Consider the following 275139-nt stretch of genomic DNA (forward strand, 5'->3'; position numbering starts at 1 on the left):
GATGGATGGATGGATGGATGGATGGATGGATGGATGGATGGAGAGATGGAGAGATGGATAAGTGGCTACATGGATGGATGGATGGACAGATGGATGGATGGATGGACAAACAGCTTCTCTCACTTAGGGAAATAAACTCTGGACTTGACTGCCCCACCTCCAGGAAGAATCTCTTGACCTGGAAAAAAATTCAATTTTAAAAACTGAGACTCCTGATAGCCCAGAATAACTGAAGACAACAAATTATAGACCAGCAAATCTTGACTCATTCAGCCTCACTGAGGTGAAAGCTGATGCAGTTCATTATCATGCAGTCTGGGGTCCTAGGAAAACCCTAGTTGGTAGTAATCAGGTCATAGAGAGTCTTGTGGAAAGATTTAAGAGGATTGACCTTTATCATGAGGCTGATGGGGAGCTGGTGGAGGTTCCTCTGGCATCAAAAGGAGCCATCAACATCCCTTGAGTCCTCTGAGTGAAGATGAGATTGAAGAGGCAGAGGCACTGACCTTAGGTAGTCCTCCCTGCCTATTCTGCAAAGGCTGATCAGAAAAACAGAAAGTTCCCTAGACCTCAGCTCCCCATTCTAGGGCAGAGATGCACACTGTCAGATGACTGGGACCAGTATCCAGGCCACTCAAAACCTTACCCCAATCCTCATCTTATATTCTCCCCCAGCTCCCTGTAGTCCTCTAGCCCCTCTAAGTCCACTTGGACACAGAGGGACATGCTGTGGAAAGGGCTGGGAAACATATGGTCTTAGAGATTGATCCTTCTCCCACCTGCTCCAGCCTCCAGCAGGTAGACACAGATATCCACTAGCAGTACCTCATACCAGAGGGCCAATCATATAAGCCCTTTCTAAGTATTTATTGAATACCTATGGATCAATCAGGATTTGATCAGAGAAGCAGAACAGCCAGATGATAGACAGGAGGAGGGATTTATTATTGGAATTTGATCTTAGGCAGTTGGGGGAATGGTTAGATATTCTGCATGCTTCCATGTCTGGTCTTGAACCTGAAGTCCACAGGGCAGGCAGTGAGGAAGGGTAGATAATGTGAAATAGAAGGAAGGACAAACTGGAACCACAAGGATTCTCCCCACTCTAAGCCCCTAACTTCAAGGACGAGATGTTCTCCAGGAGAAGCTGGTACCCTTTGTTACACAGCTGTCTACACAGGGGGCCCAGGACTCAGGGAAGCTGAAGGAGGAGATAGGGAAAGAGCTGGAGGAGCCTGGGGCGCTGGCTGCTGCCCTACGCCAACAAGGTGAGCCAGCAGAGAGGCGACAAAGAGCAGGACCCCAGTCCCATCGCTGACCTTCCCAGCACAAAAGGAATATGCCTGCTGCTTCACTGCCACGTCCCAGATCTCAAGCAAAAGGCTTCTGCCCGCAGCCCTCGCTAACCTAGAACCATGCAGGGAAGGGAATTCCGGAAACAGGGTTCTAGCTTAGCTGAGCTGACATGATCCAAACCACTGAACCTGCTGGGTGTCTGATGGGGAACTAGTCAGTGGAGACCCAGCAGAGAAAAATCAGGGTCCCCACCATCACAGAGTTTAATCTTGGGACAAAGACAAATGATTTTTAAAACGCATTAGCGATAGCAAGTCGACAGCCACCAGCTTGGACTTGTGGTCACAAAGCACTTTCACATCTGCCATTGCATAAAGTCCCCCTTTTGTAGAAAGGAGGAAACTGAAGTCACTTGCCCAGGATGGCACAGGAAGTATTCTAGAAAGCGGAGCCAGAGGTATGGGAATGCCTGGTCTGTGTGAGAAATGGCGCACAGCTTAAGTGGCCGTGCACTGGCAGGGGCAAGAGGATGCGTACGGAGGCCATTCAAGAGATCAATTTCTTCCGGTCGGCAGCCAGCCTCGGGGTGGATAATGCCCAAAGGGAACCCTGCAGTGGGGGGGGGCTGCACATTAGTGGGGGGCTTCAGAAAAAACAATCAGAATGTTTGAGCCCCACTTCTTAGACAGTACCTTGGCAGACTGGCTTGGGCTCTCCCAATCACAGGCCTCAATGTGCCCATCTGTGGCCAGATGGCCCCTCATGACTGTGACAAGTTGGGTGAGAGATGCCCTTGCTCAGGTCTCTGTCCGCCTCTGCAGAGAACTTTCTCCACCTTGGTCCCATCACAGGGCACACAGAGGCAGTCCACCCCACACCCTGCACACACTGGACCTTGTTCTAAACTAGGCCTGCCATCTAGCCTAGTGCCTGTGATTTGCCAGGAGGTGCCAGGAGACAGGAGGAGGGAGCCAGACAGACCTGGCGGTCTGATCCTGGCCCTGAAGTTCTCACCTGCAGAAAGGTTTAACAGCAAGGACCTCTCCAGGTGGCTGTGACAAGTAAAGGAGACCATCTCCAAAAAGGGCCAAACATAGTGCTGGGCACAGAATGGGGGTTCCTTCCTCTCCCTCTTGCTCTGCCCAGGAGAAAAGTCTCGAATGGTCATTCTTCAACAGTAGAGAGTGTCATGCTTGAGGTCAGTCCCCTCGGTGGACACACGATGGTCGAAGCCAGAGAAAAGGGCCTTTTCCAAGATCACTGAACATCATACAGACCCAGCCGGGCCTAGCACCCAGGTCCTCTGACACCCACTCAGGGACCTCTGCCCTGACACTGCAGGGGTTGTTGGGGGCTGGGCACTTGAAGCTACAAAGTGGGGGCAGGGTTTCAGTCTGTCCCTGATGAAAGCCACCCAGCCACATCCCCATCACATCTGTCCCTCCTGTTGCTTTGAGGAGCAACTGTGTTATTTGTGATTTCTGACATTCGCCCCCTTCCCAAGTCCCCACCCCTTTCCTGTTTGGCCTGTGAATTGGAAAGGGCTATAAACAGGCAAGCAGGCTCCTCGCCCCCGGGGCGGGCCTGTCAGCCAGCCAAGGGAAAGGTGGGGCCCCGGGGACCCCCGCCCCCACCCTCCCCACACAGCCCAGCTGAGGAGCTTGTAAAGATAGGATTTGTTTGTTTTTTTGGATCTGGCTCAGGATCTGGCTGAGGCCAGGCCCTTTGGGGAAAAGCAACTTTTAAATAAATGCTTCAAGATTGTGCAAACATTTCAGTAGTATTGGAGGCCTGGCGTTCTGGGTCAGGGAGGGAAAAAAATACCCGTCAATCATTCTAGAGATGAAAACCTGATAGCAGAGTGGTTGGTGAGGACTGGGGCTTGGGTTGCACATCTCAGCTGTGGCTGGCTGGGACCCAACTACACTTAAGACCTCTCTCCAAAAATTCATTTGCATGTTAATCAATAGAGCAGCCTGTCGGACAGGCACAGAGAACACAAGCAGCTCACAATGTGATGTGTGTGATGCGTGCAGAAAGGACAGAACTCAAGAGGCACACATACCTGGGTGTGAGCCCTGGCTCGGCTCCTGATTAGCTCTGTAGTCTTCGTAAGTTATTTAGCTTGACTGAGCCTCAGCTTACTCATTGGTAAAATAAGGTAATAACATCAATCTTACCAAGATGCTGTGAGAATTAAATAAAATACAGATTAACAACAGAAAACCTGGCCCAAAGCAAGAGCTCAGGGATATAAATCATGACAATATCATGAGCTTCCATTTATCAAGCGTTTTCTACAAATAGAGACGTGTGTACATTTCCAGCCATCCTCGAAGCATGCCCTGCTTGGCCATCATTCACAAGCATATCCTCTGCGCCATCCGCAACTAGCTCCCTCTTGTGCAAGAGTGGGGATCAACCCCTGAACTCAGGAGCTCGTGGTCTTGAAACAAAGATGCTCTGAACTCACAGACCATAAGCTGGGCCAGAGAAATGTGTACACAGCCTGGAACAGGGAGAGAGAGAGAGATGGTTCTGTGCGAGGATTCCAGCCAGCTTCTGTGGAGAGGGGAGATTTGATCCAGGTTTTGAAGATGAGTAAAATATCCACAGGCAGGCAAGCAGGCACTGGAGAAAAGCATTCCAGATGGAGAGACTGGCTTAAGCAAAGGCTCTGAAGCAAGCCCTGTATGCAGCAATTTAGGACATAGGGAAGAGGGGCATTTGGAAAATAAAACTGGCAAAGTCAGGTTGAAGTCAAAGCGCAAAGAATCCTGCCCTGAGAGGGTCCAACTTGGTTCCCTGGGCCAGGCGAGTGTCCCTTCCTGCTCACTGGATTCTCCTCCCAGCAGCTGCGTAACTAAGGCAGTTGCTCAATCTGTCTGTATATCCCCGTCATCCCTTCCCAACCTGCCTCAAACAGCTCCCTCCTTTAAGAAGGTCAAGGTGCTCCACCAACACTGGGTACCATTATTTTACATGTACACACACACAGAAACATGCATCCACGTATTCGCATGTGCATGCACACACACACACACACACACACACACACACACACACGCGGACATGGGCTCAGGAACCAGAGAAACTTGACTTCAAACCCAGCTTTTCCATTTGCTGCTGCAGGACCCTGAGCCAGGCATGCATTTGTTGCATATAAAGGGCCAGTACAGTGCCTGGCACACAGTAGGCACACACGATACAGTTATCATCCAACACATCAACAAACTCAAACTATCTGTTTCTACTTCAAGGAGAAACTACCACCTAATAGGGTCAATTCTGAGACTGTGTGGTCCAGGAATCAGTCCCCTACCCCGTCATCATACATATGGGGAGACAGGCTCAGAGGAAGAAAGCATAACCAGCTTGGAAGCAGGGAACAGAGGAGCGCGTTCACAGAAGCTTTCCTGGAATGCCCAACCATTGTGCTAAGCCTTGGAGAGTGAGTAGGATTCCCCAGGTGGGTCCAGGTGGGAAGAGCACGTCAAGCAGAGGGAATGGCTTGAGCATGTGCCCAGATATTAGGGATGAAATTGGAGAAAGACAAGTCATCTCTTCTGTCAGGGCCTGTGCTGGAGGGTGGAGAGATGGAGCTGGGAAGCAGCCAGGCAGAGAAGGCCCGGTGGGGTGCTCTGGGAAGCCGGACATCTTGAGAGCAAATGGGAGCCCTGAAGGGCAACATTTTACGAAGAGTCTCCAGGGCTAGAGCAAGACTGCTGGCTTGACCCATGAAACCAGAGGTGGGTGGATTTGAGAGACACTGAGGAGGTGCAGCAAAACTCCTCAAAGAGTATTTACTTTCTAGAGGAGAAAAGAGAGATAGAGACCAAGTAGACGCGGAAGAAGGAAACACTTGTGATGATTTTTTAGTCTGGCTGGCTAAAGCACAAGGAGCCACCTTTAACTCAAAGGACTGTAGCTGTGGGATTTTCAAGAGGAGAGTACTCAGGACAGAGGGGCTTCCTGAGGCCCCAGCCTTCAAGCCCAGCAGCTGTCCTACCTACAAAGCCTTCCACCACATCCCAGCCTGCCCACCCTTCTCCATCCCAGTATGGAAGGCAAAGGCCATACACAGACCCAGTCAAGGAAGCCCACAGGACAGGATGGAGGAGAAAGCCGGCTCCCTTAGCGGGGAGGGGGTGGACAAATCACATGGCAGTGGTCCAACTTTCCTCCAACTTTATCTCCTTCCCCCTTTCGTCCTGCCTCCTCTGGATCCATGCCCAGGGCTGCCCTCAGCCTCTTACTAAGTGCCTTGGAGCCAGTCCCTCACCTCTCTAACCCTCAGTCTCCTCTTCTACAAAGGGAAGTTAATAGTACTTAGCAAGCAATGCTGCTGAAATTGTTGGCAGGTGCCATACCCAGAAGGGCTGCTCAAAAGGCATCAGATCCTTTCTCAATAAATGATTCCATTTTTTCCATGTGTGTGATGCTGCCCTTTACAATTTACAAATCCCTTTCATTTTTTTTCAGCACACCACCACTGTGAGGTGACTATTATGGGGCAAAAGGCTCTCTCATACTGTCAGCTAGGGGCCAATCAGGACATGAAGCTGGGCCCCTAGGACTCTCCAGCCTACCTCTCCCTGAATCTGTCTCATTCTGGGGCATCCCCAAGCTACCTCCGCCTTCCCTGGCTTCCCCCGCCACTGCCCCTGCCCCCGCCTCCATCCTTCCCCTCCCGTCTCCTCCCTCCCCTCCTCCCCCACCGTCTTCCCCTCCCCTTCCTCCTCGGCGCCGCCCCCTCCTCCTCGTCGTCTTCGGGGCCCAAATACGTGACACCTGGAGCAATAGCAGCCGCCCCTGGCCTGGGCCTCATTACGGGGCCGCCCTTATCGCGGCGTGCATCACATTATTTCATTTCAAAGAATCCGCAGAGAAACCCGTCCCCGGCCGGCAACAGAAAGTAAAAACACAGCTGACTCCCATTAGGGCCCTCTCACAGGCTCCGCGTGAGGTAATGAAATATGGAAGCGGTGAGATATGTAATGCTTTATTAAGCGGTCTCAGCTACAACGGCGTGCATGCCAATTACGCCTGCAGGCTACCGCCCGCCCCCGGCCGCCGGACCACCCAGCGCGCGCCCGGCCCGCGCCCCGGCGGCCGATCGCAGGGAAGGAGGGAGGGAGGAGCGAGGGGAGGAAGGAGGAAGAGGCACGGAAGAAGGGGAGGACGACCGGGGGAAGGAGAGGGAAGGATGGCGAGGAAGAAGAGGAAGGGGAGGGACAGTAGCCGGTACTCAGCGCCATCTCTGGGTCACGGAAAGTAAGCATCCTTTGGGTGCTTGAGAGAGCCAGGCCATCCTCTCCACCAGACCCATGGGGCCCTGGGAATCTCAGAGTGACCGGAGCAAAAGTAAGAGGACTCAGATTCCTAGAAGCCAGGAAACGGAATGGCCGAAACTAAGGCTCAGGGAGGAAAGACACTTAAGAGGATCACACAGATGAGTCCTGAGCAAGATTAGAGAGAAGCCTGACCTCCTGTTACCTAAACTAGATAATTTCCATTCTGCCAAACTGCCTTTTCTTTTCCCTATAATGATGTCTAAATGTCAAAGTTTTGGCATCATTGTGTGGATGGGAAACGTTCTCTTTTTTTTATATCTGACTCTCTAACATCCCTGAAATCCTCTTCCCTTTCTAACTGGCCCTATGTTTTCCAAACTTTGCACAGTTTTCCGACCCTGCCACTGCCATGGCTAGGCAAGCTAGCCTTTCTGAGAATCAGTTTCCTCATCTGTATAATGGGTATAACAATCCCCATCTCCTTGGGTTCTGGTACAGATGAAATGAGACAATGCATATTGTGTAGCCCAGTCTGCAGTGACGCCTGCCGCATTCAGTACTACAGTGAGCCTGTCCTGTCAGTCCATGCCACAGATAGTTCCCGGGTCCCCACCTGGTGCCAGGGAACATACTTGCTGATGTCCTTGCATGGAAAAGGCAAGCTTCCCCGTTCAGGAAGCTCTGGTAAAGTTTCAGCTGCAGAGAGGGAAGTGAAAATTACTGGCGAATATGGAATTTGGGATTATCTGGGGATTTGCATTCTCCATTCCAGGAGTTCTCAGCCATTTTTCTACCTCAATACAAACAAAGCGATGGTTCACTGCCTCAGGAGGGCCCAGAGGGAGGGGCTGCAGCAGGTAACCCAGGCTGCAAGGCTCGGTGTGGTGCACACTCGGGGCTCCCCGACGCCTACTCCTGACGCCCAAGCAAGCATTGCAAAAGGCAGGGAGTTGTTTGAAGAGCATTATTTTAGAGAGGTGGCCTGGAATTCCCCTGGATTTCTTCAAAGAAAAAGACAATCATTTGCAAACTTGAGTTCTTTCACCGGTGTTTAGCAGCAGATTCCTTGTGAATCCAGTAGGCAGAATCCCAAGTTAAGATCTGATGGAGGGAGTTATATGATATATATAATATTGATAATAGATATTATAGATAATAATGAAATATTAGAAACATAAATAAAATAATAAAATAAAATAATGCTTATTTAATCTTTACAGAAATCCTTTAAGGTCAATACTTAAGGTCATTTTGCAGATGAGAACAGTAGACCCAGAGAAGTGAACTGTCTTTTTAAAATTCAACAGCTATTAAGTGGCGGATAACCTAGACAGTTTGGTTCAAAATGCCACACTCTTGATCACCATACAATCTGGAAATCACAGGGAGAAGGCAGAGACAGGCGGCAACTTAAGGGACACGGTGAGTAGCGCTAATATCTCTATAAAAGTCTATGAGCTGCTATTATACACTTAATTCTTGCAACACTATTGTGAGATGGGTTTCATTGCCTCATTTTACAGCTGAGGAAATCGAACCCCAGAGAACCCAGAGAAAAAGGCCCTTCTCCCAAGTTTATTCAGCAGGTCAGTGCAGAGCTGTGATGAGAGCGTAGGTCTGGTGACCAGGTTGGCATTCTCTTCTCCAAACCACCTCTTAGACTCCCCACCAGCAGGCTCCTCACACCAGAAAACAGCATGTGAGGAAGACTAAAAGAAGGAGCAACAATGCCTAAATGGCCAAGTTCAGTCATCATTTTATGGGTGAGAAATGGTTTTTTGGGGTTTTTTTCCACATCTCACTTTCTAACAAACATCCCTAAAATCTACACACACCCCCACCAACTAACTCTCCATATTTACCCAAGAACACCTCATTTATTCAATGACAGTGAATGGAGCTCCTGCTCAGGCTGGATGCTGAGGAAACAAACTCATGTTCCCTGCCCTGGAGGAGCTCACAACCCAGCAGGGGAAAAGGGCACCTGAACCAATAATGAGTCTAAAGCCGTGATGGAGATGCTTGTTACGCACAGAGAATCAGGCCCATCTGCCCAGAAGGTGAAGGTCGTTCTCAACAGACGTGATGTTTGTGCTGTCTTGTGAGGTGAAGAAAAGGAGTCACCTTGGAGGAGAAAGAACAGAGAGACTTAGGAAAAGTGCGGAGCACTGATCATCCAGAACTCCTTCCAGGAACTGCTAGTCATTTTTAGGGCCCCCTGAGCAGGACAGGTGTTAACTAGAGCTGAGTGCTGGGTGAGCACCACAGGTTTGGTTAAGTTAAATTATTTAAATCATTCGGAAGGGAGGGTGCTCCTTCCTCCCTTGATAATTGTTTTTCTTTGAAATCTTGCTCCCAATTACCATCTCTCCACTTCATTCATCCTCTCTTAGGACAGAGAGGCCCAGACCTTTGTTTTCAACATACAGGTGACACTACCCCCCATTTTATAGCTGAGACTCTGAGAAGTCATTTACATCAAGTGGAAAAAGTATGACTTTCATTTGTTAAGCACTTAGTATGTGCCAGGTACTGTACTAAGCACTTTATATACATTCATCTCACTTGATCCTCAAAAATAATGAGATAGGTTTCTAAAAATTTCTAACTTCTTTCACATTTCATATTTTTGGACATGCTTGTCTTCTGCCCTACAAGTATTCCTCTGTTTGCACCTGGTGCACTATTTAGTCTTCAAACTAAATAATAGGCTTTAGATAAGAGAGCCAACGATACAGTGGTTCAAACAGGATAGAGGTTTATGTCTCAGCTGGGCAGTGGTTTGGAGATAGGCATTTGGTCCAAAGTGAGTGGGACAGCCGTGCTCTCTGAGGCCACCCAGGGACCCAGGTTCCTTCTATTTTGTTGCTCTGCCATCCCTTCATGGCCAAAACTAGTCTCCCCACACCCTGTCCTCAGTCCAGCCATGAGAAGCGATGGCAGGCAACTTCACGGGGAGGGGTATTCCTATTATTAAAAGGGAGAGGAGAAAGCAGAACTGGGAAATTAAGCAACATACTCAGCCATCCCTATGTGCCATCTAGAGGCCTCCTCACAAAGCCTTCCTGGATCGCTTCCCAAGAAGAATTAATTGTCTCTTCCTTTGTTCTTCTACAGCCCCTTGTACTTCGCTGCTTTATACTTCTCCGTTTACAGGCCTGACCCCCTCACCTGCAAATAATAAGCACCATAAATACTGAGCGCTTGCTATGTCCTAGGCGCTGTGCTAGCAAGTTTTATGCATTAAGTTATTTAATCTTGGCACAACCCGGGGCATTTCCTCCTCTGAAATGGGCATAGCAACGATACTGACCTCATAGGGTTGCTACGAGGATTAAAAGAACTGGTTTTGACAAATGGACAATATGCACATGAAAAAATGCTCAATATCGCTAATTATCAAAGAAATGCAAATCAAACTACAATGAGGTATCACCTCACACCAGTCAGAATGGCCATGATTAAAAAGCCCACAAAGGATAAATGCTGGAGAGACTGTGGAGAAAAGGGAACCCTCCTACACTGTTGGTGGGAATGTAGTTTGGTGCAGCCATTATGGAAAACAGTATGGAGAATTCTTTAAAAACTAAAAATAGATTTACCCTATGATCCTGCCATCCCTGGGCATACATCCAGAGGGAACTCCAATTTGAAAAGATACATGCACCCCAGTGTTCATAGCAGCACTCTTTACAATAGCCAAGACATGGAAGCAATCTAAATGCCCATCAATAGATGACTAGAAAAAGAAGTGCAGTACACACACACACACACACACACACACACACACACACACACACAATGGAATACTATTCTGTCATAAAAAAGGAAAATTATGCCATTTACACCAACATGGATGGACCTGGATATCATCATACTGAGTTAAGTAAGTCAGAGAAAGAAAAATACCATGTGGTATCACTTATATGTGGAACCTAAAAAATGACACAAATGAACTTATTTATGAAACAGAAACAGACTCACAGACATAGAAAACAAACTATGGTTACCAGAGGGAAAGGGTGGGGTGGAGGGATAAATTGGGAGTTCGGGATTTGCAGATACTAACTACTATATACAAAATAGATAAACAACAAGGTCCTACTGTATATCACAGGGAACTGTATTCAATACCTTGTGAATAGCCTATAATGAAAAAGAATATGAAAAGATATAGATATAGATATATATAACTGAATCACTATGCTATACACCAGAAGTTAACACATTGTAAACTGACTATACTTCAATAAAATTTTTTTAATTAAAAAAAGGCCTGGTATTGAGATGGGTACTGAGTACATGCTCAATAGTAGCTGCTACTACTGTGTAAGCACGGATTGACACATGTACCAGTGCAAGGGGCTGGATCAGTTATAGATTATGCTCCCTGCCCGGCACAGCTCACAGCTGAACTGTGAACATTAACCTCATGCCAGGGTGTGTAGGCACCTAGGAGTAGATGGTCTAAAGTTCCTTGGTGAGGTGAGAATTGTCCTACAAATATAAAATACCTAAGTCCTGGAAGGCACTACTTTTTCCCCTTCCCTTCAGATGAGAAAGCTGACTTACACAATGCCACACAGCTAGTAAGTGCCAGAACCGTGACTCAAATCAGACTTATTTTGGTGGAAGAGGAGGGCAGTAATTGGCTAGATACAGTGCATGAATTTCTGATGGTTGATAGCATGCATAAAGTTCACTTAGGCCATTCAAGACATTACCACCACCTGGTGGCAGCAATGAGTATTGCAGGAATAGCATCTCATCTATTCAAATGAGGCAGAAGTATCACAAGCATCAGTTTTGAATTGTTTTAATGTATTAGATATAATCAGGATCTTGGTTTCCTCTCCTATCAATAAGCTATATCAGGTCCTTTCCATTGTTATTAGCCACTAGCATTTCCTAGATTTGTTCTTCTTTAACACTTTAGAATTACTGAAATGAGACTGTATTAAAATAATGAGTCTGCCTCCAAGAGAAGGAACAAGTTATCAGGTAAGTTGTCATGTTTATGCAGTGTTACTTCAGATGTGTGATTTAAAATGAAAATAACACAGAGAGTTGGCTATTAACTTAAATTTGGATCCCTAGTTACTGCTTTAAGTGTCTTCAAAAAGATTTCATGGTAATGCAAAAAAAAAAAAGTTACTGTTTATGCAAGAAATGGCCTGCCACCCACCAGTCAATGCAGTTACTGGCAGTAAAAATTGCCCAGTCTTCCCAAGTAAATCAGAGAATTTTCTGAGTAGTGTGAGGTGGGTCTGACAAATTGATCCATCAAGTCCTATAACATAGACACTAAACACCTACCTGTCAAAAGCTTCCAACTAACTTTCAAGAAAAGCTGTTTAACTTCCTGCAATATGCAATGCAGTTTATGGATAAGTGAGGGGAACCGTGTGTTTATCCAAAACAGAAATCCGCACGGAACACCCAGAGTCTTTGATATGTCTTGAGATCATATTGTTAATCTTTAAAAAATTAAATTCACATACCTGAGATGCAAAAAAGCAGTACCGTCACCAAGATGTTCTGCATAATTGTTGACGACCTAAAGGGGTTCTACGGCGTATCATATAGACGTCACAGTGTGCACTCAAACACTGACTGTGGTCCTGAAAAACAAAGTGAGCTGTTGTAGGAACGATTGTGTGCTACCAGTTACTTTTCTTAATTATGTACCGATACTGTGGCAACACTCCCCCCACCCAAAATGGACTTAAATCACTCGGGCAACTTACATGGAGCAGTGTCTTAGTATCAAGAAACTCCAGTTTCCCCTTGATACGAAGCTGCTCACTACAGAAGTGTGAAATGTGTCCCCTGTTCTGGCACTCTTTTCTAGCATTAAGCTCTCCCCCCATGACATAAAAAGGGTAATACTCTCAGTAATAGCAACGTCAGTTTGTATAGTGATTTAGAGTTGCCAAAGTCCTCATGTGTATTTACTCAGATCATTCTTCCAACTACTCCATAAGACAGTCCTTTTTTTTTTTTTTTTGGATGGGGAAATGGGGCTCAGAGAGCTGCCCTGACCTAGCCGAGGTCACACAGCATGGCTAACCCTCCTCCCCTCTCCTCCCTCTCTCCTCCCCCATCTCCTCCTCTGCTGACTTCCTTTCTCTCTGCCTTCAGCCCTTCTCAGTCTGTTTCCCTTATCTCTCTGGGCATCTCTGTCTCCCTGTCTCTGCCTGCCTCTATCTGTCTCCATCCCTGTCTTAGAAGTTTATTGTTCTATCTCTCACTCTCCCTTTTCTCTTTATCCCTGTCTCTCTCTGTCTTGTGCCTCAATAGATCTTTAATTTTGTTTTTGGATTATTTTCCCTTGATTTTTACCTTCTTATGCCTCTCTCTTCTCCCTCCTCCTCCATCCTCCTCTCTCTCTTCTTTCCCTCCCTCCCTTCTCTCCCTTCTCCCCTCTCTCCCCTGGTTTCTTAGTGCCTGGAAGTGACAGTTTTCTCTCCCGAAGGCCAGCATCTCTCCTCTGAGGAAGAAGGGAATGAGCACAGGGTAGCAATGAGAAGGCGCCTTGGCCTCTGTCGCCCCCTAGAGTCTGTTCATTTTGCCCAAACTTCCTGCCCCAGACTGAGCCTCTTCAGCCCCAAGCAGCTGTCCCAGAACAGGGATTCCTGGGGAGAACCCAGTGGGGGCCAGTCTTCACATATTCTGCCTCTGTCTGTCTGAAAAGACCAAGTTCAATGGAAAGTTCTGGGCATCTTGACAGGGAAAGTAAAACTAATGCCAAACTTGGAATTCCTAGACCTGGATTGAAACCTGGCTCTGCCAGTTACCAGCTTTATGACTTCAGGCCACCTCGTCTCTCTGAACCTCCGTTCCTCACCCACAAGATGGGTGACCTTGCAAGGGCTGTTGTTAGGGATTAATTCAGGCCATGATGGTGAAACACCTGCCACATCATGGGTGCCCAGTGAGTGCTGATTCAGACTCAGAGTCTAGCAAAAGGGAGGCTGCTCAAGAGTGAGGAAGCATTACCTCCCCCACCCCAAAAAAAAAAGCTTTGAAAAAAAAAAAAGAAAAGAAAATGTAAAAAAAAAAGAATAAAATAATAATTTAAAAAAAAAACAGTGAGGAAGCGGACAAGGAAGGGCTATTTAGTACAGGAACCTCACATTTTGTAATTGCTAAAAGGGGCCCAGATTCTCCCCTAGCCTTCAGGAGATATATGGAGTCTGTTTCCTCACCGCTTGCATCTGAGTTGGCTGAGCGATTCACTTTGGTCGATCGTTGTTAGCAAAAGTGGTGCAAGGCAGAGGCTTAAAAAGTACTTACACATTGGGGTTTGGCCTCTCTCGCTGCGGGAGCCTGGGACTGCCCCCATGTGAAGAATCCCAGGCCATCAGCCAGCCAGCCACCCACCAGGCATGTGAGTAGGGCTATCTCTGCCGTGTGATCACACATGCCTGAGTGCTTTCCTTATTTATTGCTACATAACAAGTTACCCCCAAAGAAGCTTTAAACCACACTTATTATCTCACTCAGTTTCTGAGGGTCAGCAGTCTGGGTGCAGTGTAGCTCGAATGGGAATCTGGAGGCTGGCAAGAGCAGGGGAAACTGAGTCAATACTGGCCACACCCTGCAGAGCTCAACACACAGGCACTCCTGCTTCCCGGAGACTTCAGTCCCCAAGGACTGAGCTTCAGCGCCTGTAGGGTCCTCGGCCCTGAGCCTCCCCTGTCCCTCCTTAAGCCAATGCAGAAGCTTGCCCAGAGTCACAGCACAAACCTGCAGCAGCGGGATGAAAGCCAGCCCTCCTGCTGCCTGCCCTGGGCTTGTTTCCTCACAATATATAAAGAGCACATCGCAACCCTGGTGACACTTCTGTTCAGAACTGAATGTATTTTTAAAAGCTGTCCATCTGGGACTCAGAGACCAGCCCAGGGCAACAGGGAAAAATTAGCAAGAACAGGAAGGAGAGAGAACTTATTAACTGATTACTTCTCCCAAGTGCCCCGCCCTCCTGCCCCTTCTCCCCACCCCCTTGCAACCCAGGATGCCTGCTTCTCCATGTGACCAGACCTCACGGAGGCACCTGCTTCCCAAGAGGTACACGTCAGTCAGAGAAAATCCAAATCAGAACCTAGATCTAGTTCTAGAATCAGCGTCTCAGGACAGGAAGGAAACTTCTCCTGGACTATGCTCTCACCATGAAGATGGCCATTCAGCCTCTGCTTACTTACATGCTTCTGGAGACTAGGAACTCACTACCTCCTGAACTGGTTGGAAACAACTGGTTGAAAAGCGCTTGGGAGACAGATCTTCATGTCTCTGTGACAGACAGCTCTGCAACCTTTGATAAGTCATTTGACCTTTCTCCTCCTCAAAATTCTCCTCTACAAAACAGGAATAAAGCCTCCTGAGCAGGGTTGTTGTGGTAATTAAATGAGTTGATAAATGTGTGCAAAATTCCCAGAAAGTCATCAGAATATGATAATTTTTATGTCATAGGCAGAAGGTGAGAACAGGATGAAACTCAGGATCCTGCCTCTTACAGGGACTGCTTCCCTCCTGAGCACCGCCCCCTCCTGTCACCCCAAACAGTCAGGGGTGCAAGAGATTAGGATCTCCTGAGGTTTCTCCCCAGACCTAGTAGGTGGGAATTCACCCATCATCTCAGGGATGCAGCAAGGCACTGGGCAGCAGGTTCCAGAGGGTGAGGGGAGCTCTCAGATGGATGTCCTGGGCCTAGAATATTCAAGGATGGATGAAGAAAACAGAAGAGAATGAGAGAAGGAGAGAGATATCAAATGTGTATTTAGCAAGAAGTCAGTCACGGTGGTGTAGCCAAGACACCATAGCCCAGGTATAGGTGAGCTGAGTCAGGAAATACCTCCTCAACTTTGCTTGATCTGTCTCCAACATCCACGTTCCTCTGCACCTCTGGGAGGGTGGAGAACAGGGCAGACAGAAGTTAGCAAGGCCGCTGTCCTGAAATCAGGGAGGCCAAGGCCGATTGGAATGAAGAATCCGACACTGGGGGGCAGGGGAGCACCTCTCATCATGCAGATCATCTGCCACAAAGCCAAACAAACGTGCCAGCAAATGGCTGAGTAAGAGGCATTGCTGAATGGAAACTCATCACATCTTCCCATTGTCCTCCTCCTGCAAACTGGCACAGGAGCCTTTTGATTTTGTAGCTGCCTCTGTGCTTGGTTTTAGTGTCTTTAAACAGCTCAGAGGCTTGCCCCAGGCTCTCTTTTGAGCTCACTGCCTCCCGCTGCTCCTCCACACCCTCCCTCCTGGTCCTGAGCCCCTGTGGGCTCCCAGACTTCACCTCTCAGAGACGTAATGGCCCCAGGCCACTGCCCACACCTGGTCGCTTTTCCTAAATCTTACCCACACCTTTGTAAACAGTCCCTTTAAAAACTCACCTCCTTACCTAGAACAGGCAAACGCAGAGAGACAAAAAGTGGAATGGGGGTTGCCAGGGGCTGGGGGTGGCATTTATGTTTAACAGGTACAGAGAGTCAGTTGGAGAAGATGAAGACGTTCTGGAAATTGATGGTGGTGATGGTTGCACAACAAGGTGAATGTACTTAATGTCACTGAAACTGTACACTTAAAAATGGTTAAAATGGTAAACTGCATGTTATATGTGTTTTAGCACAATTGGGGAAAAACACCTCTCACCTCCATTAACCAGCCTGAGGGTGCATCTGTTTCCTCCAGGATCCCTGCCTGATAGATACTCGCCCCGGCCTAGCGCTGTGTTCCCCAGTGGGTCCGAAGTTCCTGAACCTGGAACTCTCCCCGACAGGGGTTCCTGGAAGCTGACCCTCGAGGTTGTACTGGGAGCTGGGCTCCCCCTGTGATGCTCTCACTGATGGCCGCTGGAGACCATATAGACAACGTCACTATAGTTTTGAGTTGTATGTGTGTGTGGGTGCTGATAACTTTGTATTTTCTTTGGGCGTGGAAAAGGAAAACAATTCAAGCTGAAAAATACTATTCTTAAATATTCATTTCTATAAATTTTATTAAAGAATTTTGTTAAACCATTAAAAAAAAATTCTAACTGAGCTGAAGAAAAGTGAGGCTCCAGGGAGGGTGCCTGCTTTTGAGGACCCCACACCCATGGCCAGAATGCTCACACGGGACATCTGCACGCTGGCTTCTGGACAGTGTTTCTTTTTCTCTGATGTTTCCCACACTGGCTCCAGCTCCTCACACAACCAAGGGCCAAGAGACAGGTCCTTACTGTTCAGATGTCTGTGTAACCTTAGGCAAGTCTGTGCCTTAGGCAAGACCTTAGGCAAGAGAGGGCTCTGGGCCTCAGTTTCCCCTTTTGTACAATAAGGGAGATAACCAGTGGTATTCTAATTTTTATTTTTTAATTTTTTGTGGGGGGGTTATTAGATTTTATTTATTTATTGTTAATGGAGGTCCTAGGGATTGAACCCAGGACCTTGTGCTTGCTATGCACACCCTCTACCACTGAGCTACACCCTCCCCCATCCCCGATTTTTATTTTAACCCCCAGCATCCTTTCTTCAAATACAACCTTACGATGGAGACAAAAGTTAAAGTAAAATAAAATCAGGGCTGCTTGGGCTGAGGATGCCGTGGGAGGCTAGCACACCTATGGGGTTCCTTGAGGCATAGTTTGACAACCGCTGTTCTAGCTGGTCCTCTGGCTGTGTATGTGGTGGGGGTTGCTAAATAAAGGAGAGGTTAACCTCAAAGGAGATCCCCTTCCCTCTCCCCCTCTGCCTCAGCTCTCTCCCCCCACACCGAGTCAGGGGAGCCCGGACCCAGGTCCACAGTTCACTGAAACCAGGCTCCTAACTGTGTATGACTCGCTCCCTCCCTGCCCCGCCAGGAACACTCCGGTGGGCAAGAAACTGCTGAGCTTGTGTGCCCGCCACTCCCATGGTGGGAAGCTTGTAGCTCCCTGGCCAGGCCAGCCCGTTGCCTCTGAACACAGGCAGAGGGTCTAAGCTGGGGCCAAGAATAATATTGTGTCAGAGAGTCTATTATGAAAATAATGGGATAAAAGCAGCCCCCCTCAATCAGGGATGTACACGCCCCCCCAGCCTGCCACGGCCTGACCAGGGCTGAGGTGGCCCTTCCAGGGCGGGCAAGTAGCCAAGGGCTTTAAATAATCGTTAACAACCTGTTCATGATTTATCACTGGGGATCAGCTGGGCAGGGGGCTGCTCGCAGCCTGGCCTATTCACTCCTCAGCTCGGGCATGTGGGGAGATATGCACAGCCTCCTTCCCTCCTCCCGTGTAACCCCTGAGCTAGGGACCTCCCCCAGGAGAGGAAGAGCCCAATTGTAAAGTGCTTGTCTCCCTATCGTCTTATCTAATGCTTCCTGGGTGTTCAAATGCATTACCCCATTTGACCCTCTTGACAACACAGTGAGCTTGGTACCATCATGGTTGTACCCATTTTAAGACTGAGGAAACTGAGGTGCAGAGATGTGACTTGCTCACAGCAAGGGGTGGAGGGGTGGGCATTCATGTGCTTGGCTCCCGAGTGCCTGAACCCCGTGTCGCCTCCTCAAGGAGAGGGGCAGGTCCTCCCCCCCATCTTTGCCCCAGGAGTCCCAGTCACCACTCTCCTTAATGCCCTATGGCCTCTGTGCTCAGGGAACCCTTTTAAGCCTCCCTTAGCCTCCAGTCCCATTTATCATTCACATCCTGGGTGTGGGAGACACTGAAGTCCCCGCAGCCCAGCTCACAGTGCACAAAACCTCAACTTCAGACCCCTTCCTGGGGCTCTGTTGAGGCAAAGGGCAGAAAAAACCCTCAACATGAAAGATGGCCTCCAAAGAGCGGAGGAGTAACGTACAGATCACTGAATCCAGTGTACCCGATGCCTTGTGGCTCTCCAGGGAACTGGAGGTGACCACATGTGTCTACGAGGCCATGAAAACCCCTTCCATGGTTGCCGAGCAGAGAGGCCTGGCTGGGAGTCAGGGTCCTGGTCCGAGGGAGCCTCGGTCCCAGCTCTGCCCTGGGCTTGCTCTTGCTCGTGACCTTGGCAAGTCATACTCCTTCTCTGGGCCTCAGTTTCATCTTCTGACAAATGACTGTAAAAATCCTATTTTGCCTCCTAAGGCTTGTAGGGATGCTGAAGTGGGGAATTAATTAAGCTGTGTCACTGGTGGACAACTCCATTTGCTCCTATAGCTACTTGCTTAGCTGGACAGACAGGCATGTCTCCTCCAGACACTGACCTGCCCCCTCAGAGGACGGAGGGGAAATGTGAGGCTTGAGCAGGTGATGCCTGGTCTGCTATGGTCAGCAGCCTCAGCCCCATCCAGGACATCCTGCTTTTGTGCCTAGAAGCTGTACGCATTATCCAGTGCCAAGGGCTTTGCTTGCATTATCTCATGCAATCCTTAATGCCAGCTGCATAGTCTGTAGGGCTAAAATCCTATTCTATAGCTGGAGAAACTAAGGTTAGAAAGGATTAACTAACCTGGGCAGTTATTCCTCCTCCTTCCAGTCCACCATCCATTCACACATCCATCCTCCTACCCTTCCAGCCACCCATCTCCATCATTCATTCATACTGTCAGGTATTCACTCAGTCAGTCATCAAACATTCCCAGGTGCATGATCCTGTGCTTGGCCCCCAGATTTGGATCAGCAAGGCTCTGTCCCTCAGGGAGCTCACAGTCCAGTGAAACACACAGTTAACTTTGGAGATCACAACTCTGAGCAGCACCATGCTGTTGTCAAAGACCTGGGTACCCCTCTGGGTACTACCATCCCTTTTTTATCATTTCTTATGTACAAGCCAGTTTCTGCCACCAGATCCAGAGACTCTGAAGGACACAGTGACAAGTCTTATTCTCCTCCATCATCATCATCATCATCATCATCATCATCATATCCTGCAGCCATTAAGCTGAGACCCCCATGGGAAGATTCCCTAATCACTGTCCAAGCTCAGCTAACCACTTAACACGGGGCTATGGACTGAATTGTGCCCCCTGCCGAATTTATATGTTGAAGCCCTAACCCGTAATGTGATGGTGTTTGGAGATAGGACTTTTAAGGAGGTAATTAAGGTTAATTGAGGTCATAAGGGCAGAGCTCTAATCTGATAGGACCAAAGCACAACGAAAAGGCCATGTGAGGACACAGCAAGAACAGAGCCATCTCTAAGCCAAGGCAAGAAACCTCACCAGAAACCAACCCTGCTGGCACCTCTCAGATCTCCAGCTTCTGGAACTGAGAAAATACATTTCTGTTGTTAAAGCCACCCAGTAGGTGGTATTTTGTTATTGCTTCCCAAGCAGCCTAACACATGGATTATCCCCATTCATCTTCACAGCAATCCCTTTTTAAGAAAGTGGAATGTAAAGTTCAGAGAGGGTAGATCAGTTGCCAGGGTTACAGTTAGAAAGTGGCAGAATCAAGACTCACACTTTGATCAGGAAAACACCAAAACTGCTGCTCTTAAGCCTTTGCTGTGCCATCTCCCTCAGTATTCCAATACCAGCCAAGGGCCTGGCCGGAGTATAAGCTTTGTGAATGAATAGATGGATGAATGAATGGATGCATGAATGGATGGATGGATGGATGGATGGATGGATGGATGGATGGATGGATGGATGGATGGATAGATGGATGGATAGATGGATGGATGAATGGATGGATGGTTGGATAGATGGATGTTTGCCACCATCCTGAAACTTGAAGTTGTCTCTTCCATCCCAGGCCCTTTAAAGACATTCCCCAATACCCACCCTGTAGTCTTGGGGAAGAGCCACAGCACCCAGCCCATCTGGGTCTCAATAGGTAGCATCTAAACCAAAAGGATAAGTTAGAGAAAGCTGGATGGAGAGTGAGGGGGAGGGTGCTCCAAGCAGAGTGTGAGTGTGAGCAAAGGCTGGGAGGCAGGAGAACAAGTAGAGTCACACCAAGGGAACAGAGATGGGAGGAGGAGAGAGGGGTGGGGGTTGACAGAGAGTCTGGAGAGGAAAGCAAGGGCTTGTGGAACTTGAAATCAGAGAATCAAACACTTTGACAGTTGGCCAAGGCTCCTGGTCCCAAATCCAGAAGCCACTGACCAGAAGGCAGCTAACAGCCCGTCAACAGCTCCAGAAGGATCTAGAGGCATGTGAACTATAGATGGAAGTGTTAAAGGACCTACGACCCTTAGATGGATAGACAGATGTATGAGGATGGGATGAGGATGTGGTACCATTGTAGGGATGGCCATCATCTTCCAAGCACTCCTGTAAGCCAATTGTTTCACATCCCTTAGAAATAGGGTCTTAGTGCCTACTTTACACATGAGGAAATTGGAAACTGAGGTTTGGAGGAATTAAGCCGTTTGTGTAAAAGCACCTGGTTGGTAGGTGGTGAGGCTGGAATTTGGCCCCAGCCTGCCTGATCCCAAAGCTTAGGCCCTTATGTGTGCATTGTGCACGTTTGAATGAGCTTGGAAACTAAGCCAGTGACCCACTATTGGTCAGAAGACAGGGCAATTGGACACCTGTGCCCAGCACTATGCTCATTGCACATGGTGCCCGGTCAGCCAGCACTGAGGGACTGAATGGCCTCCCAATGGCTTCCTTGACCTTCCTGCAACCCATGTCTATTCCTCCATCATCTCTGGGTGCCTCCCCGAGGAATTCTTCCAGGAAACACCACAGGATCATCCTCAGTGAGGTGGTGAGCTCCTTGTCACTGAAAGCAGAGGCAAGTGCCTTGGGAGAGGCTTGGAGACAGTGTGTAGTGACGTTCCTTCCTGGGGGTCCCTAGGAATCTCCATCATTCTGCCACTCAAGAACCTACCCCAGATCCCCACCGCCTCTCTCACCAAGACTCGGTGCTTTTCCAGCTGTGGCTCATGGTTCCAAATTTCCAGCATCACCGGGCTCCATCCACTCCGGCTGAACAGCCTCTCTGTGGCTCCTAGAGGTTCCCTCTTCCCTCTCCAGTGCTGCCCCTGACTTCTCTTCTTATCTGTTTTTCAAGGGAGGGCTCAGCTCCCGAGTTCCAGGAAGCTGCCCTGATGGTTCAGGGACAACAGCAACCAGAAACACCTTAGGCGTTCACCATCTGGGCCCTTCACTGGGGTCTTTAAATTATTCTATCTTAATGGCCTCACAGTCCAAAAACCAATCTAACTTTCACTGGGCACTTTCTTTAGGGAACAGTTCAGTGAGGAGGACAGGAGTCTTACCCTTGAACAGCTTACAGACAGAGGGGGCAGAGGTACAGATGAAAAATAGAAAGGCAGCATGAACAAGAACCTTGTCCTTGAAGATGAGACCTTCAGGAAGAGGGGACTCTGGTGGCTAGGGTGTGGGTGGTGATGCCCAAAAGACCCAGATGTGAATCTCTTCTCTGGAATTTTCTGGGCGTGTGACCTCAGGCAGGAAACTATACCTCTCAGGGTTTCAATCTCCTTATCTATCAAAGAGGAATATTGTGAGACTTAAATAAGAGATTGCTAGTGAACAGCACAGTGACTATAGTTAATAGTACTGTATCGTTATTTGAAAGTGGCAAGAGAGCAAATCTTAAAAGTTTTCATCACACAAAAAAGAAAATGTGTAACTGTGTGGTGACTGATGTTAACTAGACTTCTTATGATAATTATTTCACAATATATACATATATCAAATCATTATGTGGTACACATGGAATTAATATGTTACATGTCCATTGTATCTCAATAAAAAAGGGGGAAAAGAAAATTAGCAGTGAAAGGGGTTATAACTAAATATGCTGCAAACATGAAAAGATAAGAGGCTATTGTAACACACTTTTGCACATAAATATAAAAATGTGGTGAAATGAGCAAATTACTATTTGCCAAAACTGACTCAGAAAAAATTAAAAAAAACTAGGTAGCTCAAGAGTCATGAAATATTTTAAACCTATAGCTTAAAACCTTCCCTAAAAGAGAATCGAGGCCCAGAATTTTTACTGAAGGAACAAGTAATTTCAGTCTTACACAGCTGTTTCAAAATATAGAAAAAGAAAGAATATTCCCAACGTATCATATGAAGTTATCATAAACATGATATCAAAACCTGAGAAGAGCAGTATGAGAAAGGATAATTTTAGGCCAATTCAAATAACATAAAGGCAAAAATTCTAAACAATATTAAAAAGCTGAATGCAGAAATTTATAAAAAGGATAATCCATTATGAGCAAGTTGAATTTATCTTAGTCACGCAAAGACGATTTGACAGACAAAAATGTTTAATGTAATTCACCATATAAACAGATTAAAGGGGATAAAGGTATGCTCATCTCATTAGATGCAGAAAAGGTATTTGATGAAATTCAACATTTATTCATGATTGAAAAGTGAAAAGCTTTTTAGCAAATTAGGAATAAGAGAGAACTTCCTTAACCTGAAAAAGATGGCTTGTCATTCTATTAAGACTGCGAACAGTTCTGTTCACAAGTGCTAATTGGTTTACTTTTTCTCCGTTAACTGATATATTTAACCAGAACCTCCTGGAAGCAGTGACTTAATCCAGAAGGGTGAGCTATGACAGGAATTTCCAGGACCACTGCTGTCAGGCGGAGGGAATGTTTTTGGCAAGCCTTGCAGTGCTCTTCAGGGCTTCTTACTATGCACAGACTATTGCTCATACATTTTCACTCATCCAATAAATACTTTCTAAATATCAAAAAAATAAAACAAGATGTCAATCGTATTGTACATTGATACCTGATCTATGAGCCTCAAAATGATGATTTAAAAAGTCTATCCTTGTTTTAGGGAAAAAAAAACCTAAGGATGAATTCCCAGGATCTCTATGTGGCAGGATTACAGGTAAATTTTCTTTTATTATTAGAGCTGCTCCTTCATTTAGTAAGTAAATATTTATTGAACATATCTATTAGATGCGAGACACTGTGCTAGGTCCTGGAATGAAAAGGAAGTAGAGAAAATGGTTAGGAGTGTGGACTATGGTGCCAGACTATGTCTGTAGCTAGGCTTTGCTACCCATTAGCTGTGTTACCTTGGGCAAGTTGCTTAACTTCTCTGTTTCTCAGTTTGCTCATCTGTAAAATGAGGATTTTTTTAAAAAGAAATAAAAAATGCATGTAAAGTGTCTGGCCTATAGTATCTGAACAAAAATGGCCACTCTTATTACCTAGAAGGAAAAAGTGACACGTAGCAAAAGAGATGAGCAGATGAAATGCTCTCAGTGCTCAGGGAAGGGGGTGAGAGGACACCAGAGACAGGGGAAGGATGAAGGAAGGCTTCCTGGAGGAGGAGATTCAGAGCTGTGCCTTGAAAGCTAAGTATCTCAACAGGCAGAGAAGAGGTGGAAGGCATCCCACATTGAGTGCACAGCATGAGCAGAGGCCCAGAGATGAGAAAGTGTTTGGGTTACAAGCAATAACTAGCCCTGGGAGCTGAAGCACAGGGGTCCATCCAGAGGCTTTACTGTGCTCTGTGCTAAATGTTGCATGGCAGCCACTCTCTTCCCCTCAGTTTTACCATCCATAGGATGAGACCGCTGGAGCCGGTCACCCCTGGGCCTCCAGCCCCTCCAGGACATTTCATACTACAGCGTCCAGTCTCCCAGACTCCTAACTGCTTCCACATGTCAACCCTGACCTGTCTCCTTATCTCTGCCTGCAGAACACAGCCAGCCAGCCCTGCTTCCGGGCCCTGGACGGCCTCCCCACGGTCCCAGAGCGGACAGCTATTCTAGGACCACCGGTCACACGGCCCCTTCTCCAACAGAAACACAACATGCAGGGTGCTGGGCCCTAGGCAAACATAAGCCTCCCTTCCCTCCTCGGGCCTCGGCAGTGCCTGAGGAAGATGTGGGTTTACTTGGGGTCTGCGGGATGCAGAGAATGTTATCATTCTCAGGGAACTCTGTGTCCCGTTCTCACTGCTTATTCTGGCCCCTCTCTGTGGATGCTGCAGGCGTTATCCGGCAAGGAGGTCTCCCTCCTGCTCTCTTACCACCAGAGGCTCCCAGTTCCAAGAGAGGTTTCAGGTTTCAGAGAAATGAAGTAAGTGCCTAAAGGGGCAGCGGTGTCTTTAACTGCCGGAGTAGAAGGCTGGGCAGGGCTGAAGGTTCGAGCTGTGTCATTCTTCTTCTGGGCCCTGGCCCCGACTCCTGCAGATGCCAGGCATTTGCTTTTTTCAACCTGGAATCTGAGAATTCAAGAATCTTGGAACTTGAGAATTCTAAGGTCTTCAAACTAATGGAATCTTGGGCTACCAGGACCTTAAGAGTTGTTGCATCTTAGATGTCCTACAACCATGCAATTCTAGAATCTCAAAGTCAGAATCGCTGTGTCCAGGGAAGAGACAGGTTCCACCACTTTCTAGCTTGGTGACTTTGGGCAAGTTACTTAAACATCTCTATACCGCCACTTCCTCATCTATAAGGTGGGGTAATAATAGTACCTACTTCCCAGAGTTACTGTGTTGAATTAATATGTTAATATGTTATATGCTAATATGTGTAAAGCACTTACAACAGTGCTGGGCACACAAAAAACACCACAGGAGTGATGGCTATAGTTCTAAGATCTCACTGCAGGGCAACAGTTGGTGCTATAGTCTAGATCCCTGGCCCGCCTGTCTAGAATTTTCCCCATTCAGCCATTCCACCTCTCAAGATACTTAGGAGCAGACCAGACTTGGGACCAGACACACCCTTCAGTGCTGCCCCAGCTAACAAGACTCTGCTGTGGAGAATTTCCACACAACAGACAGGTTTCCCATGACCCCAAAACATAATGGGCAAAACTATGTTTCCTCCCAGAACAAGGAGTACTGGGCAGGTGGAATCATTTACTACTCTCAGCGGGCTGACTGGGCTCAGCTGCGTGGTTCTTCTGCCCCACATGATGCCAGCTGGGGCTGCCAGCTTCAAGGGGCTCAGCTGGGCTGGAATATCCACAAGAGACCACTTGTACGTCTGGCATTTTGGCAGGGATGGCTAGAAGGCTGGACTCAGCAGGGACACTAGGGCATCTGGGCCTATGTCATCCCATGTAGCTCCAGGTTCTCTCCCAACTAGGTGGCTTCTGCCCATGGTTTCTCTGTGAGGGTAACAAGACTCCTTAGATCACAAGCTCAGAGCTCTCAAAGGGACATGAGTGGAAGTTGCCAAGCCTTCTTAAAGCTTGGACCAGTGAGACAGGGAGAATTCTAACATGGCCCCAAAGATTCCCACCCATCTGTGTACACACTCTGTAGAATCCTTTTCCCTTGAGTGTGAGCAGGCCCTAAAAATATGATGGGAAAGTCACTTCCTTGATTAGGTTACATTATATGGCAAAGGAAGTGGCATAGATTACATTACACCATGTAAGATGCCATCATAGGAAACTGGAGAGGGAGTCTTCTGCTGGCTTTGAAGAACTAAGCTGCCACATTGAGAGAGGGCCATGATGCTAAGATCTGAGGGCAGCCTCTAGGAGTTTAGACAGACCCCTGGCCGAGAGCCAGCAAGAAAATAAGGACCTCAGACCTACAGCCACATAGACCAGAATACTGCCAAGAGAATTCAGGAAGAGGACCCACTCCAAGCCTCAGATGAGATCACAGCTCCAGCCAACACCTTGAGTTCAGCTTGGTTAGACCCTGAGCAGAGAATCCAGCTACACCATGCCTGGACCTACAGAACTGTGACCTAATACACAGGTGTTCTCTTAAGTCTCCAAGTTCATGGTCATTTGTCACATAGCAATAGAAGACCTTCCAGCCAGAACTAGCAGGGCATCACTTCCACTACACTTTATTGGTCAAAGGAGTCACTCAGTCAGCCCAGGTCGTTGTGAGTGAAGACCACACAGGATGTGAATACCAGGAAGCAAGGTTCATCTGGGGCCATCTTTGGATATAAATGATGCCAAGTACAGTAAATTCCCTGAAGCCGAGTCCCACCTGGGCCCAGAACATAACCTTGTGTCTGGCTACCAGGTTTCTAGAAGGCAATGTATACTCCCATGGTAGGTAAACTGTTTTAGTTAAATCTGATAGCTTACCTGCCTCCCTCCTGCTGAAATTTCAGCCTATTTCGTATCAGTGCAAATCAAGCATGTTCTAATTAGAAGGATTCAGAAGAGTTGTCTGGTTTAAACTCCTCAATTTACAATGAGGGTCTCAGGAGGGGAAGGGCTTTTCCTAGGTCCCACAGCAAACGAGAGGCTTGGGTGAGAGACCAGGCGTGAGACTAGGGTTAGAGACCAGGTGTCTGGCCTCCCAAGCCTCCTACTGCCTCTGTTCATCTCTTGTTTTTGATGTTGAGTACATCTTTCTCTCCTTTCTCCCCAAGGAAAGGCATTCATTTCACCTTGACCCTCTGCCTCTCCTGGGCACCACCCTGTCCTGGCCCCTGAGATAAATTTTTTACTCCCCTGGATCTGATAGTATAAGAACAGAAAACAGGAGTCTCCAGGAACTGAACCCCATCATGTCTTCACCTCCAGAAGAGGACCAACAGGTTAGGGGCCTCCCTCCCTCAGCCCACCCAAGGCCCAGAGCTTTGGAGGGCAGGGTGGGCACCAGGAGCTGGCTTCCACACCATATCCTGGTGTGGGTCCTCCCTTGACCCACCCTGGGATCTAAGGCAAATCACACTCCATCCCTGCTGTTTCCTCACTGTAAATGAGGGCAGAGCCCTGCCAGGTGAGGGGAACTAAGTGAATGTCCTTTGAGAACCACAGAGGGTTGACTTCCTGGGCAGAGCTTTTCCAAAGGAAATTTCAGCTCTGCTTCCTGAGGAACCATCCTTCTCTCTCCAGCTAAGGGTCTAAGCCTCCCATGAGTCCAGACCCTGGCCCATCCCCTTCCCTTTCTCCAGGGGAAACAGGAAGCCAAGGTCCAGGGCCTCCATCCCTAGGAATTCCCAAGAATCCTTCTCCTGGCCCAAATGTCACCTCCTCAGAGAAGTCTTCACAATCTTATCTAAAATAGCATCTTCCAAAAAAAAAAAAAAAAAAAAAAAAAAAAGGCCACATCTCAAGAAGGAAAAACAAGTAATTAAAATGCAAAATAAATAAATAAATAACATAATATAATAGCATCTTCCCTCCTACTCTGTCCTCTTATCCTGCTCTTTTTTTTTTAATGGCACTTATCACTATCTGAAATTATATTAGCATTTATTTTTTTCCTTGTTTATCATCTGTTTCCTACACTAACCATATCTGAAGCACTAGACAGATAATAACGTTCAAAAAGTATTTCTTGAACTAATAAATGAATGAATGGATCAAGATGAAGAAAATGTACAAAAGTTCAGTGTTGGTCCAGTGGGGGGATCATGCCTGGGAAACCAGTTTGTAAAGTGAAGAAAATAATATGCAGGAAGCCCAACCTGAGCAGCACCCCCACACTGGGCCCTCTCTCCTCTGGCCCCTAATTGCACTTAGAGCCTGAACCCTTCACCCAATACTGATGTACAAATTGCTGAGATGGTGCCTACATTGTTGGTGTTTTGGAATAAGTAAATTCTGTAGACATGAGTCTAGTCTCTCTCTCAAGCTTATTGAGAGCATATTCATCTTTGTGTCCCTCCCAGAGTGCCTAACAAGGACCATTTGAGTGACTGTCCCTCAGTGAATTAATGAATGAGGTAATAAGTTAATGAGTCGAGTAAAAGGGCAGATGAATAGATGAATGATGGATGACTGGACTATTAGAGTGGTGGTGGACAAATGGAGAGATGAAATAGAAAAAAAGAGGGAAGAGTGGACGTATTGAATGATGGACGCTGAGTAGACAGTAGGTGAATGAATAGATGGACGATGAAGGATAGATGATGGAATGAATAGATGGATGGGTATATGATAATGGATGATGCAGAATGGATGGATGGATAAGTAAGTAGACAGACTAGACTTACTGTGTCTCAAAATCTCCAAAGTCATGGAGCAGAGGAAGCAGATTTGCTTGTGGCTCTACAGGACAGAGTTAGGATCCCTAAGTCAAAGCTACAGGAGAGCTGGTTTCAGCTCATTAGGAGGTAGAAGATGTCCTAGGGATTTGCAAATAGAAAATAGGCACCCCACCCCCATCAGGGGCTAGGGCAGGCAAGAATCTACCCCATTTGGGAGGCTGGGCTAACGACTCTTTCCTTCAGATGCTGAAACTGTATGATTCTAGAGAAATCAGAAGTGAGCTCCTCCATCATCTGGATTTGGTGGAGGCTGGGCCCTCATTCTCTATTCCCAATCGTAGGGATTCTCTACCTTGATATTTCTCCTAGGGCTGAGGACAGAGTCAATGACAACTGAGCTAACACCATGGGCACTTACAAACATACGCCTTACAGCCCATGAGGTTGGAATAACTTCCCATCCCACATGTCTGCTTTTTCCACTTGCCTTGGCTGCCTTATAGGGAAGAATACTAAAATCCCAGAATCTCAAAAAACAGAGACCAACTCTGCAGCCTTGAAGAAGTTATTACCCTCTCTGATCTTCAATGGTATCATGTGTAAAACAGAGATAACAATGCCTTCCTGTAGGGTTGTTGAGAAAATTGAAGAATTAAGTAACGTGCCTAGTGCAGTTTTGGATATGTAGAAAGCCCTCAATAAATGATAATTTTGGAAGTGGTATTGGTTTTAGCTTTAATGTCAGTATTCAAATCCGTATCTATATTTGTATTCATATTTATGAGAAGTATTATCATAGCACACCACAGTATTACATGTATTACTTATTACTGCCATAGGCTCATAAATCTAGGACCACAGATTCACAGATTGAAATAACAGATTATCAGAAACCGGCCATCTCAGAAGACGAGAACTTTAAAATTACCAAACCTTGGAGCCATGGATGATTCATTTCAGCCACTCTCAGAAAAGGCAGGACCTCTGAGGTCACGAGTCCAGCCACCCCAACCGGCCTCTATACAAGGCAAATGCCTCTGTCCAGTGTCCTCCACCCCACATCTCCAAGCCAAAACACCTTCTAAGCCCACCTTAGGGTGCCTAGCTGGACCCCGGGGCCCTGTACTCCTATTCTCAGACAACTAGAATCCCAGGAATTTGTGGCCACCATGAGTGGGGGCCTGGGATTGGGCCCGGGGGATGATGAAATATGGAAGCTCCCAGAGTTGGGCTTGGTGGGGAAGGCCACATTTTCTGTGTCATGTTCTATTGCACGCCAATCAATTACAGTGCGCCCTATATAAACACATCATGAGGGCTTTGACAGGGGGCCGGGGTGAAGTTGGGTGTCAGGGTAAAACAGGGGATAATAAAATCACTGGAGATTTATTTCTCTAAATTGGAAACTTCATGCTTACACCTGACTAAATCATCAGGCTGAAATTGGAGCCGACTCCCACGGAAAACACATGTAACCTTATCCCATCTTTGTTTAACGGCGACCCATCAAGCCGCCTGATGGATTCTGCAGATGCGGCCAGCGTCCTCCTCTGGTTCCTTGAGTTCTAGGGGTCTCATTCAGACTGTCTTCACTGTGCCCACCCTGCTGTCTGGTTGCTCTTCCAAGCCTGGCCAAAGCAGCGTCCCTGACAGGCGGGTGTCCATGTGGGTCTTCTTTGCTCCCATGCCTGTAAGTACCCTATTTGTGTACCTAAGATCCCTCTTCCTAAGATCCTCCTTCTCCATGAAGCCATTCTCCCTGAGAAGAGAAGCAGTGTTGAATAACAGGAGAGGCAACTGTGACATCCAGGAAAGCACTCTAGGCTAGAAGTTGTCCACCCTGGGTTCAAATTATGGTTCTATGATCAAGTCCCTTTATCTGTCTGGGTCAAATGATTTTGCTGCTTCCTTTTATCCTGTCTCTTCTCTCATAGAACTTTTATAAGGATTTGATGAGCTAACAGGTTAGAAGTACTTTCTGATTTATAAATTGATGGTCTATATTAGTATATAATATTTCATGTGAATCATGAAGCACTGCACATAGTCCCAGGAGGCAGTATGAGTCACCCACCTGTTGTGTTAAAGAGTTTCCTCTTTACAGAAGTGACTGGCCAGGGTTGGGAGGAAGAATTGAAGAGGGAATCTAATCAGTAAGTCCTCTCTGTGTGCTGGACACTGGGTTAGTGCTGCTCATACAATATTTCATGCAATCCCCACATCCTAGATCAGAGTTATACTCGCTCCAAAGATGATGAATCAGGGATCAGAGAGGTCACCTAACTTTCCCAAATCACACAGCTGAGATGGTAACCAGGATGTCAGTCTAGGTTCATCCAACTCCAGAGTTCATCAAAATGTATGACAAATGTTCCCTGAGGCCTGAGGGAGAAAAAGTGGGCAGTATGTTTCAGGGCTCAGGATGGGCCCTCCCCCTCTCCCATCCCCTCCCTCTAAGTCCATAATTCTTACACACACAAACACACTCACCCGAGTGCACACCACAGGTGGTCAGGGACTGGGAGGCTGAGAGCTGAGGCTCCCTGATCAGAACAGGACCCTAGGCTCACACCTCCACTGTCGCCCTTTTGGTGGAGTGACGGGGGAGAGCAGGAGGAGCCCCTGTGTGTCATTTTCGGCAGCAGTCAGCAGAGCCTTGCAAAGTGCAAGATGGCTTTTTTAGCCCGGCATAAGGATCTAGTTAAAAACCAATAAATCAGCAGTGAAATGTGCATAGCAGCCTTCTCCGTAAAATCAACATGGCTTGCTCCTCTGCAGGGAGCCCTCTGACCGCCAGGGCTGAAGTCTGCGGCTCAGGCAGAGCCCTCCTCTGTCCCACAGGGATCTCTGGGGAGAGGGGTCACCACTGTCCCCTGAGAGGATGAGAGCCAGGCAACCTGGGTCCTGTCTGGGAGGCGCCTACCCTTGAGACCTCTCCCTTCTAGATGCAGAGATCAAGAAAGTGTGAGCTGGTCCCAGACAGCCTTCCGCCTCCTCCACATCGCTCTGGCCCTGACACAGAAAATCGAATTATGAGATGAATGGGCTGGGGAGTGGATGAGAGGGAGAGCCCCAGGGCGTCTCCCCAGCACAAAATACGAAAAGCCATCTGCAGAAAGGGGCTGGTGACCCCCTCACGAAGCCGTGCCTGGGAAGACACCCCAGTGACCTCTGCAGGGATGGGCCCCCCGGGCCTCCCTGTGCCCAGGCCAGCCCCGGGCGGGCGTGGGGATTGAGGGAGGCCCCAGATCACCCTCACGACGGTATTTAATATCTGTAAAACTGCCACTCGGGCAGCCAAGGTAAACAGCGTCCCTGGCAGTTCAAAGGTGAGCGAGTTTAAATGTTTCCCCTTTGCCTGAAAGGAATCCGTGCCGGGCCTGTGGCAGCGGCGCCCCCGGGAGGCCCGGCCCCCCGCGCCGCCAGCCCGCGGCATCTGTGCACACAGAGGCTGCGTCTCCCACGCAAATACTCAAAATTTCTCATTAAAACTTACGACTGTGTCAACAGCGCGGGCTGGGCCCCTAATCTGGAAAAGACATTTCGCCACCCGGCGGGCCGGCCCGCCGCCCGCCCCACGCCGGGAGCCGGAGCCGGAGCCGGAGCACAGCCGCCGCCCGCTCCGCTCCGCTCCGTCTCCCCGCGCCCCCGGCTGCCAAGCGCGCTGTCACCGGGACACCGCGCCGCCGCTCCCAGCCCAAGGGACCGCGCTGGCCCGGGCGCTCCTGCCGCAGGGGCTTGGGCTCCGAAAGAGCTTCCTCCTCGCCAGATTTTCGCTTCAGAGTCGGTTAAATAACCCCACCCCCAGCTGCACCCCACCAGCCCACCCTGCAAACCTGTTCCCAGGGGGTCTCTTCTGCTCCTGCCGGGAAGGTATAGCCCAGCCCAGGGCCGATGCTACAGCAGAGCTGGCACACCTGAAATGTGAACACACCGATTTCAAGGCCCTCGGCCAGAGAGGTGGGAAGCACCTGGGCAGGGGTGAAGGCTAAGGAAGGATGAATTCCATTCTCAGTGGGTCTATAAGTGCAGACTCCAGGGGAAGAGGGAAATCAGAGAAACACGTGGGAGGAGAAAGAGTCTACCCTGGATTCAAATCCCAGCTCTGACATTCAGTGTACCTCTCGTTCCTCTGCTATAAAATGGGGTCCATAATAGAAAGTTAACCACCTATCCAGTTCCCGGCACAGCTAAGCACCATACACAGCAGGTATTCATTCAGGCAACCTGTATTTGTTAAGGGACTCCTATGTAGAGTCATGAACAAAACAGTTGACAGCCTCAGGGGAAATAGGCAAGCAATCAGAATAAGGGAGACTGAGTGTTATGAAAAGGGGACACAGAGGATGCCAAATGGGTGCCCGAGGTTGGGGTCCCAGAGGAAGGGATGGATAATACAATGTGACTGAAAGATGGGGAGTGGCAAAGGCAGCAGGTAGAAGACATTTTAGGAGAAGAAACAGCCTGTGGAAAGCCCAGGAGGTGAAAGAGAGCATGTGATCACTGGTAAAGGCATGGAGACAGAAGTGAGGCTGATGGAGAGGGGCTGGGGGAGTGTAATACACAGTGTACAACTTTCAATGAGCACTTCTAGATTTGATTCTTTGTTGTATGTGTGCATGTGTATGCACATGCCTACTTATACATGTGTGCATGTGCATTTGAATATGCCCCCAAATATGCACCACACCTATGCTTGTTTAAAATGTGTATGTCCTCTTGGATGTGTGTATGTGTGTAAATAGGTAAGCATTCAGATATGAATATGAGTGTGTTGGTGGGTGTACTTATACATGAGACTGTACATCCATGCTTGTGAGTCTAAATAAAGACCTTGAATGTCTTGTGTTTGCACAAGCATCTGTACCTCTTGATGTGTGTCTTTGTGTATACACGTGTGCTTACACACTTTAACAAATACCAATTTCTCGCTTCCTGCACCTTCTCTGGTGTCCGTGTGGAGGGTCTGGGTAGGCTGGGTCCTGAACACGTACTCCCTCACCTTCCACTGAAGGCAAACATTCCCCCATAGAGGCCATGCCTACAACTGACACTCACCAACCTGATGGACCTACCTCCTTTTGGAGACCACACTGATATTCTGTTAGCTCCACTGCAGGAAAACAAGAAAAGAGAAGCACGTTAAGATTTCCCTCCAGAAAACTGAGCTCCAGGCACCCACCTCCCACCCTAAAGCCCTGGTCTGTGGCAACATTGCCGTGTGGAGAGCAGGTATAACTCAGCACTGGGAGTGGTAAAACTCTGTCCCAAGCCATCTCAGCTGTGCTGTTGATGTGCTGTGTGACCTGGGACAAGTTATTTTGCCTCTCTGGGCTGGTGAAAATGAAGACCATGCTTCCCAACTCCTCCATCTTAGGCTGAAATAGAAGACAAACAGGGATGTGGCAAGATAATGACCATCCCTCCAAATTTTTTACTGGACTAGGCTAGCTGTCAAGAAAGAAAGATAGGAAGGGAGGGAGGGAGGGAGGGAGGAGGGAAGGAAGGAAAGAAAAAGAAAGAAAGAAAGAAAGCAATCCTCAGAAAAGCCTCATGAAGTCCAAAGGGTCCAGTTTTGCTTCTAAGGGGGCAAGAATTTTGCCTTGCCACCACTGTACTCCCCTCCTAGAACAGTATCTGGCACTTAGTGGGTGTTCACCACATATTTGTTGAACTGATAAATATGTTCATTGAACTATTTGCTCATAAATTCACTCAGCAAAAATTCCTAGCCCTTGTTCCATGGCAAGAGTTAGCTGTCCCCAAACACAGAAGGAGCTCTCTTGCATAGGCTTCACTAAAATCCCGGGAAAATCAGTACCACTTTAAATCCATGGCTTCCCATCTCCAGCCATCAAGCATCAAAGCTGTGGCCCTACGTTTTCTGCCCTCACAGTGGCTGTTCAAAGCTTTACCCCTCCCCTCAGAACCTCCAACCTTTCTCTTTCTCCCCCTGCTCTTTCAGCGTGTGACCTTTGCAAAGAAAACAAATCATCAATTTTCAGCCACAAAAACTGCACATTTACCTGTGCCTCCTCCAACTCTCTTCTCCTTCCCTCCTATTGGATGACAGATGGGATCCCTCCCCAGGAGAAGTCCCACCCTCCCCTCTGGATCCCACATGTCATCACCAGAGAGATCACCAACCACCCCCCACCATACCTTCCACCTCTGAGGTTTCTCAAACCACACAAGGATCACAAATTCCATTTGGGGTGCTATTACCAGCAGTTTTTAAAAGAAAAATAAGAGAGGAAATAGCGTGGCACCCCCAGTAAAGATGAGTGCTCGTGGAAACTTTGTTTCTGGTGTATATCTGGGTACAGGCATCCCAGGTCTGGAGGAGATGTAGATCCAACTGGGTTGCAGTAAAGGAAAGAGTGAGAAGCATCCTTCTGCCTCTTTTTCTACTGCTTCCTCCCATTGGTGGTTAAACATCCTTAAGAGTCTCACAAACAAATTATCTCTCCTTTAAGCCTACATTTTCCTCCAGTGACGGCACCCCTTCTGCCCGACCACCCCCCAAATCTCTTCACAAGCAGTCTTCTCTAGACAGTTGTCTATATGCAGTATCTACGCACTCTGGCCTCCCATTCCTCAGCAAATCAGCACCCCTGCCTCTCCACCCCCTACCCCCACCCACCCATCCATCCCCTCACCCTGGAACCAACATGAGCTTGGTGCTCAGCTTGGAGCTCAAGGCTCTGCCGGCGGGGATCTCAGAGCACTATTTCCCACCACCTCCCCTTCCCTGGCTTTCCCCCTACCTGTGTGGCCTGCCATCTCCTCTGCAGCTCCCTGCTCCTATCCAGCTCTTCCTGTCAGTGTTCCTGGGGACTCACTCCTAGACTCTCTTCTCTTTTCGCTCTCCCCTTAGTGATAGTTTCAAGGTTTATAGGCTGATGATGCCCAACTTGATCTCTGCATCCCAGCTCTCTTCCCAGACTCCAGGCTCACAGCTACCTTCCGGCATCTCTGCTGGCTGTTCCACGGGCCCCTCCTACTTAGCATTCCCAAGGGAACCCAGCATCCTCCTGCACCCTCTCTAATGTTCCTTGTCTTATCTTTGCACCAGCACCTCCACCCACCATATCACTCAAACCAGAAAGTGGGCATCATTCTGGACTCCTCCATGGCCCAGCTGTCCCATCACTGCCTCCAGACCTTTCGATGGTATATTTTCACTCCTCTCCACCCTGTGCCCCTCTCTGAGTCAGAGCTGTCATCATGCTGTCTGAATTAGTTCCAGAGCCTTCTAACAAGGGGTCTCCAACTCTTCTAATAGGACCATGTTGCTTTCTGCTTTAAACCCTCCAGTATCCCTTCTCAGCTGCTGGATTAAAGCCCAGGCTCCTCGTACTTGGAAAGATGTGTCCACGCTGACTGTCCATCTTCAGCCCCCTCATTTTATGTTCTCACTCTTCCTGGTGCTCCTTGGGCTGGGGGGCCTGTGACTGGCTGGTCCCTCATCTTGCTCGACCCCCTAGATGCCCTTACTCTCAGGTTCCTCTGGCCAAGGCTGGGTTGACCCAGGGCACCCCAAGCTCACGTTCAAAGACTCAGGCCGGGCCCAGCTGCTCGGCCCCATAAATGGGGATTAGGCGCCCCCCTTTGAGGCGGGCGGGTGGGCTGTGAGAAGAGTCGGTTTGGTATAGATTTTATGGCAGGATCACATTTCGTCATCAGACCCCCCTCTGAAGCTGGCCAAGGGCAGGTCAGGGGCAGGGGAGTGGGAACCTGAGCCGCGCCATCAGCCCAGAGCACAGAGCTGCCAGCACAGAAGGGAGCCATGGCTGGAGTCAGGAACCCAAGTTCCAGCCTCCCCTTGCCGCCCCCCACCCCCGCTGTGTGAGCTTAGGCACATCCTTCCATTCTCTGGGCAGCGGTCTGTAATGTGGGGGCCCTGGACTACATGGGGTCTCAGGCCAATTCCATTTCCGGGCCCCCAGGCCCTCTCCCAGTCGAAGCCATAACAAAAGCACCACCTTTCCCAGCTTTTAAACCTATCACATGCTGGCAGATGCAGGGATTAGGGCTGCCAGGTAAAACAGGATCTCCACTTAAACTTGAATTTCAGATAAACAACACATACTTTTCTGTAGAAGTATATCCCAAACATTGCATGGACATACTTATATTAAAAACTATTCCTTGCTTATCTGAAGCTTAATTTAACTGGGGATCTTGTATTCTTACTTGCTAAATCTGGCACCTCTAACCTTAGATACACTTGAGTTTAAGGGCCACAGCCTCATGGTCCATCTAACCAAAACAGGTTAGGTTTTCACAGGTTAAGTGGTTTTGGGAAAGTCATCAAGTCCGGAAGAGATCTGTGGTCGAGAGCCAGTAGGGATTTTGTGGAAAGGTACTCCAGGCAAAGGGAACAGAACAGCGTAGGCAGAGGCTTGGAAGTAGGATGGTATGGGGCATGTTCCAGGAAAGGCTGATAAGAGACTGAGGTGTGGGATGTAGGCTGTAAATGGCAGAGGTGCATGGAAAGATGAGCTGGAGTCAGATCACACCACAGCCAATCTGTGCTGCTGCTGCTGCTGCTGCTGCTGCTGTTAGGGGAGGGGCCCAGAGGAGATCTGAGTTGAAGCAGGATCACAGCCAGACACTGGGTACAAGGACAGGATCCAGCCGCCCAGAGATTAGGGGAAGGAAAACTGGCAAGGCCTGGTAGGAGGGACCTCCAAGATCCAGCCAGGGAATTTGGGCTCAGATCTGTTCTATGTACAGAATAAATAATAAATAGCACTCAGTAAATGGTGGCTGCTGAGTTGTCATTATGATCAGGTGCTCAGTAAATGCTGTGATTTGGTACCAGCTGACCTCAGCCCCAGACTGTCCCCGTGGAACAAGGGCCATTTCTTACCCACTGAGGGTACAGAGGATGGAACAATGGCAGCTGGAAGATTCCCACACTCTTCCCAGCTGTGCCACCCATCCCTCTCTTCTTTGTCCGGAATCAGTGAGAGGTAAGCCATCAGGGAGACTATTACAGATGCAGGGACCCAGTGAAAATCATCTAAGGAAAGGGGCTGATTTACTAGAGACCCTACAAGACCCACTTACATGAATCTCTCATGCTATTCTCACAGCGACACTAGGAGGTGAGTATTTGAGCTCCATTTTAGAGATGTGAAAACCAAGGTCCAGAGAGGGAGAGTCCTTTGCCCAAGGTCCTTAACTAACAGTAGGGAGAGGTCACGTTCAAAACGCAAAAGCTCTTTTCCTTACATAGGACAGAGTCTGTGGATCAAAGCAACAAAACCTGAGGCTACTGCCCATGTACGCCTGTGCAGACACCCTCACCCCGGATGGGCCCATCCAGCTCAGCAGACACCAAACCTCCCACCACCTGGTCCAAGAGGCCTTGGAATCCATCTTGCCTCCAGGTCACATACAGGATTCTTTCCACAGTGCCGTAAAATGACTTGAGAATTCAGAAACCTTGAATCCAGTCTCAGATCCCCCAGTTTCTGACTACATGGTTTCAACTTTCTGAGTTGATACTTTCTCATCTAGAAAAAGGGGATAACAATGCCTTCCTCCCAAATGTTGTGAAGATCCAATGTGATAATGTATAGGAAAGTGCTTTCAAAACTGGAAAGCATGGTGCAGACTTGTTTCATTGTCCAAATCACAGAGAAGCAACTCATCCTAAAAACTTTAAAGCTTTTTCTAGTTCAAATCTCTCAGATTCATGAGGAGGCCTTTGCTCTAACAGACAAGTTTAGCTGAGAGCTGATTTGCAAGGCAAGTGTGATTGATGAAACTTCATTTATTCATTTGTCAAACATTTGCTAATTTCTCCTGTTTCAGGCCCGGTACTGGGCACTGGTGAATAGAGACATAGTCCTGGCCCTTGGGCAGGTGGTCAGTAGAAGAGACAGAGACAGACAATAATGCTACAGTTATAACTAGTGACAAAGTATAAGCAAGTATAAAAACATTATAAACAAGTGAGATGAACTTGCCTGAGAACTGGAAAAGGCTGTCAAGTAATACTTCTGTGGTGGGGATATTTGCACAGGGTCTTAAATAATGTATTTATTCCTTCATTCAACAAATATATCTGAATCTCTTCTAAACTGTTGGAATACATCAGTGAACAAAATAAATAGTCCCTGCCTTCAAGGATCTTAGTAGAGAAGACAGGTAATAAAAAGATGAACAAATAAATTATAACATAAAATCATATCATATATATTATATGTATGTGTAACATAATACGTAAATATATTGTAGTATATCGGGTATTATGAAAAAAATAATTCAGAATAAGGGATAAAGACTGGTAAGGGTGAAGGGCTATTTCATATGGATTGATCATGAAAAAACTCTGAGAAACCGACAGTTGAACACAGACCTGAAATGGAGAGAGAGCATAAATGCTGAATGATAATGAAAATACAACATAAAATTTGCAAAATGCACTTAAAGCAATGCTTAGAGAAAATTTTATAACTTTAAATGTTACTTTAAAAGAAGAATGATTTACAATCAATGATCTGAGTTTCCATCTTGAAAAAGAAAAGTAAAAGGAAGGAAATATTAAAGATAAGAGTGGAATGCATTGAAATAAAAAACAAACAATAAAGAAAAACCAGTGAAATAAAATTTGGCTCTTTGAAGAGATTAATAACATTCATGAGAGCCTAGCTAGACTGATCAAGAAGAAAAGAAGACATAAATTGTCAATATCAGAAATAAGAGAAGACATCACTACAGATCCTGCAGACATTAAAATGATATAAGGGAATATTATGAATGACTTAATGCTAATTAATCCAACAACTTAGATGAAATGAACAATCCTTAAAAGACACAAATTGCTAATACTGGCATGAGAAGAAATCAAAAATCTTAATAGCCTTATATCTTTAAGGAAACTGAATTCATAATTTTTAAAAATTCACACAAATAAAGCATCAGATGTTTTCAATGGTGAATTCTTCAAAATGTTTAATGAATAAATAATAAAAAAAAGTATAAACTCTTCCAGAAAATGTAGGAGGGAACTCCTCCAACTCATTATATGAGATTAGTATAATCCTGGTACCAAAACCAGACAAGGACATTATAAGAGAAGAAACTTATAGGCCAATATCCCTCACAAAATTCCTTAACAAATTATTGTCATATCAAATTCATATTTACTCACACACACACACATACATATTTGGCAAGATGGCTTATGTAATTCTCTACATTAACTCAATAAAGGAGAAAATCATCTCAATAGATGCTGAAAAACCATTTGATGAAATTCAATACCCATTCATAATAAAATTTCTCAGAAATCTAGGGTTAGAAGAAAACTTCCCCAATCTGATAAAAAGACATCTGTGAAAAACCTACAACTAACATCATACTTAAGAGTGAAATACTAAATCCTTTTCCCTCTGAGATCAAGAACAAGGCAAGGATGCCACTCTTAGCATTCTATTCAACATTGCACTGGTGATCTTAGTCAGTGCAATAAGGCAAGAAAAAGAAACAAAAGGCATAAATATTGCAAAGGCAGAGTACAATTATCTTTATTCACAGATGACATAATTCTGAACATCAGAAATCCTAAATAATCTATTTAAAAATGTATTAGAACTAATAAATGACTTAAGCAAGAATGCAAGACACAAGGCAAATACTAAAAATCAATTATATATAATATATGCAATGAACAATTAGAAAATGAACATCTAAAATTTTTCTTTAAATAGCATCAAAAACAAAAACTTAGAGATAAACTTGGCAAAATATGTGCAAGACCTCTATACAGAAAACTAGAAAACATTACTGAAAGAAATTAAAGAAGTCCTAAAGAAATAGAGAGGTATATACCATTTTCATGGATTGGTAGGCTTAATATTGTTAAGCTATGCCCTAAATAATTTGACATATTCAATACAATCCTAATAAAAATCACCACATCTTTTTTGGAAGAATTTATATGGAAAAACAAATGACCTAGAATAGCCAAAATAACCTTGTAAAAGAAGAGCAGAGTTAGAGGACTTAAGACTACTTGATTTCAAAGGTTACCATAAAGCTACAATGATCAAGGAAAGTTGGAACTGCCATAGGGATAGACAAATAGATTGATGGAACAGCACAGAATCCAGAATCCACAGATACACCTGATTTTTGATCAGGTCAGTTCAATAGGGAAAGGAAAGTCTCTTCAACAAATAGCATTTGGACAACTGGATATCCATATGGGAAAAGCTGAACCGGAACCACTACTCACCTCATACCAAAAAAAAAAAAAAAATTGATTATAGACATAAATTTAAAATCTAAAACTGTAAAACTTCTAGAAGAAAACATAGAATATATTTGTGACTTTAGACGAGGCAAAAATTTCTTAGGACACAAAAAGCAATAACTATAAAATAAAAAATTAACAAGTTGGAAATTTAAAAATTCATCAAATTTTAAAACTTTTGCCCATCAAAGATATTAGTAAGAAAAGCAATATAGCTTGCCTATTACTTGTATTCAGAATATATAAGGAATTTTTAATAATAAAATGACAAAGCAATAAAAACTGAGCAAATACTGAATAGCCATTTCACAAAGGAAGATATGCAAACAGCCAAGTGCATTTTAAAAAAGTACTCAATGTCATTAATCATGTGTATATGCAAGTTAAAACTGCAAAGCGGTACACTACACATCCCACTGAATGGCTAAAATGAAAAAAGACTGACAATACCAAATGTTGACAAGGATATGGAGCAACCAAAATGCTCACACATTCTGAAGAGACTGTAAAATGGTACAAGCGTGTTGGAAAACTCTTTGGCAGTTTCATATAAAGTTTAAAATGTATGTACTCTATGACCTAGCCATTTCACTCTTAGGTACCCAAGAAAAATGAATACATATGCTCATTTCTCTTATACAAGAGATGTTCTTAGCAGTTTTATTCATAATGGCTTAAAACCACAGCATACCCAAAGAAAAAAAGAAAAAGTGGTATCTCCCTACAATGGAATACAACTCAGCAATTACAAAGAAAAAACCACTAATCCACCAAGAACACAGATGAAGCTCAAAAACACGTTGAGCAAGAGAAATCAGGCATAAAAATACACACCGTTTGACCACCTTTATATGAAATCCAGGTGAAAACCATCAATAGTGCTCGAATTCAGAATACAGGTTGCTTCTGATGGGTGGAATTGATTGGTAAGAGTCATGAGGGGGCTTTCTGGGGTGATGGAAATGTTCTAGGTCTTGATTTGTGTGGTGGTTACATAGGTATATGCATACTCATCCAATCACACTTAAAATCCATACATTTCACACAAAAATAAGCTTTAATGTATGTAAAAAAAAAAGTTTTAATTTTAAAAGTTTTAAAACTTGTGATGAGATCATGCAAAAGGGTCAAGGGAAAGGTGAGATCAGGGAAGGCTGCAAGGAGGAGGTGGCATTTGCACTGAGTCTTGAAGAATCTGGATAGGAGTGTTGCGAGAATCAGTGGGGATGAGAGATGTGAAGGAACTTAGGGAATTGCTAAATGTCAAGGATGGCTCAGTTCAACCACTGATGCCTCCTCGAAGCAAAAGAAGAAAGACCAGAATAAGCATTTGGGGTGGGGTGGGGGGTGACCACATGGAGCTCCAAGTTGCTGAAGAGAGACTGGTCAGGGCCAGGTCCTGGAAACTGTGGTATGTGTACTCCTAGGGTCATGCAGCAATGTGCCGGGGTAGACTCGGCACCTAGTCCATTGCTGGGCATGTGGAAAGTACTCGATAAATGCTTTTCAAATGAATGAAATATAAATAAAGGCACTGCTGACAGATCTGAGCTCAAGCAATGGCTGGGAGCCCCAGAGAGGACCCACGGCTGGCTCTGGTTCCCCCTGCAGACAAGCCAAGCACAGTCCTGGTGTGCTGAACTTGGACACATTCTATCACGCAGCTCAAACCGCCCTGGGGGCGCCATATAACTTTATTGTAAGCTCGTGCAATAACACAGGCAAATGGAATAACAATGTAAAGTTGGCTTTAATTAAAACGAAGGGTGTTTGCCTCTCCCTCCTTTTCGTACTAAGCCAGGGCAGCCCGCTGAGCTGTGCAAAGCAATCAGAGGAATGTTTCCAAAGCAGGAGGCAGCCCCTCACTACCCCCCTTACGAGGTTTGCCAATGTTCGAGTGGCCCTTCCCCCTTCCCAAACTCCACCACACTCCCTTTTTATTTGATCCGCATGGTAGAAGGGCACAACGAAGGAAAACAGGAGTGGTGACGCCTTCCTAAGCGCATCAGGAAGGGAGATAGAATGTTGTCAGCAGCGTGAGGAAGGGAATCTCACCCACATAGCCATTCTACAAATGCCTCCTGCACTACCATGTGGTAGACCTTGTGCTGGGCCCTGGGGCATCCTCAAAGGACTTACTGTCTGGCAGGAACTAATCAGTGCAGAAGCGGTATCCACCCAAGGAAACATGAAAAAGACATGAATCCAGGGATTGATTCGGTTCATCTATGTGTCCTGACATCTGGAAAATCAAGTTGATGCTAAGAATCTGCTGACTGAGGAGGAGGACCTCATGCAAAATGACCAAGAAAAATGGCACAGTGCTAGGCACTCTGTATACCTCATACCCTGTGTCCTAGCCTGCAGGGTGCTGGTAAAATGATAACTATATGAAGTTGCTGTTTCTAGGGAAATAGAACCCTGATTTGTAGCCTTTGCCAATTTCTATAGTGTAAATCCTCCCACAGTGGAGAATTTTGAGCTACCAATGTTTTATTAACCAGCTAGTAATATTCCTCAAAAATTAACAATCAGCTAGGACAGGTAGTTCCAGCACACCAGTGGTCCTAGCTGTCTGCAAAAGGCTCTGGAATTCTGAACACTGGCATCTCAGCCCAGGGTTTGCATTCAACAAACATTTAAAGAGAACCTTCTCCATGTTAGGCTTTGTGTCAAGAGGACTCAAATCCATTGATAATAATGTAATAACAATTCTAGCTAGCACCTATCAGGAGTTTTCTATATGCCAGGTTCTCTTCTAAGAGCTTTCCCACAAATCACTGCATTTAATCCTCACAACCATCCTGTGAAATTGTTACTATTATCCTCATTTCGCTGATGAAAAAAACTGAGGCTCAGAGAGATCAAGCCACTTGCCTGAGATCACATAGCTAGTAAGAAGCAGTAGCAAATAGCTGTCACTGCTGAGTGCCCTCCCTACATTTGGGTTATCACCTGCATTATGAGTCCAACATTCTCCAGATAGAAGCCAGAAAAGGCTCATCCTCAGACCCATCTGTGGGTCAGGTTCAGATATGGGACCCAGGTGCACATGCATGTGAAATCTGGATTCAAAAGAAGGCAGCCAGGTGGGAGACTCGATCCTGTGGCCAGGGCAGTGGCAGAGACATTCAGTTCTTTGGGGACAGCAGTGATGGAGCCTCTGGCATCCAGCCCAGAATGTTGTAGGGACTGAGTGATGCGGTAGTGATGTTTTCACTAAAAATGCCCCCATGGTTTAGTTGGGCCTCATTCCTGGGGCCCTCCAGAGATACTTCAAGCTGGCTGACATCCCGTAATAAATTCCTTCTCTGCTGAAACTAGCTATAATGAACTCTATTGTTTGCAATCCGGTACCCCAATAAGATAATGGATCTAGGGATCTAGGGTTCAAACTTGGCTGCAGAACTCAAACTTTTACCCACAATGCCACACTTCATTTTCTCCTCTCTCACACTCTGCAAAGAAGGCTCTACCCCCATTTCCCAGACGAAGAAACTAAGTCTAAACGAGATTAGACTGGATGCCTGAGTATACATATTAAATTAAGCAATATGAAACTGTTGCTATTCAATACTTTGGGGCCAAAAAATGGCAATACCATGTGCTCCAACCTGGCAGAAATAGGATTTTAGTCGAATTGGTCTGACTCCAAAACCCTTGCTATTTCCACTGCCTGTGCTTTCTCACAATCAAACCTGCTCACAGGGCCTAGTGAGTAAGAAGCTACACTCAGGTGGTACAAGCAGAGGTGGTGAGGAGTGGGGGCTGGGGGATACCTCCCAGGAGAACTTGGAAGACAAGGAGAGATGGAGACAGCAGACTGGGGCTTCAGCTGACTCAACACACCTTCATGTGCCTCTCTTGTGCCCAGCCCTGAGCTGATCACTCCTGGAGAGAGCACTGCAAACGAGGACTTGATCCCAGCCTGCATGGAGCTGAGGTCCAGGATGCTTGCATGGGCAGTCATGGAGCAGAAAGAGCACAGGATAGCAAGAGAACAAGGGCCACACAACCTGTTAGTTCACAGAAGGAAGGCCGCCTGGAGGAGTGGAGGCCAGAGGGGAGCCTGGAGGGACTGGTAGGTTGTGGATGTGTACGGAGAAGCATCAGGACATCAGGACGGAGGACCAGCAAGAGCAGAGGCTCAGAGGCTGCAGCGAGTGTGGTTCCGTGAAGGAGAAGAAGGGGAGTGACTTAGATGAAGTATGATGCGTGCAAAGGGGAAAAATAAGGGACAAATTTGAAAGAAAGGTTAAGAATGTCATTGGCTCATTTGTCAGCACTCACTGGGCCCCCACGATGTGTCAGTGCTGTGCTAGAGATGCAGCTGGGAACCACGCAGGCCTAGGCTCTGCCCTGTGGCCCTTCTGACCTCGCAGGGAAGCCACGTGCTCAAGGAAAGACCCAGACAAGTAGCTAACTGCAGTTGACATAGATGCTGTCAACATGAAGTTCAAGGAGCAGGGAGCATCGTACAGGGTGATGAAACCTGAAAAAGAAGTCAGAGAAGGCTTCCTGAGGACGTGACATTTAGACCAAAACTTGAAGCATGATGGCAAACTTGCCAATGTGGGCGGGGAGGTGGGTGCCGAGGAGAGGAAGCGGCATGTGGCAGGGCCCTTAGTAGAAAGGGCTTTGTCATATTTAAGGAACCGAGAAAAAGCCGTGGGGTTGGTGCGAGCTGCGTGAGGGCTGGAGGACAAGTCCGGAGGGGCAGCCAGGAGCCATGCTGTACACAGCCCGGGAGGCCACGGTAAGGAGTTTGCATTTCATCCAGCAACCATGAAAAGTGACGTCCTCAGCTCTGTATTTTCTTAGCAATCACTCAGACTGCTCTGGGGATAAGGGACTGGAGAGGAGAGTGGAGACCAGTTAGGAAACCATTGGAGTAACTGGAATGAGCAGGGATGTGGCCGTGGCAGGGGAGGTAGAGGGGTGTGGAGGCTCCAGGTAGATTCTAGACATGGAATTGACTCAGGAAAGCAGTTTAGCCCAAGTGTCATGTGACATAACCTCCCCCTTCCTCAGTTCTCTCATCTGTAAAGTGGGGCTGTAACAGGACCTTAGTCAGAAGGCTGTTGGAAGTCCATGAGTTGATACACTATAAAGTGCGTGAATGATGAAAGGGAGCTCTGATTGATAGGCAGCTGGGGAGGGGGGCCCATGCCAGATGCATTCAGTTAGAGAGGTTTACGAGACATCCCAGTGGGGACGTCAGATAGACTGCCGGGCGTCAGGAGAGCAGGCTGGAGGAAGTCAGGGAATTCCTGGAGTGCAGACAGTATCCAGAGTCACCGAGAAGGAGGGACTGTCCTGGGGAAGGTAGTGGAGAGAGCCGCACCGGCGCCCAGCCGAGCCGTGGGGCCTCGCTCAGCTTTGCAAGCCAGGCCACGGCATCAGGCTGCTCCTGGATGCCAGGAAGAATATTGGGAGCGACAGTGGCTTTGTCAGTGCCCCTGGAGACACCAAGTGAGTCCTTCTGACTCTGACCTGGGCGGTCTCAGCTGGTGGCCTTTCCTTGATTCCCGGGGGAGCCAGGCCTGAGTCAGCTTCTCCAGGCCCTGAACCTGTCTGAGCCTTCAGACCCAAGGCTTAGGCCGCTAAGCCCCTGCTCATGCTGACAAATCCCTTCTAATGGGGAGATCAACCTTTCAATACTACTGCTGCTGCTCACGCAACACATCCCAGGGCAGCGGGAGAGTGGGCATCCCAGCACCATGGACTCTCACTGCCTCTCTGGCTGGTCACACCCCCCCCAGCAGCTGCAGGGGCTCCCGGTGCCGCCACTTACCAAAGCCAGAGCCCCACGGGGAGATGGAGAGAGCAGATGAACAAGGAATCTTGTGCCCACAGGGCTGAGAAGACCAGACTCACATCAAAAGGCGTTCTGGAGGCCTGGGAAAGCAGGGGGTTCAGGACACTCCCACCTCCGGGCCCTCTGCCTGGAATGTTCTTCTGCAGATATCTGCAAGACTTGCTCCATCAACCCCTTCGAGTCTTCATTCAAAAGTCATCTTCTCAGGGAAGCAGTCCCTAACTACTCCACTTACTGTTGCAAACACAACCCCTCGGTGCTCCCTGTCCCGCTTCCTAGTTTTATTTTTGTCCATAAGATCATCATCAGCTATACTATAGTCTATCTTATATTTGTCATTATCTGTCTCCCTCCACTAAAGAGCAAGCTCCATGAGGGCAGAGGTTCTGTCTCTGCTGCTCACTGATGAACCCTCAAAGCCTAGACCAGAGCCTGGCACACAGTGGACAGTCAGTAAGTATTTGTTGATGGACTGATAGATTGATTGATTAAAAGATTGTCTACTTAGGCAAGTCACTGGACCCAGAGTGAGAGTCCAGAGTTTGAGTTCTAATTCTCCCGTATGTCCTTCGTCAACACTCTCTCTCAAAGCTTTAGTCTTAGTCTCCACATCCATAAAGTGGGGGTTATGACACCTCCTCTGGTTCCCACATAAAAAGAGGCTTTGAAAACCTCTTTAATTTATTAAATTATTATTTTATATGTTACATTGTTATTTAAATAATACTGTTAAAAATGTGAAGGTGGAACAGAGAGAGAGAGAAGGTGGCAGGAGCTGGGGCCAGAGGCTGTGGGATCAGAGTTGGAGTGGGGAGGGGGGAACACTCAGGGGCCAGCATTGTCAGGCAGGAAAGTCAACTGGCCTGAGACTAAATTGGAGAGGGCTTGATGGGAGTTTCTGAAGGGCCATCTGATTCATTCATGAGGCCCCGGAGTCCAACACTGGGGAGGTCCCTTCCTGGGTCTCAGCCTACTCTGAACACAGTGTGCTCAAGCTGGCCTGAGTCATCCTCCCTTGGTCTTGTGAAGAGAAGACTTCCTTGGGAGTTGGGAAAACCCAGATACCATATCCAAATGTCCCAGACACCTTAGAGAAAGGGAGTTTCAGATGAGTGGCCTAGCATTTTGACCCCAGGACAGACTCACCAGCTCCCTGCACTAAGGCAGCTGTGGGGTTAAGCAAGAGCCCTGGCTCCAGACCCGCCCACTCCCCCTCACCATCTGCCTGACAAACACCCACTGATCTTTAAGACTCAGTTCCACCATCATCACCTCTGGGAAGCCTTCCTTGATAGCTCCTCCCCATCTCACTACACCTCAGATAGAACTGACCACTCCCTTATTTGTGCCCTGAATCTTGTTCAGTTATTCATCCCCAGGGGAAAAAAAAAATTATGGAGTAACCACTATGCACCAGGATGTCCACTGCCCAAGGACTGGGGATACAACAGTGAAGGGGACAGAGGCATGCAACAGCCTATCCTGCAGGAGTTTACAAATGCTACCACAATGCTCTCCCAGCCTCATGGAGGCATGTCTGCTCTCCCATTGCACTGGGAGCTCATCAAGGCCAAAATTTCTGCCTGATACTTCTCTGTAAAATTGCCCAGGGCTCTTAGATAACTGGTACTGAATACTGAGAGGCTTCTGTACTGAGCCCCCAACCCCCTGCAAATGCCCCTGAACTCCGTTGGCTACCCACACTCTCCCCTGAGACTCTCTGGATCTGCCTCCATCCATCTCTGAAGCCGTAATGCCCACTGCTGTAGCTGGTGATCTGGTGATCTGATTGGTCAGCGCTTGTGCCCACTGTTAAGTATTTTTAATGTCATTCATTCCTGCACCTAGAACCACACCTAACACAAAGCAAGCACTTGGCTAGTATTTGTTGAAGGAAGAAAGAAAGGAATAAATCCTGGCTCTCACGCCATTTACCTATGTATACTTTGAGTTACTCATTCTCATTACTCAAAGGTGGTCCATGGATCCACAGCGTGGGAGTCACCTGGGGTCTTGTTAGAAATGCAGAATCTCAGGCTACCCCAGACCTGCTGAATCAGGATCTGCAGTTTAACAAATCCCCAGGTGATTCGTATGCACATAAACGTTTGAGAAACACAGTTCTAAGCTACAAGGAAGATAATGTCAGCCCTGTTGACCTCCCATTAGAGTTAAGAGTGTCAAATGGGATGACTGATGTGAAAATGTCTTGAATATTGAAGCATGCCAGGCAAATGAAATAGACTGCTATGATTATTCTTATGATTAATAATAGTCCCTGAAGAAAATCCACTTTATAGTTCTGTCTTAAAACCTCATTAAATTCTGTTCAAATGTGCTATTAAAAGTTATGTTCTAGTCCACTTAGTTTTGTAAACCCCAAGCCTTTTAAACAGAATGGAGTCTGGGCTCCAGGACAGGAACATGGGCCCTGCTTAAGATGGTTGCCATGGGCATGATTGAATGCAAATTTCTTTCCCACAACACCCTGCCAACTGATTGATCCTGGGGAAGGAGGAGATGGTGGGAACCCAGTTCCTCAGAGAAAGGAAAAACTAAGTAGAGGCAGAGGGTGGAAAAAGACAACCGTGGGTTTCACGCTGGTTTGTGGGGTTGTACTGCATGCCTATAATCTTCTGCCTTTCAGCCTCTGCCAAACCACGTGGAAGGAAAAGAAGGGCACTGAGGAGAAGGGAGCAGACTCTGGTGGGGAATTACCTCAGCCACAGGCCGGGGCGGGGCGGGCTCCGCGGAGAGAATCCTACAGCTGAAGCAGCTGCAAGTCACTGCAGGGGCGCTGGATGCAAGGCTGGCCAACGCCCAGGGCCCTGCCAGCAGCCCCAGGACAGAGGCTGAGCGTGAGTTAGGAAGATGCCTCTCGGACTCACGTCTGGGCAGGGACACAAGAGAACCAGGATTTCGTTAGGTGGGGATTGACAACCGATCAAGACTGGTGAGGAAAGCAGTAACTACCAGGGGTGAGAGGCTCTCTGCTCTCTCCCTCCTCCTGGTCACGGCTCCAGGCTCAGCCTGGGCTGGCCGCCCCAGGGCCAGCCCCTTCAACGAGAGACAGCAAACAAAAGCTCTGAAGTGGGGGCAGCTTTCCGGCTGGGTCTCGAGCCTATGACTCAGCCTATAAACTCTGATCTAGCTTTACAGTCTCCTTCTCAGCTTTCTCCCTTGGCTTTCCAGTTTTACATCTCCCAGGCCTCTCTCTGCCTGGCGCACACTGCCCCCTGCCAGCATGACCTCTCAGCCCTTCCAAACCACCACCCCAATCCTCTCCATCAGTCAGTCATCAAATATTCCCCGGCACTTTCATTGGACCAGGCCCCCTGCGTTGAGCGCCAGAGACAAGGAGATGAATTAGACCCAGAGGTGACCCTCAAGGACCCCACAGTCTAGTGGGGAAGACAGTTACCACACGCCAGGATAAATCCCACTGTAGTTGAGAGATCAGGGGGTTAAAAGAGACTAGGGAAGGTAGGAAACACGGAGATGGGGCACAATCAGGGAAGGCTTCCTGGAGGAGTGACTGCACTGAGACCCGAAGGGCCAGCCAGACTTGGCCCAGATGAAGAGGGAGGGGAAAGCCAAAGGGCAACAGGTATGGGAGTGATGCCCAACCTCACCCTAATCAGAGGCACACAAGCCAAAACTGTGCGGTACCATTGTACACCCAACAGATTGTAAATGGGAAAGCTGAATAATACCAAATGCTGGCAAAGACTTAGGGAAACCTGAGCCCTTGGGCACTGCAAGACTCAGGGAAATTAAATCCAAGTCTGAGCCCTCTGAGCAATGCTCCTCCTGGGTATTCACCACGAAGAAACTCCTCCCTGTCCCCGAGGGGAAAGGAATGAGAATGTTCATCAGAGCCCTGTCTGTGGTGCTGAGGAGCACGGTGTTATGGGGCAGCGGGTAAGAACACAGTGTGTGCACACTGTGCATGGGCAGTGAGATGCAGTGAACTAGGCTTGAGGGGGACACACAATGTTATGGCTAGATCTTAGAAACTTTGTTAAGTGGAAAAAAAATCAGAAACAGAAGGTGCTCTAAAGCAAAATACCATTTATATAAATTAAAAACACACACAAAGAAAACAACACCATTTTTTTTTCCAAAGAAAAGTACATTTCCAAGCTCATCCACCAAACACATTAGAGTGGGGACCTATCAGGAAGAGGGAGGTGGGAGGAGGAATTGGGAATGAAGGGGTCAGAAAATCCAAGGGCTTGCAGGAGCCACAAGAATGATGTCTTGCCATGCTTTGCCATTAACTAAACTTGCGGCACCTACCTGAGATTTTAAAATAGGAAAAGAAAAAGCAGGAAGGGATTGGAGTTAGGCAGAGAGAACCACAGATGTGGAGACTCAGAGACAGCAGAGAGGCCCAGGGAAGGACACCCTGGAGAGCAGGGTTTAGGCAGAGGGCGTGGAGGTCAGGGAGTCTGTGGAGAGCAACAGGGTCGCAGTAGGTGGTGGTTCACGGTGAGGACTTTGAACTTTCTCTCACATCCACTGGGCATCCCTGGGAGGGTTTTAAGCTGCAGAGGGACTTGCTCAGATTTGGACCTCAGATACTCTCATAGAACAGCAGATTTGTGGAATGTCACAGAGGGAAGGGACCGGAGAGATCATCCAATCTGCCCTCCCCACCCCCCGACTCACACACCTCCAAGGTCAGGGAGGTCACCCGAGCACTTTATTGTCTACAAAGCACTTTCACACTCACAGTCTCACTAATTCCCCCACTCCCCACAGAAGAGGCGAAGCAGATGTTACCGCTGCCCTTTAACAGATGAGTTCATTAAGGCTGAGCAAAGTGAAGAGAATCTTGTGCTCTTCAAATCCTAGAATTGCAGCCCGCTTTCTCAGAGGATGCAAGGTCCAAAAGAGTCTTGTCAAAGTTGAACTGAACTAAAGTGCGTTAAGTTAAATATGCTAATTAGGGTTAAATCGATTTGCATTATGCACAGTTGAATCCATTCATTCAAAAAGTTGTTTTTCAGTGCCTACTGTGTGTCAACATGTGCCAGAAGCAGGGAATACAACCACATATAAGACAGTCCCAACCCAAGAAAAAGACAAATATCATATGATATTATTTACAGGTGGAATCTAAAAAAAGATACAAATTTTATTTACAAACCAGAAATAGAGTCATAAACACAGAAAACAAACTGTGGTTACCAAATGGGAAAGGGCAGGGGAGGGAAAAATTAGGAGTTTGGGACTAACAGGTACACACTACTATACAGAAAATAGATAAAACAACAAGGACCTACTGTATAGCACAGGGACCTATATTCAATAGCTTGTAATAACCTATAGTGGAAAAAAATCTGAAAAAGAATATATATATGTGTGTGTGTGTGTGTGTGTGTGTGTGTGGATATGTATAACTGAATCACTTTGCTGTATACCTGAAACTAACATTTTAATCAACTACACTTCAATAAAAGATAAAATTTTTTTAAAAAAAGACCATCCTAACCCTCTCAAAGCTAACAGACTAGCAAGAGAAAAGTCTTCAAGCTCACACTGTTCTAGCCACACTGGCCTTCCTGTCCTTTAAACAAACTTAGTTCATTTCTGCCTCAGGGCCTTTGCACTTGCTGTATCCAGTCCCTGGAAAATACTAGCCCCAGATAGCCAAAGGGCCTGCTCTTTTGTTTGGGTCTCTGCTCAAATATCTCCTCAGAGAGGCTGTCTGTGACGACCATATTTCTTAATAGCACAAAGACCACAACTCCATGCCATCATTCTCTGCCCCTTTACTCTGCTATATTTGTCTTCACTGCACTTACCACCACCTAACATTATAACCTACACAGACATATATGTTTATGTTTATATTTTGTTGTTTTATTCTTGTCATCCTCCCTAATGTAACCTCAAGGAAAGACTTTATCAGCCTTTTTACTACAAGACTCACAGCACCTGGAACACTTCATCACAGTTAAATAAATCTGTGAAATCTTAACAAGTTGGATGTTTGATATAAGAGGCTGTAGGATCCAATTCAAACTAAGACTGAAAAGTGGAGTTAAATGGAGTTGGTTTAAGCTGGGCCAGGAGCGGTTCATTCAATAGATCATGTTACAAAGATTTATTGAGCATCTACTACGTATAAGGCACTGTTTTATGCCTTTGGGATACATGGGTGATGAAAACATCCAAAATCTCTGCCTCATAGAGTCTATATTCTCAGGAGTTACTAAACAGTTAAGATAAATTAAATTAAAACCCAGAAAACTTTGGTTGAACCTAACTGAGTCAGGTTGGGTTGATTCAATTTGGACTGAGTTGTTTTGGACTGGGGTGGGATAATGGGTCAGTGAAGGGCTAGTCTTGGCCCAGCTGACTTGGACTGGGCTGGAGAAAACTGAGCCAAGCTGAGTTCAGGTAAACTGAGTTTTGTGGGGCTGAATTAGTTTAGGTTGTATTAATTTAAGTCAGGCTGAGCTGACGGGTTAAGGGGTGAGTTCAGCCAAGTTGAGAGTGTAATTTGTGCTGAATAAAGTTTTTGGGCTGAACTGAGTCAAGCTCCTAGTTGGATAGATGTGGGATAAGTTGAGCTAAGCTAAGTGTGGTGTTTGGGATGGACTGTCCTAGAGTAAGGGTGGATTAAACAGGTTTTCACTGAGTTGGGCAGAAGGAAGAGAGTTTGTGCTGAGTTTCAGAGCTGTGTCAAGTTGTGTCATATTGAGTCGTTTTCTACAGCAGAGCTGGGTGGAGTTCAGATTAGAGGAAGTTTGTGTCGCTGGGCTCAGCTGAGCTAATCTCCTGAGTTGAACAGACCCGTGCTGAGTTAGGCTTCCCAGGCCTGCAAGGACCTGAAATCACTCAGCCACCAACAGAGCACAGACGCAGACAGCCCGGAGAGGGGTTACTCATCCTCTCCAGACAGTGTGCTCCGGAACCGGCCACAGCCCTCGGAGGATCGCCTGCCTTTCCCCGAGGCGGGTGGAGGCCAAGTGCTTCAGCCCCTCAACCTCAAACCACCCTGACAACTTTTTCAGACAAATCTCTTGGAGGTCCCAAAATGCAGATCCATGGACCGGTCCCAACCTCCATCCTCCTTCCGCAGACTGTGGCAGACAGTAACAGGCCATGTGTGCACAGACTCCTCCCTGCCCTCCCTGTGCACAGACTGCCCCTGAGCACCCAAACGTTGTCTGTTTGCAGCCCTGAGCCAACTAATGGGAGACTCAGCTGCTGCAGGGTGTGTTTGGCCCACTTAGCCATCCACATACAGCACACAGTGTGGCTTCAGGCAGCAGCCCCCAGGCCCTCAGGGGCCCATAGAGCAGTCTGCTCGCAGTGTCCGACACTAGGACACTAGCAGCAGCATCTTGTAACCAGCCAGCCCAAGACGAGACCCTGCTCCCATCCCAGCCGAGCCCTGAGCACAATCACATATTTGGCCAAGGGGGACTCCAAGTTTGGGAAGGTCTCTTCTCACCTCTCTTCTCCTGCCACCCACATGCTAGCCCCAAAGCCAGAGCAGGGCTGCAGGCTGGGTTCTCCAACCCCCGCCTCCTGACTGTGACCACCACCACCCACTCTTCTCACTGCCTTCCAACCACCCCAGCCTTTGGCATGGTGCCCCCTTCAACTCTCAGAACTGGATAGGATTTCCCTGGGACCTTGTGGAGGCCACGACTTTGTGGAAGACACACACACACACACACACACACACACATACTCCATTTGGGTCACCTACACTGAGAATGAGTCAGTTTGACACAGATAACAACAAAAATTAAGATTCTGGTTTTTTTCCTCCCCATAGACATTGAGAGGAAGAAAGAGCCAGAAGGAGAGGAGAATAAATAAAAAACAAGAAAATCCCAACTATCATCTGTCATGAGTGAGGAAATGGGAGAGAGAGCCAAAGATACAAGTAATATCTTGATGAGGCTCAAAGGGGGATGGAACTTCCCTTCTCCAGCTTCCTCCCTGCCCCTCCCACTCTTCCGGGCCACAGAGAACGGAGGAAAGGAAGGCCAGGTCTGGACATCCCATCTCCTTTGAGAGGCACTTCCGTGGATCAAATGAGAAAGGGGATGTTGTGTCAAGGACCCCAGGGAAGAGCTGAAACAGTCCTTGTAGATCACTTGTGCTCTCTTTGCCCCAGGACTTTTGTACATACTGTTCCCTCTGCCTGGAGCTCTCTCCTGCCCTTACACGCACACCTCTTTCTTCCCTTTGCATAACCAGCTCCCACATATACTTCAGGCCTCGCTTAGATGTCACCTTCTCGGGAATGCCTTCCCTGACCTTCCCCCCAACATCCCTGGTCAATCTTAGAGCCCCCTGCCCTTCTCCTTGGCATTTATCACAGTTCTAGTTACTTATATGTGTCTCACCCATTAGAATGTAACTTCTAGTTGGAATACTACCCAGCCATAAAAAGAATAAAACAATGCCATTTGCAGCAACACAGATGGACCTGGAGATTGTCATACTAAGTTAAGTTAGCCAGAAAGAGAAAGAAAAATACCATATGATATCACTCATATGTGGAATCTAAAAAGACATAAATGAACTTATTTACAAAACAGAAGCAGACTCACAGACATAGAAAATAAACTTATGGTTATGGGGACTGAGGGGTGGGAAGGGATAAATTGAGAGTTTGAGATTTGCAGTTACTAACTACTATATATAAAAGATTAAAACAAACATTTCTTCTGTATAGCACAGAGAACTGTATTCAATATCTTATAGTAACCTATAATGAAAAAGAATGTGAAAAGGAATATACGTATGTATATGTATAAATGAAACATTATGCTGTACACCAGAAATTGACACAACATTGTAAACTAACTGCATTTCAATTTTTAAAAAGTGTAACTTCTGCAAGGCCTGAGACCTTGTCTTTATGGCTTATCACTATATCCCAGCACCTAGTACATAGTAAGTGCTCAACTACTATTGACGAATTAATGAATGAACCCAACACACACACACATGCATGCATGCACACATGCACATTCGAGAGCAATTTACAGATGAGGAAAAGTGGGCTGGGAGCCAGGGAGGGACACCCGGGTCCGCACACAGAGTAGGCAGTTGAGCCAGGACTGGAACTCAGACCCCCCAGCTGCTGAGCCATGGGATCCATCCCTCTCCCACATCTGGACAAGCTGGAGTGCTCTCCAAGCATGGGGTGGGGCAAGAGCCAAGCAGAGGCTGATGTGAATTAGGGCTCCCCACCCCCCTGCTCCTGCCCTCCGCTCTGAGAGTCTCCTCCCCACAGTCACTGCCAAGGGCTGGGTCTGGAAACTCCTCCCGACCCTAATCCACTGCCTCCACCATCAAAGCCCCACTTGATTACCCACCACAGAATGACAGGCTTGGAGCAGAAAGTCATGAGCTTTCCGTGTATCAGAAACAACTGTTCTGACAATTAGCTCCTGAGCCTCAACCTGCTGTGTCGGGGGTCAGCATCCTAGCCTGTGGACCTCCTCTCCACTCTCCTCACTCCTCTGGGAGGCATCCATCTCTTATGTGCCAGGCCTGCCAGGCCATTACTGCATTTCATCTTCACAGGGTCATATGCAGGTAGATACTATTATCCCATTTTACAGACTAAGAAACCAAGGCTTTAAGAGGTTAATAGAGTGTCCAAATTAAACTTACCCAGGACCACATGGCCAGAAGGAAACAGTGCAAGGATTGGAAGCCAGATCTACATGACTTCAAAGCCAATGGGCTAAACCACCTTCAGTCCCTCCTCCCAGGCCTAGTTCCCTGCTCCACGCACAGTACATCTCATGGATGTTTGTGGGGTTCAGCTTCTTTGGATCTGGAGGACCCCCCCCCCAAGACTCCATGGAAATTTCCAGAGGGCACTCTGGAGCAGGAGCCTGAGAGGCCTGGCCACGTGCCATGGGGGGAGATGGACCAAGATGAATCTGAGTGCTCGAGGACGGGCCATCCTGGTGACAAGCGGGAAGGCCGGTAAGTGAGCAGGTGGTGAAGGCTCCCGGACATGGACAGCAGCTCACTCGTGCTGGCCCCTGTGGCACAGGCACGCACTCGGGGTTGCTCGCAGCGTGGCAAGGCGGCCAGGACCCACCCCTACAACCGCTGGGTGCCTCCGCTCCTTCATGCGTGGAAGAGGGGCGGTAGCCATGCCCACTCTCCCGATTGGCTGTTGCGAGCATCTGGTGAGCTGGTGCACGTGCGGTGCCCAGAAAGCACATAAGAAACATTGGCTATTACACTAACAACCCGCTAACATTCATCTACGAAGTGGGAATTCACACATTGACTCCACAAAGACCGTCGGGCCCTTTGCTGGGCAATAACTCTGTTCAAGGTGCAGATGATGCAGCTGCGAGTAAAACAGTCAGAAATCCCTGCCCTCGGGACAATAAACAAAATCAACGATTAAAATACACAGTGTGTAAGATGCAGGAAGCACTACAGGGAAGGATAAAGCAGGAGGGGGACCGGCTTGCTAAGGGGAGGGCACGGGGGTGCTGTCCTGGAAAACGTCTCACTGGAAAGGTGCCACCCGAACAAAAACAACAAAGAGGTGAGGGAGGGGGAGACCAGTCCAGACAGAAGGAATAGTGAGGGCAAAGTTTCTCAGGCTGAGGTGCAACCAGGAGGCCAGGATGGAATGAGGAGGGAGGTCGGGGAAAGAAGGCGGGGATGGATCATGGAGGACTCTTCAGCCACTGTAAGAATTTTACTTCTCTGAGTGACTGGGAGGCCACTGTGGTGCTAGGGGCACAGGAGTGGGAGGACCTGACGACCATCTAACAGACCACTGTGGCTCCAATGTTGAGAACAGCCTGAAGGGAACAAGGGCAGGAGCGCAGAGACCAGTTAGGAGGTTAATTTAATAACCGGGAGCAAAACGATGGTTCTTGGACACAGATGGCAGCAGAGGAGGCTGAGAAGTGGAGGGATTACGGGTAGGGCTTTGAAGGAAGAGTCGGCAGGGTTTTCTGACAGAGCATCATACAACCACCCGCTGGTTGTGTGACGCCGGAGGAAGGTGTCTGGAGAAGCTCCATGTTGATGCCATGCTGCAGGGACCAGATGGAAGGCACCTGACGATCCCATTAAAAGCCTCTCCACTGCAGCCAAGCAAGAAAGGGGTGTCCCGGGGGCCTGCGAGCCCCTCCCCACCACTCCCTGCCCGGACAGGACCGCAGAGGCCACAGGTTACGGAGAGGGAGCTCACACCCCGGGAAAGATTGATGCCTTTTAAACAGACCCAGAGTGAGAAGGACAGAGAAAGTCAATATTTGTCCGAGCAAGCCAAACAGGCAGGCTCGCCCAGGAATGTGAGGGAGGGAGGGAGGCCCAGCATCCAGAGAACATTATTTCAACAGACAGATATTTGGAAACCGTCGCTGTCCTGATGTGGGGGGAGGGGGCGGCTCGTCCAGCCCTCATTCCTGCCTGGGGATGATAGGCCCAGGCCAGGCAGTGAAGGGGCAGGCTGGCTGGCACAGTCAAGGCAGAAGGGCTGGCCCACCACTTCCCTGGGCTGGAAATCAAGACTCAGAGAGGGAAGGGGAACTGACCCAAGATGTACAGGTAACCCCAACCCCATCATGGTCTTTCACATCTTTCAGGTTGAATTGCAGGCATCTCAGCCTCCTCTATGTGGCTCTCCACCATCCAGACCCTACAGACCTGTCCCCTCTCCCCCACCTCCCACGCCAGCCATTCAGAGCAATTTAAGGCCCCAAACACACCTGGTGCTAAGCTTATTGTCACCACTGTGCTTTTGCCACACCATTCCTCTGCCTGCCACACCTTTTTTTAACTCCAATTCATTCTTCAAAACCTGGTTCAAGGTTCACCTCCACCACAGCCTTCTTGTTTTAAGGCTAAGAGCCTGAGGCCTAAGCCCAGGGAGTACTGGAACAGCCAGTTACTGGCTAAACGACTCCGGAAACTCCTTAACCTTCACAAGGCTAGTTTTCTCATCTGTAAATGATGCAGTAGGCTGAATAACACCCCCGCCCAAAGACGTCCACGTCCTAATCCCTGGAACCTGTGAATATGTTACCTAATGTAGTAAAAGAGACTTTGCAGACAGGATTAAGTTAAGGGTTTTAAAATGGGGAGATTATCTGGGATTATCTGGGCGGGCCCAATGTAATCACAGAGGTCCCTATAAGAGGGAGGCAGAGGGTCAGAGTGAGAGAAGGAGACATTATGGCAGAAGCAGAGACTGGAGTGATGCAAGGGCCCTAAGCTGAGAAACCCAGGCAGCCTCTAGAAGCTAAAAAGTCAAGTTTTGCCCTCATTGCCTCTAGACAGCACCAGCCCTGCCAACACCTTGACTTTAGTCTAGTGAACCAGTTTCTGGACTTCTAACTCCAAAACTGTAAGAAAACAGCTTTGTGTTGTTTTAAACCACTAAGTTTTGTGGGAATTTGTTACAGCAGCAACAGAAAACAAATTCAGAAGAGTGCAATGCTCACGCCTAACTGCTGGGCTCTTTTAAAGACCAAACAGCATTCCACATAGAGAGCCCTTAGCATGGCATCTGGGACAAAGAAGGGGCTCAGGAGTGTTGGGTGTCCAATATGGGGCTCCCACAGCCCCCTGAGCCCTTAGCAGTCCCTGACAACTAGGTCTTCAGTTGCCTGCTTCCATCTCTGCCCCCGCAGGCTGTGAGCAGTCTGAGTGCAGACTCACGGTGCCACATCAGTCCTGGTATCACCATCTCTAGCCGCAGAGCAAGTGCTCAGTAGGCGTGCAGTGAGGATAAACATGTGCTAGCATCTGCCCCCACACAACGTGGCTTTAGTCATATAGTAGAATGCAGCAGAATCCCAGACAGAGTAAGACAATTTCAAATTCTAGAATCCATGGGACCAAACCTCAGAAGCCAGAACGAGATCTCTGGAAATGGTTGGGTCCTGTAAGGCAGCCAGGTGGATGTCTGATCACCCAGCTGGTCCTGTTTCCACTTAGATCTCCAGGTGGCTCCTCCTTGCTGCCAGTGTAAGAGGCAGTTCCCAGAGACAGGTTACTACCTCTGGAAGTAGTTCACACATCTGGCTGCTGCCTCCAAGTCAGAGGCAGTGGCTGTAAAAGCAGCATGTGTGTGGTGGGCAGCCTGAGGCATAGATCATGGTGATGAAGTCGACAGTCACCATTTAATGGGCTTTACCATGGGCCAGACATGGTATAAAGCACTTTGCATCATTATTTCATTCATGCTCAAGTGTCTATTATTATTCCCATGTTCTAGGAAAGAAATGGAAGTTCAGACTGATTACACAATTTGCCCAGAGTCACATAGCTCACAAGTAGCTGGGCCAAGATTCAAACCCCAGTCGGTTTATCTCCAGCCTCCACTGTCTATCAAACTGTTGAGTTCTCGGATTGTGTTGTCTCCTCTCCAGAAGCTGGATGGGACTTTAGGACAGTTAGCTTGGTGTATTTGTCTGTGCCCTCCTCTAGATTAGTTCAACAAACATTTGTCAAAACTCCTCTGGGTCAGACAAACAGCTCATACAACTCAATTTAAAAAAAAAAAAATCAAAAAATGAGCAGAGCACCCAAACAGACATTTCTCCAATGAGGACATACAGATGGCCAACAGGAACATGAAAGATGCTCATTATCACTAATCATCAGAGAAATGCAAATCAGAACTACAATAAGGTATCAGCTCACACCAGTCAGAATGGCCATCATTAAAAAGTCTACAAACAATAAATGCTGGAGAGGGTGTGCAGAAAAGGGAACCTTGTGCACTGTTGGTGGGAATGTAATTTGGTGCAGCCATTTTGGAAAATGATATGGAGGGTCCTTTAAAAAACTAAAAATATAGAGTTACCCTATGGCCCAGCAGTCCCACTCCTGGGCATATATCTAGAGGAAACTCTAATTTGAAGAGATACATGCACCCTAATGTTCACAAGCAGCACTGTTTACAATAGCCAAGACATGGAAACAACCTAAACATTCATCGACAGATGAATGGATAAAGAAGTTGTGGTACATTTATACAATGGAATATTACTCAGCCATAAAAAAGAAGGAAATAATGTCATTTGCAGCAACATGGATGGACCTGGATATCATCATACTGAGTGAAGTAAGACAGAGAAAGAAAAATATCATGTGGTATCACTTATATGTGGAATGTAAAAAAAACAACACAAATAAATTTATTTACAAAACAGAAATAGACTCACAGACATAGAAAACATACTTATGGTTACCAAAGTGGAAAGAGTGGGGATAAATTAGGAATTTGGGATTAACAGATACACAGGACTACACAGAAAATAAATAAACAACAAGGACCTACTATATAGCACAGGGAGCGATATTCAATAGCTTGTAATAACCTGTAATGAAAAAGAATATATGTATGTATAAATGAATCACTATGCTGTACACCAGAAACTAACACAACACTGTAAATCAACTATACTTCAATCAAAAAAAAAAAAAACCAAAACAAAACTCCCCTGGGTCAGGACTTGCTCTATACACTGGAGGCAGAGAGGCAACCCAGCCCAGTGGGAGACACATCCTGAGAAATCACAACGTGGTGATAAGTGCTGGGATAGTGGAACACGAGAGGCCATGAGGATGCAGGCGTGGGCATCAAGATCTGAGGAGCATCAGAAATAAACTTCCTTGGCAACAGCAAACACATGGGGTGTGGAGGAAGGCACGTCCTTTGAAGGGGAACCTCCAAGCCAAGTAAATTGCATATGAAAGGCCCAGAGGCAAGAGTAGGGAACATTCAGGAAAACACAGGTCATTTGGGGTGGCAGAAGCAGGGTAGATTAGGGAGTGACAAAGCTGGAGCTTGAGCAGGGGCCACGTGCAGACCACAGCACTGAAAAGGCCGAGGGCAATGGGACACTATGGAAAGAGTTTAAACAAGGGAAAGATTTGGCCAAATTTTATGATCTTTCTAAAATAATAGTAATAACATCTTTCACTTTTCCAGTACTTGTTATGTCTCAGCCACTCTTCTAATCACTCTGTGTGGATTAATTCACTGAATCCTCATTACAACATCGCCACTAACATATAACATCCCAGTTTACAGAGAAGGAAACTGTAGCACAGAGAGGCTAAGTAAGTTACCCAAGGTCACACAGCTAGTAAATAAGAGGCAGAAATTAGATTTGAACCCAGGTGATCTGGCTCTAGAGCTCAGGTGCTCATTCCACTGAACTCTTCTCCTAGGAGGCAGGGTTTAGATGTATCTAGATGACACCAGGACCCAACGCAGAGCAAAGCAAAGAGGAAGTATCCAGGAATTTGAGGCTAGGCTGCCAGGCAAGAGGACCTGGTTCAGGCGAGGCACCCTGCTCTCCAAGCTGCTCTGGGTCCAAGGCCATCGGTTAACTACACACGTCCCAGCCTCACTTGGACTCACTGCCCAGCCCCCACCCACAGTGCAGTGAGTTCTCAGGGCAGTGCCTTATCTTCCCAGATTTCTCTGGGGTTTCTCCCAGCTCCGCTTTCCTGGAAGGCCTTTCCGCTTTGCTGCAGATCCTATCTCCCTGTGTGTTCCCCATTAGCAAAGTGATTAGCACTCGTCCATTTGCATAAGCACAGAGCCCCCCCCCCCCAACCAAGTAAGCCATGGCCTCTGCTTGGCTGGAAAGGGGATCCCTCTGCAAAACCTGCCCGGTGCCTTGTTGGAAGCCACCTGTCCTCTCAAGGTGCCTCAGTTTCCTTATCTTTAAAGTGGGCTTATGCTTTACATGGGGCTGTTGTGAGGATTACACGTGATGATATATATGAACAATGGGTAATCAATAAAGTACCATACATGATGGGTATTACTACTATTGATGTCAGTATCACTGCCATTCAAATAATCATTGCAATTAAGGAAAAACACAAAGAGTGGAAAGTTCAACTCTGCGGCCGTCATTCTGAACAGCAAAAAGGAATACACCGTATTAATCACTGACAGGCTACTACTTAGCTGGTGGTAAGCTGGGAGATTTCATATGCTTTCCCACATAATTCTCACAATTTCTGTATGAAGTAAGAATTGTCCCCTTTTTATAGATGAGAAAACTGAGCTGCAGAGATGTCAGTTCACCTAACCAAGGTCACTTACCCTATAAGTGGCTTTGAAGCCAGGTCTACCTGGCTGCATAAGCCTGGACTTGCTCTTCGGGACCATACTGGCCCCAGACCTAGTCAACCCTAGACCCAGGTCTCCTCTGAAACGCAGAGAAAGCTATGAGCATTTGTGGCACTGCCACTGACCACAGTCCTCAGATTCATAAAGCAGATCGACAGGAAGTGTTGTTGTGCAAAATAATACAAATGACTTAACAGACACCAGCGTTCATAAAGTCAGTCCTCACAACAACCCTATAAGGCAAGTAATCCGCATTTTCTTGATGAGGAAACTGAGGCACAGAGAGGTGGAGTGACTTGCCCAAGCTCATACAACTGCATGAAAGAGCCAGGATTTGACCCTGGGTACGCTGGCTCCAGACCTTGTGCCTTACCCTTAACCTCTACACACAGCACTGGAGATGCTGAGAGATGAGATATGTCCCCCTAGACACACACCCACACACACACACACACACACACACACACATAAGCACGGCATTCCTGATGAGCCAGGCCACTGTACCTCTTATGACGCAGCCCCACCTTCCACCATGTTGTATCCAGATGTCCCCAGGTGAGAATATATGGGGGAGGTACATGCCCGGGTTCCGAGGCACCAGGTTCCCAAAGCCCACTGCGGAAGGAGCCATCCCGATGCATGGGAGATCAGGCAGCTTCGGGGCCCCACTTCCCTGTCAGCCTTGCTGCTGGTCAAATACCATGGGCCTCAGATTGTGCTCACAATATGAAGACTTGCTGCTGCTCTCCAGAGCCCTCACTGTAGTCCATCTATTACCCTCTAGAAGGGACTCAGTGGTCCTGGCTAGGAGAAACAGATATATGGGGCCACGACTCTCCCTGCACACAGCAGGCATGCGTTCCCAGCTTTTTCTCTTTTGAGGAGAGAAAAGCACTCCAGGCCTCTCAGCCTCCACCTTGCCCCATGGATCCTGGGTGTTTGGGCCCTGCTTCTCTTTCCAGGGGCAATCTGGGAACCCAACAGGCATGGGAAATGCCCCACACTCCATCCATCCAGGATGCAGACCTCAGAGCCATCCATTCCGTCCTCAGCATCCCAGGACCAAGGCTCCTCCCAGACTCAGGGGATCACCTGGGAGCCCCAACACAGCAGCTCCAGCATGAGGAGTCTTTGTGGATGACAAAGACTTTCTAGGACTTTGCTTCCAGGAACTTGACTGACTGGCAGAATTTAACAAGAGAGCGTCTCTGTCTACAGAAGCAGCCCAGTTGGGAAGAAAAGAAAGAGGAAAAAATCTATTTTGCAGGTGTGAACACACTGCTAAGAAAATAGGCTACTAAGTGCTTAGCCCTGAAGCCCAGGCCTCCCTCATCTCATTTATCCATTTGTTCCTCAGATCAATGCCCACTGGACAAAGAAGCCAATGAACTACAGTCAGCACAAGCTCAGGATTCTAGCACCTGAGTTCTGTCAGTGCCTTTCTATGTGACCTTAAGAAGGGCTTTCCATCCCTGGGCCCCTGTAAGATGAGGGTATTGGCCTCTCGCCCTTCCAGAACTGAATGATACATATGTCAAGGGCTCTGGCCCAGCACGACTCTGCTCTTCCCAGCTCCAGATTCTCGAAGCAGCACTCACTAGTGTCCAGACATGGTCACAGAAGGTGGTCCCTCCCCCATCTCTCATTCCAACTTGCCCACATCTTTTCTCTTCGGTAAGAAAGAGGAAAACCTGACTCCAAGACAGGCTGAGAGAAGATTCACAGGACAGAGGGGCCTGCCAGGGGGTGGACCTATTGGCTGGAAGCCCCCTGTTTTGAGCCAAGCAATTGTCCCCTTAATTAAAGACATGCCCTGGATCATGGAGCAGCCAGTGGGGACTGACTCATTCACACTCAGACCAAGAGCCAGGCTTGGACAAGGAGCCTGCTGCTCTCTGGCTCAGGGGAGGAGGTGGACCTGTTTATGGAAATGACTTGAGCTTTTCTCCCCCTAGGAACAATTTTTTGGTGGAGTAAACAAAACAGGATTCTGTCATACTGTAAACCAAGAAGTTCAAGTCTCCTTCCAGCCTCTTTCCCTGGTGTTCCCTCCTCTATGGGAGCATGAGGTGAGGGGACAACGGGACACAGAGGGACAGAATTCCTCAGGTAAAATGACAGCCCTGAAGAAGACTCTCTCCCCATATGCACCCTTTCAGTATTCAACCAGGGTTGAGATAAGCCGACGTGAGCATTCCTGATCCCACTTTCTCTCAGGGAGCCTCCCGTGTGACTGGGGAGACACAAGGCAGCCCACCCCTAAAGAGAGGATGACAGGAAACCCTAGTCCCACACACTCATTACAGAAGCATCAGCTAAAGCTGTCATCACAGAGATGATGGGCCCTGTGGGAGGAGAGAAGGGTGATGAATGGGTGGGGGAGGGTCCCTGCTCATCCTGTTCCCAATGACCCAGTCAAGAGGCTTGCCAAGGTCCCCCTCCCACTGAAAGAAGCAATCAGGGGAACCACATGTGTATTTGCATAATATTTGCATTCAATTTGCTTCCAATTTACATAAGTCCCTACCCTGGGCCCATCCTCTTGGGCAATTCTCTTGGTGAACATGCCCCTCCTGTCCTGGAAAGAGCCAGCCTTGTCTCAGCACCCCTGAAAGCTCCTCTCTTAACCTGCATAGGTCACCTAGGACATGGGGTAGGGGGTAGGGACAAGCTGGATTCCCAAGGATCAAGCATGCCAGGCTGGCCGGGGGCATACAGAAGGACACACAGCTAAGACAAAGCCCAAGGAGGGGCAGGAGGGGAGGAGAGGTGCTGTCGTTCTCCACGGTCTCCACGTGCTACCTCTCCCCACTCCCTGATCCCTCTCCCCTTCAACAAAGCACTGGGACCATTAGAAAAAGGGGTGCAAATTCTGACCAGGGCAGTGAAATCAAGGAAGATCTTAAGAAGAGTGGGATGTGAATAGGTAGAGACACAGTGGTGAAGGACAGAGGCCATTCACCCATTGCATGAGTTAGCTATTCATTTCACAGATTAGACAGATAGACAGGTAGATATTAGATAGATAGACAGATAGGTAGATAGATAAATAGATATAGATAGATAGATAGATAGATAGATAGACAGACAGACAGACAGACAGACAATAGATAATAGATGGGTGATTAATGATTGATAGAAAATAGATAAATGATTGACAGATGATAAATAATTGATAGATAATAGATACACAGGTGATAAATGATGGATAGATGATGATGATCATGACAGATAGATAGACAGACAGATGCTACTACTAGCCCAGCTCTGTGCCAGGTAACAGAAGTGCAGTGACGGGTTAAGCATGCTCCCTCCAGCCAGTGAGACAGACAAGCAAGCAATTAACTAAAATTCAGAGTGGTGAGTGCTATGCTGGAGAGATGTACAAATTGTTGTGGGAGCACAGAGGAGGGAACTGTTAATTCAACTGGACAAGGTGATGTGGAAAGATGTGAAAGAGACAGTGTCACAAAAGTGTGACATTTGAACTGAGTGTCCTGGAGCATAAAGAGAAAAATCACCAACAGGAAAGGGTATAGGGAAGAACATTCCAGGCAGGGGAAGTGATCTGAGACAAGGCACGAAGGTATGGACAAAATACAAAAAGGCCAGACAGAGAGAGAGAGAGAATTCAGGAAAGAGACAGTAAGACTGAAATTCTGGAAAGCAAACCAGGCCAAAGAGGTCTCTGGTGGAAGACCAGGACAACTGCAGAGTCTAGAAAAACCCCTCTGAGCTAGAAAATGTGGTTATAGATGCTTTGTAGAAACTACCTACAGTTTCAAAGGGATATTTCAAAATTGGAAAGCTGAGAGGTTGGGGAGGCCACTCAGAGAACTGGGGGAACTGAGGTGAAGAAATAAGAGATACGTAAAGAAAATGGTGAAGGACAGATGGATGGATAGATGGACGGATGGATGGAAAAGTTGAATCCATTATCTAGCACTCCATCTTTATAATAGTGGATGAATTAAGAGATCTTGGCGATGATTTTGTTCATCTGACACCAAAAGCAAAAGCAACAAAAGAAAAAATAAACACGTGGGACTACATCTAAATAAAATGTTTCTGAACAGCAAAGGAAACCATCAACAAAATGAAAACGCAACCTACCCTACCAAATGGGAGACAATATTTGCAAATCATATATCTGATAAGGGGATAATATCTAAAATATATAAAGAACTCATACAACTCAATAGCAAAAAAAAAAATCTGATTAAAAACTGGGCAGGAGACATTTTTCCAAAGACAGATGGCCAATAGATACATAAAAAGATGTTCTACATCATTGGGGAAATGCAAGTCAGGACCACAATGAGATATCATCTCATACCTGTTAGAATGGCTATAATTAAAAAGACAAGAAATAACAAGTATTGACAAGGATGTGGAGAAAAAACAACCCTCATGCACTGCTGATGGGAATGTAAACTGGTGTAGAAAACAGTACAGAGGTTCCTCAAAAAATTAAAAATAAAACTACCACATGATCCTGCAATTTTGCTTCTGGGTATTTCCTTGAAGGAAACGAAAACACTAACTCAAAAAGAAATCTGCATCCCCACGTTCACGGCAGCATTATTTACAACAGCCAAGATATGGAAACAACCTATGTGCCCATCAATGGATGAACAGGTAAAGAAACTGTGGTATATATACTTACATACATATACATACAATGTAAGATTACTCAGCCATAAATGAAGTCTTGCCATCTGCAACAACACGGTCAGCCCTTGAGGGCATTATGCTAAGTGAAACAAGTCAGACTGAAAAAGACAAATACCCTATGATCTCTCATTATGTGTAATATAAATAAATAAGAAAGTAAATAAACAAGTAAATGACCAAGCTCAGAGATACAGAGAACAGATTGGTGGTTGCAAAAGTCCGCAATGGGGTGGGAGAAATGGATGAACTGTTTTTAGGGGGGGTTTTTTGTTTACATAAATTGAAAAAAGTAGTGAATAGGTGGTTGCTGGTGGATGGATCAGCATATATGATAAGGAAAGGGGGAGAGGGAGGAAGGAAGGAAGGAAGGAAGGAAAGAAGGAAGGAAGGAAGGAAGGAAGGAAGGAAGGAAGGAAGGAAGGAAGGAAGGAAGGAAGGAAGGAAAAGAGGAAGGAAGAGGCTGATTGAAAGACTGAATGTTGATGAATGGATGACCCCAGTGTGGGAGAGGAACTTTCATGTCTATAAGGAGACCTAGGAAAAAGGAAGATTGATAGAGAAGGTAATTTCTCACCTTGAGGGAAATACAGAGACCCTATTAATAATAGTAACGGTCATCATGAAAGTTTTACCTTCGAAGACAACACTTAAATTTGCAAAGAATGCCCACGTATTTGTTTTGTTTCATTGAAAGTTTTCCAAGCTATTTTCCTGAGCTACACTCAAGTTTGACCTCTACCACGACTACCTCAGCTGAGGCTGCACAGACATAGTGACAAGATTTTCTGAAATGAAATTCAGCACACGTGGCCAACTCCAGCCTCTAGGAACAGTGACAACAGAATGGAATACGACACAGGTATCATCCTGGGGAATCTGAGAGTGTGGTGGCAGTCAGTGGGCTCAGTCCACAACTGGTCAGTGACAGCTAGCAAAGGTCTGACCCACGGGCACCCTTTGGGTTTGGCAGCGGGTGGGAGGAGGAAGGGGGTAGTGAGCAATGAGGGTAATGAAAGGACAAGTGGGGACACACACCCCCAGAGCAAGGCCACTCAGAGATGCCAGTCTGGGTAAGTCTGACACAACTAGAGTTTGGCAGAGAGAACTGGGGTGGCTTCCTGGGGGAGGTAGCACGTAAGCTGAGGTGAAGTTTGGTGCCTTTTGCTGAGACAGGGTCACCAGAGGAGGAGCAGTCTGGTGGATGGGAGAGGGGGCATGAAGTTGGGAAATGATCAATGCTCTGAGGGGCCAGCTCATCCTGAAGTCTCTCTGTCCGTGCTTTTGCCTGTGCAGATCTCAACACCTGAGACATGCCCCTGTCTCTTTCTTTCCATCTTCTCCATCGACCTAAAAATCTTCCCATCCTTGGAGCTTTCCAAGGGTGAGGATGAAAGTGATAGGGGTGGCCAAGGGATCCTGCCCTGGAAAAGCAAACCCACAGCTGGAGAGAGCAGGCTCCGCCCACATCGTGGCTCCTGGCCGAGCTCCATGTCTTTCTGCATGTCTGGGACCAGCTCAGCCACCTTCCCTGCTTCCTCCTCCTCAGGCTTCTTGGTCAGCATGCCCAGCTGCCCACATTCCCCAGGATTCCCGTCTCCTCCATCCAGAAGAGACAATGTTAGCTGTGTGACTTTAATCAACTCAGGAACCTCTCTGGACCTCAATTTCTTTGCCTACAAAACAACTTTAATCATCCCAGCCCCTCCTGCCCCACAGGACTCTTACAATGAAATGAAATGCAAATGGCCACCTACTGAACATCTGTTAAAGGTAAACACGTTTTCCATGTTTCAGTAGAAACCAAACATGACAAAATTACATTAAGCTGATTTTTTAATTTTCTTCTCTTTGCTCATGGTAGTCTTTAATGTTGTTACAGTGAACAAGAATTACTTATTTAATCACGTGAGAAAACTAAAGATTGAAAAAATAAATTATACATAGGAACTGAGAAAAGTTTAGCATCTTGAAACTATACAGAGGCATTTCCTGTTTTGCTATTTCTTGTGGATCCTCTTTTATAAGAATTGTTATCGTTACCATCACCATCACCATCACCATCACTGACGATGAATTCTTATCCTCATCTTACAAATGAGGAAGCCCAGTCCCAAGAAGGCTAGCTTACTTGCCCAGACACACAACCAGTTACTGGCTGAGTCAGTTCCCAAATCTCTGGCCTCTAAGTCTAGTGGTCTTTACATCACAGAACAAAACACTTTTATACGACATCTTCCAGAGGTAGACAGTGTTTACATTCAGTTTTTAATTATGCGTGTCCAACTGCCACGTATCTACATACACATAAAGTGACACTTCAGCTATCTAGAACCTTTGATTAATGCATTATTCCAGATACTTGAGCTTTTGGACAGCTACAGATTTAAGCACCAACTTCCTTTTTTAATTTTAATCATTCTTAGAAATTATTCTTTAAAAATATGTACTCCTTCCCTGACTTCTTAATCAAAGTATACAGATAGTAATGTGCTCACAGGCATAGAAAACAAACTTACGGTTATTGGGGGGAAGGGGGTGGGAAGGGATAAATTGGGAGTTCAAGATTTACAGATACTAACCAATATATATATAAACTAAACAAGTTTTTACTGTATAGCACAATGAACTATATTCAATATCTTGTAGTAACTTATGGCAAAAAAAGAATATGAAAATGAATATATGTATGTTCATGTATGACTGAAGCATTATGCTGTACACAAGAAACTGACACAACATTGTAAACTGATTATACATCAATAAATATATATATATATATACAAAAAAGAAAAAGAATATGAAATTATGAATACAAAAAAGAAAGAAAGAAAGAAGGTAATGCAGCCTTTCTTAAAGCCTAAAGGCAGCCACTCTAATCCCAGCTGGACCTGAATGTATACAAAACCACATCATGTCCCTCTTTCCTCTGACCTCTGCTTTCTTAATAATAATAATAATAATAATTATGATAACTACTAACATTAATTGAGCACTTACCACATGCATTGTTCTAAGTAAATATTAACTCATGTAATTGTCCTAACCCTGAAAGTTGGATGTCATTACTCCTGTTTTATAGACAAAGCAGAGGAGACCCTGAGAGGTTAAGTAACTCGTTCGAGGTCACAGAGCTGGCAGACCATGAAGTCAGGACGTGAACCCAGGCAGTGTGGCTCTGGCAATGAGACCAGATGCTTCCAGCCCTGGCCTGTAGGGCCTTATCCTTCACATTCAGAGAGGTGTTTGATGGGTGCATGGATGCCAACCCCCAGCGTAGCCCAGGCTCTGAGAGAGCGCACACCCTCCCCCAGAAACTCCACACCGTCTTCCCCAGGCCACCACAGAGGCTTCATGGAAATTCTTCTTTCTTTTTTCTCCCCCCAGCTCCCAACTATTGCTGCAGCTTATGAAACTCAAAGATCCTCAGCCCTTCTCCTGTTGGCTCTCCAGCCCTGCCAGCTCTGAACTTTATACCTTCAGCCTTTTTCTGGCTCTTGACAAATGGAAAAAAAAATCATTCTTAGGATTGATGTGTGTGTGTCTGTGTGTCTGCCCACAGAGAAAAAATGACATTTTTGGCCCTTCCTTCAACTCCCAGTTGCATAACACCGGAAGGGACTTGGGAGGGACTCAAGGAGGTGGCCACAGCCTCCTGCCCACCCACCCCCATCCCGCCACGGGCCACACAGCAAACCCCTCTGCTGCCCAATCCTTTCCCCTACCCTTCTGCAGGGAATTACTGCTGTGGCCTCAGCCCCAACCTGGAAAATGCAGCATTCCTGCCCACCTTCCAACCTCATCGCCCACAACTCCCCGGCACAAACTTTTTTTTTCCAGACAAACCAGGCTCCTCATTGATCTCAACACATGTTTCATGCTTTCCTACCTCTGTGCCTTTGCCCACACCACTTCCCCTCCAGGAATGCCCTCCCTTCTCCTCGCCCTATATCCAAACCTATCATCCTTGTAGGCCCCACCGATGGAGGCAAGCACCTGACTGGTACCTACTGTGTGCTGCAGCATGGGGGATACAGCGATGATTCAGGGAGGTAGGGGCCCTGCTCTCAAGACAGTTATGCAGCAGTGATTGTGCAATTGCAGATGGTGACAAGCCTTCACTGTACACCTGTGCTTACATCCCCTCTGCCCCGGGTGCCGCCACCATCACCTGGCAGCGCTCAGTAATAATGTCATTCCCTCCTTCCACCAGCAAAGATTCTCTCCATCTTTAAGGCCTTCGCCCAAAGCCCACTTCCTCCAGGGAAGCTTCCAGAACCTGACTGTTCAAATGTGATCATTCCTCCTCTGAACTTCTCCCCTGCTGGTTTCACTGGCCCCTCTCTGTGGGCAGCCCTGGCTGAATCTCATGGTTACATTGACAAGGTGAGTGTCATCCCTGATCCCCACAGCCCTGGGGCCTCTGACCACAATTCCCTTCCACTTACCTCCAGGTACCCAACAAAGACCATGACGTTCTATGGGTGCCTTGTCGTGGCAAGGTCTGGAAACACACCAGTGAAGCCAGGATGTTTTTAGGGCCCATTTGATGTTGCAACGTGCTGCTCACCAAAACTGAAATATCTCAATGTGGACTGCCCAGATCTAGAAGTCTTTGCTGAGCAGTATCATTCTTATTGTTAAAGTCAATTTTTTTTCTCAAGATTATTATCTTGGGTAGTTTTTTTAAAATCTTTAAATAGTTTGTAAATGGGTTGCTTGACAGACAAAACAACGTGGCGAAGAGATGCAGCTTCAACCAGCAAAAATCACCTTGCCACTGACTGGCCCCCAAATGCTCAGGAATTGGAACAATGAAAGTTGTTCATTAATGATTGTGGTTCAGGGATAATTTGGTAAGAGAAGGTAAACTCAGTGAGGAAAGGGCCAAAGCAGGGTAAGGCAGTGTTCACTGTAGAGTCAATTTAAAAGGAGATGAAAGCTAAATCAAATTCTGTAATTATGACAAGCACGGAGGAGGGGATAGTGTCTCATAAGAGTAACAAAAATCCAGTCTAAGATGCGATTGTGTCTCAAAATTCTTGAAGAAACTGTCCAACTTTCTTGGGGTGTTGGTTCCTCAGGGGAGGTTACTGCCCGGTCCGGATTGGAACAGGATGGATGGGTTTGTGAGCTTGTGGGAAGCGTGGAGGCTTTGCTGCCCAGTGAAGTGGTGGTGGAGAGCTGCCGCCAGCCCACCATACTCTCCTATGACAATCCCACGAGATGACCACCCAGGCAGTTCTGGGCTGGGGTGAACAGGACATGGGCAGCCATCTTCCACGCTGAGGAGGATCTGTTCTACTTAGCCAATTGCTTTAGAAGCCACTGTCCTTATCCCACATCAGAAGGGCAGATCTCATGGTCCGAGGACTCATCTCCCTCAGGAACTTGTACTTAGAACACTCCGCTCCCATATCTACATACAGAAAGCACTCATGACTCATCCAACAGACCTATGACCAAAGGTGTAGATGTCATGAGGAGCAGAACACACCTGGAAGGCTTCCTTTAAGACGGAAGAACTCCCTCCTGCTGCTTCTGGCCAAGCCCCTGTCCAAGACAGGACTTTTCATGGGTGAGTTCAACAAACAAAAACCAATAACTGGAAGAGAAGTAGGACCACTCTCAAGAACATGAAGAAAGAGGTCCTTCTGGAGAATGGAAAGCTGTAGAAAGTCATGGTTATTATTATTAACTATTATCATGATTATTAACTTGGGGAGGAGGAGCAGAGATGTTCACTGCATCCTTACAAAAGCAGTCTGGTGATCATCAACAGACCTGAGCCATGGGGAATGGGCTTTTGGTGAATCTGGTCCCTTCCACTGCACTAGGAAGCTCCTTCCTGGAGTGGTCTGATCAGGAATCAGTTAACGTGATGCAGGAGCAGGCTAACAATAAAAACAATGCAATCAAAAGACCTAGGAGGCTCTTGTGATAACTTTCCACAGAAATGAAGGAAAGGACACCTGCCCACAATATATGACAATATACCAAGTTGTTCTGGATAAAAACAAACACCTCCAATGGCACACATAGCTCAGTGCATGCTCAGTACACCAGTGCAGCTGACGCAGTAATTCCTCTCTCCAAAAATTAAATGGCATCTCAAAAAAAGTAGAAGCTAGATGAAGCAAAATCATGATCACTGTTAAATCTAACTGGTGGGTAGATAGGAGGTTCATTGTACTGGTCTCTGTACTGCATGTGTCTGAAAATGTTCATGAAAAGCTTTGAACAGATGTTCTTAAAAATTCAGAGGCCTGGGACAGCTACTGCTCCTACTTTTAAACACTGTCGAAGTCTTTGCGGTTTGGGGGACTGCTGATTACCCCAGGCTTAGAAATACCCTCTTTGTAGTACATGCAAAATAAAGATTCTTGTGTCTTGTGTGATCACAGAAAAAAAGAGAAGAGGGACGGAGGGAAAGAGGGGGAAGATGGGAGGAAGGGAGGGCATGGCAGGAAGAGCACGAGCTTCCACAGGGGTTGGACGGAGTTCCCATTCCAGTCGCCTTTAGCTGTGTGACCATGGGTAGGTGTGCCGCACTCTCTGCGCATCTGTTTCTTCTTCCAGACAATTAGGATATTGTCCTCCACAGACTTGTTATGAGGCTATCATTAAATAATTGATGTTGAGTACTTGGCACACAGTAGGCACTCAAGAAATCCTGACTATTCCCACTTTGTAACTATCTGTGCTTTACAAAAACAGTCACATTCAGGAGATGCTATGCTTTTTAAAAGAATTCACCCCAGGGTCCCTTTAAGCTCTCAGCCCTGCTAGTGCATTTTAAACAGGATTGAGTTTACAGAAACCCATTTACACAGGACTTTTCAAGAACGCAGCAGCCAAGGCACTAACGAAGGCAGGCATATCTTCAGAGAGAGCTCCCCGGGCAGACTCTCTCAGATCCTGTCCAGCAGGATTCTCTGAAAGACTGGAAACTAAAAAACATCTTCTCTGAAAACCCGCAAAGACCCACTGGTTGCCCTCTGGGAAGCCTTTTTTCCATTCATATTTGGAAGGGCTCTGGTATATCCAGCTATGGGTCCAGGCTTATAAAGACAATAGCACTTGGCTAACAGCGTTGGTTAACATTTATTGAGAGCTTCCTATGGGAGAGGCCCTGTGTTAATTCCCATGCATTATCCTACACAAGGCAATAAAAGCTGGTGTCTGTATAACCACAACGAGTGCTTGCAGATGAAAGAAGTTCTTATAATTCCTCACAAAGATTCCTGTTGGTTGTTTTTTTTTTTTTCCAGGTAGAGAAACCAAGGCACAGAATAGGCAAGTCATTTGCCTAAGGTTACCCAGCAGTAAGTGATGGATTATCAGAACTACTCTAGCTCTGAAGCCCATCCTGTTACAGACCCACTGCTCCAAGCCCTCTCCCCTCTCCCCACCAGCACTCAGTCCAGCAGAGACTGGAACATAGGGCAGAGGGTCCCTGCAGGAGGTACTTCCCCCACCTCTGCCCCCTCCCCATCTCACTTAGCCCTCCACAAGCTGTTGTCAATTGCACTGAAGTATTTACAGCAACCAGCGACCACTGACACCTCTGTCCACGTGGGCTATAATTTGATGCTCAAGCTGTTAAACAGCCGCTTTCGAGCACTGAGCTCTTCATACATGAGTGTCTCTCCCAAGAGCCAGGCTGGCTGCCTCTCAGCTGCTTCTGATGCTTGCACACCTCTCCTGCTGGCCCCAGGCATGCACACACGTGCACACATGCCAAATTCGCAAACACACAGACACCTCCTCACATACACAATTACTATCATGAAATGATCCGAGTTCCCTGTTCAGGAACCACCAACATGCACGACATGTATTACAGATTCCCAGCCTACCCAGTTCACACCTCTCTTGTCAGCAACGCACAAGGCGCTACAAGGATAATGGCTAGGATATTCTATGTAAAGAGGAAGGCACACATGAGTGACTGCTAGCAATGCCCATCTCATGTCTATTTCCATGAAATATGCCCTCCCTACATAATTATTTATGGGAAACTTATCCACGCACTCAACTCTGCATTAGTGTAACCAGAAAAGTACCAAATAGATTTTTTCACTAACTTGTGCTAAATGCAGCTATCACTTGGATATACCTGTATCTGATCACTGTTTTATCTAAGTGGTTGGTGCAGAGGGAGTTCATTGTACTGTTCTGTCCAATTCTGTGCGTGTTTGGAACTGTTCATCCTGCTGAGTATACCTAAACCCCTGACTCTACATCAGTGTGTCAGTGCCTGTGTGAGTTGTGCGCTAGGGTGATGGGTGTACGTGTGCTCACACCCTAGCATGTCTGCCTCCGCAAGTGTGTTTGTACAGAGCAGACCCAGCGCTGTGGCTCTGTTGCCGGCCCTCTCCCCAGGGAGTCTTTGCAGAGTAGGGCTTCCCTCTACATAACTATCCAAGAACAAACACATCAGAAGCCAGATCCCATGTTATCACTCTCCATTAATGCAGCAGTTGGTGGGGGGAGGCATTCTGAAAGAAGCAAAGGAGCAGGGAAAAGGGAGGGCAGAGGAAGAAACTGGGGCACATCAGCCTAGAGAAGAATAGATTCAGGAACACAAACTCCCTGGCAGTCACCAAGGAGGTGACCCAAGGCCACAGACACTGACTGGTTGAGGGTCTGAGGAGCACACAGGTATCCAGCCTCTCAGGGACCCTCTGGGGTCCACAGATTTAGGAGGACAGGGATCAGCCTCAGCCCCGCTCCTGGTGGTGCAGAGGTAGGGTACCCAGGAGGCTCCGTGGGATGGAGGCGACAAAGTAAGCCCGAGATGAGAAGTCCCAGAGCTGCCTGCTGACAAAGGAGAATCAGACTGGGCACAGAGATCCGGGAAAGATAAATGCAGAGAGAAGGAAAGGGAGGAAGGAGGGAGGAAGGAGGAGGGAGGGGAAAAGAAATGTTGTCTGAGTAAGATGATGGATGAGAAGACTGAGGCCCAAAGGGCACCCAGGGCTGTGTTGAAAGAGAAGGGAACTCTCACAGCAGGAGCAGATGGAAGGACTCAGGACCAGGGTCTCTCTGGCAGCCTTAGCAAGCCAATGACGAAGGGCAGCTCCTGCCCTACTCACTAAGCTGCTGGGAGTCCCTGGGGCTACACCGTGCAGAGGAGGGGGAGGGGTGAGCATACCTCCCTCCGCAGACCTGGACCAGAGGACCTGACTGGAGGCCCAGGGAGGAAAAGGAAGCCAGTGGGAGGGAAGAAAAAGACAATCTTCTTCGAGTCGGGGTGAGGGAGCAAAGGGACCCGCGAAGTCAGAAGATCAGAGTTCAAGTCCTGATGCTGCTATTTCCAGCGCAACCTTACAGCAGCCACGGAACTTTTCTAAGTCTCATCTGGAAAATAGGGGCCACAGATGCCCATCTCAAGGTCCTGTGTGGACTAAAGAAGACAATATGGGGATGGAAATGTTTTCTAAAGAGGTCTGTTCTCTTCCTCATTGATGGAGATTGCCCGCAGGGGAGAAGCCCTGAGACACTGCGTAGAGATGACAGTGAGCAATTACCAACAGGGAGATTTTATTAACACTGCTCGTGCTGATCCTTCCTGCCTCATCCTGCAAAGGATTTGAGTTGGCCGAGAGGGAAAAATCCCTGACTGACTGAAGGGCAGATGGGTGAACAGAGGAACAAAGACAGAGGCAACAAGAGGGCAAGAGACCTCCAGGGGAAAAGGCCATTCCTTCAGACATTCAAATCAACATTTGCTTCCTAAGCATCTTCTGCATTGGTTGCAGGTGACTTTCCCCCAGGAGAGAAGACTGGCAAGGTGAGTCTACTCCTCCCCCTATTCCTTCTCCTGCATACACAACCAGACGCTATTTCCCAGCCTCCCTGCAGCCAGGTGGAGCCATATGACTGGGTTCTAGCCAAGGAAAGTGGTCAAAGTGATATTTGCCACCTGCAGACCTGGCCCTTTAAAAAATTCTCCCCAGAATCCTCTATTCTCTCTCCTCCTCTGCTAAGTTTAGAAGATCCAGTGAAGGATGTCAAGGGCCTGTAACTGGGGTCCACAACCCTCGAGGGTTCAATGGTAGAGTTTGTTATGTGGGAGATCCATAAATTTGGATGAGAAAATTTTCATCTTTATTTTTACAAACCCTCAAACCGAGGTTTAGTATTTATTCAATTATAAAGAGAGGCAACAAACCCCAGTGGTACTCCCCACACCTGGAATTGTGATACCCACAGGAATCACAGGTATTTTTCTATATCATGTTAAGTGGCTGCAGAAATATCAGAAGATCGTTTATGCTGAAAATATGTTGAAATAGTACTGTTAATCCTGTTGTTATTTTTTATTTAAGTTGTTATATTATTATTATAGTGAAAATCTATTCTATTGTTTTATCACACATACTATTATATCATAAAACTTTTTGAATGTTTTGATACTTGAACTTCAATATAGTTGGTTTCTTTTGTAGTCTTTAGAATTGGATTTTATGCATTAAAAATATTCTTCAGGCTCCAGTAGCTTCACCAGTCTGCCCACGGGAGTCCGTGACACAAAAAAGAGAAGTCCTCCCCTAGAGAATGATGGAGCCCCTAGAGGGAAGGCCCTGGGTCTCTGAGTGACTCCACCTGCCCACTGCCACCACCACTGATCCAACACTTGGATTATGAGATGAATGAGAAATAATCTTTATGTATTAAACTACTGAGACTTTGAAGACCTATTATAATACAAAGAAGAGTCCTTGTGACTCCAGGAGGAATATAGGGTGGACCTCTCAGCTTAAGTTAACTTTTGACTCACTCTTAGCTCTCCTAAATGCCCTTGTTCATAAAGGATGGAATGCTCTGGCTGCCCTCCCCTCACACCCAAATGTCTACTGTCCAAATGCTCCCAAATCTTCAAGGTCTAGCTTAACTGCCACCTCCTGCAGGAAGTCTCCCAGGCCTCCTCCCCGTCCCAGAACTTATTGCCCCTGAACTGAACATCACAAGCTAGCAACATCAGACTGTGAGCTTCCCCAGAGGTAAGAAGTCGAATAAATACCCCTTCTGTCCCCCAACCTACATCCACCCCGACAGTGGGTCTAGTTCAGGGATGCCCAGCCACAGCAGGGCCAGTAAATGTTTGCTGCATGGGAGGCAGGTGAGTGGTCAGGGAACTACTGTTTGATTCAGCTCTACTCCCCCATCACCTGGCCCAGGTCCACACAGTGTGTGCATGCTTAAGGAAAATGTACTCTGGGGTGGGGGGGTCAGTGGCCACTAGTGCTTTCCCATACTGGGGCCTCAAGTTCCTTTCTCTTGAGATTATTTCTGCTCAGTCTGGACTTCCAACCAATATATTTTGTCCTCTAGGTCTCTGTAGTTTGAGTAGCCAGATGAGGCCAGAAGTCATGAAGGAGTTAAAGACAAGATGAATCTGATGAAAGATACCTCCTATGGGTCCCAGCTGAGTCAGCCTCTTCCATCCCACATCCTTGAAAGCCACTCCCTCTCCCACCCCACCTTCAACAGGCACTTGAAGCCTCTGCCCTTGGGCAGGGAGCACTCATCGTCTCTGTGCAGTTCTGGAAGCTCAGCCCCACTCCCTAAACAGCCTCTGCACCATGGGAGGGTGGGGATGGCAGGGAAGTGGCTCTCTGGTCCCCTCCTTCAGAAGGTGCCTGCTAGCCCCAGCTCCTTCTAGAATGGAGATGAACTGAGCTTGAATCCAAGCTGCCTCTCTCCCTTCAGGTGATCTTGCCACACTGGGACTCAGGGGCCCCCTGGCCCTGCCTGCTCCATCTCCCCCACCACACAGGGCACCAGAGACCATTATTGCTCTCTTAAGGCTCAAACTTGAGAATAACATTAACTCCACTTGTCTTTGAGCCATGTGACACATTTGGGGAGCACATCCACACACACGTGGTTGATTTATTCACTCAGGCCTTGTGCCTTGTGCCAGGAAAAGAGTGATGCATTGGATTCGACTCCTGCCCTCAAGGAGCTTCCAGTCTGGTGAGGGAGGTGGAATAAGGAGAAAATACTCTCCAATGAGTTCTTTAAAAGCACCAGGGGCTGTAGAAGCCCAGGGGGTAGGATCTAACACCAGGCTTGGAGATGGGGTCAGAGAGGATGGAAGGCTTCCTGGAGGAAGTGACACCTGAACTGGGAGTGAACCAGGTAGAAAGGGGAGAAGGGACAATCAGATGCATGAAACATAGAATCATTGGCTCTTGGGCTCATCATGGGGTAGATTCATAGACTCCTGGAATCATTCTTTTAATGAACTATTAATTGTGCCAGGTGCCATGTTGGGTAAAGAGATCTCAGAATCAAAGGGATCTTATATCCCAAAGCCAGCCTGGCTTCCATACCCTGCTCCTGAGGGGCAGACTGACTCTTCCAACTCCAGGAAACTGAGGAGAGGGAAAGGGGTCTGAAGATGCCCTGGGTGTCAGAATGAAGAGTGAATCCCTCCTGGTGGTGTTAAAGGAACTCTCTGGGATGGAAAAGAGCACACTGGGAGGGGACCCTGGCTCCCTGCAGATGCAGTGACTGATAGCCCAATGGTCAAAGCTCTGTTGACTAGAGTCAGAGTCAAACAGGATGGAGTTTTGGGTGACTGCCACTCTCCCCACCAGGTTCCAGCCTAGTAGAGGGGGGACGTGATCACCTGCTAAATTACATCCTCCATCTATTCTCTCAAAGCCACAGGTATCCTCCCTTCAGATCCCATATTACAGTTTTAATTAGATATGCACATGTTATGTTTCTTCCGCAACACTAGATCATCACCACCCTAAGGCCCGGAACAACATCTGCTTCACTGCTGTACACTCTGGCACAACATGGGTAATAAAAGATTTGTTGAAATGAGTTGAGACTGATGGATGGATATGAAAGGACATTCCGCAGATGAAGGGCAGCCTCGTTTCATTTCACAGACAGGGACGTTGGGCCCAAGAGAGGATAGAGTTGCCCCATGATAGAGCTGCCAGTCGATACCGGGCTGGTGGGGTAGTAGGGAGCCTGTTGCTGGGGTGGGAGCACAGACACAGGAAGGCAAGCATATCCCTGGCCCACAAGATGCCCCAGCCTCCACAGAATCAGTTCCCTTGAGAAACTCTGCCTCCCCACCCTCAGCCACTTTCAGGGCACGCCCAGCCTTCTCTTCAAACGGAGGTCCCAGAACTGGCCTATAGAGCCAGAGGGCAGAGCAGCGACCTCGTTGGGGGTGGGGGAAGGAGCCCCGTTTCGGTGGGTGCGGGAGCTAGCGGACCTACCGCAAAGACTGGACAGCCTCGGGACGTAGTCTCTGCGGATAAGCCTTGCGAGCAGCGAGAGCCCGGAGCCAGCCTGATGGTTAGCCGAAGCACATCCCGTTAGCACGTTAGCACGGGATCGGCCTGGGTCAGTTGAGGGTCACGCCTGTTAGCGCGGGGTCAGGCCCGCTCAGAGCCGGGTCGTGCCGGTTAGCGCAGGGTCATCCCTTTTAGCGCTAGGTCGGCCCGCTTTAAAGCCAGAGCGTCCCGGTTTGCAGTCAACCTCTAACGGAGGGTCAGACCCGGCGTAGCGGGGTCACCTCGGTTAGCGGCGGGAAAGCTCGGGAACTTTGGGGCCAGCGGCGCCCCCAGGTGGCTGGGCCCCGCCGGCGCTCCGGATCCGAGTCGGGGAGGGTTTCAGGAGCCTCATTCCTCTCACACGCGGGCGGGGAACCTCGCGGACCCAGGTCCCGGGCCTCGCCCTGCAGGAAGTGCTTCCGCTTCCCATTTTCTTTGTACGCATCTTTGGGGCTCTTTCCGCTCACAGCAGGCAAATGCGTGCGGGAGCCCATCTAAGAACGATAATCCTAGATGCAGGTGGAGAGAAGACAAGTCACCTGGAAACTTCAGCCCCGGCTCCAGCGGAAGCACGACAGAGCCCGCCCCTTCCCCTCATCCCTTCCCACTGCCCTGGGTCTCTGTCTGCTGACACACACTCTGCGGACACTCACCCCGTGGCTTTGGATACTTCCTGCTACAACCACACATAATCAAGTTCTCAAGTTTGGCCTCGGGCGGGACACTGGGGGAAGAGGCAGAGCACAGCCCCGTCCCCATCCAGCTTTGGAACTGTTCTTCCCACACCGTGGGACACATACAAAGGTTCCAGTCTGTCCAGCACCTCTCCCACCTCCCCCTAAACACACAAACACTCCCCCAGGGCTTTCGACAAAGAAGTGCCTGCTGGTGAACAGAGACTAGAGTAAAGGGTGCTGAGGGAGAGCCTTCCAGTCATATTTTAGGCCAGCATCTTATCCCATGCCACCCTATTCCACTGCCAAGGCAGAGATACAATGGGCATGGCTGGTTGCTCAGCAGGCTGCCAGGTGGGCTACCAGGTGGTAACTCACCTTCACATTCACCTGCATTCCCTGTTGTCCACAAAGGAGACAGGTTTATGCAGAATCAAGAGACCAAGCCATCTATGATGGAAGAAGACTTGGCCACCTCCTATGGCCCTGCCAGGGTAGGAGAAATCACAGGATCTAGGCTGAAAGTCTTTTGGGTCCAGAAAGGAGGGTGCCCAGCCCCCCACTCCCCGACCCCTGTATGTAGTGGAATCCCTGAGGCAGACACCTGGGCTGTGTCTCCAGAGTCCCAGCACAACCTGGCAGGCCAGCTCTGTCCCATCTTGCACCCTTGCTGCAGAGGGAGAGCTGAGGGAGGAGCAAGAACTCCCCAACAGACAGGAGGGAGGAGCTGGGTGAAGTCACTGACCCTAGACCCAGAAGGTGAGTCCAGGCTAATATAGTCCAGCTCATTTCTCGGACAGAGAAACTGAGGCTGAGGGAGGACAGGAAGCACTGGCCCAAGGGCACAGAGAGTCAGTACCCTGGCTGGAATCAGGAATCCTCTCCCCTTCTCCCCTTCTCCCCTTCTCCCCTTCTCCCCTTCTCTTGCCCCAGTATTAGATAATCATCTTTGGGGTAGGTGCTGAAATGAAGGAGGGAAAGGAGGCATCAAAAGTCTGGTACCTTTCAGGGGTCAGTGTAACTCAGAACTCCTTTGTGCACACGTGTGCTTGTGCACACAGGCACACACACACACTGTTCTACAGCTCATCGACACCCCCTCAGAGCCCTGAAGTTGGGCCAGCACATCCATCCTCATCCAGGAAGGAATGACTCCAGCCAGGGCAGCCTCTGGCCTAGATGGCCTGGATTTTCTTCATTTATTCCCCACCATCTGAAAGGTCTAGAGTCAAAAGGGACATGGGAAGCAAGGCTTGGAGTAGCCAGGTGGGCCAACTAGCTGTCAACTCCAACACTCACAGAAACAGGGAAGGAGGGATGCTACTGTCTAGGAAAACCGAAGGGAAAGAGGTAATTTACTGGCAAACTCTGCCCATTCCCCCGCCTCCACCCCTTGCTCACAGCCAAGCTGGTGCCCAAAGTTCTGCTCCATCTGGGGCTGGGGGAAGGATCTGGCTGCCTGCCCCAACCCAGGGAACCCACAGTAGGGTGGAGCACAAGATGTTCTCACTCACCCACAGCCCTCCCGATGGCTGCCAGCATCTCATTCATCTAAAGGCAACCTACCTCATGTCCTGATTTATCCAGATAATTGCCTGCTCTCCTACACCTTGATCTTAACTGTCCTCCCATCCTGACTCTGGGAAGGAAGGTTCAGAGGCATCCATAGCCCAGATAACACTTGAAATTTCCCTATAGTACCAGGGGAGATGCTGGGGGTTTAGTTCCTTCAAAATATCTAGCTGAATGTTTTAATTATTGATGCTGGTGCATAGAGGCTGCAGGCTTCAACTTTACATCTGGCATCCTGCTGACCAACTTCGGGCAAACCCCACCCTCACCCCTTCTCCAGACCTGTTTCTCCATTCATTCAATGTTAGCCTTGGAAACCTTGCAAGCTCTGTTGTTAACAAACTGCACCCATCCCCTTGCTACAAGAGGATAGTTTCCTGGCAATGGAAGGGAAGACTCCAAAGCCCCTGGGGACTGCTGGCCAAGTCCCTCTGTTCAGGCTGGAGGAGCAGGAGTTTCACAGCACCTGGCAGGAGGGCAGGTCAGAGGCCAGAAAATGGAGCCTCTTGGCCACTCTGGAACAACCTGGATCCACCAGGCAGGCTGAAGGGACTGGACACCAGCAGGATAGGGAGGAAGTGGGAGCTTCTGAGCAGAGGCCAGCCTGTTCCACTGCTGATCCAGTCCTTGTGCCCTGTTCACCTTGACTGGGTGCTCGGCATTTCCAGCTTTGTCTGTAATGGGGAAGGATGCAGGGAGAGGGTGGACAGGCCCCAGTCTTTGCTAGAAGAATAAGGGAAGAGGCTCAGAACTCAGGACTCAGCCTCTCCATCCCTGCAGAGACCTATTCTTAACCCTTCTACCCCAGTTCCTCCACAACCACATCCCCCCAGCCTCTGCCTCAGCCCGAAGAGGGGGGAACCATACTCTCAGACTCACACTGATAAAGTCACAAATATACATGCTAGCACACACAAGTATTTACCCCCAAGCAGTCACCCACACACCCTGACACATATCCCCTCACACACACCAAAATATACAGTCACAAACCCCAAATACCCCCAAATCACACACATCTTTATGAATTGTGATACCTGGAACCATCATCATAAAGTGGAAATCTACCATTCTTAACCCTTAAAATACCAAACATTTTTTACCTCAAGTATGATGATAATCACTTCTTTTGACTTTCCTTCAGTTCTCAACTACCAGAATTAGATCTAATGACGCTAAGCAGATGTTTACTGTTTGTACCTCCAGTACAATGCCCAGCACACAGTAGGTGATCAATAAGTATTTGTGGAAGGAAGGAGCCAGAGAGGAAAGAGATGTCCAGGGCTGAAGGCAAATTAACTCGCCTGTGTTTGATGCTTACCAGGTGCCTCTTCAGACAGGAAAACTGTTCTTCACACAAACTGAGCCCTGACACTGGCCTTACACTCTTCAGATGGTCAGCTGAGGGAAAAGGGAGGGCATGAGCCGATCAGAGGCTACAGCTGCTGCCTGGAGTACATCAGAACGCGAAACCACCTCGAAGTTCCATCTGCCCACTCGTTGCTATATCGAAGATTCATGGGTTGCAAATAAACACTCAGAATGGTCCTCTGATCCTCCAGCCTGCCTGGGGCTCCACAAAGCGTGGCTGGCTGGGGCTGCCAGGACGTCGGGAACTGGGCGCAAAGCCGGGCTACCAGCGTCTCCAGCCTTGGGGTCTGACTCCTCGTACTGCGAGTTCTGGTTCTTGAATCCACTCCCAGGTTCCACAATTGTTCCGCAGTGTGATTTCCGTCTGGTCCCTTCCGCTCCAAAGCATAAAGTGGAGCCACACGGTCCTCAGGACCCTCTAGGCTCCTGCCATCTAGGTCCGAGGCTAATTTAAGTGATAACCTCACCAGCTGTCCTTACTGGAGTGACACGTGGGGAAGCGAGAACTAGCCCCCAAAAGATTAGTTATTTGCAGGAAACTCGCAGTTGAGATGCGAACCTACCGGGCCTTGAAGAGGAGGCTCGGAGGGAAGGCGCGCGGGGAGGTGGGGGGCGGGGGTGGCGAGGTGGTCTACCCACACCCGGCCGGGACCTGGCACATCTGCATCTGAATAGGATGGGGCAGCTACTCAAGGAGTCCTAACAGCACCGACACCTGCTAAGGAAGGGGGCACAAAGCGAGGGACCTCTGTAAGTGGCCAAGAATTAACTTGGACAATGAGCCCCACACCCGCATCCTCAGCGCCCCCCACCCCGCCACACACACTGTTTGGCAGTGTCCACACATTATTTGAAATACGCTTTTCAGAGCCGCGGTGATTTTTAGGAATCGAAGGGACAGATTTAAATGTCTTGTTCCCCCAGTGATTCGCCCTTTCCAGTCCTAAGATCCGTGCAACCGCAATTCCAAAGATACCTCTGCCTGCGTCGACAAAAATGCCCCGGAGGTGAGACCAGCCTAAGGCGTTTTTCCAGCATCGGGAGAAAAGGTGAACAGATGTCCCAGGCCCCGGCTTTCGAGGGCAAAGCGCTCAAAGGACCCCCGCGGCAGCTGCGCGCATCTCCCCAGGCGCCGCGCGAACCAGGTCTGATGCGCAACCCTCGGGAGCCGAGCAACTCCAAATAGCTGGACGGGAAGGGGGCGGGTACCGGCTGAAGACCGGGACGCTGTTGACTCCTTTCAGGAGGACGAAACTGCATTCAGGAGACTGGCGTGGCCCGGAGGAGGGTGCCCGGCTCAGACCCGTGCCGCGTGGAGAAAAGCAAAGGCGCGGACAGCGAGCGACTTCCGCTCTGAGTCCGCGTGGAACGAAAAGAGAGAGCTCCTTAGACATTCGGGACTCGGAGCAGGGATCCGAGCGAGTGTCGGAAACAACCCCGAGGGTGTCAGCGCCCAGTCCAACCTGGGAGCGCAGGCACCAGAGGAGAATGCCTTCCTTCCGCAGCAGTCCGAAGCCTCCAGGCCTCCGGAGCTGCCGCCGCCTCGGGCCGCACTGCTTCTCGGCTACGGAAGGAGGCGGTACCCGCTCCGCCCCGCGCCGCGCCCACTAGTTCGCGGAAAAATTCGTTCCCAAAACTAGAGGTAGGAACCTCTGACCTCCCTACAGGTTTCTATGCTGGTACGTGTCTATGCCGACCTTGAAGAAATTCCTCTCCAAAACTTCAATTAGCGTTTGTTTTGCTCTTAGAAACCCTAGCGACGAAAAGTTTAGGAGGCTGAATTATCCTGTATGATCTCCGCCCACCTTTAATTCTCTTTCACCTTTTCTCCAGAAATCTCAGAGCACCAGCCCCAAGGTTAAATGTGAGCTGGGTCTCAGCACCCTAGTTGGTCCTCCTGGATGCATCTCCAGGCCCCGACCCAGACAACATTTGAACCACGTATCGGAATAATTTAGGCGCAAATCCAAACTCTCCTGACTTCTCTCTGGCCGGACGCTCAGGGTTTGGGTTAAACTCCGAATCCGGTCCATAAAGACCCTATGCAAGCTGCCTCCTCGAACTGCCCCCTAAGCTCGAAATCCTACGAGGCACGCTCCACACTCAAAATCTTTTCTCCCTTTTTCTTGCAGGGTCCCTCGTTTAAACAGCTTCGGCGCCTTTATTCGCCTGACCCTAGGCGGGGGAGAACCCGCCTGATCCGTCATTGTCTGGTCGGCGACCGCCCCCACCCCCGCCCCAATCAGTGTCACAAAACGCCCCTTTCAACAGATTCCAAACCCTCTTCACCCGGGCTCACTGAGCCTTCAACTTCATTAAGTGCGCGCTTCGGCGGCGCTGGAGGAGGCGAAGTTTAAATAAACCGGAGCGGAGAAGGAGGAGGGGTGGACCTGAGGAGGGTTGCTAGTTGAACGGGAGAGAGAGAAGTGTTTTTGAAAAAGGGAAAAAAGTCATCAGGGGAAAACGCTTTGTAACCACGAAGACGCGCCCGCTGTGGCGAGAACAAATTGGATATGGAGGGGAAGTGTCCTCCCCCACCTCAACTCCCGCTCCTGGGTGGTCCGGGGAGCCCCAGGAGAAAGAAAGATGGGGAGGAATCGGCGGTGAAAAGAATTAACCACTTTAATTGGGCTGCAAGAGAGAAGTGGGGAGAGGCTCACCGGTGTTCCTAGATCACCCAAACCAAATACCCTTTAGTAAAATAAAATAAAATGTCTGCCCTTAGCCGTGGCTGGAAGACGTATGTCAAAGTTTGAGAATCAAGCTGTTCACAGCCACAGAAAGTAAATCTGTAAGAAGGGGAAATTCTGCCCGGAAAGACCCCCTCCCCCTCCTCGTGGCCTCGGGCCTCCCGGCGCCGGATGAAAAGGAATGAAATTGAACGAAATTGAACGAAATGAAGTGAAATTGACCAGTGAAATTCGCCAATTTTCTTCCCCTTTAAACTGCCCGCTCTCAGCCGCACTCTCTGAACCCCAAGCCGATTCCTTAGCATTTTTTCTCACCTCGAGAGATGAAGGTGTGCCCTGGATATTTTCTTATTATTGTCACCAATTGTTGGAGCCTATGGGGACAGAGACTCAGCTGTCTCCACCCGGACAGCCAGGGAACTCACGGGAGTCGCTCCAGATGGGATGGCCTATTTCTCCTCCCAGGAGGCTGGTCTCCCAAGCCGACTTACACTGAACACCCACCCTTGTGCACCCACAGGGTGGGAGGGAGCCACTTACAAAGCTCCTCTAGTCTGGGAAGAAAACAAGAAAAAGCCCGAGGACTCTGTCACACAAACGTGCAATTCCCTCAGCCTTCTCCTTGCCCTTCCTTCCAGTCCAGGTCCCAGGTGGGTCCTTGCCAGCTCTTAATTAACAGGTTCCTGGCCCACACAACCTAAAGGAGTCCTGAATTCCCAGCACCCCCTCTTCTGCTCTGCCTTGAATGATGCAGTTATCTCAGCAATTCTTTGTCCAGTATTTTTCAAGGCCAATGGGGCATCCATGGTTTCTTTCTGGCCCCCAGTCCTCAGCCATAATTATATCTGGCCCAGATCTAGCCTTCTTAACACACAAGGAAACTGGTGTCTGAGTCCTAGGTCCACAGCCCCAAGCTCCCTAGAAGCCCCTAGAAGGGTCCATCTCACTCTTCCCCAATTCTCTATTTCTGCCTTTTCCCGATACAGACCCTCTAACACATACATAGACACTAAACAACATAGATAAATACATATACACATATATGCGTACACACACACACACACACACTTTCACAAAAACATGTTGAGGAATTCCAAAGGAACCACTGCTTCTGGAAGTAGCATTTGTGGAAATATCTATCTATACCATCAGATATGAATTCTGGCTGACTTAATTTTCTCTCTTCTAGAGGAAAAATCAATTGATAGATCTTTTACTTGAAGCTCTAACCTAATATCTGGGAGTGACATATTCATGATAAATGAGATCATGTAAGCTACAAAGTGCTTCACTGAGCACTTTGCACTGAGCACTGGCAAACACACATGGTCATATTCAACCTTCAATTGAAAAGAAATGAAATCAAATACAGCAACAGAAGTCAACAAAGCAGCCAGCAGGAGATCACTATTCCAGTATCAGCAGACATTTCCCTCTTTTTACAGCTGAATGTAACTTTACTTCTCAGAGACTATTTGATAAAAATATAGGAAGGTGGCTTCCTGCATTCAATCTCTCTTCACTCTCGAAGTTATGCAACAAGATTGAGGAGAGGGTACCTCACCTCTGGCAGAGGGGAAAGGGTTGAAAGATTTAGGAGTCCCAACCACTCTTCTTAGCCCTGGTGCATTCTTCTTACCCTGATCCTGACTCTGCTCCTCTTTGATCAGGGTACCTCATCCTCTGCCTCTTCCTTCTTTCCTACTATTGTTAATGCCTGGAAATCTGGCTAAAGCAGCCTTATATAGCTTCTCCCCACCTGCCCCTCTCAAGTTCTCTACATCTGGTTCTCTGACTCTGTCTTTTTCCTTCTCTATCACTTGTCTCCCAACGCTCACCCTCAGCATGTGTCTATTTTCTGTGAAGGCTGAATTACACCTCTGCATCTCCGTATTTCTCCCTTCTTCTATGACCTACGTTGAATGTACAGAGAAAAGAGCTAAGTAACCATTTTTGTTCCACCTAAAGCATTACCTTTCACCCAACATGCTTTCAAGTCTAGCCACTGGGAGTTTCAGGCACAGGGATTATGGAAGACTCCAGCTAGCCCAATGGCTTTGCACTCAGGCAGTAGGTTCTGACTCTGAGCATGGCTTATGGGTTAGGGAGGTTTACCCTAACAGAGCAGTGCCACACTGACTCTCTCCTTTAGCTCATGGTGCACCTCTAAGCTTCTCAGGCTGGAAAAGAGAGGGGTTTCACAGTCCCCAATTTAGGTCTCTCTGACTAGTCCATGTGCCAGAAGTTGCGAAGGGAGGAAACGCAAAGAAGGTCCAACAGTGGCCAGAGAGAAAACTCTTCTTAGAGACACAGAGATACGACAGAACCAAAAACACAGAGACACGTTCACAGACACACATAGAAATAAAAACACAGATACCCTGAAATACAACTGATGCCCCCCCAAAAAGGACAAAAAGCAAGGATATATGACAACCCCCAAATACAACACAAGCCCCGTAAGAGCCCCCACATACAAAATACGCATCAGTAAACAGCTTCAAATTGTACTTAATAAGTATAGTGTCCATGAGCACCCAGACCTGCCCAGGCCATGATAAATTCTAAACTAGAAGGAGATGAGAAACCCCAGGTGCATTTGAAACAAACCATCTCTGCGGAACCCCAGGCAGAAACCTTCCTAGGATCAGAGCGAAAATGAAAGTGCCAGAGGGGCCATAGGCTTCCCAGAATCCTGGCCCTATTAACAGCTGATGGCCAAGGCCACAGTGTCCCCTGTATTTGATAAGCCCAAGCCCTCCTTTGCCGGCCTGGGCTGCCCAGGGCCCTTCCTCACTCCCCTCTGCCTAGGAGCTGGGGGTCTTCTGGGAGAGCCCGAGCTGGAGAAGTGGAGTACAGGCAAGCAGAGAGAGCTGGTGACTGCTGGAGTTAATGTACATTTATTCAATTGACACCGATGGGGGTAGGGGGAGACAGGTTTTTCTTTTCTTCCACACGAACCATCAGACGATTTCACAGAGTCTCCCCAAGCGGAGAAGTCTAAATCAATGCACACCCAGGACAGAGAACGCAGATAGCAGCCCGCTGTACAGATATTTACACATAATTACAGGACCCCCTGCCACAGGATGTGCCCTGGCCCACCCCACCCCCACCTTTCCAGTCCCTGACCCAGACCCTCCTCTCCCACCCCGACCTCATTGCCTTTAGCTACAATAAATATCCCAGGGCCTGGGACAGAGCAGACCCCTGAGAGGGCTGCAGGCCCTGGATGGCTGGACCCAGCCGGCCACGGGGAAGGGGGAAAGTTCCTTCAAAAGTACCCAACACAAAAGAGGAAGGATTTTCCTCAAAGGACTGGGATCCCGGGTTTGCGAAGGGATTGTGGAGACCCCTTGCTTCACCTCTCCGTTCAGCTTCGTTTGTGTAGACACTGCTTTAGGCTTCCAAGAGAACGAACTTCCTTGGAGAAAAGCGGGGGCGGGGGTGAATTTTTCTTTTAAGCAAAAGCAGATAATAGGTGTCTTTAAATTAAAATATTGTAAATCAGGGCCTCAAAGTTGGAGAAGGAGTGAGGGAGAGGCAGAAAGGGAGACCTCTGCGCATTTGGTGTTTCTGGCGGGATCTGCAGGGCCTGGGCAGGCATCTCTCCGAGAAAGCATTCTTCCGGGGAGGCTGCCGACAGGCGCAGAGACTGGGAAAAAGCGAAGACTTCCCCCTCCCCCTTTTACTGCTCAAACTGGAATTGGATCATGGCTTGCGACCTCGTCCCACAGAGCAGGGCCTCTCCCTGAGCGATGGAGCCCGCTTCGTCCCAACTATCGGAGAGATTCTAAGCTTGGAGTCTGAAGTGCCAAGTCACGCGCGCCGGCCCAAAATCTGGAGACTCTTCATAAATAGACTCCCGGAGCTCCGCCGGGACCGCAGGAGCTCCCAGGAGAGACTGAGGAGTGCGGGCTTAAGTGGCCCAGAACCCGACAAGGTCAGAAGTGGCAACCACTGAGGCCAGCAACTTTGCCGGCAAACGGGGGCCCTGAGGACAGGAGCGCGTCCCCGTGGTGCGAGAGGCGGATGTGGCCGGCCACTGGAGCCAGGGCCGGAGCAGTCAGCATGGCCAAGACCTGGGTTTGACCCCCAGGACCCGCGGCCGCTGAGAAAGGCGATCCTGGGGAGCCCTCGCCTCCGCCCGGGGGTGCTGCCCCGCCGCCACCGTGGCCCATTATGTGGTCTATAGAGAAGGAAGGCCTCTGCCCGGCCGCGGCGCCCCCGCTGCCTGCACCGCCGCCCGCGTCCGTCTTGAGGCCCTGGCGCAGGAGTGCTGTGCCTGCTGCGGGAGGGCTCAGGGAAGCGGGGTAGAAGGCTTTGGCGCAGCCTAGCTCCGCGCCCAGAAAGGCGGGCAGGCCTGCGGGGCCAGGGCCTGACCCTGTGCCCGGAGCAGGCGCAGGGGCCGGAGCCGAGGCTGCGCCCGCGAAAACCGAGGCCGTCGGAGGTCCGGGTGGAGGCGCTGCGCCACGACCTGGGGGTACCGATAGCTGGCAAGGTGCGGCGGCCGCGGCAAAAGCGAAGGCGTGCGGGTGTGGATGCGCGTGTGGGGCCGGGCCCGGCGGGGGTGCGCTGTAGGCCGGGAGCGCTAACCCGTAGCCGTAGCCGTAGGCGCCGTAAGCCGCGAAGCCCGGCAGAAAGGCGCCCGGGTCCCCCGCCGCCGCAGCCCCGCCGCGCAATAGCAGCTCGGGGTGAGGGTGCGTGTGTGGATGCGGCGGCGGCAGCGGCTGCCGCTTGAAGCGCTTGCGGCGCCGCAGGAAGCTGCCGTTGTCGAACATGTCGGCCGACTCCGGGTCGAGCGTCCAGTAGTTGCCCTTGCCCGGGTTGCCTGGCTCTCGGGGAATCTTGACGAAGCAGTCGTTGAGCGATAGGTTGTGGCGGATGCTGTTCTGCCAGGCGGGGAATTTCTCCCGGTAGTAAGGGAAGCGGCCACTGATGAACTCGCAGATCTCGCTCAGCGTCAGGCGCTTCTTGGGGCTCTGCAGGATGGCCATGGTGATGAGCGCGATGTACGAGTAGGGCGGCTTCACCAGCGGGCTCCGCGTCGCCGCGCCCCCCGACGGCGGCCCCGGCCCGGGCCCCGCCGCGCCGCGAGCCGCCGCAGCGCCTGGCCCAGGGCTTCCCGCTGCGGCCGCCGCCCCACGGGGCGCTAGAGCTCGGGGCTCGCCGTCTGAGCACCCGCCGGACTCCTCGTCCTCAGCGGCGTCTGCCTCGGCTTCCTCCGGTGGAGGCTCGGGGCCGAGAGGGAGCACGTCCCGGGGGGCGCGGGGCCCGGAGCGGGCAGGGAGCTCCCCCCCACCGATGCCGCCGCCCACCACGTCTATATCTGCGTCGGCCTCGGACAGGGCGGCCGGGGAGCTCTCGGAGGACATGATCTCGCAGCAGCAGCTGCCCAGGGTCATGGTGCCGCCGCCGCCGCCGCCGCTCTCCGGCTCCGCTCCGTTCGCGGCTCCGGCTCCGCCGCGCTGCCTCTGGGGCGAGTGTGTTTTGCGCGCGGGCGGGGAGGGGGCGGGGGACTGAGGCGGGCAGGGAGGGGTGTACCCCAGCTCCGCAGCGCCCCCTCGTGGCCCACTCGGCCGCTCTCACCTCTCAGTGAGCACCCGACTGGCAGCTCTCATCGCTTCCCCGGGAGCCCGAGTCCGGGCCCGCTCCTAGGGCGCGGGCGGAAGGAGCTGAGGCCTCCCTTTACCCTGCGGGTCTTGGCCCCCAGTTCCCCCACGGGGTGGGGGTGGGGGGTCGAGGGATTAGCCCCTCCCGCCTGGCGGCAGCCAAAGGCGGAAGAGCGCGAGCCCGGGGCGGAGCTCCTTGAGCGGGGCGGGGCGGGCGGAGTGCCTCGGCGGCGGGGCCCGGCGGGAACAAACAGCCGCCGCCGCGGGAGCGCGGCTCGGGTGGCCGGAGGCGGGTCCTTCTCTTCCCCGCAGACTCCTCAAACTTTCAGTTCCCAGGAGCCGCTGCCCTCAGTGCGCTCAGCCCTGGATGTTAAGGTTCACGGGGACGCCAGCAGGAGCCCGGAGCAGTAGCGAGAGTCCCCACCCATTATCTCCCCAAGGCAGTGCCCGGGCCACCAAGGCCGAAGCGCAGTTGGCGCGCCAGCGGAGCCTGAGACGCCGGGACCGACGCCGCCGGAGTGGGGCCTGCCGGAGCCGGAGTGGCTTCCGGACCAAGAGGAGACGCACTTGAGTGATCGCGAGGAGCAAACTTGGCGTTCTCAGCCTCGGTCTTCGGAGAGGTGAGAGATTCCGGCTGCGCCCCTCTCCTCCCCTCCAAGGCCAGGACCCAGCCACCCATCCCTTTGCCTCGCCGCAGGACTCCAGATGTGGGAATGTGTGCGGGGAGACCCAAGGAGCGCGCCGCCTGCCCGTAGCCCGCTTCCCCAAGCTTCTTTGGGGCGCTTTGATCGCATTTCGGGAGCGCGGACCCGTCCATCTCTCTTCAGTTTGCCTGTATCCGACCTTTTTCTGTCTCGGTATCCGTTTGTCTAACTCAGGCTCTGTGATTCTGTGTTTCTCTCACCCTCGGTGAATCTCTGCTTCTATTTCCTACGGAAACCCTTTATTTGTTTGGATGTTTGTTCGTGAATCTGAGAATTCCTCACTCAGTTTCTCCGTTTCTCCCACCACCAGTCGCACGGCAGGGCCCCCACCCTTTTCTGGCTGGACTTGTAGGCTCTACAGACAGCAGGACCCCCACGGAGACCTCCCTCAATGAAACCTGACCTCAGACGCAAGCCAGTGTTGCCTTCATCTTTCAGGATCCTGTGCACACAGTGTTGGTCCTGTGCCCTTTTTTCTTACCAGCTGGGTTCCTGCCCATGCCGTTAGGCCTCCTTCTCCCCTGGCCTCCCTCCAGGAACCCAGCAACTAGTAGCTCCAGCTCAGACTGGGTCCATCGCAACCTCTGGGGGTGACAGAGGAAATGGGCACTGGAATTGGGCAAGTACTGAGCGGATGGATGGGCTGATGCCCCAACAGCGCCCCGCAGTGGTCAAAGGTCTGGTATGCGAGGCCCGAGACCCAGCTGCGCTCAGCTGTCACAGGCTGTAGGACAGTCAGCAAGTTACTTCCCTTGTCAGCCTCAGTTTCCTGCTCTGAATAGTAGTTGAGCAAAGACCCTGAAGCCGGGCTGCTGGGATCCCAGTCCTGGCTTCACCACTTACCTACTTTGTAATATCTTTCTATAACTCTTTGCGCCTCTGTTTCTTCCTCTGTAAAAGTGAGGTTAAAAGCATCCATGTCATAAGTAATGTGTAAAAGTAGCCATATTACTATAGACTACTTACAAAGAGGATATTGAGGGCACTTTGCTGACTCCTGGGGAGAGAGAAAGGGGTTGGGGGTAGTGTAGTCTTTCACCAGGATCTCAAACCCTGGTCTAGCCTTCGGCTGGGTTACTGCTGCTGTCTAATCCTCTCCAGTCACTGTGCTGAGTAGGTCCCCTGTAGCTAAATGCTGGGAGCGGGCCGGAGGGGATTTGTAGCCCCTGTAGGCTACATCTCAGCAGGGCATGTGAGGGTGGATGAAATCTCCCTTTTGTCCAACAGCACCCTCCAACCTAGTGTATTCCACAGGTTGGGCAACAGACACCCAGAGTGGAGGAGCAGGGAATCACCTAGTCTTCTGCAACATGACAGAGCAGGGCCAGGTGCAACTCTTGTCACGGAATTCTCATGAAAGGTTCTGCATCCTCCCCAGCCATCTAGCTAAGAGCAGAAAGAGTGGAAGGCAGGTCTGGATATTCATATCCTATGAGAGCAAGTCTGCTGCCCCCCACCTCTTCTGGGACCTCAGACCAAGGGGATCCCCCAAGTGTGCTGAGTCTGCATAAGTAGACTGTCCTTGGGAGAAAAAGAGGTCCAGTCCTCAAACCATGGCCAGGAAATTAGACAGGGACCAGTGGCCCTGGAATCAGAATTTCCAGATGATAGGACCCTCCAGGAAAAAAGGAAAAAAGGCCTTGGAGAGAAATATTTTGCATGAGTCCAAATAGACTCACACTTCCAGGGTTGCTGAATTTAGCATATTTATTTTATCTGGCAAACCTGTGCCTACACCAAGCTTGCTAATTACTACATGGAGCTCTCTCTGACACTCGCAGACACCCCACATCATCCACCACACACACCCCAGCTCCAACCCAGCTCGGCTCTGCTAATGTGTAAGTAAATGGAGAGAAAACAGCATTGGCATCATTTCAGCTCCATCTCACTTTCTGAATGTCTTCATTTTTAAAATGGCAAATGTGAACCAGTAGCTTCTTTCCTTTCCAGCACTCTCCTGGTTCCCCAGGCTAAAGCCCCCTGCCCAAGCTCAGGGTAAGACTGACTGAGGCATTTACTGACCAAATATCCTGGTTCTAATGCTCCAGAAAAGACTCTATGGAGCAACTGCAGCCACCCCCCCCACCTCTGCTTGGCCCTGCTGCACACTCTGTGCTCCTGAGACCCAGGTCAAGGGAAGGGGATTACGCCCCCTCCAGCCCTGCTTACATGGAATTCTTAAAGAATCAACCAGATTCTTCAGAACACACACAGTTGTTCTAGGAGTGGAAACTGAGGCCCAGGAGATCATGTGACTTGCTAGGCTTCTGAAGGGCCCTGGGTTGGGCTGGACCCATGTGTACAGACTCCCAGCCTAGGACTCCTGTTTACCAAATAACTCTGCTTAACCCCTGATGGAGCTCCACTCTTGCCTGTGGGAGAAGTGTTTCTGGGAGCCTCTCACCCATCCCAAGACTCTGGGCAAATTTGATTTTTAACAATGCCAGGAGTAGAAGCACTAAGGCTAGGAGAAGGGCATCCCACATTCGGGATTCGTTTAGTTTCCTGCCATTCTCCCATGGCTCCAGTCTTTCCTGACTGTAGGCTCAGCCTCTTTGACGTCTTCGGGTCTTGTCTGCCACTCCCCTCCATGAAAAAGTGGATGCTCCCCCGGAAGCCTGGGCTCTAGCACCCATGCCTGCAGCCTCCAAGATGCAGAAGGTGACAGACTGCGGGTCTTGGTTATAGTGTCACTGGTAGTTCCCGGCCTCCCTCTTCCTCTGTCTCACTATTTAGCCACCTCCCTCGATCAACCCAGAAACGATTGGGATGAAGCACTGGGGGGGGGGGGCGGGGGGGGACGTGTTTAGGGGTTTCCCCCTCCAAAATGTTCGGAGCACCGGGGAGAAGTCGGTTCGTGTTTATTGTGATGTGTTGCTACCGATGGCGCCCCTTCCCTTATGGCTCCTCCCTTCCCTTCTGGTCCCTGTCGACGTGCTGTTCTCCCTGGCTTGCGGGAAAGGAGGGCTCTCGGATAATTGTAAGAATATAATTAAGTCAATCGAGAACCGGCCAAGAGTGGCGCTGAGCTAGCTAGAGGCAGGGTTGCGGCACGAAGGTCTTCCGCGGCCTTTCCACGGTTCCAGCCCGGTGAGCGCAGAGGTCCGCCCCCGGTGCAGCCCGGCTGCAAAGTGCCGCCTGAGGACCCCGCGCCTGCACACGTCTCTAGTTTATTCACAAACCCAGCCAGCCTCGGGAAAGAGGCGGCACCCGCGCAGCCACCCCCTTTTCCAGCCCCTCCACGGGGCCGCAGCTCTGGAGCGAAATGGTTGTTTGGCCGCAGTGGGTCCATCTCCCGACCCCTTTTTCCTCCAGATCTTCGCCTGCTCAAGAGCGATCGGCTCCGTTGGCCCCGGGTGGGAGGAGGGAGACTCCAGATCTTGTGACCTGCAGGAGCGATGCGGCGGGGCTCCCCACACGCGGGAGCAGGACTCGGGGTTAAGAGTTCAGGGAGACGCTGGCCTCTCTGCAAGCACAGAAATGGCAGGGCCTCCGGTGCGTCCACTTTCAACTTGAGCCCACCTGCCCAGCCCAGGCACCGGCTCAGGGGTCTACACCTCGGGTAACTTACACCTCTCGGAGGAAATGTCTTTCTCCCCTTCCCGTGTGCATGGCCACTGCCCCAGGGCTACGTGGTGGGGACTCGCAGGAGCACCCTCGAGCGCCTTCACTGCGCAGTGGCCGGACCAGGGCGCTGCGAAGCCTGTGCACTCTTGTTCGTTCGCGGGAAGAGGGTTGCAGGTTCAGGAGAAGGTGGAAATAGTTCCGCTCCCACAAGCACCCGACCTGGGACGCCGGCTTTCTCAGCAACTGCGGTAAGGCAGGCCCCATGCGCTTATGAGATGTGCCGCTGGGGCAGGGGAGTTGGGGGCGCTTCCAGGTGTGTCGGGACGTGGGCCTCAGGTCTAAATGCTCTCCTAAGTACGTCCTGGTTCCTGGCCCACGCGAGTGTTTCTGCGCCTCCGGGCCACGGTGGCTGTGTGCCCGAGTACGTCCCTGAGCGACCGGCGCCCTTGCGGGGTCCTCCCCTCCCGACCGCACATCTGTGCAGGGGACAGCCCTGGAAGGCTCGCCAGCCAGGACCACAGCTTCACCTCACGGCCTGATAGGGCGCGACCTGTTCGGGGATTCCAGACCCGCTCCGGGCCGCGGCGTGACCCCGGCGGGGAAGGAGGATGTGAGTGTGTGAGCCTGGGCAGAGGACTGCGCCGTGGCGTGAGAGGGAGGAGGGGTTACAGGAGCCTCTTGTGGAGAAGCTGGAAAGACTAACGGCGCTGCCTCCTTCCTACCAATTCCGCGCAGCTTGCTGGGGCAGCAGTGCCTCAGGAACGGGACGGCCTTCCACTGCCCTAAATTGGAGCCAGAGGTGCAGAACCGTGTGAACCTGGTCCCCTACGCTACACATACGCGCGCGCGCGCGCGCATTTAGCCTTTCGGAGCCCCAGGCAGGGTAACTGGTGAGGCCATAAGTCCCCGCTCAGGCGAGGAAACACTGCCATCGCCTGAGCCCTCTGCAGCTGCTGCGGAGCCGCGTAAGCCCCACCAAAGTGGAGCGAGGGGACCACGGGAGTCCCGTCCCTGCCGCGAAGACGCTGGTGACGGATTCTTGGGAAACAGCGACCCCTGGAGGAGCCGCGAAACCACACGAAGAGGCAGGAACGGGATGACTAGGTCGGGGACCAAAGTGTCCCTTCCCCAACCCACTCCTTTGAAAATAATCCAGAGACTCATTACCTCAGGATTCCCCTTTGTGCATACTTGCTTCCTTTCCCAGTCCGTACCCAGGCCTCAAATCCTGGCTTAGAATCCCGACTCCTCCAGAAAGGAGCCTTCTTGAAAGCCCAATTCATCTTCCCGTCTTCCTACTTTGAGCTCCTCAGAGCCTAAAGCCTGAACTCGACTCTAGAGCTAACAGCACTAGCAACCTGCTTTCTGCCTCCCTTTCTCCAAAGAGACCATTGGTCCATCCACTCCACCCATCCTTTGCATTCCATGCTGGATGTGTTCTCCAACCACCTGCATCCCTGCCACTACCAGTAAAGAATGAAGTCATTTATTCCAAAATTGGACTGTAGGTTTTCAAAGTTAGTTTCAAAGATGGGTAAATTAAGACCCAGACCGAGGACTGACTTCCCCAAGGTCACACAGCAAATTGATTGCAGAGGTGGAACTAGATCCCAGACTCCCATTTCCCAGCCCAGAGCATTCTCCCTTTTGCCTGCATGGCGAGGGGAAATGCAAGAAGGAACGTGTGTGTCTGTGTGTCTGTGTGTGTGTGTGTTGGGGCAGGGATGAGGAGTCTGCTCCAGGATGGGGCAGTAAGGAAGGACGGCAGGGCAAAGTTGCCCCGGGAGGTCAGACTCTTCCTTCCCCCCAGCACTCACCCAAATCAAGCTACTCTGAAAGGCTCCAAATTTCATGGGGTTGGCTGAGTGTTTTATACTGGGGCTGGGAACAGCTTCAATTCAGGCAAATACCACCCTCTCCTCTGCCCTGGAAAGGGAGAGGGAGACTGTTAATACATACGCACAGGGTGCAGCTGAGACCTCAGATCAGCAGGAGCAAGCCACTGGTGCCTGCAGTTAGAAAGTTAGAGGAGAAGCTGGGAGGGTGATTTGCATATAATTTGTATGCGGCTCCAGTGATACATGTCCAGCAGCCTGAGACCTTCTCAGAGGGGCTTTCCTTCTGCAAGACGTGTGCTTCTTTGCACAGACTACCAGGCAGACTGGCCCCTGCCTCCTTGTCCAGCCTTGTCTCCAACCCTTGTGCTGTATTCACACCTGATTTACTTTTTCTTACCTCTTCACCTTTGCATGCAGTTCACTCCTGCCTGGCTCACTCCTAATCCTGTGTCCATTTCAAATGTCAAGCTCTATGAGCTGCCTCCCCCAACAGCATCCCACACTGGTCAGGCTGTGGAGGGGCCCTGCCTCTGGGCAACAAAAGCACTAATTCCCTCTCTTGTCATGATTTGTTTCCTAGTCTGCCACCCTCTGGAGACTGTGAGCTCCTTGAGAACAGGCATTATGTTGTCTTCATCATCACTGTGCCTCTTCTACAAAGTGAGGATAATAGTTGTACCTACCTCACTGAGTGGTTGTGAGATCAAATGAGAATGCATATCAGGCACTTAGCCCAGTGCCTGAAACTTTGAAAGAAGCTCAGTAAGTGCTCCCCACCATGATAACCATCATTATTAAACACTCTACCTCCTGCCAGGCATGAAATCCAACACATAGTAGGTACTCAATTAATGTTAGATATGTGGATACGTGAATGAATGAATGAATGAATGATATGACTTATTTCTGACTCTTTCTGGGACTTCCCAGAAAGTTATCTTACAACATTCAATTAGAAATATGTGTTCTCTAAGGACAGACATTATTTCTCCCCCATCAGTCCCATCCCTGAAGGGAGGAGCACATGTTCCCACTGGAAAGAGTTTTCCATGATCCCTGATGCCAGCAGTCATTGGCTTTCTCTTTCATGCTCTCTGCCTCAGTTTCTTTCTTTTAAAATGGTTCTGACCAATCAAACCAGCCAAACCCTTCCAAAATCTTCAGGGAACTCTCCATCACTTGTAAGACAAAACTCAATCTCCTTAGCATGATGAGCTGAACATGCTCAGTCTTGGGATGTCTCACCTCTTTGTTGGGGAAAACCTCCCCTCCTGTATTCCATGTGGTCCTGATGAGACTGTTTAATCTCTGCGCCCCTCACACTTACCTCCAGGAGCCGCCAGGCAACCTGGCTAGATCAAACATAGCATTGTGAGTCCAAAGCCAAGTGATAGGTCTAAGCAGGAGTAAGTGACCTAAGCTGAGCCAATCACTCCTATAAGATTTGATATAAGGACTCCGGGGCTCTGGGAGGGTGCTTCTCCTTTTGGGTCAGAAGATCAGCGCATAGGTTTCACTGCCAGCAGCCAGCCTTCCTGCCATGTGGAGAGAGCTGTTGGACATCAGTGCCCACCCACAGGAAAAAAAAAAAAAACACCCTAAGGAGACAAAGCCTTAGTAACAGTGTCAAGTCCTCTGGCTCTGCCTGAAACTGGAACCCTTAGACTTCCCAGACATTCTAAAGATATTCCCCTTTTTGTTTAAGGTAGGTTGAATTGAATTTCTGCTAGTTTGAGTTTAGCTTCACAAACAGCAGAGCCACAGGGGAGAAGGATCCTGGATTCCTGAGATCACAGAGGAGCCGTACCATCCTGAACTGCCTGCACAGACTTTCATGTGAAAAGGAAATAAACTTCAGTCTTGGTTAAGCCACTCTCGTGGAATTTTCTTTGGTGGCGGGGGAGTCTGTTACTCACAACTAAACTTAACCTTAATTAATACAGGGAATACAGGGAGGGATGGGGCAGGGTCCCATAGACACAAAGGACTGGTCTGGGATTGTCAGCCTGGAGAATTAAGGGCTCAGGGTTCACACAGCCTCCATCTTCAAATCTCTACAGGGCTGACCTGGAGCAGAGAGAGACCAAGGCAAAAGGGAGCCTGAGATTTGTAAAGAGACTGGACTTCTGTGAGTCTAGGGAAGGAAAAGGGTCCAACAGGGCTGTCCCTCAGAGATGCAATAGTCTACTTTAATGGTAGTGAGCTCCCCATCACTGGAAATGCATGAGTAGAGGGTAGATAATCACTGGGCAGGAGTCGTAGTGGCATTTAGGTGCAGCAGAAAGAGTACAGGTCTTAGAGCTAGGTTTAAACTATGTTCTCACCACTTATTAGTCTGAGACTGATAATCTCTCTAAGCCTCTGTTTTCTCATTTGTAAAGTATCCTGATAGCTGTGCTGGAGACAGAGACCAAGAAAATGTCCTGGCGCCACTTCACAGGGGCTTCTGAGGCCCATGCTCTATTTGGAGCCAAATATGAGTCAGGATGCTTGGTGAGATTCTTCGCTCTCCTCTCCAACCTTGACATTTTTGAGGATGCCTGATCCAACCTGCCAGGAGACTTCACCTCTCCTGCCCCACTCCCACCTGTTTGTTTATGAAATTGGAGAGGTACGTGTGAGCAGTGCATCCTCTGTTCTGGACGGCCTGGATCCAGGGTCAGGGCTCTTAACTACTGTGCTCTGTTTATAATTCCAAATGTGGGCAATTGCCTTTCACAGCAATAATAATCATCATGTTTCTGCACAGCCCTGCCCTGCCCAGGCTCCTGCTCATCTCAGCCTAGGTTAGCCCCAAATGGTGCCACCTGCCACGTGAGCTGACATCACAGATCTGGGCTGACCCTGGGGTTCCCAGGCTACAGAGGGACTTGCTTTCAGCCAGGAGTTTGGCTCCGCCATCATCTCATGCCTCTCACAAGGGGCTCTGCTTGATCTTCCCTCCTCCACTTCCTCCCACAAAGCTGGGCTACTTAGATTTGGGGGATTCGAGGCAATAAAGTAGGAAATCTGAGGCCAGAGGGGAGCAGATCTTAGAACATGATTCTATGATCAGAAGAAAGGAGTCCTGACTGGGGCCCAGGATGAAAAGGGCAGGGGAGTGGAGATGGCAGCATCTGGCAGGAGGCCTGGAGGCTGGAACAGTGGAGGTCCAAAAAGCCAGTTCCCTCCAGCTGCCACCAATGCCCAGGATTTGGGGGCAGAAGGGAGAAGGAGTCATCACCCTGGGTGGATTGACAGCCAGAGCACAGACCCCACCCAGGGTGGAGGTGGCAAGTGCCCAGAAGCCAAAAGCCTCTGTGGGAAAGCCACTGGGGAGAAGGGCAGTGAGGTTTGAAAAGGTGAAATTCTGACCACAGTCACCAAGTGACAGAAATAAAAAAGGACAGCTGCCAAGAGAGCCAGTGTGACCACACAGGGAGGTTGGTGTCTTGATAAGGGCTGTATGGAAATGCACTTCTAGGGACTGTTCCTGCAGATATACCTGCACACATGACATGGGCACAGGTCTCATTGCAGCTGGTTTGGGAACGTCCAAAGGTGGACAACAATGGAACTGTCCATCAGTAGGGAGCTGATTAAGCAAATAAAGGCACATCTACATAAGGGAATAGTACGCTATGTAAAATAGAATAAAAAAGTTCTTCATGTATTGATTTGGAAAGAGTTCCAAGATACATTGTGGAGTGAAAAAAGTCAAGATACGAAACAGTGTGAACATTATGCTTCCAACTGTGTTTTTTTAAAGGAGGAAATAATGTATATATGTTTTGTTTTGTATATGCAAGAAAAAGACCTAGAAGGATGAATAAAAACTAGTAACTGATTCCCTGTTGGGTCAAATGGGGAACAAAAGAGGAAAAGACTTTCCACTGAATACTTTTTTATACTTTCAAAGCCAAGTAAATGTATTTCCTATTTAACAAATAAATAGTTTAAAAGAAACAATGGAATCATCCCAATAAATAAGACTGAGTCTGCAGAACCTAAGAGTAATAAAAACCATTACTATGTGCTGAGCACTTTCTCAGGGCTCCAGCCTGAAAATACGGGTGGTGGCTGTAATGTTGAAGGCAGGGACGTGACAGCCTGACCTGGTGGGTGGCTGTGAGTGTTGGCCTGCCACCCTCAGGCAGGGCAGTAGGCAGTCTGGAAGCTTGGACCCCAGACTTCCTTTCTACCTTGCCCTCCTTCTTCTCTTCTGTTCCCATCCCCCTGTCTTTGCCTCCTCTCTTGGTCCCACCTAAATTGCTTTGGAAGTTGTCCAACTTTTTCAGTCTGTCAGTCTGGACAGGAGTTGGGATATAGGAAAAGGGATTCCAGAGGAACTAGAGCAGCAGGCCCTCCCCTCCCTTCCTTCAAAACCCAAATCAGAGCTCACCTCCTCCAGGAAGCCTTTCTTGTGAAATCCATCAAGCCCCAGCCCCCTCACAACTCAGGGAGACCATCTGATGCCCAAGGTGGGCCCTGTGTCTCCCTGAAGCAGGGTCCAGGCCTCTTGTTTCTAATTCTCCTCCACCCTCTAAACCCTAAGTCCAGCCGCCGGATCAGGGGTGACTCAGGCCAAAGCCAGGCATGCCCATCCCTGGCCAGGCTGCCCAGTGCAGGATACAGTGGACAGAGAAGACACAGGCCCTGTCCTGGGAAGCCCCCAGCCAGGTGGGGCAGAATATCCTTGCCCACTGTCACAGTGTTATGATCAGTCACAAAGGCCATCCCAGGCAGAGCAGGCAGAGCACATTCTCCCTGTTTCAGAGGAGCCTGAGGCCGAGCTCAGGGTTTAGACCCAAACTGGTGAGTGACCAAGGTGACCTAATACCTCCCTCGTCTTGTCAGCATTGTGCACGCTGTATTGTCACCTGCTGATATTTGACTCTTCTGAGCAGAGCAGTATCTGATTCACCTCTGAGTCCTCAGCTGGGGTGGGGCACACAATCAGGGAGTTTGCAGAGACTTGAGAATTGCTTTGAAGGACAGAGAAAGGAAAGGCCTTTCCTAAGTGTGTGACCGGGGTCTAGATCCCAGGTTTCCTGACCCCGGCATTGCACGCTTTCTTCTGTTTCCCTCTTACAGAGTAGATCAGTTCTCTGCACCAAAGATTGTCCACCCTACCCCCATTCCAAGCCCCTCTGTAGTAGGTTAGCTACCAAGGGCTGCCAAGAAGAATGGGGGAGGATGGAAGATCTGGGAGGGCTTCCCAGGGGAGGCAGGAACTGCAGCCAGTTTTCCTCTTCTGAAATAAATAATTGGGCTCCCCATGAGCAAGTGCCTGTCAGCTGTAAGAAGCCACCCCCCAGCCCAAAATAGCATCCAAATATATCCTGGCTTGTTTCCACGGATTTCCTGCTCAAATCACGTGCATACAAGGTGGCCAATAGGTGGCGCTTTTGTCTCCGCAAAATTAATAAGAAGGGGGAGGGGACAGGAGTTTAGGGAGAGGGGAGAGAAGTGGGGAGCATCCAAGGGGGAGGAAGTGGAAAACTGAAAGAAAAAGGAAACTGGAACCTGTCACTTGGCTTGGAAAAGTAGCTTTCAAGATCAGGACTATGGGTGTGAGTTGGGGGGACACAGATGTTAGGGTGAGCTGAGGAATTTTATTGGTGTCTGAGGCTTTCCATCCACGCTTCCACCTCCACTGGCCTCTTTCTCAGAGGAAGAGAATGACTCTGGAGTCAGGCAAACCTGGAGTCTGGTTCTGAGTCAGTCACTTTGCAGCTTGACCTGGTTAAGTCACTTAACCTTTATGAGCCCCAATTCCATCATCTATAAAGTGGAGCTAATAATTCTAATAATGTGATCCTGCATTCCAGGAATAAACTGTACTTGCCTGATGGTGCATTTTTGTAATACACTACTGGCTTCAGTTTGCCGATACTTCGTGAGGAACTCTGCATCTTCTTTCGTATGTGAGAATGGCTATATTTCACATGTTCATCCCTTCTTTATCAGTTTTTGATAACATAATTAAGTAGATAAGATTGGGATGACTTCCTTTTTTTGTGTGTTCTGGAACAATTTTTATGACTAGAAAAATAGCTTCCTTGATGGTTTGACAGAATTCACAGGTAATACGGGCTAGCCTAGGTGCTCCCTAGTGGGAGCAATGGAGGAATGGTCTCTGACAGTGTTTTCTGTTTCTTTTGTACTAAGAGGTCTATTGAGATTAGTTACTCCTTAAATTAGGCAAGCCAGATCAGGATGTCTGCCAGCCAAATGCCCAGCCCTAAACTTTCAAGGTGTGCATGAGCCTGTGATTAAGTGGGAAAGTATGCAACCTCCATGTGAATAGGAGGGTTTTAGCCAATGGCTGATTGTTTCTTTATCTTTGCATATCTACTTTTCTCCACCACTGCTTCCACCAAGCCACCATCCTTTCCTATCTGGATACTGGTCACCACCCCACCCCAGAGCCCCTCTAACAGCATATTTGGGGCTATGACATTTCCTCTGAGCACAAGTTTGACTGCATTCTATGGATGTTAATATGTACTGGTCTCACCTTTATTAATTTTAAATAGTCTATAATTTTAATTTCCCTCTAACCTAAGGGTTAAGTTTTTAAATTTTCAAGTAGGTAATTAAAATGTGGGCCAAGAACATGTTCTTATACATGTGTGACTTTTGAACACTTATGAATGTGTGTTTTCATTCCAATAATAATCTTAATAATCTTAAATTTCATATACACATATTCCAGATCACTTAGATAACCTCCTATCACAAGTATCAGAGACCTGATATATAGAGTCTTCATTTCCATTTATTATCAAGTAGTGTTTCTTTAATCTTGAGATAAGGCAAAAAATGAGGTAGCCTTTATAAATAAATGCTGTGTTTGGGCCTGTTGGTGGCATGGCCTGCTACATGAAGGAATGCCTGCACTTCATTCAAAAGAAAAAAAAATGGTGGATGAATTTAGACATCACGTGGTGCAAGGCACACCAAACCCAAAGACCTGCAGTGGAGGAGTCAGGGCCACGTTCATGGTGCACGGGATTTAGTTTCAGCAAAACAATATCTTCCTTTACATTTGATTAATGTAATGAATTTGAAATTTTATTCTGAAGCTCTGAATTTATTAAAGAATTTTGTTTTATAGTGATAAAACATAAGTTTTACATAAGTGATACAAATCTAAGGAACTTATACCTGCACATACTAAATGACATTATAATAAAAATTTAAAGTCAATACTGGGGGTCCACACAATTTTCTTCCTTTAAGAGGAGACCACTTTAGCCTCTTGTATCTCACAAAATCCTCCCTCTACCTCGTACTTCTAGGAATTCCCAGGGAGGTACTTCACGCGGGCTTAGAAGCCAACCCTTTCTCCCTGTTCTTTCTCCCTGCGGCCCATTTTTTCTCCTGCCTTCTCAGATGAAGCACAGCCCTGAAAATTTCCTGAAGGAGCCTCTCTGTTGATATACTAGTCTGTGTCCCTGCTGAGGATGTCACTTTCCTAGGTACTTAATTTTCCATGTACCAGGGTGATGTTGGCCAGTTTCTTGAGCTGGAGCCAACGAGCCCTCTAACTGGCTCAGCGCTATCCTGGGCCCAAAGCCATCCTTCCAGTATTCCAAGTCCCTCTAGATCAGGAAGAAGCCTGGCCTCAGCTCACCTATAAGGATTCTTTATTCCTATAAGGAAATCAGAACCATTCCCCTGCCTTAATCCTCCAGCCAAAACTAGGTAGTACCTATGTAACTCAGGAAACAATCTCCCATTCCCTTCTTCCTCAGCCCCTCCAAAATAAAAGTCCACAAAACACAGCTTTGACTCAACCATTTCATCATCAAAGTGAACACTTAGCTTCTCATGCTAAAATAATCATCTTAATTTCAGATGTGCAAAATTTCCTCCCAAATTGACCTTGACTACAATAAAGAAATAAACCAAAAGGGAAGATTGGAATCCCGGAAGCACAGGATCCAACACAGGATAGAGATGGAGGGAATTCCAAGTAATTCTCAGGAAAACGGTGAAGGGAAATTTCAGGTCCACATCTGGGCAGCAGACATGAAGCGCAATCAGCCCAGGCTGGAGCTGGAGGACACAGGGCTCTGGGAGAGATGCCCCCAGGAAAGGAAAAACACAACAACCCAGAGTGATGACAGATTTCCTGATAAGTTTGGCCTCATGAAAAATTGTGCTATTAGAAGATACGGGAAGAAGATTTAGCCAGAGGAACAAAGAAAGCTAAGCAAATGAAAAAAATTAGGCATTGACTCCAGGAAAAATCAAAAGTTGCACCAAAGGGGAAAAAAAAAAAGAAGTGTAGTCATGGTACATTGGCAGCTTATCAGAGGACAATATTTATACAGTAATAATAATAATGCAAATGCTAAAAACTAATTTAACCAAAACTTGGTAATTTGGATGGGGATGGGAAGAGATAGAGACCTAGAGGTAAATGATCATCTACATAATAGGAAGTGAGTCATTACTGTTTTAAGAGAGAGGAGTGTAAGCATGGAAACATGGAAGTACGTTCCAAAAGAGACTTATGAACTGAAAGTAGATGCTTCTAGGGAACAAAGCAGGGGTCCTGGCAGTGGGGCAAGACACCACTAAAGACCTTTGATTGCTATTTGACTTATTAGATTATGTGATTGTTTCAATTTCAAAAAAACAAAAATTAAGTGTTAAAAATACATCTTCAGAGTAAAGATGACTTCAAGCTTTCTATAAAAATGAAGGGGGAAGTATTTACACATTTCTGAAGACTATTCAGATTATTTTCTCCAAAAGGGGGGAAGGGGAAATAATACTGAAATCTCACTTCTAGATTTTAAAAAGTGCTTGGTGTTTTTTAAAGATGGAATTGAATTAGGGCTTTTGTTTTGTTTTTTCAACAGCTCCTAAAGTGTCGAAATCACGAGGGCACTCTATGACATACAGCTTTCCAGACAATGAACTCTATAAGGGCATAAACACTCTCATATTGTGTCTGTATTGGCCTCAGAGCCCAGCACAGGGTCTGGCACACAGGAACCCTCCATGCTGTTGAGTAAAGGAAATTAAAGAGGCATTTTAAAAATAAAATCTTTCTGATTTTCCAGTTCAGTAGTGACCCTTCTAGTATTTCCGTGCAGACATTTCCCATCTCGTCCTCACTATTTCAAGATCCCAGGGACAGAGACCTGCAAGGCAGGGGCAAGAATGGAATTCAGAATTCAAGAAGTACTTCCTGGCTTCAGGAGAGTAAGAAGGGTCCTCCCCTTCACTTCTGGGGAAATTTCTTGGTTTTGGAAGGAATGTATCAAGAAATCCTGTGAAGCAGGGAGTGTTTCTGTAACACCATTTGGAGCAGAAGAAAGTTTGCATTTGGATCTCTGTGGAGCTCTACTCCTTAGAGAACTGAGGGAGGGACCTTGGCTACCTGCTGGGCCCAAGGGAGGGACAAAGGGGACCCAGTCTCCACCTCCATCTCTTTCACCTCTTTCAGCTCTTTTGCAGATCACTCAGAGGACTGCAAGTGAGAATGGATAAGAAGGTGCCAACATACTGTCAACCCAATAATTATTCAGTATGTCAGGCACAATTTTAGACACTAGGGATTCATTCAGTCAGTCAACAAATATTAGGTGAAGGGCTGCTATGCATCCAGCAAATTAGACCTGTCTCTTGCTCAAAGGGGTTAATAGCTGGGGGGGGGGGGCAGTCTATCCAGGACCTTTCATACCAGGCTGTGCATACCTACTGCCCTACCTCCAAAGAGGGCCTTCCCTGCCTTCTCAGATTCCCTGGATCTTTTTCCTCTGTGAGCTGCCTACTCTCCACTCTCACCCTCCATCACTGCCCCAGAGCTTTAAACTCTTGTATGTAAAAGAGGTGCCTCAGGCATGTCCAACATGCAAATCACGCTCAGCCTGGGCTCAGGCATACTGATCCCCTCCCATCCCAGCCTTGCCCACACCTAATCCAGGCCCTACCAGACTGAAAACCCTGGGGCAAAGGAGCTTGGAAAAGCCCGATGCTTAGCCTTTGGGTCAGCACCAGAGAGCATGATAGGGTCAAAGACCAACTCCCTCCCTCTTGACACAACCTCCAAGTCTCTGCTCAGTGCTGCCCTGTCCTTGGTGCTGGGGACAGTCATGAATCAGGTGGAACATCTGCTGCCCCAGCTCCTAATCCAGTAGGGGAGGTAAAACAGGGCCATAGCTGATGGGGCAGAGTCCAGCTCCAGTTCAGCAGGGCATGTATAGTTCTGCAGCCTGGTCTCACTCTTTAAGGTAGGGAGTTTTAGCCTTTTAAACGAGCCCCAGCCTTAGCCCAGTGCCTTTCCTCCAGAATACTGTGCAAACTAATCACGTGGGAATTTTGTTTAAACACGTAATTGGATGATTCAACCTGAGGCAGAGCCTGAGAATCTGCATTTCCAGCAAGCGCCCAGGTCCCTGTACCACACTTTGAGTGGAAGGCACTAGAGCTTTTGTCTCATTTCTCTGAAGGCTGATTGGTAATGTCTCTTCCCCACTGATCCATAAATTCCTTAAGGCAGGAATCTTGCCCATTTGTTTAGTGATGTATTCCTGTGCTTGGAACATTCAGTCAGGGCTTGCTGGAGAAGTGGATGCTCCCTGATCCACGGGAGCAGGGAATAATCCCTCAGAACACACAAACCCACTAGCCAAATACACTCACGTGCACGCCCCGTCTCATCTCTGCCAGCCTCTGGGATGCAGCAGGTGATGGCATTTTACCAGGCCTACTATGTGCACAGCTATGGCTTAATCACATCCTAATCCTACTTCCTGAACCTTTGCCTGATAACTCACAAGGGGGATCACCCCATATGGCTGCCCAAGATCCTGAACAAAGCTCCCCCACTATCTCCCCAGATCATTCCCCCAAGTCACCAGCCAGCACACAGAGCCCAGAGAAGGGTTTCTTCTTTTTTTTTTTTAATTAAACTAGTTTTAATTAAAAAAATAATACCCTAGTAAGTCCTAATTTTTTCCAGATGGTGGGGCAGCCCACTAACTCCCCTTTCAGTCAGGAACCCCTGGTGCTGATTGTCTCAGAAATGAAGAACTGTCCTCAGGGTGGGGAACAGCGCAGAAAGGTGTGTCTGTGCGGAAGAGGGGCGCTCTCCCTGTAAGAACCTGAGAACAGGCTGGTAAGTGGGGTGGGGGACACACTTGTTGGGGGAATGAAGGGAGGACAGCAAGGGAGTCATGGACCCAGGAGTCTGACCTCTAATGTGTTATAAAAACACCAAGGCAGGCTGAAGAAATAAGGAGCCAGTCGGGAGGAGGCTTGAGATGGAAGGTCTGGCTTCCAAAGGCTTGGAATTTGCCAGAAACCTGGGGTGGGGTCTCACAGGTGGTGATCCAGCTGCGGGAACATGGGACCCAAAACAGTGCTGGGGGCGGGGTAGAGGGGGAAGGGTGTACAGATGAGGGCTCACAGTGGAGGGAGAAGAAACCAGGACCTCATAAGTCGGATTGCGGGGTGGGTGGTGCGGAGAGGGTGCGTTCAGTCCGGTGGAGAGATGGTGGGAGGCGCCCCAGGGTTGGGGGACAGAGACAGACGGAACAAGTGTGCGCAGTCCATGAGGCAGAGCTGGGGAGCTCCGAGGTGCACTCCGAGCCAAGGTGGGCAGAGATGGGGGCTCCCAGTGCCCCGTCCTGGAGGAGGGGGGCCGGGCCGCTCCTGCGAGGCGGGCGGGGCGGGGCTCACAGGTAGCGCTCCAGCCCCGACGCGTAGCCGGGCGGCCGCAGGTAGGCCTCCCCGGGACCAAGCGGGCCAAGCGCGGCCGCGGGCCCCGCCAAAGCCAGCAGCGGCTCGGCGGGCAGCGGGCCGGGGCCGGGGCCAGGGCGCGTCGGCGGCAGCCCCAGGCGGTCGGGCGGCGGCGAGTAGAGCGGCGGGGAGGCGGCGGCCGCGCAGGGCGGGAAAGCAGCGTCGGGCGCGGCGCAGCAGGGCGGCTCGGGGGCACCCAGCCCCGCCAGCTCGGGCGGCAGGCTGACCAGGCTGTCGACGCTGAAGAGGCGCGCGGGCGGCGCGGGGCCCGGGGCGGCGGGGGGCGGCGGGAGCAGCGCGGGACCCGGGCCGGGCGCGTAGGGCGCGTAGGGGAAGGGCGGCGGGCCGGCGGCGGGCGCGGGCGGCGCGGTGGGGAGCGCGGGCAGCTCGGCGCGCTTGAAGCGCTTGCGGCGCCGCAGGAAGCTGCCGTTGTCGAACATGTCGGCGGCCGCCGGGTCGAGCGTCCAGTAGTTGCCCTTGCCCGGGTTGCCCGGCTCGCGGGGCACCTTGACGAAGCAGTCGTTGAGCGTGAGGTTGTGGCGGATGCTGTTCTGCCATTTGCGCGGGCTGTCGCGGTAAAAGGCGAAGCGCTCGGTGATGAAGCGGTAGATGGCGGCCAGCGTGAGACGGCGGCCCGGGGCGTGCGCCAGGGCCATGGCGATGAGCGCGATGTACGAGTAGGGCGGCTTCCCGCGCTGCAGGGGCCGCCGCCGCCGCCGGCCCGGGCCCGGAGCGGGCGCGGGCTCCGGCTCCCCGCGGCCCGCGGCCGCCTCCTCAGGCTCAGGCCCCGGCTCGGCACCGGCAAGCGGCGAAGGCGGCGGCCCCGACGGCGCGACCGAGGGCGGGGCCGGGAAGCCCGAGAAAGCGGCGGGCGGCTCCATGTCGCTGCGCCCAGTCATGGGGATGCGGCGGGATGCCCGCGCTCTCGGAGGGAGCCTGGGCAGCTAATCTTCCTTATATGGACACAGTCCCCCTCCCCCTGCCCCTCAACCAGGGGCGAGGGCTCTGAACCTTCTCCTCTGGCCAGCGCCTCCCCTCTAATTTGCCTTCCCAATCCTCCTGCAGTGCTGACAGTTCTCCCCCATCCCTATCCCCATCCCCACCTCCCACAGTTCACCCCTCCCTGGGTCACATCCCTTTGGGTCAGTCTTTCCCAGATCCAGCCTCATCTCTTCCCAAACTCCATTGGGTCAGTCCCTGGCCCTGGCCCCATCCCACTGGATTCCATTAGCCCCCCTCCCTTTCCTCTCCTCCCTCAACCTCCCCAACTTTGGGTCAATGCCAATCACAAATCCACCCATTCAGCTCACTCTCTGGGCCCCCTCCCCATTATTCTTCTCCCAGCTAAGTCCTGTCTCCAACATCTTTCTCTCCTAGACCCCTCCTCGTCCTTCCAGCCCCAGCCAGGACAGAGATGAGAGCAGCCAGGGGCCACCTTGCCAGCCCTCAGCATCCTGATGCTTTGCTGGTTGGGGAGGTGTCAGGCCCACCCTGGGACGTTAGGCAATGGAGAAGGAGGGGGCGGAAGGGGAGAGCAGGAGGTGGGCTTTGTCTCAGGGGAGGATGTTTCCTGGCTCCAGGATCAGCATCTCCTCTCTCTGCTACCCACCACCCCACAACCTTGTCCTATCTAGGCCAGCATCCTTTGAAAAAACAAAATCGTGAAGCCCAGCTAGGAGGTTTAGGAACTAGAGGAGGGACTACTTTAAATCAAGAGCCCCTAGAAAATCTGTAACTTACAGTTGCCTTTCTGGCTGCTTCTTCTCCATGCACCTTCTGTTCTGAGAAAAAGAACTCTCTTTCTCTCACATGCACATCACGCACACCGGGAAGATGCACGAAATAAAGCCTACACAGCCTCAAGTTCCAAGGAGCAGTCACTGGGTCAGAAAGAGACTCCTAAGTGCTTCCACAGACTGGAGGTCTGCTTACTGGCCCAGAAGCACCAGACTCACATCTCACTGAGGAAAGTGGGGTGTCTTAGTTTCTATTAAAACCTCGCTCTAGGAACCACCACCCACCACACCACACAGAAGAGATACAATCGCCTATTTCATGAAAACGTCACAAAGTGACAGGAAAGCTAGTCCTGGCTTGGACGGAACCAAAGAATGAAAGATCTTTGCCCCAAAGAGTTTTGTCTTGGGATAGGCAAGGTCAAAGGAGCAGGACTGGGAGTAGGTGAGGCAACTGAAGTAGCCTAAAATTAAGTGGATGCGCACTCTCAGGTTGGTGCAAGTGCAGAGTCAGCACTTGAGAGTCAACACCTCCTTAAATTTAGTGCCCCAGTTCTGGCCCTGATGTGGCATGCCCCTGGGTACAGGTGATCAGAGCTAGCTACAGCAGGCAGAGGGCCTGGGGCTTCCAATCCCAAACTTGAAGCTCATGGTTCCCGCTCTCCCAGCTTTAGTCTCAGCTGATAGCGCATAACAGCCACCATTACTGAGCATCGTGTGTGTGGTAAACGCTTATACACATTATCTCACTAAGTGTGAACACCTTGTGAGGTAGTACTGCTATTATCCCTGTTTTGCAGATGAGGAAACTAAGGCTTTGAGAGGTTAAGAGACTTACCTAACTTCACACAGCTAGAAAGTGGCAGAGTGGGATTAAACCCAGAGTTCAGTGCACCAGCACCAAGACTCTTCTAAGAACCGTTGTATTTTAAAGCTGACACTGTGAAAATAATATACTCTAGAGTCCTTCCCGCTCCCACAACTTCAGCTGTGAAGCTGGTGCCTAGCCTCTCTCCTGACCTCCAGTCACCACATCCAAGTGTCCACTGGACATGATCCTCAACCTAATGCACCCCTAACTCCAGCCTCCTCCCCTTCCTGCATTCCAGACCTCAGCCGATGGACCCCTTGCCCCTCACCAGCCATGTCAGAGCTATGGACATCATCTCAGACTCCCCCCTCTCATGCCCCACATCCAAGCAGTCTGCAAGTCCTGTCAATTCCACATGGATTCCAAATGCATCCCTCCTTCAGTTCCCCCAGCCTCAGTTTAGCCCACATCATTTATCGAACACTTCTTTGCCAGGCCCTTTGCCAGTGCTCTGGGGAGACACAGGTGAAGAGATTCACAGTCTAGTGGAGAGATGGACACATTGATGATTATGACCATGAGAGGGGCAGGCAGAGAAGGAGAGAGGAAGGAGAAGATGACAGTCAGAGATCTAGAGACACCACTCACCCCAAACATTGAGAATCATCCTGGTTTATACACAAACAGACCCCACCTCAGTACCCTCTCCACCTTGCATCCTACCGCCTGGCACAGGCCTTGGGAACACAGTGCAGTTACAATGAACAGCTCACCAAAGAGGAAGGCAAGACAAGCAGTTGCAGCAGCAGGGAACTTAGCTCCAAGAGCCAGGTCACCTGGACCAGTTGCTCATTTAAGCCTCAATTTCCTCACCTGCCAAAGGGGGACAATAATGAACCCTCTCAGCATTGTTATGAGATTCCTATGAGGTCATGTATGAAAGTGCTTGGCCCATGCTGGCACCAGGTAACAGATTTCTTTTTTTACTATGTAACTGGCATTTCCTGTGTTAAACCAGGAAGGGAAGGAGAGAAGCAGAGCCAGAGAAATGATTTCAGAGCTTGCATATTTACAATCAGGTGTAGCAGAAGCCGGCAGTTAGACTCAGGCACAGAACCAGAGCCACCATTTTTTTTCACCTTCCCTTAGGGCTGAAGCTCCCTCTGGAGGCCCCTACTACAGCTTCCTGGAGTGGGGGTGGGGGTATGGAGAATAGTTCTTATTACCTCCCCTGGCAAACTGCAATTTTCTTATACTTTAAAATTTCCAGTCTTTGTATGGAGTCTGGGGCATAGTATATGTTCAATAAATAGTACTGAACGTGTGGTTGGCTGTGCTCATCCTGGGGAGAGTGGGGGCGGGGAGCTGGGCCAAAGGGGTGAGAACCCAGACTTTTCCAGTTCTCTGTGCCTGCCTGGCCCCCTCCATTGGGCCTGCTTCCCGGAGCCAAGCAGGCCGGTGTCAGGGGGTGGCCCAAGGGCTAATCCGTGTTTTCAGCGTGGCTGGGCCCTCTTTTCACAGGCCCTGGGCCGGACGGGATGTGGCTGAGCATCCGGGCATAAGATGGCCAGTGAAGGCAGCCCCTTTCTCATGGGCCTGGATTCCAGGCGGCCCAGCGTCTGAGTGGAGCCCCTGGGGCGGGAGGAACACAGTGGCTGGGCTGGGCAGTCCTTTGTCTGACCACGCTGGGTGGATATTCAGGCTGGCAGGAGGGATTAATGGCCAGGGATTGGCCCTGGGGCCGGCCTTCCCACTGCCCTTTGGAGGCCAAAGGCCCAGGTCAGGGCACACAGTGTTGATGGCTCCCTAGATAGGAGTGGAAATTCCCACCCTGTCCAAAGCCGTTAGCATCAGCCGCCAAGGCTCCCTACCCCCAGCCCCACCTCTGCAGAGGCACTGTGAGCCAAGATGGGCTTCGAGGCAAGGAGCAGAGGGTGGGGGCCAAAGCTTCCCAACCATTCTGCCTGGGAGAGAGGGCTGAGGCTGAAAGTCGCCTCAGGTCCTTGCCCCAAGATTCACAGCCACTCTAGGAGGGCTCCTCCGTGACTGCCCCTCCAGAGCTCTGGAAAGAAAGAACTGTGTCAACCCAGTGAGAGTCCAAGGGACCAGCCCAAGCTCTCACCAGACCCCATAAGGCTTCCTAGAGTTTTCTTCAAATACCCCTGGTTTGAGACCACTCTAGAGTCATTCCTCAAGCCTTTCATCACAGCATCCACAGAACCTGTAGCCCAGAGGCTCCAGAAGGGGCTCAGGAACTCGAGGAACTATGAGACACCCCCATCCCACCCCCTGCACCCAGGGATCCCAATGGCTGCTGCAGGACCTCTTCCCTCTTACTCCCGGGACTAGGGCTGCCCACAATACTACACCTTCCTCCGAAGCCTGGGGCAGACAGTTGCAGCCTGGCAAGGGGGCATGTCGGGCCCCCATTCTGGTGTGGCCTTTTCCAATTAGGCTGCTCCTGAACTGGGATGAAAGCAGCAGCCCCAGCCTTACCTGCAGAGCCTGACCCCTGTGGGGTGCACTCTGAGCTGAGGGGCCTGAGCCAGGTTCAGGAAAAGGAGCAAGGGGAGGCCTGATTCTGGAGAGAGCATCAGGGAAGAACCCAGGAGGATGATGCCCCTCTTTGTGACTCTTCGTTATTGCTCAAGCACTTCTGTTCAGCAAATCCTAAGGATCTGTGCCAGGCTGCCCTGGGCGCCGGGTCAGTGATGAGTCAGACTGTTCTTTGCCTTCAGTGTACCCAGGAGGGGACAGCCATGCAGACAATGCCTGTCCAGGGTGGTCAGTGTGATGCTGGCAGAAGCACAGAAGAGCTTTTGCCATGCAGCCTGGCAAAGCCAGAAGGCTTCGTGGACTGAGTTAAACTCCAGTGGCAGGTGGGGCAGGCCCAGGCTGGATGAGGGCTCCTTCCCTCTGCCCCCATCTCACCTCATCATTGCACTTACCTTACTGACTCTCCGTGTGTCTGTCTCCCGCATTAGACTCTGTAGGAACTGAGGGCAGGGACCATGTCTCACTCATATTTGGATCTCTGGCACTCAGTGTAGTGCCTGGCACAAGTTGATAGTCAATAAATACGAATCAGGTGGCCAGAAGGATGGCTGGATGCCAGGACAAGAAAACTGCAGGTGTAATGGTCTGAAGGCCAGAGATATGGTCCATTCTGGGAAGTGCAAGACTTCCAATGTCTTTCTAGTAAGAATTACGTCAGTGAGTATATGTAAATTTCTTAGGATTCTGCCTGGCACACATCAGCGCTGTGTGTTAGCTACTGTTGCTGTTGTTCTGGTTGTTACTATTGTTGTTCACTGTGGCTAGCGTAGCGTGGCGTGTCAGGGCACTGAGACAAAGAAGGTAGTTGGAGTCATATTGTAGGTGACTTTATTTGCCAGGTTAAGCAGATTAGATCTTTCTAGAGACAACAGGAAGCCTTTTGAAAATTTTTTAGTAGGGGAGTGACAAGGTCAGATCCCTTGTTTAGATCAGTGTGACAGCAGATAAACTAGACATGGAAGAGGCTGGAGGCTAAGTGACAAGATGGGGGGCTGATCATACCATGCTGCATGAACACAGGTTCTGGTTCTGGGCGAGCATCAGACCCTCCACACCCATTCACTCCAGATCAGTGCAGAGAGAGGACCTCCAGCGTCCATCTCAAAGAGGGCCTTAAACCTCAACTTTGTCAAACATCCAGGAACTGGCCATCGTCCTCTACTCCTTTTTCTCCCTCTCTGACCACCTCCACTCACTAAGACCTGTTAGTTCTCAGAAATTTCTCAAATCCATTCTAACCTCTTGTCCCTCTGTCTTGGGAAGCCAAGCCAGTGTCAGTTCTCACACCGCAGTAGCTTCCTGACTGGTCCCCCTACCTCCCACTCCAATTCCTTCTCTCAGCGCTAGAGCGATGCCTCAGCTGTTAAACACCTTCCGTGGCTCCCCATCGCGTTGGGCATCAGCTCGAATCCTTCCCAGAGCTGGCAGGCGCCGCACAGCCTGCCCCGCCCTGACAGCCACTTTCAGCCGAAGTGCCAGGACCTCTCCTGTGCCGACGCCTTTGCTAATCGAAGTGAGCAAACCCACTTCTCCAGCTTTGGATACAAAGGCAATCTCATTTATTTTTCCAACCAGTCCCTCGATCTCCTAAAACCTTAATTAACAAGAAGTCCCATCTTTCCTTCGGAAAGCTCCACCTAACCTGCCTAATGGCGCCTCCTTGTCCCTGGGGAACCATTCATGGAAGATAACCATTTGATCCTCTGGAAAACATTTCCCAATTTATCCTTCCGCAGGCAAAAGGCCAGCCTGTGCCTCTGGCCTGACTGAACCTTTAGCACGTGCTCCATGTCTGCCTTCCTCTGCCCAGTTCATCCTTGGACCCTGTGCCAGACTGCAGAGCTGCACGGCTCAGTGAGCATTGTTGAGGGACTGACTGACCACTTTGCTGAATGAATGAATGAATGAATGAACAAATGACCACCAGTGTCTGGAAAAGCAAAAGACCTCTGTGCCTGATTTCCAGCTAGGAATCCGCCTCCTGCCCTTGCTGCCTCTCGGCTCAGCTCCGTGGCCCTGGGCGGAGACCCCCCACGTGGCCCTTGTCTCAGCAGGGTCCAGACTCAGACAATGTTGGCTCAGCCCTGAGGGTGTAATTCCAGCCGCTCCTAAACCACACAGCCGGCATCTGAAGTATGTTCCGTGTCATTTCGGACTGTCAGCCTTCTGCCATCCACCTCACCCCCGCACCCTAGGCAGTCTCAGGGTTCTTGGGCTCCCTGCTCCTCACTTCCAGGAGAGTGGGGCTGTCAGCCAGGCCCGCTGAGCTAAGGGCCCCAAGCTGGAGAAGCGTGAGTTAGAGTCCACCACTCATTTGCTGTGGGATCCTGAGTGAGTTCACAACTCCTGCGGCCCACGTTAGACGCATAAACCCCCAGAGCCTGGAGAACTCTGAGGTGATCTGGGCTGATGACTCTCAATCTATGGACCCTTTAGCTAAAGCAAGGCACCCAGAAGCCACCTGGCACCCCTCACTGTCTGTAAAGAAGAGGCACAGTGTGCCTGACACACAGTATGAATGCTTTGCAAATGGATGTCATAGCTGCTGTGACCAAGATGCCCACGGTGAAAAGCTCTGTAGTCGTTTTTATTTTCAGTCCATCAGTGGGCACTACAAGCACCGCTGCTATCACATGGAGTAGCTGAGAGGAATTTTTTAATCCCTGTTCTTAAACTACTGCTTTAGTCCAACATGCCTTCTTGACAGTTTTGGATACTGAGGTCCAGAAATGGGAGAGACTTGCCTAAAGCCCCAGAGCAGGTCAGTGCAGAGCCAAAAATGGAGCCTGGGACTCTGACCTCCCTGCCTCCCCGACTCCTTCTCTGCATTTATTCAACAGGATTTATCAAGTACTTGCGTGTGGCAAACTCTGTGCTAGACACCAGGGAGCCAGTGATGAAGCCCCAGGGTCCTGCCCCAGGGGCTGACATTCGTCTGTCAGGGAGAGAAGACACAGCACAAAGACTTTATCCGAACTCCTAAAACAAGCCATGGAGGACTGGAAGCAGGAAGTGACATGAGAAAGCTCCTGTTGTCCAATAATCACTGCATTTTCAACGTGGGTGAGGGACGGGAAGGGTTTTATCAGTTAGGGTGTTTTGGGCCTCAATACAGAAAACCTCAACTCACAGTGATTTAGTCTGTAGGGGAGTATGTTTTCTACCGAACAAGAAGTTCAGTGGCAGGATGCAGTCAGGGCTCTGGCTCCCCTTTTCTGTGATTCTCTTGGCTCTGCTGACCCTCATGGGTTGGCTTCATCTTCAGGCTAGTGACAAGATAACCCAGAACTACAACACGGAGTCCCACATATCCAGAAGGAGAGGTTGTCTCCTTCCCTGCCTATGTCTTAGGAGAGGAAAGCTTCCCTCCCCCGACCCAAGGTCTCCTCAGCTCTCATTGGCCAGAATTGGATCAGTTCCCCACTCCTAAGCCAATCACTGGCAAGGAGGAATGGATTACAGTTTTGACTAGGACTAATTAGAACTTCCTACTCCCAGAACTGGGAATGGGTCACTTTCCCATGAAGTGGGTAGCTGTGTGGAAGACAGCGATACTGGGGGGGGAGAAAAAAAAAAAAAAAAAACCGGGTTCCCTAAGGCAAAAAGAAAGGACAAACTCGGCTGTAAAGAGTGACGAGAGGAGGCTGGAAGCCCAGATTGGAGTCCCCTGCACAGGGCAGGTTGTAGGCAGCACCCACCTCGCTGCCTTGGACCAGCTACTCACAGGTGTCTGTCCCCTCCGCCCCCCACCCCAGGCTCTCAGCTCCTTGAGGGCAAGGCCTGGGACTCAGCCTCCTGTGGGCCCTGGCATAGGAGTCACCAAGGTGGAAGAGGAGTGGTTATAAGAGACAGTGCATTCCCACAGTAGGAGTCACGGGCTCCCCTCTGAGAAGCGTCCCAGGCAGGAACGGGGGAAGCGCACCTAGTGAAAGACCATCCGGCCGGGCGGCCTGGTGCAATCATCTTCACCTCCTGGAGCCTCAGTTTCTCATTTAGGGACCTGGGAGAGGAACTTCGTGCTCCTTGGCAACATCCCCCTCCCACAGAATGTTCCATCTTTATCACCTGGGATCATTCTCAGGGCTGGGGATGAAGGGGGAGGGGTTAAGAAGAAGGAGACTTGGGCGGGTAGAAAGACAAGAGCTGTGCTGGACACTAGGTGCATCTTCTTCCAACACTGCCCTCAGTGACATGTTGGTAGTGTGAAATCGGCCGCAACAGGAGGTTTCACACCAGAAATTGGCAAATGCTACAAATCAGAACCTACTCCCCTCAACTCCACTCTCTGCCTCGCAGAGACCCAGCTGTTAAACATTCACCAGAACATTCACCAGCCCACCACTGGCCAAGACTCCAGAGATTAAAATCATAAAGCTCAGGCAAGACAGAGACTCTTTCGTGGCTGCCAGGAGGCTCTAGGGAGGGAGGCCCAGAGGGCCAGTCCTCCAGTGAGGGGAGCAGGCCTTGACCTATTCTCTCTCTGGGACCCCTTCGCTCACACTCACAGAACCCTATGTTTGCGTCCAGCACTAGGCCAGGGCTTCCCAGAACATCCCTAACACTGCAGCTCTGTGAGCCAGGCCTGGCCCTCCCTGTTTTATCCTGAGCCCTCGCACTCAGTTCATGCTATCTGATTCAGTAATTCCCCTGCCAGAAATCCATCTTGAGGGACTTGCTCAATACTGCATGTTCATTCAAAGTTGGTCATCACTGTGTTATTTATAACAGGGGGGAAATTGAACCTAATGTCCTGCAGTAGACCAGGTCTGTTCCTCGAAACATTAGGCAAACATTGAAAGAAGAAAATTTTTGAGGACTTTTTAATGACATGAGAAAGTGTTCATGATAAAATGTTAAATCCAAAAACCAGTGTGCAAAAGTTGCTGGTAGAGTTGTGATGCTGATGTGTGTATACGTACAGAGAAAAAAGAACGGGAAGAAAACACACCACAGTATCAACAGTTTTATCTCCAGGTGATAAACTGGGGGTGATTTTTCTTTTCTTTTTTTCCTTTTATTTTTTTAGGAGTTAAAACTATAAATATTATTCACCAAGTTGTGCTCTTGAGCCGTATGCACTTTACTGTGTTTATATCTGCTAATACTTTGCACACATTTAATACACCAGAACCCATTAACAACAGCTGCCTCAGTGGAAGAGAACGGTGTGGTCATAGAACAGGAGTGAGAGGGAGGATTTACCCCTGCCCCATTTGCATCTTTTGAACCTGGAATCATGTGAGTGTATCATCTATTCAAAGATGGGTTAATCACTATTTTTAAAGTGCATGAGTTCTTTAAGCAGAGAAAACAACGTCGATTTCTGAAACCATCTTCAGCTCACAGGTGAGGGACTGGAGTTTCCCAGAGGTGAGGGAGCTGCCTGGAGCCACTCAGCCAGGAGGCACTTCCCAGCTGTAGTGCGCATCCGGGGGCAGCAGTCGCTGGGTGTGTTTGGGACTTTGAATCTGCAAGTCACTGCTTCCCTGTGGGCTCATTACTCATTATAGATGCAGAAACTGAAAATACTCAAGTTCAGAGCCCACCTCCCTTACCCCTAAGTCACCCAGAGAGCTGGTTCGCGGCTCCCCGCATGGCACCCTTCTCCCCTGGCCCCACCAGGCAGGTAGGTCTCCACTGCAGTAGGAGAAGGCGCAGACCACCTAGCCCGGCCCTGTGAGGCCCAGAGAGGGCCATCACTTACCCCAAGCCCCCCACCCCACCGGATGTCTCCCTAAGGGCTAGAATCCAAGGAAGAGTCTGGAACCTCAGGCAGGAAGAAGGAAGCACCCTCCCAGAGGCAAGAAGCAGCATCTGGAACAGTTTCTGCTTTGGAGCAGGCGTGCTGTCATTAGCGGGGCTTCGGCATGTTTGGGGGCAATAACTGCATATTTTCTCCAGGGCGCATCGTGAACCGTCTTTGCTCAGAATGTAATGAGCATGTTTCCTACAAGCAAGGGGATGTTTACACTCCTCCCAGGCCTGCCTGGGCTGCTGTTCTGCCATCTGCTTGGCCTTAGGCTCCCAGCCTTTCTATTTTTAGATGGGTCCAACAGCCTTAGGACCAGCCACTGGATGCAACTTTCCTGAGGGGACCAAAGACCAGTCAGACAGCCCACTGGGGGAAGGACCATTCACTCCAGTGCTTTACTGTGGTCGAAAGTCACTTCTTTTCATCCCTGTTCAAAGACTCCACCCTGGGGATTTTCCAAGCTATTTAAAAAAAAGGAGGTTTTTTTTTCTTTTTTTCTCAGAAGTTACATGGGTGGAAAATACAAAGAAGGTCATCTCCTGTGTCTCCTTCCCTCTGGCCCCAAGCTGCCGCTTTCTCTCATTCTCCTTTGGGCCCTTATAAGGCAGGTTCTTCTGCCTGGAATGCTCTTCCTCCTCTCTCTGTGCCCACTCTCATCTGAAAAACTCAGCTTGTGCCACCACCTCCATGAAGCCTTCCAAATGGGGATACGTCTCCTCCTCTGACTTCCCCACAGCTCCTGTGCTTCCCTCTATCACAGCCATTAACACACCCAGTACTGAATGCTTGCTTAACTCCCTCCCCTGCCTAACTCTGTGAGTCTTGAGAACTGGGGATGGGAGTAATTCCTTTAGCAAGAGTCCCAGTGTCCAACATAGGGCCAGGGACAGAATAGATGCACAGGGGATGCTGACTGACTGACTAACTGATGGGAAGAATAAATTAATGACTATAGTAATAAAGCATCAGAGATGAAGGGGGCAGGACACAGCCCCAGTATTTTACAGATAAGGACAGTAAGGCTTAGAAAGGGAAGGGAGAAGGTATGATCAGGAGCCGTTGGTTGCACATGACAAAATACCAACTCAAACTAACCTAAGGAAATGAGTAGGGGGTATGGACTTACAAGTCACAGCAAGGATGAAACTGGATTTCGGGATGTCTGGAACCAAGCACTGAAACATTCTCTTCATGTCAGCATCACTTTCCCAGACCACTTTCTCCATGAGGGTGGGGACCTGGCTGTTGGCAGTCTTTATGGCCCCATCATTACCTTCCTGCAAACAGAGACAAAAGAGTTGCAGCTGGAAAAAAGTCCCCGAGAAGCACTCTGAGTGATCCAATTTGGGACCCACGCTCACCCCTTGAAAAATCACTGTCAGAGGATGGCAGCTCCCAACTAAAAGAGGAGCAATTCTCCCAAACACACAGGGGCATCACCGCCATGACCCTTGGGGGAAATCACTGCGAGCTGGACAGCCACCCCCCCCCCATTTAAATCTACTAGAGTCACTAGCATTTCTTGAGCCTTTCTGTATCCAACCCATGTTAGATATTTACATGCCCACTGTCTTACAATAACTCTGTGAGATGGATACATTGCTCCCATTTTACAGATGAGAAAACTGAGATTCAAAGAGGGTAATGGGCCCAAAGTCCCAGAGAGTTAAGGAGCCCAACAGAACACTTAGTCCCACCCTCCTTTGTGTACAAATGAAGAAACTGCAGCCCAAGAGGGTGGGGATTTGCCTGAAGTTACAGAGCAGGTCTGTAGGATAGTCCGGAAGTGGACTTTGTGAGCACTTAGTCATGTTACGTTACAGATTTGTAATGGGCATATTTGGGATGTCTGCGCTGCTCATGACAACTCTGTTCTCTCAGAACAGCCCACCCACCAACCCCCAGGACTATGGGGAATGACTCCCACAGGGGTAGCCTGGCAGCCAGGTTAGCACTATGTGACCCCATTCCCCTCCCAGAACTGATGCAGCCAGAGTGGGACACCCACTCCAGCTGGGCCAGTCACCTTCTAGGGAACGTGGAGATTCTTCTTACACAGCTGTCAGCTGCGGTGAGCAGCAACGTTTCCCCCAACCCTCGTCTGATCAGAGAGGTAGAAAAGGCCAGTCTGGGAAGAGAAAAGAGCAAAGAGGCAGAGATAAGGCAGGAAGATACCCCATCCCTGGGGTCCTGAGCAGGGTTGAGTCCTTTCCCACGTCAGGTCGCTTGAGACTCCAAGTTCCTTGTAATCAATCCCCCTTTCTTTGTTTAAATGGTCTTGTAGATTTCCTGTGAAAATAGGTTCCTTCTCTAGCAGGTAGCACAGCACCTTTACTGAAAAGGGGTCATTGAGTGAAGCCACGTGGTTACTTCAGGCCTTTCGGTGTTCTGACGAGGAGGCCAGTGTGAGCTGGAGTGGTCAGGAGGGCTTCCCAGGAGCAAGCAGGACCACCCTGTCCCTGAAGGACAAGATGTATGGAAGCAAGGAGAGAAGAGGTGGGTGCGCTTCTCAGGGGACCCTGAGATGATGCAGGAGACGCTAATTTGCAGGAGTTGAATATAGGGCCAAGCAGGGCAGTGAAGTAGCAAACAAGAAAGACAGTGGTCATCTGGTCCCCTAGGAGCCATCCCAAGCCATCCAAGGCATCCGGTGTGTGCAAGGAGGGACTGGGAGGCACTAAGCCCTGGGAGGGCTTCTCAGGGCTGGTTACAGACCAGATCACTGCAGTGAAAGCAACCACATCCCACATCTGCTCTATGCTGACATCAGGTGTCTGCCCTTTCCTGCCGGCCCCTCACTCCCATCTCTGGGCCTACATCTCCTCCTCTGACTTCCCCACAGCTCCTGTGCTTCCCTCTATCACAGCCATTAACACACCCAGTTCTACTAGCCTAGGAGCCCTTCCATCAAATCTCAGCCCAGCTCAAGGGCCACCTTATCCTGGTGGAGGGTCAGGGGAGGGATAGCTCAGTGGTAGAATGTATGCTTAGCATGCATGAGGTCCAGGGTTCAATCCCCCGTGCCACCTCCATTCAAATAAATAAATAAATAACCTAATTACCCCCCACAAATACTATAAAGAAAATTTTTTAAAGGCCACCTTATCCCAAAAGCTTTTCTGTCACCCCCTTCCCCAACCTCCAAAGTGAAATCCAGGCTTGCTTTCTGCAGGTTCCCACTTGGACCCTCTACCATGTAATTTATAGAGTAATTATCTGTGCAAGCATTTGTTGCCCCCGACTAGAATGTGAGCCCTGAGCCTGACTCAGTTCTGATTCATCGCTTCTCAATTGCCCAACTCTGGGGCTGGCCCCCAGTACGGGAAAATTTGCTAAATACCTGGGTGTATCCACTGTCCACAGTAACTATGGGAAGGCAGTATGTTTGCTGCCTCCTTATACACCTCCCTCCCCTTACTGGTAAATCAGGAGAGAGAGCAGGAGTTGGGGGAACAGGGAGTTCGTCCTCCCACGGGGGGGCTGTGGAGTTGGGACTGTGTTTGGATGTGGGTGTGTGCTCACGTGTATGTGTGTGCACTAGCGTAAGTGCACGCACAGGTATGTGCTGGGAGCTCTCTCTAGGTTGTAAGTCAAGGAGGGCTCCCCCCAGAGCCAGGAAGTTGGCAGCACTAGCTATGTCACTAGCTGTGTCAACCACCTCCTGGCCCCAAGCTTCATTCTGGTCACACGGTCCTATGATGAGCTAGCAGGCATCTGGCCTGGAGGCTGGTGGGAGATGTAGTCAAGAGCTCCAAAGCCAAATCTGTTTGGCCTGGAGCCCAGGAGGGGCTGGGGCTCAGCAGAGACCAGCCTAATCCTGTGTCACATGTCGCCCCCTAAAATCTTGTTCATCTCTGTTAACATGCAGTTAACACTCTGTTTGATTAGATGCTTCCTTCCTCATACCGCTCCCCAAGGCTCCCCAAGGGGTGGGAGAAAGAGTGGAGCAGACGCCTGAAAAAAGACTGGATGTTAGAAGGTTGGACAAAGGAGACAGGAGCCACCTCAGAAAAAGACACAAATGAACTTACAAAACAGAAACAGACTCACAGAAACAGAGAACAAAACTTATGATTACCAGCGGGGAAAGGGGGTGGGAAGGGATAAACTGGGAGTTTGAAATTTGAAGATACTAACTACTTTATATAAGATAGATAAATAACAAGTTTGTAATATATAGCACAGGGAACTATATTCAATATCTTGCAGTAACCTATAATGAAAAAGAATATGAAAACAAATATATGTATTTATGTGTATGACTGAAACATTATGCTGCACACCAGAAATTGACAGAGCATTGTAAACTACTGTACTTCAATTAAAAGAGAATGCCAAAAAAAAAAAAAAAATGGAGAAAAGAGCCAGAAAGGAGCCAGCACTCCCTGAGCACCTACAGGCTCCAGCCCTGACGAACACTTCATCCCTTCCTCCCTGACAGTCCTAGTTTTCCCTCTCCATCTTTCAGCTGAGGGAACTAGGACTCTGGCCTCGGGGTGGCTTGCTCCAGGGTGAGTGGCTGGAAGAGGCAGAACGGGGTCTTGAACCCAGTTTGCAGAGGCCGCCCTCTCGTCATGCAGTCCCATTGCCTTTAGAGGGTCTGGAGGTGGCAATTTGAGCTCCTCCAGCACATTTCCTCCCAAAGCTTCATGGCCCTAAACCCTCATCACCTTCCATGTCCTCTGTCAAACAGAATTTTTGTGCCAGAGTTCCACCACCTGGCCTGCCTGGCCCACGGTCACCTCTCCCTCATCCCACTGGCATTGACCACAGGTGAGTCCCTTAGTCCTGTGGGGGACCATCTGTCTAATGTCTGCTTCCACCACCAGACTCTACGTTCCACGAGGGGAGGGGCTTTAATCTTTCTCACTGCTCTCTCCCCATTTGCTCGTTCACTCCACAAATACTCACTGAGCGCCCACCGTGGAATAGCCGCTGTACTGGGTGTTTGGACACAATCGTGATCAAAGATGACAAAAATCCGCTCCCTTTGGCGCTTACCTTCTAGTGTAGAGAGACAGACAACCAGTAGATCTTAGAGTGGATTATGTCTCAGAAGGTAATGAGCACGATGGACAGAAAGTTGGGGAGGATGCTAGAGAGAGTGGGGGTGCAGTTTTATGTGGGGAGGTCAGGAAGGGCCTGGAAGGAAGTTAGGGAAGGAGGCATTTGGATATATGAGGGGAGGGCCTTCTAGGCAGTGGGAACAGCGAGTGCAGAAGTGCTGAGGCGGGAGGGTCTCTGGCCTTTTTCAGAAACAGCAAGGAGGTCAGTGTGGCTGGAACAGAGTGGGCGAAGGGCGGGGCATGAGAGCCGTGCAGGATGCTGTAAGGGCTTCGCCCTCCCTTTGATTTGGAGAGTGACCTGATTCAGGTTTTAAAAGGACCACTCTGGCTACTGTGGTATGATGCACATTAGGAATTTAATAAATATTTTTGAATGAATAAGTAGAAGAGAATGAGAGGGAAAAAGAAAGGAATTGCCATGGAGGGAGCAGCTGGAGAGGCCAACCCCGAGGACAGTTCCAACCTTGACACCCAGCAGTTCTGGGTCCAGTTATGAGGCCGTGAGAGGGAAGAGTTTTCTGCTGAGCCAAGTGCGAAGCTTCTCGCGGTCAGGGTGTCTTAGTACATGTCCTGGGAAGTCTTAACACCTTGTCATGAAAGCTGTGTAAGTCAAGATGGATGGCCTCGGAGAACCTGTGAGCTGTGGCTTTCCATGGGCTGGGGGCAGCCTGTGTGTCCCCTGAAACTCGCCTCCTATCCTTTAGCTCGGTGTTGCAAGGAGGCGCAGCAGGATTCCTCTCTCCTCCTTCAGGACCTCTGCCTGACACTCAGGGACGTCGGGCGTGGTCGCACATGGTCCGCCTTCCTTAGGGCGTACCAAAGACGAGGAGGCCCAGGGGACAGGCCTGCCAGGAAACACTGCCGTGGAGCATTCGGAGTCATATTTAGTTGGGGCCAGGAGGTTGTCCAGGGTGGCAGGCTCTCTGTGGGCAGAGTCCTGGATTCCAGGGAGCCAAGGCCAAAGCAGGCCAGGAATCCTTGCCTTAATTTTTGCCTCTAATTCCTCCCAGAAATGAGGCGTGTCAGTTTTCAGATTCTTGGGTTTTTATGAGGCGATTATGGTGATTACTATAAATCTCCCGTGTGTTGTTTTCAAAGCGGCAATTAAGTGGAGGAACCAGGCACCATTTTCATTTCTCATTAAGTGATTAGGGTTTGTTTGGCAAATGCCAACATCTGTGGCTAGAGGCAGGCTCCACTGAGCTTGGGCAGTGCGTGGCCTCCACACACGGGCAGCACCCAGCACTCCCCTTCTGCCCTGGCTTCTCCTGGCCTGGAGTTGGAAGGAATCCTTTCATTGCACAGATGAGGAAACTAAGGCACCGAATGGAGAACTAATCCGCCAATACTGCACCACTAGCAAGCTACAGAGCCCGGTTCTGCCTCCACGAGTAGGGCTCCAGCAGGACACCGTGTTTCCTCCCTAAGGAAGGAGCTTGCAATCAGCTTGTTCCCACTGAGACAGCTTCATTTCTGGAAGGAGCAGTGGAGGCTCCTTCTTTAGCATGGGGTCATTTTCCCACCTGATTCTTCTTTCTCCGAGAACAACTGCCACATCAAGTATAACAAACACTGTCGGTTGCCCACCCAGTGGTCATTCCCAGCCTCCTGCTTCCTCACCTACTTCCCACTAAAGAGGCTGCACCCAGCCTGTCTAGTGGGTAGGAGAGACTGTGTGACCTCGTTCTGGCCAACAAGAACGTGGAGGGTTCTGCTGAGGGACTTCTGGGTAAGATACCCCCCCCCCACCTTAAAGTCACTCAAGGAGAAAGCCTTTGCTCCATATTCACTCTCTCACTTCTGCTTTTAGATGTGGCTGTTTGTAATGATGCTTGGAGCTGAGGCAGCCATCTTATAACTTGAGGCAACAGGCTAAAGGAAAAAAGCTAACTGTTTTAATCATCTTTTGCTATGTAACAAACTACCTGAAAAATTCATTGTCTTAAAACAACAATTTATTACTGTCTTTTACCATTCTGTAGGTTGACTGGGCTCAACTGGGTGGCTCTAACTTGAGGTCTCTTATGTGGCTGCAGTCTGCTGGAGGCTGGGGCAGGAGTCATCTAAAGGCTCAGCCAGGCTGGATGTCTGGGATCCTCACTCACATAACTGGTGGTTGACTCTGGATGTCCCATGAGAGCTCAGCCAGGGCTCCGGGCCAGGACACCTGCACATGGCCTCATCATGTGGCTTGGCTGCTGGTTTCTGAGGGCAAGTGTTTCAAACACTCAGCGTTTTAAGAGGGATGCTGCAAAGCTTGTGACCTAACCTTGAAAGTTCAAGATGTCATTTCCACTAGCATTCTATTGGTTAAGCTAGTCACTAAGGCCAGTCCAGATTCAAGGGGAAGACAATTAGATTCCTCCTCTTCATGAAGGAATGGCAAGGTCACATTGCAGAAGAGCAAGCAGCATGGGAGATGTTGTTGCATCCAACTTTATAAAATGTAATCTACCATACCCACCCCCTGGGGATGATGGTGTGGTAAGATGAAAGGGGTCATGGTCCTCGCCACCTGTGAGCCGCTACACAGTCCTGGGACTACCCTCTCTGGACCTGAGGAAACGAATAACGTTCTAAAGGTTTAAGCCATGATGAGTTGGCTTCTTTGTCAAAGTCTGGAGCAGGAGAAAAACATGATCAGGAAGGACTTCCTGGAGGAGGTGGGACTTAAATAGGACATTTCAAGACCATTTCAAATTCTTAGGCTTTGGCAGCAGATACTGTTAGGTTTGAGTTCTAGTTCTGTAGTTGCTACTAGCTGTATGTCTCTGAGTAAGTTAGCCTCTGCGAGCTTCAGTGTCTGTGGAGGGACACTTTGTAACCTAGGGATTATTATATCTGCCTCTTAGGTTGTTCTGAGAATTAAATGAGATGCTACCTAATAAGAGCATAGCATGAGACCTGACACATAGTAAGTGGTAAATGTTATTCATCCTCATTATTTTATCACGTTATTAACTGAAATGAGGAAGTGGAACCCAACTGGTTCTGTGTGGTTCCCAGCATCCTTGCTGAGACTGTTGAGGGGAAGCACTTTGTAAGGGACACAGCTGCCTCTGGACGTGCCCAGCTTCCATCTCTAGGGGCACAAGCAGAGCCAAGGAGCCCTGAGAGGGAGGCGGCAGAGGGGCTTCTGACCTGGGAGAATATGGCCTGTCCTTCACAGCTCAGTTATGGGGAAGAGGAGCTGGTGAGAGGGGCTAGTTGGAAAGAAAGACCTTTATGTTCTGGCCTCACAGTGGGAGTTGGGGAAGGAAGTCCTCTTATAGATTGACTGCCCAGTCAACCTGAGGCCTGCATACTAGCTAATCAGCAAGCCTTTAGTTCTTCATTCTTAAATATGAATAGACAGCCAACAATTACCACACATCTGAGGAAAGCCACTAAACTGAAAGGAAGTAAGACAAACAAATAAAATGACTCCAAAGGAAATGGAAGTGATGCAAGGAGCAGAAATGAACTTTTTAAAAAAAAAGTTGCACACTTTATTAATATCCTCATGGAGATTTATAAGGAGGAAGTGTATCCATAAAATAAGAACTGGATGGGATGAAGGAAAAAGAAACCACCAGAGAACAAGAGAGAGCTCTTGCAAATTTAAATATATATTTCAAAATTTAATGTATAACAATGTTTTCAAGTTAGGAAATGTCCCAGAGAAAGAAATAGTAAGATAAGGAGGTAGAAAATATAAGAGACACAAAGGATCAATACAAGAAGCTAAAAATCCAAATAATGGAAATTGTAGCAAAAACAGATTAAAATGAAGAAGATAAATTATTTAAAAGTTACCTAAGAAAATGCCCCATGAACAAAGTTCATGTAGTCTCCATATTAAAAGAACTCAATGTGTGCCCCAAGATCAATGAAAAAATGACCCACACTCAGGTACTGTATCATGGCATTTTAAACACCTGGATAAAGAGAAGCTCTAAAAGCTTTCAGATGGGAGAATGAAAATAAAGAAAAAAGGTCACAAAGGAATAATAATCAGAATGACTTCAGAATTCTCAGCAGCAACACAGGATGCTACAAGTTAGTGGAGAAATGCTTCAAAGTGCTGAGAGAACATAGTTGTGTGAACTGTCAACTATGCAGAGATAATAAAGACACAGGGAGACATGCAAGAGTCAGAATATTTACGTCCTATGCACCTGTCCTTAGGTGGTTTCTTGGAGGGTGTGCTCTAAGCAAATGTGAGAATAAACCATGAAAGAGGGCAATATGTTTCAGAAAAGAGTGGACCCCAAACAGAAAGCTGTGAAAGGTAGGCAAAGGTGTCCAGCCGGCTGGTACACCTGTCTAAGGACCAGACTGAAGTAGGAGAACAGGGGTCGTGGAAGGAAGTCTCCAGGGAGAGAGGGAGACTGGATGAATGTGAGGGAATGAGAAAGACAATTAGGAACCTGAGGAAAAGAAAAAGTGGTGTAAAAAAGCAAATACAATCTAGGAACCACCACCAGCTCTGCAATGAATGAGACTAACACAGTTACGTGAAAAACAGATTGTTCGTTTCTAAGTTTTCAGATGCATCTATAAACAACATAAATGACTTGTTTGTCCAGCTGGTGTCAGAAGAGGAAGTCTGAGATTCAAAGCATGAGGAAGATTCTGTTTGCCTCTGTCGACTGGAAAATGTAGGGGGCGCGTGGAGAGGACCCGAGCACAGCCTCTAGTGCCAAGAGAGCTCCGCGGCCAACAGTTACCAAGGAAACAGGAACCTCAGTCCTGCAGTCACAGGGAGCTGAATTCTGCCAACTGCACGGAGGAGCTTGGAAGCGGATTCTTCCTGAGCTTCCAGAGGAAAGCTGGGCCCAGATGACACCTTGACTTCAGCTTTGTGAGCGGACGACCTGGACTTCTGACCTACACAGCTGCTGGGTAAAAGGGGGGAGTTGTTTAAAGTCACCGCATCTGCAATGACTTGTCAGGCAGCAATAGAAAATGAAGACCCCTGGCATGCCCTTCCCCTCCCTGTGGCCCCCAAACTCTTATGCTATTTATATGCCATGAGAGGTGTTAGGGCCTCGTGGCTAAGCCCCCACACTGCAGACAGGCAGGCTGGGCTAGACTTCTTCCTGTGTGAGGGTCAGCACTCTCACACACAGTAAGCATTCAGTCAACAGCTGTAATGATTATTCTTATGCATTCTATGAGTCTCATCTCAGCTCTCACTCCTCTGTGAATGTTTCCTTGACTCCCCACCTCTCTCCTCTAGGAAGTTCATCACAGCCTCCCCTGCACTTTGTCCTTGCTGTATTATTGCTTGCATGCCTCATGTTGTCCTGGTTAAATGCCCTCACCAGACTGCTAATGCGTTGAAGGGCAGAAATCTTACCTGTTCAGAAGAAGGAGCTCTGAGAATGTTTATGGTGGAGGAACACGGAGGAACTTTCTGGAAGTCTGAGCTAGCCAATGAGAAGGGCTGCTCAGGGAGGGGTTGAGTTCTCCATTACTAGAGTAGCTACCTGTCAGAGATGCTGAAAGGGGCTGACTTCATGACATTTGGGTTCTTCCTGCCTTTGCTCTGTTTTGAAGCTAGGCTTCATTTCATAAAAGTACACAAAAAGCTGGGAGGCTGGAGCTAGAGGGTGTGAGACCTCTCCAGCTGGGGTTAATGGGAAAGGCAGAGTCAGGTGTTGGGCTGGGCATTAACTCATTCATTCAGTTATTTTAATATATATCGTTAACTTTGGCAGTTTGAAGTAGGCTCTGAAAACTAGGTGGGATGTTGACAGCTGCTCCTGGGAGAGAAGCTTTTGGTAGAGGCCACATTATGATCAAAACCTGACATCCACTTCTCTAGAGAGCAGTCTCGGGACTGTGTGGGGGCCCTGAAGTATGTGTTCAGCAAGGAGGGAGAAGGGACGGAGACTTGTGCTTGTTTCACTGGTTTGAGACAGGGAAAAGGTGAGAATGAATACAGTGGGTTCTAGAAGGTTAGAGTTGGGAGCAAGGAGCCTCCTAGTTCTGTTCAGGGATCCAGAACAACAAGGTTCAGGCTTGTGGGTACAGAAACAATGGACTAGCTGACAGAACCTTCAGAAGTGGATGGAGAATGGATCCTGGGCGCCCCCTAGTGGTCACACTGAGTAACTACACCTAGTAGCACCCAAACACAGTGTCCCTCAGAGTACTTCACTTACCTCTGGACTGGGAGGACCCACTTACCCACCTAGGAGGTGTGTCAGTGGGCTCATGTCCCCAGCTGTGTAGGTGTATACCTGTATATGAGTGCATGCATGTGCATTTATCTCTGTCTGAGATTGTGTGTTATCGGGCCCGTGACTAGGCATGTGTTTGAGCTGTGCGTGCACGTGTGTACTAGGTGCTAGTATGCAAGTAAGCATTTGGGTGCACTGGTGCCCGAATGGGTGTCTGTGTATTTGTATGTATGTGTGTCCATTGTGATTGCTTGTGTCTGAGTGCATGTGTGTTAATGTAACTTTCGGGGCCTTGGCTTTCTTTTCTGTTACACATTGAAATAGTTAAGCTCCATAATCTTATTGTTTGTTTAAAGTTTGCTCTTGGATGCAGGCCTGTTCCAGAATAACTAGCAGATGCAAAAAGCATCCATTATGTATTTTTGCAATTAGCCGAAAACCCAGAAACTTTTCTTAAATAACAGACACAGTTCTGTGGGTTGCTTATTGCTGGGAGCCACCTTCTCTCCCCAGCTCGCCTGAGCAGGCCGGCCCTGGGCCCAACCCCAACTCAGGCCAAGCCAGGAAGGGTTTGCAAACTGTCCCTAGTGAGGTGGAAAAACCATTAAGCATTCAGAATAGAACTCAAGGGACAGCTTACGGTGAGGAGAAAGAGAAGAATAAAGAGGAGGCATGAGGGGAGGAAAAGTGCAGCCTTCAAAATCTGAGAAGCCTTTGTCAAACCAGCTCATCAGCCTCACAGTTACCCAGTGTTCTGGTCTGGACCCAGCTGAATAGACACAGGATAAATCCACATTCTTTTACTTGTCTTTAAGGTTTGTCCACTGTGTTTCCCCACCTTATCTTTGCACACTCCTGTCTCCCGCTGTCTGGTGCGTGCATGGTCTCCCCTACCCCTCACTCATTCTCACTTCCTTCCTTTGGCTAGCGCCGTTTCCCTCTCCTGGAATACACTGCTCCCCTCCTCCAATGCAAACCAGGCCCCTCCTGACCACCAGCAGCATCTCCCCCAGCAAACTTCATTGAGTACCTTTCCCAGACACCGGGGAGGGGACCTAAGAGGCAGAAACAGAAGCTTAGGGAAACTTCTCAGTATTTGAGTTCTCAGGTGAAGGCACAGGCTCTCATCATGTTCCTCAGTCTTTCCTCCTGGCTTCTATGGACAGAGAACTGTTCTGTGTCCTGGCTTTCAGGAGGGACCAGGGAATGTGGCTGGGGTTCCAGGTGGACTTCAGACTGAGATAACCACAACTTGGACAGATGGCCCATAAATGAATATATGCACCTAACTATTATTTCAACAATTGCCCAGAATCTGCGTATCATCACATAAAACAATTTAGTTGATGATTACAAATTAAACAGCTACTTTAAGTCAAAAACAAAAGCTAAACTCAGAAATGTCCACAAAATTACTCAAACCACAAGTTAAGGATAAATAAAGATAGGTGATGTTAAGGGAGTCACATTCCTGCAATGCATTTTCATTAACAAAATACTCATGGAGGAGTGGGAATGTGGTTTATGATTATGAAGACTTTCGGACAGATGGGAAGTGGGAGTGATTACGGGGAGAATAAGTAAGTTCCTACAAGAGCCATAGTGTATCTGGACTGAACCAACTTGGCTTTGCTATACAAACGGTTTTAGTCTCACTACCCTCATCCCACCCCATCCTCTAAACTTCTGAATCTCCCACAAGCGCACAGTAGCAGCAGCAGCCTCAGGTCTAGCAATTACCTTTTTCCCCTAAACAGCACTCATCCAGACCTAAGTAAGTGCTCTAAATAGAGGAAGGAATACAGATACAGCCTCTGCTCAATCATGTCTGATACTGGATTTGACACATTCTGACACAGCACTTGCCGTCAGGGAGACTTTGAATGCCGTTGTTTTAACTTGGTCACTTTGGTGTGGGAATACTGACTCAATCTAAAGTTAGCCATGAAACTTTAGCATTTCCCCTCTTAAATAACGTGTCCATCTTGACCACCATCCCAGCTGAGGATAGGATGACTTCACAGCCTACTGTGCCCATTACACAGTGATTAAAAAGAGGTTTACATTTGAAAAAGCCATTGTGATGCAGCCTCACAATGATCATAGATATTCTGGCCAAGTTCTGGCAGCTGCTTTGCAGCCACTTAGGAAAATGCTTCTTTATAAAACTACTAATCTAGGGTGAGCCGTGCACAACAGCTTTGTGCTTTTCAGTACTAACTGCTGCCCCCATTCCACTTCTTTTCCTTCTGGCTCAGGAAGCCCTTGGAGCCAGGTGGCTGTGAGAAGGCCAGTTCTACCCAGAGTCCTCAAAAGGCTGCGAGGATTTACCAACTAGCAAGGAAACTTATCCGATTCAGGTTTTCTTGGAAGTCCATCCTGAGTCCACTGTAGCAATTCTTTCCCCTTAATTTTGTAAAGCTGCTACTGAGAGTACATTTCTTCTAGGAAGCCTTCTAAAGGGAACTATATGAGCATTCCCAAAGCTCACATACATGGCTGTTTTTGAATCTTACTTTCTCCTTTTAAATGTGGTTTCTCAACCAAAAGAGAATACATCCGGCATTTATGCAGTATGCTGTTTAACTGCTTGATTTCACTGTGAAGACGGCTCTTGAAGTTTGTTAGGATTACCTGTCATTAGGGTTGGGATGTAGTACCCTACTTCTGCAGATGGTTTTCCTCTGGTTGGTTAGGAGATCAAAGGCCAGTGTTAGGAAGTTGCATAAAGTTACTTCAAAATGTATCACAAAATAAAAAACATTTTTCTGTGGCTACAAGAACCTCACCACGTAGAGAAATGGTAATTTATTACCCTTGTCTCCCTAAATAGTACAGAATAATGAAGCCCTCTTCCCTTATGCCTGGGTCTTAGGAGGCCAGTTATGAAAGAAAAATCTCTTTGAGGAATGAATGCAACAGCAGGGATTCCAGAAAAGTGTGAGCCATGGTGACAGCCTGGAGCTGGTGTGGCTGACACGGAATTGGGTGGTAGCCAGAAGTTCCATTTAGTCTTTCAGCTTTCCAGGACAGGAAAGATAGTGACCTGCAGAATTCAGCTGAAGTCCAGGATTATCATCACAAACAAAATAACCACACCCTTTCAAAGGAAAGCGAGAGAGTACTTACACTAAAGTAATGGATGAAGAAATAAAGGGATTAAGTGATTAGGACCATTTTTATCTTTTCCTTTGGTATACAATAAACGAGCTTCCTTTCTTTCATTAAAAAAATGCTTAGAATTAAAGAGTACTTAACTCAGCTCAAGTATGCAGGTAGGCTACAGAGAATTGCAACAGACTATAAGAATGATTAAAGATAGCAAACAGAAGACATCTGAAGGTCTACCTACATCAGCGTATTAGGTTTTTGGGTTTTTTATTTCTTTGTTTTCTAGAAAGGCAGACTGCCACACGCCACATCTCATTGGCTGTGTCTGGAGTCTTGGGAGCTTGACTACCCTACGGTGTCCAACAAATGGACCTTGAGAGCTTGTCTGGAGGTCCTAGGGAGGGAGCGCAGTTACTCGTATACCCTTGAATGAAAGATGGTCCTCTGCTATTGGGGAAGGTCATCGGAGCGTGCAGCTTCAGAAGGGACACACATGGAGCAATGAGGGAAGAAGGGGGCACCCGCCTACCAGCCTGATCAGCTGAATCCACCCTGGCCATCAGTGGGGTGACAGATGTCACAGCCAGATCACCCTCACACCCGAAAGTGTTAGTTTTAGATAGAAAACTCTTGGAAGGCAGAAAATGTGTTTGTAGCACTACGGTTTGTACAGTTAGTATGTTTGAAGATGAAGGACCAAACCTCCAGGGAAAAGATGCTGACCTTGTCTGGCCAACATTGCCAACCACTATTATCTCCAGGGACCATTGGAATGTCAGACAACCACTTAAATTACATGGATAAAGCCACAAGCCGACAAAAAACCCGCATCCTGAGACACATTGCCTGCTGCCAATTTTCCCCTCAAACAAGCAATTGATGCTGCAGTCCAATAACGAGTTAGGCTACTTGTGCCTCGATCCAGATTACTTCTGGAAGGAGTATGATGAAGCCATGCTTTCTGGTGAATTCAAGACACATAAACATAATACACAGAGCAGAAAATTCTTCTGGATCCTAAACTCTGCTTTTGCCCTGTGAAGACCCACATGTTTACATGTTAAATATGATACTTCTTGATCTTTCATATGTTTGAGAGAATAGAAATCTGAACCAGCAAACAGCAAAGGCCATAGCACAAAATTTATTGAGATTATTTACTAAATAATTCATACACAACCAACATCACCGAATGAAAATAATGTTGTTACTTTTTTAAAAAATAGCAAGGCTTCCATTGGGGTCTTTAAAGTCAAAAACTTCTTGATGACTGTATCTTTAATAAATGGAATGACCAAACTAGTAAAGTCAGTTGTATCTCAATCACCTCTTAAACTCAATATTGCCAACATGTTTTTCTACTTTAAAAGCAAACAAAAAGCAAAGCCTCAAAATTCAGTAATTCTAATTACTATGCTTCTTGAGTTTTGTTCTCAAAATGCCACTGAAAGATATTTGATGGGAGAAAGCAAAGGACCTAGACTCAGCAGTCTTCTTAAAAACCTTAAAGTTGCTTTCACAATATCAATATAAATATTTAGATCCCCATCTGATGGATTTCTTCACTTGTGTGAGTAGGAATGTTCTCAAGATCTTGAGTCTTTATTCTTGCTTCATACTTCAGCTGTTTGATTAAAACTACCAGTAAAATCCCTCTGTATTGGCTAGACCAAATCACAAGGTCAGAATTCATTACAAACTCTTCCAAGAAACCAAGATAATCTCAACACAAATTTTAGTGGCTAATATGTTACAATACTTACGAATATTTTGTGTTCTGTCACGTATGTTGAAAATTTATCATTAGTAAGTGAATTTCATAATACACATAGAAATAAATAAATCTATTACAATAAAAGAACATCCATAAGTTGTCCCACTACTCTCAATGACTTTAAATATAAAATCTAATTATACAAAGTCAAAATTCCTTGCCCAATTTAACCCTGTATACCAAACAGTATAAGTGCTGAAAATGAGAAATATTATAATAAATCTCATATTAAGAACCTTGGATACCACTTTGCACTAGTGACAGCAGAAAAAGATAAGAAAGGAGAAAAGAAATTTCTCAGAGATTTTTAAAGGAAGAATGGATTTAACAGAAAATTCCCTTAGACTCTATAGCTTTTTTATTTAAATTCTGTACCTTTCGATGCTTCAACATAATGCCATAAAAGAATTTATTGAATAAAAGTAGCCAAGAAGGGAATCAAACATTTATAAGATAAATTTATTATTTTTCTGACCAAAGTGCAATGATTTTTAAGTATTCAAGAAAATAAAATTCAAATGGGAAATTTAACCATTAGATTTTTTTCTGCTTTATACTAACCCTATACTTAGTCTAGAAAACAAACAAAAAAACTTTGAAGTATTACTAAATTGCTGACTGACTCATTTTACCATAAATCTAAATACATGCATTTCAAGGTTCCACGGCTGGGAATTTTGTTAAGATCAGTTTCATTAACAACACTATATAATAGAGCATAAGGACCATGTCATTAGATGTGATCCTTGCCCCTTACGTCCTCAGATTTATGTCAGAATAAAGCTGACAATTCTGCCAGGCTCTGAATCCCCAGCACCCCCATCCTAATCTCTGGAAGCAAAGACTGTCCTGTCACACAACTTTGTACAAGTTGTAGTGAAATAAAGCCTAAGCTGTCTTCCCTTTGTATAGGAAATGGTCAGTTATTTGATAAATACTAAAACATTTCTAGCAATTCACTTTATGAGTTTGTTTACCAAACACATTGTGCAAGAACTAACTACACAAAAAGTTCTTTTGGAATTTGGTCCACAAATTCCCTTAACAGGCTGGAAATTTAAAACCTGCAAGAGAAAGAAGACATGGGGAATCCCTAATCCAAACATGTTGTAATTACCGAAGGGTATACTAAAAAGTTTTGCTCACAGAAGGCACAAACTATAAAAGGGATATTCTTTTTGAATAAAAACAAAGAACCAGCTAATATTCTTCTTTGTTTTGTGAGCACCATAGCTAAGATGAAGTTAGAACCGAATTAACAATCTACTCCAGCGACAGAAAGAAAAAAAAATTAAAACTGAAGATAAAAAATTTAATTTGTCTTACTATGTACTTTCCAGCCACTAACTGAGATGTAATTATGAAAGATTAAAATTGTCTTAAAAAGGGGTTGTGATAGCAGCTATCAAAGCAAGATTCAAGCATGATTTCAAGGATGCTTTCAGGTTTAGAATCAGCCTTCTTTGTCAAAAATCTTCACAACTTCGTCAAAAACCTGTAAAGGAAAAAAGATAACAATAATTTAAAAAGCAGATATTGTTAACATACCACATCGCTAAATTCCTCTTAAAACAGTCAATTTTATATTAATTTTCAAAATGGATCACTAAAAAACACATTATAATTTCTTAGTTTCATCTCTTTTACTTCAGACAGTAGTATAATATAAATAATACATATGAAGTTATTAACATGCTGCTTCAATTTTATTAATATTTTTAGGACCAAACAAGCTTCTTGATAGGCTACCAATAATAAATGATAAAATATAAACTGAAGTGGTTTATCTTCCTAGTTCTGATACTAAAACACTAAGTTTTCTGATGCATTACTTTACTTCCATAGGAAGTGACCATAGGTAAAAAAACCAAAAGTGACTATATGATAAAAAAGAAAGGTCCAGAAGAAGATGATACAGGGAATCACGGAAAGGTTAGGTGAATTTAAGACACTAGAAATGGTGGCTGGGCACTGAGGGCTTGGAAACCACAGCACAGAGACCACTGATTCATGAAGGAAGAGGCAAGCGCAGAGTTGTGCTAACTCTGCACCTCCTGAGCTACACTCTCTGTGATGGAAGAGATGATTTTAGCCTGGGGCTCTTCAGTTAGACGATCTGCCATTCATGTTACAGATTTTTAAAAAATGACCATAGTCCAAATCACAGTCCTCAAAATGCCAATTTTTCAGGGCTTGACAAAAGAGGTTTGAGAATTAATAAACCACTTACTTCTTACAAAGAACCAAGTCTAAAGATGTAAAATCCATTTTAGACTCTATTCAAAAAGGAGAAAAAGCCTAGTTTTTCATTTAGTTTCCAGTATCTTAAAAAGCAACCTAAGTCTGTCATAGTATTTCTTTTTCTCCTGCACCCCGCCCAGGCCCCAGGCACATTTTACTTAACTTTTTAGGTAGGCTGGGGGATACTCACTTCGTCAACAGATTTAGAAGCATCTATCTTCTTGACTTTCCCCATTTCTTCATATAAGTCAATAATTGGTTTTGTTGACTGAAGATAGGTTTGAATTCTGCAAAAGAGCAAATATTGCAAGGTTCTGAGTATACTTCTTTCCCCCGTTAGAGGACAGATCAGGGGACAACACAGAATATGACCCAACTGACTCCCTCCCTTATCTCTTTTTAGACAAGACTTTTTACATATCTAAGCATGACATTTTCTTTTTCTGGACCAAAATGGGGCAAGTGTTTAATCCGCTACTCAAGCTCCAAAACGAGACTGGGGTGGTTATGTGTAAAACTTGCAGAGTACCTCTTTTCCAAGCTCTCTCTGTTGTCATCACTCCTACCACTACTCTTTCCCCTCTCAAGGCATCGTTCAATACAGATCTAAAAAGAGAAATATACACAAGGTTATTTTTAAAAAGACATGAATTTGCCAGTCTTTTAAGCATGAAAAGAGAATAAAGTTTGAAGACATTACCAACAAAACCCTGCGTTAAACCCAACGTGTCTAATTCATTAATCAACATGCAAAGTTGAAACATGTGGTTCAATTTATATAAACTACGTTAAATAAGTACAGAGCATAATAAGAATACATTCATGACTCAGTTTTTCCTGTGTATTTTTTTTCAAACCGCAATAAAAAGATGATCTCTATGTGTATGGTCCCATCTAGGATATATTATTAACTTATTAAGTATGAATTACATGTCTCAAACTTTGTACATTTTTGCTTACTTTTCTTTCGATAATTCCACAAATATCCAAATATTTAAAAGTCAACATATTTGTATGTGAATAAAAATATCCCTTGTTAATCATGAATAAACATTCCTTAGTTATAAAAGCTGTGGTAACATTCTAAAATTAACTTTGAAGAATAAGTGAAAACATATTTTTGGGGGTTGGAAGAAGAGAGTTACATTCTAAAACAACTTAAAGGCTGCAGCAAGTCTCTCTACCACAGGCACATTTGCAATTCAACCCAAGAATAGTCAACTTCCTTCAAGGCAGTACTTCAGATTCTTATTCTTTCAGGCTGTTGGTATTAATTTAATAAAGTTTATATTACAGTTGTCAAACAGAGTCAGGCCTTTTAATTAAATGATTCCGAGAAATTCATTTAGTTATTCAAAGGTATGTCTGGGTATGTTATTAGAAGTGCCAGAAAGAAAAAGAAGGCTTTCCTGCTCTTTTCAAGATCATTTCACTTGTAGAAGACAAAAATGGCTTATATGTTTCTCTAAAATAGGTTTTCCCAACTTCCCAGAAATGTGTTTCTTTTCTAGTAAACAACATCCTAAGGCAAGATCTGATAATAGTGCCTACTGGGAAGTAACGGTGCAACTTCATTACCTAACGTTACTGTGTAAGTCAATTCTTCATTCAAAACAAAACAAATTCTTGTTATTTTGAAAACAAAGCAAATTTTAGGCCCACAAGTTTACTGATGTCAAATAGCTTTTAATAATCCAACAGTAAGACAGTGCTGTTCTGTCCATCCAACTCACCAATTCAAAAAATACTATTGCCAATATAAAATAAATACCAGTAAAAAAAGAGAAATGACTTGGTTTTTCTCTAACAGTTGACCACTATCTGTTTAAAGCCCATGTAGGCAGATGAAGATTTTCATTACCTCATTATTACAATCAAAAAACAAAACAAAAGATACATCAGCCTTCCCATCCATGGTCTTGTTCCAACCTTGAAGGTTGTCTTGATTTCTTGGAAATCCATCAATCAAGAATTTATTCTTCTGAGCATTGGCTGCCATTGTCTGATCCATTTCCTAAAGGAAAAGGAAGATTTAGGTTCAACACTACATTAACAAAATGAAATTTCTTAACAGAGTGGTAGCTATATGAGTGCTTGTTTTATTATTATGCTTTAAATCATAAAAAGTGGAGGGTGCACATAAAAAAAAGACTTAAAGGAAATAATCTCATGTATTAAATGTACTAACATGGTCGCCTCAAGCTGGTAGAGTTACGGGTATGTACCCCTCCTCCATTTTATATGCATATAATTTTTTTCTGTAGTTTCTAAATTTTCTATAGTAAGCATACATTACTTTCACAAAGTTATAAACAGCAAAAGGAGGAAGGTAAGAATTAACCAGTATCTTTACTCCAGCCACTAGAGACCCTACCTTGCCTTCCCTTTCCTCTTCCTAAGTCATTCTGCTATTGTAGGAAGTATGCTGCTTCTACAGGTACTCAGAGTTTCTGTAGTAATTCAAGTTCAACTACAAAAAGCTTTGCATATATAAAGATTGCTTGCATTCATTATTAGTGTAAGATTTGATACTCTTTTTTTTTTTTAACTAAAGCTAATTTAAACCTAAATGCCACTGGCCACCCCAAAACACAGGTAGCAAAAGGAACAACACATTCAGTACGAGTAGCACGTTTCACTATTCTCTTCCAAAGTCTGAATTTAGGTAGAATGCGGAGATATGTGAACGGGAGATGCACTACCTGTTGTCTCCAAACCCTTACCACTGTCGACCACCATGGGAGAAGCACAGACGCATGACTTTGACAAAATCCAGACGAGCCTCTATTCCAGAGCAAACATCCAGTCCCTCAGTGCTCCAACTGTTCCCTAGTTCCTCAGAACAATGGTTCTCAGGACCCCTAATTCCTTTATCTGAGGGTTATCCTAGCGCCTGGCTTACCTAACATTCACAAAAGCTGCACAGAATACTTTTGGGCCCCTGCTGCAGCACTTCTATCCCAATTACAGTAGTAGAAAATATCTGGAGGTACCTCAATATTCTACTCAATCAGCATACGTTTATTCAAGGCCTATTATCAGGAAACAAGAAGAGCAAGGTCATGTCCCCTGGGGGGCTCCCAGTCCACGGGGTAACAGACATGCGTTAGTAAATGTGCTAAGTTCTACACTGAGGTATGAAAGGATGCTATGATAAAACAAAGAAGTAAGCACAAACTATCTGGGAAACTGCCAGAGAGAGCTTTATCAAAGAGGTGGCAGTGGAGCTGAATCTTAAATAATGAAATGGTAGGCAGACAGGGATCAAGGTACTTGAGACGGTATAAACTGGAAGTATAAGGCTCAGAAGTGAGGTAGCATAACAGCTTTGATGACTCTGAAATAAGTTGGTAGAGGTGAATCTTAGGATGTGTATAGAGAGTGGTAGGAGATATGACCAGAAGCAGGTACAGCCAAAATTAATGAGGAACTTGTCACACCACACTAAAGATTTGGTTTTTACTCTGCAAGCAATACAGGGTCACTTAGAAATTTTAAGCAGTAGAAGAACATGCTTGCATCACTGTTAGAAAAAATCACCTTGACTGCACCATGAAGGATGAATTAGAAGAGGACAAGGATGGATTAATGGCAAAAGACTAATAATGATAAGGTTCTAGCAATAGTCTGAGTAAGGAAAAAAGAGGATCTGAACTAAGATTGTAGTGGTAATAGAGAAAAAAAAACTTAATAGAAGAGGATAAAGGGAAAGCTCACTGAAAGGATCTGCTCACTGAATGGATTTGGGAAAGTGAGGAAGAGGTGGGAAATGTAGGATGGCTCCCAGATTTCTGGCCTGTGCAGCTTGGCAGACGGTAGAACCATTGACCAGGACAGGAAACAAAGGGTGATCACATTTTAGATGATACAGTCAGCCTCTGACATGTTGATTTTGAGACATTTGAGAGACATTCAGAAGGATGCCTAATAGAAATACAAGTCTGGAGCTCAGAAAAAAGAATTGTGCTAGAGCTATAGATCTGGCACCCTTAGCATAGTGAAAGCCTTGGGCATGGCTAAAACCATCCAGCAAGAAATGTATAAAATAAGAGGAGAACCGAGGATGAAACGCTGAGAAGCATCATGGTTTAAGACACTTGCAGAAGAAGAGTTATCAGGGGAGACTTAAGGAACAGCAGTCACTGAAGTAAGAAGAGAATCAAGAGAAATGGTATCACAGAGAACAAAGGAAGAATAAATTTTAAACAGACAATGAGTTAAATGCTACAAGAAAAAAGACTGAAAATATCCCCTAGATTTGATAGAGAAGATTACTGGTAATATCAGCAAGAATAGCTTCAATGAAGATGGAAACACAACCTTATTGCAAAGGGTTGAGAGTAGAAAATGAAAAAGTAAAAAGCACAGACTACTCTTTCACAATGAAGCAAAAAAGTGGAGATGGGGCATTAAATCCAGAGAATAAGAAGAGAAGATTTATTTACTCTCAATGGAAGCAGGTTACTCCAATCTCTGAGACAAAAGGGAAGAATGTGTGTGAATAAGCCACTGTTTGTCTTCCAGTTTCTCTAGTTCCATCCAGAAGCTCATATATTTCTTTTCCATCAGGCTTCAACTATTTCTTGCTGTTCCAACTCTTGCATTTCTCCTTCATGTTTCTTATACGTGAAAATACCTATTTATGACTGTAGTCTTGGGAATCTATAGTGGAGAGTTATGTAAATGCAAGGTATCTGGTTTTAGAACATATTTTAGTTTGATAGCTAGTAGTCTCAGCATTTCACACTGAAGATGGTGATGCATGCACCAGAAAAGGAAACATCAAGACTGAGAGATTGGCAACAATGGGAAGGTCATGGGAGGGAAGGTGGTAGGGTGGTAGGGAGGCAGGGAAGGAGAGAGGGAGGGAGGGAGGGAGGGAGGGAGGAAGGAAGGAAGGAAGGAAGTTTGGAAGGAAACAGAAAAGGGAAAGGAGGGGAAGAAGAGGAGGAGGAAAGGGAAGAGAAAAGGAAGAAGAAATAGAAAAGACTGATGGCCCACACGTTGGGAAGGGTCAAGTGCACATATACAGATATTGAGTTGTAGCTGATCCTAGACTAGGGTAGAGAATGTTTGCTACTGTCCCAATTTCTTCCCATGTGAAAGTGGAATTTCCAGTTCTGCCATTCTCAAACACCATGCTACCCTCCACAAGCAAGAAATTAAATACTCTGATTTTTTTTTCATTATTCAAAGGAAAGGCAGATTTAATTTAATAAAGTGGTTGGCATTAACACTCCTTACCCTCCTTAACAAACTGATGGTTATCTCAACTGGCACAATCTTTCCATCTTTAATGTACTTTTCAATGAGTTCGCCATACTGTGAATCTGGGTTCTTCCTTTCATCACGAAGAAGTTCTCCTGCAGAAAGGTGTGTGTAGCCATATTTCTGAAACACACAGGGAAAAAAAATCAAAATACATTCAACCCAGTGATAGGACTATTGGTTTTTTCCCTTCATGTTAATTTCTATATTCTAATTTTTCTACAGTAAATAAGCTTTGTTTGTATATTAAATAAGTAACAAAGAAAAATTTAAGAGAGACCTCATACAATTCAGTTTGCTTAAAAAAATATCCTTAACCTACATAGGGCATGGTGGCCATAATGTTCATAAATAATGCAATCATTCCCAAATTTATTTAACTATTCAAGGTAATAACAGCTCATCATATTCCTTCACAAACATCAGCAAAGTTTAAATGTTATTAACAATTTTCAAAGAAACATTGAACAAAAACCTATATAATTGAAGGCAAAAAACCAAAAATCTTACCACAGCCAGTTGTACCCATCTTCTGTAAAATCTTTCCTTCCCTTCCTTAAACTCGATCTAAATGGAACTCATCAGCATTTACACAAACCCCATTCTTCGATTTTGTTCCCTTTTTTCAATAAACAGTCCAAGTCCTACCTGTACCACAAAATTAGCTTTCCTGACCACTCTAGAGAGTGAACACATAATCAAACAGTGTCTTAGAATACCACTGTCCCTCCATCAGGACCAGTATCTTCCACTCTCAGAAGTCCATTTCCTACCTCTCTAGTCGCAACCATGAAGGTCTCATCTGTAAAATGGGAATATAGATACTTATTTTATAATTTAGTGGTGATGATTAAGTGAGATAATGTATATAAACTGCCTGCTTAAGAGCCTGACACCTAGTAGGGGATAAAAGCCATCACTTACCTCCTTGCCATCATAAAGATATTTATTTAAATAATCTGGAAGTATTTTCATATTTTATATACATACACCATTTTTACATTATTATATGTGTGTGTGTATATACATATGTATCCACTTTAAAGGCTTTGATAGAAAGACCAACCAAGGGGCTTAAGTGAGATAACAGATATGAATACACTGTGAAAGGTCAGAAGTATAGTATTATTATGATTATGATGATCATTATTATTAAGGATTTACAAATGATGCATTAGGTCAGTATATAGGGTAATAGTTGCGCTGGGTCACATAAGATGTTTGTAGTGTTCTGTCTTTCCCCACGGTTGGAATGAGAAAACAATACAGATCTAGGAGATAATTCTAAATACTGAAAAGCTTCTTCCTCTATGTGAACTTGCATATTCCCTTTTATTAAATCAAAAGAACTACAGAATCTATTTTCAAAATTTTTACTCTCAAATACCAGGATACTGAGAACCATATTCAATGTTCAGTTACAACAATCATCTCATCCCAAATTCTCATCCCTAAATGGGTTTTTATCTTATCCATAGTAAGTGTACAGTAAATATTTGATAACTTAAATTTTATCTTTAAAATTTCAATGCTAAAATTTGAAGCAGCCCACAGTCCCACCTACCTCCTTCTAAAATAGAATGTTTCAATTATACATTTTACAAAAATTAATTCTCAATTAATTACTCAGGCTATAGTGAGTTTTTTCTGTCTCTTTTTTTTTTCGGATCACAGAAGCCAGAAGCCAGACATTCTTTACCCTTTTCTATCTCCAAAAATTGTTGGCTAAACTTGTTCTAGTTTACTAAAGTAAGCTAACAGTAAGGTGGGCAGCAAAGGAAAACAAACTCTAAATAGGCTGACTAAAATTGGCTATAAAGTTTGATGAGAATGAACAAAAACCACAGTATCATTCATGTCTCTCTTAGTCACACAGCCCCTTCCTTTAGAAGTGATCAAAAGTGTATTTAGTTGTTGTAACAGGCTTTTAAAAATACTCCCATTGTTTACAGAAAATGGAAATAAACACAAACTACTTAATTATTTAAACTGTTATTTAAAAATTATTTTCACACCACACCATTTTTAAATGCCTACTTTGAACACCAAGTATAAGCAAACTTTTGAAAGATGGATACAGAAAAGACTATAAAAAATGAGGCGTGACCTACTTTCCCATTTACTATGTACAATTTTCAAAGCGCATTTTGCAACTAGTGTCCACAAAATTTTATAGCAGCTTCATTTCCCACTGCTTACTTTGGCTCCAGCTTGGACGTCTATGCTTGCCGGATGCTCTCATCTGGTTTAGAGATTATAGCGTATGGTAATATTGAGTAAACACAGAGACAAACAGTACTAAACAATGGCAAACGCTCGGTGAAACACCAACAATACCGACTGCTCTGTACAGACTGCCCTGGCTGTACAAACAACAGATACATTTACAAGCTCAGCTAGTAATTTAGAAATTAGTACACAAAATGTTTGTTTCCTGACATTGGAGAGCTCAAATTTGCAAACTTTTACTACATGAAAATGAGTTTTGGCATATCACTTTTTTAAAAGAGACTAGTTGTAAACTATAGAGGTGTACAAATGATATATGTATTTTTTAATTACATATTTTGTCAAAAAGAGAGAAAACAACCTTATCTGAAAAGTCCAAGGAGACAAAGAATTTAAATAAATATAACCATGTCAAACCTACACATGTGTCTTTCTACTTCTTATGCACATTTCATTTTTTAAAATCCTCTATTTACCAGTTACTTTTTTATACTATATTTTTCTTAAGGATTTTGTAGAAGCTTTCCTCTTACCACAGAGTTCCTACAACAAAAAAAGCAACTATCCCTAGTTATTATGGTGTTCTAGTAACAGCTAGATTTTAAAGAGCATGTTTTCAATGCATTCTGCTGTCATTAAGTAGTCACTGATGCAATTTTGAGGTAAGCAAGAATGGGTATTTCCCAGGCTTAAACAAAAGTTTTTCACATTTTCTGAATTTTCCTAGCAATTAAAATCGAGTGGGTCACTAACTACAGTCTTAAGAGCAACATTCAAACCACAGCAGGTTGTAAATACCATAAACTATAATAACTGCAATTACAAGCTACTATTCAACTACAAATAGTTGTTTTCTAGTGACAAATGTATAAAGTCAATTTATTTAGAGTAACCATCTACATTTTTTACTTTCATTTTCTCCCTTAAGAAGTTGAAAAACAACTCAATAATTCTATGAATCACACACTAAGATCTGGAGGGAGAAAAAAAGTGCAGCATTTTCTCAACAAGCACAGAATAGCACTCTGTTATTACAACTAGGCAAATGTTGACAATTTTATGGTATCAAATCTCAAATCATCTTGATCACCTTCTCTCCCTTCTTAGCAATTATCTTTCCTTCTTTCTAAATTTAGGTTATGTGGTTCTATGTGAACAATCAAAACCAAAACAACTGCAAAAAAAAAAAAAAAAAAAAGAGCTTGAGGTACAAATGATGTATAAATGGCAAGTCCTTGGAGGCAGGAAGAGATTCAGTTGCCAGGGACCTCCTCCTGTGAGTGTGGCAGTCTTGGATTACATAGAACACAACACAGATAGAAGATACAAATATATTTTTAAAGCAACTGAGTGAGTTAAAAGTATTGGGTGTCCTTTAAATAGTTGACACACCTATGAAGCATTTAAGACTTAAGTTTACTTTGCATTCCTTATAGGATTAGTGAATCTTAAAAATCTAAATTTTGGTCATGGGCTGACCGTTGACAATGCACCTTCAGCATAGCACCTAGAAACGCTATCCAGAGCCATCCAGACTCAACCAGTTTAGCACTTGTTGCAAACAATAGCTATAGAGCCTGCAGCATCCCAGCAACAGTTCATGTAAGGCCATCATTTATTTCAAAGGCATTTCCAAAAGAACCTTTTCCAATTACTCTGAGATGTCTGATAAGCACTTTCCAGTAACACCATCTGCCAGTCTTGGACCACTTACTTTTCTTTGACTGTAAGAACACTACATAGTGCCCAGATGCTTAAAACTGGGCAACTGTTTAGGGTTCCTTCCAGTTTCACCCACAGAGGGTTAGAAAAAGTTTTTCTTATAATTACCATCACAGAGGGAGAAAGGGAAGGGAAGGGGAGGAGAGGGCAGGGCAGGTGAGGGGGGAAGGGAAGAGAGAGAGAGAAAGGAAGGAAGGAAGGAAGAACGGAAAGAAGAAAGGAATAAAGGAAGGAAGAAAGGGAGGGATGAAGGAAGGAGGGAATGAAGACAGACTAACTCTATCCTGTGGGAGGAAGGCTGAAATTTGACTTAAATTGCTAGTGGATTTTTAATCTCATTTTTAGTCTGCCCTCATTGTATTTCCAAATGTGTACATCGCATATGACCACGTCTATTTAATAGCAAATCTACATAACTATAAACTATGAAAGCTGGTTTATAAACCAAGCTAAATCTTTTAAGCAAAATGCTTTAGCAGACAGACTCCAAATTAACATGAGCATACTTCTTTCTCTAATTAAAGAGTGATATTTTAAAAGCTTACATTCTGCAAAGGAGAAAAGAGGAGGGTATAATCCATTCAACTGCAGACAATTACAGCACTATTTCATTTTCCTCAATGTTTTGCTCTTCAGGTAAGAAAACCTTAATTAAGGCAATACATGTAATTTATTTTCAATCCATTAATATTTATTGAGTGTCTACAAAGTGCCAGGCAATGTGCTAATACATGGGAGATAAATAGGTTATATTCACAAAGGATGCAATAGTGACTTGCATATTTAAAGTGACTAAGCCCTAGTACTAATTAATAAAGTCAATTCTTCATATTTGCATTAACTTTTCTTAAGAAATTCAGTCTTTACGAGCAGTGTCTGCTTGGGGAAGAAGTTGATTCTTCAGAGGCAGTGGCAGGAAGGCAGAACAATAAATAAAACTTATAAAAAGGGTGAGTTAGAAGCCATGAAACAGACTGTTTCCTCATTTGTGTAGGCCTCAATATCCCTCTAACATTTTGCAGATGGCCTCTCAGAAAATTTGAGGACTCTGGCATCTGATTTACAAACCAAATGGCCCCTATAGCAACTGTGAATTGGAATTTTCACACTCCAATTTCATTCCGGTTGGTCATTTCCAGTATTTTTATTTCTTCTAATTCAACTCTGCCATTCTGAATCAATCTGCATTCTCTATATTAGAAAGGGATGGAAAAAAGTCAAAGATGGAGACGAGGCCCAGAAACCTGCAGGGATTCCAGGAGCTCACAGGCAGTAATTTGAAAATTCCCAATATTAATGGACAGGCACAGAGGTCTTGTTCATCTTAAGAAACACTTATCTGATCTTGTTAATTAAATGATCAATTCTTCTAGTCACTGCAGAGCCTACAAGCAACACACTCATACCAGTACAACACAAAGACTGTTGCAGGTGGTCTAAGAGTCTAGAATTCAGTTAATTCAGTTCCTGTGAGAACACTCAGAGGTTATACATCAAACCACTCAGATGAGGCCCTAGCCCTCTGTCACCTTAAGGGAAGAGAGGTTTCTTAAACACTAAAAAGGCCCAACTGTACTTGTTTCTTATTTTTTTAAAAAGGTAAATAACATTAAAGTGTGAATATCATTTACCCAGGGAATACCAAAAGTAAGAAAGTCACCCTAAGATCTGTAACTACCTGAGAATGCAATTTGTAAAGAGCCTCACCACCAAATAATAGCTTAGGTTCTCTTTAAGAACTAGAATTTATTATTATTATTTTTTTAATTTGGGGGGGAGGTGATTAGGTTTATTTATTTATTTTTGGAGATACTGGGGATTGAACCCAGGACCTTGTGCGTGCCAGGCATGCATTCTACCACTGAGCTACACCCTCCCCCTTAGAATTTATTTGGATTTACCAATCAACACTAGAGAAAAATGCACAAAGGATACCAAACTCTGAATTCAATCATATGTGCAACATAACATTTGAGGATCTGCAACATTATCAAACAAACGAAGAATTGCACTTAGACAAACACACAGAATTCAGCAAGGATCACAAGAACGTAAGAACTTGCATGAAGCCACATACTCAGAACACTGAACTAGAAGTTGAGACAAGGTTTCATAACTAAACTCTGTCACAACCCAGTATGACTCTAGGAAATATATTTAACCTTTCTTAGACCTCAGTTTCGTCATCTGTAAAAATAGAAATAATACCTATACTACACTACAGTATCAGCTACAGCCAAGAATCATTAACTGTTAAAATTAGAAGCATCTCCTAAAAAACAAACTCCTAAAAAACGTGGTCTATGCTACTAGATTCAAGCATGAGAGCACTGAGACTAACTCATATAGGTTATTCCTGGAGTAAAGTCCAAAATAATCAGTGGCTAAACTGCAAATTACATACCAATAAAGGAGGAAAGTCAACGAATAAATATAGAACAAAGAAAGTATGATACATGAAAATGCAATTCACTATGCAGATAGCCTCACACATACAGGCTCCAAAAATTGGCATCAGAGATGCATGTGAGTACATTAAAAAATTTATGAGAACCAACAAGAATTTATTTATTCTTGCTTACTAGCTTCTCATAAACAAACAGATCAATGGCTTTCCAACCAACTAGCAACAACTAATTAGAAAACATACATTTTAAAAGATCTTATTCAAGTCAATTATACCTCAATTTAAAAAATCCTATTCAAAACAGCAAATAAATTAAATTTACAGATAAACCTAAAACTAATACGTATGAATTATATGAACAAACTAGAAACACCTAAAATCAACTTCATAAAAAGGCAAAATTCTGTGTTCCTGGATTGAAATTTTCAATACTGTAAATATTTAAATTTTCCACAAATTAATCTATAAATTGACTGCAACCTCAATCAAAATTCGACTGGGATTATTTATTTTTTAATGAAACTTGATGAGTTGATTCTCAAGTTTATCAGAAAAAGTAAATGTGAGAGAATGGCCAAAATTGAAAATGATGTTAACAACTACAAATAGGAACCTGTCCTACCAAGTGGCATAAAATAGAATAAAGCTAGAGTAATGAACACAGTGTGATACTGGTATAGAAATAGACAAATGATACAACGAAACTCAAAAGAGTCCAGAAACAGGCCCAAATATAAATGGGAATTCAATAAGCGATGGAGTCATCATCAAAAATCAGTGGGAAAAAGATGAATGATTTAATAAATGATACTATGCAACTGGCTATCCATCTGGGAAAAAAATTAAATTAGACTCTTGCATCATACCATATGCAAAACTAAATTCCAGGTAAACTAAAGTTCTAAAACAACACAATACAAGAAAAAAATACTAGGATAGTACCAGAGGAAAATAATCTTGAGACAGAGAAAGATATTCCAAAACAAGGACTAAAACAGCTAAGATTTATGTTTTAAATAATAAAAACTTCTGAACAAAGAAAGAGATCATAAATATTATCAAATGCAAGCAAAAGCCTGGGAGAAAATATTTTCACCATACAAAGGTGATGGAGTAATATACACTGTATACAAAGAGACCTACTAACAATAAAGGAAAAAACTCAATACAAAAACGGACAAAGGATAAGAACAAACAATTCAGAAAAAAGAAAAAAAGAACAGATGCTTAACCTCACTGATAATCATGAAAATGCAAATTAAAACAATGTATCTCATTTTTCACACACCAGTCTCCTTAAAATAAAAAGACATATCTGTCTATGGCAGAGGAAGATGAGGGGTTGGGGGAAACCAGCATCCTCATCATTTGTGGGAGTGTAAACTGGTTCAGCCTTTTTAGAGGGCAATTTGGCAGAGTCTATCAAAATTTTAAGTTTGCATAGCCTCTGGCTAAGTAATCCCACTTTGGAAGTTGTGCTTCTGAAATAATTGCGCATGTGCACAAAGACACGTGTATGTGAATGTTTATGTCAGCATCATTTGTAAACAGAAAATCTAAATGTCCACCAACATATGAATGGCTAAATAGATTACTGTATATATTATGAATGGAGTAGAGCTACCTGCTATCCAAGATACACTGTTAAGCAAAAAATGCAAGGCACAAATAATAGGCAAGGTTTCTGGGCATGCATTATTTTTGTGTATAAATACATCAAAAAAAGACCAGAAAAACCTCACACAAAAAAGTTGGTAAGTGATTACATAAGAAGAGTAAGTAGGCTAAGGTTGATTAAGGAGAACTTTCACCTTTTATTTTATGTACTTTCAAATTGTTTGAACTTCAATGTACATGTACACACATAAACACTTTAAAGTTTTAATTTAAAAAAAGCATATGCCCTATTCACACAACTCTAAGTGGCAAATACCACAAAGTAAGAGTAATGATATAAACGTTTTATTAATATCAAATCCTAAGAGAACAGCAAAATGAACAGCCTCACATTAGGGATAAAAATCCCTTTATAAAAACATCATCTGATTTCAAGAAAAAAGAGAAACAGTACCTGCATAATCACCAACTTACTTAAAATTTAAAACTAAATCACTGTAGAGAATAGCAGCAAAAATCAATTCAAATGTTTGGATAAAAATTTCTCTGGAAAGTGATCCATCCTTTAAACAAAGGAGAAACAAAAGTATAATATAGCAACACAGAAACACACTTGCATTGGCATGAAGTCAAGAGTTATAGAAGGAGACAGAAAACAGTCCAGTTTTATAGCCTAGAAACAGATGGAAATTTAGAGACACATTCAGTTGAGAGGATCCAAAAGGCACAGCAGCAAAAGTTTAAAAGGAAACATATTTCAGTGAAGCCCTACTCTAGACCCTAGAGTTCAAAACTATAAGCAAGATGTTCTGGAAATGACACATCCGTGCCGTGGCAGATAATGTACCCACACTACTTCTAGCCTCCAGAATGACCCTTTGGAGCACTTTCAGAACTTAACTGTGCCAACCTCTCTCAACAGACTTTTTTAAAAAAGAGAAAATTAATCTCGCTTAGTCAACAAAGGATCATCTTCATTTTTAGTCCATCAACCTGTGCTAACAGCAGAAAGTGTGAGCTAAATTAATATTTGGCTTTAAAAAGTAGTACATGATTTTAAATTTGGGGGTATAAAATTTATCTTCATGATTACAAGACTTTGCTCAATCTAAAATTAAAGTCAGTCTAAGAATATACATTTTCGATGGGATAGCCATCAAATCCTAGCCCAGAGTAGGATTTAATGTTGACCACAGAGAGCTGTACCCACTTATGCAATGTAGAGTAGAATATAAGGACTCCTGGTTCTTGACTGGAGCCTAACTTCTTCATACAAAGGAAATGTCCTAAAAAGTGGAAAGCTTATGGGAAATTTTTATGAAAACTTTCTTTCCTGCCATGACTACACAAAAGGAAGAATGCTGGAAACCATTTTGTACCAAAAATAGATTAAAAAATCTTAAAACTCAGTAATAAGAAGACAAATAACCCAATTTTAAAAATTGCAAGAGACAATTTTTAAAATGCAATATTCTGGGGCCAAAAAAAAGGACAAAGGATCCAAACAGACATTTCTCCAAAGAAGATAAACAAATGGCCACTAAGTAGGGGAAAGTTGCTCAACATCATGAGTCATCAGGGAAATGCAAACCAAAATCATAATGAGATACCACTTCACACCCATTAGAATGGCTCTTAAAAAAATGGATAAGAAGTTTTTCCAGTATGTAGAGAAATTAGAACCCTCATACCCTGCAGGTGGGAATAGAAAATGGTGCAGCCACTTTAGAAAAGGCAGTTGTTTTAAAGGTTAAACATAAAATATTTACATATCATATATCTGATAAGGGCTTAATATCTAGAATATATAAAGAACTCCTAGAATGCAACAACAAAAAGACAACTCAATTTAAAAATGGGCCTGTATACATGATGACTATAGCTAACACTGCTGAATGTACAAGATGGTTGTTAAGAGAGTAAGTCCTATGACTTCTCATCACAAGGAGAAATTTTTTTTATTTTCTTTTTTACTTTGTTTTCTTTTTATTGCATCTATACGAGAAGATGGATGTTAGGTGAATCTACTGGGTAATCATTTCACAGTATACACAAACCATCATGCTATACGCCTTAATCTTGTACAGTGATGTATGTCAATTATTTCTCAATAAAACTGGGGGGGAATTGATTCAGAATGCATGAATGAACAAATAAATAAATAAACATGGGTCAAAAATTTGTTTGCATAGACATTTCTCCAAAGAAGACATACACATAGCCAAGGAGTACATGAAAGATGCTCACAGCATTAGTCATTAGAGAAACGCAAATCAAAACCACAGTAAGATACCACTCCATACCCTTAGGTCGGTTATAATTAAACAAACAGAAAATGGTAAGTGTTGATGAGGATAAAGAAACCCTCACACATCACTGGTACGAATGTAAAATGGTACAACTGCTGTGGAAAAAGATTTGGTGGTTCCTCTACAAGTTAAACAGAATTATCTTATGACTGAGCAATTCCACTCCTAGCTATATACCCAAAAGGCTCACTCAAACTGATGCCTGTTATGCCAATGTTCACTGCAGCATTATTCACAATAGTCAAAAGGTGGAAGCAGCCCACACTCAACATGTGATGGGGTAAGCAAAGTGTAATATATACATACAATGAAACATTATTCAGCCATAAAAAGGAATGAAGTTCTGATACATGCAAACATGGATGAAACTTGAAAACATTATGCTAATTGAAATAAGCCATATATAAAAGGACAAATAACATGTGATTCCACTTATATTAAGTATCTAAAACAGGCAAATTCATAGAGGCACAAAGTAGATCAGAGGTTACCAGGGGCTGGGGGAAAGGAAGAATGGGAAATTATTGCTTAATAGTACAGAATTTCCATTGGCAGTGATGAAAAAGTTTAGAAATAGTGGTAATGGTTGCACAACATTATGAATGCAATTAATGCCACTGAACTGTACACTTAAAATGGTTAAAATGGCAAATTCATGATATACTTTACCACAATTAAAAGAAAACCTAATAATGTAATAAACCAAAACCACTAAACTGTACACCTTAAATGGATGAGTTGTATGGTATGGGAATTATACCACAAACTTATTTTTTTAAAAACACAGAATACAATTTCTGAAAAATCAGAAACAATAAAATTTTCAAAACAGGAAATCAATTAATTAATGTATTTATCTATAGATTATATGGTAAAAGTGTATTTATTAACATGATAATATGTTTGCGATATTGTAAGTGAAAAGCAGGTCTCCAGAGTATAAGCCTACTAAAAAAAATGTCTGGAAGGCTATGTCCTAAAATATTGATTAGTGGTGGTTTTCTCTGGATGGTAAGATTACCAGTAATTTTTATACTCTTCTTTTTACTTACTTTTATTTTCTAATTTTTCTATAACATACACATACTACTTGTATGTATGCACATTTTAAATAACAGGATGGTTAAAGAATAAATACAGTATTAGCTTATGATACTTATCTATCATTAGGTCATTAGCTCCATTTGGCGTCTAGTAACCTATTGTCAATACAAAGAGCATTCACACTGTAAACTTAACCTTAACTCCACTTGCCTTTTCCAGGATTTTAAAATCTAAGTTAACTCCAAACATTTTCTCCAAGTAGAAAGATCTTTCATATTCAACAGACACTAAAATACCATCCTAGGTTTTTAAAAATCTGTAAACTGATTAGTGTGGATAATCATTTCCTTATGCTGTAATGAACAATGGAATATAATGCTCCCCAAAACTTTTATCCAAACTACTCTTTGAACTCTTTACTGTAGATCTTTTCTAAAATAATGTTACCCTTTACACACTTACTGAGTGCCATGTACTGTGCTGAACACTTTAGAAGCATTATGCTATTTCATCTTTGTAACAACCCAGTGAAGTTGGCATTATTATCATTCTTTACAAATGAAGATACAAAATCAGAAAAGTTAAGCAATAGAGCCATAGGTGGTAGACTGAGATTCAAACCTACAACTGACTTCACGAAGTCTACAGTCTTTCTAATACTATGCTATATTGTAACTTGGCCTTTTCTTAAATATTTTAATTGAAACAATTCATACATAACAATTGTTCTATTTTGAAAAGCTATTCCTTTTTCTTTCTTTACACATTCTTTGTCACCACTCTGAAGTTCTCTGTAAACATGAAATGCAGTGGGAATTTATTAAATAACTTTCTTGGTGCTCCCATTCATACAGCATAGAATGGCAAAGAAGGTACACATACTCATAGCGACTGGATAATTTCCCTCTTGAATTTGACTATGTAGGTTACATACTATCTAACAGTGAAGTCTCGGGATACAGATCTGTTTTACGGTTGGCAAGACCACCTAATCCATACACCTCATTTTACAAAAGGGAAAATTGAGATAAACTGACTTGCCAGTTAGCAGAGAGGAAACTGGCACTTGAATCCAGGTCTCCTGATTTTCGGTGACTATTATTCCATGGTCGGCCTCTGAGATAATTCCTAGGGGACAGACGTGGAGATGCAGAGTCTTGCTGTCAAGCTATTATGGCTTTTGCATAACAAAATCTGGTAGTAGAAGTTAAAAAAGGAGACTCAAAGTTGATGGACTTTATCATTTTGTTGTATCCTAGCATGGAGGTGAGATCAGAAACTTCAACCACACAGAGCCAGGCATATCTCACCCAACATTCAGCAAGATTCAGACCATCTTTGCCTTTCTCCACTTCTGACACCATTACCACTTCCACTCTCCACTTGCCTCACCCAATAATCACTAAATATGTAGCAAATTAAAATCTCCAATTTAAAAACCTAAATTAACCATCAAGTCAATTCCCAATTATGTAATAAAACATCTTCTGGATTGTCTCTCTACTTCTCTGAGACACCAGAATAGAAATTCATGTTATTATCTACCTAAATCATATTTAATTATACAGGTAAGTCTAATAGGTTAAATTAAACACATAACACTTTCCAATGGCAAACATCAATGACTGATACATAATGGAAGTTTCAAACAGAGAGTGAACAAGGAAGCAGTTTTTTGTGGAGCCCCAGATTAGAAATATTTAATTGCTTATTGGTATAGGATATAATCTAATGTGAAAAACCCAATTTATGGGTCTTCTGGAGATGACTGATGGAAACCAAGCATGGAACACATGTTTTTTGGGACCCAGTCTCTCAAAGTGAAAGCTTCTGAGAATGGTAGGTCATAACCGGGGCTTCTTCCTTTACCACAGTGCTGTTTTGTTAGCTTTGTTCACCAGGCAGCATAAAACTGTCGGCAAACAATACGTCCAGGCACACCTGTTCTCTATTAAGTTCTAAATACTCTTATCATATGTTTAGTCTGTAAAAATGTTCTTAATTTGTCATGTTAAAGCAACTGAAATGTTAGAGTAAATACATTTTCATATGGCGACTGGGCTAAAAGTATTAGTTTTAAGGGTAACAAGAGTCAGTGTGATCAGGCTCACATGACACAAAGAGTAAGACAGTTATCCCCTGGCTCCACCCTTTCTCTCTTACCTGGTCTAAAAGTCCACTACTAGAGCAGTTTCTCTGAAATGCTCTGAATTTCAATTCAGACAGACAACTTTAAGCTAAAATATGGTACTCCTCTATGACTTTCAGAGGTCTTCAGTGATTGCAATCCTCTCTTATTAGCATCTTAACTAGAACGCGTTTAGATTAATTGATTACCGTCATTGAAATTTCAGCCCAAAGGGTGTAAATCAAGCAAATTTCAATGGGAGTAAGGATAAGGGGAAGAACCGATACTGAAGAGGGGTTTTGAGCTGGGCAGACTTAGGTAGAGGCATCTAATTTTGATGGGGGTGGAATATATATGTACATTCAGAGAAACCCCTCCTAACACAGCACACCCATGTAGTTGAGTTTATATATAATTTTATTATTGCACTTTTTATGCTTGACTGAGCTGGCCAAAAAATTTGAAAAGTAACTAAGATTTAGATAAATCGAGAAAGCACAAATCCAAAGGAGTGAGAGCGCTGGAGTTGTGGCTGCCCTGGGGACTTTCCCCACTCCCAAATCACAGGGGCTACAGCCTGGGATTTCATGGGCCACAGATTGGGGAAAGGAGACAAAGACTGAGGCCTAAATAGGATTGGAGGTCAGATCAATGAGCTCTGCATAAAGTCAGGACCCCTGAAGGAAGACACCATCAGTGCTTGAACTAGGGAAAAAAAGAACCTATCATGCAGAGAAAACAGCACAAACGCCTAACCACAAGCCCATAGTGATGAAAGAAACTTCTAAAGGATATACTTAAAGAAGGAAAATGATCTCAGGAGATCTAAGGTGCAAAAATAAATGATTAGTAAAGAAACTGGTATGTATGTAAGTCACTCTACACAAACATTACATCTTTGTTGTAAAACATTAACATATCATTTGTTGGGATTTTAAAAAGTCAATAGAGAATTAAAATCCTAAAAAACAGAAGAGGATAGAAAAAAGAGTTAAGTGTCCTAAGGTATTTGTATTCTTTGGGGCGGGGGGAGAGTAAAAACATTAATATTAGACTTAAGTTAATAATAAGTGTGCTTAAAATTTCTAGGGTAACCATGAAAAACAGATTGAATAGCTTCCAAAGTAGGAAGGAATAAGTCAGAAGAGGAAAAAAATCTCAAGCAAGTCAAAAGAAGGTGGAGGTGGGGTTGGGGAGAGGGTAGGTAAAATTAACACAGAAAAAGTAAGATGATTATGACGATGATAATATAAATTAATGGTTAACATTTATATAGGATTTCTTGTGCCAGGCACTATGCTAAGTATTTTACATCCATTAGCTCATTTAATCCTCACAGCATCCCTCTGAAGTTGAGACTACATATTATTATTCCCTCTTTACAGATGAGGAAACTGAGCCATAGAGAGATTAAATCTTAGCTAAGGTCTCAAACATACAGTTGGTGTTAGGGTGAGATTTAAACTCGGTCTGACTCTGGAGTCTAAACTCTACATATTGCCTAATAGACAATACACAGGTATGACACTTTGACATTTGTTCGTGTCCTTTCAAACCAACTTTTCTCCTGTCTAATGACTAGGAATGCCAACCAAAGTGTAGCTACTTACGCTGCTCAAGACATTTCCTTCATTGATTATTTATGGATAAGCACAGAATAGGCAAGGTACTAATACATACAAAGTACCTGGTATAAATTTGGCACCATGCCAGACATTTTATTACATGGGTTCTTTCGGTTAATCCTCATAATCACCTTGTAAAATAGATTAATAGCCCAAATCTTCAGTGGAGGAAACTAAAGAGTCAAAATTTAAATAACCCACTACAGGGCAGAAACCTAGGTCTGACTGGCTTCAAAATCTACTTAACAAATGTTTATTTAGCATCAATTTATGCCAGACGTGCCAAACACTAAAGACATGAAAGTAAATTTAGAAATCTATAGTTCTCAACCTTTTGGAGCTTATGGTCTAGTTGGGCAGACAATCCAATAATCATAATAATAAAAGTGAACTACAAACTGATAATTATTATAAAGGTCAACAGAATTACAAACTGATAGACGCTATGAAGTGCTCTGAGAGCATATAATAGAGAAATCTGACATTGTCAAAAAATGTGAGGGCCAGTTTCACTAAAGGAATAACATTTTAAGCTCACAGTTCCCAAACTGTATGCCAAAGTGCCCAGGAGCCCTGGAGCCAATTCATAAGAATGTCCTGGGTTTACATTTTTAAGGTTGATACTTGATATCTATTGGATATCATGTGAACTATCAGCTCAGGGTGGTTCACAATTTCAACTTTCAATCATGGCACATTCTTTTCAAAGACATAGCTCTGTGATGCTCACTTTTTTATGGGTAGTTGCTGTGATAAAAATAAGTACCACATGAAAATTAATGTGGAAAATGAAATGAGGATGGAAGTTTCTAATCTGATTCCAAGGTATGAGAAACTGTGCAGTGCCCAACAGGCATTTACATCCCATAAGTAAATAACCGTAGTCACTCTAGAATGAAATAAAGTTGCTACATTTTCCTTTTAACTTATTTGTATTATTTCTTCAAACAACTACTAAATTGTTTGAAAATATTTATTAAGTATTGTTTGGATCTAATTACTTAATACACGTAACTATTAGATACTTATTTTGGACTAAGGTGTTTGTGAAAAAAATTACTGAGACACTAAGGGTACCATGAACTGAGAATGTTTGGGAAACTCTATATTAAGCTAAGCTAAGATCTGAAGGATGAGTAGGTATTTCAAATACCGTGCAGTAGAATGAGCAGGAACAAAAGACAAGGTCCCCACCCTTGGAGACATTACAATCTAGTCATTACAAAAGATAAACAGTTTTAAAACAATTCAATGTTAAACTTTAAAATTTGGAAAAATCTTTCATATCTTTTCTCATGAAATTCTAATAAGAATATGTTTATCTCCACTCTAAATTGAGAACCCCCAGAAGCCAGTATCCTCCCACACAGATACAGCACAGTTTGCATTTAGGAAGTGTTTTCTGGGTCAGTCTCACTTATGTCGGTTTACTCTCCTTAGGCTTTTCTCAGAACTGAAACCTCCAATTACCCTTTGCAAGGGTAACTCTGCCTTAAGTGTTCTCTACTCCTCCACATCTCCTGGCAGCTTATTTCTACTGTCCTTCAAAACTGAACTCATATATGTCACTACCCTCCAGAAAGCCTTCTCCTTCCCTGATCCACTGGACTGTAATTTAAATGTCCCTTATCTAAATTGTCTATTTGGTATATTTCTATCATAGGACTTATCCCTCTGTCCTGTAGTAGTCACTGATTAACTTCTATGCCTCCCGACTCTGTAAACTTTCGACATCAGGGTCTGCACCTTATCCACTCAGTAACTATCACAGTGACTCCAAGCTCTCAAAAAATGTTCTCTGAATAAATGACAAGTACAGGGAAATTTTTTTAAGTCTAATTATGCAATTTTACTTTAATGGACTTCCTGGGGAATATGAGGAATTTACTCAGAAAAACTTTGAAAAGGAGATTTACAAATTTGCAAAAATTAAAATGACTGACAATCATCCAGTGCTAGTAAAAAAAATCATTCAACTGCTGATAGAAATGTAATTAAGTTTACTGTTTTTGAAAAGTAATTTGCAATTGATTATCAATTAAAATTTAAAATCCACATATCCTCTAACTCAGGAATTCCACTTTTACAAAACTTTCTTACAAAAATAAAAGCATCCATATGCAATGTTATATTTAGAGGTAGTTAATTGAAGCACTGTTTGTAATAGCAAAATAATTCCTGGAAACTATCTGAATGTCTGTCAACAGAAGGAAATGGTACAACCATTCTATGGTAATATCCACATTACGGAATATTCTGCAGCTACTAATAAAAATGAGTTAAGTATGTGTAGAGACCTGAGAGGATAGCCATGATATACTCAGTAAAAAATAGACTAATCCCATCTCGAGATAAAAAAGATAAATACATGCATTTTCACTTGTAAGAATATTGAGAAAGTGTTAGTACCAGATAGTTAATACTGGTGACCTCAGGATCAGAGGAGATTTAACTTTTCCCAACAAGTATTAATTACTTTTGTAACTTAAAATGAAAAGGAAAAAAAAAATGAAGCCATTTTCAAAAGTAAGTAGAGTATAAATCTCAACATACTCTCCTCTCTTCCAGATTCTTAACAATGACAACAAAATCCATTGCAACTATCTTTAATGAAAGGATGATGCTTCAGGACAGTCAAGGATTCTGTGGACTCTCTTTTACAGATAATTTAAGCTTTATTTAAAACAAACAAACAAAAACCCTATCTCTTATTATATCTTATCCTGCCAAAAGGAGAAAGGCCTATTCTTAAACAAGCTTAATGTCCAATGGCTCTTCCTACGTAGTTTCTTCTATGAGTGGTAGTCTTTTTAAGGCATTTGTGATCAGGAGCTTGAAATTTTTAGAATGCTCAGAAGATTTTTAAACGTATAACATTTATGCACTGAGGGTAACCTGAAGTGTTACATGAGAAATCTTAGTAAGACAGAACTAGGTCTTATTCAAACACTTCTGGTCCTCAAATTGGGAGCAGTAACCACTACTTGGGTGCCCCCTGGGGTCCAACTTTTGAATTTTTTACATCTTCAGGACAAACTGGTGTCCTGTTTAAATATTTATTCCAAGAATACTTATTAAGCACCCCTTATGTGCCAGACACAATGTTCAACACTGGAGACGACACAAATATAAATAAAATGAAGTTCTGATTTCTACATGCTTAGAGTCAGTATCACCCAAAAGCTTCTAATCATAGCAGGTAGGATACAAAGTATGTTACCCACACAGGCCCTGGAGGAAGTTATGACACGGAAGATGATAAAAACACTTTCTGGGCGCTACAGAAAACAATTTGGCATAGATATAAGCTTTAGCATAATTTGCTTATGTAAGCAAAATGCTTACTATCTTTAAAAGAGAGTAGGTTTAAATATTTCAAGTAACACATGCAAAACTGTGGTTGTTATTTTCAGACAAGTTTAGATTATAGCACCATAATTTTCTCTAGGCCAAAACAATACAAATAAAGCTTAATTTTAAAAATTCAAAAATGACCCGGTATCCCCATCATGATTTTTTTAGTAACAAGTTATTTTACAATAATAACTCCACTCTGAGCACTTAACTCTAATAAACTATTGCACTGATTTAGAAAATCGCTAGTTTTCAAAAAAAAAAAAATTGAGTACGAGCACACATATTTAAAGACAATTAGTTAGAAAATAAAACAAAACCAAAAAAGATAGGTTCAAATAAATAGGCAAAAGTCAACCTCAAAGCTTCCCTCAATCCTTTCCTTACAGTTCAGAATACTTTTCAGAAGTTACTGTATCAGATTTACCTTTCCTTTCTCAAGATCTAGGAAAGCAAACAGCAGAGGCAGAATTTGCCAACATAAAAAGAAACAAACAAACAAAGAAGGACCAGCTTCCTCTGGTCACACCCTCAATCCATAACTGCAATGTCCCAGGACATTATAGGGCCAGATACTCTTTAAGGCTCTTTAGCAGGGGCCCAAAGATGTACTTCTAGCAGTTGAGCTGGGAAATCAATGTAATTTCCCAAAGAAACAATTCTATTTCAGCCACATTTCAGGTACCCTGTGAGCTAAATTAACAAGCGGCATGGCAGTCAGGGAATTTAACCTTGATTTATATGACTTTTCCCCTATAGAAAAATTTAGTTCCAAAATTACAATCTTTTGGGATTCAGCTTACATTTGCCAGTATAACAAAACTTGAGTCAAAATGCAAGAGACTCACAAAGGCAAAAACAAAAAAACCTCTGACTTAACTGACCATAGACATTCCATTGTTTAGTTTATTTAGTCTGCTAGGGAATAGCAATTGCTAAATTACAAACTATTTGGAATTTATAGTTATCAATTTAACAATGTTTATGGCAATTGGAATCAAAAGCAAGTATTTTCATGAAAGGTAACAGTTTAAACCAGCTTAAGCTCATATAATTGTTGAAATCTTAAAGAATAATATAATACATTATAGAACATATCTCATCATGGAAATCTCATAATTGATAATTAACAGGTTTAAAATATTATCAGCCATTACTGAACAAAGTAAAGAATAAATACTAGTTACAGAACATGTAGATTATTTTTAACCCAGTAGAGTAATATGGGTATTATTAGTTTGGGTGTGGACATTTAAAATCACATTATGATTCAGAAACAAAATAGTTAAATACATTCAAATACATCAATCATAAACCAAATTTTAAAAAGTAATACTACAGTGTACTTCAAAGTAAAAATAACCAATCTCATAAATTATGAACAGGAAGAACAGAAGAAAAAATTATTTGCATCTATGTATACCAGATATTTTACATTTACCATTCACAAATACCATAATAGATAGGTATTATTTCTCCCTTTATACAGAGGAGCTCAAGGGAAAAGTAACAACTTCTCCAGGACTAAATAAAGAGAGAGAAAATGGAACAGGTAGGGTTTGAACCCATATCTGTCTGACTCTGAAGTCTTTTCTCCTTTCCTTGTCATGCTATTTACATGTAAGAGTTATTTCATACATACAACAAAGACGTGAAATCCTCCAATTGTTACTTGTCTTTTAAAAAGTAAAAAACAAAAACAAAAACAAAAAAAAAACCAACAAAAATAAGGAGAAAAATATTTATGTATTTTTAGTTTAATTAGTTCCACTTACAGTCCTAAAAATGATCAGCAATTATAAATACAACTGTAGAACACATAATGAAATAGATGTTACCATCTGACTTTTTTTGGATGCTCTTTAGAGAATATAGGACAGGAGTGGATTGTGTGAACCTGGGAGAGGAGTCAAAGCCCAAAGCTAATAAAAGCTGTATCCTGGAACAGAGGAGGGAACTATTTTAGAAATTATAGGTCAAAACTTTGTTTGGTCACCGAGTTTCACAAAAATTCTTTGGTGTTTTACAGCACCATTGGTCACTTTCAATGTTTCTAGGTATCTTCTGTTATCCTTCTCTCCTAAACATTCCCTAGGCTCTCCAATTAGCCTTGCACCCACTGTGGCTAACCACGTTATCTGTTCGAAAATTGCTAACAGAATAGAATTCGTAACTATCGCGCTTTGAGAAAAAAAAATTATTTTAGAGTTGGGAAGCTTTTCCCATTGAGTTTAAATCTGTGTGCACAGCCCCTTCTTACATTCTAGAGCGGGCAACTGAGACTCGGAGAGAGGAAGTGACTTGGCCATGGACTAAGTGTGAGCTGGCAGCCGGGCCAGAGGTTAAAGTTTTATCTCATACTCCACGGCTTTTCCACACAGACCCAGGCTGCACCTCAGGGTTGGTCTTGGCACTGATTGGCACAGAAAGTGCTACAAGCAGATCGCAGAATACCTAAAGTAACGCCCTGTCGGCCGGGAGTCCTTTCTAGGGTAAAGACTGGTTGGTTAACCAACGGTTCTGAGTTTAGAAGGCGTGGGGGAAGGGGCGGAGCGGGAAAACCGGTCTCCCTTTCAGGCAGCGGGAGATGCACACGGCCTCTAACCCAAATCGACGTTCCTGCTGCTCCCACCCACCGACAGCCAGCAACACACTGACCTTTGCGAGCTCGGGGTCCCTGGAGGCCGACCCTCCCGCGATCCCTCTCCCAGCCCTCTCTGGAGACGAACTTGGTCCCCAGAACGTAAGGAAAGAGGGCGCGGGAACAAAGCGACCCCAAGCGGTCCCCTCCATTCTGGGCGCCCCCAAGGCGGGCGGACGTGGACTACCAGTCCCGACATGCCGCGCGCCGGCGGACCCTCGACCACCGCCACGCCGGCGGTGCGATGGTCGCCGGGACTTGTAGTCCGCGGCCCCGGGGGGAGGGGGCGCGGACGGCTGGGCGCGGCGGAACGAGCCGGCCCGGCATTCGGTTAAGCCCAGGGAGCCCGCCGGCAGCCCGGGCCTCACCTCAACGATGCGGGCGCACTGGGTCCCCTTGCCGGCGCCGGGACCACCGAGGACGAACACGACCTGCGGCCTCATGAGGCAGTGCGGGCAGAGGAAAAGCGGCCGGCGCGTCAGCAGCGGGAAGCTAAGGCCTAGGACGTGCAGCAGCCGGCGGCCGCAACGGCTCAGCATGCACCGCGGCTCGGTCCAACGCTGAGGGAGCTGACAGCAGCCGGGCCGGCGTTGGCGCGGGGCGGGGCGCGGAGAAGGGGGCGGGCCGAGCCGGCGACCGCCGCGGCCCCGCGGCCGTAGCTGCCGAGGCGTCCGCGCGGCGGCCGGAAGGGGCGGGGCTTCCGCTGCTTGCTCTTCGGCAGCGTCTCGGCTTCCAGGATGCGAGTCTGCGCCCGCGTGCTCCCCGCCCCTCTGCTGGCTCATTCATTCTTTCATTCCGCGGGTACTTTATCCTGCGCCTTCTTGTGTCGGGCCTGTGCCGGAGTCTGGGACGTGACACACGGGAGAGCAAAACCCATTGTCTCTCTTCCCAAGTTTAAATTCCAGGGGGAAAGCAGCCGAGTCAATACACGAATAAATAAATAATACAAATAGCGATATGGGCTTTGAAGTAACAAAACGGAGGAGTAACAAGACATGAATGCAATTTGGAAGACAGGGACCTCTGAAGAGGTAATATATAAGCCTAGATATAAAGATAAGAAAGAGCAAAGCCAGGCAAAGACTAAGATAGAGTGTCCCTTAAGAAGAGAGAATTTCAGGCGTGTGCAAAAATCCTAATCAGTTGTTAGAGCAATTAAAAGGCCGGTGAGATCAGAACTGTGTGAAGCGAGGAGGGAGAAAGTGAAAGCTAGGAGAGTTAGGCTGATGGCAGGTCATTTAGGCCGTTTGGTAAAGGAAAGGAGTTTGGATTATATTGTAATGGCAACAGAAAGCCCTTATAACTATAACTCCATTTCCCTGTCCCCTGCATTAGGGAAAAATCTCGAGAAGAAAAAGAGGCCAAGGAATGAGTCTTGGTGAACAGAACTTTAAAAGTTGGAGAGAGGAGGAGGAACCTGAGAAGGCAGAGCCAGAAAGGTAAGAGGAAAACCAGGAGAATGTGGTGTTCCGGCAAAGAGAAGAGAATATTTGGAATGGGATTGTGGTGGTGTAGTACTGAACATTGTGCTGGGAGACTGGACTTATGAACTCTACAGTTCTGCCCAAAGCAGATCATACACTATATTTAATTTGAAGCCAAATGGAAAGAGGAGTGGATAGGAGATGAGTAAATGAGAACAATAGAGAGAATAAGTGTCAAAGCGAAGTTTATTTAGGTGGGAGGTAGGAGCCATGCTGTCTAATATGGTAGCTCTTAGCCACATGTGGCTATTTAAATTAACTACATAAAAACAATTACAAATTCAGCTCCTTAGTTACAATAACAAGTGCTCAGTAGTTGCGTGTGCTAGTGGAAACTGTTGGATAGCACAATACAGAACATTCTGTCATCACAAACAATGGTCAGCGCTATGCTTGAGCTTGTATTTAAGCTGCTAGGAATGATCTGAGGTGGAGGGCCTCAGGTGTCTTAAAAGGTCTTAGAGAGGAAGATGTTCATTTTTAACAGGAATTTCAAGAACGGTAGAGTTGCAGGAAGGTTTGAAGGTAGGAAGGCTTCCTGTCTGATTTTTTTTTTTTTTCTCTCTCTCTTTTTTCTCAGAAAACAAAGGGCCATATCACCTGAGGGTAAGAAGAAGGGAGTGGGATGTTTAGGAGAGAGAATGTATAAAGTCAACATCTTTGCAACTGGAAAATTTGGTTTTCTAAAGAAAACTAATCAGTGGGACTTCTGGGCACTATTAAGAGCTCATTTGGTTTTTGACATCATGGATGTAAAATAATTGAAGATATTTGACCGTTCAGGTGCAGAGAGGACAGGTTGTTGAATTCATCTGAGACTGGGGTTTTGCCAGGCAAGTACAACAGAGGGAAAAAGGACTAAGGGAATGTTTGCAAGAGAATGTTTATGATGATGAATGCAGAATCAAAGTCATGCAGAAAAGCAAATGGTGTTATGCGAGGGCTGATAGCGGAGAGGTGGAGAGGAGCTGGGAAAGGGGCCAAGGTATTAGAAGCATTGGTGTCCAAGAATGGTTGCAGTGAAATATTTGAGCATGTGAGTGGGCAGTACAAATGCTAGTGGTCTGAGTCGGGTATTTGGAACCGAAGTGTCAGAGGTTGAGAGTTTCTGCTGATGCTAAAGTCCAGGGTGAGCCTAAGGGAATGGAAGACTGAAGCAGATGCACACCCCGTTAGAACTGAGAGGCTAGGGTGTTCAATTTATTATCCAAGTAGAAGTTTAAGTGAGCTAGTATTGGCATGAAGAGAGAGACTACAAGAGAGGAACTAAGTTGTTGAGGACAGAATGCAGGAATGTTGGCAAATGATACAAACAGGAGGGGTGGATGGTGGTCTAGCCTTCCTTTTGGCAACTGCCACTCTCCTTTTCCCTGTCTGACCCCTTTCCTCTTCTCTCATGCAGTATGTTCAGCCTCTTCTCCATCATTTCCCCTATCTCCTCTTTTTTTATTTTACTTACGCCCAATCCTCCACCTCGCCTTTTCCCATTTCTAACTTCCTCCCCTTCTCCCATCTATTTCTCCTTTCCTGTTCTTCTCCCATCCTCTTTCTTTGCACCTCTAATCCCTTCTCCCTTAAATTCCTACTTCCTACCTTTCCCTCCCCACCATAGAAGAAGGAATGGAATAGCTCAATTATCACAGCTAGAGAAATCTTATCATTGATAACTTATTATTCATATTGCTTCAAAATGTTCCCTTTTTGCTTTTTTATTGAGCCCTGTCATAGTTACTGTCTTATTGATTTAGTGTCATTGATATACTAATATATTCATCTTACAGATGAAACCAAAGCCAAAAGTTCTCCAAGGACAGCCAGCCAGTAAGCAGCGGGAGCTGAAATTCAGGGCTTCTGAATCCTAGCCTCGTGTTGTTGTTGTTGGCATTATCTCATTTAAAAGCAGAGCATACCAAGGTTGAAGGAATTGTAGAGTTCCTAAGTCCAAAGTCTTCATGTTATCAAAGGGCAACAGGTAAGAAAGTAAGTTCCTTGTCCAAGATCTTTTCTCACTTTAGTACAACAGATGTTTGGATTCAGGGAGGATTAATAGACAGGGGCATGTGACCAAGATTAGGGAGACCTATGTTTAAGTCCCTATGCTACCAATTAATCACTATAACCTTGGGAAACTCCTATGAATCTCTGAACTTCAGTTTTTCATCTTTCAACTAGGACGTGGAGAGAAGCGTAAAATGAAAGCGTTGGTCTAGATGACCTCAAACCATCCTACGATGTTTAGTTTTTTTGATGAGAAAAGAGGCAGTTATCCAATTGCTGCTGCCTCACCTCTTGAGGGCATGTCCCTGGTGCCTAGCACTGGGATTTGCAAACTTTTTCTGTAAAGAGCCAGATAATAAATCCTTTAGGTTTTGTGGGCCATACCATCTCTGTTGCAGCTTCACAACTTTGTTATTATAGTACGAAAGCAGCCTCAGACAATATGTAAACAAATGAACGTGATTATGTTCCAAAAAACCATTTCTATGGACACTGAAATTTGAATTTCACTTATTTTGCACATATCCCAAAATGTTACTCTTTCTTTTATTTTTTTTCATCCATTTAAAAATGCAAAAACCATTGTTGGCTTCTAGTTTGTACTAAAACAGGTGCCCACAGGCTACAGCTGCCCCTGCCTGGCAGAGTGCCTGATGTTAGAAGTCCAGTCTGAGCTCGGAGGAAGTCCTCAACCCTCCACCTGCCAGGGAGGAGGAGCTAGGACGTATGTCAGCTGAAAATAAGTACAACTGGTCATATTACTAAGAGGTAATAGGAGTACAAAAGAAGCCATATTAAAGCAAATATGCCTCTTTTCCTTTGTGTATGTTCTCTTAAGTGACTTTTATGTATCTCTTCTGGCATAATGGCTAGAGCTGAAAGGTGCTAAAGGTATGGGGTCTGTGAAAAAGGGTCTAGGAAGCAATTCTTTGACTTTTAATGAGGCCTTGTGCCCTATTCACATGGCTTAGGACAGAGACAAAAAGTCTTTTTGGTTACCATGATAGAGGCCACCAGAACTAAGGATTCCACACAGGAGTCTGGGTTCAGAACTTGTACACTTATAGCTACATGTGGTGACGGTCCTCTCTGTGATGCCCTGGACAACTTGACTACAGTGGGTTTAGTACTTATTACCCTGCACCTTGCCCATGTCCTGCCAACCATGCTAGGCAACTAAGGAAAATACTACGGAAGAAAGATTTTTAAAAAGTGCAACCTAGATACCCATCTCTGCCAAGGGTTTTCTGGGGGAATTATTTCCAGGAAGAACAAGGGTAGGCAAAAAGAATGTTATTTGTTGGCTTTTCGTGCATATTCTGGTTATCTATTGCTATGTAACAAACCAACCCCAAAACTTAATTGCTCACAATAACAAAAAATGTTTGATGTGAGATCCCCACCCCACCATCCCAAATGTCACACACATTTGGTGGCCAGAAGTGATCAGTGTGAGCAGTGATACGAGGAAAGAGAGGAGACACGTGTAAGAGTTTTTCCAAAGCACCTATTTTCCACACTAGGCAGTCACATGGAGCCAAGCCAAGGAGGCTAGGATTCATAAAAGACATCATGCACCTCTGATCTTCAAATATTTAACCCTGTGCTTGGCCACAGTGAAAGGTCTAACTCTTAGCACCTTGGTCCTGATTTGTCCCCAGAGAATTCATTTTGCATTAGCCTATATCAGTGCTTCTACTCCTTGGAGGTGGTAGAGAAGCAATGAGTTCCACTTAAGATGCAAACAATCAGACCCTCAATTATAATAAGTCCTAATAAGTATATATTGAATAAATGGCTGTCACCTAGTAAAAGACCATTCCCTATCTGAACCCACAGATTGACTCCATATATTAAATACATTTGATTAATACCTCTTGAATATCCACTGTGTGCCAAACACTTCACTTACATTACTTATTTTTTGAGTGATTTTCAAACTTTTAAATCATTGGTACAATCAGAATATTTGTAGAGATTTCTGTGCCAGGATTTGCTCTGCCAGAAGTAAGTCCTCTAATTGCTGGATCATGAGGTCCTGGGTCCTGGGTCCAGGGGAGGGGAAGGGAGGAGGGTGCTCCAAGTTCTCAGGGGAGTAGCTATATCCAACTTATATGAAAATAATTCAGTTTTAACCACCAACACAGTCTTACCAGTTGTGTGTTAGCTAAACATCAGCCTTGCCTTATAAAATCCTCATAGTGCTGTGAAGTGAGTATGGTCATTTTGCAGATGGAAAAACAGAGCCAGGAAGTGGAAGTACTTTGTTCAAGGCCACATAGGCAGTAGATAGCAAAGTCAAATTCAAACTCAGCCTGCGTAGCTTCAAAATATGCATTATTTCTATACAATACTGACCTTTTATGAGATAAAAATTTCCATACTGACAAAATCCCTTCAAAGTAAGTTCTGTTACAGATGAGAAGACTGATCTCAGAAAGATGCATAACAAGAGCTATCCTCAAAATCCACGCCTACCCATATGTGTTTATTTCTCAAGTACATTAGATCTTTGGGGCATGTATTCAGTGTATGCATACTATTCCCAGAGTATAGCTATGTTCCTAGCGAACTCTCTAGGCACTTAAGAAATAGGGCCTTGTCACCATGTGTCCTATTTATCGTAATTGCCCTTTAGAGTTCCCATACTTCCATTTTCCCATTCTTGACCACACCTCTTTGCTGGGATGTGCTTTTCATTTTTCAGAATTCAGCTCAGATTTTCCCTCCTCCAGGAAGCTCTTAATTCCCAAGACTGGGTTAGGTACCCCTCTTTTGTGCTTCTACACTCGCAACCTCCCACCACACTTGCTCTATCCCTTCTTTACTTCTGTTGTACTGTGCTGCATTGTGTATCTCCACACCAGATTTAGAGATCCTTGAAGGAAGGGACTATGTCTGATTACTCTTTGTGCAGCATAACAATGTGTTATTGTTACAATATGATTCACACTCTTAAGGGGACACTAAGGTCCTTGAAAGATTTAGAGTACGTAACTTGGTTGCTGCTACGCAAGTTCCACCTACAGTGGTCTACCCAGAAATACCTTTCTTGAGTATACCTAGGATATACTCAAGAAACCTACTGATCCTAGGTTTCTAGGATCAGTCTGGGTGATGGAGCCAAGACAGGGCATGTGAGTGGCATAGGTGGGTGTGTAGCAAGCCATATTCAGTTTTAACCACCAACACAATCTTACCAGTTGTGTGTTTCGCTAAAAACCAGCCTTGCCTTTACATTCATGCCTTCATAGCCATCCATTATGCTGTGATCTATTTCCTGGAGGGATGCTTAGCCAATTACATTACCTTATGCTTAATGGAGTTTCTAAAATGAAGATTCCTGTTAATCACATTTACATGGTTTTTCCTGTAATGCTTTATCAAAGGACCTTTTATCAAAGATTCTGAGAGCATTGGTTAAAGGAAGCTGATGTGCCATATCTGACAACAGACAATATATCTACCGTCCTGGGAGTGACTTTGTCAGCTGAGTTCAGTCCATACTGCAGAATGGAAGGCTGACCAGTGAAGGGAGATTGTCTTTGGCAGATTTTACAGTAACTTTGCCTGTTAACTTTGCAAGCCTAGGTAGTTTGGTTATAACTACAGTTTCCTTGTCTGCAAAATCAGGATCACAGTAAAAAAAAAAAAAAAAAAAAAAAAATCAGCTAGCCCATATGTTCAGAGAATTTACTGACATGTGTTATTTGGTCATTCTAGTCTTTATTCCAAACAACCCAAGCTTTAAAAAATAAGTAAAACTAGTCAATGTTACTTGAGAAATAAATTGTTACTGTTACCTCCTCTCCCAAGAGGTTTGAGTCTCAAAGGAATTTTGCATAAATTGACAGATTAACAATCTCTCTTAAATATATGATGTTCCTTAAAAGCAAAGCTGCAGTTGTTTTTAAAAAGTAGTAGCCCATGCTGTACACCAGAAATTGACACAACATTGTAAACTGACTATACTTAAATTTTTAAAAATCTGAAGAAGAAAAAAAGCAGTAGTCCAGCTTATCTCAGAAGTGTAAATAGAGAAAGGGAAAGTTGGGTGTTTGGAGAAATTTAGTAAATAAGGGCTGAACTGGTAACTGATTCCAACTTCCCTGTTCCTGGTGATAACAATAGCTCTTTAATTCCCATGACTAGCCAGTTAGCAGGCACATCAGGGTTTATAACCCTGAACATTTACCAAGTCTAATCATAATGACCATGCCACATGGTTAGGGACTGAAAAGGAATAAGAAAAAATGAAAACAACTGATAAATTAGGATGTAGAATTTTGGTTTAATTTTTCCTTTTACATTTTTTTCTTTGTAGCATTGTTTGTGCAACAAATTCATAAATTTTGTTTAAAAGTATGACATACTGGAGATGGTTCTCTGTGAAGCAAATTAAAGTGCTTAGAAATTTGAAAAATAAGATTAGTAGCTTTTCTGTGTGAAGTCCAATAGCCATAGCAATTCCACGATGTCCTGAAATGACATAAATATATATATAAATGACATAAATATATATAAACATAAAATATATATAAACAAAGAATAGCACAGTATATATTCAGTCTATTTAAACTGGCCTGCAGTCTAACAATAATTCAGATTTGCTTTGGATAATTACCTCTTATTACCCCACCTATAAAACTGTGCCTTCCTTGTTCTGTGCTTGTCATGTCCTTCCATTTCCCCATGCCATCTAGTACAAAACTTAATGTGTAGTAGCTCTTCAGTATCGCATTTATAGATTTTATTGCACTAAGTTTATTCTCTTTCTAATTTAATAAATCCATTCCCTTAATCTCTATGTGTGTACAGCAATGCGTTGCTCACTTATTAACACTGTCAGTTGTCAGTACACCTGGACCAATACTATATGGGCAACCTTTTAATTAACTTTCACACTCATTATGCTTTAACTTTTTTTTTATGATAATGTACCATATGCAAATGAGGAAAATCAGTCTAAGAGATTTTAAATGGCAAAACCGGGGCCAGATCTTCAAAGCCAATGCTTGTTACACTATACCATAATCCAAAAAAAATTTTAATGTCTAAGGAATAAGCCATTTATAAAGCTGAGTCATTCCAGTCCAAAAATGAAGTCAGTAATTACTTTCCATTCAATTCAGAAATTATCTACTCTATGAAGAGCATTTAATATATATCCTACTTAGAAGTCCAGTGGTAGTAAAATGTTTAGTTTAAGTCTTTGGTTTTTGAGTTATTATTAAGCAAAAAAGAAGGCATTTATCTTATTGTTGTTACTCAAAAAATTAGCATCTGCTTCAACTCTCCTCTTGCCCTTTCCTTTCTTCCTTTTAACAGACTTTATTTTTAAGAAGATTTTTAGATTAACAGGAAAGTTGGGAGCATCATACAGAGTCCCCTTATACCCCACACAGAGTTTCTCCTATTAGTAACATCTTATAGTTAGTATGGTGTATTTGTTACAATTAACTATCTAATACTGGTACATCATTATTAGTTAAAGTCCATGGTTTATTCAGATTTTCTTAGTTTTTAACCTAGAATCATTTTCTGTTCCGTGATCCCAACCGTGATACCACATTAGATTTCATTGTCATATCACTTTAGGCTCTTAGCCACTTTCTCAGGCTCTGCTTGCTTTGATAACCTTGACAGTTTGGAGAAGTACAGGTCAGGTATCTAATAGGATTCTCCACTATTAGAATGTGTCTGATGTTTCTCTCAGGATAAGTCTGGGTTTATAGGTTATTGGAAGGAAGACCACAGAGGGAAAGTGCCATTTTCATCACAGCATATCTGTCAAGTATACATACTCTCAGCATGACTATTGATGTTGGCCTTGATCACCTGGCTAAAGCACTGTTGGTCAGATTCCTCCATGATGAGGTTACTCTTTCCCCTACTCCTTTATGTCCTGTGCACTTTGAAAGGATGTTACTATGCCCAGCCCACATCTAAGGAGTAGAGAATTATGTGTTATGCTTGCCCCTTTTTTCTGTCTAATTCATATCATCTTATACTTCTCTTTCACATATTTTAAAGCAGTTCTAAAAAAAATCATGAGGGGCTCACACAAAATCTTTTTCTTTTACATCCTAAATTCAATCTGTAATCAAATCCTATTGAGTCTACCTTCAAATACATATACAGAATCCAACAACCTCTCACCACCTCCATTGCTACCATTCTGGTTCAAGCCATCCACCTCTCCCTTAGGTTATTGCAGCAGCCTTCTAACTGGTCTCCTTCCTTCTGCCTTTGCCCCCTACAGTTTATTCTCTATGTGGCAACCATGGTGATCCTTTTAAAACCTAAAATCAGATCTTGTCAGTCCCCTATTTAAAAACTTCCAATTAACATCCTATCTAACTCAAGCGTGTAGCTAAGTCCTTGTAAGGCCCTATGTGATCTACCAACACTTCCTACCCCTTCAACTGTTTATATTCTCCTCACTCACTGTGTTCAGCACATACTGGCCTCCTGCTCTTCCTTGAAGATGCCAGTGAGCTCCCACCCCAGGGCCTTTGCACATAATGTAACCCATGGCAGCCATCAAAGGGTGCCACTTGACTCTCTTTCCATTAAGAACTTGCCAGTTATCTGCAAAGAGTACACTTGGCTGACAGCTTCTTGTGGCTTTCAGGATCTGCCTTAGCTTTGGTGCTTGCTCTTTATGGGAAGCCCCAGGCAATGACTGAGCACAGCAAGGGTTCTAGTCATTTCTGCCTAATGTGGAACTCCTCTAATGGGCAACCTTTGCTCCAGAGTTCTCTACTGGGTCAGTTACATTATGTCAGACATGCATAGCTTTCTGAAGATCTTCCTAGTCTCACATCGGAGCTGAGGAACTCAGTCATTCCCCTTAAAATGTGTGCCCCAGATTCTAGGAATTTTTTCCAGGAAAGCAGAGAATGACAATCTGTGCAGCATATATTTCTTGGCTAGTTTGACACATTTTTCAGGATAGGGTTTTCACTCTCTCAAAAGGGTGGACACCTTTTCAGAAGACAGCCTATAATTGCAGCTCAGACTTCAAAGTACTCCCGTAATGCTCAGCAGACTAACAACAGTCTAGAGGAAAGGAAGTGACGTTTCGAATCCAGACTCTATACTAACTAGCTGTGTGATCTTTTACATTTCCTCACTTGCTAAATAGGGATAGTAATAACTACTTTGGCTGTTAGGACAATTGCATAAGATAATGGCAGAGAAGGCATAATTACCAATAACAGTTGTGGAAATAATTATAAATCATCACACTAATATTAATATCATATTCTGTATATGTTATATATATTATCTATATGTATAATACCAATACCATAATAATACCAGTATTTGTGGAGATAAATGTGAATGGCTTATAAATTTAAGTCACGTTCTTTTCTGCTCAACAGGAAGGAATTTTTTTAATTTTATGTTATTGAGAGGAGAGGACGCTTCTTATGAGAGAAACTGGAAGAAATGTAACTTCCCTTCTCCTTTTGACAGCTCCTTTTGACAGTTCAATCAGTGTTTGGTTCGCTTCTAGTCGCCTAGCGACAATCACGTCAGGGAGCACTTCCGGCTGCTTCTGCCATCCTCTCACCAGCTAGGCTGGGCTTCTCATTGCGCGTGCGCAAGGCCCGCCCCACCCCGGAACTCAACCGTTGACGATATTGAAGCGTTTAAATCCTCCGGAACCTGATCCTAGAGCGCCGGTGGCGCTTTTATTTCTCCACGGAGGCTTGGGATTGGTCGGGCGCGGAACATACGGGGCACTGATTGGCTGGCGCACCAGGGCGTCTCGGCTACTGTGCATGACACCTCCTTCCCCCGCCCCTACTCCCTGACGGGTTGGATTTCTGACCAGTTAGCAGGCGTGGCGCGGGCTTCGGTTTCACGAGCTTGTGTTTGCCGCCTTGGTTCCCGCGACCCCAACGTCTCAGAGGCGGGGCGGAGTTGGCCGAGGCGCTGCTTGGAGCTGACCTCTGTTCCTGCCCAACAAACCAACCTTGGCTCCTCGGAGATTGCGGTGAGTGGGTCTTTGTGCTTCGGTTCCCCTGAGGGGCTACAGCCAGGCCTGGGGAAGGGGGTTGAGCAACACTCGGGGCCCTGTGGTGGGTTCTGCCCTCCAGGACCCTGGACTGATGACTTGAAGGGAAACTAGTAGGAGAAATTAATTAAGCGGACCACGAATTCCTTGGGAATCATTTGAAATAGGTATGGGAACGAGGTTTGCAGTCAATAACGCGCCATTTAAAGTTTTTACTGTGAAAATTTCTTGACTGAAGCCTTCCTTGTATGCTCGGACAGCTACGTAGTACCGGATTAGTTAACTTTTGAAGTTTGTTGTCTGTGGGAAGTAAAGTAAAAACAACAAAGTGTGAAAATGCTGTGTGTGTGAACACAGGCAGTAGTGGCAGTAGTAACATCACCATGGTGTCTAAGAGATGGAGAGGAAGTGACATTAGGGTTGGTTTGTGAAGGATGATGGGGGGTTACCAGGGCATTCCAAGTAAAGGGGACAGCCTGTGTGCAAAGATTCTCAAACTCGGAAACTGCAAGTAGTTCACTTTGATCGTGATGTAGGATGAGTGAATAAGGGATAAAGTTGGAATAATAGGATGGGGCCAGATTATTCCGTATAGAAAAGAAGTAGAGCCATTAACTCTAAGGAGGAAAATAACTTGATCAGATTTACTTAGAAATGCCTTTCTAGCAGCAGTGTGGAGACATTTCAGTAAATCTGGTGAGAGCTGATGAAGTGAGTAACTAAGGTAATGGAGATGGGAAGACAGAATTTATATGAGGAAGGAGGGAGAAAGGAGAGGTAAGGATGATTTGGTGGTTTCCATTTGATACACAATGATGCCATTATCCACGGAGAATATGTTTTGCTAGGTATAAGTCTTACGTGGTTTTTGGTTTCACTAGTTTTAATTGCTTGTGTGTTACTGCCAAAATAAACTGTCTCATGTGTATTTTCTTAAATGAGAAATAGATCAATTATCTTTTTACCCTAATGCATAAAGGAAGAAGAGACGAACAGAGTTTTAAGACTCGTTTAATGAAGAAAAAAAGGCACTTTACTACTTCCTAGAGTTACAGCTATCAATCTGAATATTGTCATCCATGACAACCAAATAGTGTAGAAGGGCTTTAGAGTTTAAAACATACATTCCATAGAAGCTGCATGAAGTCCGGATACTTCCAAGAGGGGCTTTTTAGTCAGCTTACAAGGCACTTTCAATAGGGTTTTGTTCTTGTAAATATTTCCAACTTCTGACTTTAAGTAAAAAATTCTTCTAAATGACTTCTGCACCAACATGAATAATTCTTTCCTTCCTTATCCTACTTCAATTCTTTTTTTTTTTTTTTTTTGCTAGCAATGAAACTGAATGTACAAGCCCTAAAGCTTAACTCTAAGACTTAATAAAAGCATAGGAAACAATGAACTGTAAAGAAAGGACCTTGAGGCCTGTATTTTGCTTAGATAATATTTAGATGGAGATATACAGTGGGCAATTAGAACTATGGGCTTGAAACTCAGAATAGAGGCGGAAACTGGAAGTTTGCTGTATACAGATATGTATGGAAGCAATGAGAGTCGATGAGCTTACTCAGAGAGGGCATGTGGAGCCAAAAAAAAGACTATTGACTTTGCACTGATACAAGTCAGTTTATGGGGATGCAGTATTTGTCTTCCACTTCCACAAGATTGAAAATTTGTTGACTTTATTATAGATTTGATAAATATCTAGCCCAAGTTCTTCCTATTTGTTGCTTTGTGGTTTTCTGAATATTATGAGGCTTTTGGTCCTAGTTTCATATATTAAATCTTACCTGTGCTATCCAGCTTACTAAGTTAATACAATGATCTGGGGGCAGAATATGTGCTTTCATTAATGAATTGATATATTGGTGGGTTTTGCTGCCTAGCATAAATACTAACATTAATTTATAGGTCAAATGACTATAAAGTATGAAAATGATCAGAATCTACAAGCATTTTTATCTTGTTAATCTATGGATGAAGATGCTTCATTAGTAATATTCTCTTTACTTCTTTAGGATACTGAGCATGTGAAACTGAATAAAGCATTTACCAACTGTCATGCAGCCTACGTATCCTCTTACAGGGCCCCAGATGAATACCAGGTATAAAAACATTTTTACAAAATATTTTTTCACAGCTGCTCACATAACTTGGAAAGGCAGGTTGGAATAGAGGGAAAAAATAATTCCTAGAATCAGAAAATCTGGGTTCATATCCCAGCTCTACCACTTATTAGATGGGTGACCTTGATCAAATTAATTAACTTCTCTAAGCCTCAATTTCCTCACCTGTAAATCGGGCATAGTAATCTCTAACAGAAGATTATTGTGAAGGGTTAAATAATAAAATTCCTGAACCAAAGTGACTGAGACATAGTAGGCACTCTGTAAAAGTTTCATTTCCTCCTTCCCTTATTTTAGTTTCACAGAGGGTCTTCTTACTGATAAAAGATAGTACCTGAACTTTTGAGACTAAAAATCACATGCATATTTATTTACATTTTAGACAAATGGGAAACCCTAAACACTAATTCCTTGATGGAAAAAAATTTGCATTGTATACACCAAGTTTCCTAAATGTCCCTAATCCTCTTCCCACTCATGTGGAGTAGGAAGGAGGAGCTAGCCACCTGTCTCCTAATTTTCTCAGTCTGTCAGTACTTTTGAGGACCAGGAGAATTAGTTTGTGTTATTTGGCTCTTTGGATGATTTATTGTTCTTTTTCCCCCCAGAGAAGAACAATTAATGCTGAGATGTGAATTTTTTCCTTCTAAACTAGAATTGTGTGCATGAGTTACCTTTATTTGCTCTATTATTTTCCTTTGTGCCAGATGTTCTTGATGAAGACAATGGGAAACATGACCCAGAGAGGCTATCATATTCCTTTTGCTTAATTTTAGCCCTTCTGTTCCTACTGCCACCTCTTATTCTTTGGAAATTTGTCAACCTCTATTCTCTTTTTAATTTTTTTATTGGGTCAAATCCATTCCTTACATTCTAGGTAAAATAACATACTCATGTGATCTAAACTGATTATTCCTGGTATATTCAACATTAGTTTTTAAAATTCATTTATTGAACTCTGGTTTTCACTAATCTATGGGCTTTAGGGCAGCAGTTTTGAATATTTCTGGCTAGAGCCCCCTTTGACTATCTGATAGGCATGAATCTCATTCCCTAAGGAAAATTACTTGTATACCTACATGCAAAATTTTGCACCCAATTTTGAGGTGTTGGGTCTCTCTTGCCTCCAAAGTCTACCTATATACCTTAGATTAAGAAAAAGACTGATAACAGCATTTATTGAAGTCTTGCTCTACCAGGTTCTATGCTAAGCACTTTGCATGCATTACTCTTCTTTAAACCTCATAACAAACCCATGAGGTGTAGGTACTATTATCATCCCCTTCATTTTTTTTTTAATGAGGAAACTAGCATAGAGGATTAACATTAACCAACCCAAAGTTATACAGTTGGTAAATGGTATAGCCAGGATTTAAACCCAAAATGATTTCTACTCTGTACTGCAAGGAAGTAAACATGAAGTAGTGTAGGTTGGGTTTTAAAAGTGCTATAGACTACTGAGAGCAAAAAGAAATAGCTAACATTGAGCTCTTACAATCAGCCAGGAAATTTTATAAGCATTTTATGTATATTGACTCATTTAGTATTCAGTATAACTACCAGGAGATACTGATATTATCCTTTTTAACAGATGAGGAAACTGAGGCACAGAGGGCATTAAGTAACTTGATCAAGGTCACATAGCTATCAAGTTTTGAAGCCATGTTTTAGACCTAAGCAGTTGATTTCCAGGCTTTGCTCTTAACCCCTATATTATACTGCTTCTCACCAATTGGTAAATAATAAATATATTAGATATAGAGACATAGATAAATGGACAGTTGTCACTTGCTAGCTTTTTGACCTTGAACAGATTTCTTGATCCCAGACTGTGTTCTCATTTCAAAAAAGGGAGTTTAAAAAATCCTTCTTATAGATATTATCAGCTCAGATCAGACAAGGATATGAAAGCATATAGCTAAGAACATGGTGGAGCCAGATGTTGAACCCAGACTCTAAAGCACTACGTCATTCAGTTTCTAGAACTATAAGTGTTGAAATCAGCCACATTTAGATTCAAATTCCAGCTCTGCTACTTATTGCTATATCAAGTTATAAAAGTTAATAAAGTGTTTCTGAAACAATTTTAGAAATATTGTATATGTAAAGTGCCCAGCAGGGTGCCTGGTACATAGTAGGTGATCAGTAAACTAGGGCTTATATTTTAGTTGAGAAGCTTTACCAGATGATACATGAAAGTAAGATCTGTGGTATGATGAATAATCTTTCAGTTTAATAGTCTACCACCATGCAAATGCACTTCTGCAGTAAGCTCACTGTTGGAGGATTCTTGCTTTAATTACATGGGACTTGAGCTGATATTTTCTCCCAGTCCTTTCTTTCCGTTGTCTCTTTCTTATTGTAGTTTTCTCATGTGACTCATTTATGTAAAATAAAACTTTGTGATGGTACCCTATATGATTTAGCTTTGAAACCTTGCTTTACGTTGCATGTATCATTTTTTTTTGAGGAATTATTAAGGATGTACTTTTGATGCTTCAAAAATTAAACTTATGCGATAGAGCCCAAGGTACCAAATTTGGAAACACTGAAAAGTTTTTATGCTTTTCATAATTTTTAAAGGTATTTTCTAGCAGTTATCTATAAATCAGTTCAGAAGGACAGATTTTAATTTTAAATTTAAATGTAAATTCATGGCTTATACTCGTTTTTCTATAAAATCTTGAAGAATTTATAGATTGACACTCCCAGTTCTTTTTCTAAAAGCTTATGTGTATATAAATTTATATATGCATAGGAAAAAAGGACAGGAAAAAGCCATACCTGAATTTTGAGCGCTTATTATCTTGATAGAGTTACAAGCTATTTTTATTTTCTTGGTACTTTCTACAAGTATTTTTCAAGTCTTCTAAAATTACGAAAGTCATCTGAAAAGCCATGTCATTTAGAGTTAAACTGTTTCTTATAAAATTTCTACTGTTTTCTTTTCATTGTGTTTTGATTTAAAAAAAAATTTTTTTTAAAGATTTTCTTCAAGCAGGATGGTGCCTTTCTGTTTTCCTCCATCAAAATGTGCACTTTGGAATCCAATGCCAATTGGAGATTTCATCTACTTACATCTCAATTACTACAGGTATGGGATGTTTTTCTTTTCAAGTCAAACCAGTATAAACAGGAGTCAAAAGAATGTGTAAGGCAAAGTTGATTACTAAGAACAATGACTAATTCTTTTTTTTTTTTTAACTTCTCCATTTAGAAGCTCCCCTCAGACAAAATATTCTTTCTGCTGCTTCTTAAATCTGTTCCTTGTGCTTTTGAGAAGTAATCTTAATTTCACAATTAAAACATTCTACAAATCTGAATTTCTAAGTATCATAGGAATTCAAAAGAAATAAAATACAATAAAAGCTGAAAGGTTTTCATCATGTTTCAGCATGGTGTCTTTGTAGAGCATTGAGAAGATTGAACTGATTTTGAGTGGACAGATCATATTAGAAGGAATATAAATTAAAGTTATGGCCAGGATCATGAAAGAAAGATATAGAAGCTTAGGGTTAAAGTAATAGAAAATAGAGATCCATTGAGATTTTATGTATAAGAGAGTTTCTTATTAAAAGCAAAGTTCTAAGAAGGATGGATCATAGTGGGGAGAGCCTAGAGTCAGCCCAGATGGGACATGGTTTTCTGTCATTAGATTTATACTGAAGTGATTTAAGACAGTATAACTGGAGTCAGTCTGCCTGGAGGGTCAAATCCTGATTTTTGACTTCAGTAAAATAGCCAAGGATCAGTTTCTTATTTGTAAAATTGGGATAGTGATACTTGTTTCATATTACCCTTGTGAGGATTAAATGAGACAAAGTCTGTCAAGCAGCAGTTGACACAGTGCCAGGACACAGGCATTCAATACATGTTAGCTCTTGTAAGGGCTTAGAGCAGAGTAGCAGTATTGAGACCAAGAGGAAAGAATGAAACAAGGTGTTTTGAAGAAACAGTTTATAGCATTTGATGATCAACTGTACAGAGAAACTGAAAAGATAAAAGTCAAAAAGTATTTAAGTTCTAAACCAGTTGGGAGAGAAGGATGGCATCACTGACAAAAACAGAGTGTCTTGTGGAAATTCAATTAAATATTTGTTAGACTTGTTCATTCTTTTCTCCTCTTTTCTATAGTTTCTTTTATATTTTCTCTTGTTATCTTTCTGTGCTACATTTTGAGTTATTTCTTTTGTTCTTCAACTCTTTCTCTTTAGCTGTGCTTAGTTGCCATCTAAACTGTTCATTTAGGTTTTTTAAATGTGGAGGTATACCATATCTGTGAAAGATTGTTTATAATATGTATGCACAGTTTATAGGATGATAAACATTTGTGTGCCTGTTCCCAGTTGATTATAATAATCCATTAAGATTTTAATTGTATTTTTATTTCTACAAGTTCTTTGTAGTTATTTTTCAAATTTGTCTGTTCTTTTTTGATAGTATCTTGTTCCTTGCTCATATTTTAGAGTCCATTTTATATTTCTTTAAACATTTTAGTTGTATTTATTTATATTCTGTATTCAGTAATGCTAGTGTCTGAAGTCCATAGACAATATGTAAACAAATAGATGTGATATTTCAGTCAGACTTTTATTTACAAAAACAGGAGGGCTCATAGTTTCTTGATCGTTGCTCTGGTTCATAAAATTAAGCAAATGCCTGGAGAACAACTATAACTTCAGAGTCTGCTTATTGCAGTTCTACTTTCCAGGCAGCCCTCCTTACCCCCTGCTTTTGACCCTAGGATTTCCCAACAGTGATCTTTCTGTGCATTTTAAAAGATGTGTATTATATTTTAGGTGGCATTTTATGGCAGTAGGGTTTTTTTAGGATATCAGATCCACCATGTTTGTAAAAGACTTTTGTTATTTTTCAGAAATCCAAAACTTGTGATAACTGAAAAGACTATCCGACTTGCTTGTCGTCATGCTAAGCAGAACAAAAAAAACTTGCCATGCTTTTTACTTGGTTCTCTCACAGTAGATGAAGGTAATACACTTTAAAAAATTATTTTTATGACTATAATAGAACTTGTGTTTGTTTCAGCCAATTATTGTAATATACTTTGTGCTGATTTTTATATACTAAGGTTATGAAGATGAGTAAAAGTTGATACTACTCATCACAGACTTTACTACAATCTGATTAGATGGATAAAGACATATGCAAGTCATTTTTTAAAATAAGAATTTAGTATGAACAAGATGTTTTCCTGTAATCTAGGCTTGCATGGTTGATTTCACATTTCGTAATTGGCATGCTATATAATAATTGCTATTTTTGTTCTTCAGATGAAGAAAGTGTGACATTGACAGTAGATCGTTTTGATCCTGGTCGAGAAGTACCTGAATGCTTAGAAAGAACCCCTACTGCTACTCTTCCAGGGGACTTTGTGATTCCATGCAAAATTCATACTCAAGGACCTTGTTCAAGAGAAATAATAGCTCACAATGCAGATGACTTTGATTCAGCTTTTAAGGTGAGATTTGTTGATAACGTGATTATTCTTAATTCAATACAAGAATCAAACTGTGTACTATGTTGTATTTTAATAAACCCATATTTAATAGGTATTCATAGTAGTTTCTGACTGAATGATTTTGACCTAAAATGCAATTAAATATAGTTTCGGAGAGCAGAAATCCTAGTAGGTAACATGAGTAGCATTCCAGAACAGGAAGCAATGTGACCAAGATAGCAAAATGTAAGATGTGTTCAGGGTGACATTAAGGGTGGAGATTTTTGCTGGATTTGTGGGCAATCAGACTTGAATAATAGTTTGTCTAGATTTATAGAGATCCTTGTCTGCCAGACAAAGGAATTTGAACTTTGTCAAATGGGCCATGTTTTTCATTGAAGACTTCTGGAAAGAGGAGATACTATGAAATCAGGGATAGTTAATGTGATAGGGCAGACTGACTGAAGTCAGAATAGTTAGGCCATTGTAGTAGAAAGTGTGTATTAGAGTGGGCTGTATTAGCCTATAGAGCGGTGGCAGTGCAACTGGAAAGGACACAGTGAGCATGAGCAACTACAGAGGAAGAACTAACTTGACAATTTGGGATAATAAGACTTTAGATTCTCTGAGACTAAGTCAAGTACATTTATGAGTTCATTTATGTCCATTTTCACCCATGTAATAAATATTTATTGAAAGGGACATTCTCCAGTAAGAATTTATGATGCTGCTGGAACATACAGGTTGGAGAAATGTGATGGAGCTTGGTACAGTAAATTTCGTTTGCTGTAATATAATTATTCATGTAACCTTTTGGTCACATGGAAGAAATAAGAGAATTGAAATGTTGCGAATCAGAAATCATTTAATTTTGTTAGTGCAAGATATATATGTGTATATGCACTAGTATGAAACAAAACCTTTAGGGATATGGACAAATTTCAAAGTTTAAAAATAACTGTATAATATTGATTTTTCAGGCTTTGCAGCACCATGTATGTAACAAAGAATCTTTGGATTGTGGTAAACTGCTTTCCCTAAGAGCTCATATCACTTCCAGGGAGAGTTTGGACAGTGTGGATTTTGACTTGGATTGGGCAGCCGTAACTCTAGCAAATACCTTTAAATGCACACCTGTGAAGCCCATCCCCATTATTCCAACAGCTCTGGCAAGGAACTTGAGCAGTAATCTGAGTATTTCTCAAGTTCAAGGTACCTATAAATATGGGTAAGTAAGAGATCTGTTCATCCACAGTTTTGAATATTGGTCACATTAGTATATTTTCATGATATTCACATAATATGAAGTAATTGTTCCGTCAGTTTACGTGCCCAAGAGCTATGGTGGCTAGATAACCAAGGAAGGTGAAAAATAAAATTGTTAATTTTTGCTGAATATAGTTTTCTTTCAAAGAAGTGTGCCTACCACCCTAAGAAAAATGAGTGGTAAAAATCATATTAAAATTGGTTGTATTTTGAGATTTGAAAATTTAAGGAGGGATTATTCTCTATATCATTTTGCCCTTTATATTTTGCCTAGGTTTTAGGTCATCATCTTTTTGCTTGTCCTTTTTTTTTTTTTTTTTAACTGTAACCTGGCTGATAATGAGCCTAACAGAGACTGGAGAATTATTTATAATATGCAGTTTAATTGTGAATAATGAGCACTGCAGATAAAGGAGATAACTGAGTTAAAATTTATAGTACTCTTGTTTACCAAATTGTCAACCCCTTGAGGGTGGAGTTTCCTCACATTGCTGAAGCAGCACACTCTTCAGCTTCCTATCACCGTTCTTAGTTTCTTAGGAAATGTAAGCCAAATTGCTTGCTTTCTGATCCTTAGCAGGGCTGTGTGCCTGAATCCTTATCTGTTGTCTACTGAGCTAGGTCAGACAATGTAAGCACTCGCTGCTTTAAAGTCTAAGCAATTCGCTTCTGGCTTCCTTTCCCACTGACTCCACCCAGTTCCTGTTAGGTCTCTAGGGCTGAACATGTTTGCCAAGGTACACTCAACTCCAAGTCTTGTCTTCCAAACATGCCTCTTCAAAAGAGGATAAGAAAAAGGATTTTCTTTTCAGAGGGTCCCTGAAAGAAAGTTCCCACATGCTGATCAGAGCATCTTTCTGGTTGGATTGGCACAAAGGAAAAAGTGTTGTTATATTCCAAAATTACAGAATGGTCCAAGGTGATAGTGATCAAAAAATGTTTGAATTAAGTTGAACATTTAATTCTCTTGGACTAATAAAGTGCTTCTCAATTGGGAAATAGGAATTTGTGTTAAAATTAACCAAAAAATTAATCTATTTTCCTTAGTACCCATGTCTATCTAGTGGTGAAGCATGAATTTACCATTCTTTGAATTATTCCATTGTGACCCCTTAATATGCTAGTAATAACCCAGAATGTTTAATACTCTATCTAATTTCGTATTCCCTTTGCCCTTTTCTATGTAGAATTATTTAATTTGTGACGTTTGCCTTTTTCTTTGACTACATTCATTTGTTTACCCTAATATTTATTAGGACCCATCTGGAATAAGTATTGTGTTGGACACTGGCATTAAATAGATTAAAAAAAAACCATACTTACTGTTCATTAAGTATATTAACATGTAAACATGATGTGGATAAACATAGTGGGGGTTTATATACAGTGCAGGGAAAGCAGGAGGGTGTGTCCAAATTGCCTTGGAAACTCATGGAAAGCCTGAGCTGGTTCTTAAAGAATAAGAATTTATCAGGTGCTCAAGGCAGAAAAGCTCTCAAAGCAGGTGTAAGTGTCATTGTTGATACATAAATCTCCTGCCAACTCACGCTTAATCATCTTGTCACATGGCTTGATAAATTCATGATTTTTGTGTTCTAGGGTTATTATATCAATAAAATAAATCCTTAGTGGTACTGTCAAGACTTTATATCATGAGTGGCATTTTTACTTTTGTGTTTTAAAGCCACAACAATAAAATTAACTCTCCATAATTGTAGTTATTCATATCCTTAAAACTTATTGTTAGTAAGAAATATAATAAAGTATAAATGCAGTATAATATCCTTTTCGGGAAAAGTGAGCTTTGGGGTTCTATCATGATGGTTCCAAAATTCTTTGTGAGTGGTTGGAGGAGTATAGTACGTGGAAGGCTGAATATGCCTTACCTCATTCAGCCTCCTTCAGTGAGAAGTCACATCTGTTACAGTCTTGTCAGTCAGTGGGTACTTGAACACTTCCAGCAACAGGAAATTCACTTCTCCCAGGAAAACTTATTTGCTTCTGAAATTGTCAGCCTTGATATTAATACTTTTGATTTTAAAAGTTGACACTTTTAGAGCAAACTTTTTAAAGAAGTGTGTAATCTTAGTGATCATTTTAATAGATAGCAATGTTAGGACAGTAAATCTCTTCAGTCTTGTCCTCATAATTACTGGGATCTTTTTCTCCACCTTGAACTGTTTTCTTTGTGTGCATGTGTTGAAAGGAATTAATCATCTGAATTATCTCCCTTGCCTAAAATATGTTTCTTCAACACTCAGATTATCTCTTTTAGGTAAAAGTATATATTTCCAATTGTTTTTACATGAATGTCTTCTATTTAGATATCTTACCATGGATGAAACACGCAAATTGTTACTTTTGCTGGAATCTGATCCCAAGGTTTATTCTCTACCATTAGTGGGAATGTAAGTGTTGCATTATTTATGAAACCTTTCAGCCACATATGTATTCTAATGTATATGATAAGCATGTGACTCATTTGTACTATGAATATGTAATTACTACTTGGATATAACTGATAAAGCCATAAAGGCCAGTGATGCTAAAGCTTCTTATTTTAATAACAGAATCAGTTAAAACAAGATTGTATCCAATCTTAGGAAGAACTCCATTACAGAAAACGAAGCTGAATTCTTCTGGTTGAAGTTGAAGCCGTGGAGCCCTGTTTCTTTACCCTCCTTCACTACCCTCTGTCCTTAAGGCTACTTGAAGAACCCAGGACTCAGAATAACACTGTGTAAAATTCACTGCCAGGCAATTTTGTAGAAATTCTTTTTATCGTTAATGGCTTGCTTTTTGGAGTTAGTGGTTAATGACATTTAGACACATTATTCAGTCAGAAATTTATATTTATTCAGCATTTAATGAGTGCTTACCCTATGCATAGTATTATGTTTCATACTGTGTTGGGATTTAAAGCTCCTCAAGGAATTTATAATTAAGGTTAAAATATTCAAATATTCACACTTAGAAAGATAAATAATAAGGAAATACATGATTTACTATGAAATAAACAATTTAGACAGTGGGCACTATTACTATTTGTAAGAGAGATGATAGGGCACTTTTTCTTAGAGAAGGCAAACTTGAGCTGGACCTTTAAGTGTGTAGATGATAGAAGGGGGGATTGATGGGGAAGGGAACCCACATGTGGTAATGAATGGTGTGTGCAGAGTTAAAAAATGAGACTGCACAAATGAACTGTGGACCATGAAGTCTACTTACAGTCTATTTGCCATGGTCCTGGTAGTGACAATGTGTTACTGCTGCTAAGTGAGTATCTACTAAGAGCTCTCTGTGTTTCACGCTACTTGTATATGTTATAGAATGTAATCTCAATAACTATAGTTTTAGGCTACTAACTTCGTTCTCCCCTTATTCAACCTATTCTTTCAAGTATGGGCTAATTGATTCCAGTTGATTTCTCTTTTCACCTCTGTTAACTATTTTCTCTCCCACCGTTTTACCATCATTTCAGGTGGAAGAGGACAGAAAGTAGCTCTCAATCTGTGTCTGTCTACAGTTGTAGCTATATTTCTATTCTCCCTCTTATCAGCAGGGTTTAATGTTCATAGATTTCTTACTAATGAGCCCTTCAGTTTATTCCTAGTGAATGCCAAGAATCCCTACCATGTTACCATTTTAAGTACTGATTTATAAACGACTATAGTTTTTAATTTCTGTTTTTTGTTTTAGTTGGCTGTCTGGTATTATACATATCTACAGTCCTCAGGTATGGGCTTGCTGCTTGCGATACATGTTCAGTTCTTCTATTCAAGAAAGGCAAGTGATTTTTTTCACTAGGGTTTTATTTTTATCTTTTCCTCCATTCATATTTTGTTGGTCTCATTTAAAATTCGTGCAATGCCTTAATATCTACAAACTAGAAGAACAGGCACACTAAGGAAAACAAACTATATTGAATGGGAATAAAACTAGAGAAAAAAGGTGACATGCTGTACTTGGCGATATGAAGGAGCTCACTTGCCTTACAGCAGTACTGTAACACAAAAGATACACTTTTTAGGAGTGGGAAAAAAAACCTAGAGATAATCTACTCTAGCATCCTATTCTATAAAAAAAGAGATTAATTTTCAGTGAAGTGACTGAAAGTGAGTTTGAATTTGTTATCTTACAAGTGTTTTAAGTTATACAGTGCTATATTGATAATACCCTAAGAAACACTAGCGATGAGATGTTTAATATTCTTCTTGGAACTAAAGCACAAGCATTGGAACTAATAGGGAAATTTTATTTCTACCTTAACTCCTCATTTAATTTTGTTATTTTGTACATGATACTACTCTTTGCCTCTTTCCTTCTTTATTTATTAAATGAAAATTCCAGAGTCTGTTTCTGTTTGCCTTGGTGACTCTAATACACTTTTTACAAAAAAAAAAAAAAAAAAATATTGAAAAGGCAGTCTAAGTACATGGCAATAAATCAGACATACATAAAGACACATAATATGTATATCCATGTATAACATTGTGCTGTACACCAGAAATTGATACAACATTGTAAACTGACTATATACCTCAATTAAAAAAAATAAAGATACATAATAAACGTAAGTCTCTTTCCACCCCATTTCCCCAGACCTTTTTCCTAGAGACAGTCACTGTTGAAGGGAGTATCTTGTGCTTCCTTCCTGAAATACCAATGCATAGACAAATGGCACCCTCCTCTACCCTGTAAAAATGAAATCACAAGTGGGAACATACTGTTCTCCCTTTTCTCTGTTGCTTTTTTCTTTATATCATTATACCTTGGAGATCATTACTAAATCTTGGCACCTACAGGTTTAATACACATATTTTATAACTGAAGAGTAAAATATACGATATTTTAAAAACTTCTTTTGTTTGCAGACAACTTTGTGTATACATCTTTGTGTGCATTTGCTAGTATGTTTGTAGAATAAATTTCTAAAAGTGGTTTTTCTGGGTCAAAAAGTATGTAATTTTAAATTTGGTAGATGTTGCTAATTTACCCTTCAAAGATTACCAGTTTATACATTGTGTGTTTAGCATGCCTGAGGTCCTAGGTTCGATCTCCAGTACCTCTATTAAAAATGAATAAATAAATAAATAATAAAACCTAATTACCTCCCCCAAAAAAGACAAAACAAACAAACAAATACAAAATTAGAGAATTCAGTAAGGTAGCTGCAAAGTTATTATGTAAAAATTCATTGCTTTTAGATTCCACATATAAGTGATATCATTTGATATTTTTCTTTCTCTTTCTGGGTTACTTCACTATATAACTGAAGTATTGTGCTGTGTACCAGAAGTTGGCACAACATTGTAAACTGATTATACTTCAATAAAAAAAAAAATATATTGTTGCTTTATACATGCAACTACCAGTTAGAAGATACAGTTCAAGAAAAGGCCTCATTAAAAACAAAACAAATTTTAAAAGACTACCAGGTTTTAATCTTTCCAGCAGTTTTGAGAGTACCTGTTTTCTCCATCCCCTCACTAACACTGTGGAACAAGTGTTAGTGATGTAGGAAGTACACATGCAATGTACCAAGCACTATTCATGACACTGGGAGTAAGCAGTAAACAAAATAAGGACTCCACAGAGATAGGCAGTAAACAAAAAATAAGTAAAAAAGTAAAATAAATAGTATTTTACAAGGTGATAAGTGCTGTGAAGAAAAATAAACAGGAGGTGGATATTGTGTGTTGATGGTAGTGGCAGGTAGGGTTGCAGTTTTAAATAGGGCAGTCAGGCAGGCAAAGACTTGAGGTGAGGGATTAAGCTACATTGCTGTCTAGGGCAGTGTCCCAGGCAGAGGATAATAAGTGCAAATGCTGTGGGTGAAAGATCATCTTTCATCTTCAAGGAACAACAAGGAGGCCAGTGTGGCTGGAAGGGAGTGAGGGAAGGGGAGAACAGCAAGACCTCAGAGAGGTAACAGGAAGGCCATTATTAGACTTTCAATCTTTGCAAATCCGGTAGATGAAAACTGACCTTTTTCAATGTTTTATAACTTCATCTTTTGGGAACTTCCTAATGAGAGACTTCCATGTCTTATTATTCTACTGAATCATGTGTCTTTTTTACGTTGCTTTGTAATAGCTCTCTTTCTCTTTCTCATTCTCTGTATATTTACACAGATATTTATAATATATAAAGTATATAGAAAAATACATATTTATAAAAATACATGTGTTATATGCAGCAAAGATTTTATATATATACATATATATTATAAAAATGTGCTTGTGTGTATATATGTATATGTATAGATATATGGCAAAAATTTGTTTCCCTCAGATTGTCATTTCATTTAACTTCGGTTAATATTTTTCCCCAAGCAGACTCTTTTAAAGTCCAATTTATCAATCTGTTTTTTTCTGTCTTGCTTAGAAAGGATTTTTATGAAATGAAAATCTCTTACGTTTTCTTCAGACATTTTTACAGTTGTCCTTTTTACCTTTTATTTTAATTATGAAGTACAATTTTATTTGCAATAAAAGAAATCAAATATTCATTTTAGCATACAGTTAGCTTTTATTATCAATGACTGGTCTTACTTTAATTTCTTATTGATAGTAAATGCTTGATACTAACTTATTGATAGTAAAAGTTAGTTTTGAAGCTCTCTGTGTTACTCTGAAGCATTAGGCAATTTCTTTGGTACCTGAACTCTTTAATTACTGCTAACCCTTTGAACCAGAGAGACATCAGCACCACTTGGCATTACCAGCTTAGGTTTATACTTTACAGTGTTCTGAGCAGTGATCTTGTCTGACTCTAGAGAGGAATTGAGCAGAATAGACATTCTGCCTTCTAAACCTCCACTGCTTTGTTCTATTAGTAGTGTAATATATCCCCCAATTATTTTTGATTCAACATTTTACAAAGTAGAGACAACTATTAAAAGTATTTTTAAATAGTTGAATTTGGTGTATATTTTAAGGACTCTTGATGACTTTATAAATATTTGTTGAGTCATGTAGTGAATAATAAAATGAATGTTCATTTCATCATTGTTTATAATAGTAAAATATTGTAAATTGTTGAAATACCCATTTTTATAAGTCTAAGTGAATCAATATTAGCACATCTATAAATTATACTGGATAGTCACTGAAAAAGAGTAAGGAGTTCTGAAGTATAATATAGAATAGTGACATGGAAAGAAATCCAAGATAGCCAAATAAGAAATACCAAACAGAAATAATATATATAGTATGGCCCTATTTTTGTTAAAGTGTATAAAATGTTTGCATATGCCTAGGGGAAAATTCTGGAAGTATATACACTAAACTGGAGAGTGGGGTGGGGTAGTCTTCATTTTCTATTTTATACATTCCTGTTTTTGTTTGAAGTATTATATATACAAGGAATATGTATTGCATAATAAAATGTATTTTAAAAATTTAAAAAATCAGTAACATTAAAAATAAGCATAAGCTTGCTCCCCAGTTTTCTTCTAAAAATTGGGTTGTTTAGTTAGTCTGTTAACTAGACCAAGAGACTCACATAGAATTCTTTTGAGTGTGTTGTTGTTATTGTCAGTAAATTTTCATTAAATGGCATTTTTTTTATCCAGGGTTTTTTCAGAATCTGGAAATTTCATTATAGTTCTCTACTCTGTGACACATAAGGATCCTGAGTTTTATGAATGCCTCCCTTGTGATGGCCGGTTACCTGACCTTCGATTCCAGCTACTAACCAGTAAGGAAACATTACATCTTTTCAAAGTAAGTGATTTGATTACCTAGCACATTAATGACCATTTGGTTACCTGTTGGCCTTTTAAACCCAATGATCTTTACCCTTAAAGACAGTAACTCAAACTATGAGGCTTTGTTTATTTATAATCAATCTTATTGAATATTAACTTTATTTATGGTTAATTTTGTTTTGTAAAATTTAGGCCATATGTCCAGAACCAAAGTCTAATACAGGATCAAAGGTTGTCCACAGAGTAACTTTCCCATGTTTTTCTAAAACTTTTGAAGAATATATCAAGAACTTATATGTTAAATTGTTAGCATATTAGCAATTAAAATGTTGTATCATTTTATGATATTGAGAGTCAATCTGTGACTTAGTGTTTTCTTTGCTCTATGTTATTTTTTAAGTGTGTAGATATAACAGATGGTTCCTCATACTTTAAAGTCAGTGACTATAATATATAACCTTAGGAATCAGAATAGTTTGTTGCTATATCTAATAAAATACATAAAAATACATCTAGGTAGATAGTCACAGAAAAAGTAGATCTTTGAAACCATGTCATTATGTAAAAACATTCTTAAGGCCACTTTTCAGTAAGACCAATAATAATTTTTAAAATTCTGTATTTTATCACAAAAATATTGAATACCTCTGAATAACTGTGTGTTTCCACTCAGGTCTTATTTTGTGCCTTTAATTTCATTTATAGGTTGTATCATTTCATGAATCAAGTTTTGTATTTTTATTATAAACATAACCATCTTAAATGATGTCTAATAATTTATTTCCATTTTAGAGACATATGTCATTCACTCATTTTATTCTTCAGATCATATCCTGAGTTTAAAGTTATTATTTTAACTACATCCCTGGTTATTGAGTAAGTTACATAGTAAAGATAATTTAGGTTTTCATTTTCATTTATGTAGTAGGGAGATGGATAGTTTTTTTTTTTTTTTAAGGTTACATAAAATTAGAATTACCATATGATTCAGCAGTTCCACTTTTGGGTATTTATCTAGAGGAAACAAACACATAAACTCCAAAAGATAGCTGCACCTCCATGTTAATTGCAGCACTTTTTATAATAGCCAAGACATTGAAGCAACCTAAGGGTCCATGGGTAGATGAATGGATAAAGAAAATGTGATATATATGTATAAAATGGAGTCATATTCAGCTATAAAAAGAAGAAAATCTTGCCATTTGTGACAATGTAGATGGACCTTGAGGGCATTATGCTAAGCAAAATAAGTCAGAGAAACATAAATACCATGTGATCTCACTTATATGTGGAATCTAAAAAAAAAAAAATTTAAACATTGTTGAATTCATAAACATGAAGAACAAATTGGAAGATTGGTGGTTTGCAAGAGGCACAGGGGCTTAAGGGTGGCCGAAATGGACCAAGGTGATCAAAAGGCACAAACTTCCAGTTATAAATTAATTCAATCATGAGGATGTAATGTACAGCATGGTGACTATAGTTAATAATACTATATTATATATTTGAAATTTCTTAAATTGATGGGTGTACACTGGATTTATTGTGTATATTTCACAGTATATACAAGTATCAAATCATTATGTTGTACACCTGAAAGTAATATGTCATATGTCAATTATATCTCAATTTAAAAAGTGATTTTATAAAAAAGGGGTGACAGTTGTAGAAATCAGAAGTCCCCTTCCACACAGTGTTTCATAGCTACTTTTCATCTAAATAGAATTCTCTGTTGTTTAAGTCACATCTCACAGTATGACCTACTTTATTTCAGAATGTTGAACCTTCTGACAAAAACCCAGTCTATTTTGAACTGAGTACTGAAGCCCAAAATGCAGAAAGAGAGTTTTTCAACAAAGTTTCCAAGAATCTTCCAATTAAGAGGTAAAAGATATTTTTATTATCATGTATACTTTTTTTTATTATATTCATTAATTTCTGATGAGTAAATGAAGTAACTCCTCAGTTATTTCTGAGGAAAGTATCTGTAAATCTCAGGTACAAGATGTCCTTGCTTTAAATTCATTCCTTCATACTCAGAAGTTGGAGAATAACTTAATGAAGTGACAACTCTAATGTGGTTCTCACTTGAGTTGATTTATCACATAAGGGAACAAAAATATTTGTCAGGAAATTATCTTGCTTAAGAAGCAGCATCCTGTTTTTGTTCAGTTTGCCTTATGTTCTTCTCTTCCTGTAGTTTTAAACCTAGGCCTATCAGATAAACTACTACAAAAAAATAACTCCTCTATCTAAAAAAGAAAACTTTTAAAGCAAATACACTTGGAGAATATTAAATAAAGGCTTATCAATTTGGGGGTTTGTATAAACCTTTTGTGGTAAAGGAGATATTCCCTTGTATTAGGGTTCTTCAGAGAAACAGGACCAACAGGATGTATATACAGAGAGAGTGAGAGAGAGAGATTTGTTTTAAGGAATTGACTTATGCAGTTTTGGGGGCTTGGCAAGTCCAAAATCCACAGGGTAGGCTGGCAGGCTAAGAAAAGTTAGAGTCCAAAGGTGATCTGCTGACAGAATTCCTTCTTTGTTCTATTTCTGTTCTATTTCTTTGTTCTATTTCTGTTAAGTCTTTGTTCTATTTCTGTTAAGACCTTCAGCTGATTGGATGAGACCCATCCACATCATGGAGGATAATATGCTTTACTAGTATCTATTGATTTAAATGTTAATCTCATCTTAAAAATATCTTCACAGAAACATCTAGAATAATGTTTGACCAAATATCTGGCTACTCTGATCTAGCCAAGTTGACACATAAAATTAACCCTTCATATCCCTATTTCAGCTTTCTCATCTATTCTACTATGTGCCATGTAGTGTGCTAAGATATAGCATCTCCAGCATGTGGGCTGGAGATACAGTGGCATTAAATACAGGTTTAGACATGATCCCTTCCCTCGTGAAATTTATAGTGCAGTAATGGAGTATTGAATATTCTCCATGTTATTCGAGAGGCCCATTAATTTAATATTTGTGAAGCATTTAATAACCTCATTTAAAGTTACTTTGAAATGCTAGTTTATTCTTTGATTCTGTGCTTCAGAAACTATTGTTATTTTTAACTTACATTAACAACTGATTTGTCCTTTTCTTAACTTTTTGACTATAACCATAACCTGTCTTTGGGCCTCTTTAATACTACCTATTTTGTATCTTGCATGAGAAAGAAACAGGTATAAGGTTTGTTAGAGATTATGGCAATTATTGAGAAAATAGCTTGGCCTTTTTTTAATAGCATTCATTCATCTGTCCTTAACTTGATTCTATAGGTAGAAGTTAACTATGATACAATTTTAAAATAAATGCCAGCTACGCCATCTATTTAAAGAAGCCACATAACATACTTGTGAATTCATGTTATGGTATAAGACATATTTGTGTTCAAGTCCTGGTTGTAAACATCAGTATCCCATCTGTAAAATGGGAATTATGACTCTATCTGTATTAGTTTCCCATTACTGTTCTAACAAATTACCCCAATCTTGGTGACTTCAAACAATACAAATTTATTATCTCCTAGTTCTGGAGGTCAGAATTTTGAAATGGGTTTGGGGGGCTAAAATCAAAGTCATAGTAAGGCTGGCTGCATTCCTTCTGGAAGCTTTACTGGTGAATCCATTTTATTCCCTTTCCCACCTTCTAGAGGCCACTTGCATTCCTTGTCTGGTGGCCCCTTGATCCGTCCTCAAAGCTAGAAGCATAGCATCTTCAGATCTCTCTTTGACCTCTGCTTTTATCCTCACATCTTCTTGGACTCTGGCCCTCTTGCCTCCATCTTATAAGGACCCCTGTGATTATATTGAGCCTACCTGGATAATCTAAAATAATTTCTGTCTCAAGATCCTTATCTTAATCACATCTGCAAACTCCCTTTTCCCTTGTATACTAACATATTCACAGGTTCTGGGAATTAGAAAGATGTCTGAGGTATACTCTCTCCATCTTTGGGAATTTTAAGTTATCCTCGAAACAGATTAATTAGGTCACCAGGAAACTATATTCTTATAGATTTGCAGAACATCTTCATTGTCTTAACTTTTAAGGCTTTATTCAAGATTTTATTGAATGCTAATGGAAGAGAAATCCAGATTAAGGGGACACTTGGAATTTCCTTAATATTGTTGAAAAACCTTGTCTATTTTCAACTCTGACCAAAGCTTTCATAAGAATCAGTCATTTTTAGATTTTAGTAAAATGTTTGTTTCTTCTAGAGAACTAGTGTTAAGTTTTTTCTTTTTTCTTTGAGTGCTAAGATAGCTCTGAAATGGATTTTATTGCTCAGTGTCAGAAATTTTTTGTGTGTGTGTTTATCATAAGTAAGTATATAGCAAATATTCCTTGCCACAAACTCAGTTGTACAAAAAAATGTAACTTTTTTCTTTTTAAAAGTACTTGTGGTGTGGGGAAGGGTGTAGCTCAGTGGTAGAGTGCGTGCATGGCCCAGCTTTCCTGGTCAACTGATGCTTGAAAACTAATATAAAAATGAAATTATTTGTGGTTGTCAGATACTAAATAAAATGATCCAGATACTACCATGGCTTATTCAGTTTCATAAAGAAGGAACAAATGAATACTAGATTGCTGAAGACTTGCTTTTTTTCCTATTCTTTAGGGCTTCCCAGAAGTTATCGCCAGGGAAAATGCCAATAAATGATCATGACTCTGGTGTTGAAGATGAAGATGTTTCTCCAAGACCAATTCCTAGTCCTCATCCAGTGAGTCAGAAGGTATCACTGATCCTGTAAAGAACTCATCTCACCTTTATAGTTAGAAACCTAACAAGTCTCTTCATGTTAAAGCACTCAATAGTATTACCTAGAACTTAAGTTTCATTCTAAGGTGTATCTAGCTAGCTATAGCTATACAGTTATGTCTATATATATATAGGTATATATATTTCTCACAGGTACATATAACTATTATATGTATTAATATATATGCATATATACCTATATTATAATAAGTACATGTAATTATTATTCCCAGAGAAAACTGAGGCACAGATTGTTTAAGTTACCTGCCCAGGATTACACAACGAGTAAGTAGTAGTAGTAAAGCTGTAGTTCAGGAGGTTGAGAATTTAGTAGAGCTAGTAATTCAAGAGGGTTGGTTTCTGATGCTTTTAACCCATGTGGACTCTACATTCTATACCATCACCAGAGCTTGACATCAGTCCTTATTACCATATTCTGAGAAGTCATTCTACTTGCTTCTGGAAAGTACTAATAGCCCGTCATAATTGTTTTTATTGCAGCCAACCAGTGGGTTATTTTAGATTTGTTATGCCTTATTTGGACTACTTACTTACTAGAAGAAAAAGGAATGGGCAAGATTTCTTAAAATTAGTGTTACAACTAGATTTACCACAGTATTTTGTTTACTCTTTTCTGCTCTCTTCCAACTCTTAATTTGTATCGGTGAAAAGAGTAACAGTGAATAATTTCACTTAGTAGACAAATGTTCTGAAATGCTTATTTGAAGACCCTTTCTTATTTAAGGTGCAGAAGCATTTGTTACTAGATCTGTTACTCATCCTGTGATAGTTTTTCTGCAGGGAGAGGGTAAAGAAAACTCTGTTACAAAATAGTTTCCCATACTGTGTTCTACGATCTAAGTAACACTAATCAGCGTTTTAATGAAAGGAGTGTCATCATTAAATAAGTTTGTGAGGACAAGGACTTTGTTTATTTTGCTCATGATTGCATTCCTAGTGCTAGCACATAGAATTTGCCCAGAAAATATTTGTCCCCTGTCTAAATAAAGATTAAGCACTTTTTAATAAGTAACTGGAAATAATTTGGGAAATACTAGTCTAAGGAAAATGAAGCATATATCATTCTCCTAAAAGGTACTTTCTCCTCTTTCATTTCTTTCCCATTTGTAGGTTTCTAAGATCCAGCCATCAGTTCCTGAACTTTCACTTGTGTTGGATGGCAACTTCATAGAATCAAACCCTGTGCCTAACCAATTGGAAATGGTGAATAATGAAAATCCTCCTTTGTTGATTAACCATTCTGAACACTTTGAGACATTGCAGCCCCAGCTTTATGATGAGAAACACAGCCCAGAAGCTGAAGCTGTGGAGTCTTCCTTGAGAGGGCTGCCAAGTCAGTTAAACCGGGACACTGCTCCCCTGAGACACTGCAAAGTAAGACAGCCATCTACCTGTAAGAAAGGGAACCCACATATCAAGAACACTGTTATACCATCTTCTCTTAATGGGCCATCTCCTGATACATCTGAAAAGCTTCAAACAGTTTCTGCTGGAAATGTACACAAAGAAGAGTATCCTATAAGGTCCTCCACATTTAATTCCAGGCAATCTTCTCTTGCTTCACAGTCCCACCCACACAATTTTGTTTCTTCACCTCATTCAGGAAGAGCAATGGAACTTCAGATTCCTACTCCCCCGCCGCCGTCTTACTATTCCACAAATGTTTGCAGTTGTTGTCAGCATCACGGCCATGTTCAATATAGTCCAATAAATTCTTGGCAAGGAATGAATACAGTAGGATCTATTCAAGACCTCCAGTCTGAAGCCCTTCAGAAACATTCATTATTTCATCTGAATGGGTGTCCAGCTCAGTACCGTAATGCATTCTATTCTTCAAGTAGTCCTATAGCCTTGAGACCTCAGGGAAACATGGGGGGTTGTTCTCCCCACAGCAGTGTAGAACCATCACCTGTGGCAAGACTGCCTTCACATGTGGACTCATGTAACCCATGGCCTTGTGCAGTATGCATGCACACACCAAAGACTGGGTCAGATGATGGAATGATGGGACTGTCTCCGGATGCGTATAGATTCATCACAGAGCAGGACAGACAGCTGAGACAACTTCAGGCACAGGTTTGCGTGCTTTCTTAGTTCTGTTAAATTCTTGGTATTAATATGGCTTATTAAAAATAACTAGCAACTCTTCAGTAGTTACAGCTAATGGTATAGAATTGTAGACTGTCAGAACTAGAAGGGACCTTGGTATATTGTTTTATAGAGAAGAAAAATGAGGAGTAGAGAGAGAAAATGATTTACCCAATGACACATTGCTAGTTAGGAGTAGAAACAGGACTAGAAAGCAAGCCTTCTCTTCTCTGTCTTGTGGACATCTTTTTTTTATTTTTCAATATTTTTATTAGTGAAGTAAAAAAAATAGTGGAAAATAGTACACTCCTGAGAATTGGGAGCAGGCCAGTCCAGAGAGGAAAAATGGCCTCTGTCTTGTGGACATCTTAACCTACAACATGATTGTATTTTTCTTTCATTTTTTGCCTCTAATGAAATGTCTGTTATTTACTGCAACTTTATATACAACTAAATATGGAGCCTACACAGTAGATTCTGAGACACCTCTAGTTTGTCAACCCTATAGTATGTAAACTAATTTTTAGCCAGTGCACCTTTAGAGAATACTTGTAGAACCTCTTTTGTGTACTAAACGCCACTCATTTTATTCTGAAATGCTTCCTTTCTTTAGGCCTTTATGACAAAGTTCTTAGTCTCTTCATTATATCTTTGCAGTTTAGTTTTTAAGTATTATATTGTGTCTTTTTCTTTCCTTCCTGACATCCTTCTTCACATACTTACCCCAAACCCCCGACACCTTCCTTTTCCCCTAGTACCAATGGAAACAACTGAAATAGATTTTTTCATATTTTTTCCATGATCTTGTAACGTATACAAATACATGTATAATGAACATATATATACATGTGTGATTTTTTAAAATATCTTTTACAAAATCGGAGTCATAGTGTTTGCATTTTGCAAAAACAAAAAAAGACAATGACATTTTTCAAACTCTGCTTAACAATGCTTTATATAGGACATCTGAGAAAAATTGAGCTTTGCTGTTTTTTAAACCTAGATAAATGTTTTGAAATTATAAAATAAAAGTTAGATTTTAACACATCATTATAAACATTTGGCAAAAATTTTAATGTTGCAAAATATTTCACAATGAGAAGAAAGCTTTCTCATTTTTTGTCTTGTTTATAAAAAGATATAGAGGCTAAAAAGATCTTTTAGGTTATTTAGAAATCTTAGTTACTTGAGATTTATATATTTAAAATGTAAATTATAGACTACTGGCTCTGGTGTGGATTATCTGAATCATTATACTTGGAGAATACAAAGTGTGATAGAGAAAATGCTTCTATGGTAAATACATAGTATTTTGCTCATGTGAATTTTAAAAAAAAATTTTTTTGTCGGGGGGAAATTAGGTTTGTTCATTTATTTATTTATTTTTAAAGGCAGTCCTGGGGATTGAACCCAGGACCCTGTGTACATTAAGCATGCGCTCTACCACTTGAGCTATACCCTCCCCACGCGTGAATTTTTAAATACTTTTTTTCTAAGTATCTTCTTACTTAAATTTTTTAGAAAGTATAACACATTTTCTATGTATGTATATATACAACTATCTTATTCTGCATAGGATTCCATTATAACGTGGAACAAAAGTTCTAATTGGTGTCCTAGCATTATTTCAACAGTTTGAAGTTTCGACTGTTGAAAACAGTGCAGCAGTGAACACCCTTACACTTGCATCTTCCTGCATATGTGCATGTATCTCTGCAGCATAGATCCCTAGAAGTAAAATTGTGAAGCCAAAGAGAAAACACATTTTAAATGCTCAGAGATACCCAAACTAGCTCCTCTTCTAATAGTCAAAGTCTCATTTTGGTGTAGTGGTTAACACGTTGTTCACCATGGCACTCAAATCTGGGTAACAGTTATATTTCCCAGGGGCAACCCATCCACAGTGTTAAGGGAAGTAGGCTCTGGCACCAAGCTCCTTGGGTTCTAGTCCAGTTTCAGTGTGGGCTAAGTTACGCCATCTTGGGCAAGTTACTTTATCTCTCTGACTTAAATTTTCCCATCTACAAAATAAGAATACACATAAGTGGAGTTCTAAGGACTGAATGAGTTACCAGGTAAGGGCTTAGAATAGTGCCTGGCATATAGTTAGTGCTCAGTAAATGTTAACTACTGTTATTTTGATGTCAGTTAAGACATCACTTCTTATCCTGTTGCTCAAGCCAAAATCCTAGGCATGAAAATTTCAGGCTTTTACTTTCTAGATGTATCCTGAACCTTAACTATGCTTTACCATCTTTCCTGCTACCACCCTAATTCAAACCATTGTTTTCTCTTATCCATACACGCTGCTTCCAATACTGTCCCCTCATGTCTCCTGCAGTTGGAAATGCCAGAGTCATATTTTTAAGGCTCAACTCAGAGCATAGGGAGCCTGCTTAAAGCTCAATGGTTTTCCATTGCAATTAGAATAAAATCGAAATTCCTTATCTTGACCCTCAAAACCCTTGGGTTTCTGTCTCCCTCTCCTAGCTCATCTCTTGCCACTGCTTTACGTGCTCACTGCGCTTCAGCTGCAGAGGTATGCTTTTTGTTCTTCAGAAACATGAACGTGTTTCCACTTTATGTGCTTAGGCTTTCAGTCCCCTCTACATGAAACATTCTTTTAATTCTTTTAATGACTAGCTCTTTTGCATCATTCAGGCCTTTAATTACATGTTTTTGGTTTTTGTCTCTAAGGAGTTCTAAGAAGGGAGCTTACAAGATTCATACTGTATTCTTTAGCACCTTGAATAATACTTCACTTAAAATAGTTGTTTAACACATATTTTGTAACTTGAATGAGTGAAATAGGCCACCAGAAAAGTTAAACCAAATTAATACTCCAAAACAGGTTTCCCACATCTCCAGTATTGGGCATCTTAACTCAAATTATTACCAATTTTAGTAATAGAAACTGTTTTAATTTGCATTGTATTTTAAGTTAGATTGATCAGTTTGTTATTTGTTGGCCACTTGTATCTTCTTTCCGTAAAGTCTCTATGTCACTTACCCATTTTTCTGTTAAGTCCTTTTTTAACCATTTTATAAGAGCTTGTTGTACATTAAGGAAATTGGTTCTTTATCATCTGTCTACATGTGGTATTTCTTAGTTTGCCTTGTGTTTTGTGTTTTAACCATTTGTTTTGTACAGGATAATCCAGTTTAGACATAATTAGATATATCAGTCATTTTTCTTTTTGTGTTTTGTATTATGTTTAGAAAGGCCTCTTCCCTTTAAGATTATAAAAAAATGTACTCTCCATCCTCTCTCCCCCTCCAGGATTATATTTGTTGCTTTGTTTTATTTTTGATATATGAAATGAGATTTTGTTCTTTCTAATCCTCAGATGACTGGCCCCATATATTTACTGAAAAATGTCTTTTCATTAATGATTTGGAAATGCATTTTTTTAATTGTATAATGAAAATATCTTGCATTTGCATCTTTTTCTGTACTGTATTCTCCATTGATCTACCTGTCTATTCCAGCACTGCTACCATTCAGTTTAATCACTATAGTTTTATAATAAATCTTTTATTAAGTGTTTCCTATATGATCTCTCTAAACCTCACTTTTCTCATCTATAAATTGGGAGCAATGATTGGTCTTATATGTAGAGTCAAACGTTAAATGAATATGTGTGTGTGTGTATATATATATATATATATACACACACACACACACATATAGTCCTTAGTGTAGGACAAAGCTATAGTAAACACTCAACAAATTAGAGCTATTTTATATATCTCAGTCCTCACAACTGCCTTAGTTTTAGGTAATAGTGAAGCTCATAGTGGTTAAATAGCTTTTCCAAAGGGTAGCGGAGTAGGATTTAAACTTGATACTTAAAGCCCATGCTCCAGACCACTGTAAGTACACATGCCATTTTGTATTATCAATGCCAGTCATATCTCTACAGATCCCAACAATTCATTGATAATATTTATTTTCCCATATTAATAAAGTTAATCTGCTAAAACTAATGAGATGAGTTGAACACAGTAGTATAATTTATAGGGAAATAGAAGGGAGGCTTTTCAATTCCTAGGGGTATATCCAAGAAAAATGAAAAAATATGTTCACACAAAAACTTGTACACAAATATTCACAGCAACATTGTAACAGCCAAAAGTGAAACCAGTCAAAGTCCATAAACTGATGAACTGGTAAACACAATGTGACATAACTATACAATGGAATATTTCAGTCATCAAAAGGAATAAAGTACCAATGGATACTGCAGCACGGATGAAATTTGAAATATTATGCTAAGTGAAAGAAGCAAAATAATAAGACCACATATTGTTTGGTCCCATTTATATCAAAAGTCCATAATAGCAAGTCTATAGAGACAGAAAGTAGATTAGCTAGCGGCTAGGATCTGGGGCCATGGAGAGTGACAGCTAGTAGGAACAGAGCTTTTTATGGGGGTTGATAAAAAATGTAGAATTAGATGGTGGTGATGGATGGAAACTTTGTGACTATACTAAAAACCACTGAATTGTATACTTTAAAGGGATAAATGTTACAGTGTGTGAATTATATCTCAATCAGAGGAAAGGAAGCTTTTGGTGTTTGAGCCTTAGCTTTGCCACTTCTTAGTTATGTAACCTGGGCAAGTAACTTTAATTTTAGTGCCTCAGGTTTTCTTCTCTGTAAAGTGTATTTAATAGTAGTAAGTTATTCGTGGGATTGTTATAAAAATCATACTCAAAAGCTCTTATTATAGTGTCTTATAAACAGGAAGCACTCAATATTACATACTGTTATTAATATTTCCAGTTTCAGCATGACCAAACATGGGCAATTCTAGTTAACCTTTATGAGAAGAATCTTGTTCAGATTTTGTATATGGAGTTAGAGTATACCTCCTGTCTTACTTTTGATGTGTAAGTGAAATAGGAATAAAATGTTGATTTAAAGTTTTAACAGTAAGGCTTTTCTACATGAGTGTCAATTTATGAATGCTAATATAAACACCTGTATGTTTTTACTTTCAAATTTATGCTTAGCTCACTTAAGTGTGTTTCTTAATAACTAATGAAAATGATTTTCTGCATTGAATAAGTTTTATGGTGTGATTCGTTGAAACATGAGAAAATATAGTTAAAAGTTAATTATTTATAACTGGGTACTTTGTGATTCATTTTTAATGTCTTCTGCCAATTTGGTTGAGTATTTCACTGCCAGTTGAAAGTATGTTTTTAATTGATACAGATTCAGCGTTTGTTGGAAGCACAGTCTCCACAGCCCTGCTCCCCTAAGGCGACCACTGGTGAAGACACAGTGCAAGCTGCGAGACAGACGGAGTCGGTTTCCATAGAAACACAGTCTCCCCCTGGTTTGCACATGAGAAAAAGTGTAAGCATTGCTGTGAGCACAGGTAATTTCTTTTTTTTTTTTTCATTTGTGCATGGCACAAATAGAACCGAAACCAAGTTGATGAGAGTATAACTTGTTTAAGTCTTTGTGTAATTTTACTCTTTATGAAATAAAACTATACCTGAGAGCAGATATGAAACCACATAAATGTAATACATTGTTTTTGCTACTTTCCCAGGCTGGACCCCATTTTAATAAGAGAAGTCATCTGTGGTTTGAGGGATCGGGGAAAGTTTCATCCATGCTTGTTGTTGATCCTTGGCCTTGAAAGGAATGTAGATTTTAGTTGGTGGAATTGAGAGATGGCGAAACAGATTGGGTAGAGAAAATGTTACAGACTCAGTGAGGGTTCTGAATTGTCTAGTACTTTACACATCACTATCTTACGGAAAGCCTTAATTATCTCTTTCACAAAGGAATGTCTGCTTCATTTGGTAAGAAAAATTAAAGGCCTTTAAAAAAAAACCTATTAATAATGTAAATGACATACATTTTTTTACATGTTTACTCACCATCAGACCTTGGGATCTTCAAGAACATCTTTGTATCTTCAGGATCTAGCAAAATGTCTAGTACATAGGGTGGTGGTGATAAGAATGAAGAGGAAGAATCATGCAGGGTGTTGATCAGGTTTGAAAGCTAATTGGATATGACAGTTGGAAGAAGGATGATTCAAGTTACTTCAGCTAAATGCAATGTGATATTCTGGATTGGACCCTGGAACAGAAAAAGAGCATAGTGGAAAAATTGGTGAAATCCAAACAAAGTATGGAGTTTTAATTAATAGTAATGTACAATACTGATCTCTTGATTTTGAAAAATGTACCATGGTAATGTAAGATGTTAACATCAGGGAAAATAGAGTGAGGAGAATATGGTATCTCTGTATTATCTTCTCTATAAATCTAGAATTATTCCAAAATTATAAGTTTGTTAAAGATGAAAGTAAAATTTACTCCATGATCTTAAACCTGGATAACAGAAGAAGGCAAGTTAAAGAAGCAGAGGGGAGGTGATGGGTTCAGTCTAAATATCTATTGAAATTGAGCTACTTTTGGAAATATGGATAGTAATACTCAAATGTTAGAAGAGTGAAGGCAGATTAATGACATAAGACTTGCGAAAGTAACAGATGAGCCAAGAGAATAAAAATATAAGACGGAGAATAAAGAAGGAAGACAGATTTCTATATTGTCTATCTGAACCCATGTATTAAACTAAACTATTAATGTAGAGGAGAACAAGGAGGGAGGGTAGCAAGAACCTCATGCACATTTATAAGTCAAATCAGGTATTACTTGGTATTAGTTAAGATTCTTTGGCTGCAAGTAACATAAAACCACTTTGAATTAAGTCAAGCAAAGAAGGGGAATTTACTGGAAGGATAGGGGGATATTTCATGAAAACCAAGGCCAAGAATGGGGCTGGGCTTCAGGAAAAAACTAGAATTAGCAACTGGAAAATGATTAAACTATCCAATTATGCTGCATGGCTGTTTTATCACCTCTATCTGCAGTCTTCACTTCGTTTTATTTTAAAATATAGCTCATTCAGAGCTCCAAAGTTTATGTGTTGTATAGTTGTACTATGTACACAAACCATGCTGTTATCCTTCAGTCCCAGTTTCAAATTGCAGAGAACCAAAATGGCCTAGTTTGGATTAAGTTTTAATCCCTAGTTCAAGGGTAAGGGGGGTGAGAGGCACATGATAGGAATATATCTGCTGGAGTCCCATCTTTGTTAATTGCAGTGGTGACCGTTTCCTGAGAAAGTGTGTGTGTGTGTGTGTGTGTATTATAGAGGGATAGTGGTAAAGAAGCTGTGGTTATTGTGAGATAAACAGACCGAAAAATGCAGTTTCCTTCTATGTCCTCTTGTAAAATTTTGTACATTGCTTATCATCTGTATCTGTCACTAGACTGTAGGCTTTTGGGATCTGGAACACTGCCTTATTCACTATTGTATTTCATTACCTGACATAATGCCTAAATCATAATGTGTGCTAAATTATTATTGAATGAAATCATTCACATGTTTGAACTGATATTCTGAAATTATTTGAAACAAGTTTTCAAGCATGATGTATAGAATTCAAATATTTTGAAACCTCAGATTCATTATTTAGAGCTATTATATGCACAAAAATGAATTATTAATAATCTCTGGAACTAAATGACTTTTAAAAGGATGTTTATTCCAAACAATATCTCATTCCTAAACGTGTATACTGTTGTGTATTCAGGAAGAGTAGCAGCACTTGTGTAACTTTCTAAAATTGTCCTTTTTAAAAAAATTTTATTAAATGTTTAGTGAATACAAAACTAAGTCATGCTTTTATTAATTTATTTTTATAAAAGTCACCCAAATTGACACTCAGAGTAGAAACAATTTTGGCTTGTATTTAGTCTTTGGTTTTAACTCTGTCTTTAAATCATTGTGTATAGCAGTATTTCTCCAATTGAGGAAAGCATACCACGCAGATTCAAAAAGTGGAGTGGTATGCAGTTGATTATTTTATATTTTGTAAATATATTCTTATGAGTATTGAGGAAAATATAACTAGCACATAAAATCTATGATTTCACAGAAATTATGAAGCTAGATAAAAATAAAGTGAGTTGATTTAAAGAAAATCAATAAGCAAATAATACACACAGATAGTTCTGCAAATAATTGTGCAAGCAATCCATAAACTTTTGAAAACATTTGATTTTTAAATACTTGCCTGATACTATATATGTCTGATACATTCCTAACACAGTTTCATAAATATTGTATTTAAGGATCAAAATCAGAGAGCCTTGGGATTTGTATTTTATATATTTTCTCCTGTTTTTCAGAACAACAGTTTTCAAAACACATACACACCTCAAATTGTATTCAGAACCTTAATACATAAAACACATCATTTGAGAGCCACACCTCTTGAAGAGGCAGGGCCCAGAATGTCTTCTTTCCCTTTGTGCCTCAGTTTTCTCTCTTTTCACCTTTCACTTACCTCTTCATGGCATTTCTGAGAAAATATAATCTGAAAACAGTTCTAGGTAATTGTGTTAAAATAAATTAGCTAGCGTTCGTTAACAAAAGGTTGCCAGAGAATGATTTTTATAATTGAATATTTATTTCAGTATCTGTTACATCTTTTAACTCCCAGGTGCCAGCTTGTTTTGGAATGTGGCAGGTGATGATCAAGAGCCTGAATCTCAGCTGAGGCAAGATGATACCAAGATTTCCAGTGAGGACATGAATTTTTCTGTTGATATTAATAATGAAGTCACAAGCACTCCGGGTAGTGCCTCTTCATTAAAAGCGGTTGATATTCCCAGTTTTGAAGAGAGCAACATTGCTGTGGAAGAAGAATGTAATCAGCAACTTTCTATATCCAAGTAGGTCTATTCATCCTACTTCTTTTTTTTTTTTCTTTTTAAATTCTAATATTCTTCTGGTGTTCTAACTTGGAAACTATTTGTTTTGTAAAAGTATTTTCGTTGATGTCTTTCCTAATATGATTCCTATGAAACAGACAATTCTGAGCCTTCTAGAACCATTTCCAGATGTCAGTCATTGGATGTGTGATAGTCTGGCTAAATCAGAACATCTGAAGAATATTTCCAAAATACATATGCTCAGGCCTCACTGTAGAGATTCTGGTGACACTAGGTCCCAGATAGAGCCGGGGCTCTGAATTTTGTAAATTTTTGAAGATTTCCCATATTGCAATTATATGTATGTGTGTGTGTGTGTATATATATATATATAAATAAATAGAGTCTTTATTTCTGAGAGATACAACGTAAGTATTTATATGTAAAATGTTATCTGAGATTTACTTCAGAATAACCTGGCGGAGATGAAATGACTAGAAGTATAGTTGAAATAAGATAGACTATGAGTAGGTAATTATTTTAACTGATTGTATATAGTGGTTTGTTAAACTATTCTCTCATGTGTTTGAAATCTTTCATTATGAAATTTTCTATTAAAAAATAAAGATTCCGAAGCAATTTTAGATTCTAAGCAAATCTGAAAACAGATTCAACAAATATTCTTTGAGCTTCTGGTACGTGCTGCCACAGAACTAGGCCCTAGAGATTGAGCAGTAGTTTAGACAAAGCTCCTGACTTCATGGATGAATTTCCATGAGTTGTAAAGACAAACAAGCCACATCAGCAAGAAAGAGTATAATTTCATATAATGACAACTGCCCCCATATAATGAAAATAAGCCAGGGTGACCACGTGGAGGGTATTGGGGTAGTGGCAGGGGAAATAGTAAGTAGGGTGGTGAAGGACACCTTCCCTGAGGGGGTAGCATTTGATCAGTGGCTTGAATGATGAGAAGAAGCCAGCCATGATAATATCTGGCAAAGAGTGTTCCAGGTGGAGGACATGGCAAGTGTAGACCATAAGGTGTGCCTGAGCTTGAGAGTTCCAGAAAACAAGCAGGAAAGCCATCGAGGCTGAACATAGTGACTGAGAGAGAGAGCACAGGAAATGTGGTCAGAGGTATAGGCAAGAGCCAAATTATGTAGGACTTTGTAGGATATACAAAGGAGTTTTGAATTTATTCTGTGCTCTTTAAAGCCACAGAGGATTTTAGACAATGGAATGGTATGACCTGACTTTTCATTTTTTAAAGGCCATTCTAGCTGTTTTGTGGCAAAAGAGCTGAAGGGGATTGAGAGTGGAATTAGGGGAGACTGATTAGTCGACTAAAGACCAAGTGAGAGGAAGGTGCCTTGGACTTGTGGTGGAAGTGGTGGAAGGGATCAGATATAGAATAAATTTTGAAGCTAAAGAAATAATGTAGATGTAAAACACCACACAGTAAAATCACACGAAACTGTTTAAAAGAGGTGAATTTTCAGTGGTGAGGTGGCATGGGGCAGGGCAGTTGATTACTTTTTAAAATTATAAGCCTTGTGATAGTATTTGACATTTAAATTTTTCTGATTACAATAATGATTAAAACAACAAACACACCCCTCCAGAAAATTAGAAATATTTATCTACTTTGCTTCAGTATAGTATATGTTTAACTATACAATCCAGTTATGTATTCATAGTATGTATGTACCACATTCAATCTACTACCCAGTAGATTGAATTCCTACAGGATGGGAATCATTCATTTCTGTGTCTTTAGAACTTGACCCTCTGTGTGGTTCCCCAAGTTAGCTACTTCATAAATGTTCACTAATAGTAAGAGCAATTGGAGGTGAGCCCCAAGATAAGTCCACATTTTATCTGGAATAATTATAGAAACTGAGAACAGAGGAATGAACTGTGGTTATCTTTATTTATTCTCCTTGGTAAACTGTAAACTTGGTAAACTGTAGACTACTTTCTAGAATTTGGGAGTTTTCCCCCTAAAATAGTTTTTAAATTAGAACTTTAAAAATCTCCTATCTATTGTGGTTTTTAACTTCAGAAACAGATCTGTGTTATCTGATAGAATGCAGTTAATAATTGATAGAATGCAGTTAATTACTTTTTCAGGGTGATTAGCCAACTGTTGATTCCAACATATTACTAGATGTAAATCTGATCTTTGTTCAACATAAAATGTGATTTGAATTAAATACTACCATCAGTGGATTCTTCCTAGACATCTCACCCAATTCATACTGTGGTTCCCACTGTTAAGTATTCATATATGGCACCTGGCCACCTGGGTTCCCTGTCCCTTTTGGATGTCTTGCTAGATCATTCTTTCTGATGTTAAAGCAGTTTGTGAAAGATAAATTTACTTGTCTTGCAGCATATATGGTACTAATACAGGAAGAGCTGGTAGGGGTTAAAAGAGGCAAAAGAAAATATCCAGTTAGGGTTTTAGAACATAGAGGAAGCAGACTTTTAAAATATACCTTAAGCAGTGGATAGGATTTTGCCAAGACTTTGCCAATTTATTAGAACGGTAATTCTTGACCCCATAACATTTGAAAATTCAAGTGAATTTGCACCCTTTGCCATTTTAGAATCTCTGAAGAGAAAAGTCCAAATAGTTGTATTTATAAAAACAACTGGTGGTATGTAACTAAGATTGAGAATTGATGAGTTGCAGACAGGAAATTTATGGGCAGAATTCACAGTATTGTTAGTAATGCAGTTTGTTCAGAATGTAAAATAAAACGGGGCATTGAAAGAGATTGTCTGAAAAGCCAAGTTGACTACCAAATTTCAGAGAACCTTGATTGGCAGAATAAGAAATTGTTTGTTTTAATAAACCATTTAAGGCTTTTGTTAGGATTTTTGTTGTTGTGAAAAAGATATAGAAGTTACCATCCTAATCATTTATATGTAGCCTATCAAGATGAGATGCTTATATAGCATCACTAAGAGCTGAAAATACAAACCAGAATGCTGCTCAGTCTTACCCCTTTCTTCCAAAGTTACTGCACCTCAAATATACATTAAAGATACCTTGATAACTAGCACTTACATTATCTATGTCATTTCAAGCAGCTCTTCTCCACTTGTGAGAAAAGAACCTGATGTGCCTGTATTCTTTCCGAATCCCCTGCTGGCAGAGAGCGTAAGCATGTGCTTCCAGAGTGGACCAACAGAGGGTGCCACTGATGGCTCTGTAACATCAGGGGAACCCAAAACTGAGCAAGTAATGCAACCCTTGCCTCATCAACCATCAGATAACCAGAAAGTATTCCAGGATGTATTGGTAAGAATGTAAAGCGTTTCATCTTTTGTGAGATGGTTATTTAGTGTAAAGTATGCAAGTTAAGTCTTTCCTATCTTTAAACTGATTGGGACCTTGATGTAAAAAGATTTTCCCCAAATTAATGATACATCATTTATTTCTTTTAGCTTTTCATAAATTGTGACAGTCTAAATTCATTAAGTCATAAGCATGCCAGTCATCAGATACTTAGATAGCCAGAAAAAAAAGTCTTATTTTAAAACTATGTTGACAATATGCCAGATTTAAACTTAAGTTAGTACCAGACAAAAACAAGAATTTGCAGGGAGTTTGAAAATTAGAAAGCAGTAGAGTGTTTATGATAATATTTATTGATTTCAGTGCAGGTAAGCAGATTTGAATTGACTACTTAGCTTAGACTAAGAAAATTGAACTAAGTAAAGTGGATAATATAAAAATGAATAATATAAAGATGAATATGACAATCTCTGCCCTTGGAAACCTGGGGGAAATAGTACCTGGATACCAGTAACAACCAGTCACAGGACAGGATGAGAAGTGCTGCAAGCAAAGGCAGCACACAGTAAAAAGTGGTAATTCTGTTTGGAGGAAATAGTCATCTTGGAAAAGGTAGAATATAAACTGGGACTTGAAGGTCGAATGACCATGGCTGTCACTTACAGTCAGATTGTAGACTAGGGAACGTTTGATTTCTCCGTTTATAATTGAAGGCTAATTAAACATGCTTCATAGGGCCCTAAGTCTTCATCACCTGATACGTATTATTTGCATGTTAGGTCCTAGACTGGTACTAGCAGCCACGTGCTCAGGGAATGAAATGTGCTCTAATGTCAGGCAGAGGTAGTAGCACAGGTCATTCTCATTCAGTGAGAAAAGAGAAGAGTCAAATTCTGAAAGTAACATAAAGATCTAATTTATAACTCTAAAACATTACAATTTTTCAAATGAGAGCATGATTTTAAACTTGTTCATAAAGAATTTAATATAAATCCTTGAAAACACTTGAAATATTACTCAAATGATTTTGTATCTGTTGGTTTTAAAATGAACAAGTCCTGAACAAACATCCCAAGTTTTCTCTAGGATCTGATTAAATCAGTCAGTCATTCATTAGGATGGGCTTCATTTATAAAAACAGTATAAAACTTGACAGATGTACTTGATACTTTGTAAAATTTAGCAAGGTAATATTTTGCTCTTCTCTGGCATTACTTAATGCTATTCATTGCATTTTTGTTTCCTAAGACTGTTAATAGCGGTTTTTCAAAAATGTCCTTTCTCCCTTTTCATCAGGGTCAAGGGAACCACCTATTGAATAATCCCCCCAAGGAAACTGAGCAGCCATCTACCAAAGCAGTAATTATCAGCCATGAATGCGCCACAACCCAGAATGTTTACCATACAAAGAAAAAGAAACATGATTCAGGACTGGTGGACAAAGACTGTGTTCTTAATGCAACCCTTAAGCAGCTAAGAAGCCTTGGAGTAAAAATTGATTCACCCACTAAAGTGAAGAAAAATGCACATAAAGTGGATCATGCTAGGTAAGTTTAAACTTTGTTTTAAAAGATAAAAAAAAAAAAATATATTGCAGCAGTCTCATGAGAAAAGGTATAAGCTTGCCACTCAATTCAGTTGACTCATCATTTATTCAGGGCCTACTATGTATGTGATGAATAAAAGATTGTCTCTACGCTTTGGATTCTTTATTTTAGCAGAAGAGTGGGTTATATATATAGGTAATTTGAAACATAATTGGGAAATATCTCCTGGGTAAAGATGCCAACAAAATGCTCTGGGAGTCTTGGAGAAAGAGAGATGAGCTTTTACTCATTTTTGGTGTCTGGAAAGATTTTCCTGGAGGTAATAGTGTCTGCCCCAGCTACTGGACGTATGGTTAATGCAGTTGTGCCATCTAAAAGGCAGAAACGTTCCTTTTTCTAGGAATATGTTTTGAAGAATATAGTTATATGACCCTTAATGCTCACCAGTCCCAGCTGGCCATGTTCCTCTGTTTAGATTCTTCATCATTAAGGATCACCTCAACACATACTTGTTTTTAAAGGGATAAAATCTGGAAATTATGTTATTAAGGATAGTATGTTTTCTGTTAATTATTTTTGATGTTATTTTCTAGTTACAAAAGTAACACAGTCTCATGATTTAAAAAGGTATCAAATAATACACAAGAATATCAGATAAAATGCAAAAGCACCCACTTCCCAAACTCCTCAGTCTGATTCCTCCTAGGCTGTTTCTTTGGTATTCTTCTAGAAATGCTCTCGGTACATTCAAGTATATATCTGTGTGATGAGTGTTACAATTTGGGGTTATTTCACTTAACATTATATCTTAGATACTTTATAGGTATAAACAAGTCTTTCTCATGCATTTAAATAGCTGTGTAATATTCTGTTTACCCATGTACTATAATATAGTGAACCCCAGTTCTCTATTAATGCACTTTTAGGCTGAATCTCTTATTTCTTATCTCAGACAATGCTAAGTGAACATCATTCTACAGGTACTTGTACAGGTATCTTTGTTGGATAGATTCCTGGAAGTAGGCAGGGTCAAAGGACATGTGCATCTGAAGTTTTGGTAGATGTTGCCATGCCTACCAAAGTAGTTGTACCAGTTTATATTCCTGCCACCAATGTGGAAGAGCGAAGCTAGCGTTTTTGAAGGTTTTATTTCAGTACTTTTGAAACAGAGGCTACATAATGTCTGTTGGAATGCATAAAGCACCCTGCTGTCTGTGTGGAACCCTTACATTTTAGTATGGTTGTCTGTGGCGAGTAGTGTTTAAGTAATTTTAATTCTTCATAGTGGCTATCCTGTTTTAATGTCTTAAGTGTGAAATGCTGAAATTAACAAATTTTCAGTATGTAATGAATTTAATTCAATTTTAAATGCCTAGAATTAAGTGGAAAGTAAAGCCTTTTTGATGTATCAGGGTGGGGTAGTCAGATTGTTTTAATCAAGATTGTTCTGCTCTTTATTTAAATGATAATTTACATTATAAATTAATGCTATAAAAATAATATATGCTCAGGGTTGGAATTTTAGAAAATTAAGAAAATATTATCTGAACTAATAATACCCAAAGAAAATTAGCTTTTTGGGAAACATAGTTGGACTTTTGTTATATATAATTTTGTTCATTTTTATTTATTTACCATTATAGAATAGACATTTTCATTGAATATTGTGGGTTCTTCCCATTTTTAAAATTTAATTATGTAGGTTGAAAAAAATCGTAGATATACATTCATAGGTAGGATTTTAGTTTCATATGAGATAATTTTCTCAAGGAACTGAAAGCCAATGTGAAAAAAATTATTGTCAGTTCAAAGCAATGTGTTAAATTAATTATTTCCATAGAGGAGTAAGCTGGCTAAAGTTTTACAATAACATAGTTTTATCTTCATATGAAAATCTTTTTTTAAGTTTTATTTTATGGTGTAAATTGTGTAACATATTGTAGAGCTTTGCAAATAGAATTTGATATTTGTTTTGTTTCCATTGTCAAAGTAATATAAGTTTATTTTGGAAACGTTGGAAAATTTAGAAAAGTAGACAAGAAAAACCGCACGTTCATACCAACTAACTTCATTTATTATTAAAAATTTTGCTTTTCTATTTTTATTTTTCTAAAATAATTTTAACAGCAACCATTTATTTAGTGCTCATAATGTGTGAGGAACTGTGCTTAAGTTTTATGCAACATTATTTCGGTTAATCCTTGCAATAATCTATGTGGTAGATAGTATTATTATTCCTGTTTTATAGATAGGGAAATTAAGTACCCAATTTGCTCAAGGCCCCACACCTATGATTTTAAACCTACTCTTCTAACTCTGAAACCCATAGCTTTGTTTTTGTTTTGGTTTTTTACTGTTTTGCTCTATGCTTATTGCTTGTTTAATTTTTTGGTGGGGTCTTATGGTAATGTATATTTTGCTGCTTTGTGTTTTGACTATACTGTATATACCAAAAATATGTATATTGTTTTTGGCTTTTCATTCAAAAATAAGTATGTTTTCCAATTTGTTATAACCTTTTCTAAGCATCGTCTTTAATGAGGGAATAATAGACTAGTAAATGGAATATGGTATTTGTTTACTGGACCCCTCCCCTCATGTCAGAACTGAAAAGAACTTGTCAAGTTGTTTCTTACTATTTTTAATATTGCTGTGATGAACATCTTTTTGCAAAGATTGCATTTGTTAGGTATTTCACCAATACTTCCACTCATTTTACTTCAGTAAATATGTATTGAACTTCTATTGTGAGCCTGCCATGAGAAACATCATGGTATACAAGATAACCTAGCAAAGACATCTTTCCCCTCATAGAGCTTACAGCTCAGTGGAGAAGGCCCACAGATAGTCAATTATAACATACTCTAATACTTGCTATGAAGAGGAAGGAGATAGTCTGCTGTGGAAGCACATAGGAGAGGTACCTAATATTAAGCAGTATTTTCATACTGTATTCTAATTACTGTATATTAAAACTGCCCATTTTAAAGATCTATGCTAATTTAGACCAAAAAATCTTAAATTATATTTAATCTATATGTTATTGATTATTAATGGGTTCTATATATTGTGATTTAAAATAAAACTGCACTGAAATTATTCCTCTAACACATAGAAGTCAGATTTTGTTTGTCTTCAGCTGAGAGGAGATTCCAAACATAAGACTATCCAAAGCCTACCTGATTAATTCACGTTGTTTCACAGTTTGTCTTGCACTTAGTTTTTTAAATCTCCTACCACTTGCTACTAAATTCCAGTTTACCCACCATTGGCATTTGCAGAGTTCCTTGCTGTCACTTTTACCTGGAATGCTCTTTTTCATCTTTCTGTTTGCCAGAGTCCTCCTTATGCTTCAGAGATGAACTCAGATGTTACCTCCTTTGTCAGTTTCCCTGGACCCCTCACCAGAATATTGATGTTTTGTAGTCTCAGAATACCTTATTTCTAATAGATTATATAGCATGTTCTTGTGATAGCCTTTCCAGCAAGACTGTAAGTTTTCTCTGTCTCTGAATCCTCATTGCCTCTACCACACTTAGTGGGTCTTCATGGATTGCTAAATGAATGAAATCTCACCTACTCAGGTCATCACTGCAGTGTACAATGAATGTATTATTTTTAGTACCTCTGTAATACTTACTGTCAGTATTTATGGCCTTGTGTTGTTATCTTTTAATACATGTTGGTACAATATAACCAGTGTGCTAAAAGTGTATAAGGCAGTTGTTTCGAATTTAAGATATATTTTCCTACAGAAGTAGTGTATAAGTTGTAGCTTAGTATTCCAGGAAAGTAATATTTATAATCCTTGTAATACCTGCTATTCTTCTAGTTTTGTAAACCAGCTAGCCTTTGTCATTGTGCCTATGTGAAACCTTATTTCACTTTCCAGTTCTGGACCCCAGGAGCATAGCATATCTCTCCACCAGAAGAGTAGCAGAGACAGGGGAAGATTTCCTTTCTGCCTTCCTGTTCCATAACACTGCAGAGATTAAGAAGGTCCAAAAGCAGGAAGACAATGAAAGAAGGTCCCAGATATACCTAGAAATCACAGGGAAGATGGAGGACTGGCTGCAGCCTCTACAGGCATATTCTCAATTGAAGTAATTTTTTTTTAATTCAAAACAGATCTTAAGCAGTCTGTCTAGTTCCTTCCTTCTCTCTACTTGAAAACACTAGGTTTTCTCTACTGGAAAACCCTATGTAGGATAAGTAGGACATAACTAATCAGGATTCAAACAGGACAATAAGTCCAGGTTGGTTTTCATCTTTAAGTTGGAATAATTCCTTTAATTGTTGGCGTGTGACTCTCTAAACCTAAGTGGACTCTCATGATCCTTTTGTGACTGCACGTCTAATGTGATTCTAACATAGTATATCTGTGATCAAAGCTTTTAGGATTTGCTTAGTGGAATGCTCTCCTTTTGCTTTTCATCTTAATTACCATAGTGTTTATATGCATTGGTTCTGTGTAATATTGACTTGTTTTGTTTTCAAAGTAATTTTTCCCAGCCCCCAAATTGAAACTAGCTAGCTGTGTTAGACAGTGAAACTTGAAGAAACTTCTAGACTAATACTGATTGCTTTCATGGATTTTTATAGATCTTTTAACCATTCTATAAAAGAAAATCTAATTCAAATTAGATCTACTTTTTCTAAATATTTTTATTTTGATTTAGAAGGTTTTAGTTGCTTTTTCATATTATTTACATTAATATTATCTATAGATATTATACTTATATATTTAATATGTACATGTCTTCTGATTTAATAAGCAAATTGCTTATGATTCTGAGGAAATAGGCAAAGAAAGTAGAAAAAGACTTTATATTCAGAAGATATTACCACTATGAATATATCATAAAAGAATAATGTTTGGATAGATTGGTAGTGTCTCTTCCATCTTATTAAGACAGTCTTCAAAGTAGTAATACCAAGAGGGTTAAAGAAGAATTCCAAGGGAGTATAAAGACTAGCGTTATGGAGCACACTGTTCCGCTGTTTGGTGATGCCATCATTAGTTTCAGGGAATATTAATGGTTGAAAATAGTTTATTCAAAACTTCAGGTGCTTATGAGAATGAAAATACCTGATAATTTGGTTTTGGGGGTAGGGATGCAGGCAGTGGCTGGCATATATAAAATAGCTGGATTTCTTCATTGGATGATTTGGAAATAGCATATTCTTTGACTAGAATATAATAACAATATAAGTAACCTATATATAATATATTAGTACACAGAGGACTCTAATTTTTAGGGAACATAAAAACATTGATAGCAAAATACAAGTTGCTTCATACGGTATAGTGAGACAGTGGTGGTTATAAAGCCCAGAGAGTAAGACCTGGTCTCAGCTTGCTGGTTACTAGCAGTTCAACTTAGGGAAATTATTTTAAAAGTTTCTATTCCTTAGTTTTCTGAACTGTAAAATAAAGATAATAAAAATACCTATTTTATTCATTCAGTAAATATTTATTGAGTGCCTACCCTGTGCCAGGTACTGTTCCAGGCACCAAGGCTCCTGCAGTCGTGGGGGAAATAGACAAAACCTTTGCCCTCATGCTTTCATGAGGGAGCCAGATGATAAGTAAGAAATGTGGGCTAAATATATAGATAGCCATAAGTGCCAAGGAGAAACAGAATAGGGAAAGGGAAATGTGAAGTATTGGAGTGGAGATTAAGGTTGAACTACCTGATAGGGACAACCCCCCCAGGGAAAGGTTACTGCGAGGATTGAATAAGGTACTGAATGTTTAGCAGAGTGCCCGGCACATAATGAAGCATCAATAAAAATTAGCAGCTATTATTGTATATGTGATATACAGGAAAAGGCAAGTCACTTAATTACTAATAATGAGATAATGCCAACCAAACTGAGTTGAGGATTATATCTAACGAAAGAAAATTAGTATATATGCACAGATGTCCATGTCCAGAGACTGACTGATGTTTTTCATTCATTACAAATGGAATCTCTTCAACTATGAACAACTTAATATTCTGAGCTACTCACCAAAGCTTGTGATGTTATATTGTCAAGTGTGTTTTCTGTTTGACATTATTTTTATTTTACTTTATCAATATTGAAAAACTTTACATTTGGGGGGGTCTTGTATTTGGTCTTAAAACCATAACTTATGTATAAATTTAGGAAAATTAATTTGTGTCCCACTTTCATTCTTTGAATCATGGATTACCTTCTAGGTTATCGTATTTATCCCTTGAATGTTTCTGGATCATCAAGATTTAGATGTGTGAGAACTGAGATAAAAGGCACTATCAGCCATAAAGCTGAAGATCTTTTGTTGCTTTGTTGCTTTCATAGAATGGAACATATTTACAATAACGCTGCTTAGTACTCAAAATGAGATAGATGATGGCTTGCTCTGTTCTGTCTTTCAGTGTGTTGGCATGCATCAGCCCTGAAGCAGTGATCTCTGGATTAAACTATATGTCATTTGCTAACGTTGGCATGAGTGGCTTAAGCCCCAACGGTGTGGATTTGAGCATGGAGGCAAATGCTATAGCTCTGAAATATTTAAATGAAAATCAGCTGTCACAACTGTCTCTCACTCGATCAAACCAAAATAACTGTGACTCATCTTTTAGCTTTCTACATATTAATACAGACAGAAGCACAGTGGGGCTTAGTTTAATTTCACCAAACAACATGTCATTTGCAACCAAAAAATATATGAAGAGATATGGACTCATACAAAGCAGCGACAATAGTGAAGATGAAGAGGAACCTCCAAACAATGTAGATAGGAAGAATGAGCATTTGGTGAATCAAAACCTTACGTGCATAGCCGAACAACTTGGTTATCAGAAAGAGCCTCCTAGGAATGCTTGTGAAATAACTAATTGTTATAACTGTGAATCCACGGGCACCCACACAGATATGCCAGTATTGAGAAATATTACAAATGAAGTTGTTCAGCCAAAAACAACACAGCAGTTGAATGAAAACCCAGCTTTCTTCTTAAAGAACCTTAAACCAAGTCCTGCAGTGAACCTCCGAACTGGAAAAGCAGAGTTTACCCAACATCCTGAGAAAGAAAATGTAAGGGACACCCCAGTTTTTCCTGAGAGTTTGAAGCCTTCTGAAACTTTAAAGCAAATGAATAGTATGAATTCAGTAGGCACCTTCTTAGATGTAAAGCGTCTCAGACAGTTGCCAAAATTATTTTAAACCTTTAGCTGCCCTCCTGATAATTAGGACAGGATGTCTCCTGAAGATACTTAGGGAATAGTTTTGGAATTCCTAATTATTCTAGGGATTGCTGTGTTTCTTGGTAGCAGCTTATGACAAAGAGCCAAACAGGTGACCTGATTGTCTTTGAGATGACTGGCCTGTACGAGGGCTGAGTGTTCTTTGTTAAAATAGAGCTGTTCAGCATCACTGGAACTTTAAAAAAAAAGAAAGAAACAAATCCTGAGATGAGTTATTTCAACAAATTTAGATAAGTAGGTACTATCCAACTCTGAATCTGAACTGTTCTTTTATGCTGTACATTTTGAAAAGTAAGTCTGTTTTCCCAGCATTTTGCACTTCTGCATCTACCCAGTGTCACCTAAAAGACCATAAGATGAAGTTATCATGACCTTGATTAAATTAGCCAAATCAACCCTTATTGAATTTAAGGGGAAAGTTTTATTTTTTTAAATTAGATATTTTATACAAGGAGTATATTTATCCTCTTAATTAAGAAGCATATTTGTTAAATTTTGTGGAAGTAAAACTTTTGTACTGTGGTGGGTTGATGTTAATGCAACATTTTCGACATATAGCACTAGCTATCACAATAAGACAACTATTGAGTATGAGTGTGTTCTATAAACTTGGTGAGTTTTTCAAATGTTTTAATTTTTTAATGGAACTTAATAAAACTGTCTAGATTGACTGCTTTCCTTTGTCATCTGTTATAGCACATCCTCTCTACTTTAAAAAACAAAAACAAAAAACTTTAGACTCCCCAGAATTTAAAAAATGATACAGAGAGTTTGGGTATAGCAACCCACAATGATAATATCTTACATAAACATAGTAAGTAAATGATCAAAACCAAGAAATTGACATTAGGTACAACAGTAGTAACTAAGCCACAGATCTTTCCAGTTTCACAAGTTGCTCCACTCATTTACTTTTTGATGTATGACTGTGAAATTTTATCACGTAGATTTGCATAACCACCACCACAATAGCATACAGAACTATTTCATCACAAAGAAATTCCCTAGTACTATTAAAATACAGCCTCCCTCCAACCCATTCCTGGCAACCAATGATCTGATCTCTATCACTGGAATTTTGTCATTTTGAGAATGCTAATATAAATGGAATCATAGTATGCATTGTCTTGATTGGTTTCCACTCAGCATAATGTCCTTGAGATCCAACCAACTTGTTGAGTATATTGATAGTTGCTTCCTTTTTTCCTCTACCTTCTTAAAAAATAAGTTTTAAATGGTGATTTCTGAATCTAAATGGAAAAAGTCCTCATTTACTTGAGAGAGAAAGGTCTTCCGTTGAAGTTAAATTAAGATGCCATTGCTATCAAAATGTGATGTGTAAACTGGAAAGAAATGGACCTTGGGTCTCTCAATACTTCCCAGCCCAGCTGGGGCCTTCTGAGGTAATAATCCAATGAAACAGTTTATAGTTAGCCACCTGAAGCGTGGTAGCACGGTGGCTCTCTGCTGTTCCCCACTGCAGTCAGGGACCAGCTGGCGTACGTTTCCCTGTGGCGTTGCTCTTTCAGGTTAAAATTAAGATGTGGGAATGGCACTGACAGTGATTCTGTGCTTACCTTTGTTCCCACAGGCACTGTCTGGGGTTTCAGTTTTTTAATAAGTTTGTGAAAATCCACTTACAGGTTTCACTGGAGTAAATTTTTAAGTAATGAAATTGTCAACACCACTTCAAGTATGGTCTTTAGTTTTAGCCCTCAGTATTTCACCCAAGAAGTGAAAGTACAATTTATATTGCATGTTATTAAAAAAAAAAAAACCAGAATGCTAGCAAATTAGCTGACATCCTCATTAACTATCACTGGGAACCCTGTAATGTTCACATCAAACAAGAAGCTCTCTAAACAATAAAAACTGAACCTGAGGCTTTTTAGGCAAAACGTAATACCATCACTTCTGTTATAATATCTAATTTAAGGCCTCGGATAAGATGCTTAAGCAGTTTTGGAGACTGAATAATTCAACAAAACATGTCTCTTTCTACTAAATACACATCCAGAGAAGACAGACCATCACTGAAGCCTCTCTAGAAAGTTCTCTAAGAAGAATGTTTTACTGTGTAAGTTATTTGGCAAGTTAATAGCTATGATAGCTTTTTAGCATCTTTGGAAAAAGCATTAGTACTGGGAAAATTGGATTAAAAGACTGGAGGACTGGAGATGATTGCCTCTCAAGTGACATTTGTCTGAATTTTTTACTTTCATCCAGTCCCACAGCATATTGTTTATAGATATATGGCTGCTACTTCATATGAAGTAAGGAAACAATGGAGCTTCTATTACCCAGCTTCTGAAAAAGAAACCTATTAGTCTAGGTCCTGGCACCCCCATCCCCTTCACCAAACGTCCCTTCACTCAGCCTCTGGGCTGCTTGATGGTTAATTACTCTATGCTCACTTGGCCTCTGCCTTGCCCTGCCTGTGCTGTAACTCCACAGAAGTGAATATAGACACGTTAGACATAAGCCTTGCCTTTGCCAGCTAGCTGTAAAGACTAGGGAAAACGGATGCACACTGGAAACAGTCGCAGAACAGTACGAGACAGTGTATGATGAAAAGCCAAAACGAGTGGTCCAGACTAAAAAGAGCCACAGCAGCATAATCACGATAGCTTCCATCTTTTTAAGACTTAACCACGTGCTCACAGGGCACTGTGCAGAGCACTTCACATGCCTTAGTTCATTTACGCCTCCTGGCTGACCCCAGCTGGTGATTGTCATCCTCATAGTTGAGGCACTGGCCTTAGGGAAGTAACTTACACAAGTAAATTGTTAGTTACCAGAGACTGAAGCTCAAGCTTCTATTAGGTCATTGAGAAATGCAACTTCTCTGAGATCTGAGGAATTCAGGAAGAGCTTCCTACGAGACACAAATGAATGATTTTGAATACTATTGTCAATGCTCTTTCAAATATGTGCTGGCCTCCAAGCTGCCTGGCCTTATTTCCCCCCCAAGAAGTCCCCTTACCCTTTAGCCAAGACCAGAAACTACCGTTTATTTTAGTCAAGAGTCCTGAAGTAGGCAACCCCAGCTCTGTTAATGTTTAAGAGTTCACGTCAATGATTTCACATCATGGTAACTGCCTACTGAGTATTGCCAGGGTTCCAGGAGATCAGAGGAGAAAAAGATTTTTCTGTGCCCTTGTTTTCTAGACATAACTCTTGAGGACAGAACCTTTCCTAGCTCCTAGATTAACCGAGAAATCTTTATGCCTGCAAAATACTTTCAATAATAAGGTTTTAAGTTTGCAGACTGCTTCACACTTTTCAAAGTGCTTTCATACACCTTCCCTCATATAATCTTCACAATCAAAACCCAACTGAAGTATGAATAGCAGACATCATTAACTTCTTACTACAAATAATGAGACAGACACAAGGTATGACTATGCCGAGGTCACACATTTATAGTTAACAACCAGGACGTCAGCCTAGTCCTTCCATGGCATCGAGCCCAGCAGCAGCATTCCCTCCATCCTGCTTCTCCCCATCAGCACCTTTTTCACTCTGAGTCGTTCAGCAGGTGTCTAATGTTGATTCTGCTGGGCTCTGAGCTGGATACCAAGCACGAGATGATAAACAAGACCAACTTGTCCGATGGGCTCTCGATCCAATGGGGAAGACACACGCAAACATTAGCAAAACAGTGAAGTCAGGGCTTAGAATAAAACTATATGACATGTGAGGGTACGTTAAGAGAAGTTGGGAGGAAGGTTATTCTGAGAATGTTCCAGATTTTTCCAGAATCTTGCAGGAGCACTATGGAAGAGAAGGGGAAGGTATATTTCTGATAGAGAAAACAGCCTGTTGGATAGCATGGAGCTATGAATAGGTACAGCATTGGAGGAGGGGGCTGGGGGCAAGGAACCAAAGATAGGAAAGGGAAAAAAATGTGCAAGTAAAAAGAACACCAGGTTAAGAGTCAGCAACGATTGGGTTCCTCCTGTCCCACTGCTCCAAATTCTGTGACCTCATATCACTAGGGTTTAGTTTCCTAATCTTTGAGGTGAAGGGGCGAGCCGTGAATCTCAACATTCTGTGACTGTATGAAACAATGACGCAGAAATAGGGTGTGAGGAGTGGCTTACTAGTCCAGTGAGGGGAAAGGCAGCTGCAAGAGATAACACTGATATTGGGCCTTGAAGGATTTTGAAGGACTTCCACAGTCATAGCTGAGGAAAAGGAGATTTCACTACTTCTAATAATGCCTAATATATTTCACAACTTAAAAAGAAAAAGAATTCTGTTTTTACCACCAAAATGTTGAGTAATACTATCTGTTCAAAGGGGTACCAATATGTCTGTCTCCAGCTCTGAGTTACACATTTCCTGATTTTTAAGCTCAAACTCCAGTGTGGGAGAAAACATCAAACCCACAAAAAGGGGCTTAAGGGTGATGTTCCCTGTCTCCTCTCTGCTCCCCAAACCGGAACAGTTTGAGTCATCAAGAACATCCTCACAGGAAATCCGGCTTTCCCACCTCCTGGTAAGAGGCTGAACTCCAGGAAAAGGATGGATTTGGGGAGAGTCCTGTGTCCTGCCTCTTCACAGGGAGTCTGAGACCAGGGGGACAAGAGGAACTAATTAGAAACACAATGGAAAAGATGACGTCAGGTATTCAGAGCTGCAGGGCCCTCAGAAATCACTTGGTCCCGCTGCTGCCCAAAGAAGAGGGACTTGCTCAAGTTCATACAGCTCAGGAAGCACAGAGCTCGGGCTGGACCTCAAGACTCCAGCCTCCCAGACCATTCTGTCAATGCCATGGCATTTGAGTCAGTAAGTCAGGTCCCAAGCAATCGAACCTAGGCCCCCTGTTTCCCTGTATATCATAAAGGAAAGAAAAGGCTATGTAAACACACACACACACACACACACACACACACTCCAGTTTCTCCCTTTGCCTCCGCACCCTCCATGGGTCCAAAGCCCTTTGAACTCTTCAAAACAGAGCTCAAAGGCTTCCCTGCTCCACGACCCCTCCCACCCTGCAGGAAATCTTCCCAGAATCTTCTTGTGGAAGTGATTTTTTTCCTTTTTTGATTTTTCATTCCCTCTCTTCAGTCTTCTTTTTGTCCTCTTACAGATTATTACAGCCAACTTATGTGCTGGTTATGTGCACCCACAGCTGGGAGATTCTTGAGGGGCAAGGACCACATAGGATCCCCCTGTCCAAGGAAGAGTCACAGGGACAAGGTCTGCTGAATGTCCCCTCTGTGTCTGGGTCCGTGGGCTAGACCCTTGGGAGCAAAACGAAGAAAGAGAAGGTACTGCTGTTGTGAAAATGCATTTCTGCTCTCACGGACTCCTACTCAGAGTTTCGTTAGACCTCACACAACCCTGCGAGGTAACAGCAACAAACATGCAGGTTCACATGCAAACAAAGACGGTCACGACCACGGTGAACAGGGACAAAAGCGGAGGAAAAGGCTTGCAATGAGTGAAAAGACCCTGGTTCGGGGCTGTGGTATGAGCACGAGTTGGGGGAAAGGAAGACGAGATTATTCTCAGAGATCTTCTTGAAGATCAAAAACCACCTGTTATGGAACCAGTACTTGCTGCCTCCCGGATGGTGAGGGTCACAGGGGAAAACACGATCGCCTTTGTTTTCTCATCTAATCACCGTGAGGACTCAGTGACTTAAGAACAACAGCTAACATTTACTGAATATGTCTGCTTTGTTCTGAGACCTTTACGTTGTTAGCTTGCTTATTCCTCACGACAGCAGTGTGAGGTGGATACTTTTATGGTGGATACTCCTTTTAATGGAGTAGGACATAGGAACAGAGAGTTTAAGTAATTTTCCCCAAGGTCACACAGCCACTGGGAAGAACCAGGATTCAAACCCCCACAATCTTGCTCCAAAGCCCCTGCTCTTCACCTGAGCATTGTACTCTCCCTGAGAGGAAATGGAGACTCAGTGGTAATGTGCTCTGCTCAAGGTCATGCTGGTGAAGTCAGGATTTGAACTCGGGCCTGTCAGGCTTCAGATCTCCTGCCTCTTCTCCTTTTTCTCCTCGTCCTTCTCCCTCAGGGTAGTGGGTTGAGGTAAACATGGGTTTCATTTCCCTAAAGCTCCCATTCCCACCTTGGTAAGGTGATACCAGATCATAGATGCTCGCTGGAAGGAGAGCAGGTCCATGGACCGTAGCTGAGTCACTCCTGATGAGTGACTGGCATCAAACCCCCAGAATCACCCCACAGGGGTGTGCTGTGACTCTCCCCTCTGCTTCCCTCCCCCCAGCAGAAACTACTGCAGACACAGGGAGAGTCCAGCCCCCGACTCCACCTGCGTTCCCTGGGCCACCAAGGAAGGACTGCGGCTCACAGCTTGTGTCGTCGTGGAACCATTTCTCTTCTCCAAGTGCCGTTCAAGATGAACTTGGCAGTTTCTCTGGGGCTGGTTTCTAGGACCAAAAGGGCTGGCCAGTTCTGCTTCCTCTAAGTTCATGGCCCAGGTTCCTGCTGGGTGGCGTCCTTCTCCTTCAATTTCTTTTTCCAGCTGTCTCTGTCACTCTTATTTCTCTAACATCCATTTGCAGTACCCCTGCCCTGCCTTTGTGATGGGCTGGGGCATGGTCCCTGTCTTCTAGGGATTCAGTGGGGTCCATATACACCCAGATACCTCACACTGGAGGGATGTTTAAGGGACACAGGAGAAGGAGCTGGATGCAGGAACTTCTGCTCTAGTGGAAGCCCCAGGCCAGCCAAAGTCCCCGGCTCCCTCTGTCTGCCTCAAGGAGATTTACTTGGAGTTCACCCTGTCCACTCCTCCCCTGCCACCCAGTATATCAGGGCCCCTGTGCACAGTCCTGGGGAAACAAGACAGTGGTGGGACTAACCCTGGAGAAGCAAGGTATCCAACCATGTGCTGCCAAAGGCCCTAGATCACGGATATGATTTCATCTGATTCCTCTCTGTTCTCCTAAGTGGGAGGTTCGGCCCCTCGAAGGCAGACCAGGTGGGCTCTGCATCCTCTCCCATCTCCCGCAGCCAGCACAGGGCCCTGAACTACCGCTCCAAAAGTGTTTGCATAAAATGAACAAACAAGCAGGGGTTGTGCCCACCAGGCAGATGAGGAAACAGAGTTCCAGACAAGGCAGGTGATTGCTCTTCCCCCCACAGCATTTGGTAACAGGATGAGAAAGAACCCAGGTTTCCTACCCTAGTGCAGGGCATGCGGTCCAAGAAAGAGGAGCATGCCTTATTGGTCTCTGTCACCCAGGCACCTAGGACACTGGCACCAACTAGATGCTTAGCAAACATGGAGTAAAATGAATGAATGGAGTTGCTGGCATGTGACGTGGAGAGCCCTGGCTCCCGATTCTCGCCACACCTACACAGAGTCCTGACGTGGGACTTGAGCCGTGACCACACTGAGCTTCTTGCCTCCCGACCTGTGCCCCTCACTTCCCACCGCTGGGCCTTTGTACTTACTATTGGTCTTCCCTGTCATCTGCTCTGTTCATCACGGTCCAAGACAGATGACACCACTTCTGGAAAGTCTAGTCTGTCTGATCCTTCCCAGCAGAAGAACCACACACACACACACACACACACACACACACACGGCCGCGCGCGCACACACACACAGTCTCCTGGGTTCCCCATGAACTTTACACACCCCTCCCTAGTAGAGCATCTAGTAAGCTGCCCCATGACTCTTCGCTTCTGTGTCTGTCTCCTCCATCTCAGCACCCCTAGGCCTGAATACAGAGCTGGTGTCGGGTAGAGGCTCATAATAAAAAATAATAGCTTCTATGTATTAAATGGTGCTGGTCTCTGTGCTAAGCTCTTTCCATATGTCTCATAATTTTTCCAACCATCCTGTGAGTCATGTGTTATCTTTACCTCTACTTTAGAGATAAGAAAACTGAGGCCCTACTGAGTAGCTGTGGAAGAACTCTAGCCTAGGGAGGCCTGACAACCAGTTGATGTATTCCTGACCACACCATTAGGCTCCATCCCACGGGGTGGGTTCTGGGCTGGAAACACAGGACCCAGGCCCTGTGGACGAGAGGGCCTCCTGCCCTAGCTTTCCTTGGTGACAGAGCTGTGCGATGGAGTGCAGGAGACCCGTGTGTGTCTTCAAATGGTGCCTTTACAAAACTCTCCCCTTCCCTTTCTACTCTTTGTTTCATCACTCCCTTGCCCTGGCCCCATACAGCTGAGCTTCCAACTCTCTGTCAGGTCTGACTTGCTAAAAATGTGACAAGAGAACTGGGCTGTCTTGTTGCTACAGGTACCTGCAGGGGACTGGAGTTCTCACTGAGAGCCTGCGTGGAGACGGAAAAAAGAGGAAGACGGCAAAGATGAGAAGCAGATTAAATACAGAGGCAGAGAGTGAGGACCAGAGGCAGGAAAAAGAGCAGACCCAGAGAGAGAGATTGAGATGGCAGAGACAGAGAGGCAGAGTGAAAGAGATGATAAGAGATAAAACGGAGAGAGAGATCCTGTGGTTCCCTCACCCCATCACGTTCCCTATCACAGATGGGGAAACTGAGGGTCAGAGGAAATGACCCTACTTCCTGGCAGATGTCTCTGTCACTTTTCTAAACACATCAATTTAGTTCCTCTCACGTCCCCAGATATGTACTGATGCCCTGTGAGCACCAGGAGTTAGGCTGCAGTGGAGGGCTCTGGGGTGTGCTCATCAGAAGAGCAAGATGTGAAAGGAAATACTCAAGAAGGATTGACCAGGGAAGGCTTCCTGGACAAGGTAAGTGCAAAACTGGGCCACAAAAAAAGGTTTATAATCAACTGTATGGAGGCACGATTTATATACAATAAAATGCATCCGTTTTGAGTGTACAGTTTATTTAGTTTTGACATGCACACACTCATCTAACCACCACCACAATCAAGATTTAGAATGTTTTCATTGCCGAGAAAGTTCTCTTGTGCCACTTTGCTGTCATCTCCCTCTCCCATCTTTCCTGATCTGCACTCTGTCACCACAGGTCAGCTTTGCTTTTCCTAGAGTTTCCTGTAAATGGAATCGTGCACTAACATACTCTTTTGTGTCTTATGTTCACCAAGCATATTTTTGAGATTATCCCATATTTTTGCATACATCTGTACATTTTCTTCTTTTTTATTGCTGACTAGTAGTCTACTACATGATGGACCACAATTTGTTTATCCATTCATCTGTTGCTAGGCATTTGGACTGTTTCTAGTTTTTAGATATTATGCATAAAGGCACTATGAAGACGTGTGTACAGGAGTTCCTATAGTTACGTATTTTTTAATTCTCCCACGTAAGTGTATGTTTATAAATTATATGTTTAAAAAGAACTGCCAAAGAATTCTCCAAAGTGGTTGAGTCACTTCTGCATTCCCTTCAACAATGTATGAGAATTCCAGTTACTCCATATCCTCACCAGTACTTGGGACTATCAACCTTTCAGATTTTAACCATTTCAGTGAGTATATCATGGTATCTCATTGAAGTTTTAATTTGCATTTCCCTAATGCACATTTGAGCATCTTTTCATGAGATTTTTGGCTATTTGTTTATCTTCTTCAGGGCCACAAGGGATTTAAACCAAGACATATCCACAAGATTTTGAAGTGGTTCTCCCAATGTAGCAAATATTTCCTAATAGCCAGTAGGAATGGAAAGGATATTGGGTCCAAGCTGACACAGGTGCTGACAAGCCAAATGACCTTAGGTAAGATGAGCCTGTTTCCTCATCTCTAAAGGTGGTCACACTAGCAGCCTTGCAGGGTTATTGTGGAGGATGAAAGAACAGAACAGAGGCAGAAGCAGGGAGTGGGGCAGGCACACACAGCAAGTGCTCAGCACATATAATTCTCATCACCAATTCAGGGGTCCCACCCACAAGTAGTTATGTTACACAAGGGCCAGGGCCCCATCTGGGTGACCACCAGCAACCATTTGCTGGCCAAAGGGTAGGTGGCTGCACCCATATTCTTCTGTCATTTTCTGGGAGCAAAACCATTGTTGGCAGGGCTGTGTGGACTTCTCTGCCTGTAAGGACAGCACCTAGGCTCTATTGGCGCCATAATTCAGGGGAGCTGCTCTGGTTTTCTGGGTGCTCTTGTAAGAAGGTTAGGGAAAGGGAAATGGCTTCAAAACCTTTGGAAGCACAAGGCTTTCTTTATACATTCAATTCCTCTACGTTGGCCTTTGTGACAGATGAGGGTTGTAAACCAGAGCAGGGGTTCTCAGATTTTTGTGCACATCAGAAATCACCTGGTCATTCTTTTAAAACACATATTTCTGAGCCTCACTCCCATGTTCCTGACTTAGCAAACTTGGGGTGAAGCCTGAGAATTTTCTAGCAAGTTCCCAGATGATGATGTGGTCCACTTTGAGAACTAGTGAATTAGAGTGAAGTCCTTTCCATCCCTGAGTGTTGTGATGGCACTGCTGGGGTTTGGAAGCACAGAGACGACTCTCCCCACATCTCAGGCTTGGAATTCTGGGCTCAGGCATGTTTACTGATGGGGGAAGGGTTCTTCCAGGGCAAGGAATGGGGACAAAAATGGAGACAATGGCCATATGCAAGTAGGAGGGGGAAACAATGACATCTCCTCAAATTGGCGTTTTTACCATTCAAAATAATCCTAAGAACCATATGATGTCTGGACAATTAACATCTCCCTTCTACAGATGAGGAATGTGAATCTCAGACAGTAAGTAACTTTCCTAGAAACATACAGCTGGCAAGTGGGGGCACAGGGCGGGAACTCAGGACTGCCTGACTGTTGTACTTGTTCTGCAGCTCCTTGGAAGCAGCACAGCCTGAAGCCAGACTGTCCTTGGCAGCAGTGTGAAACCTGGCTCCACCACTTACCTGCTGTGTGGTCTCTGGAAGTCACTCACCCTCTCTGTGCCTCAATTGGCTTACCTACAAAATGGAGGTAACAGTGGTTCCTACTTCATTGGGTTGTTGTAAGGATAACTGAATTAATATTTATGCAGTGCTTAGAACAGCACCGGGCACATAGCACCACTATATAAATGCACTGAAAATAAACGTGGCTACTCACAGTGCACACATACATCGCATCCCTCCAGAGGACAAGCTCAGGGAGAAAGCTCAGAGATCATCTAGCACCCAAAGACAGGGCAGGCAGAAACACTTGAAAAAATTTTAAAGCCTCAAATTTAGGGGTTTAGGAAGAACTCGGCCTTTGGTGGGGGTCAGGGACAGCTCAGAGTGGCGACAACCACGGACCCCTGGCCCAAAGCCCCAGAGTCCCCAAACCAGGCTATGCTCTTCTCTCCAGGCTGCTCCGCTTCAGGATCAGACTCCAGAGGACCAGTCTGGGTCCCCACGTCCCCTCCCGCTCGACATCCCAGCCCAGGCGCTCCAGGTTTCCTGCCCGCTCGAGGGCCCCCTTTGGTGCGGGCGGAGGAGGGGTGGCATTTCCTGGCGGGGCCGCGGGCAGCGTCACTTGCTCCTGGACACTCGGACAGCGCGCTGACCGACAGGCACCAGATGCTATTTCGGGCGGCGCCCCGCTCAGCGCGCAGTTTCCGTTTTTCCACCGACCGTCGGAAACCGCGAAGGAGGGAGGGTGTAGACGTCACGAGCCCCCATCCCCAGGCGGGGGGGGGGGGATGGGAGGGTTGGGAGACAGGTCAGGATAGCTGCCAGACTGTCAGTATCTGGAGCTTCGCTAATAGAGGGGGTTGGGGAATGTCACCTCTTCGCGCACTCCCTGCTGCAGTGCTGACAAAAGCCTTGCAGGTCTCTGTTCCTTCTCCACAGCCTTGGGGTGCCCGGCAGGTCATTTAATGTCCTGTAAAATAATCCAGCAGCCTGTTTGTGCCTCCAGGGCATCAGGGCACCTAAACTCAAGAAATTCAAAACCAAATGCAGAATCCCTCCCCATGCCAGTTGGCTTACAAGCTCCCATCTAGGCAAATACAGCCAGAAACCCAGAGGTTTCCTGGATTTCTGCTTCCTCCTCACCCCCCAAACTCAATTCTGACAAACCAATTTTGTATCCTAAACACATGTCAACTGTATCTGCCTCTTGCCATCTCTCCTGCTAGCACCCTAGTCCGCACTCCAATCCGTCTTCCCTGGACCACAGCATTGGCCTCAGAACTGGTCTCCCCACATCATTCCTGCCCCCTCACACTCTTTCTCCACCTTTCAGCCAAAGGGCTTTCTAGAAAAGCAAATCTGATCCTGTATAAAACATTATACCCCCTAAACCAAATAAACAAAATGGTTCCCTCCACCCCAAATTATTTAAATTGTTCACAGCCTTGCTCCAGCCCATACTAGACTTCTCTGTTTCTTTCATGAACTTCAAGCCTTTCTGCTCCAGTCCTTGGCCCACCTGGAAAGTTCTCAATACTCACTCTTCTACCCACCCCTCAGAACCCACTCTCCGATATCAGTCCAGGCATCAGTTCTCAGAGAAGCATTCCCTGGCTGGGCTCTCCCTTTTTGCAGGGGCTCAGAGATGTGAAATGACTTGCCCAATGGTGCCACAGCCCAAGGGTGGCAGTGCTGGGCTTTAAACTCAGAGTTATATGACTGCCTCTCTTTCTATTAAGTGATGCAGCCAAGAAAAGGCAACAGGGACCAGAGGAGGGAGAGATGAAAGCCAACCACCCCCTCCACACCCCCAGCTCCTCCACCCTCCTTTGCAGAAAGGCTTCAAGAAGGAAGGGGCAGAAAGGCTGGATCTTGAAGGACAGATGTGAGAGGTGGAGGACAGTAAGGCAGAAGCTGATACACAATGGAGGGTAAGTTGGATTTGATAACAGTGGGTGAAGTGGGGCTGGAGGCATGGGAAGAGAGTGAGAGATGGGGCTGAACACACCACAGAGGCCCATCCTCTGGGTCCCTGCTGAGCAGCTGGTGTGGCTGAGCCAGCAGAGGCCCTGTGGCAACTCCAGGAATTAGATACTTTTTCTCAAGACATGGGTAGCCCTTCTCCTATGAGATTTTGTAAAAGTTACTGGTATCCACATGGTACCCTGACTTCCACCAAACCGCACAAGAGGAACAGAGGGGACAGGCTACACTGAATTAACTGTATCTTCACTGAGAGTCACCTAATGGTGAAGAGAGGCCAGGACTCAGACTTCGGCCACACTCTGGGCTCAGTCCTTGACTGGGGGACTCAGTCTGTGAATTCTCAGATTCCAAAAGGACCTCAAAACCAAAATGCTGGAAGAACAAAGCAGCCTTGCACGGCGGGGAGAGTTGTGGACTGGGAACTGGATAACTGAGTTTGGGTCTTGGCTCTTCCTCTAGATCACTGTAGCTTTGGCCAAGTCATATCTCCCTGTGACTTAATTTCCTTCTCTAAAATGATAACTAGAATGCCTGCACAAGTGCATACAATGTCACCCTGGGTTCTGGGCTGGGCAAGGTTCGATAGGTCATTGCCCTCCCCACCTTTTAAAGATCATCTTATATACCTCACATCAGCTCTCTGATGTATGTGTTATCTCCCCATTTTAGAGATGAGGAAACTAAGGTTCAGAGCTAAGTGACTTGCAATATTTGAGCCTCCATCATAAAAGAATGAACCCAGATACCCTCCATGACTGAACTGATTGCCCACCCCTCACTGAACCCAGATTTCTAGGCCACAGTACAGATCTTGGCTCCTGCAGTGAGTTGAGCCCAGATCCCTCCTCCAAGCCAGGGCTCTAGCTTCCCTTCTTCATCCGCTGGGCTCCAGAGAGGACCCTGGTGCCCAATTTGCTTTCAACCCAGGCTCCACCACTCACTAGATATGTAATGCTGGGGAAGTTACTTTTACTCTCTATGCCTCCATTTCCTCATCTGTAAATTGATAATAATAGCACCAACCTCTTAAGATCGTTTATGAGAACTAAATGAGTTAATATTTGTACAGTGCTTCAGTAGATTAAAATGTTAAATTATGAGGGGAGGGATGTTCTTTGGCTCTGGGCTCAGCCTGAAACCCACTAGAATGGACATTTTAATCTGTCCGTTGACATCAGCCCTGTCTCCATACAGCCCCTGGATGTGACCTGTGTCCCATCATTCAGGCAAGCAGGCTCCATTTTAGAGCAGAAAAGAGCCCGGGTTGAAGGGGGAGGGCATCGGGAGATGGGGAGTTTTCTGGGATAAGAGGAACTGCCCATTGAAATCCTGGTAACCAGGACCCTACAATGAATGGATGCGGGGCAAGGAAGCGTTGAGAGTGATGGTTTTGGTGTTGTGGTCTTGCTGGGGTGAGAGTTTCTGAAGAAAGTTGTCGAGAAGGCCAGGGACTGAGGTTGTGGGGAACCCGGGTTTCCCAGAGGCCTCGGGATCCGTAATAAGGCTGGACCTGCTGGGTCCTAGACAGAGCGCCCAACTCTCTCTCCGCGGCGCATTCCGGAGCCGGTCCCAAAGCCGCGCAACCAGTCCCCACTCCCTCCGGTGAAATTGCCAAATTAAAATGAATCATTTGGCCCCATAATGGCCGAGGCGCTTATCGGGGGCGAGCGGACCCGCGGCAGCGCCTTATCTCCGCGGCGCACACGGCCCCCGCGCGCCTCAGCCCATGCTAACGAGGCCTAGAACGTGAGCGGGATTAGAGCACGGCGGTGGAGGAGCCGGGCGCGGCGCGGCGCGGCGCGGGCGGGGAACGGGGCGGGGGGAGGGCTCGGCACTAAGGACCAGGCCTCAAAATGGCCACACGCGTCCCCCCGTAGCGGCAAAACGTGAGCATTCTGGCCTTTTTCTGGGGGAAGGCAACCTGCAACCTCCCACGGAATTCCCCATCGATTTCCTCCCTCTTTTTGCCCGCTCGCAGAGGAGATTTCGTTCCTTTTCATTCGCTTTCTTTCGATGGGGGGCTTTTTCCACGGACGCCCTTGCGCTCGCCGCCGCTGCCCCTCCCGCCTTGGAGACTCTCTTCCTTCCTTCCCCTTTTCCTTACGCAATATACAGAAATGCGCGAGGCGGTGGTTGGTTTTCATTTCTTCTTGGTGGTTGTGTGCATGCGGTGGGATTGTGAGAGTGCGTGTGTGAGCTGTGGCGCAACGTTGACTTCTTCCGAGTGTGGTCTTCTTGGCGATAGGTTGTGTGTCCAAACTGTGATGGTGTCTGCGCTGTTTGATATGTAGATTTGGATTCTTTGAGGCTCTTCTGCGTTTTCATCGTTGTATATAATTATGCTCATTTGCCTTCTCGACATGGGTCTGGTTCTGTGTGTTGGGTTGCGTGACGTTTGCGATTGTGTTTAGGTGCTTTCGTTGTCGTGCTAGGCGTGTGTATTCCTGACTACGGTGGATTGTGCGTCCATGAGCGATTGCGTTTGACCGATTTCGTTGTGTCCCGCTGGACAATGTTAGGGCCTGACCCAGTCTGCTTGTGGGGCAGTGTTAGGCTGTGCTTAGTTTGCTTCCCTTCTATGGGGATGGACCTCCTGTGGCCCTGTCCGCACCGGGTTGTGTGCTTGTGTGCTAGTGTCCTCTGGAAGTGCATTTGTAAATCGCTGGGGGGTGGAAGGGAGGGCGAGCAAACAAGAGATGGAAGCGCTAGTTGAGGAGGCGGCATGGGGGCGGGGAGAGGGATTTCACATTTTATTCCAAATTATGATGTATTCGGAAGCCAGTATTGGCTTGAATGGGCAGACGGAGCCCGATCGGCGGCTGCTCTGTCTGGAGGTCAGTCTGTGCCTCGGTGTTGGAGGGGTCTGTTAGTTAGCGGGAGGCTCTTCCAGGCTGGAAGCTGAGCAGCGCTCGCGGAGGTCCGCGCCTTCAAGCCGGTAGCCGCCCGCTTCGGTTCCCGGGGCACTCAGGCTTCGTCCATTTCTGGTCAGTTTCACGGGTACAGCCGCCGGCGTCTGCGCGAGAGGCCTGGAAAAGACAATGAGCGCATTCTCCAGGCCTCGAGCCTTGGGTGGGGACCCTAGGGATCATCTCCAAGGAACATTTTCCCAACCCCTTCGCCGGTGAGCGACATTCCCGTGTGGGTCTGGTACCCGTCACATCGATGACCGGGGCCAGTCTTCATGGAGGGATGGGGTCAATGCTGCCTTAGCTCCGGAGGAAGAAAATATTTTGTTTTGCCAGTTACTGTGGTTGCTAATGTCATCATCATTATCATCATCTTTAATTAAAATCATCGTCCAGAAGCGAAACAGCTTGTCCCTTTTAGCTTCTTTGTAGCGGATAACAAAGCAGCACAGGTTTTTCCCCACCAGCACTGTTTTTTAAGTTGCTGGGTTTGAGGGTAGGGAGAGAAAATGGAGAGGGACGGACACAGAAGCTCCATCCTAAAGCAAAAATTAACCCCGACGTAAGACACCAGGAATGACCGATTCCTCCTTGTTCTCACCCCTCCCCCCATTTGGATTAAAAGAGGAGAAAGAAAATCTCCCTCATTGGATTGAAACCGCAGGGAAGAATTATCACTATATTTACACTAAAGCTGGGGCAAAAAGGAGGCAGCCTATGCAATTTATCCAAGACTTCGATGTGTGACTATAAACTGGACGATTTAGGCAAAACAAATTAAACAAAAACCTCCGGAGGAAAAAAAGTCCACCTAAATTTCTCTATCGCTACATCCTTAGAAGTGGTATTGGCTTTATTTTTACCATCTCTCTTTTCCTTGTTTATTGCTGCAAGGAATTACTAGAATTCTCCCCTGCTTTGCCGATCTGAACCCCGAAAAATCGAAAATCTTTTGTAGGGATGGTTGAGGGAAAGGCGAGGGCTCTTTCTTTTCTATCCCCCCTTTTTTTCCTTAATAAGTATGAAGAAAAAAAGGGACATCGATAGATCAGAGATCCCTCCTGTCCCCCCAATTTTCTCGAACCTGCGCCGTTCAGACTGTATCCCTTCGGGAAAGTAGACTCTGGAATTGGGTTCTGGTTTCGCTTTGGGCTGGAGTTGGGTAGGTGGGGGGTCATGGACAATGGAGGCCTTGGAGACTCTGTCCCACCGACCAGGGTCTGAAGACTAGATTCCCCTTTTATGACAGGCATCCCCCTACCCACCAGGCTAGGTTGTGGACGACTCTGCGCTGTGGCCACAGCTCCAGCCTGACTCGGTTCCCGAGCCAAGCGAGTAGACGAGTCAGTGCTTAGAAACAAACAGCCACACTGAGCCAGACATCCCGGTTGGAGAGTGCGATAATGTTCCAGGCAGTGTGCGGCAGGGCTGTTGTTGTTGGACTAAATAGTTATTCCTGATTGGTCAGGTGTAGGGTTCTTTTTTATCGGGGTACAGGGTCGGGGAGGCTTCAAACACCTGCAGGTTGGGGGTGGAAAGCTGTTGGCATTGGTGATCCCCTGGGCTCGTTGGCAAGGACATGAGGTAATTCCCAGCCATTGATCCCCATTTCTCTCTCTCCCTCCCTCTCGCCCTCCCTCTTTCTCTCCACCCCCATCTTTCCTGGAAACTCGCTTTGGGCGCGGCAGACCGCCCAGGACCAACCGTGGCCTAACTGCCAGTCTTTCTGCGAGAGAGGGGGAAAGCAAGGACCCCCATCCACAACCTGGACCTCAGCTCCCATCCCTCTCCGCCGGAGGAGTGGAGATCCTATTTAGAGGGGCCAGTCTCTCTAAATATGCCCCAGGTGAGTTTGAGGGGAACCTATCGGTGGAAACAGTGACCAGGAAGGCCTTGGGGTCTGGCCTGGGGTGGGGAAGCTCAGGACAGGACAGTTCAGTCTCAGATTGGGGAGGGGGAGGGGAGGACGAACCCAGAGCTGTGAATCTGACATCTGGCTCTGCCGCTGACTGTGGCCTCTGTGCCACTGTGGCTTCCAGAAGAGCCCTTTCCTTTTTCGATCCTTAGTAAAAACAGCTAGTTTGACTTAGTTCCCCACGCCACTCCCATCTGTCTTGGTTCTGTGGACATTTCCCAAGGCTCATAACTTTGGGACAGCTATATCCGGGTAGTGCAGGCATAGTGCAGGCTGCGCACGCTGGACTCAGGCAGGAAGAAGGCCGCAGCCATCCTGGCTAACGCCGTCCCAATTCGGGTGGGCCCTGACCAGGTCTAAGGTCTAGGGCGGGCCATGCAGGAACACCCCTCCACTCCAGCAGCAGTAGCAGCGGGCAAGTGGTTCTGTTCACTGGTGATTCTGGTTCTCTTGCAGACTTGTGAAGGCTTGGGGCTCCCCCAGGGGGTGGATGCGTTATGAGGGACAGGAGTCTGGGTCTAAGGCGGTGCCTTTGGCCGGGACATGGCGGAGGCTGTTTTCCTATAAGAAATTCTCCTAGCTGGGAATTGGAAGCTCCAGGAGACCAAGTGCCTGTCCCCTAGTAGCTCTTGGGTTCCCCTGTCTTGTTCAGGCACACACAGAAATGTTCTGACTGGCTGGCAACAGGAGATGGGGAGCCGGTGTAAGGGGCTGTGAGCTGCGTCTTGGCTGCACAAAGAGGAGATGTAATGGTCAAATTGTCTGGTGCTGTTGGGTTAGAAATTTTCTTCCCACTTCTCTCATTTTCCCCAATGAAAACAAATAAACAAAAATCACTCAGGCTTTCCTTTCAATAATCTTAACTGAAGCCATGTGATGGGGTTTAGTCACTGACCACCGAAAGTACTTGTGAATTCTCTACTGGCTTCCTTGGGAGCCTAGAACCCTGGCTTGGGTGATCCTGGTTGCAGAAGGAACCAGGTTTTCCTGAGGTCCTGGGAGGGGTGGGGCGAGGTTGGCCACAGACCCTGGGGACCAATCATAGGTTTCTCATGGGGAGCCTTAGACATATAGATATTTAAAAGCGTCTGGAGAGGGCATTTGGGGCCAGAGTTAACTCATCTCCCCTTGCCCTATGGGGATCTGCTTCTACTCAAAGCCATGGAATTAATCAGAAGGTATAAATGTGTCCTAAGGAGAGCTTGAGCTCATTCTGGCAACTGCAGAGTGAAATGTTTGTCACTCAGTTACAAGCTGGGCCTGAAGCACATGTCACTGGGCACACAACGGTATCGGTATCTGGGGACAGTAAGGTAGGGAGCCAGCCCCTTAAGGCCTGTATGTTTCACCAGAGGATGGTCTATTTCTAGTGCATTTCACTGTTGCAGCGGAGTCAAGAGGTCTCCACTGGTATACCGCTGGTGCATTTCTAGTGGCTGCAGTGTCTTGGCAGTCCCATTCTATGGATACAGATCTATTGTTTCCACCATAATTGTAAACTCACTTCTAATGAAGTGTTGAGGACCCACTGCCTTTTGCAGCTTGGGTACACCAGGTCTGGGGGAATTTTGTTGTTTCCGGGAAGAGCCCATGGGGCTGGCAGACCCAGGGCAGGAACATAATCTGAATGGTGATTCTCTATCAGCTGTGTGTCTGGTAGCAATTGAGTAGCTCCAGAGGAGGTTTCAGAAGGTCCCGACTCTCTTCTGGGGTGGGAGGATGGTTCGCAGGCTGACTCCCTTTCAGAACGGGTACAGTGGCAGAATGGCTGCCATGAGTGATTAGATAGACTCTGCTTGGGGCTGAGTTGGATTTTTCTGTATTTGTTTTCTGCTACAAAATACCCCGATTATATAATTCCGACAGCAGAAACTATTTTGAACATTTTATGAAACCTGTCGAGTTGATTATATACATATATATATATATATTTTTTATTAAAACAACTCACAAGCATTTCCACATTTGGACCCAGAGGCTCTTAGTTTTTCCATTATCATTCTTGCCAGGTCGGGGGTGTGAGAGGAGGTTGGCTCCACCAGCACCAAGATAGGGTGATGGAAGAACTGGAGGGAGCAGTAGTGGGGAGTGGAGCCTCTGCCTGGGGTCACCCTGGAGTATGGTTATGGAGTAGAGGAGTGTCCTTGGGTTGAGGGGGTGGTATATATGGGAAGATGTATATGGGAAGGTAACAAAGACAGAGCAAGATGGGAGTTCTGGTCCCACTCTGTGGCAAACAGGCGAGTGTGACCTTGGTCAAGGCAGTCCCCTTGCTGGCCCAGTCTCTCTGTCAGTAATAATGTTTACTTGAGCATTTGCACAGTGCTTTTAAATGTATAAATGAAGTATTCCTCCTATTTCCCAGAGGACAACACGGAGGCAGGAGAGAGAGGGAAAGGAGAGTGCTGGAGGAGTTCAGGGGCCTTCATGACACCCCCCCCCCCACTTGTGAGTGGGAGCCCAGACCGCAGTGTCTCAGGAGCACCCTTTGAATGTCCCGGCTCCACACGCCTCAACCAGTCTTCCCTTCTAGATCCCACCTCACTTCTGAGTCCAACTGAGCAGAAGGAGGTAGAGTGTGCAGGAAAGTAGGGCCTGGATCATCCTCCCTTCCTGTTGTTCCATCTCTGGTCCCTGGGGGAGTAAAGAGCCATTGGGGTTTCCAGTGGCTGCACAGAATACAGGTCGATTTACTGAGTATAGACAGACCCCCCCCCCGCAAGGCTGTTGAATATGTGTTAAAAGGGAGAGCTGTTTCCCCCCGATAATTTTCTGCCAGCTCTGATCCCTCTAGCACCCCTCACCAGGTTTCTGGGTGTATGTGTGTGATGGTAGGCTGGGGGCGGGTATCACTGAGAGGCAAGTAAGGTTCGAAAAGCACTCCACCTCTGCACAGCAGGTTCCCCCGCCAAAACCAAAAGGGGGGGGTGGGGAGAACTTGGTGGGGGATTTGTTCCCTCCTCTTCTCTTGCGGCCTGAGAAGGGGCACGGGGTGATATTTCTTTCTCACCTCTTTCTACATTTCCTTCCTCCTTTTTTCCACTCTGTTTTTCTTTCGCCGGCTGTATTCCTTTTCTTCCAATGTCTCTGTTGTCCTTCTCCATCTCTGTCCTTCCTGTCCTCAGTGCCTGTGTCTCCCAGGCACCCTCCCCTCTTCCTCCAAAGCAGAGACCCCATTTCCTTTTCGCCCCAGCATCGCGGGTGGATGGATGTGTGTCCACGTGGCGCTAAGTTTGTCAGCCTTTTTTCAGGGCTCGGCGGTGCGTGGGTTTCTCTCTCTGCCTTTCACCCACCCCCAAACCGTCCCGACCCCACCCCACGTGTGTGGGCTGGGGGCGGTGGTCAGAGCGGGCGTCCGCTTGTCTGTCTGTCTGCCCGCAGGATGACCGAGCGGCCGCCCAGCGAGGCGGCACGCAGTGACCCCTCGCTAGAGGGACGGGACGCGGCCGAGGCCCGCATGGCCCCCCCGCACCTGGTCCTGCTGAACGGCGTCGCCAAGGAGACGAGCCGCGCGGCCCCCGCGGAACCCCCGACCATCGAGCTGGGCGCGCGCGGCGGCCCGGGGGGCGGCCCCGCCGGTGGGGGCGGCGCCGCGCGAGACTTAAAGGGCCGCGACGCGGCGGCGGCCGAAGCGCGCCATCGGGTGCCCACCACCGAGCTGTGCAGACCTCCCGGGCCCGCCCCTGCGCCCGCCTCGGCCCCCGCGGAGCTGCCCGGCGACGGCCGCATGGTGCAGCTGAGCCCGCCCGCGCTGGCGGCCCCCGCCGCCCCTGGCCGCGCGCTGCTCTACAGCCTCGGCCAGCCTCTGGCCTCGCTCGGCAGGTCAGGCCGGCGGGAGGGACGGCTGGGCGGGCGGCGCGGGCACCGGGGCTCCCTTGCTGTACTTTGGGAGCCGGCCGCCCTCCTCCCCGCCGGGCGGTGCGGCTGAGCGCGCGGAGAGAGGGGGAGGTTTTACACCCGCGGGCGGAAAAGCCTAGGCTGGAGCCCCCGTGTGAGTGAGGAAGGAGTCCTCTGCCAGTGTGAGTGTGTGTGCACGCGGGGGTCAGTGTGCGGGTGTGCCTTGTGACTGCGGCGTGCACGGTGTGTGGAAGCGGAGGAGGGGGAGTGCAGGCATGCGGCTGGGCGTGAGCAGAAGGGTTGGGGGTGCTGCTTGGTGGTGGTGGTGGCGAGAGCGGGGACAGGAGTCGTCTCGTGAGTGTGAGTAGGAGGCAAGAGTGTGTCTGAATGCGCTCCGCTGAGAAATTCTTCTGGAAGCTGCAGCCATTCGTGAACAGGTAAGAGATGTGCACCCCAGGGTGGTTGAGAGAGGGCTCCCTCCTCTGAATCTCCTCGCCAGGGAATTCCCGTTGCGGAGAATGGAGCCCTCCCTCCTCTCCTGAGCCCCTCTGCCCGTAACAGTGATCTCTGGCCTGGAGCCTGGACTCCCTGTTGTGTGAGGGTGTCCATTTCCCTGCTGGGGCCACTGAGATGGTGGAGAGTTGGAGGCAGGGTTGGGGTGGGGACAGGAAGATGAGGCAGAGAGAGACAATGTGGGGCAGTGGGTGAGTTGGAAGACTTGGTGAAAGAAGCTATGGAGAGTCAGTCCAGAGTGGGTGTTGAAGGGGGCATGTCTGTGGGGCTGAGTCAGGGTTTCCTGTCTGTTGCTGGTCCACCCGCCCCATGGGGCTGGTGGAGGTGAAGGTGGGGTGAGGTTATGTGGAGGGGACAGCATGCCTGCCCTGATGTGATGTAGGAATTGCACACCTGCAGGTGTGAAGGCCATGTCTTCCTGTGGGAGCACCTGTTTGGGAATGGAGGTATCTGTGGACTGTGTGCTTGTAGCGGGGAGAAGAGTATGTCTGTGGGCTGTGTGTTCATTTTTGTGTTTGCTCCATGTGTTCACCTCTGATGTGTGTGTGTGTGTGTGTGTGTGTGTGTGTGACTCTTCCCCTTGCTTGTCTCACCACACAGAAAGGGTGGGGACATTGTGTGTGTGTGTGTGTGTGTGTGTGTTTCATGTCCCTTCCAGGCACCAGTTCAGGTGTGAAGGGCCCAAAGTTGCCCCGTTTTTCCAGGGGACGGGGACTCAAGGGCATGGGGGAGGATGGGTATGGAGCCTCTCTCTGCCCTCCACCCACTTGTGATCTTGTGATTTGCCTGCTCCCTCCCACAGTGGGTTCTTTGGGGAGCCAGATGCCTTCCCTATGTTTGCGACCAACAACCGAGTGAAGAGGAGACCCTCCCCTTATGAGATGGAGATTGCTGACGGTGAGTCTGAGTCTACCTCCCCCACCATGTACTCACTCCCTTAAGCTGTTAGAGCCCCTGAAGGAAGGATCCTCAGGGACTACTCCCTAGGTATCTCGCTTAGATGGGCAAGCTCTCTTGACTCCGCAGCTGTCAAAGTCCTCACTCTGTTGACCTGGGACCAGGGGAGGTCATGGGTGGGGCTGGCGGTTGCCACACTCACAACCCTGGGGAGAGGGGACATGGGAGTAAGGGCATATTGTGGCACTTAGCCCAGACCTCCAGGGCCAGTTGTAGCCCCCACTTTAGCTCCCTCCCTACACTTGTCAAGGATCATGGAGGAAGGGCAGAAACACATGTAGTCCCCTGCCTCTGAGCAGCAGCCCTCAGGGTTTCTTTGTACCTCTTCCCAAGTCCTCTTTGAAGTCCAGAGTCTGCTTCCTACCTGAAATTGCACCTTTAAGGATCTTGTCCCAGATCCCTACAAAGTGAGGCCCTCTTGTCCCCTTTACCAGAGGCTTGGAACTCCCTTCCTGACATCAGAGATTCTGCCTTGCTCCCTTCCTTCCCCCAGAAGGGCCTCAGCACTGCTAATGTGAACTACCAGAGTAGTCTTTGGCCCTGAATTTGGGGGAAGGAGTTCGAAGAGTGGGAAATCTGGGGGACTCCCTCCTGCTTCCCAGGGTTGACCAGATGTAGTAATTGGGGCCCAGCACCAGGAGGCAGGAGAGAGGCTCTCCAGAGAAGAGGGACTTCCTGGAGCTCCCAGTGCTTCCGACCAGCTGGAGCCTGGCGCACCTGTAGGAAGGGCACCAAAAGCCTTGGAGCTAGACTGGGATTTCTGCAAACTGCTGGTGAGAGGGGTGTGGATCGAGCTGCAGCTTCTGGAGGGTGTTCTGGAGAGGAGGAGGGCTAGCACCTGGACAAGGAACAGACATCAAAAGACCTAACAGCCTGGGGCACAGGGGTGTAGGGCTGAGAGGGAAGGGTGTTGGAGTGTCAGTGCTGCTAGGTTAGAGACAGGAGGCAGGTGTACCAAACAGGAAGCAGGCAAGACCAACCCTGAAATTCTCCAGGGAAGAGGCAGAGACAAGAGAAATCAGGCACAGAGGAGGAGGAGGGGGAGCAAAGAGCAGGGGTTTGGGAGGAGTGCAGGAGTGTAGAGAGACCATTACCCATAAATGATGCCAATATTCACCAAGCACCTTTTCAGTGCCTGGCCAGAGAGAGACAGAGGACGTGGAGGGATGGATGGACTCAAGAAAGTGAAAAATGTGGAGAAGTAGGTAGTTTTCTGGGAAGGACCAGACAGGAATAGACAGGGAGGTGACAGGGAGGGTGGGGTGCAGGCTATGTCCACAGGACTTTGAAATCAAGAGATTTAACCAAAAAGAGTCCCTAAAAGTAGAACTAACACAAGGTCTAAAGTCGGGACTTCATATGGATTCCTGTGGCTAAACTTTTCTGGGCCTCAGTTTTCTCATTTGTAAAGTGGGGAGGATAACTGCTTCCTCCCAGATTGTGGAAGGAACATAGTCAGGTAGAGTGCTTTTAGGGCCTGGCTCGGGAAAGTCTGTCTCGCTCTTGCCGTGACAGCAGCTGTGATGCCCCTCTCCCCACACAGGCACCCCTGAAGATCAGGCAGCAGCCATGGAGCAGGGACTGGTCCTCCCAGTGGCACAGCTGAGGGCCTCCCCTCTGTCTGGCCTGGAGCTGGGAGAACAGCAATTTACTTCCTTGGAGGTGCCTAGGGTAGGACTGCCCAGTGGGTGTGCTGTGCTTTTCCCGGCCTGGGTCTGGCCTTTAGCAAAAAGAGTCAGCTGGCTGGGGCCTGCGGGGGTTTGAAAAGACTGTTTCTGAGGCACTGAGGGCAGAGGACGAGTGATCTTCCCTGGGGAAAACATGATGTGGTTATGTATATGGATATGAGTGTGTGTGTGTGTGTATAGGTGTGTGTGGACCTGTAAGACAGAGAAAGAGAGATGGTCAAGCAGCAAGTGGCAGCACAGATGAGCTGGGTCATGGGGGCAGTTTCCCTCCCACCTGGCCCCAGTCTCCTTGGCTGTGAAGTGAGTCCGTGGGTCTTAGGTGATGGCTTCTTGCCTACACAACTTTCCACTTTGGGTAGCTCCTTTCCATCTTTTATTTACCTTTTGCTTTTTTTTGTTTATGTGTTTCCTGCTTGTTCATCATCTCTTACCCCAGGAACATGTAAGCTCCATGAGGGCAAGAACTGTGTCCTATCTACCTTTATTTCTTAGTGCCTAGCACAGTGCATGGTTGTCAGTAAATAACCGATGAATGGATAATAATAACTAACATTTTTTGAATGTTTAATCAGAGGCAATATTGCCTTAAGTACCTCTCCTGGGTTGGCTGTTATATCCACATGACAATCTTATGACTTGAGTCACTAGTATTTCCATTTTACAGATGATAAAACTAAGGCATGGAGAGTTTAAGGAATTTGCCCAGACTCACCATCTAGAGAGTAATAGTCAGGAATTGAGCCCAGAAAGTCTGGCTCCAGAGTTCGTCTTTCTAACTAGCACTGTATGGCCTCTTGGCACAAGTGAAGGAATGAATGAATCAATGATATATGGTTCCTGTCCTCAAATGTCTCACAGCCCAGAGAAGGAGACAAGCATGGAAACAATCAACAGTGATGGGAATTAAGGGTTTATAGGGCCATAGTGATTGGTTAGATCTGTCCGGAGGGATTGATTCAAGTTCTCAGAGAGGAAGAAACATGAATGGGGTTTTGAAGGATGAGTAAGTTTTCTGAGTGAAAGGAAAGAAGGCACTCTAGGTTTCCCAAGTTTTCCGATGGATGGTTTCTCTTCTTCCCCACAGGAGAAGATGCCCTGGGGAATCTCGAGCCCCCTCTCCTAACCCTTGCCCTCATGCCCCCAGGTCCTCACACCAAAGTCGTGCGGCGTATCTTCACCAACAGCCGGGAACGATGGCGGCAGCAGAATGTGAATGGGGCCTTCGCAGAGCTCCGCAAGCTGATCCCCACGCATCCCCCAGACAAGAAGCTCAGCAAGAACGAGATCCTCCGCCTGGCCATGAAGTACATCAACTTCCTAGCCAAGCTGCTCAATGACCAGGAGGAGGAGGGCACCCAGCGGGCCAAGCCTGGCAAGGACCCTGTGGTGGGGGCTGGCGGAGGGGGTGCGGGGGGAGGGGGCAGTGCGCCTCCAGATGACCTCCTGCAGGACGTTCTCTCCCCGAACTCCAGCTGTGGCAGCTCCCTGGACGGGGCAGCCAGCCCGGACAGCTACACAGAAGAGCCGGCACCCAAGCACACGGCCCGCAGCCTCCATCCTGCCATGCTGCCCGCCGCTGATGGAGCCGGCCCTCGGTGATGGGTCTTCGACCACCCAGGACCAGCTGGGAGGTTGCCCTTGGGCCGCTGGGACCATGGGCTTCAGGGCAGGTGGGGTGAGGACTGGGCAGCTCTGAAGCAGGGTATGGACTTGATGAGCTTTCCCTGATGTCTGAACTTTGGAAAGTCCTAACCGCCCCTGGGGCTGGCTATCCTGTTTCCTGCCTCACTAGGAGAACAGAAAAATGGAGCAAAGTGGTAGGTACTTTTTATGAAGATGGCACGGTCTTCCCCCTTTTCCAAATCCCTGAGGCTTCTCAAGTAAGAGGCTCGAGTGGCGCTGCTTTTGGCCTGGAGCATGGGGGTCCTGCCCTCACTGAGACCTGGGTGGTCAGTTCCTTCCCGAGGCGTCTGGCAGCCTCTGCCTGCCTTTAACGCCTCCAAAGCTGGCTAGGGTGGCTTTTGTGGCCACACGGTCCAAATATAGGTACCCGATAGCTGCCCATTTCTTGAGCCCCATCTTTACCCAGGCCCACATTGGTCCATCCAGCTTGCCAGCTGCCGCAGAGGGCCACAAGCCTCGAGGTGCCTTCTTCAGGGCCTGGTTGAAGAAGACGGCCAATGGACAGCCTGCTCTCGACTAGCTGGGCCAGAGGGTCAGAAAACACAGTAGCCCTTACTTCTTTCCCTGGGGATTGAAGGTCTGCCTTCTCCCCACTGAGACTTGCTTCCTTATCCTTGTGGCTCTGGGGACCAAGTCTGCAACTGTGAGCGTGTCCTGTGGGCTTTGTGCGAAGGCAGAGACAGGAGATGTGCTGACAGTGAAATTGAGCACGACCTGTTTGGGACACGTGGGCTTCAAGTCGCCATGGTGTCTCAGAGCTATCTGCCTGCGTTCTCAGCGACACATTGCTGTTCATGCAGGAGCAGATGCCAGTGCGCTGATGGGTGTGTGTTGGTGCAGAGTAGAGGTGCAGCCCCATCTCGAGTTCTCCTACTGCTCAGAGGGAGCTTCCTGCGGCAGGATGTCTGTTTGCGGATGGTCTGGTCTGTGTTGTGAAAATGAACCTGGCATGAACTCTGTCCTGTGAGTTCCTGGCATTTGGGATCTTGCTTGACTTCAGTTATTGGTGGGATCTTTAGGTCTTGATATGACCCAGGATCCAGCCCTACTTCTAGAGCCCAGGGAACCCAGTGAGAGACCAGGCCCTGGCAGAGATCCAAACACACGCAAATTCACTTAGCAGAACCTTCGACAGCCCTTGATTGTGCAGATTTCAGTCATCAAGGGTGTGTATGGGAGGCTGGCTTAATGCAGTTGAGGTGCTCCTCACCTCAAGTTGTACATCACATTTTTGTAAATCAAACCCTTATCCTTCATCTTTTAAAGAAGTACTAACGCAAGTCATTTGGTAAAGTGGAGAATCCTTTTGTAGAGTGGACCACTGCCCCTTCATTGATCCCCTCTGTCAATCCAGGTGGTGGGACGTAGTTTTCTTAAAGCGAGGCCTGCCTGTGACCCACATCCCATGCCCATGGAACAGACTGCACACAAGTCCAATACACCTGTCACCTGCCCTCCAGTCACCCCAGCTGGCTCTGACGAGGCTCTGCCTTGGAGATCAGAGGGAGAAGGATGCTCTGGCTCTGCCCTGCCCAAAGCAACGTGGAGGAACCGTCACTGCTGCTGTCAGGAGAAGCCCTCGCACGTTGTGGGCTTCAGTCTGGTGGTCTGCCCTCACCGTGGCGGGGCCTCGGGAACAGCCACACGCACCCGGGGAGTGATCCCTGCTCCCCTGCCTACTTCCTTTTAAGTTGTGAGGTCTAGTCCGTGGGGATGGGAGCAACATGGGTAACCCTTGTAGCACTCTCTGTCCTACTTCAGCCTCCTCTCCATCATATTTTGATGAACATGAGGATTGGTTCCCTTCTAATTTTTGGAAGTTCCTGTGGGGAATCCCATCTGTTTAAAGACTGAGCACCTATTCTCAATCCTAAGGCTGCATTTGCTTCCTTGTGGATTAACTTGACCTGGGAGTGAAAAGTGGCCACAGTGAGCCGACATGGGTGGGATTTAGGAGATGGGTCACACATTCTCTCAGGGACTCCTCTCCCTCTTCTCTCAGACTTGCAGTATGACCTGGGAAAGTTCTGTCAGTTTCTCATAAATACCCTGGTTTGGCCTGTCTCCTAGGGCTGTGGTGTGGACTGGATGGAATCATGAAAGTAGAAGCATTTTGAGATGGTGAGGAACTCTGTTGCCCTCGGTGTCATTCCTGCAGTGGAGCTCCCTATCCCGAGTCCAGGAGCCGGGAGTGGGCCGGTCTGCCTGGGTGCACAGCATCGGGCCATTTCGGTTCTAAACCACTTTAGCCTGAATCATCTAGCTTATCCTCATTTCTCCAGCTTGACCTCATTTCTCTCTCATGCCAAGGCGAGGCACAGGAGTGAGACTGGGAAAGAGACGTGGGCACATGAGCAGAATATGGAAAAAGGAACACAACCACCCACGACAGGCTGGGTAGGGATGAGCAAAGCTTCACGTCTCTGTTAAGAAGTAGACAAGGTCCATGATTTTAATTCTCGTTGCCAGCACCTCTCCCCTACCACACCCTTCTGCTTCCTCTGCCCCTTCTTCACCCACGAATATTCTCCATCCAAGAATAATATCTGTACAAAAGGGAAACTATATAAAGATGGAAAAAACAGGAGGAGAACAAAAATGATTGTCAGTGACTGGAGGGAATCACATCTCTTAAGACAAATTCATATCCTTTTATTTGTAGTGGCAAACAACAAGATGGTACAACCTTTATCCTTTTCCGAAAGCAGAACAAAGGGCACAGCATCTCTGGTCAGCCGCCAGCTGTCTCGGCCTTTGGGGGTGGTCTCGTCGTACTTGTGGTTTGGATGGTACGTGGCCCCCGCCGAAGGCTTGCCCCCGGCCCGTGTACATAGCGCGTCGTCCCTGCGGGTGGGCCCAGCACTTTCCGTCGATGTTGTACTGTACGTGATGCGTGGCGTTGGTCTCTGCATTTTTCTGCAGAAGAGGAGTAACCACTCCAGGTACCTTGTCCTTTGTACAGCCCAGAGGCCAGCACTGTGGGCGTGTGACTCTTTAGCGACAAAACCCATGTGGTGGTGATGTGTGTATATATATAAGGATATATTGGGAAGATTTCTAAATAAAAGTTTTACAGAGGGGCCTGGACTCTTGCCTGCACGCCGCACGCCTAGGACTGGGAGTTAGGATACAGAAGGAGACACTGACCTGTCTTGCTGACATGGGAGCTCAAGCCTCAGCCGTCCTTCCAGGGTGAGGTCCCACCTCCTACCCGGAGGCTTCCCGCTTAGGGTTTCTGTTCTTTCCCCTCTGCCAGGACTCACGGAGGGGGCCTCTTCTCATCACTGTGTACCCACACTTTGGGCTCAGGATCTCAGGGCAGAGAGTCCCATCTGCATCCCCTTGGCAGGGGCCATGGCTTTTATTGTGGGCTCAGGACAGATCAAGGTCTCACCAGAGGAGGGTCCCAGGTCCCCCAGTGACTCAATGAAGGCTGCTGCTCTCCTGCCTGCTCTGGGAGATTGAGGGTGTGGGTCTGACACGGGCTCAGGGACAGAGGCTGAGGCTTTGGGAGTCGTGAGTAGAGACTCAGGAATGGGAACGCTGGTCAGAGGCAAGGACTCTGGTTCTGGGGAGGCCTCTGCCTACAGACTGTTGGATTTCAGGGACCTCAGTAGATCAGATAGGCATTTCCAACAAAATACCAATCCTTTCTTTCGTTCATTTAACAAGTATTTATTGAGCCCCCACCTCGGGCGAGATATTACTTAAGTACTTGGGGTCTAGCAGTGAAGGAAACCAAGATCAATCCCTGTTCTTATGTCGCTTAAATTCTAACAGGGAGATAGTAGCTACACCGACACACGCAACCATGATGAATGTGTTGACTGTACAGTAACTTAGAAGGTGGTTAGTATTAAGGGGAAAAGATGTGCTGGTTGGGGGAGCTCCAGGGGCCCATGGATCACTTTGGGGAAGCCTTGCCCATCCTGCCAGGCTCTGATCTTGTCCTTCCCTGTCCTGGGGTGCTTCCCAACAGTAGCCAGTGGGGCAAAGGCATGCCAGTGCTTGAGGATGCTGCTCTGGCCTGGAGGGAAGCTCCTTGACTTTTGGGAGATGTGAAGTGTGCTTCTCGCCAGCCCAGCACAAGGAGGTCCCCGGGCAGATAGATGGTGAGACTTAGTCCTCGGGTGGGGAGACCAGTGGGAGTGGATTGTGGGTCTTGGTGATGGTGGTGGGTGCAGCCACCCACCTGGGGAGTAGCATGGTGAGGGGACATGAGAGAGAGAGAGAGAGAGAGAGAGAGAGAGAGAGAGAGAGAGAGAGAGACAGGGCTGGGCAGTCAGAGGCGTAGGAGAACCACTGGAGAGTGTGAGAGTGTGCTATTTCAGAGGCTAAGGCCAAAGAGGGTTTGGAGTGGAGGAAGTGGTTAGCTGAGCCCAAGGCAGCCAAGAGGGCAGGCAGAAAGGCCTGCAAGTGCCGACTGGATTTGGCAACGTGGAGGCCAACAATGACTTTGGTGAGAACGGCAGCAGGGGAGGGGTAGAGGCAGCAGCCTGACTGTCATGGACACAGAATCAGAAGGGAGGATCACCCATTTCCAGAAGGACCTTTCCCCGAAGAGGGCGAGGCAGTCCACGTCCAGAGAGTTTAGGAACAGCTCGTCTGCCCGGTTGCCACCAGGCAGAGACTAGGAGGCGATTGACTCCCAGGCTAGCCGAGTCCTTGGGGATCGTCTGGGCTGGTGCCCAGTCTCCAGATGGGGAGACTGAGGCCAGAGAGGAAAGGAATCTTCCCAGGGCCACATGTCCCATGAACAGTGACAGCAGTGGCAGGCAGGTCATGGCTGGGCCTCCTGCCTCCCAGGTCATGGGGAAGGACTACTGTGGGGCCTAGCCTGAACAGCCTGCTAGTCTCTCCAGCCTCATTTCTCACCACCCCGCACTTCAATTTCTTTGCTCCTATCGCACTAGCCCTTCTGGTCCAGGGCGCAATGTTTTTTAACTGTCTGGTTTTTGCACTTTGGGTTTTAATCCATCCTCTGTTCCCATTCTCCATTCATCTGGTTAACTTGTCCTCAGCATCCAAGAGGCTGTCCTGACTCTGGGCTCAGCTGCCCCCTCCGTGTCTGTGCAGGCCTTCCTTCACTCTGCTGTCTGACGTTTGTCCTTTTGTCCACTTACCCTCTAAAACACATGCTCCTTGAGGGCAAGGCTATGCCTGATTTGTCTCTTCGCCTCCAGCACCCTGTGTCAGACCCGGCACGGGTCCCTTTCTACCTTGGCTGCATGAAGAGGTTGCCCTGCATGGAATCTCCCAGCTCGGTGTTGAGGCCAGTGTGAAATGAAAGGGTGGATGGGTTGGATGGGTGGGAGGCTGGGTCATTCCTGCCAAGATGCCTAAAACCATGGTCCTGGGATGGCCAGGGGCAGACAGACAGCTCTGCCACTGGGCTGGCAGAGGGCCGTGGGCTGCTTTGGTTGGTGGGTGCAGAGGGGGATATGAGCTTCCTCAGGCTGGGCCCCTGCAGCCTGGTTATCATACTGGACCTGGGTGGGTGAGGAGGGGGTGATGACAATCAGGAGGCTGTTTATCTGGTCCACTCATAGCAGCCTTACCTCCTCATGCTGCCCATTCCCCTCGTCCCAGCTTGCAAAACAACTAACTGTTCTCCAGGAGCTAGCCCTCCCCCTCTGGTGCTTGTGAACAGCCTGCTGGGGACAGGCCATGGTGCTGGCACAGTGTCCAGCAGTAGAGGCTCAGCCGTCATGAGTCAGAGTAAGGAGAGGAGTCAGTCAAGATCACCCAGGCACCTTCTCTGTTGTCCAGGGAAGGAAATGAGACCTAAAGAGGGCATGGGCTTCACCAAGTTTACGCAGGATTTGAATTCAAGTCTGAGTCCAGAGCCAGTGCTCATGGCTGCTCAGGAGAGGAAGAAGAAACAGCCAACAGGTAATTATGCTCTCAGAGCAGACGGACCTGCACCATGCAAGGGGCAGACAGCAGGCTGGGCTTGAGGACAGGCTTGGGGACAGTAAGGACAGTCAATGTGGTGTCAGCTCAGGCACAGAGAGGCCAGGACATGGGAGGGATTGAACAGGAAAGGCAGCTAAGCCACAGAAAGCCCGGCCTTTGGGGTCAGAATTACCTTGGGTTCCAGGGCTGCCACTTATCATACCTGCTGTGTGACTTTGGGTAAGTCACTTAACCTCTCTGAGTCTCAGTTTCCTCATCTGTTAAATGAAGATATTAATACCCCTCTTATAAGGCTGTCATGGGATTTCAAAATAATATATGTAGAGTGCTTGTGTTTTGTAGAAAGAGCCATTATTGCTGGAAATGGAGTTGGGATAGGGCCATACTTGGAGTGGCAGAAGAGAGAAAGAGGGCAGAGAGGGAGGTGGGAACATTAATCCTTCACAGCAGCAGGAATCCCTCTAGACCTGCCCCATGCTGGGCAGTGCTGGGGAGGCAGCAAGGGATCTTCCCCGTCCCTGTCCTCAGGGGGCTTGCAGGCTGGGTGGAAGTGGGATGGAGGGGAACAGATATAGAACATTATAACCCTGGAGGCCAGTACTGTGAGAGAGAGGCCCCATGACTGTGGGAGACCTGGCTCTGGCAGTGGAGGCCTGGAGTACATGTTTGCTGAATTGAAGGAGCCTGAAGGGGAGGCTGGGGAAGGCTTCCTGGAGGAGGTGCCATTTCCTTCCTTCCAGGTGCCTTTGTGGGGAGGCACAGGCTGTCCTGAGCCCCAGCACCTTCTCTCAGTGGCAGATGGAAACTGCTCCAGGGATGCCGATCCTCTCTCCTGGGGGCCCAACTCCTGTCCAGGCCCCCTAGGGCAGAGCTGGGCTGCTAGAGCTACCCGGTGCCCACCATGACGTTCCCTCTGGCTCCTCCTTTCCCCTCTCGCTTGGTCCGAGCCCTGCCTCCCTCCCCAGCTCCTGGCCTTCTCTGTCCTCACAATAACAGGATGTGATCCGTTCGAGGAGCGGAAGTGGGGAGGACGGGCAGTGCTGATAGCGCAGTTCTGACTCTTCACTCTCCCCGCCTCCCCTCCCCTCCTCTATGGACCGGGCCCCGGAGTTTGCCTCCTCTCCAAGGCCCAGTCTAGGCCTTTCTCTGGGTTCAGGAGGGATGATTTTGGGGTCTTCAGGCTTGACTCAGGCCTTAAGCCCATGGAGAGATACACAATGGCCCTCTGCAGGGCCTGCTTTGCAGGCCTGGAGACAACTGTCTGAGACACTGAGACTCAGGGATCTGGCCTGACAATTTCTGGGCTCCAGACTGTCTTCTGGTGCTGCGGGAGCCTAGGGGTGGGCAGGTGGGTCCTCAGCCTCCATATGGGCAGGGCTCCACCCACCCACTGCCTGTTCCTATGTGGGCTTGATCCAAGGCAGCGGGGTGATAGAAATCACCCAAGAGGTCCTCGTCAGGCACTGACCTGGCTCTGCCTCACACAAAGTGTGGGATGGGCTGCCGGACGGGGAAACTGAGGCTCCGAGAGGCAAAGGGATTGTTTAAACTCAGCATGAACTAGGAGCTAGTTCAAGCTAGAACCAGCTATCCTGATTCCCAGCCTGGAGCTCTGCCCTCACCCCAAAGCAGGTAAACCCCCAAATACTGCCGAAATCGCTGAGAGGGGTGCTACCCAGTCCCAAACTGAGGCAATCAGAGGAGAGCTCCTGGCTATACACTGTGAAGGGGAGTTTTGGTTATGTGTTATTCTGTGAGTCCCTCAATATGGGGAAGACACAGTCTCTCCTGACTCAGTCTGTTATGCAGATGGTGATCTGGAGAACAGCCCCCCGCCCCACAATATGATCCTCACCCTCTTCTTATCCCATAGCCACACCCCCAATCTCCCCGCCCCCCAGCCCCCAGCCACGACCCTTGCCTTTCTGAGACCTGGTGGAGCTACGGGACCAGGGTGGAAAACCCTTTCCCACCCCATGCCTGGTGACAGCCCAACCAGCTGAGACCCGGGAGCCCAGGGTCCTCAGCCCTCCCCAGCTCCCCCTCCACAGCCTGGGACCTGCGGTGCTCCTGGGTCCCAGGCTCTGCAGGATCTCGGGGGGCCGGGCCTTCTGCCCTCTGGCCGTTCCCACACTGCCGCCCTGGTCCTCCTCTCCATGCTCCGCCCCCTCTCCAGCAACCCTCCCGGGAACTGCCACATTCAATGGGCTATCAGCCTTCCTCATCACTCTCACGCCCCCCCTCCACCACCCCTGAATAGGTGGGATCCAGACAGATACAGGCACTCCCAGCCCCAAGCCCCCAAGCAATCTCTCTCAGGACCTCCTGAGACCTCAGAGCTCTGACGCCCACTACCTGCCTTCCACGCTCAAGACTCTGGTCCTGAGGCTGCGATCCCATGTTCCACAATGGTGCGTTCTAGAGCAGCGGTCTAAACTAGGGGCGCCATGCCATGATGGTCCTGGTCTGCGCTAAGATTCGACCCTGTGAGTCTAATGACAGGTAGACGTTGAGGTCTCTGAGATCCTCAGATTCTGTCACCTAGGAGTTGTCATTCGGGGATTGCACGATTCTGCTTTGGATGATTCCTGGACTCCCTGTGGCTTTTTGGCAGCTGCAGTAGATTCTGAGGCACAATGCAAGGAAAGGCTTGTGAGACAGGCAGAGCAGGGCGAGGGTTGCCTGGCTTGGTTATTTTTTGAGGAGGGTGGGGGCAGGGTTGGCCACAGTGCCCTTCAGGGTCCACATCTGCTTGGTTGGGGCTCAGCCAAAGCTGGGCTGGTGGTCCAGTTGCCCGGCTGCGGCTGCGCGGAGCGGGGAGCTGGGCCAGCAGGCTTTCTGTATCATGCTAATGAGGGCAGTGGCAGGCGAGGAAGGGGAGGTACCGCTTTTGTCTTGCACTTGTCATTGCTGGAGGGTCCTCAGAGAGAGACAAGGGGCCCTCCTCAGACCCGAGTGCCCGCGATTAGCCTGCCATCACTCACTTTGATGGCTCCCAGTGCTCTGGGGGTGTGGATAGAGTTTTGGGGAGGGAAGGGGGAGCAAGAGTGTTCGTGTGTGCCTCCCTGTGTTTTCCAGGGAGTGTCCTAAACAATCATGCTAATTTAAGATCCCAGGGAAAAATATGGCCCCACTATCTCTCCTCTATCCTCTCTTAAGGGCCTGTTGAGCACCCAAAGTGTTCCACATCCATCATCCCTTACTTTCCCACCTCTAGGTCTTTGTATAAACCTGAGATGCCCTCTCTGTAGTCTCTCACCCCTAGTAACAGTTCTCTGATGCACAAATGGATCATTACTTTCATTTTATTATTGGGATTTTCAAATATATATGAAAATTGAGAAGATCATATAATAAATGGCACAAATCCATCACCAACTTCAATAATCATCCACGTGGGTAAATTTGTTTCATTTATACTGTCATCCCTCCCCACACTTCCTGTCCTTGAAATGGATTATTATGAAGCAAATCCCAAACATGTTATTTCATCTGTAAATCCAGTTAAAATCTTTATTAGTTGACTAAATTAAAAATATCTGCTGAACGTGCACTCTCTCTGGTTGAGTGCTACGTTCTGGTAAAGTCCTACTCATCTGTCAAAGCTCAACTCAAATGTCACCTCTTTCTGGAAGTCTTCCCTGATTCTTTCCTTTCCCCAGGGAGGTGGGGTTCTAATTGTATACCTCCTTCACAGAATTCATTGCTTTTTAATAATTGTTTTGTTTAGTATGTGAGGAGGAAGTATAAGGCATATTTAAGAGATTTAGAATCAGATAGGTGTGGGTTCAAGTTCTGGATCCCTCTACTTTCCAAGTTTAACTTACTTGAACCTCAGTGTTCTTGTCAGTAAAATGGGGAGATAGCACTCACTCACTTCATATTGTGAGGATTAGATGAGCTATGAATCCCAAGTGCCCAGCACAGTGCCTGACTCACCGTAAGCATTTTTTCCAGAAGCGGTAGAATCACCAATGTGACATGTCTCTCTGTCACCGTGGACTGAGCTGGGGGGCAGGACCCAGGTGTTTCCTATGTGTGTCCTGGCCCCTGGGAGGCCTCTCTACAGGAGTATGGTAGGGGAAGCCTCTAATTAGCTAGAAAATAGGCAGACTGGGCTCTTCCACAGAGTCAATGGCCCTGCCTGGCCAAGGAAGGATTCTTTGGCAAAGAGGCTCTGGGTTAACTTTTGGGCTATTTAAGGGTATTAGTAAAAATCTGAAAAAGTAACAAGATTGATTTTGCCTTTTTAATGCACATTTACTTTGTTTATTTTTAAACTACAAGTTCTTTCCCTGCCCCACCCCCCAATAAAACATTTGTTGTTATAGAAAATCCGGAAAGAACATAAAGAGAAGGGAAAAAAATCACAAACTCAGCCCAGGTCACCAATAAACTTTTTGATGTATTTCCTCCCTTAAAAAAAAAAAAAACAAAAGAAAAAGAAAAAGCATGTTTTTAGTTTCCCAACGGTGAAATTGCATTTTGTTTAACTTCTGCTTGTAGCTCCAGCCTCTTAAAGTCATTTTCATTTTGAAAGTCTGAGTCTGACCTTTCGATAAAAGCTCCAAGAATGAAATGGTCGGATGGTTTGGGTGTGGCTCCTTTTAGACTGAGTTAGAGGTCGTGAACATGTAGCCAACAGAATGTCTCTCACCGCCCTGCTGGAGCTTCTGTTCTGAAAAAGGACTGGTTTGGGTCAGGGCAGTACAGCTCAAACACTTGCCACCCTGTTTAGATCTGGGTGCTCCTAACATTTACCAAGTATCTCAAACTACAAGATATTCAGATGCATTATCGTCCAACCAATCTGGTGCGGCATTACTGGGAAACAGAGGCTCAGAGAAGTGAAGAGACATGCTCAGATGACACAGCTACTCAGGGGGTGAGGATCTTGACCCCCAGCTCATACTTCCTGGTCCCCAGGGACTCAATATTGTATCTATCCATTCCTCCCCTGCCCCTTGCTGTGTTCTGCTTCCCCCTGCAAGCTCACAGCTCCTGCTTGCACACCTCTAGTGATGGGGGGCTCACCACCTCTCAAGGTCATCTCTGCTATTATTAGACAGCTCTTTGAGACAGACTTTTCTCTCAAATCCAGCCTCTGTGTGACTCCTCTCATCACCCCCCAGCTTTGTCCTCAGAGAAGAGGGCACAGAGCACAATTTCTCTCTCTGATCTGGGACAGCCCTGCCGATATGGAGACAGAGACCCCCAAAGCTGCTCCTTTTCAGGCTGAAAAGCCCAGCCTCTCAAAACATTTCGTAGACTAATGGTAAAATTAGTAACAAGGGAAGAAAAAAGTTTGAGACAGGATGAAATAAAATCAGTTACAAGACTCCAAAGGTTCTGAAATGTGAGGTATGCCTGATGCTTGTAGTTTGATCATACATAAAGGCCATATGTGTTGCTTCTTTATTTTCCTTCAGTTCAGATGAGGATCTGCTCCCCATCCATTTAACTAGGCATCTCTTAGGGCTGGGTCCTCGCCTGACTTCTCACCCTTCCCTGTCCTGGCTGTATCATCCCTACCTAAGGCCTCCACCTCATTCATAAGCTGCTGAATTCTAAGCCTCTATTCCCAGCTCAGATCTCTCCCAGAAACGCCAGACTGACACCGCTAGCTGCATCCTGAGTCGTCCCCCAGGCACTGTCTGCACTGGAAGCCAGCATTTGCTTCATCGCTCATGGCTTGTCTCATCCATAACATGTGAGTTCCTCCAGGGCAAGGCTGCATAGCTACAGTGCCTAGAACTGCACTTGGTGCAGAACAGACACTTTGAAAGTTTTGTTAAAGGAATGAATGCATGCTCTCTCCTCATCCCCAACCTGCTGTTCTTCTAGTATTCTCTGGTTTAAAAAACAGCCCCAATATCCAAGTGTTGTCCAAGATGGGGAATTAGGTACCACCTTGACTCTCTTCCGAGGCCCTGACTCCCTGCATCCTTGTGGTCACTGTAGCCTGCCAGTTGTATCCCTTAAATTGCTCTTTGATCCTCCTACTTCTCTGCATGCACGGTTCTGAGCCCAGCCACACCACCTCTCTCCTGGACCCCTCCCTCCCACCCACCAGCCTGCAACTGCTTACTCCTGCCTTATCTAACCCATTCTTCAAGCCGTGGTTGGTGAGATCTGGCTGAAATGCAAGACTGCCTATGTCACATCCTCACCTAAAACCCCATAGTGGCTCAGCATCATCTATAAGGTATGACCAAACCTCTTACAGGTCCTGCAAGGCTCTCAAGACCCCTTCCCTGACCACCCTCTGCTCTTTGTCCGGCCAGGCAGATCTCCCATCAGCCCCTCCTGCTTGGCCTCCTTCCCATTGGCCCTTGCCCAGCCTGGAAGGGCTCTTCCCTACCACTGTCCAAGCCCAGCCCTTCAGATCCCTCCCTGGGCCCCAGGGGAGCCCTGCATCGCTGCCCTGCATCTCCCAAATGTAAATCTCTAGCCTGGACCTCACCTCTTAATTCCGGACCTACATACCCATCCCCAAACCAAACACGAATCCTGCGCCTTCTGAGCAAGAATGGCCCAGTGCTCCTGAACCTTCCCCATCTCGGCCCACTGCAGCCGAGTAGACTCCAGACTCAAAACTCTCATGCCATCCTCAGCTTCTCTTCCCTCATATTCCAAGTCATGTTGCTTTATCCTCAAAATACACCTAGGTTCTGATCATGTTTCCCTGGCTGCTGCCTTGACCCAAGCCAGACATCTCTTGCCTGGAGTATTCAGCAGCCTCCTAACTGGCCTTCCTGCTTCTGCTCTTCTGCGTTCTGTGGCCTTTTCTCAACACAGCTGCCCGATCACAGCTGTGCTCAAAGTCCTTGAAGATCTTCTCTTCTCTGTCTAAAAGCCAAAGTCCTTACAGTCTCTCACAAAGCCCCAGATCAGTAGCCTCGTGCAGCCTTTCAAACCTCCCCTCTTGCCCTCTCCCTGCATGTGCTTCCCTCAGCCACGCTGACACCTTCCTCTGTGCTCCTTCCCCAGGGCCTTTGCACTTGCTGTTGGCTCTCCTTGCCTGCAATCCTCTCTCCTCTGATGCTGAACATCTTGTTTCCTCACTTTCAGCTCTCTCCTCAAATGTCTCTTCTTAGAGGAGCCTCCCCTGACACATCTAAGTAAAAGAGCACACCCCTCCCTGCCAGGACCCCATCCCCCTGATCCTGTCTTGTCTTCCCTACTGCTGTGTGAAGGATTGTTCTATTTTTTGTTTGTTTCCTGGCTAACCCCTCTAGAATGTAAGCTCCATGAGGGCAGGGGCTTTGTTTTTTTCATTGCTATGTCCCTGCCATCTCAAAGAGTTCCTGGCCCACAGGAGGCATTTGTTGAATGAATGAATGAATGAATGAATGAATAAATTTTAGACTTAATACTACCTTTTCCACTTGATTTTGTATGGTAGAGGGCATCCTCATTTATATACTCTTAACACCCTTCCATCTCCTTTGAAACATTTGGTGCAGCAGTAGTTGAATAATTGTATAATGGAAGCGCTGTCTTGTTCACTACGCTCTCTAGTCCACAGTAGACACTAAATGTGTGCTGAGTGAATGAACTCAAGCTGGAGTGCTGCTTGGGAAACTAACAAGAAGTAGGTTCTTCATGGAGGGACTGATCCCTGGGCGTAGGATTGCCTGGGACTTTTAGCCCTACCTCTCCTATTAATTTATTGTGTGATATTCAGTTAGTGACTGTCTCTTTCTGGGTCACAGTTTCCCCAGCTGAAAAATGAGGAACAAGATCACACTGCTAGGGTGTGCCTTTAGGCCAGGAGAGACTGTGATTCTAGAAATCAGCACCCGCAGTGTGATTCTACTGCGGGCTACAGCCTACGGCAGGGGGGCAGGGCTGTGCTGGAACTACTGGGCAAAGATTTGGCCCTGAGACCTCTGCTGACAGGCTGGGCTCTTGGCATCAGGCCAGCCCTTTAGTTTCTTGGCAGAGTGAGTGGACAGCAGAAGGAGGTGATTGATCTTCACCCACTGGGGGGTCCTGGCCATAAATCTCACTGGCCCAGTGGGGTCGCCTAGGACCCAGGAGTCATAGCCAGGATGTTTCTTGGCTTGGCTGGCTCCAAGGAGTACTTTCTGCTTCTTTCAGCTCCTGGGCACTGGGGCCCTCTATGGGCCACCTGACCATCACCGCTAGCCCTGAGTCCCAGAAAGCTTCTGTCCAGAGTGTGCCAATCTTTGCTCCAGGTCTGACCCTGAGATCATGTGGCTTTGCTTTGTCCCTGGCTCGGTCAGGACTTCTTAACTCTTTTTGTGCCATGGGAACCTCGGGCAGCTTGGTGAAGCCTACGGACCCCTTCTCGGAGTAATGTTTTTAAACTCATAAAGTAAAATGTGTGGCATTGCAAAGGAAACCAACTACATTGAAATATAGTTATGAAAATATTAAAAATTCAAGTTTGTAATATAGTAACTTACGTGGACTTCAATGACAAGATCTAGTGGAAGTCTAGCCCCAATGACTGTTATGCTTCCAGAATTACGAGCATAAATGATACATCCAGATATCTGCAACAATTTTTTTTTAAGGGAGGTAGTGGGGATTGAACCTAGGACCTCCTGCATGCTGAGCATGCACTCTACCACTGAACAACACCCCAACCCCTACATCTGCAGCAATTGTATGGTGACAGGAAAATGTGACAGAGGAGCTATGGTTTGTCTTCATTCCTTATGCAAGAAAATGGTGAATTTCAGTTAGAGGTCAGTGAGATGCAGATGTCCCATGTTCCCCATGCACGTTCATGAACCTGAATTCTGCCCACCCGCCCTGGCGGAGGGATTGCCTAGTAAGCAGAGCCGCCTGAAGCAAACGCTGAGTCCGAGAGGAGAGAGACTCACCACAGTCTTAACCAGCCCACTTCCTCCAAACCTGATGAAAATACAAAAATCTATCATAGTCCACTAACGGAGACACAAAATCTCAGGCTTCCGTAGCTGGAAGGGCCAGAACTCCTGCAGAAGCTCCCATTTGGGTGACCTGGCTCAGCCTCTGCCTGCATACCTCTAGGGCTGGGAGCTCACTCTCATCTGGGGGCTGGATGGCTCCAACTTCTCTCAACAATGGGGACCGTGTCTTGTCTTACACAGAGAGGAAGCAGATCCACAGCTAGAGGACAGATAAAGGTAAGGACCACTAGGGCTAACATACTTTATTCATTCAACAGTCATTTTCTGAGCTTCTGCTCCCTGCCAGGCCAGAGGTAGGCACTGGATATGCTGAAACTCACTTTCATAAAGTATTTCTTGGCTGTGTGCTCAGTACTAGCGTGCTGAAGTGAACGGACCTACTGCCTTCTCTCCACGGAGACAGATGTGAAATGAGTAAACACGTATATTAATATGTAATTGCAATTTGGGATAACAGCTGTGAAGAGATGAATAGGAAGTGGGGACTCATGGAAGAAGTGACTTCAGATGAGGGAGAAGGGAGATCAAAGAAAGCCCTTTGGAGAAAGTGACATCTAAGCCAAGACTTGGAGGATTGGTTAGAGTCCTCCAGGCAAACAGAGGGAAGAGCGAGAGCTTGGCTACTCTTAAGAAATGACAAAAGGCACTGGGGCCAGATGAAGCTGGAAAGGAGGGTTAGGGCAGAGGGTGGGGTCTTCAAACCCAAGCTAGGAAGTTAGCACATTATCTGAAGAGTTGCTGGAATCCCTGAAGGTGTTTAAGGAGGATCTTTTTTGAATGAATTAAAAAGCCAGGAGCTCTCAGGCTTGCAGCAAAGACATTAGTGAGATGAACTATAAGAAAGTTGAAAGAAAACGTTTTACTTCTGTGTTCTAAGCACCCTTCTTGAATGTGTCTCCCTGCTCTTCCTTGGGCTGAGCTCGCAGCCTGGACGCTTTTTCCAGGCTATCATTCTGCTAGGTCCAACAATTCAGCTAACTTTTTCCTAGCATCACCTCCGCCAGGATGCCTTCCTTAACGATTTAGACGTCATTGCTTCCCGTCAGCACAGCCCTGAGCTTGCCATGTGCGCCGTTCACAGCATCACTGTTTGTTCATCAGTGTCCACCCTCCCTTCCTCCAAAGTACCCGTGGAAGGAGTCGGAAGTGGGGGGCTGGAGAGAGAGGAAGTTGCAGAACCTTCAACTGCAAGCTGCCCCCCCCACCGCCCTCCCCAATTAGTCTGGGATTGGAGCTGGGCACTGCCACCTGCTGGCAGTAACTGGAATGGCAGACTGGATAGGGTTGGGAGAAAGGAGACCCCTTACAAGCAGTGAAGCCCACTTTGGCTTTTCTGAAGGCCAATCACACAAGATCTAACTGGATGGAGGGCCTAGGGGGGCCTGATGACCTCGGGTGGCAGAGCTGGGCTGGTAACAGGAGGGAGGAATGAGCATTGATGGAACAGTGGCTCAGAGATGAGGACACAGTGTCCAAACCCACAGGGCTGCTGAGGCCAGAGCCCAGATCTTGGCCCCAAGCCAGACCAGTGGGGTTGTTACCCCCACTGTTACCATGGGGACCCAGGGCTGTGTCCATACAGCTGGGGAGATGACCCTCCTCAGCTGGATGAGGACACCTAGAGAGCAGGGACCAGCCTCAAAGCCAAGTGTCCACCCAACCCCCCTTTTCCGGAACAACTTGTTTTGCTCTGAAGCTTGGGACTTTGACCTGGGAGGTGTTTTTCTCCTGTTGGTCACCTGATGTCCTTCCTGCTCTCCCCCCTCCCCCACCACCCCCAAAGCTTGGCCCAGGGAGTCCTTGTCCTTCCCTGTGTTCTATAGGGAAGGGGGGATGCTTGGATGAGAGAGGCGGGAGCTGGGACTTGGGGACTGATGCGAGAGGCTGGGCTGCTCTGGGGAGGCACTGGGTGAGGGGGGTCAGAACAGTCACTTCCCTGCCTATGTCTTCTTGGATCTCGCCTTCTTCCGTTTCTGGGACACCTCGCTCTCCTGGGATTTCTTTCTCCTGCTCCATCCTGACTCCTCTTCCTTTGAAAGACCCTATTTGTTGGGGCTATGTCCTGGTCCCTTACTGCCTCCCTCCTTTCCCTGGCTCTCCCCTCTCCACACACACACACATATGCACGCGCCCCCTCTGGGGAGACCATGCGCTCCCATGCCCCAGCTACCAACGCTCTGCTACAGGCAGTTCCCAGATCACACCTCTCTACTCCAGACCAAGATCCTGCTGCCTTCTGGATGTTTCCTTCTGGAGGGTCGACAAACACAATCCATCTAAGCCTGTAGCTCACCATTCCTCCCAGCCTCCTGAAACCTGCTCTGGCCTCTTCTGAGGCACCACCATCCACCAGCTGCCCAAGCAGAAACCCAGGAGTCACACTCAGTTCCTCTCCATCTCCTACTCTGCACTCTCAGATAGTCAGTGCTCCAGCAACCATGTTCTGTCCATTCAATCCTCAGTAGGGCTCAAATCCACCCCCTCTGCTCTGTCCTGCTGCAGCCTGTATCCCTGGCTGCATGGCTGCTGCCGCAGCTGCTCCATGACCCCCTTTATGTACCCCTTTCTTTCTCCGTTCTGTGTCCAGAAGTGTTTTCTTGAATGCATATCTGACCCTGTGACTCCCTTGCTTAAAAAAAGACATCAGTAGATGTTTGTTAAACTCAACCCCATTCCTTGCATTCTGATCAGTGATTCCCTGGCTGTTCATTAACACACATGGTGCCTACTCTAGCCCAACTTTATGCCAGAACACTCTGAAGACACCAAGTTGGGGTAGGGAGGGAGAACAGGACATACACGTACAGGAGGCATCACTAACCCCTGAGCAAAATCTCCCAGATCACCTGGAGACCCATGGTAGTGGGTACTCACATCCACACACACAGGAAGCAGGGAAGAGGCATGACATCTGGGTGCTGCCCCTGGCAATAGCAAAGACTGCCCAGGAGGTCCTATGAGCAGAGTCTGGTGGCTTCTGGGCAGGGAGACTATGCAGGGCCTTCCAGCTCATGCCCTGGCTGCTGGGGACCCTCTATCTTCGAGACTTTGCCCCAGTCTGCTGGCTCCTTCTTTCTTAGCATCTCTGAAGTCAAAGTCTCAGCATGCCTGGCTTCCTGTACCCCTGGGGGAGGGTAGGGGTAGGAAGGAAGGAGACCCAGCATGCCCCTTGGCACCAGGGCCTCGACAGATACATGGTCATTCTCAGCTCCTGGACTCAAAGGCCTGGTGGGCTCCATGGGATCTTGGGAGTTGAGGGCCAGGGGTTCAGGGCCCCAGATTGGACCTTCCAGCTGGGAGTGTCTTGCTTTTGTCCTCCAGAGCAAGGCTGTGTTCACCTGCTTCTCTCCCTGTGATGGGTGGAGAAAGATCAGAAGGGATCAGAACATGTGTGTAGAGGGTGTGACCAAGCCCAGATCCTGTCCTAGCGTCCAAGGACCACATCTGGGGCAAGAAGAGGAGCTGAACTGGGTCAGGTCAGCTGGGCTGGGTGGGGAAGGCTGGGGACCAGGACCCTCAGGTCCTCTATTGGGATCCCCAGGGGAGAGGGTAGACTTAGAGGGCTACTGAGCTGGGCCAGGGGTGCAGGGACAGAAGCTAGGATGTCCCAGGACTGGGACCTGGGGGTCAGGCTTGGCTGAGTGGGGACAGGTGAGGAGGAGAACAGGAAATAGGCTAGGGTCTTGGGGAGGGGCAGCTCTGACCTTTCCCTAGCCCCTGGGGTTTTCCCCATGCTCCCAGAGCCAGCCAGCACATTTCTTAATCCCACTGTCAGCCTTCCAAGAGGCCCCGCCCTCTGGGCTCATTCAAGGCAGGAACAAAAACGAGTCAGTCCTTTCCTCAGAGCCCAGCCCCACTGCCGGGAAGGGGGAGCTGGCACACAACTCCGGGAGGCCTGCTTGGAGGTGAAGCCTCAACTCTCCCCACATCTCCCAGGTCCTCAGCCCCACAGTCTCTGAAGGATGACCATGAATGTCAGCCGGAGTGGGCTGGGCGCCCAGGAACCCAGGCCGGCCTGGCAGCTCATTACCATGGGAGGGAGGGCAGTTTCCCTCCACCTGCCTTCCTCCCTCCTCCCTCCTCCCTCCTCCCTGTCCTTCTTCCATACGAGCTCTGAGCTCCTCTCTTCCAGGGTCAGACGGAGCAAGGCTGATCTCAGAGACACCGACAGAGCCCACAGCAGCTCCAGGAACCCGGATTCCCTTGGCCCAAGGGGAGGCCCAGGAGCTGCCTGCAGCCATGTCAGCCCTTGGCCTGGCCATTCTGGGCCTGCTGGCGACAGTGCCACCTGCCAGCTGTCAGCAAGGTAGCAAAGGCCGGGGCCAGCCTTGGGGGCTGTGGTGTGGAGAGGGCCAGGCTGGGTGCTGGGAACCCAGGGGTAGAAGGGGTGGTCTTCTGGTCCATCTCATCACCCTTGGCTGGGAGGGGGAGCAGGGACTGGGGTGGCCAAATGAACCTCCAAAGACAGACACCTCTGAGCCAGGTTTCTGTCTGTGACTTGCTTCCCACAAGTGAGAAGTGGGAGAAGCAGGGGGAGATGTTGGGTCTGGGTTGGGGAGGGGGTGGAATTGCCCAAGAGGTGGCTGGATCCTGAGGACAGAGGGTTGGAGACAACAAGGAGGGTGGGAGTAGGGCCTAAGCCACCCCACAAGGGTAGGCTTGTTTCAGGGACGGGCAGTGCTGTTGGGGGTTTGCCCATGGCTTTGGCCTAAGTCTTGGTTGTTTCAGCTTCCTACCCAGTAGACAATGCCCCAGTGTAGCCCCCTCCATGCGCCTGAGCTTTTTCTCCAGCTCCGCCTCTGTCTTGCTGTGTGGCCTTGAGCAAATCACTGCCCCTCTCTGAGACTCAGTTTTCTCATCCATAAAATGAAGATAATAAACCTGCCCTGCCCACCTCCCAGCGCAGCTGCCATGCAGGGGTGGGGGAGGGCTTCACACCGGTGAGGCACCACACCCACCATCTGGTGTCTGCCCTGCTCTGTGAGGCTGCATTTGCAGCCAAAGTCTGGGGACTCTGCAGGTGGGATTTAGGTCCAGAGGGGGTTGGCAGAGATGCTTTCAGAACACCCTCTTCTTTGTTTTTTGGGGGAAACAAGGAGTCTAAAATACTGCTTTTGGGCAAGTATGGAACTGACAGTAATCACACTGGATATCTCCTGTTTCCCAAAGAGATAAGTGAGGTCTGATCTGGCCACAGAGAGTTTCCAGAACCCTCCCTCCTTCCCAACACCTGCCAGGCTCAGAGAGAGCTCAGGGAAGAGGCAAGGCCTCACTGCAGCAGGAGAGCTTTTGGGTAGACTCAGGGAAGGACTTTTGAGTGGGAGTGAGGCCTAATGAGGTTTTGATGCCCAGCCTGGCCCCTCAAGATACAAAATGGCACTAGGGGTGCACATGTTTTGGCCGGGAGGCAGGACCCTTGAAAAGTCTCCTGTCTGCCTCTGTCCCCTCCTGAGACATCTGCCTGCTACTATGTGTCTCTCCAGGGCCAGGCTCCCCGGGCTCACAGAGCACAGTGATATCCAGGGAGAAGAGAGCCCACCAGTGGCCGGGGCAGAGACTTCTGGGAAATCTTGAGAGTTAGAGGTGGTGTCAAGGAGCAAAAGGCAGAGAAGGAGAGAGGATGAGGCCTGACCTGGTCTCTGGCCCAGTCCCATGGCACACAGCCAGAAAGGGGCTCGGGTTTTGAAGCTCATTTTCTGGCCCCCAAGACCTGGAAGAGGGCTCGCCACTTTGTCTTGCTTTTCCAAAGATGTTCTGTCCCACCCCTTTCTCTGGGCAACCCTGGCACCCGACGCTGAGCGGCCCTGCCTGCCCTGCGTTCCCACGTCTACCCAATGCCAGGAAAGCCTCTGTCACAGAACAGGCTCTTCCAGATGCCAGCCCAGTCCTATTAGTTCTGGGCCGCCCCAGCCTGCCAGCTGGAAGGGGGCTAGGCCAGCTGTCCAGGGGGCTGCCCTTTGGTCCCGGGGGCCTAGGTACTTCCTGGGGGCCCTGCATGTGACCCACAGCAGGGGGTGGGGGCTGGGGAGGGAGAGGAGACTCTCAGGCTTGTTCCCTCCTTGGCCTCTCTTTCCTTTTTCCAACTCCTGTCTTCCTCCAAACCACCATCCCTTCCGTAAGCCTGGTGGGGGTCAGAAGGGTCCTTGCTCCCCAGAATGTCTCTGGGCCTGGCAGCAGGCTGATGGCCTTTAACACAGCCCCTGCTCCGCGGTGTGAGGCCCCCTGCCCTGTTCTGCACGAGCAGTCCCCAGTGTGCCCAGCCTGCCCCACTGCCCCATTTCCAGGCCTGGGGAACCTGCAGCCCTGGATGCAGGGCCTGATTGCCGTGGCTGTGTTCCTGGTCCTGGTTGCGATCGCCTTTGCTGTCAACCACTTCTGGTGCCAGGAAGAGCCGTGAGTGCTGCCTGGGGGCCCTGGGGGCTGGGCCGGCACAGGCAGGGTGGGCCCGGGACCACGGCCATGGGTCTTACAGCAGAGAGAAGGGCCACGGAAACCCCAAGTCCAGTCCTCTCACGCTGTGGAAGGGACACTGAGGCCTGAGGTCTCAAGGAGCAGAGCTCAGGCATGTGGCACCCAGCCCTGTGAATGCACTCACTGTGAGCTTCGGGGAAATGTCTTCTCTTCTTGGGGTCCTGGTGTTTCCATCTGGATAGTGGGGACAGTGGCCCATCCTGTGACATGGGCTGTGAAAACCTCTGGAAAGGAAGGCTCTGCCCTTCTTCAGGGTCAGCTGCTGTACCACACGTGGAGGGTGCAGAGGGGCAACGGGCAGACACGACTCCTGTGTTCACAGATGCCCGGACAAGAGGGAAGGCAAACATGGAAGGGGCCATCCGAGTGCAGGTTCTGATGCTAAAGCAGCTTATGGAGCACAGTCCTGGCCTGACTGGGAGCTAGGGGGTGGTCTGGGGGTGGTCAGAGAAGGCTTCCTATTATGTGTTTGCCCTGAAGCCCTGTGAGGAGCAGCGCAGAGGGGAAGAGCACTGCAGCTGAGGGAAGAGTCACTGGATGTCCTGAGTGCTGGGCGGAGTACAGAGGTGGAAGGGGCTGGGCTGAAATCCAAGCCCAGTTGGAGCAAGGCTGCACAGGCACCCAGCTCTGCACAGGTGGCCTGGGGCCTGGGTGCCAGCAGCGGCCCTACACTCTGCCCCGAGGGAGAACAAGCAGCTCACGGGTGGCGAGAGGGATGGGGAGGCCCCAGAAAGGCTGCTGAGGGACACAGAACACAAGAGATCTGGACATGAGATGGGGACATGTTAAATCTGAGGCGCCCATGGGCTGTCCAGGGAAAGATGAGCTGTGGGAAGGGTCCCCATGACCCTCGTGAGAGCAGTGTCTGGGGAAGTGGGCCAGAGGCCACACTGCAGGGAGTTTAAACTTGAGTAAGAGGTGAGGAGATTTTTGTCGGAATTTTTTTTTTTTCCCTCCACTGGTCTAGGCTCTGCCTTCAGCGGCTGCTCCTACCACCTGAGGAAAATCTTGTGGAAATCTGGGGCAGACATTGAGTCCTCCTGGGTCTGCTTTGGGGTGGGGCTGAGGCCAGAGGGAAAGAGCAGAGGGAGGCTGGGAGGCTGTGGTGTGAGGCCTGAGATACACTTTGAGAAAATCTCAGGCCGGGGCCCAAGGCCCCCACCACGGAGCAGAGTGAGAGGCCCCATGGAGTGAGAATCAGGCTGCTGACAGGGCCCGCTGGAGAGGGGCTTCTGCCCTAGGGCCTAGAGAACTGGGCCTGACTGGACAAGGAGGAGGAGGAGGCCCGGAGGAGGAAGGGACCCAGGGAGCCCTACTGATGAGCCCCATCCCCAGGGAGCCTGTGAACACGGTCATGCCTGTTGGAAACAAAGCAGATGGGATCCTGGTAGGAACAGACGGCAAGTACTCCTCGATGGCAGCCAGCTTCAGGTGAGATGCTGGTAAAGGGCTGACCACCCTGTGCTCCAGGGGCCCCAGGGACCTCAGGACCAGGCACTTCTGAGAAGGAGTGGGCAGGAAGGATGGGGACTCATGTGGGGAAGGACTCAGTGAAGAGAGGGGGTTCAGTGTGGGGGAATGGTGAGCCATAGGGCATTGAGAGGATTGCAGGGCCCCCTGAGGACATGCAGCCTCAATTTGGGGAAAGGGTCCAGTAAGGCGATGGGCACTTGAAGAGGGGAGGGTCCCCGTGGGTGGATGAGGACTCATAGGAAGGGGTACAGTTGGGAAAAGGGGCTCAGTGGGGGAAGGGGACTCTGAAGGGATGAGTGGGGGACTTGGTGTGGGGGAGGGGCTCAATGGAGGAGGAAGATGGGGTTCAGGGAGGTGATGCTGAGAGGCCTCTGGCCTCAGGTACAGAAGATCAGCTGTGGTCAGGGGACAATGCCCTCCCAAGTGCAGGATGGGGCAAGGAGAAGGGGATGGGGTGGAAGGTGCAATGACCTCTGTCATCCTCTTTCAGGTCCAGTGAGCATGAGAATGCCTATGAGAACATCCCGGAGGAGGGCAGGGTCCGCAGCACCCCCATGTGACCCCTGCCCAGCTCACCACCCAGGGCCCTCCCTCTCTGTACAGGAATCTGCAGTAAAGGGCCAACTCCTCCAACCCCCACACCTGCCCTGCCCTCCAGCCAAGGTCAGAGCTCAGACTATCGGGGCTGGGACTCAACTCTGTCTCTGGGGTCGGAGGTCTCCTACCCAATTCAATTCAGAAGACCCTTCTGAAAAGGAAGCTCAGCTCGGCACCTCCATCCAGCCTCACTGCTCCTTCCCCCTAACTGTGGAAATGGCCCTTATTTCTGTGAAATAAAGACATTTTGTACTTCTGAGTCTGAGGCTCCTAGGGCTCAGAAACGGCCCCTCAGGCTGCCAGTGGGGCCTGATCTTGCTTTCTGAATCAGGACAATCACCTCCCCAAGCCACTATCATGGTGATTCTGGAGGATTTCCCAGGCAGCCCTCTCTGGGAGAATCCCTGGGCCAGGGAGCTCACCCCTTGTTTCAGGCAGAGACCCTCCTACAAGGCCCCCTCCCTTGACCTGCCCTTCACAACTGCAATTCTGGGCAATCCTGGGCTTTTCTTCATGCAGCCCAACACCCTGACACCCCTGCCTCCATGTCACCCGGCATCGTGGTGGTTCACTCATCTCTCACCCACCCAGCTCTGTCCTCCTTCCCACATCCCCTCTGGGCTGGGCATCGGGCACAGGAAGCACCGGCGAAGAGTCTTGGGCTAGGACCAGGAAGCCCACATTTGAGTCTGGGGTCCCCCACCAACTTGCTGTGTGACTCTGGGAGAGGCACTGTCCTTTCTGAGCTCAGTTAATCCTCTGTGGAGGATTGGCCAGTCTCACCACAGAGCTCAAGTAGAATCATCCTCACCAATGCCACTGACTCCCAGTCCTGGGTGGAGGTGGGGCCAAGGAACTGGGTCCCTGGGGGAAAGAAGCAGGAAGAGAGAGAGGACCAAGGAGGGAGAGGACTGAGGAGGCATGACTCAGCCGGGCTTCTTGACCCTGGAGGCCCTTCACCTCTGTGACTGTCATTCTTATGAGAACAGCTTCTGTCCCCCTGTCTGGGGTGACAACATGAGGCAGGCTCCCCAAGGAGAACTCCCAGATCCAGAGGAGAAGGCCTGGAGGGTAGGAGGCAGCACACCTTGTCCCAAAGATCTCCCCCTACCCCCCTGCCACTTGTCTCAACCTGTCACAGCCCCTCGTTTCTCCATTACAGCCACTACTTTGCTATTCCAGAGCTTCACCCGTCTACCCCTGGGAGACCCTTCTGAATTCCAAAGCATCCTCTCACCTCACTGGGGCCCAGTCTGCAGCCTGCAGCAGAGGGAAGACCCCTGAGCAGGGGGCTGGCTGGGACTTTGCTCTGCTATATGACTTGGACCTGGTGGCTTCCCCTCTCTGGGCTTCAGCTTAGTGAATAGTGGCTGCGGCTTTTGGGATTCCCACTCTAGGCTTTTGCATGTGGGTGGATGCATTTTCACCCGCCTCTGCCAGTTTAAACTCTGCATATTCCTTTTTCTTGGCTCTGCCTAGGTTCCTTTTTCTCTAGAAGTCTTCCTTGGTTAGATCAGAGGGTGCAGTCAGGTGACCAGCCAGCCCTGACTCTTACTTATTGAAAGAGAGATGGAGGTTCCTAGAGCGCCCCTGCTAAAGGCACAAACACCCCCTTCTTCCTTTTCAGCCTCCTGGTCTGGACCTTTTGGCTGCCTGGATCTGATCCTCCTTGCATGAAACTACCTTCCCTCCACCTCTGCCCCGTGCTATCCCTGGGGGGTTCCAGTCTGACCCCTCAGTGGCCTGCCAGGTCCCTCTGTCTCCCTCCAGCCCCTCACACATGTTAGGTTTTACCACAGGGGCCTGTGGTAGCTGCCGTCCTGCCCTGGTGCCCAGGGCAGAATCCCCAGCACCCTACCTGGGCCTCTCTAGGAACCTCGGTAGCCCCCCTCCCCATGGGCAGGACCAGGATGGTGGGAACTCTGGTGGTCCTTGTAGGTGCTGGGCTGGCACTGACCTTCCCCCCACCTCGTGTTCCTGCCTTGACAGGGGGCAGGGGGCATGGAGCTGCCGGCCGCACAACTGCCCAAGCCCCCAGTCCTTATCGCTAGTTCCCACCTGCCAGCCTGGCCAGATGAGGGAGGGAAAGGAGGCTGGGCCTGGGCCAGGGCGGTGCTTAATGACCCTCCGGGGGCCTAATCGCAGACTGGCAGCCACTGAGTGGCTCGGGCTGGCTCCTGGAGGAGGCTGATAACACACCAGCTGGGCCCCCCACCATCTATCGGGGCTGCACAGCCAGTCCCCAGGGGGCGGTGCTCAGGGGGCCTGGGAGGGGGAGCCTCTGGGCTGGGGCGAGGCGGCAGGGGAGGTGGGGATGCTCTCTGCGCGCCCCCCCAACAACCCTGCCTGGGGGAAGGGGATTCTGAGCTCCTTGATTGACAGACCCCTTCCTGCTCCTCCCCACCCTTTTATGCCCAGGCAGGACCTCCCTACCCAGACCTGGCCTCCCCTTTGGCTCTCCCAGCCTTTATCCATCTCTGTCTCTCTGCTTCTGTTTCTTTCTTTCTTTCTTTCTTTCTTTCTTCCTTCCTTCCTTCCTTCCTTCCTTCCTTTCTTTCTTCCTTTCTTTCTTCCTTTCTTTCTTCCTTTCTTTCTTCTTTCTTTCTTTCTTTCTTTCTTTCTTTCTTTCTTTCTTTCTTTCTTTCTTTCTTTCTTTCTTTCTTTCTTTCTTTCTTCCGTCTTCTTTTTTCTTAATCTTTTTCTTCTTTTTTTGGTTTTTGTTTCTATTTTTTCCTCTTTTTTCTTTTTATGTATGTATGTACTTATGTTTTTGCTTCTATCTCTGAGTGCATCTCTCAGCCTGTTTTTCTCTCCATCTTCTTTTATCTCCTCTCTCCACCTGAACTCACTGCTCACTGGCCCTCACCTGGTATCCGCCCTCGGTTTCCAGCTGGCTCTCCCTGTTCCCCCTTCCCCACCCTCCCCACCCACCCATGCTCTTCTGATGCTGCCGCTTGGCCAGGAAGGCTGGTGCCTTCACTGGAGTCTCACTCTTTGTGTAGCACCATCTCCCGCTGACCCCTCCACCTGCTCTCTGGGTGGAATGCTCAGGCTGCCCGGGTCCTGGCTCTCAGCCCAGGAGGTTCTCTTAGTGCTTCAGGATATTCTTGCTCGTCCTGCTTTCTGGAATAGGGCTTGCACCTTCTTCATCTGCCTAACTCGTGTGGATTTCACAGGGTGGCATTATTGGTTACACCCAACCCCCCCCCCACACACTAAAAGCTCCACCCAGGAACTGCAAAGTTTAATGTAGATTGCAGCACTGCTTACTTCAGTTAGATCTGAAGAGGAACTTCCAGCCTGGAGTTGGTTTTGAAAAAAGGCTGTGGAATTCTAGCTTGAATTTCACCAGTTATTGAGACAGAGTGGCAGGTGGTTGGGATGATTTTCAAAACTACTTCCCTCATGCTCAGAGTGACATGAACAGAAATACTGCTGGCTTATTGTGCTTTAAAGAGCCATCAGTTCAAGGCTACTGCTGGGCAGAGTCTCTTCCCCCAGCCCAGGGCAGAGGAGTTGGGGGTGGGGGGAGACATGTGTCACCCCTTCAGATCTGGCCTTGAGCCTGGATCCCCAGCTGTGCTCTCTTCCCAGTTTTCAGTCCCCAGCAGTACCCACAGTGGCCAAGAGCTTGAGCTTAAGAATCGTGCAGACTCTGGTTCAAATTCCAGCTCTGCTCCTCACTGCTTGCGGGGCCATGTGGCCTTTTAGATGCTCC

The 275139-nt window shown here is 45.5% G+C and overlaps 6 protein-coding genes and 1 long non-coding RNA gene across 27 annotated transcripts; 3 read left to right on the plus strand and 4 right to left on the minus strand.

Annotated features, from left to right (window-relative positions):
- Nucleotides 1-6305: 6305 nt before the first annotated feature.
- Nucleotides 6306-86431, minus strand: LOC123615716 (uncharacterized). Its single transcript, XR_006723391.2, has 4 exons — nt 84183-86431; nt 12092-12211; nt 9610-9761; nt 6306-8714 (listed from the first exon to the last, which is right to left on the minus strand). It is a non-coding gene; the product is annotated as an uncharacterized LOC123615716 (long non-coding RNA).
- Nucleotides 86432-89806: 3375 nt separating this feature from the next.
- Nucleotides 89807-92461, minus strand: FOXD2 (forkhead box D2). Its single transcript, XM_074376525.1, has one exon. The coding sequence runs from the start codon at nt 92325-92327 to the stop codon at nt 90867-90869; it is 1461 nt and encodes a 486-aa protein (XP_074232626.1). The 5' UTR covers nt 92328-92461; the 3' UTR covers nt 89807-90866.
- Nucleotides 92462-92737: 276 nt separating this feature from the next.
- On the plus strand, nt 92738-222408 carry STIL (STIL centriolar assembly protein). 7 transcript variants are annotated; one of them, XM_074376524.1, is made up of 21 exons: nt 92738-93154; nt 167282-167385; nt 168011-168036; nt 169212-169402; nt 176911-177433; nt 179473-179559; nt 182567-182674; nt 184457-184569; nt 184872-185059; nt 186019-186266; nt 188629-188712; nt 190004-190090; nt 193881-194031; nt 195790-195899; nt 198649-198763; nt 199921-200886; nt 206120-206285; nt 209439-209670; nt 212746-212959; nt 214253-214503; nt 220908-222408. In XM_074376524.1, exons 6-21 carry the CDS (start codon nt 179516-179518, stop codon nt 221695-221697), a joined length of 3867 nt encoding a protein of 1288 aa, XP_074232625.1. In that variant the 5' UTR covers nt 92738-93154; nt 167282-167385; nt 168011-168036; nt 169212-169402; nt 176911-177433; nt 179473-179515; the 3' UTR covers nt 221698-222408. The 7 variants fall into 7 exon arrangements, with proteins under 7 accessions (XP_074232625.1, XP_045369722.1, XP_045369735.1 ...); XM_045513770.2 differs by lacking the exon at nt 92738-93154 and adding an exon at nt 166729-166977; XM_045513766.2 differs by lacking the exon at nt 168011-168036.
- Nucleotides 109563-111287, minus strand: FOXE3 (forkhead box E3). Its single transcript, XM_074377809.1, has one exon. It carries the CDS (start codon nt 111285-111287, stop codon nt 110325-110327), a length of 963 nt encoding a protein of 320 aa, XP_074233910.1. The 3' UTR covers nt 109563-110324.
- Nucleotides 136716-166639, minus strand: CMPK1 (cytidine/uridine monophosphate kinase 1). The gene is made up of 6 exons (XM_074376526.1): nt 166315-166639; nt 144847-144993; nt 141464-141616; nt 140132-140208; nt 139793-139889; nt 136716-138856 (listed from the first exon to the last, which is right to left on the minus strand). Exons 1-6 carry the CDS (start codon nt 166483-166485, stop codon nt 138815-138817), a joined length of 687 nt encoding a protein of 228 aa, XP_074232627.1. The 5' UTR covers nt 166486-166639; the 3' UTR covers nt 136716-138814.
- Nucleotides 222409-236084: 13676 nt separating the features above from the next.
- Nucleotides 236085-251120, plus strand: TAL1 (TAL bHLH transcription factor 1, erythroid differentiation factor). 14 transcript variants are annotated; one of them, XR_012511296.1, is made up of 6 exons: nt 236680-237525; nt 239136-239293; nt 242744-243184; nt 244515-244609; nt 247442-250437; nt 250703-251120. XR_012511296.1 is itself a non-coding variant. In XM_074376530.1 (5 exons), the coding sequence occupies exons 3-5, from the start codon at nt 242745-242747 to the stop codon at nt 247954-247956; spliced, it is 1050 nt and encodes a 349-aa protein (XP_074232631.1). In that variant the 5' UTR covers nt 236085-236427; nt 239136-239293; nt 242744; the 3' UTR covers nt 247957-251120. The 14 variants fall into 14 exon arrangements, 8 of the variants coding, with proteins under 8 accessions (XP_074232631.1, XP_074232634.1, XP_074232628.1 ...); XR_012511298.1 differs by having other exon boundaries at nt 247442-250161; XR_012511294.1 differs by having other exon boundaries at nt 247442-249003; nt 249395-251120.
- A 15092-nt stretch (nt 251121-266212) lies between these two features.
- PDZK1IP1 (PDZK1 interacting protein 1) lies at nt 266213-271680 on the plus strand. Of its 2 annotated transcripts, none has more exons than XM_010951080.3 (5): nt 266213-266356; nt 267013-267186; nt 269165-269273; nt 270687-270782; nt 271315-271680. In XM_010951080.3, the coding sequence occupies exons 2-5, from the start codon at nt 267120-267122 to the stop codon at nt 271382-271384; spliced, it is 342 nt and encodes a 113-aa protein (XP_010949382.1). In that variant the 5' UTR covers nt 266213-266356; nt 267013-267119; the 3' UTR covers nt 271385-271680. The 2 variants fall into 2 exon arrangements, with proteins under 2 accessions (XP_010949382.1, XP_010949375.1); XM_010951073.3 differs by lacking the exon at nt 266213-266356 and adding an exon at nt 266652-266785.
- The last annotated feature ends 3459 nt before the right edge of the window (nt 271681-275139 follow it).

This window comes from Camelus bactrianus, chromosome 13, assembly GCF_048773025.1.
Source record: "Camelus bactrianus isolate YW-2024 breed Bactrian camel chromosome 13, ASM4877302v1, whole genome shotgun sequence".
In the NCBI taxonomy this organism is placed as follows: Eukaryota; Metazoa; Chordata; class Mammalia; order Artiodactyla; family Camelidae; genus Camelus; species Camelus bactrianus.

Excerpts from the sequence above, each read along its gene's own strand:
- FOXE3 (XM_074377809.1), bottom strand. The coding sequence starts at position 111,287 with ATGACTGGGCGCAGCGACATGGAGCCGCCCGCCGCTTTCTCGGGCTTC.
- CMPK1 (XM_074376526.1), bottom strand. The coding sequence starts at position 166,485 with ATGCTGAGCCGTTGCGGCCGCCGGCTGCTGCACGTCCTAGGCCTTAGC. Across the intron at positions 139,890-140,131 it reads AGAGAGAGCTTGGAAAAGAG|AATTCAAACCTATCTTCAGT; the intron begins GTACTCTGCAAG and ends GCTCTTTTGCAG. Across the intron at positions 138,857-139,792 it reads CTTCTAAATCTGTTGACGAA|GTTTTTGACGAAGTTGTGAA; the intron begins GTGAGTATCCCC and ends TTTCCTTTACAG.
- FOXD2 (XM_074376525.1), bottom strand. The coding sequence starts at position 92,327 with ATGACCCTGGGCAGCTGCTGCTGCGAGATCATGTCCTCCGAGAGCTCC.
- STIL (XM_074376524.1), top strand. The coding sequence starts at position 179,516 with ATGCAGCCTACGTATCCTCTTACAGGGCCCCAGATGAATACCAG. Across the intron at positions 186,267-188,628 it reads CAAGGTACCTATAAATATGG|ATATCTTACCATGGATGAAA; the intron begins GTAAGTAAGAGA and ends TCTTCTATTTAG. Across the intron at positions 214,504-220,907 it reads CATAAAGTGGATCATGCTAG|TGTGTTGGCATGCATCAGCC; the intron begins GTAAGTTTAAAC and ends TCTGTCTTTCAG.
- PDZK1IP1 (XM_010951080.3), top strand. The coding sequence starts at position 267,120 with ATGTCAGCCCTTGGCCTGGCCATTCTGGGCCTGCTGGCGACAGTGCCA. Across the intron at positions 269,274-270,686 it reads TTCTGGTGCCAGGAAGAGCC|GGAGCCTGTGAACACGGTCA; the intron begins GTGAGTGCTGCC and ends CCCCATCCCCAG. Across the intron at positions 270,783-271,314 it reads TCGATGGCAGCCAGCTTCAG|GTCCAGTGAGCATGAGAATG; the intron begins GTGAGATGCTGG and ends ATCCTCTTTCAG.
- TAL1 (XM_074376530.1), top strand. The coding sequence starts at position 242,745 with ATGACCGAGCGGCCGCCCAGCGAGGCGGCACGCAGTGACCCCTCGCTA. Across the intron at positions 243,185-244,514 it reads CCTCTGGCCTCGCTCGGCAG|TGGGTTCTTTGGGGAGCCAG; the intron begins GTCAGGCCGGCG and ends TCCCTCCCACAG. Across the intron at positions 244,610-247,441 it reads TGAGATGGAGATTGCTGACG|GAGAAGATGCCCTGGGGAAT; the intron begins GTGAGTCTGAGT and ends TCTTCCCCACAG.